Source organism: Talpa occidentalis, unplaced genomic scaffold (assembly GCF_014898055.3).
Source record: "Talpa occidentalis isolate TD23 unplaced genomic scaffold, MPIMG_talOcc4v2.1 talOcc4.6, whole genome shotgun sequence".
Taxonomy (NCBI): domain Eukaryota; kingdom Metazoa; phylum Chordata; class Mammalia; order Eulipotyphla; family Talpidae; genus Talpa; species Talpa occidentalis.
Window position 1 is genome coordinate 552,729 of NW_023604972.1, and position 271,890 is coordinate 824,618.

Below are 271,890 nucleotides of genomic sequence, written 5' to 3' on the forward strand. Positions count from 1 at the left end.
GTCCAGGGCTTTGGGGGCCGAGGGGAGGCGCAGCACGTTCCCCGGAGCCCTGCTGGGGGAGCCGGCGCGGCCCTGACAGGCGTGTCCCGTCCGCTAGCCTGCGGGCTGGCGACTGGGGTCTGGCCTCCTCCCTCGGTCAGGGCGGGAGCTCCGGCGAGGGGCGGCCCGGGGGAAGGCGGTTGGCAGCGCCTGCATGTCTGGCTGCCAGCCGGGCCTGGCCGCGGCGGTGGCCGAGGGCACGATGGCCCCGACCTGCCATGGGGGGTGCGGCGGGGGGCGCGGCCGGCACAGCGGGCCCCGAGCTGGGTCCCAGGTGGCGGGGCCTCCGTGAGGGGCACTCGGAGAGCAGGCGAGAGGCCCCGGACCGTCTCCGAGACACCGGCCAGCCCTGTACAGCCCCTTCCCCTGTACATTCCTCCCTGGTGGGCCCGGCCCCGCTCGGGGACGGGAGTTTTGTAGACTGTACAGAAATCGGCACCCTATTTTCTTGCAGTTCTCAGATTTTGTTAATCTGGATTATACAGACAGACGTAAAGTGTTTTAGCAAAACGGAAACAGTCGTGCCTTCTTCCTCTCTGCTCGGTTGTGCTCTGGCTCGGGGCGGCCGTAGTCGGCGTGGGGCGTGCTGGGGGCTGTGTGGGTCAGCATGATGGGCCGGGCCCTGCCTGGTGTAGTTGGGGATCCCGCCAGCGTCCCCCGAGCCGGTGCCCGTGGAGGCTACGTGGCCACTGGACTCACTGGGGCCGGGACGGCCTGGAGGATCCTGGGGCAGCCAGCGGCAGCTGCTGGCAGGGGCGTGGCCCGCTCCTGTCCTGCTGGCGTCTGGAGGAGCGCTGGGCTCGCCTCATCTTCGGGGTGGTCCCGGGGGTAGAGGCTGGCCTGACCCCGACATTCCCGTGCTGCCCCTCTGCTGCTGCCAGGATGCAGGGGAGACGGCGGGGGGCCCAGGCCTGGAGCGACTGCCGGCTGCTGGGGTGGGCAGGGGTACCTGTGTGCCCAGAGGCTGGCATGTGCTGGGCCAGGACAGGCCTCACCTGCAGGTGGGCTGGGCCAGCGCCTCAGGGCCTCCCACCTGGCGGAGGCCGGGCCTGCCAGGGGCGCACCCGCCACCTCCACCCACAAACATGCCGTGACGTGTGGATTTTACACGTTTGCGGAGATTCCGATGTCTCTTGTACCTCTGGCTTGTCCTCGGGGTCTGCGCAGCGGCGCATGCGTGTGGCGCGTCTGGGTTGGCTGGCCCTGGCCCCTGCCTGCCTCCGGAGCTGCCGATGGCCGCCAGGTGAGGCCAGGACAGCAGCGTGGCTGGCACCTGCCTCAAGGGCTGAGGCTCCTAGGACTGCCGTTGGCGGTGGGAGAGCCTGGTTTGGGAGCAGAGGGCGAATGTTCCAGAGCACCCGAGAGCCGAGCCGGGGACACGCACCTAAGGGGCAGCGGAGGGCCTGCCCCTCTGGACAGCCAGAGCTGCCGAGCCTGGCTCTTTTCCAGGTTCCGCGGCCGGCCTGGCCAGGGAGGGCGGTCCGTGAGCCAGGCCAGCTGTGCGGGCTGCGGGGCCTTTCGACTCCCCCAGGCCCAGCCTGTCTTCGCGGGCTGGGAGCCCGAGCCTGTGAGGTCCTGGGCAGCCCCCTCCGGCTCTGGACACCCCTCAAGCCCTCAGAGGACAGGGCGGGCAGAGCCTGGGTCTGACCCAGGTCTTATTATACAGCCAGGTCTTGGGCGGCGCGGCCCCTCTACGGAGGGGACAGGCACGTGTGGCCTGAGCCTGGGCCCCGCTAAGGCACTCGGGTCGCAGCTTGGTGTGTGCTGCCCACGGCCCGTGCCCACGCGGGGGCGCCTGGGAACCCCAGGGGTGCCTGCTCCCTGCTTGCAGGCCCTTGGGCTGACGCTCCTGGGGGCTGAGTCCTGGGTGGAGGTGGGCGGACTGGGGTGTGTTGCTTGGAGGTGGGGTGCGGTGCGCTGCGTTGCTCGTAACAGCAATAATTAGCCACTTCGCAGAAGGGGCGTGGCCTGGGCTGGGCCCGGTGCCATGCGGGCTGGTATGAGGCTCGCGGGTGGTGGCAGGGAGGGCACCGGTAGTAGCCAGCAGGGCAGCGGGCCACAGTGGCGCCCCTTCCCCTCAGGGGCCGGTGCTCGGGCGCTGGGCAGGGGGCGGGCACTTCTGGCTGACCCCGGTGCTGACCATGGTGCGGGCCAGGCCCCCTGCCCCTGCTGTGTGGAGGCGTGTTCAGTGAGCAGGGCCTGCTTCACCCGTGGTCTGTGCCAGCCTCCGCTCTGTGCTCCCTCGAGGGACCAAGGGTGAAAGCCAAGGTCCCGCTGGTGGGCCTGGCCGGGTGCAGGCCAGCAGGGTGGAGTGGGGCCTCCCTGCACACCCCAGTGCTGCTGTTTTCCAATAAAAGAGTTGATGGACCAGGCTCCTGTGCTTCCTCGAGACCGCCCACCTGCTGGGCTGGGCTCCGGGCCCGCCCGGCACCCCTGGAGCCCTGCACTCAGAAGGGCTGTGAGCTGTGGGGACCTGGGGGGTGGCGTCAGGGCCCCCAACTCAGGAAGGAGGACGACGACTGGGGCCTGAGGTTGGGTACCCCGCGAGGGTGGGTGAGTTTGGAGGTCATCTGAGCCTTGGGGGCAGGGAAGTGGGAGCCAGTCCAGCATGTGGCCCCACAGGGCCTCCCTCTGCCCCCCTCTTTGTGGGTGGGCTCTTCCCCATGGGGTGTGCCCCCAGGGTGGAGCTGGCACTGTGTCAGGGGGTCTCCAAGCCCCAGGGGATGCATGGCAACGCAGGGGTGAAGTTGGGGGGTCAGTGTGCTTGCGTGGATCCCCAAGGCTGGGTGTGTGGCACGAGTGAGCATGGCCACCACACAGGGCAGGAGGACCAGCTGGCATGGAGGACCCAGAGCCCTCAGGGCCAGTTCGCTAGACTCTGGAATGTTCGTCACGAGACTCAGGCTTGGCCGCTCAGCTCTTGCACGTGCCAATGTGATTGGAGCCATGGACCCTGGGGGCATGTGACCCCAGCCCCAGCTCCACTGAGCACTGTGGTCCCGGATACACCGGCCCCAGCACAGGATGACCCTGTCTGCAAGCTCACCCCATCCGGCCAGCCAGCCACAGGCTCTGGGCCTCCTTAGAGGGGCTTCTGGATCCCAGACACACACAAGGAGGCAGCTAGGGGGCCCTCGGGGCGGCCAGGGGAGGTGGAGATGGGCCCCAGGCTCAGTGCAAAGCTAAGGCTGCCACTGCCACCCTGTGCACTGGGGAAGTGACACAGCCTTTCCAGGCCTCAGTCTCCCCACGGTGTGCCGGCCATCTGGACGGTCGGGAGTCTGGGGCGCCTGCAGGAGACTGTGAGATGGGCCTGGAGTCTGGCTCCGGAGCGGAGTGTGGCAGCCTGCCCCCTCAGGTGAACACCGCCCCCCATGGGAGGAGCCTGTGCGAGGTGCCTGCCCAGGGCCGCACCCTGCCGGGTTGTGAGGGCCTCTCAGGTGCAGGGACCCCCGGGGCTCGGAGGGCAGGGGTGCTGCTTCTGGTCTGGGCCACCCATGGGGGTGGGCTCTGGCAGGGGCTGGGGCCAGGACGGTTTTATTGCGGAAAGAACTCAGGGACAGGCGCGAGGCAGCTTCGCTAGGTCTTTACTCCAGGGGCGCAGCACGCTCGGCTCCAGCTGGGGGGCGGGCCAGCACCCACGCTGACCTTGGGGAAGGTCACACAATGGTTGGTGGAAAACAGTTCTCTCCGCCCCGTTGCCTGGGGCTACAGACAAAATGAAGGTGAAAAATGCAGAGGCTGGGGGTGGGTACTGGGGGAGGGCACAGGGTACTGGCCAGGCGGTTGCCTGGAGACTCAGGGCCGTGGGCTGGGCCCAGGGTCACGGGCCTCCTGCAGTGGCTCCAGGTGTCCCCATGAGGGGCCGGCACTCAGAATCACTTTCAGGGGCACCTGCGGGTGGCAGCCAGGAGTGAGGGCGGGTATGGGCCCGTCTTCCCTGCCGCCACCTGCCTGCAGGCGAGGACCTGTGTGAATGGCGGCCTGGTCCTGTGGGTCTGGCCACACAGCGTGGGCGTGCACAAGCTCAGCCCGCACGTGTCCACTCCACCATGACCCCGTGACTTGGCCAAGCCCCCACCAAACCCATGGGGGTCTCTGTGCAGGGAGCGGGCCTGCAGGGCGCCCTGGGGTGCGCAGTGGGGAGCCTGTGCTGGCCACCTTGGGGCCTGCTCCCTGGGTGTCACCGGGACCTGGAGAACCGCCCCGGACCGAGTGGGCCCTGTTGGCCTGGACTCAGCTCAGCAGCGCCTCTGGACAGGGAGGGAGGGGCTGACCTCTGCCTGGCTCTGAGCGCGGCCGGCTCCCAGGGCCTCTAGACTGTGGGGCCCGCTATACCTTCCCCAGGGGCGGGTACAGTCTCCCCAAAACAGGAGCCCTGCCCTGTCTCCGCCAGGCCACCGCTGCAGTGCCAGGGGAGGTGCTTGGGGTAGATGGAGGTGAGGTGTCTGGGGATGTGAGTACAGGGGCCGCAGGGCCCAAGCTTGTGTTCCTGGGGAATGGGAGGGAGGGGCAGCGGCCTTCCCACGGCCTTGGGGTCTAGGCCCAGAGCCCACGCTGAGACGGGGCCTCCAAGAGCAGGGGCTGGGCCTGGCCTGGCGCACCTGGCAGGTGTGAAGAGTCTGCCTCCAGCCTCCGGGGACACCGGCCCAGTGCCCTCAGCACCTCAGCTGCTTCGGACACTATTTCCCACCAGCCCCTGGGCTGGCTCAACCCCAGGCCGCTGGGCCCCCGGCTGGGTGGGCGGGTAAGGAAGGGGCTCACCTGCAGCTGCTGCTCCAGGCCTGGCGCGTGCCGCAGGGCCTCCATGGTGGCCCCCACGAGCGCTGGGGAGGAAGTGCGGTCCTGAGGACGGTGGCCCGGCCCCAGCTCTGCACCCGCCCCATTGTGGGCCCTGGGGGTGAGGAGGGCTGCACCCCACTCCCCGGCTTAGGGCAGGCAGCTGTCTGCACTCCAAGCAGTGCCACCACCTGCCCTCAGGGCCCGAGCAGTGGCCCTGCACTCCGGCCCACATAGGGGCCATGGCAATGCCGAGTCTCCCCACAGGGAGCAGAGAGCATGTTCCCGCAGGGGCCAGAGCCCTCGCATCCCTGAGCGCCGTGCCACCGCAGGAGCCCTGGAGGCCCCAGTGGGGCGCACACCCCATGTGCAGGGAAGCTGGTGCCCGGGACCGCCCCGCTCCCGCCCAGGCCTGCCCACAGACCCGCAGGATGCTCGCTCCCCAAGACCTCAAGGCAGGGACACCCCTCAGGGCTCAAGGCTCCCCTCAGCCCCCCATGGCCCTGGAGGCAGCGCCATGGGTCCCTCTCCAGGTCTGGGTCCACCTGGAACGGCAGGGAGGGGCAGCCCATGGAGTCTCCCCAGCCCCAGGTGGCTCTTCTACCTGCCAGCCCGTGGCACAGCCTGGGGCAGGGCAGACCGGAGACCCTGGAGTCATCTGCAGCTGGGTGGGGCCGGGGTGCTGGCTCACCTGCTAGCTCGGGGACCTGTGCCTCTCCCACTTCAAAGAGCAGCTCGTCGTGGATCTGGGCGAGCAGCCTGCAAGACACAGGCAGGGCTCACCGCGGAGGCCGGGCCCTTGGCACCTGGGGTCTGTGGAGCGAAGGCGCCAGCTGGGGGCACTGGCGTGGGCGCCTGGGCAGGCTGGCCAGCCTCAGGGCTCAGGACCACCGGGAACAGGCAGAGTCAGCCTGGGCGCCACCCCCTGACTGGGCCGCCCCCCAGGGTGGGGCGGGCAGTGGCCCGTCCTCGCGGTCAGGCCTGGCTGCGGTCAGGGCACCCGCGTGCTCAGGCCTCTGGTGGGGTCTCGCGCTCCCCTGGGACTTCGTTTTTAAAAGGGCAGAAACCTCAGAACAGGCACTTGTGGCTTTTTCCTGATTTAGCCGAGTTTTCACACTCGCAGACGTGACTGCGGAAGTGGGGCCGCGGGCGCGCAGCAGCCTAAGAATAGGCCTGAGCGTTAGTCACTTACTCGCCGCTCTCGCAGCCAGCGGCACGGCCCTTCCCGCAGCAAACTGGGGCACAGCAAACCGGCGCGAAGGGGACGACGGTGCTGTGGCCTGGGGGGGGTGCTCTGCCCAGCACCGTCCTGCGGGCGAGGCCCCGTGGGGACTCTCCAGGAGAGACCGGCCTGTCCCGTGGGCGGTCCCAGGGCTGGTACTCAGGGCTCTTCTGACAGGTCTTGGGGGACAGCCCCCCCACCCGGCAGGCCTCGCGCTTGTCAGGTCAGGGCCTGCCGCTGCCCGTGGCCTCCTAGCTGCCCACACAGAGCAGGGCTTTGCCCAGCCGGGCCCTGTGGGACTCTGGCCCTACGTGGTTCCAGTCCTGCCTGAGAGCCGGCCCAGGGGTGCTGCAGACCCCCCTCCTGCTGCCCTCTTGTCTTGGGAGGGCTGGTCCTGCCACCCCAGTCCTCATAGCTATTCCCACCTCCCGCCCCCGCGCAGGCCCGCCCCACCCTGTCCAGTGTCTGGCTGAGGGGAGTGCCCCCCCGGGGCACTGTGAGCTGCTCTGAGAGCTCAGGGCTGGCTGGGGAGATGGGTGCCGCCCTCCACAGGCCCCACACAGCCTGCTTGCCGGGCCCCCCAGCGCGGCAGGAGGACACGTAGCCAGGGTGGGCCTGCGGGCAGCTGCCTGAGCACAGGTCCGAGGTGAGCTCTGTGGGGGGAGGGCCCCTGCCAGCCTCGCCTTCTCCGCTTCCTCCGTGCCCGCACCTGAGAAGCCTGCAGCAGCCTCCTCACAGAGAAAGGGGCAGGTCCCGCAGGCTGGGGGCAGTGGTGGAAGGGCCTGGGGGTTTAGGGGCGACCGGTGAGGCTCTGGGGGGCCCGCTTGTCCCTTGCGCTGCTCTAGGCAGACACACGCTCACATCGGCCGGCGCCACTGCGGAACCCGGAGCAGCTCTGTGCTGGACGCCTCAGCGAGGGGCCAGGCTGCCCGGTGTACGCAGCCAGGCCCGGGCTGACGACCGGGCACTGGCCATCGGAAGAGGGACCCCAGCAGAGCCCAGGCCCCTCCCGCCGTCTCCAGCACATCTGCAGGGCGCGGCTGGCCTCCCGCTCCCAGGCACAGCTGTTAGCGCCTCCTGCCCGGCCTTGGGCCCTCGCCCGTGTGAGGACAGCTGCCAGGGCAGCTGGGCTCCTGATTTCATGTGGGAGCGCACTGGGGAGGGGAGGGGGTGGCTAGGGGCTGTCCAGCCCGCAGGGGCCTGAGGGATCCTGGCCGCCCAGGTGGCGCTGCTGCCCCCGGGCCTTAGGGGGGCTGTGGGCCGGGCTGCCCGCAGGGCGTACCTCCCGTCCCCAGCCAGGACCTTTGCCTGGCCCAACGCTTCTGTACAGGCCGCTGAACTCGCCACAACCTGGGTAGCTCAAATGTGAACGTGAACAGGAAGCAACGCTTGAGGAGCAAGGCGGCCTTGCGAGGAAGACGAAAGGAAGGCAGGCTCTGTAAACTCTCGGGGAAGGCTCATCACCCGAGGCGCGGGTCGGAAGCCGGAAGCCGAGAGAAAGAGAGAAAGCGGCAGGCTCCGGGGAGAGGGCGGCAGGGGAGCGGCGAGGGACACGCAGCCACGCACCTTTCCTCCCCGGGACCTGCCACAGACGAAGGTCCTGGTGGGACTCGCTCCCTGCCCGGGCTCGCAGAGGCCCTTCCCAGCCCTGCCCCGCAGCTGGCCTGAGGGCCCCCCTGGGGCGAGGTGGGAGGAGCCAGCCCGCCAGGGCAGGGCCGGCCAAGGGGAGCAGGGGGTGGGGGGAGGGCTCCTCCTCACCCAGCCTGGGGCGGGCGGGCGGGGTGCTTGCTCCGTCAGGCCTGTGCGGGAGGGGGGCTGGGGGGTGGGGGGGTGGTGAGGAAGCCAGGGCGCCCAGGGTTCCCCTCTGGAGATGCAGGTGAGTGCTGGCTCCCTGAGGGGGCAGTGGCAGGCTGGGTGGGGGTGGGGGCAGCTGTGTTGTGACCCAGCAATCTGGGCTGTGCCTGAAGGGATCCCGGCCACCCAGGTGGCGCTGCTGCCCCCGGGCCTTAGGGGGGCTGTGGGCCGGGCTGCCCGCAGGGCGTATCTCCCCATCCCCAGCCAGGCCTGTGACCCCCAAGGCCCAGCTAGGCCCGCAGAGGCCGGCTGTGACTGCTCTGGCCACCCAGAGACTGGACGCAGGGAAAGGGCCCTGGTGGGGTGCTGGGCGGGGTGCTAGGCGGGGCCGGCGACTGGCCAGGGGGCTCTCGGGGATGGGAGCTGCGGGCACGCGCCCAGCCGCAGAGCCGCTCACAGAGCGTGGGCACCAGACCCTAGGGGGAGGGTCGCAGGCAGCCGGGCCAGGCAAGCGGCACTCTCACTGACCTGGCGGAAAGCGCAGGGGAGGCGGCCACTGCGGCGGAGACGCGGACCATGGCCATCTTACAGAGGTCAGCAGCTGAGCCTGCGGGCACAAGAGGTGGTGTCATGAGTGGCCCAGGCTGCAGCCGGCCCTGGTGGGCACAGCCCTCCTCACATGCGCCTGTGCAGCGAGTGCTGCCTGGGAGCCGGCCGTGCCGGGCTGTCCTGCTGTCCGGGAGCACGTGGGCAGTTCGCCCTGACATGGACCCCACGGGTCCCCTAGTGGCCACCCCCACTCCCCAGGCCGAGCAGGGAGGCAGAGCCAACGGGCAGCCCCGTGTGCTGGGCACTAGACCGCCTGTCTCAGCGTGTTGGAGCCTCCTTGCCTGCCAGTGCCCTGGGGCTGGGCTAGACTGCTATGCCGGGCTTGCTCTCCAGGCCCCAGGGGCCTATGGGGGTGAGGCCTGGCTCGCAGCTACCCTGAGCCCTCGTGGGGGCAGCTCCTGGCCCAGAGCAGGGGCTGTGGCCACAGACCTTGCACCAACCCCACAGAGCCTGTTGTTCTGGGCTGCCTGGCACAGTTTTCCTAGCTGAGGTGGGCAGTGTGGGTGCCCCTGCATTCCAGCTGGCCCCCTGCTGAGGTGTGGACACTGGAAGGATGCCCTGGGTTCGGGGTGCCTGACCCCCAGGTATGTGATAGAAGGTCCCAGCCAAGTCCAGGCCTGACCCTAGCACTGTAGGTTAACTTCCGAAGCCTCAGTGTCCCATTCTGGACGGGTGGCACTGCCGAGCGGGCCTCCTAGGAATGCCACCAATGCAGGTGGCCATGCGCCACACCTGCCCGCCTCCTGACAGTGCTGTGGAAGCCAGGGGCGGGCAGTGTCCAGTAATCCCGGGAATGGGGCTGGCCCTCGGCACATGGCTGCAAACCCCAGTGGCAGTGGCTGTGGAGCGGGCGCAGGGGCACCTTGCACCACGAAGTTCACTGCTTGTCGCTCGGCTTGTGCCCGGAGTCGCGGGTCTGGGGTCCAGATCTGGGGCAGCGGCCTCCGTCTGCCCATGATGGATGCCACGTAGCCTGGTTGTGTGAAAGGGGAGGGAGAGAGGCAGGAAGACACAGCACCGCCCCCACCCCATGGGCCCCCGGGGCCCTGCGGCCTCCTGAGCTACAGTTAAGTCCTCTCTCCGGCTCTGCAGAGAACCAGACCGGCGCAGGCACAGTTCCGGCCTAGGTCTGGAGCCCTGCGGGATGCAGCTGCATCTTGGCCCGCCGCAGCTGGTGGTGGTGGTGGGGGGGCACTTAATCCTCGTCCCTGGAGGGGCTGGTGCCTGCCGGCCCCACAGTGCCCGCCTGGACACAGCAGACCAGGAGCAGCCGGGGCCACCCGGACACTGCGGGGGAGCAGCGCGTCCAGGAGAGGCCGGGCACAGGGGCCCCTTTGTCCCCACCGCCCCAGTGCGGCTCTGCTCCCTGCTCTCATGCTGGTCTCCCTCTGTCCGTCCTCTTCACCCCGCTGCTCCCCCAAGGCCTGGGGCCAGCACAGCTCACGTGTGGCCACACGGTTCTTACTTCTAAAGAACCCTTCAGCTCTGAGTGAGGGTCAGTCTGGCTTCAGTTTTTTTGTCTGTTTTTTAAAGATTTATTTACTTATGCATGCAAGAGCTGGGGTACAGGCCAGAGGTGGAGGGGGGCTGTGAGCGGATTCACCAGAGAGAGAGCGGGGAGCAGAACAGGCAGACTGACTGAAAGACACTGCTGAGGGGAGCAGCGGGGAGGCAGGAGAGGTCTGCTGCGCCCTGTGGGCAGCTCCCTGGCCGGGGACCGAACTCGTGCTGCAGAGGCTGCGGACAGCTTCACAGCGCTGAGACTCAACCCCTGTGCCACCAGGGAGGCCCTGGCCTCAGTTTTTGATATGACATATTTGTTCTGTCATTTAATCCTAAAAATTGTGCGATTTTCTTGGGACTTCTCTTTCTGATCTAACTCACTGGGAGGGCGCGGTTTCCCGGCGGGGACGGGTGGTGACCACACAGCCCGCTCTCGGCCCCCGCGTCTGGTTACAGAGAATGTTCTATTGGATATTCCTTGAGATTTGAGACCAGACTGTGGTGAAATTCTGTAAATATGCCATATGCTTTTCAGCCTCTATTTTAGCTGCGTGATCTTATCTATTTCCATCTTGCTAGTGGTTCCCCAGCCCAAACTTGTAAACGTTGTTGCCTCAGCGCGCCTGGCTCTGCCCTGCCGGGAGCCGGCGCAGGGCTGCAGGGTCTGGCTGCGGAGGGCTCACCTGTCTGGCGACACTGGGCGATGGTTGCTTGGGCAAACTCCTTGATTTTCTTGTATTTCTGCAAGAAACTCTCCAAAAACTGGGCAGCTTCCTGGATAGTAACCCCAAGGCAAGTGGCCAGACGCTCCTTCCCTACAGTAGCAGAAACAGCCAAGATCAGGGGCGCCTGTACCATCCCTTACACCCCCGCCCCTCGCCTGCAGGGACAGCCTTGCGGCCTGCAAGGGGCCAGGCAGGCGCCGCCAGTCAGGTCCAGCCGCCCCGCTGGCCTTTTCTGACAGGACGGATGGGCACCAGTGTGGCCAGTGGACAGGCCTGTTGGACACCTCGGGGGCCACCCTCGGCCTGTGCAGAGCCAGCCCTGGCCCAGCCCTGGGGGAGGGGAGAACACCATCACCAACACGTGAGGAAATGGTGCCCAGGAACATGGACCCTTAAAACTGACAGAAACGCGCTGGGTCCCCAGAGATGGGAATAATCTGAGCAGAGGACAGGGGCTGGGGGAGGGACATGGACAAAGCTGCAGGCTGAGCCCCGGGAAGGCGTGCAGGCACACCCGGATCCCTGGGAGGGAGGCCTGGACAAGGCCTGCTGGCCTCTGCTGGGCTCACGCCAGAGGCGCCCACAGGGCCGTCAGGCTCCAAGCCACAGACAGGTGAGCCCGTTGACTGGCCAGCCCTGGCCCTCCTCACAGGCCCAGCCCTGCAGGGCGCCAGCAGCGGCTCTGCGGGAGAGAGAGGCAGGTGTGCCGGGCGGTGCTGACCAGGGGAAGCCCGAGCACACGCGCCTCCCTGCAGGGGCCCACCCTGCGTCTCCGCCAGGCCCATCAACATGGCTGTGGCTGGAACCCTTTCCTCCCGTCTCTGGGTGGCCAGAGGAGGGGCTGGCTGAGGTCCCCGAGGGGGAGGGAGCAGCAGAGAGCCCATCGGGGTCTCTGTCCTGCCCACGGAGACAGGCCCCCGCGCTCACGCACACCGCCTGGATGCCTTGGTTGCCACACCAGCCCCAGGCCCCGGGCTGCGCAGGGACCGTGTGGCCAGGGCGTGTGGTCTCCACGTGGTCTTGCCCTGCAGCGCTGGCCTCGGTGTGCTGGCGGGGGAGCAGGGCAGACCCGCTGACTCGTGCCCTGGCCCCTCGGCCTGCGTGGGGGCGCCAGGCCAGTCTTGCCCAGCCCCAGGCATGGGGGCCCTGGCGTGCGCACGTGGTGCTGGCGCTGGCCAGGAGGTGACTGCCATGGGCCACGCAGAAGCAGGGACGGTGGAGCAGCACTGCGAGCGGGGCCTGCAGGAGCAGCTGGCCCCTGGGGAAGGCGGCTCCTGATGGGCTTGGGCTCCGCTGGCCAGTGCAGCAAGGTGGGTCAGCCCTCAGGGCCTGGGATCCCAGTCCTGCAGCCCCTGCACTTGCCCCCTGTGCATGGAGTGGGGCCCCCAGAGGGCTGCCATGCCCCCGGCAGGGTGGGGGTGGGGTTCTGGGCTCTCCATATCTCCCACGCTGCAAGGCGCTTCTTGGCCTGTGCCCCGTGTTCACACAGCAGCCTGGCCGGGTGATCATGCGTGAGCGTCATCGGGCAGTCAGGGCCCGCTGGGTGCCTGGCCGGGCCTGTGACGGGTGCAGGCTTCTGTCTGGCAGGTGCCCTCAACCCAGCTGTCAGCAGGCACCTCGGGGCAGGAAGCAAGGTGGGGAGCGGCCCAGTCTCCCTCCTGCCACCCCACGGCCAGGGACGCGGCCTTTCCCCTCCGGAAGGCGCCCCGCATGGCGGGTGGCAGGTGCAGGGCGGCCCGGGGTGCTGCAGGAAGGGTGCAGAGCCAGCCCAGGGACCCAGGCGCCTCAGCCCCACTGTTTCCCAGTGTGGACACCGCGTTTCCAATAGAGCTGAGAGAGGGCGGCTCGTGAATCTGCTGCTGCCGTGGCCGCAAGGCTCGCCAGGCACCCCCGCGAGGGCCCGCCCCAACTCCCGGCTCTGAGGGAGACCAGGGGCACCGGCCTGCCTGGGGGGCGGAGGGTGGAGGCTTGAAAGAGAAGCTGAAGGCGGCCTCGGTGACCCCCTCTGGTCCTCACCCCCTCGTGAGGACCCTCCAGGGAGTGTGGCAGGACCTGGTCCTCCCAGCCCCTAGAACACCGGGCTCTCGCGGGCCTCCTCCCGCCCTCGTCTGCGCTGAAGAACAAGCTGCCACTGGGTTGCAGGCTTAGCCCACCTGGAGACCACCTGGGAAGGGCGGCCTCACAGGAGACCCCAACCTGCCCCAGCACCTCCAGGGAGCCCCAGATGGGGGAAGGGAAGGAAAGGGGAGGAGGAGGGAGGAAGAGGGGCAGGAGGGAGCTGGCCTGGGAGGGGGTGTGTTCTCAGAGAGCCCTGGGCAGCCACCCTGTGATGTGGGGAGACTCCCAGGCCCCCCACCCCACCCCCCTAGACCCGGTCCCCTCCCAGGAGGCTGGGTGGGCACGCCCACTGTGGACCGTCTGGGGCCTGGCGGGGCAGGATGTCCTGCATTTGTGTGAAGGACACAGGGTGCCCGGGGGGGACCGGGCAGCAGTGTCAAGGCAGAGACGACGGTGGGGAGGGCCATGCCCACTGGCCGGGCTACCTGCTCCGTAGACGGCCGCATACACCACCTTCTTGGCCCGCTCTCTGTCCGCCCGAGTCACAAGTGCTGCGGGAATGTCCTTCCTGTGGAAAGGTGAGTCACTGCGGTCACCGCCAGCTGCAGCGCCCCCATGGTCCCTCCCTGGAGGCGGGGCTGGTCCCACCGTGGGGGACAGTCGTGCCCAGAGTGGCCTGGGGGGCTTCCGCATGGCTTCCAGCCATAGCCCTGGGTGCTCCCCAGCACAGCGACCCCAGTGGGAAGACGGGCATGATGGTCAGCTCGCATCTGACCTGCCCTGGCCACCTCCCACCCCCCGGGCCTGGGGCAGTGATCCCTCCTCTGCTGCTGGGCGTCCTGGCAAGGCCGCAGCCCCCTCCTCACTCACCAGGCATTCCTGGTCAAGGGGGCACCTCAAGCTCGGGAGGGAGGGACAGCAGCACAGAGGAGGAGGACAGGCGCACCCCACCTGTGCTGGCCAGCTCTGTGCCGCCCCGGGGAAGAGTTCCCCCGAATTCCCTAAAGGATCTCCCCCCCACCTGCAGCCCCCACCACAGCGGCTGAGGCCCAGCCACGCGCTGCCCTGCCATCCTGCGCCCTGGAGCGGGGGTTGCTGGCTGGTCCCAGGCACCAGGAGGGGGAGCTGGCCGCGGGCCTCCGCTCCAGGCGCCTGACAAGTGAGCCATGGTGGGTCCTCTGCTGGGAAGCAGCCTTGGGCTGCCTGCGCCACCATTTCATGGGTGACCAGAGGTCGCCAGGCCCCTGACTCCAGGCACCGCCTTTCTCCCCCTCCCGCCCGTCTGGGCACTGCAGTGACCCTGCCATGGGCCTGAGCGCTGCTAGATAAAGAGCAAGCAGCCGAAGGCACCCGGGCACCCAGGGTGCCTGATACTGAGTTGGGTCTTCTGGAATTTAGTGATTTTTTAAAAAAGATTTATTTTTTACTTATACAAGAGCTGGGGTACAGGCCAGAGGCATGGGAGGCTGAGAGGATTCACCAGAGACAGAGCGGAGCACAGAACAGGCAGACTGACTGAAATCCACTGCTGAGGGGAGCAGCGGGCGCGACAGGAGAGGTCTGCCATGCAATGTGGGTATCTCCCTGGCCAGCCGGGAATTGAACCCACGCTGCAGAGGCTGCAAGCAGCTTCACAGTGCTGTGCTCAACCTGCTGCGCCTCTGGGGAGGCCCTAGAATTTAGCGATTTTGCTGATTTTTCAAAACATCATTTTTTGTTTTATTAATTTTCTCTATTGTTTTTCTTTTAATGTCATTGATTCTTCCTCTTGCCTTTACTATTTCCTTCCTTACGCCTGCCTGCTTTGGTGTATTTTCCTTTTCTCTGCAAGTTTCTTACCGAGACAGACTGGCTGGTCCTCACCCTGTTGGCGTGCTGTGCCCCTTGGTAACCTGCAGCCCCTCGGCCGCGCCCCTATGCCTGATACCAGGACGTGTACATTTTGCTGCGACACTGGGCAGCAGCACCAGAGAAGCTGTGGCTGGCTAAGCAGAGGATATGCCTGCCACCAGCAGCCCCTCCTGGGGCGAGTCCTCTGCCCGCTGGGCCTGGGGGCGGGTGCTATCCCCCGCGGCACCAGGGCGCCAGCAGGGCTCAAGAGTGGGCTGAATGTGCACACCTGCCTCCTGTGTGAGAGGGTCATCTGCTAAGACCGTCCACACCTCTGGAGAGCTGCAGAGTGCCATGAAATCCGGCACATGCTTTCTACATCCCATACTGCCGGATCCCCGCCGAGGAGACGCGAGAAAGGAGGAGGGCGCGTGTGGGGAGAACGTGGATGGGGGTGGTGTGAGCAGAAGGCCCAGGCTGCGCTCCGCTCAGGGGTCCAGGAGGGAGCAGCGGTGAGCACGGGGCGGGCCTTGGCCACCAGGAGGAGCCGCTTCAGGCCTGAGGGGGGTAGAGCAGCGAGACAGACACAGACGAGGACGAACCCCAAACGCACGGCGCTGGGCGCGGGGAGTACGGCGTGGAGGTTCTTTTGGAAAGCAGTTAACGTGTGGCTTGGGGAGTTACATACAGTGACCACTGAGCCTACAGCTTCAAATGGCTCATGATTTAAATTCAGGTTATGCCCCTTATCACGCTTTTTAAAAAGTTACCCACAGAACTACGACACAAGCCCCCAGAAATGAGGCCATGTGTCCACGCCAGGGCTCGCGTGTGAACGCCCACGACAGCCAAGGCGGAGGCCACCCAAGGCCCATCCACCAATGAATGAATCAACACGTGGAGTGTTGGCCGCGTGTCTGCACTGAAAGGCAGGCCATGTCCGTCCGCGCCGCGGAGTATTGTTCTGCCACGGAGAGGATGGGAGCAGCGGCGCCTGCCACACCGCAGAGCCATGTGGGCGCCCTAAGCCGTGGGGAGGAGGCAGTCACGGAGGCCCCCTGCCGAGAGGCAAGTCGGGACACGTCCAGAGCCCACTGACACAGAGGTGCAGAACGTGGACGGCGCTTCCCGTGGGGAGGGGAGGAGGGCGGAGGCCGTGAGCACGTGGCTTCTCTCTGGGTTGACAGGACCATTCTGGAGTGAGACAGCGGTGACGGCCGCGCCCGGCGGAGAAGGCGCTGAGCTCTGCACTTTAAATACTCGACTTCCGGGGCCTCCCTGGTGGTGCAAGGGGTGAAGATGCAGCCTACGAAGCTGTCCGCAGCCTCTGCAGCGCGAGTTCCATCCCCAGCCAGGGAGCTGCCCACAGGGCGCGGCAGACCTCTCCTGTCTCCCCGCCGCTCCCCTCAGCAGTGCATTTCAGTGGATCCCCTGTTCTGTTCCCCACTCTGTCTCTGGGGAATCCTCTCACCCCCATCTCTGGCCTGCATCCCAGCTCTTGTATGCATAAATAAGTAAAATCTTTGGGGGAAAAAAAAGGCTCAATTTCCATGGTGTGAGTTACGTCTCAACTTTAAAAAGCGTAGGTGGCACACAGAGTAGGGGGCGCTGGTCAGGAGGCAGCACCCTGGCCTGGAGGTGTCGTGGCAGCATCGCAAGACCCACATACACCCCGCAGAGGCTCTGAGCTGGGGTGGGGCAGGGTCTGAACTGCTCTTGGACCTCAGGGTCAGCTGTACCCCAAAACCAGACAGTCACCATGTTAGATGGGAGGAGTCCCAAGCCTCAAACTTAAAGAAGAAAAGTACATGCAGGTAAAGGAGCATTCGAGAAAGCAAGAAAGGGCCAGCAGCGAGGCAGAGCAGGGAGGAAAGTGGGTTTGTTGTGAGCCCAAACAGTGGGTGAGGAAGTCCCCAGGTGAAGGTGGGACTTTGCAGCAACGATGAGGGCCACGAAGGCAGACCAGGTGTCAACGGGAACTCAGCAGCCCAGAAGAACGGGGCCCGGGGAGACCCTGAAGGGCCAGGCCCCTGTGCTGCCTGCCTGTGCTGCCCGCCCCGCACCACCCAGCAGAGCCCAGGCTGGCTCCACGGCAGCCTCTCCGGGGACAGCAGCCGCAGTCCGGTCTGCTGGTGGCGGGGGCCCCTCTGAGGCAGGAGCCTTTGGGCTGGAAGGAGGACGCAGGAGGACGCACTGGGCGGAGGGGCTGGAGCGCACAGGCTGCTGTCAGTCCAATGAGGTGAGTCAGGTCCAAGGGGCTCAAACTCCCTTGGACCTGAGTTTGCAGAGCCTCACTAACCACCACTCCATGGCTTTGGGGTTGTGGGGGGGGGTAGGAGCAGGGTGGGGAGGTAGGAGCAGGGGTGGGGGGCGGGAGGGTAGGAGCAGGGGTCGGGGAGGCGACTCAGGGCTGGAAACGCGGTGGGAGCGGGGGGGGGGGGGGGGGGGAGGGCAGCAGCCAGTCGCAGGGCACCGCAGGGCACACTGAGGGCTGAGGCCCAGGGCTTCCTTCAACAATGCTTCCTGCCGGGACTGCTGGCCTTGGCTTGGGGACGCCGCAGACACAGAAGACATGCCTGGGCCAGGCGGAGCTCACACTGGAGGGAGGAGCGGCTGGTGGAAGGCGGGGCGGAGAGGAAGGTGGGCCTGGGGGAGGGGGCGGCCTTGGATAACAGCTGATAGGGGCTGGAGGAGCGTGGGGGCGAGGTGCTTGGGTGGGGAGGTGGGGCAGGAAGCGGCCTGGAGTGTGAGGCTGAGAGTGCAGGTCACTGGAGTGCTGGTGGGAGGGCCCGGGGCCAGGGCTGATGGTCCCAGGCTCTGCTCCCCAGTGGGCCGGGGCCCCTCACTCTCCATGGTGCTCTGCAGGGCCCAGCGCCTGTCCCCGGCCAGTGCCCCTTCCCCTGGCTGTCACTCCCCCACCACGCCCCTCGTGACCCGCAGGGAGGGGCAGGGGCTCGGCAGCAGAGTCCTAACATTGTACGCAGGGCCTGGGATTCCGCCCCTTTCTAGAAAGTGGCCTGTCCCAGCGTCCTTGCAGCCAGGCCCACTCTGGGGGCAGGCAGGGGCTTGTCTCCCTGACAGAAGGGAAGGTTGCCTCCCCTCTCACTCTCCCCACCAATCTCTTGTCTCCCTGACAGAGGGAGCCGCAGCCAGGAGGGACGAGCTGGCTGAGAACACCAGCCCAGAAAGAACGCAGGCCCGAGGCCAGGCCCCGCGGCCGCACCTGCCCCAGGGCTCTGCAGTGGGCACGCAGGCCTGTCCCTGCAGGGGCCCCTTGGAAGCCTCCTGCCCGGCACCCTGGGCTCTCACCACCCGGGCACCCAGCCGGAGGGCACGCAGGACCTGCCTGCACACTCTCCTGGTGTTTCCATTACATTCTCTGGCAACAGACTCGGTTTTTTAGTGGTGACGAGCTATCGGCTCTCCCCCAGCCAGGAAGCCCTGGACATCCTATTCATCTGCTCGTTTTTTCCAAGCGGTGACCTACAGGAGAAGATCGTGATTTCTTTCCCACGAAAGGGGCCTTGGAATAACTAGAGGCTTTTAGAGTCCGCGAGCGCGCGTGTAGCTTACCACTGTGAAGCCAGGCTAGAAAAGACATCCTCTCTTCCCGATTCCTGGAATAACTTCAGAAGTTCAGGGTCCTCAGATAAATGTGCAAGAATGCGCAGCTCGATCTGCGAAAAGTCTGAGAGACAGCCCTGCATTAGCTCAGAACCCACCAAGGGCCCTCCTGGTGCCCCCGGGCCCCGTCGCTCCCCCTCCACAGCCAAGTCAGCCTTCTCGCCCCGCTGGCCAGGCCGCAGGTCAGCCCAGTGTCTGAAGCTCAGGAGCCCCCCGCTGTTCCTGTGAGGGCCCCCACATGTTGTGTCCATCAGCGTCTTTAACAAGGGCCTACTGTGCTCAGGCCGTAAGCTGGGTGCTAGTGAACAGAACAAGGACCTTCCTTGTGGAGCTCGCATTCCTGCAGGTGACAGGTGGAGTGGGCCAGTGGCCGGCGAGACGGCACAGACAGATGGGAGACACGGCAGGATGTGGGGGCTCCAGGGGGTGTGCTCGCCTGCTCACGCATGCGTGCATGTGTGCACGCTGTGTATGTGTCCATGCGTGAGTGGTGCAGGTGTGGCACGTGTGTGCATGTGTGTGGGTATGATTGCATGTGCACGCATGTGTGAGTGTGTCATGTGGTGCGTGTATAGGGGGCATCTCACCGAGAAAGCGGCACTGGGCAGGGCACGGAAGGGTGCGGGAGGAACCAGCGCTGTTTGGGGCGGGGCCCTGGGACTTGGGTGAGAAGTGGTGAGGTGAGGGGCTGGAAGCAGAGCTGCCTGTCTCCCCTGCATAAGAAACTTGCTTCAGGGCCTCCCCTGGTGGCACAGCGGTGTTGCGAGGCTGCCCGCAGCCTCTGCAGCGCCGGTTCGATCCCTGGCCACCGGCGAGGGTCCCACCAAAACAAAAACAAAAACAAAAACAACTTGCTTCATACAAATATTTCCTTGGGATCTGAAGAGCAGACCCTGTGGATATCCCCCACCCCACCCCACTCTGCACGTGTGAGCTGCAGGACAGGTGAAGTGGGGCGCGCCCAGCCCCGCCCTCGTCAGCTCCTACCTGCTGCCAGGAAGCTGTGGCCTCTGGGTGGGACGAACATGGCCCTCGGAGAGATGGTGAGGCTCCCGCCGGCCTCGCCTAGACAGTTGTGTTGAGGGCACTTGAACTGGGGTGCGCTGACCCCCATCTTCCTCACACAAAATTACTTTAATGTCATCTAAAGTCAGGGTCCAGTTTTCTGATTTTTCTGAATATTTCTACTAATTTTAGAACATCATGCTAACAACGAAAGCAAACTCAATTTTTTGTTGTTTATTTTTCCTTTCTGTCTAGAATTCTTAGAGAAGGTCGGCTGTTGATGTAAGGGCAACCTAGCGACTCCCCATACCTCGCTCATGAAAGCGCAGCTGTGGGGAACACAGACTCCAAGGGCTCCCCACCAGTTGCCTTTAAAGGGCAGGTGGAGATGGGGGCCCGTTGATGCTCATCCCGCTCATGTCACCATGCATGCTGCTGGGGCTCCTGGGGGGGCCACCACCCCGGCTCAGCGGCTGCGGGGACCGGGGCACCCCCACTTTGCTCAGACTTGACCGCCTTCTTTTTTAGCAAGGCACAGTCAGCTCTATAGCGCGGGGCCTTGCGAGGAAGTGGAGTTGCCTTCCCGGGAGAGGCGGCCCGCATGGTCTGCTCCCCTCTGCCGGGGAGCTGGGCACAGAGGGAGGGGACTCGCTTTCCTGGACCGTCTCCCCTTTAACTAGAAAGTGGCTACCAGGCAGGCCCCACGCCCCTTCAGCTGTGGTTGCCTTGCAATGTGCCTCGAAGGCCTGACCAAGGACACGAGGCAGGCTTCGGGGAAGGAGCAGCTAGTTTTATGGAAAAGCAATTACAAGTACTTGCAAGTTTTTACAAAATGTTACCAAGACATTAGCAAAGTAGAAAGAAAGGTATTACCTTTAAAATTCTGAGGTTTGGCGATCTGAACTGGGTGCTTAGAGATACCTTGCATGTTCTGTTAACAACAACAGGAAACAGCTTTAGACAAACTATCCGCTCTTAAGTTAATCGAGGCTCTGACGGGCATTTAACATGGCCGCATTTTATCCAACTGTAACGAACAAGCGATGTGAGCGTATGACCCACAAGACATGGCCCTGTACCACTGACGCGTGAGCTTGCTGGGCTTGCCCTGGAACGGACTGGCAGGCCCTGGGGTGGCACGCTCGCCCTGAGGTGGACGGGCTCGCATCATAACGCTCTTTCTGATGCTAACCTGCGTACTCCTAGCTGGACACAGCAGCTCGCTGGGCAGCAGTCGGCTCGTGACCTTAGTTAGCCTGAACAACTCCCACGTGGCAAGCTGGCCAGAGATTTCTATGAAGTTTGTAGATGGGGCCTTTTTTCCTTTTTTAAAGATTGATTTATTTATGCATACAAGAGCTGGGGTATAGCCCAGAGGTGTGGGGGGTGAGAGGATTCACCAGAGTGGGGAGCAGAACAGGCTGAATCTACTGAAATACACCGCTGAGGGGAGCAGCAGGGAGACAGGAGATGTCTGTTGCACCCTGTGGAAATCTCCCTGGATGGCCTGGGATCGAACCCGCGCTACAGAGGCTGCGGATTGCTTCACAGTGCAGCGCTCAACCACCTGCGCCACCAGGGAGGCCCAATGGTGCCTTTCTTTAAAGATGTGTTTTGTTTTTTTTTTTTTTTTTTTTTTTTTTTTATAGAGGCATGCTTTTATTTTATTTTATTTTACTTGTTTGTTTGTTTGTTTTATACATGCACTGGGTACAGTCAGAAGCGCGAGAGGGCGAGAGAATTCACCAGAGCCAGAACGGGGAGCAGAGCAGGCAGAAGGACCGAAGGACACTGCTGAGGGGAGCAGCGGGCGGCAGGAGAGGTCTGCGCGCCATGCGGGACCCTCCTCCGGGGGCCGGGGAGCAGCCGGGGATCGAACCGGCGCCGCAGAGGTCACGGGCAGCTTCGCAACCCAGCGCCCAACCGCTGTGCCACCGGGGAGGCCCTAAAGATGTGTTTTAAGGTGAGAATTCCCGGCCTCCTTCCTGACCACGCCTGCTGGAGCTCCGGGCTAGATCCTGCTCTGCCAGCGCTTGCAGCCTGCCCCTCGGCTGCTGGTGAGTGTTTCTGGCCCTCAGAAAGCCCCTGGGAGCACCCGCCAAGCCCCTGTGCACCTTCCCGACGGTGGGAAGGGGCAGCAGGGCCAGTGCACAGACAGGCCCCTGGCTGCTGGCGGCCCTGCTGCTCCCACCTGAGGGTCTGCTACATTGGCCTCGGGCTCTGGGGGGCACCTTGCCCAGGGCGACCCGCTGGTCTGGGGATGGGTCTTCTCAGGCCTTAGCTGGCTGACCACCTGACCTGAGCACAGGCCGCGCTAAGGGCTGAGCGTCGTGACTAAGTGCTGTGGGGCTGCAGCGAGCCCGGGTGGGCAGGGCCGGGACCCGGAGGCCAGACGCTGGCGGCACTCAGGTCTGCATGTGAGGATCACAGGCTACTTAAAGAGACTAACAAACAGTCACGCCACGGGCTCCAAAATAGAACAGAGGTGCCGGAAGGAAGGAGGGCGGGTGGGAGTCTCTGGGCTATGGCCTGGCGGCGAGCAGGACGGGGACTGGCAGCTGCGGCCCGAGGAGCGGCGGGGGGCCCTGAGCCTGCACTGGGCTGAGCGTGGGTCGCGAGCGGCGCCGGCCACTTGCTTCTGGAGCGAGGCTGGTCTGGGGAGACGGAGACCTTTCCCCGCGGGCCTGACATCGTCCAGAGACGTGGGCTGTTCGCCGCGGCCTGAGCGGCGTTACCCCGAAGCCGCGGCCCCTGCCGGCCGGGAGGGACTGTCCGGGCCGAGGCTCCACACACACCCTCCTTGAGGCTGGGCCCAGAAACCCTTTCTCACATAAAATAACTTACCATACTATGACAAAACATTAATTTGACTCCAACTCAGATATAAAAATAAGCTAATAATGGTACAAACACGCGAACAAAATATTGAACATATAGTTAGAAATATAATGAACTCTAAAGACTCTAAAGGGGAAAAGACTCATCCATGAACCAAAGCAAAAACGCATTCTGTGGAAATAATGCCTGGCTTCGACATTTCCAACCCACACGCTTTAAAACTAACATTAGAAAAAGGTATTGCTTGTTACTGAGGTAACACAGGCTCGCAGACAGCTACCGCCAAAGCGCCCGAGGTCTCTCAGCACAGGCCATGGCACCCCCAACCCCCGCACCCCCCGCTTCCCACCCCCATCTTCCCCTTTGGTAGCTGCAATATTTAAAGAAATGTAACATTAAATAAAAAGTCACACAGGAATCTAGAAGAATGAAGACTTGGGATAGTAAAGAGCTCATTACAATACACTGTGAAAAGTCAGATATTTTGAATCACAAAATGCTGGTAAGTGCGGAGCCGGCATCACGAGGGCAGTGCGGTGAGGCGAGGACACTGGCTGACAAAAACTGGCTTTGTTGATGTGGAAACATTAGAAAGGCCACCGAAGCTGGAGCTGATAAGGGGGAACTAGATGATGAAGAAATGGGAAGAATGTGGCTCCTGGCGGGAGCAGGAGCAAAGGCCTCAGCACCTTCCCAAGAGATGGCTTTTTGGAAAACATTTGTTCGAAGAGGCGCACATAAAACAAGGATTGACATGAATCCTGAAGGATCTGAATCGGGGAAAGAAAAGAATTCAGACAAACAAAAGACGTCCCGGCCAACCGATGCCTGGCGAACAGTGTGACACCCCCTCGGGAAGAAGCTTGGTCCTACTGTTAGCACACGGTGGCCTGATGGTCCCCCACCATTGGAACGGACTCCAGAGTGGACGCAAATCCAGCCTTTTGACCAATAAACACTCACTACCCAGCCTGTTCCAGGCTGTCAGGCCTGAAGGCACACTGGCGAGTAGGCAGAAAAGGTCCACGTCCTCATGGGAGTCACAGGTGCAAAAAAACCAGAAGCAGCAGGCACTTGAACTGTGGTATGAGAGGGGTCATCTCATAGGGGAAGCACAGGGATTGTCCAGGAGGGACATGAAATGGAGGCTGTGATAAGGCAAATACTAATGCCCACTCAGCGCTGGGAGAACACGAAGAATGCAGGGGCTTCAAGTGGATTACAGGCTCTCGGCGGATATGCGCAGATGAAAAGGAAGCTGCTCCCACCCCGATAATGAGGCAAGGACAGGTGTCTGAAAACCATCCCTTGTCTTGAGCCCAGCAGAGAGTAAAGTATCCAGCAGAGGACTGGTAAATGCACGATGGCAGAAAACTACCACAGGCCAGAGAAGAGTCACCCAAACGGGCCAGCAACCTGGGCACCATGCCTGCGCGGGGCCACTGAGGGTTCCTGCTCCCCATCGGTCACTCTTGGAGAACTCCTAATTCAGAAGACATCAGGTAGCGCGCTCAGGAAGCTTAGAGCCACCTCTCTGCATCTGCCTGACAAATAATGAAACTTTGGCCAGAAAGGGAAACACTATTTCCAGTCCACTTAACTCATCCCAGAACAAAGCCCAGGAATCTTTACAGAAATAAAAAATGTCCATTATCCCACAATGAGAATCGACAATGTCTAGTATCCAAACAACGATCTCCAGGCATACTAAGAAGCGGGAAAATGGACTCATTACGAGAGTAATCATGTATTGGAACTTCCCTATAATGGACATACATAGGTGTTGAAATTAGCAGAAAAGAGCAGTAAAGCAGTTGTTATAACTGTATCAATATGCTGAAAAAATTAAGAGACACAGATGTCATAAAAAAGATACAAGCCGGTGGCGCAGCGGTTGAGCACTGGGTTGAGAAGCTGCCCGCAGCCTCTGCAGCACCGGTTCGATCCCCGGCTGCTCCCCGGCCACCGGAGGAGGGTCCCGCATGGCGCGCAGACCTCTCCTGCCGCCCGCGGCTCCCCTCAGCAGTGTCCTTCGGTCCTTCTGCCTGCTCTGCTCCCCGCTCTGGCTCTGGTGAATTCTCTCACCCTCCCGTGCTTCTGACTGTACCCAGTGCTTGTATAAATAAATAAAGAAATAAATAAATAAATAAATCTTAAAAAAAAAAAAAAGATACAAGCTGAAATCCCAGAAATGAGAATCATTCAGTTTTAACTATAAAGTTCAAGCTATTAAACTATTAACCTTTTATTTTTTTTATTTTTTTTTTTTTTTAAGATTTATTTATTTATTTATTTATTTATACAAGCACTGGGTACAGTCAGAAGCGCGGGAGGGTGAGAGAATTCACCAGAGCCAGAGAGCGGAGCAGAGCAGGCAGAAGGGCAGAAGTACACTGCTGAGGGGAGCAGCGGGCGGCAGGAGAGGTCTGCGCGCCAGGTGGGACCCTCCTCCGGTGGCCGGGGAGCAGCTGGGGATCAAACCGGCGCTGCAGAGGCCGCGGGCAGCTTCGCAACCCAGCGCTCAACCGCTGCGCCACCGGGGAGGCCCACTATTAACCTTTTAAAAGAGCTATTTATGCATACAAGAACTGGGGTACAGGCCAGAAGTGCAAGGGGTGAGAGGATTCGCCAGAGAGAGAGTCGGGAGCAGAACAGGCAGATGCACTGAAATACACTGTTGAGGGGAGCAGTGGGGAGACAGGAGAGGTCTTCTGTGGCCTGTGGGTAGATCCCTGGTTGGGGATTGAACTCGTGCTGCAGAGGCTGCCAATAGCTTCATAGGGCTGAGACTGAACCCCTTGTACCACCAGGGAGGCCCCTAAACTATTAGCTTCAATAGAAAAATATACTCAATGGGAAAAACCACAGATTTGACATTTGGGTGTAAATGATAAATTTTCATCTTTATAGTTGCATAGTATTCCATTGTGTATTTATACCACATCTTCTTTATCTTATCACCTATTGATTGGCTCTTAGGTTGTTTCCATATCTTATCTATTGTGGATAATGTTGCAATAAATATAAGGGTGCACCTAACTTTTCAAGTTAATTATTTCATATTCTTTGGATAGATACCCAGAACTGTGATTGCTAGGTCCTATGTTAATTCTATTTTTAGATCTCTGAGGAAGAGAGATCTCTTCCCCAAAGGGGTTGAGCCCACCAACAGTTACAGTTACGGTAACAGTTGTTACCGGGGTTCCTTGTTAGCCACACCCTAACCAACACTTGTTGCATCTTTTTGATGTAAGCCATTCTCACAGACAACAGATAATGCCTCATTGTAGCTCAGAGTCTCATTTCCCTAATAATAAGTGATGATGAGCATTTTTTTCATGTGTCTGTTGCTCATCTGTATGAACTCTTTGGAGGTATCTATTCAGATCTTCTCCCTACTTGTAAATTGCTTTGTGTCTTTGTTGTTAATTTGGATGAGTTCTTTATATAACTTAGATATTAACTTTTTATCGAATGCATGATGTGCAAATATCTTCTACCATTTATTAGGCTCTCTTCATTCTACTATATATGCTTCTGCAAATATTTCCATTCATTGATGTGATCCTATTTGTTTATCTTTGCTTTCATTTCTCTTGCCATTGCTATCAAGTCCCCAGGGACATCTCTAGTGCTCATGCACAACATATTGGCAAAGTTTTCTATGTATTTATGGTTTCTGGTCTTAAGTCCAAGTCTCTAATTCATATGTGTAGGGACAGGACAGCCCACGGAGCAGGTTTTCTGACCCATCAGACCGGGTCAAGGAGGAGTGAGAGTCCTCAGTGGCTTGTGCGGGTCTTTTATTTAGATTTGCCAGGCACAGGGCAGGCAGGGGTGCTGGGGGGCCGGGAGGCTGACAGTCTTCCAGCCCCCAGCAAATCCTCACTCTATCTGGACTCCCTGGCGTTCTCTCTGCTTCTCTTCTTCTCTCGGCTTCCGTTTGTTCTGGGCTTCTGCTGGCGTCCCCGTGATGCCGCCCTTATAAACTCAGTCTCTCAGCCCAGGTGTACCCACTGCAGGTGCCCGCCATCAGGCATGCATTTGGGACCACAGGGTTCCCTCATCTATCCTAATGGCGGGAGGGCAGAAAAGCCTGATGCTTTTACCTTACCCTACAATATGAAATTATTTTTTGTGTCTGAAGGCAAAGAGTGATCCAGTTTCATTATTTTGCAAATGGTTTTCTCATAACCATTTGTTAAAGAGATTTTCCTTTTTCTATGTCTCCTTCATTATAGATTAAGTATTGATATGTGTGGGTTTGTTACTTGGCCCTCAATTCTATTCCACTGAGTGCCTGTCTATTTTTATTTCAGTACCATACTGTTTAATTACTGTAATTTTATAATACAGTTTGTAGTCAGGGACTGTGATGCCTGTTTTTCTTCTCAAGATGACTAACTATTTGGGGGTCTTTTGTGGTTCCTTACACATTTTAATTTTCTTTTGTTCTATTTCCTTAAAAAATCGCATAGAAATTTTGTATATTACTTGTAGCAGCAGGAAGACACCGAGCAGGATCTCTATGATTCGAGCAGACGAGCAAAGGAGGAGTCTTGGAGCCCTCCGTGGCTTTTTCAGGCTTTTATTGGGATTTACCGGTACACAGCAGGCAGGGGTGCTGGGGTGCCAGGAGGTCTCCCAGCCCTCAGCAAGTCTTCACTCTTTCTGGGCTCTGCAGCATTCTTTCGTGGCCTTTCTTCTCTCTTTCGCTCTGTTGTTCCTCCCTCTTGCTCTGCTGGCGTCCCCGTGACGCCGCCCTTATAAGCCCAATCTCTTAACCCAGGTGTACCCACTTACATAGGCCCACACCCTACTCCAGGTGCCCGCCATCAGGCGTGCATTCAGAACCGCAAGGCTCCATCATCAATCCTAATGGCAGGAAGGCGGAAAAGCCTGATACTTTTTACCTTACCCTACATTACTTTAGGTAAAATGATCATTTTAACTCCATTGATTCTCATCTATGAACATGAAATATCTTTCCACTTCTTTGTGGCTTCTGTATCTTATAACAATGTTTTGTAGTTTTATTGTAGATGTCTTTTACTTTCTTTGTTATATTTCCCCCCCTACATATCAATTTTTTTTATGAGACTGTGAACAGGATTTCTTAACTTCTTTTTCTTCTATTGCATTGTTTGTACATAAGAATGTTACAGATTTTTATATATTGATTTTGTAGCCATCACTTCACTATATAATTTATTGTTTCCAACGTAGTGGAGCCTTAGGATTTCTACATATACTATTTTTTTTTTTTTAAGATTTTATTTATTTATTTATTTATTTATTTATTTATTTATTTATTTATACAAGCACTGGGTACAGTCAGAAGCGCGGGAGGGTTAGAGAATTCACCAGAACCAGAGCGGGGAGCAGAGCAGGCAGAAGGACCGAAGGACACTGCTGAGGGGAGCAGCGGGCGGCAGGAGAGGTCTGTGCGCCATGCGGGACCCTCCTCCGGTGGCCGGGGAGCAGCCGGGGATCAAACCAGGGCTGCAGAGGCTGCGGGCAGTTTCACAACCCAGCGCTCAACCGCTGCGCCACCGGGGAGGCCCTTCTACATATACTATTCATGATATCTGCAAATAGCAACAGTTTCTTCCAATATGTGCTCCTTTTATTTCTTGTGGTCGTCTAATTGCTCTAGTATTAAATTAAATAGAATTAGTGAAAGTGGGAAACCTTGTCTTGTTTCTGATATTAAAGGAAAAGTTTCTAGCTTTTCACCACTGAATATGGTATGGGTTTGCAATATAAGAAATTTATTATGTTATGTTCCTTCTATCTCTATTTTATAGAGGGTTTTTTTTTTTAATCATAAATCGGCACTGAATCTTGTCAGATGCTTTCTCTACATCTATTGATATGATCATAATATTTTAACATAATCTTATGTTAATGTTGTATATTAAACTGATTTGCATATGTTGAACTATCCTTGCATCCATGGAATAAGTCATAGTGTATGACCATTTTAATGTATTGTTGAATTTAGTTTGCTAGCACTTTGTTGAGAATTTTTGCATTTGTTATCAGCAAGAAAGTGTCTGTAATTTTCTTTGTTTGTGATGTCCTTGTTTGGTTTGGGTATCAGGGTAATCCTGGCCACATGAATTGCATTTGGAATTATTCTCCTTTCTTTAAGTTTTTAGAAGAGTTTGAGAAGAATGGGTATTAGTTCTTTGAAGGTTTGGTAAAGCTACCAAATATGAGTAAAGCTTTCTGGTCCTGGAGGTTTTGCTTTTTATGAGATTTTTTTTTTTTTTTTTTTTTTTAATAAATTTTATTTTTATATTCCCCATACAATTGCAACCCCCTTATTTAGACCCCAATCCCTCCCCTCCCTGCCCATTTTTGTGAGATTTTTGATTGTTATTTCAATTCCCACCCTCGTGATCAGTCTACTCCAGTATCCTGTTCATTCCTGATTCAGGCTTGGTGGGCTGTAGAGTTCTAAAAATGTCTCTGTTTCTTCTAGATTATCAAGTTTATTGACATGTAGTGTTGTTCACAGTAATCGTTTATGAGCCTTTGTATTTCTTTTTATTTATTTATTTATTTGTTTGTTTGTTTGGTTTGTTTATACATGCACTGGGTACAGTCAGAAGCGCAGGAGGGTGAGAGAATTCACCAGAGCCAGAACGGGGAGCAGAGCAGGCAGAAGGACCGAAGGACACTGCTGAGGGGAGCCGCGGGCGGCAGGAGAGGTCTGCGCGCCATGCGGGACCCTCCTCCGGTGGCCGGGGAGCAGCCGGGGATCGAACCGGCACCGCACCGCAGAGGCTGCGTGCAGCTTCCCAACCCAGTGCTCACCCGCTGCGCCACCAGGGAGGCCCGAGCCTTTGTATTTCTAAGACATCTGTTGCAATTTATTTCTGATTTTATTTGTGAGAGTTTTCTCTCATCTCTTCTTTTAGTCAGAGATTTGCTGATTTTGTTTTGTTGATCTTGTGTACTGTTGTGTTTGGTTTTCACTTACTTCTTCTCCTCTCTGGCTACCTCTGTATTACTGTACATCTGTCCATCTGCACCCAGAACTTTCTGGGATCACATTCACCTGTGGTGCTTGCTGTCTCCAATTCCAGGCTGGAGCCCCCAGATCCCCAGGCTGGAGCCCCCAGCAGGAGCTTGCTTCCCCAAGGAAAGCTCAGCCTGTGGAGTTGCAGAGAGCAGCTCCCTCCCAGGCCCTGACCCCGGCAGGCTGTGGACCCTGTGTGGGTGGGCTGCAGTCCTCTCCCACAGCTCCATGAGGAAACACAAAAGAGCCAGAAAAAAAACCAAATTATTTTTAAAGGAGCAATGCTGGAGATAAACACTCTGATCCCAGCGAGTGTCGTGGGGGGAGAGAAGCACAGCCCTGTGACTGTAGTTAATAATACCGTTGGTATGTCTGTAAGTTTTAAGGGAGTAGATATTAAAAGATCTCATCTCGGGCCTCCCCGGTGGCGCAGCGGTTGAGCGCTGGGTTGCGAAGCTGCCCGCAGCCTCTGCGGTGCCGGTTCGATCCCCGGCTGCTCCCCGGCCACCAGAGGAGGGTCCCACATGGCGCGCAGACCTCTCCTGCCGCCCGCTGCTCCCCTCAGCAGTGTACTTCGGTCCTTCTGCCTGCTCTGCTCCCCGCTCTGGCTCTGGTGAATTCTCTCACCCTCCCGCGCTTCTGACTGTACCCAGTGCATGTATAAACAAAACAAACAAACAAACAAATAAATAAATAAAACATGCCTCTATTAAAAAAAAAAAAAAAAAAAAAAAAAAAAAAAAAAAAAGATCTCATCTCAAGAAACAAGCTGTAGCTGTATGTGGTAACGGATGTTAAACAAGCTTATTGTGGCGATTACCCTGCACTTTAAACGCACATCAAACCATTGTGCACACCTGAAACTGCTATGTCAGTTACATTAAATAAAGAAACAAGTGCTCTCTGGCCAGCGAGTGCCACACAGCGGGCATCATCGTGACAGGTGCTCACAAACACGCCTGTTGATGTGTTACCGAAGAGTCAGCACATCCACTCCAACCTTCACTGCCCTCAAGTAGCTGCACAGAGGCCCATCTCCAGCCCCCAGAAACCAGCTGGACCGACAACAGGAGGACACCCTGGGCACCCCCCTTCTCCGGGCGGAGAAGCCCCGCACTAACCTAACACTTCAGGAGGGACGGGACCACATGCTCCCCCCCCACCCCGGCACAGCAGGTGCTAAATAAACATCAGCTGGATGAGCCAACCCACGAGGCCCAGCCGCCCTATAGGGGGGCACGTGCAGCCCAGTCTGGGCAGCCCTCAAGCCCAGGAACAGTGGCTGACGTAACGGGGTGCCGACTTACGGGGTGCTTGGCCGAAAGTCTCCCGGTCACGGTTCCCGTTTGATTCCATGTGGGGGAGATGGAGCCCTTGGTCAGGGAGAAAGAGTCACGTCAGCGTGGGCAGAATACCAGGGCCCTCTCCTCCTTGGCCCCAAACTTCAACCCTGAAATGTCCTTGGGGTCAACATTCCCTGCCCTGTGGTCGGAGCGGCGGGGGGCGGGGGGGGGGCCGGGGTAGGTGGTTCCCATGAAGAACCCCACCGCAGTCTCTGCCCCAGTGAGAACCCCTTGCAAGGCGCGGAGCTGTGTGGGGGCGGGGTTGTGCCTCGCACATCCACAGGCTCCTCCACGGCTCCCCAGCACCCCACCGCAGGGCGGCCTTGGGACAGGCCTTGAGCCTGTGGCTTGGGGTAGAGCCGGCTGAGCCCCAGAGACCTGAACAGGAAAGAGGTCGGCCCCACCCCGGAGTCGTGAGTGTTGTTTTGACTAAACTGCACAGAAGCCTGCGGGTATTTGAACTCGTGTGTAAGCACACCCCAACCACAGGCTTTTTTGGGTTTCAATTACCTTTTCCATGCAAGTTAATAATCCATCTACAAAGGCTGACTTGATCTTGTGAACCTAAATTACAGAAACAAAAACAATCACTTTCTTTGGTTAAGTATTTAAATGGGAACAAGTGTCGCCGAGTTTCAGAGAGTCTGGGGCAAGTGCTACTGTGGTCACCTCAGGTGACTCCAGGAGGCCCTGAAATGGCCTTGTGCGGTGCCCAGTCAGCTAACACTGACCCAGAGAGACAGAAATCCTCTGCCCTGTGAAAAAATTACTTTTACAGAAAAGCTACAGAGGCAGGTGTTCCCACTCATCCGTGTCCCTGTTTTGGTTCTTTCAACCCTTTTGTGACTTCAAGAGCCAGGGTCAGCAGGGGCAGGTTTAGCAAGGCCAGACCGCGCAAGTCCTGAGCCCGAAGCAATGGCAGGTGTGTGGGCAGAGCAGCCGGACGGGAGGGGACGTGCGGCCAGTAGGAGCTAACGCAGCGAGCGGAGCAGCTCCTTCCCGCTAGGTCCTTCCCTCATGACCCCTCGGAGTCACAGGGCTGAGCAGGGCAGGTCGGGCCGCCCAGCAACTCCAACTTCCTCTTAACAGCTGGCACCCGGATCCCCTCGGTCATGGACTTACCTGCCTGTATTCCAGAATTATCTTGGGCAATGGGTGAAGGTCTTGCAGTGTGCTTAACTAGAAAACCAAAATAAACAGCGCCAATAAATTCCTCCATTTTAAACATTTCAAACCCTTCTTTTCAACTCACGTGTATCCTGCCCTGAACAGATTTTCCCAAATGAAGACCCGCAACAAACTCGGTCTGTCAGGTGTCGTAACCAGAGTCCCTCTCAGGACCGCTGCTGTCCGCATGGGAGCGAGGAAAGCCACGGCACAGACTCTGGAAACAGGGTCCTCTTGGGGCTCACGTGGTAAAACCAGAGCCTGGGGTGTAAGCCACGCAGCGGACAAGAAGGCCCCGCACGTGCTGCCCGATGCTCGGGAGCCTCCGCAGCCGGGACGAGCCCCGGGCTTCGAGCTGATTCTAAAGCCGAACAAGACACGCAGCCAAGGAAGCCAAGGCCCACGCGACTGCCAGACCGAGGAATGCAACAGCCCAGGCCCGCAGAGGCCCTGCGCCCCCGGCACAACCCCGCCTGTCACCAAGGCCCCTTTCCCAGCCTTTGACTCGGGGGCAGGGAGCAGGATAGGCGCTTCGTCCACACAGTGGATTTAGGACTTGCTGCCGGTCTCGTGAGTGGGACATGAGTGGCTGCTCTGCGCGCAATACCCGGCCACCCCCTCCCCGGGGATTGTTTCCACCCTAGGGCTCCTGGGCCACAAACTCACGCCCACAGCCCTCCCACCAAGAGCGAGCTCGCTGGCCACCAGCAGCAGAGAAAGCACCAGCCTGTTCCCCACGCAGCCCGCGGCCCCGCTGTGCCGTCAGCCCCCCACGCGGCGACCCTCGGGCTTCTTCCCCGCCACCCGGGAAAGAGGGGCGTCCCCCTCAGGGCTGCCATGCACTCCCCGAGGACGCGGCCGGAGGACAGCAGGCATGGCTCAAGGACGCGGTGGCGAGGTCACCGAGCCACGCACCCTGGGCGTCTGCCCGCACCCGCCTCCCTGGCCGATCGCGGCTCTTCTCCGACCGGCCCTGGGCACGCGGCTTGGAACCCTGGCTTGCGTGCGCGTGTCTTCTGGATTGGAGGCATTCCCTTCCCCAGATAAGGTTTTCTCCAGCCGGTCATGCCTCCTGGAGACAGAGACACCTTCCGTCCTTCCGTGGACTGCCTGCTCCCCTGCTGGAGGGCGTCTTCCCAGGAGCAGAGATTCCCAGCTTTACTGACGCCCGAGTTACCCACCGTTTCCTTCACAGCGGATGAATTTCTGTCCCGTTTGCGAAGTTGCCCTGCCCTGAGATCCCGAGACACTCCTTAGGGGAGCTTCCGTGATCTGTCATTTAGTTGCCTACTTAGACGCCCACTGCCCTTGGACTGGCGTGGAAATGGGGGTCAACAGGCAGTGGGCACTCGTGAAAGGAGCCGCCCTCAGAAGCGTGCTCTGCGGCGCACACGCAGAGAGCCGTGGTGGCTGCCCCCGCCCGACAGCTCCCCGCACGCAGGGGTGCCCGACGGGTGGGTGACTGAGATCCAGCCGCGACGCTCCACAGACTGAGCCCTGGAGCTGCTGCTCCCGGCCCCAGGGGTAGCTTGGCTTTTCTTAGTTTTTTGCATTTCCACATAAATTTGGAATCAGCTTGCCAACTTCTAAAAAAAAATCCTCCTTGGAATTTATTTAGGATTGTTTTGCATCTGTAAGTCCGCTTCGGGAAGCAGCGATGTGATTTCTGTGCCATCGCATGACCCACAGAAAGCGCCGGTCTTTGGGTAGGGCCCAGGCACGGCAGGTGGGGAGCGTCCTCAGCGTCCGGGCACGAACGCGCGTGCAGGGCGGCCAAGACAACCGCGAGGGCCAGTGAACTCTCCCCACCCTGACACCTCACCCCCAAATCTCCCCATAGCCCCGTCTGTCTTGACTCGAGCAGTGTAAGAGCGAGGCGAGAGCTGGGCCTGACCTCACTCACCCATGACCAGCCGCCACCAGCACTCACAGGGCCAGGCACGGTCACAGCTGCTGGCGTTTCGGACAAGCCCAGTGCTGGTTCCCCACACCACACTCTCCCCATCCTAGGCGCCCTCTGCAGCCCCCTCCCCGCCCCTGCCCCCGGCACCTCCCCTTGCTCGGCAGCTCCTAAGAGTCCAGGCCTCCAGTCATCCACACTGGAGAGCCTCCAGACTGGCCTGGCAGGCGGCCATGGGCTCTGGGCGTGAGGCCCCGTCTCCTGCTGGCAGAGGCCACCGTCCAGGCTGACACCTCAGGCTGCGTCTTCAGTACCAGGCTCTTCCTCACAGACACAGCCTCCCATGGGACATCTCTGGGCTCAGGTCTCGGGGTCACTTCTGGATGAGCCTCGACTTCCAGGACTCCCTGTGGTGGCTGTGAGTACAGCTGCAGAGCCAAGAAGCCCGGCGTCGCCACATCCTGACCGCCCCCAGTCGCGGACACACACTTGCAGGGGTGTGGAACAAGGCAGGACAGGCCTGGCCCCATTGTGGCCGTGTCCACGGCCCAGCAGTGTGCACAGCGTGTGACAGGACATGTCCTCCGGGTGGGCAAGGCCAGTGAACTCCTCTGTGCAGGACGCAGAGTTGTCGAGGGCTGTCCAGCCCCCTGAGCGCTGAGCCCAGCCCTGCGACCAGCAGCCCCCAGGTCAGCGCAGCCACCTTCTAGCACCGATGAGACACCGAGGCCACCTGGGCTTGCTGTGAAGGAGGGACCCTTGTTCTCCATCCAGTGCGGCTGCAGGGGAGGGACCCCCATCGCTCCCCTGCAGGACTGAGCCCCCGGGGCTCCCTCCGGGCTGATGCCGCGGGTCAGGAGCGCCCACTCCTCAGCCCGCAGGGCCACACACACTAGACGCGTCTCTGGGAGCCCGCGCTGGGGAGCTAGGACCCTCCAACAATGTGGGGTCAGGGAAGTCACTGTGGACATGAGGGAAGGCTCGTGCTGAAACACCAAAGAAAATGCCACACGCCAGAACTCGGGGGGCTTGCGAGCGCCCACTCAGGCACGCCCTGAGCACAGGCAACACCCTGGACGAAGAGAAATCCCAGCCCCGCCAGACTCCCCTGCAGCTGGGGAGTGGTTGAGGGGTGCTAGGAATCACCAAGAGGGCGGGGAGGGCGTGAGGGAACCGCAGAGAGGCCATGTTGAGTTTGAGTCCATGACAGGTCACGTTGCCGAGCCCACGTGTGGGCAAGAGAGCAAGAAAGGGTTTGTGCAGGTGGCGTCTGGGAAGACTCAAGGTTGTCGTGTCCGTCTGTGCACACGAAGCCCGTCAGCACGGAAGAGGCGCCCTCCCTCCCACCTCCGGTGCTGTCTGGGAGCAGGTGGGAGCGGAGAAGCAGCTCAGGGCGGCAGGAGGGACACCACGTGTCCAAGGCCCTGCCCGGGGGGAGCCGGGGCCTCACCGCAGGCGGGCAGGCGCTGAGTCCAGCCAGGGTCCCGGGTGGGCCCTGCCACCCGCTGACCCGGTGCCATGGACAGACACGCATCGCGTTGGCCCCCTTGGGGCGGTGCTAGCCCGACAGGGCCTGGAACCCAGGCGCAGGTCTCTTGGGGTCTACACTGGCTGCCCAGTGGAGCAGCACCAGCGACTGCGGGAGTGTGAGGCGACCGCAAGCCGTGTGCGGGGACCAACCCAGTGAGCAACAGGGAGGCCCTGACTTGTGGGCGTCCCTGCTGTGAGTGACCAGAGAAGCCTTTCTGAAAACAATGCTCATGCGGGCCTGCGGGCAAGTCTCCTGCCAGAGGAACAAGTGCGCAGAAAGCCGCGGGGCAGTCAGTGCGGTAGGAGCCGGTGCAGCAGAGGAGCGGGGAGGTGGGAAGGGCAGGGCCAGAGCCTGGGCCGGGGCTCCCGCTTGCGAGCTGGGGTTTTCCCCCAAGTGTCATGGAAACCGCTGCTGCTGGGCTAGGTGGGAGGCAATAGCACTGGCGACGCTTCTGAAGGGCCCTTGGCCTGGCTGCGGCCACGGGGGCTGGGAAGATGGGGCGCAGCGGCCCAAGTTGGGAGCACCGAGGGGCTGTGAAGGTGAAGACAAACAAGCGACGCTAGACACTAGCCCAGCAGAGCTCTGTGGGGTGAGGGCGAGAGATGATCCGGGTAACTCCTGGCGTGGCGTGAACTTAGGATACTCACGTGTTTAAAAGTGCATGTTTCAGGCACCATCCTAAGTGCTCCCTTCCTCTGTCTCACGGGCACACGCACACACACGCACGCACACATACAGGCATGCACACGCACACTTAAGTCTCGAGTCCAGCAGGGACCCCACAGACCAGGCTCAGTGGGCTGTTCCCTGAGGCGGCGTGGTTTGAGGAAGGGCCATCTGGGTTCCCCGTGGGTCGTCTCCGCTGCAGGCCAGGGGTGGGGCAGGCAGCGGGGAAGGGGCCCCATGAGGACTGGCCTGGAGGCCCAGGCAGGAGAGGCAACGGGCGCAGAGAAGGGTTTGGTGGGAACCCGTGCCCGGCCACCAAGTGCACGCCGCCAGAGAGGAAGCGCTCCCTGCAGCCCCACAGCTGCCGCTCCAGGGTGCTCTGGGCCTATTCTCACCTCTGCACCCATTGGCTTAGGGACGCCCTTGCAGCTACACAAGCTCCACCCCAGCAGACTCACCCTCCGCCCATCTTTCCAAGTGCACTCCTTACTCCTCGCTCTGCTCCACGCAAGAGGGGGCAGAAAGACTGAGTTCGGGGAGGTGAGAAGGCTGCACTTGCGGGGAGCCAAACAGAGGATGGTGGGCTGGTTAGAACCCCATCCGCTTGTCCCTGGCAGGAAATTGGGGCTCGCTTCAGGAAGCTGTGCTCGGCCTCCGTCTTGGTGCCCACCAGGAGCGTCTGCTTGCCCCCCAACAGGAGCCCCTCCGGTGTGCACAGCCCCCTTGTCACCTCAGGGGGGCGCGGGGGCTTACCACAGCTTCTGATGTGCCTGGGTACGGCTGTGGCCCCGCTCCGGGAAGCGTCCCCCTCGGCTCCAGCAGGTGCAGCTTCAGCTTGCCAAACAGGATCTTCACCAAGAGCAGTTCCGTGTGAGGGGAGCCCCGTGTTGGAGAGAAACGAACATGATCACGATGGAGTTAGAGGCACCGGCCAGAGAGGACCCGCCCGGTTAGACACTGGAACGCGCGAGAGCTCTGTCCTAGCGCACTTCTGGCTTACAGATGTCAAAGGAACGCATCACAGCGTGAAAGAACGTGGACAACTTACACGTATGTAGATAATCAACATAAAATGGTACTTAGGAATTCTGAATATGTCTCCTTTTGGCCCCTGAATAAAAGCAGATTTTATAAGAGAACCAAAATGTAGATTTACCTCTCGAAGCTGATTATTACTTGTTAGGAGGAACTTTTCTCCTGCCACAAAATGGGCTTCTTGCTCCAGTTCCTTGAGGCGAGTCTGTGAATACGAAAAACACGACCAATCTCACTAGCAGTTTTATGAAATAATGAAAGATTATTTAACTTGTTCATCAAACAATTCCAACAAAAGCTCTGGTGAGGGTTAAAAAATCCATAATTTGTCAAAATGGACATTAAAATACACATTTTGACTCCTGCTGGAACGCTCAGCTTCAGAATCACTCAGAATCACTCTCCCTCAAACTTAAGGAAGGAAACCGCAAGAGGCAAAAACAATCCATGAAAGACCAAAACGAGGGGGGGAGGGACGAGCTCTCCATCAGCGCTGCAGCTGCAAGAGGGAGTGGCCAGCGCACCAGGTACTTCAACCTGTCCCACGTGTCCCCAGGCAACAGTGAGGACCAAACTGCATGACCACAGGGACAGCCAAGCAGGGCCGTCCCCCTGGACAGAGGCAGCAGCTGAGGAAACGAGCGCCAGCGTCCTCGAACCCCGAACCGAGCTGAGTAGGGGCGCAGTCCAGGGGCCAAGAGCTGGCTTCTCCAATCAGCGCTGGGCGGCAGTGGACGGCCGCGTTTTTGTGCCCCTCACGCCTCGGCACTTTGGTCCAAAGGAAAGTAGAAGGCCAGCATTAAAAGAAATTAAGCCTAAGAGAAGAGTGATGACAGAGTCTAAACCAACTCTGTGAAATGTCATTTGCTTTCTACTCTTCATCAGACAAGAAGTGTCTTGGTGTTATAGGACAGGGAAAGGGGCAGCCCAAACCCCGCAAACCTGCCTATTCTACATGGGTTCTGCCATCCGCCGCATCAACACAAAACATAGGAGACTTTAATGGGAAGGAACTTTAATTAAACTAGGAAACAATACAGGTAAGGCAAAGAGTCTAGTTTCTAAATGAAGCACCCAAAGTTACCCGTCCCCCCGTGGGTAAAAGTCCATCCATATGGGATTGGCCCAGAGCAAGGCCCCAAAGCCTGCCACAAGTCTAAAGCATCTTCCAGTGGGGACCCACAGAAAAGGGTCACAAACAACCGGACAAGCCCGGAAGGAAAAGAGCAAAATCAACATCCAGATAAAAGCTGCCATTGTCACCTCCCCACGGGTCTCACCCACATCTGTGTCACCCCGTCCACGACCAAAAGACAAGCGCAGTTTCTTCACGTGTCTCTAGGCTCCATGCGCCTCCTCCAGGTCTCCTTCTGGCTCCATCCTGCTTCCTTCCTCAGTCTCTTCTGCAGCTTCTCCTCTCCCTGCTCAGCTCCACCCTCCCTTGGGTGGGGCAGGGAACCTCCCCCTTTCCTGGGACCACCCTGTTACAATGGGACTGAAATTTTGGAAGATGTTTACAAACGAGTCCAGAGAAGCTTGCAGAGGGACACGTATAATGCAAAAAGTAGTATTTAGACAAAAAAAAGAAGAATCCAGAAGCAACTGCCTCAGCTTGAGTATGCCCTGCAGTCAGGACAGGACATGACAAAAAGGAAAAGGAGGAAGAAAGCATTGAAGTGCAGATGATGGACCCTGCCAGGAATGTCGCTCCTCAGGAAACAGAAAATTCAGTCACAGGTTACTGGATCTCCGAGAATTTAAGAGAGAGTATGATAAAATAGCACAGCAAATTCACACATGAACGCACTCCTTGTGTTAAAGCACAGCAGCAGTGGATACTACAGAGAAAAACAAAAGACGGTTTCAAACAGAAAGAAACGAAACAGAAACATCTCTTCAGAGCAGAACTAGGGTAGGACCAGGAAGCACAGGCAGCTGAGGGCAGAGCCCCACAGGAGCCAGGCACGAGGCCCTTCATGCAAGGAAGGGACTGGACGTGCCCCCTCCTGGTGAAGGCTGGACCAGTTACTGTTCCTAACAGGTCACCCCAAAGAGGCGAGTTTTGTTTGCTCACATCTCTGTGGCTCAGCAATTCGGGGGCCCAGCTGGGTGCCTGTGCTGCCTGCAGCTGCATGGAGAGAGATCTGCACCTCTCCCATGACATTTATTTCAAATATTTTGCCCATTTAACGCAGTTTTTTTTAATTGTGTTCGCTGGCTTTTTAAAATTGATACTTCTCTGATAGTCCACGTGTAAGTCTTCTGTCACATGCGTATACGTCAGGCCACAAGACGTACACCTCTGACCACAGTGGGATGAGGTTAGACATCAACAACAAAAGGAAAATTCATTAAATTTTTGAGATTAAATGGTGCATTTTTAAGCAATCTTGAGGATATTCTGTTAAGTGAAATAAAACAGTCACAAGAGGACTCACTGTAAGATTCCATTTTTATGAAGCACTTAAAGTAGTCAAAATTATAGATAGCAAAAATGGAGGGTGCCAGGGGCTGGCAGGGGGGACAGTTATTGTTTAATAGGTACAGAGTTTTGGGCCTCCCCTGGTGGCGCAGTGGTTGAGCACTGGGCTGCGAAGCTGTCTGCAGCCTCCATAGCGCCGGTTCGATCCCCGGCCGCCAGCGAGGGTCCCACATGGCGCGCAGACCTCTCCTGCCGCGCCCACTGCTCCCCTCAGCAGTGTATTTTGTCAGTCTGCCTGTTCTGTTCCCCGCTCTGGCTCTGGTGAATTCTCTCACCCTCCAGCGCTTCTGACTGTACCCAGTGCTTGTATAAATAAACAAATAAATCTTTAAAAAAAAAATAGGTAGCACAGAGCTTCAATTTGACAAGAAGAAAGAGCTGTGGGCGGCAGTGGTGAGGCTGCACCACCAGCCACCACGTGACTGTACCTAACTCTGCTGAAACATGCACTCAAAAGTGGTTATGGGGGTACATTTACATTAAGTATATTTTAACACAATTAAAAAAAAAAACATTCTTAAGGAGAACATAACAGAATCCAGAATGTCTATAGCTCCTCATGCACGATATCCAGGATTCAACTTCAAAGTACGAAACATGGAGAAACAAGGAAGCAACAGAAGATGGCTCCAGCACTGAACCTTAAGCAAACAGGGATTTTAAAGCATGGATTGGGCCTCCCTGGTGGCGCAGGCGGTTGAGCGCAGCGCTGTGAAGCTGTCCACAGCCTCTGCAGTGCCGGTTTGATCCCCACCGGCCTCGGAGCAACCCACATGGCACAGCAGACCTCTCCTGTCTCCCCGCTGCTCCCCTCAGCAGTGTATTTCAGTCAGTCTGCCTGTTCTGCTCCCCACTCTGCCTCTGGTGAATCTTCTCACCCTCCTGCACATCTGGCCTGTACCCTGGTTCTTGTATAAATAAATAAATATATCTTTTTGCAAAAGATTTTTATTTATATATATATATAAGTATTTTTATTTATATATTTACCCATAGTTTTTAATGTTATAACTATATCTGAGATTTAAAAAAAAAAATCACTGGACGGGCCTAATGGCATGATAGATACAAGAGTTGGAAAACTCTTACCTATGAAAATAGATCAGTAAAAATTACCCTGTCTAGAAAACAGAGAAGATATTATTTGAAAAGCGAGGGGGAACAGTGCCTTAGTATATACAGAAAAATATCAGAGCCCATTCCCACCCACGTAGAGGAGGGAAAGAATGAGACAGAAATAATATCTGGAGGGGAAAAAGCAGCTAGAAAAATCTCCCAAACTTGGTGATATCACAGATTTAAGAACACTCCAGCAAATCCCAAACAACAGAAACAGAACTCACACCACAGTTTAAAAAAAAAAAAATGCATAGTCACTGAAGTACTCACCAATGAAAAAAGTACATAAAAAGAAAAAAATCACTCTCCATGCAGCAGCAGCAGCAGATGAGCCAAAAGGCCTCACAGGCACATGCAGGGACTACAGGGGAAGGAGGAGCCCGCCCACAGCCAGCCCTCAGGGCGCCCACCCGCCCGCTGGGCAAAGCGCACAGACTGGGAGGCCAGGCCAGGCCACAGTACACGTCAAGTTTGTGTGTGCCATGGTGGCCCAAACGTCCAGGTGCAGAGAGCGCAGACTGTGGCAGCTGCCCACCGTGGTGCCAATGGCTGCCCGTTGTCAGAAGCCTTCAGCCCACTGCTGAGGAGCGGCTACAGGCTGCTGGGGGCTCTGGGAGCCCTGAATTCTCACTGGGCTGGTGAAGATTCCACAGACAGATTTTTGGAGGTTATTCTCACCAACCCACCCCATCAAGGTATCAGAAGGACCCTCAAACCCAGGGTCACGACGCCGGTAGGGGTATATGGGGTTCAGGGATGATGCCAGTAGGCCAAGGCTGGGGGGGCGGGGTGTCTCGGCAGGGCCCCGAGCCTCACCATGCAGCGCTCACCACCCCGCGTCACGGCGCCTAAGCTGCTCTGGAGAGCCCTCTCCTACCCAGTTAGCAGCTCAGGACAGTCACGTCCGCTTTAATTCACAGGTGAAGAGAGTCTGCAGACTGCCTCACAAACGCACCTCATGTGGTAAAAGTCGAAGTGCAGTGGTCTGTGGAGACAGGGGTGCTGTGTCCTGTTTCCAGTAAGACGAAAGCTCTGTCTGTGGAATCTCTCCCGGGAGTTTTATGCCCGTTTGCTGTAACTGGAGTAAAGCGAACCAGGCGAAGGGAGTGCAGAAGCAGCTCCCGGCGGACCATGACCTAAAGGCCAAGGCCAGGGAAGACTTTTGATATGATGTGGGAGCACTTCCCCAGCCTGCAGGAGGGGAGATTTCTTAGGCAGGACACAGGAGCACTGAAGAGAGCAGGTGGTGACAGCTGAGCCTCCTGCGCCTCTAGAGACGGTGAGTGCGTAAAGGTGGGGGAGGGGCGAGAAGAGGCCAATCATCCGAACAGATGAAAACATCCCATAAACCAGGAAGGAAAGGACAGAACTCCAGATCACAGGCGCAAGACGCTGCTTCACCAGCGAGGAACACCTAACAGCCAGGGAGACAGGAAGAGCCACTCCAGCTCATCGCTGCTCAGGAAATAAACAAAATCATAACAAGACAGACAACCAGAAGATTCCTTGCCAAGCGCTGGAAGACAAGTCTGCGGCCCTCAGGTGAGGGCGTCGGTGACAGCGCCCACACCCTGCAGGTGCGACCTTGGCGAGCAGCCCCAGGTGGGGCCCTTGCAGACGCCCTGACCTGCACCCAGCACGTGTGCCCTGGGCCCAGGAGACAGCCAGGGGCTGGGGTGGGGGGCCCGGCTTGGTGAGACGTCACCCACGGGGGAGACTGCAGGGGTGGACACGGGCCTGGGTGGAGGGGGCGAAAACGGCGGCAGCACCACCAGTCACCACCCGAGGAGAGCAAGACTGTCTGGACCCCAGGGGACCGTGAGGAAGAGCAGCACTAACGCGGCGAGGCCAGGGCCAGGCTGCCCGCGCAGGGCTCTCCACGGCTAAGGCCAGCCCCATGCTCGGGCCCTGCCGGCGGGCACCCTGGAGTCCCCCACCTGAAGCAGGCGTTTCAGCGCGTCGCTGTGCATCCCTCTGTGATTTTATTTTCCACTTAGGAAGTTTCGGTTTTGCTTTGAATTCTCCTCACCAGGCTACAGAGGACAGTGTCCTTCGAGAAGCAGCTAACTTGTGAGAAGGACACTGAGGACAGTGTGCTCACGGGGCAGGAGAGGTAACACTGGCTCTGTCCTCTGAGGGGGTGGGAGATCACCCCGCACTGCTGCGGGAAGACCGTCACACAGAGAGGAAAGTGGCCTGCAGGATCACGTACCCCCAGAAGCGCTGACATCCTCTCCATCTCTTCTCGGTCCACCTGCACGCGGTGGCTCTCCATGGCTGCGAGCCCAAAGCAGGCGAGGTCTGAGTCAGGGTGGGGCAGGGCAGGGCTGTGCTGGGTGGCCTGGCCAAGCGCCCCTCGGCTCCTGTACTCGGGCCCAGCAGTGGCAGCGGTGGCGCCCCCTCGCCCTGGAGGGGCAGGGCCCGGCCAGCTCTGCTGCAGGGTGCTGGGCACAGATCTGCTCTCCTGGGTGCCCAGCAGGGCCGGTTGAGAGGAGGCCTCGCCAGCCTGGGACAGCCGCACGAGGGCAGAGGGACAAGAGGCCACATGCCAGGGCCAACGTCGGTGCCAGCATCCATATCCAGACAGGCTCCCTGCCCATGCTGCTTTCAGGAGTGTGGCAGCCAGGCTGAGGTGCCCCAACCGGGCTCCTGGCAGAAGCGGGCAGCAGGATGGGATCCCATGTGTCCGCCCTCCCCAGAGGACATGCTGCACCCGTTACGGAAAGGAGGGAAGCAGGGCGCTTCAGTGCCACCCGCCACACAAGTCATAACAGTGGCCCCAGGCAGCCTGGAGATGCCCGCGGGAGGACGCGCCCATCGGCCCACCTGCCAGAACCGGGATCAGAGGCAGCTCCAGGGTGCAGAAGAGTCTCCACAGCCCGCGGGCCTGTGGGGTGGTAAGGAGGGTGTCATCGTGCCCGTCCTGCAGCCCCTCCCCTCCTGAGAGGCTGCTCCCCAGTGGGCTGCGTGGGAAGGAGACAAGCCCTGGGCAGCAGACCCCAGTGCTTGCCTTCAGCTGGGCACAGAGGCGCACGGCCAGTCTGTAGAGCATCCTCAGGTTCGCACAGACATTCTGGTTCTTTAAAAGATCAAAGGAAGTATTAGGCCGCGATGCTCAGTCTAGCACGTGGCCAAGCTCCCACGGCCTCCGCCCACCATGAGCAAGCCGAGGGCCATGGGCTGCCCAGAGGACAGGGACGGGGGCCTGGGGAGTAGCCTAGCCACAGGGGCAGAGGCCCACTGCAGCCCTGGCACCGGGCTCATTCTCCCCCGCCCAGCCGGCACCTTACTGTGCCAGGCCCACACTGTCGGGCGGGCCCTCCGCCTGAGCTGGTGGCGGCTGCACCCCTGGCATGGGGCCCAGTCACGCTGGGGCTCGGCCCTCTGTGCATGGTCAGTCAGGGGGCAGTGCCTCCCCAAGGCTGCTGCCACGGTGGCACGGGCTGCGGCCTGCGCTGCTCCCACTGGGTGCCTCCGCGGGGGCCTCTTTTCCTTGCCAGCTGTGGGCAGAGCCCAGAGCCACTTCCTGGGGCCCTCTAGGAGGGCAGAGAGACACACCCGGGGCAGCTTCGGAAGCTCCCCGTGTGGACAGAGGGTAGCCACCACATGCCTTCCAGGCGCCGGTCAGCAGCACTGAGAGGCACAGGCAGTGGTGCCCACGCTGTGAGCAGGCTCTGGGACAGGCCCCGGAGGAAGGAGGTCGCCCATGGCCCCCGACGGCCTCAGAGCGTGGTAGCGGTGTAGCGCGAGCAAGCACAAAGCCGAGAGTGCTCCTTTCCTGGGGGGCTGTGACGCAGAAGCTTCCACAGAAGCATTAGGATTAGCTGAAAGTTGATAAACCCTCATCTTAAGGCGCTCACCGCAGGTTTTCTTGCGGTGTCTCCACGCGTGCTGCTCACTTGAACGGTGATGGGGTTTTCAAGGTACTTTGCCACCAACTCTTCAAAGGAGGGGCTGGCGTCGCTGGGGTCTATTAGCCAGGCAGCGATGCTGGGGTCCAGCCCCACAAAATCAGTGGCTGCAGAGGAAAGGGTCGCACAGCCAGATGACAAAGCGAACCAGCCAGCGGCACTTTCCTGCTGCTGCAAGCGTCCAAGACGCAGATCAATAAGGTGCCTCCACCCCTCAGGTCACAGGGCAGGTGCCAGCCCCGAGCCCCGAGCCTCAGAAGGGGCGGAGAGCAGCTCTCAAACCCGGCCCCGTCCACGCCGTGGAAGCGGAGCCCAACACTGGCAGGGCCAGCCGACCTGCATTCAGAGCTCGCGGGAAATGTGGGGCAGACGGAGGCCACGCTGCAGCTGCCTCCACCCCGGCCCTCCTGCGCCCAGTCCCCTCATTGTCCCCACCGGTTCTTCAATCCCGTCTGTGAACCCCGGCCGCCCCCAACCCCACATCTGGGCACGCGGGATGCGGGGCTCCTACAGGGGTGAGTGCCGCAGGCTGGGTGTGAGGGCGGCCACCTGCGGGGAGCCTGGGCACAGGCTGGGGCTGCACCTTGGTGGAGGCCCCTAGAACACCCCGCGGGAGGGGCCGCCACCCCAGCGCCTGCCTCTCGTCCGAGAACGGGGAGGCACTCCCGTGAGAGCCTGTGAGACACCGTGAAGGGCATCTCCCAAAAGACATTTGCTGAACGGTAGGGTGCGGCCCACCTCAGCGTGTGGGGGCTGGGAGGAGCAGGGCAGGTGACAGGGCAGAGAGAGACCTGAATCTCAAGTGACTGCATTTCGAGTTACCTCAACATTTTGAACTGTGCTAGACAAAAATATGGAGTTTGCCTTTAAACAAAGCTGTGGTTACAGAGCACGCAACACTGAACAGTTTCCTTCCTGGCATCCAGTGGGAGAGACTTCCGCTTACCAGTGCAGCCGTGACCCCTCTGGGCGGCTGTCAGGGACGCCGAGTCAGCAGGGCTGGGGCCCCAGCTGGCAGGGAGCCTCAGGCACGCTGGCCCTGTGCTGCCCTAGCGGGCTGCGCGGCACCAGGACGCAGCCTGGCAGTGCCCTATTTTGCCCGACCTGCCTTCCCAAAGCGCTAGTGTTCCAGCACTGAGGGGCGTCACCAACAGACATCTTTGAAAGTCCCGGGGGAAGGGCCGACAGCACCAGAATGGTCCGGGGCCGTTCCTGCAAACACTGGCAGTTACGAAACCGGAGCCTGTCGGGACCCATCAGCCCACACTGGGAGGGCCCACCAACGTGACAGAGGGGCCGGGTGAGCAGGAGCCAGTGAGTGAGAAGAAAAATCACGGGAAACTTGAAAGATGTGAGGAAACGGACACTGGGCTCCGAGCAAAGACACATATACATGCCAGAGGAGATGCAGCAGAAGAGCAGGGCTTGGGTGGCACAAGGACACCGTCAGTCTCCACGCCCCTCCGTGGGGAGGCCCAGGGTCAGGGCTCGCAGCTGGTGCTGCCCCCCAGATCCAGCCTAAACCTGACCAAGTCTGGCTCCAGCTGTCGAGTCTTCGCCCGTGAGAAACATTCAGAGAGAGAAGAATGTGCTGAATGGCAGGAAGGGGCTAGAGGCCCACAGGAGCATCAGCCTGGACCTTCGACGACGAACCATCGCGAGGAAACAAGATGGCGGGGAGGAGAAACCGGTCAGAGACACGTAAGAAATATCGCACTGACCCAGGGCCACCATCTGCCGGGAGTCAGCTCAGCTCCCACAAGGGCCCAGTCCCAAAGCAAACCCTGACGGTGTCTGACAGCCAGGATGACTGCTAGTTTGGGGGGGATGGTGATGGTGTCACCTTAAATGTGAAATCCTCGTCGTTTGTGACGAAACTGAAGCATTTACAGATTAATCTCACGCGTCTGGGATGGGCCACAAGCTAACCCGGGAGTGGTGGTCTGGAGGCGCAGGGAGTGCAGAGGAAGGAAGACCGGCCCAGGGAGACAGCTGCCGGCTCAGGCAGGGCCCGCTGCTGCTTCCCTGCAAGTGTGGGGGTTCATCCCTCACACCTACCCGTCCTCCAACTCAGGACCCTCAGGACACAGGCCAGCTCCGCCCCCCTCCCATTCCATCACTCCCGACACCATCTGCTGGGAGTCAGTTCACTTCCCACAAGGGCCCAGCCCTGACATCAGGGGGCGACTTGGAGCCTCATCAGTTAGCTCTAAATTGGGGGTTCCCAGGACCTCCTTGGGTGCCCTTACTTGCTGTAACAGCCCAGGACTCAGAACAAGATGTCACTGACATCTGTGGATTATAAAGGTACAGCCTGGGAACCCCAGGGGGAGGAGATGCCCAGGCGAGGCAGAGGAGGCGGGTGCCCCCCCCAGCACCTCCTGGTGACCCCACACTGACGGTCTCCAAGTCCAACCCTCTAGGGGTCTGCGTAGTTCCGTGGCGGGACCCATCTTCCCTTCCTCCTGCGGCGCACCTGGAAGGTGCAGCCCCTGGCCGGCCAGGGCCATGCCTCGGCGCACAGAAGACCCCGCCGCCCACGAGCCCATGTGTCTCGGGGCCGTGAGCAGCAATCCTGGACAAAGACCAGACTCATATTTGTTACTGTTTTACAGGCGTCTCTGCACACGCTGGGGGTTTCGACAGTCAGCAGGGCTTTCCAATGTCTCACTGTGGGCGTCTGCAGCCACAGACAACCCGAGGAACCGTGCGGGGCGCACTCAGCCGCACCAGGCCCTGCCACGAGCGCGAGGCCTCGGCAGCTTGCCCACCGCCTACACAGATGGTCACGGGAGGTCCTGACTGTTTCAAATGAAAGGTAAAGACATGTGCTCTGCTGTTCTGATGTTAATTACTCTGGGCTGCAGTTTAATGCTAAGAAAGTTTATAAGCTCTTTAGGGCGACAAGCCCTACCTGACCACACACTCTGGACGTTGATCGTTCCTATTGTAAATGACAAAATTACCGGGCCTTCCCGGGTGGCGCAGCGGTTGAGCGCTGGGTTGCGAAGCTGCCTGCAGCCTCTGCAGCGCCGGTTCGATCCCCGGCTGCTCCCCGGCCACCGGAGGAGGGTCCTGCACGGCGTGCAGACCTCTCCTGCCGCCCGCTGCTCCCCTCAGCAGTGTCCTTCGGTCCTTCTGCCTGCTCTGCTCCCCGCTCTGGCTCTGGTGAATTCTCTCACCCTCCCGCGCTTCTGACTGTACCCAGTGCATGTATGTATGTACGTATGTATGTACGTATGTATAAATAAATAAATAAATAAATAATCTTTAAAAAAAAAAAAAAGACTAAATTACCACGGACTTGCAAAGTCCAGTCACGAAAACACAGAGGGAGCCGCCGTCTCCCTCAGGGTGCGTGTCCGCGGGGGGCAGGCCCTGGGAGCGCTCCGTGCCCAGGTGGGCTCACAGGTGGGGTCACCGCTAAGCTGCGGTAGAAACCGTCACGTACCAAGCCGCCAACTGCCATCGCCACCCAGAAACCGCAGCACGGCGCGCACAAAATCCTTCGCGTTGAAACAGACGACAGGACATTTCAGTATCTGAAGCAGCAGGGCCCTGGAGAGGAAAAGCAGTTCAGTGACAGACCTTCCTTCAGAACTTGGGCATTGCCCTGGAACCCTTCACACCCCTGCCAGGTAGCTCAGGTGAGGCCCGGAGATTAAATGGCTCTCCCGAGCCACAGCACTGCCGAGGGCTGAGCCAGGGTCTGGGGTGGAGTCTGGGTTTCTGAATCCAACCAAGTCTCTGCGTCTAACCGTTAGTTCTTTGTCAACAATAAACAAAAGAGAGCGAACGTTCTGGGTGGCCAGAAGGGGGTGTGCGGCTGCCGGCAGGCCCCACCGAGACCTCCTTGCAGTAACTGGCCTCCGCAGGTCCGGGAGGCTCCCGGGAGAGGCTGAGGAAGGAGAGCCGCACATGCCCCGTCCACAGTCAGATCTCGCCGGCACGCCAGACGCATCAGGCTTTCTGCAGCCTCCGCGCCTGTGCTTGGCCACGGCTTCCCTGGCGAGGGCGGTGGGCTGGGGCTGTCCGGAGGGAGAGCGCAGTCTCAGAGGGCAGTTCCGGGCTCCTGGGGCATGGGAGAGGGGGAGCGGTACAGGGGGAGGGGAGAGCACCTGTGAGGAGGGAGAATGGATGGTGCTCGGGCTCCTGGCTCTGCGGGACTGAAACAAGCCCCAGAGAAGGCCACCAGGCGCCCGCTCTCCCGCCAGCGTGAGATGCGGAGATGCGGCCGGCTGAGCAGTCTGTCTTGACAAGCAGCAGCAAAAGAACTTTTTTTCTTTCTTTTTTCTTTTTTAAAGATTTATTTATTTATGCATACAAGAGCTGGGGTACAGGCCAGAGGCGTGGGAGGGTGAGAGGATCCACCAGAGACAGAGCGGGGAGCAGAACAGGCAGACGGACCGCAACACACTGCTGAGGGGAGCAGCAGGACCGGCCGGCAATCAAACTGGTGACACGGAGGCTGCGGACAGCTTCACAGCGCTGTGCTCAACCCGCTGCGCCACCGGGGAGGCCCAAAAGAACTTCTTGTAAGACAAAGCAGCTGAATCAGCGTGTTTTATAAGTCGATACGTAAGTTGGAGCTAGACCGGAGTCCAAGAAAGGAGAAGAGCTGAATCTCAAGGTGGCCCAGGTCTGGCTATGTCTGAGGCCCGCTCCTCATCTGTGAAATGGCATTAACGAGGCCTCGCACACAGAAGCAAGAGCGTGAAGAGAGCCCGTGTGTGAAAAGGGCTCGCACAGCTATTTGACAGACGTTATGGAACACGTTCTGTCCAAATAATGATTTATCGTGTATTCGCTTAAACATGGTGCATTTAAATGTACTTTGAACCTCAAAGATACTATCGTGGGATCGGGATTCACCGATTCTAATTCTATGGTGCTTGAGGCAATGCGTCCACATGGTGGCTCTGGAACTTACATTAGCTCTCAATACTCACATCCTGCATGCTAACATCGAGTAAGTATCTGGCCCGTGCACTCTGCGGTACTGCTCTAGACACGGGACACAGAAACGTACAACACCTACGCCCCGCCGCGAGAGCTGGGGCAGCACAGCCAGGAGGGGCCGGGCGGGCGGCGGGCGAGGCGGGTGGTGGGGCTGAGCGGCGGGCAGCCTCACATAGGTGTCAGGGAAGGCCGTGCCGAGAGGGGAGCACCCGAGCCTGCACATGAAGGACAAGGTGAAGGGAGGTTCTTTGTGGAAACATTTAGTCAGGCAGCGCGCTGCCAAGGCTGCCGCCTGTGTGTCCGCGCAGGCCTCTCCGCTGACAGACCTGTCCCTCTGGGGGCGGCTCTTTCTGCCCGCTGTGTCTGTGCAAGCGTCCTTTCCTTTCCTTCCCCTCTTTATAATAATCCTGCCCTTTTGAATAAAAAAAGAAAGAAAACCATAGCCAATAAACGAGGAGGAAGTGACAAGCGTGAGGAACGACCACTGGACGTCGGGGAGAGGTGCGGCGGGCACCTGAGCGGGGTCCGCAGTGGCCGCCAGATACCAGGGCTCTGGCTCACGGAGGCGGGCGCTAGAAGAGGCCGCCTCACTGCTCTTCTGAAGGAAAATGATATAAAAAGGAAGTTACGGGTTTCCTGGGGACAGACACTGTCCCTGTCATGACAGGAATTCCTGTAGGGTAAGCGCCTGACGTGAGGCCTTGGGTGGGAGGGTAAGTGAATGGCATTAGCTTCTGACGGCCAGACAACCCTGTCAACAGACAGCTGGCCAGAGCAGACACTCCGCGAACTGCCCCTCGCAGCTATCAGCAAACATCCAGGCACAGAACCACGCTGCTCCACCGCGAAGGCCCCTGTTCAGAAAGCCCAGGGTAGCCTGGAGAAGCGGCAGCTGGAGAGACGTCTCTGCTCCCTCCAGGCTCTGTCAGGCGTTAATCGCACTGACCTACTCCCCGAAGCCGCTGGTGGTTTCTGTAGTCCTGGAGGCTCACGATGGCGAAGGCCCGGGGGTCCTCAGGATTCTCAGTGAGACCATCGCTGTCGACGGCAGACCCGAGAGCCAGGAAGGCTGTGAGGCAGGCAGGGTCAGGGCCGGGCTCTGCCTCCTCACCCAGGACCTCCCTGAACTGCTCCTCAGGGCAGCAGCTTCACGGAGCTCCCTCGGCAGCTGAGACTTGAATTCAGGCGGCCAGTGGAAGCGGATGGCCCGGCCCAGGCAGCAGCTCCAGTCAGGCTCACAAAAGGAGCAAAAAGGCGGCAGAGAGAACACAGCCGCCAAGCACACAGAGCTGCTGCGTCGTCAAGGAAGGGGCCACAGAACCACGTCCTCCTGCCCTGCAGCCCTCGCAGGGCAGGCCCAAGGGGACGCCGAGCCTGGAAAGGAGAGGCGCCGCGGAGCTCTGGGCGCCTTCTGTTCGGAGGCGCGGAGCGAGGGTGTGGCAAGGAGCCACATCTGGGCCTCCCCCGGCCTCCGGCCCACTGCCCACTTCTCGTGGAGAGGGTGGTGCAGATCCCAGCTCCCACGGAAGGGAGGTGCCTCCATCCCAGAAGCTCTCAGGAGAGAGAAGGGCCAGTGTTAGCCAAAGTTTCCACCAGTTAGCGCCGTCCTGTTTTCATGTGCTCATAGAAAATTTCTAGAAGATTTTTCTAGAGTTTATTTTTTAAAAAAAGATTATTTATTTATACAAGCACTGGGGTACAGTCAGAAGTGCAGGAGGGTGAGAGAATTCACCAGAGCCAGAGCGGGGAGCAGAGCAGGCAGAAGGACCGAAGCACACTGCTGAGGGGAGCAGCGGGCGGCAGGAGAGGTCTGCGCGCCATGTGGGACCCTCACCGGCGGCCGGGGATCGAACCGGCACTGCAGAGGCTGTGGGCAGCTTCGCAGCCCAGCGCTCAACCACTGCCCAGCGCCACCAGGGGAGGCCCTTTTCTAGAGTTCAAATAACTAAAACTGGAGCGTGGGAAACTTTAAATTAGGGTAAGGCAGGCATGTAAGCAGGACTGAAGGTGACAGGGGAGGATTTCTTACCTGGCAAACCGATCGCGTGCCTCCTGTTCCTGGCTCCAAGCAGAAGCGCGCTGTGTCCTCACATAGAAACATGAGTCACAGAGCGCAAGGCCTTCCTGCAGGAAACGGCCAGAGGCTGGGGCGCCCAGGGGCCCGCTCCCTCCTGTGCGGCTCTGCACTGACATCACAATTCCTTCAACAGAGGAGAGTGGAGCCTGCGAACACACAATAAATTTTCAGAATCAAACGCATAACGTATTAGAGAAAATATGTCATGTTTTATAATTGCACAGAGAGGAAAAAGGTCTGAAATTCAGCTTGTAAATAAACAGCTCTTGGAACGACAATCGGGGCCAAAAGTCGTGATCTTGGGGCCTCCCCGGTGGCGCAGCGGTTGAGCGCTGGGTTGCAAAGCTGCCCGCAGCCTCTGCAGAGCCGGTTAGATCCCTGGCTGCTCTCCAGCCACCGGAGGAGGGTCCCGCATGGCGCGCAGACCTCTCCTGCCGCCCGCTGCTCCCCTCAGCAGTGTGCTTCGGTCCTTCTGCCTGCTCTGCTCCCCGCTCTGGCTCCGGTGAATTCTCTCACCCTCCCGCACTACTGACCTGTACCCCAGTTCTTGTATGCATGAATAAATATATCTTTAAAAAAATCTAAATTTACCATCTTTCCCATTTAGCCAGTGGTAGTATAGTTCAAAAACTACTCTAAGAATTATATTGTTTTCTGGGCCTCCCCGGTGGCGCAACGGTTGAGCGCTGGGTTGCGAAGCTGCCCGCAGCCTCTGTGGCGCCGGTTCAATCCCCGGCTGCTCCCCGGCCACCAGAGGAGGGTCCCGCATGGCGCGCAGACCTCTCCTGCCGCCGCTGCTCCCCTCAGCAGTGTGCTTCGGTCCTTCTGCCTGCTCTGCTCCCCGCTCTGGCTCTGGTGAATTCCCTCACCCTCCCGCACTTCTGACTGTACCCTGTGCATGTATGTATAAATCAATCAATCAATCAATCTTAAAAAAAAAAAAGTTGTGATCTTGCTTTCCACTGGGTCCCTTCCCCGAGTAACATCATAACAGATGTCTTCATGCAATACAGAAGGAAATAGACAGAAAGGCACATAAATCTTAAAGGAAGACCCAAACCACCCTGATTTGCAGAAGTCAGGAAAGTCTGCGTAAGAAGCCAAAAGGAATCAACAAAAAACAACTGTATTTCTATGCATTAGCAACAAACATGTAAAAATGAACCTAAAAAACCAAATTGCCACATACAAACTAGTCCCCAAAATGAAAGACACAAATCAACAAGACGTGCACAGCGTCTGTCAACTATGACACCCTGCGGAAGGCCTGGAGAAGACCTGAGTACAGACAAACCGTATTTTTGACTTGACGTGTTGGACGGGAGAACCTGTTTAGAGCAGGCAGGTGTGGGGGTCCTGGGGTGCCCCTCACGCTGGCCGGTAAACATCCCAAATTAATCCACAGATTCAACACACAATGGGTCAAAAATCCAGCTGAATAGTTGCAGAAATTGACAAACAGATTCCAAAATTTGTATGGACACACAAAGGAACCAGAAAACAGTCTTGAAAAGTCAAAGTTCTAAGGTTTGCACCTGCTGACTGGAAACCCACTCCCGAAGCCGAAGGCCACCAGAGGGCGCGGCGTGATGCGGGGGCAGTCGCACACATCAATGAAAGGAACTGAGCCCAGAAACCAGCCTCATGTTCACCGTCCATCGAGTTTTGATCCGAGTGCAAAGAAGGAAGTGCAAAACGGAAGAACTTTTTCTCTGGGGTTTAGAAAATACCCGCCGTGTGCCCGGGCGGACTCAGCCCTATGCCACTCCACCCACGAAAATTAACTCAGCATGGGTCACCGACCCAACTGTGCGCACTGAGCCGGTGAGCTCTGGAGGGAAATGAGTGACACCTCCCGAGCTGGGACAGGCAAAGCACCTGCACTCAAAGGGAAACGTCGATAAAGTTCATCCAATTTTAAAAAATCATGCTTCAAAAGACACTTAAAAATTGAAAAATGGGGCCTCCCTGGTGGCACAGGGGTAAAGACACAGACCATGAAGCTGTCCGCAGCCACTGCAGCACGAGTTCCATCACCAGCCAGGGAGCTGCCCACATGGCACAGCAGACCTCTCCTGTCTCCCCGCTGCGCCCCCTCAGCAGTGGATTTCAGTGGATCTGCCTGTTCTGCTCCCCACTCTGTCTCTGGGGAATCCTTTCACCCCCTGCACCTCTGGCCTGTACCCCAGCTCTCATATGTATCAATAAATAAATCTTTAAAAAAAAAAAAAAAAGGGCCTCCCCGGTGGCGCAGCGGTTGAGCGCTGGGTTGCGAAGCTGCCCGCGGCCTCTGCGGCGCCGGTTCGATCCCCGGCTGCTCCCCGGCCACCAGAGGAGGGTCCCACATGGCGCGCAGACCTCTCCTGCCGCCCGCTGCTCCCCTCAGCAGTGTACTTCGGTCCTTCTGCCTGCTCTGCACCCCGCTCTGGCTCTGGTGAATTCTCTCACCCTCCCGTGCTTCTGACTGTACCCAGTGCATGTATAAACAAAACAAACAAACAAATAAAGAAAGAAAGAAATAAAACATGCCTCTATTAAAAAAAAAAAAAAAATCTTTAAAAAAAAAAAAAAAAAAAAAAAAGAAAGATGCGTTGAGGCCGGGAGGTGGGGGTGGAGGCCTCTTATGGTTGCGGCCACAACGGGAACGGTGAGGCTGCTCTAGAACCATCTTGGTAGTTTCTCAAAGAGGCCAGGAGAGGCCCCGCATGACCAGGCACCGCCTGCCGGGGGAGGGGACACTGAGGCCGGCGGCCAGCGCTGCTCACCGACCGCGGGGCCCCCAGCTGGGTGGAGCCGTCCTCGAACACCAGCGTGACCACCAGGGCATCGGCGCACTGGAGCCTGCCCATCAGCTGGCTCCTCTCAGACTCGCCCAGATGTCTGACATCACAGAAACGGCTTTCGGGTGCTCCTGTGTCCCCAGGACCGAGGGAGGCATCCACCATGTCGGCGTCCCCATTCCATGCCCCACGCCGGCTGGCTGTCTCCGATGGGCTGTTCCATGGAACACTTTTTCTCTTAAGATTCACGCCGTCTCTAGCCACACCACTTGTATCTTCCTTTAGGAGACGCCTGCTCTCACGCTCCATTTTCTGTAGAGCAGAAGCCTCTGGACTGCGCCGTGGAGTCAGACAACTGGAGGGAGCCAATGAGCTGAGGCTCTTCTGGTTTTGCTCTGTGGGTCGGATATTGGGGTCCTGAGGAGAGAGTTTGATGGAAGCTTGTAAAATAATTAAGATTCTATAGGAAAATAATTAAGTGTCTGGCTTGTAAAATAATTAAGATTCTATAGGAAAATGAAAACTATTTCACTGGGATATGGATTTATGAAACAGATCTTTAAACCAAACTAATTTCTGGGGAAATTCCCCTAAGGCAAAATGGGGACATATTGTCTATGATCGAACTTTCTAACGAAACCAGGTATCATCTTCAAGAGCATGGTTTTCCTCAGTCCCGTCAGGGGTGCACATCTTGCTGGTGAGTTTGTTAAAGGGACGGCTGTGGGTATCAAGTAGACTTTAGTGGAAATGTTTTAAACGATGATATAATTTTCAAGATGTCAATATTAATATGCCGGAAATCATACCCTACGAAACTTTTTTTAAATGTCACCTTAAAATATGTCAGGAAGCACAATGTTTTTCCATATTCTTTTGTGAGAAAGGGAGTAAAAGCTTGAAACTCCTGCCATAGGGATCTGAGCAGCTGGAACAGCACTGAGAAGTCATTTTCATTCCCTGACAAAGGGCAAAGGGGCCTCTCCTTGCCCGCCCTGAGCGCTCAGTGGCCAGCCCCACACCCACCCCCATTTGGCCACAGGGAGGTAATTCAGAGGAAGGTGCATCTGGTTACATTTGATCACAGTAGTTTACTGCAGAATCCACACTTGCAACCCCTGAGCTGCTGCCCCCACTGGTTCATGTACAAGGTCTTGAGTGATAGGAGCCCTTCCTCTCTCTCCCTTCCAGTCCAAACCACATATTTCACTCATGTGAACTTTGTACCCTTCCCCTCTGTGCTTCCACGTTCTCTTCCCTTAACCTGAAAATGGTCTCAAAGCCCCTCCTTAACTCCGACAGTGGGCCTCTTTGGGTTGATCACGTCCTAAGCATCTCTCAGATCTCAACTCAGAGGTAACTCTCACACTGTGGAAAGGCATCAGAGTCCTCTCCTCACCACCCAGGAAAAGCGCAAGAGCTAGACTAGACTAGCTCCCGAGCTTCCCAAGGCACCGGCATCGACCAGCCCCTAGCAGGCCGTCTGTTGGGCTCTGCTGTGCGTCCTGTCCTGCCCGCCCCTCTACAACTGAACAAGAAGCTCCTGGACGGGCCTCTGCTGGTGGCGCAGCGGTTGAGCGCTGGGCTATGAGGCTGCCTGCAGCCTCTGCAGCGCCGGTTCGATCCCCGGCCACCGGTGGACCTCTCCTGCCGCCCGCTGCTCCCCTCAGCAGTGTACTTCTGTCCTTCTGCCTGCTCTGCTCCCCGCTCTGGCTCTGGTGAATTCTCTCACCCTCCCGCGCTTCTGACTGTACCTCGTGCTTGTATAAATGTATGCATGTATGTATGTATGTATGAATAAATAAATCTTTAAAAAAAAAAAAAGGAAGCTCCTGGAGCTGAGGACGCCTTCCCCACCATTATACCCATGCTGCTAGCACATAGCAGACAACAGCACCTGTGGAACCATGTCGATTCTGTTTAGAATAGTTTGTATTTGCAACAATTTACCTTTTTTTCAAGTAACTGGTTTTGCCCATCTTGAAGTAAAATTGAATCTTGAACACTGGCTATGTCTGCCCCTTCTGCAGCTTTTAAATACATGCAAAAGAAACACGAGGCATTAAAGAAACTTCGAAATCTAAGTCATGATTGGCTAGATATTGAAAATAGACTCTAATCATGCTAATTTACTTACATAAAGCAACGTAATGAAAGTCACAACCAAAATGTGTATTTCCATTGCAATAAACATTTACGTAAAGTAGCTTCAAATTAACTGGAGACAGACCATGAAAATGTTCATTACAAATTAGTATTTGCATCTGAATACTTGATTCTGAAAAATCCAAGGTCAGCATTTTACAGAAACCTTACAAGTATTAAAGATTTGAAGAAATTCTAGACTGAGTGACACTGCAATGCACCGGTGCAGTGAGGCGTCATTAATACAGACTTCTGAGTTAGAGTAGCTGGCACAATGCTGGGCTGAGCAGTTAAGTGAAGGAGCCCCGGCCCAACGCAGGAACACGACTTGGGGGTGCATGCTCACAACCCCAACGCGACCCTGTACAGTGCCCATGATCACCACAAAATGCTATGTGGGGGCGTCTCATGGTTATGATAGAAAAATAATTATACTTAGGATTTAAATTTAACAAGAAAGGCACTTGAGGACAACTTAAAAATCTTATGAAATGGCATAAAACAAGATCCTTACAAAAGGAAAGAAATAGCAAATAGCACTGGAGCATGCACAACACATTTAATTCTGCCAAATACAGAGTTAATGCAATTTCAATTGGAGACCCTACAGAGCTCTTTATTTTTTTAAAATAATTTATTATTATTTTTTAAAGATTTATTTATTTATACAAGCACTGGGTACAGTTAGAGGTACGGGAGGGTGATAGAATTCACCAGAACCAGAGCGGAGAGTAGAACAGGCAGAGTGACTGAGGGGAGCAGCGGCGGCAGGAGAGGTCTGCGTGCCACGTGGGACCCTCGTCCGGTGGCTGGGGATCGAACCGGCGCTGCAGAGGCTGCGGGCAGCTTCGCAACCCAGCGTTCAACCGCTGCACCACCGGGGAGGCCCACTTACAGGGCTCTTTAAATTAAAAAATACAACTTCAAATTACAAATGAAATACCAATTATTTGAATATAGACAAGGAAAGTAAGTTCAAAAAAAGAGAAAGAAGGAAGTCTGGCCATGGGCCTCCCTGGTGGCGCAGGGGTTAAGTCGCAACCTACGAAGCTGTCGGCAGCCACTGCAGCATGAGTTTGATCCCCGGCCAGGGAGCTACCCAGGGTGCAACAGACTTCTCCTGTCCCCCTGCTGCTCCCCTCAGCAGTGTATTTCAGTGGATCTGTCTGTTTTGCTCCCGATTCTGTCTCTGGGGAGTCCCCGCACCTCTGGCCTGCACCCAGCTCTTGTAGCATAAATAAGCAAATCTTAAAAAAGAAAGACAGGGATTGGGCCTCCCTGGTGGCGCAGCAGGTTGAGCGCCACACTGTGAAGTTGTCCGCAGCCTCTGCAGCGCGGGTTCGATCCCGGCCGGCCAGCGAGGGTCCCACATGCCGCAGCAGACCTCTCCTGTCTCCCCCCACCCCGCTCCCCTCAGCAGTGTATTTTAGTCCGTCTGCCTGTTCTGTTCCCTGTTCTGTCTCTGGTGAATCCTTTCACCGTCCTGCGCATCTGGCCTGTACCCTGGTTCTTGTATAAATAAATACATCTTAAAAAAAAAAAAAGACAAGGATGAATCTCTCCGGGTGTGCGTGGCCACATGTGGACACGTGCAGGCATGGTCCCCAGAGTCTGACGCAGGTGAGGGCTTGCATTGTGAAGGCTCTTGGGGTTCCGTCTGGGGCAGTGAGGGAAGGACAGGGTCAAATCAGGCACTCCAAGGTCGGCTCCGGCCCTGGCAGGAACTGCAGTGTTCAACTGGGCCTCGAGAGCTGGGCCTTTCTGCCCCAGCGGCGCCCACACTCGCCCCAGGAAGGGTGTGCTCCCGGGCAGAGTCTGCCGCGGGGCCGCCAGTCACCACGGGTCAGCCTTCGGAGGCACTGCAGTGGCCAGCCGACAGCACTGCCCCCGTGGGCCCGCGCCCAGCAAAGGCGCCGGAGCTGAGTCTCGACTCTTGGCTACATGCTGAGGCGGCTCCTTCAGGATGAGCTGGGCCTCCTCGGGACAACCGCGTGAAAGGAGGGCGACGGGACAAACGCCTCCCTTCGTGGCTGCGGCGGCCCCGAGACGGCAAGTGACACTCGTCTCCCCCGCCCCCCCCACTGTAAGGCGCCTCCCAGGCTGAGCACCCCTGCCTGCCGAGGCGACCGAGCCCAGGGCCCCGGGCCCCATGCTCTTCTCAGGCCCTGGCCGCTGCCCTGGCCATTAAGCTTGGGCAGGGCCAAGGCAACGGATCCCAAGGCCGGTGTCGATGCACCTCCAGGCCCCACCACACAGCGGCAGTCCTGACCTCCGCCAAGCAGGCCGCCCGGCAGGAGGGAGCCTGCGGCCTGCCCAGAGGAACTCGACTGACTGGTGCGGCAACAGCTCGAACCTGCCTGCCGGGCCCCTTCCCGTCCCTGGGGCTTCCTCTCCCAAGCCAGGCCCTCCCCTGCAGGACCCGGGCTGGGCCGGAGGTCCCGCCCCCTCTGCTGCCAGCCCCCGACGATACACGCTGGGCGCGCACACCAGCCACGGGCGGACAGTGGCAGACTGTGCCCGGGGATCTGCCCTCACGCCGGCCCGGCCTCAGGCCACCCTGCGCCCCCGCAGCCTGGCTTCAGGGTCCACGGCTGTGAGGCAACCTGGGGGTCCCATGTCCACAGCTGTGCTATTCTCGGGGCCCCGCGTCCAACGTGATGCCCAGCAGTCCCTCCCGTGAGCAGCAGCTCTGAGCCGGGAGCCCCTGCAGGTAGGAGGGGCCGGCCTGGCCTGCAGCTGCAGTCCTGGTCTCGGGAGTGGGGGCGGCACATGGGGTGGCTGTGGTGACACTCCGCCAGGGGCTCTAGGTGAGGCCTGTCCTCCGAGGCTGGTGCGCTAGTAGGGACGTGCATCAGGCCGTCGTGTGAAGACCGGCCACATGCCCCGTGAGTGAGCGAGCGCCCGCCCCGGGTGACCCCGGAAGACCAAGGCATGGGGCTCGGGAGATGGGGAGCGTGTTCCAGGGGAGCCCTGCCTGCCCCGCCTCAGGGGCTTGCCTTCTTCGGGGTTCTCTTTATTCCTTGGCAGTTCATCCCAGGGCTAGTCAGTCAAAACTCCCCTGCTCACGTCGCTCCAGGAGTTCCGTGCCCGCCACCATGCCCCCCCCCGCCCCAGGACTTCTGGGACTTAATGGCAGGAGGGAAGAGACGGCAGTCCCTAGGGAGCCTGCGTCATTGTCAACAGACACCTCTGCAGTCCTCAAGCGAAGGGGCGGGGGTCAACGCAGAGCAGCCCCCTGTGGCCCCGAGGGTCTCTGGCGTTCACCATCTGATCGCGCGGCGCCGTCCCCACCCGCGCCTTTGGATCGGGCCTCTGGCTGGCTGTGGGGTGGCCGCCCGCCAGCGTCAGGCCTCGCGTCTTCTCTGGAAGGCCACGAGGTCAAGACCACGCGCGGGGCCTCCTCTGTGGGCTGCCGGGGCTCGCCCTTTCGCCTGTCTCCTTCCCAAGCACCTTCTATCCCCAGCCCCGGCGCCCAGTCCCCTCGCCCTCCCTCCCAGACCCGCGCCACTGACCCGGTAGCCCGGGGGCTGCTTCCACGGCGAGGCCAGCACCGCCGTCCGAGAGCAGGTTCCAGCGGCCGTTCTTGTTCCAAACTCGGACAGGTCATCGGTGCCAGGCTGCCCGAGGTGAACCCAACACCCAAGCCCCACGTCTGCTTCCGCAGGACCCCGGGACCCCCGGAGGCAGGTTCGACACCCCGGGAAGCAGGCTGCGCTTGTACACGGGGAGCTTACTGGAAGGGGGGGCTTTGGGGAACGCTGAAATGTGACAGTCGCAGCAACGGCCTCAGCCAGCCCCACAGGAGGAAGGGCTCGAGCGGCACGGCGCCGTGGAAAGACCGGAGCCGGGGGTGGCTCGGCGGCCAGAGAGGGGGCAACGAGGCATGAAAAAGCCTGAATTAAGAAAACGCCAAGTGAACCCCGTGACTACATGAGGACGGGGGAGGTTTCTAGACCAATTCTGCAGAGAACAAGGCCGGCAGCTGAGCTAACTGCAGTCACGGCGCAAGGCCGGACCAAAGCGGCGACCGCATGAAGGGGCACAGTGGCCAGGCGGCTGCAGCGAGCGCCGTGTGACGGGAATGAAGGCCCGTGCCAGGGCGCGGGCAGCAGGCCGGCACACCGCCGGGCACCAGGCCTTTGTTGATCTGATGAAAATAAGGGTGACGTTTATCCAGACAGCCGCGACCACAGCGAACAGAGATTTAGTTGTTTATGTTCCTGAAACAGCGAAGATTTCGAGCAGGCGGTCGGAAGAGACACACGTCACATGAATGAACGAACACTCCGACACTGACCTTCGGGCCCCAAGCTTTGCAGTTCATAAAGATATTTCAGTTTTACTAGAAAACACCACATTCACGCCTGAGCTCTGGGAGTGAAAGGACTGCGCTGACCGTGTACCCGGAACGGAACGCTGTCGCCCGTCGGGAGAGACAGGCAGCGACATTCCCGCGCCAACGCGCTCCGTCACATGCACGGTCCCGGGCGGACACCAGGCCCGCTGCCAGCCCCGGAGCCCTTCCAGCTCGCCGCCTGCCGCCGCGCTCCCACCGGACAATAAAATGAGCATGAACATTTAAATCAGACGAATCCAATTCTGAATCTAGTTCAAAGGCGCCTGAAGAATTAAGATAAAACCCGAACTGACGGCCACAAGACGCGGCGACGGCTTCAGTAACCACCAGCTCACGTCCCCCCAAGAGCCGAAGCAAGTGGTTTCGGCGGGGGTGCAGCTGTTTCATGGAGCCTTCCCAGCCCCGGCGGCCTCTAGCACACCCTCTGGGACACTGTATCACTCGCGGGGTCGGTGAGGAGTCATTTCAGGTTCCAAATAGCGTGAAGCCAGCTCGGAAGCAAGTCGGATGTTCCCGGGCCTGCCGGAAAGGGCACACCCCGCTGCACGCGCACCCCGCTGGCCGCAAGGAGGTGTAGCCAGCTTGTCAGATCAGGTCAGCCCCGGGTGTGGCAGACAAAGAGCAACCACTGCCAAACAGATCTTTGGGGCAATTAAAATGCCCGTGATTAAGAAGCAGTAGCCTTAACCATCAGGGTAAGTTTACTTCAAACGGGAGAGGGCTTTGACTCCGAAGGCAATTTTGAGATGCTGGCAACATAAACGGCAGTTACATGGACTTCCTCCTGCTGTTAATTAAAGCGTATTTTAAGTTTTTTCAACTTTTGTACTTTCACAGCAAAGATCTTGCTGCAAGAAAATAGTCTAGTCTTGGCTGAATGTGTATCTAACAGATCAGAAAATCAGATCCCAAAGTGACATTAATTCTGCTTGTTTTTTTAAAGTTTTATTTTTTATTTATATATTTAAAGTTTTAAAAAGATTTATTTCTATTTATTTATGCATTTAAGAGCTGGGGTGAAGGCTAGAGGCATGGGGGGTTTCACCAGAGACAGACTGGTAGCAGAGCAGGCGGATCTACTGAAATACACTGCTGAGGGGAGCAGCGGGGAGACAGGTGGGGTCTGCTGCACCATGTGGGTAGCTCCCTGGCCAGGGATCCAACTCGTGCTACAGCAGCTGGCGATAGCTTGATAGCGCTGAAACTTGAACCCCTGCGCCACCAGGGAGGCCCTGTTTGGTTTAGTGTTTGTAAAAGCAAATATTGTTCCATCGATTTCTATACTTTGTTGTGGTATCTGTTATAAAATGCTTTCAGAAAATAAATACTGACTTACAACATTTTACTTGTAAGGAATAAGGATTTGACACAGCAGCTCAGTGAATGGCAGTCCAGGAGTCAATTAAGGTTTCAAGCCTAGCATCAAATTCATCAATAACCCAACAGCAACTGAACTTTGACTTACTCTCACATAAAGTGAAGACTACCACTAGTGGGACTCCGCAAAAGTGGTCCCAAGACTCCTGCCTCAAGCCCTTGTGTAACACCCTCCCCTTGAGTGTGGGCAAGACTTATGGACTCACTTTTTTTTTTTTTAAAGATTTACTTATTTATTTATACAAGCACTGGGCACAGTCAGAAGCGCGGGAGGGTGAGAGAATTCACCGGAGCCAGAGTGGGGAGCAGAGCAGGCAGAAGGACCGAAGGACACTGCTGAGGGGAGCAGCGGGCGGCAGGAGAGGTCTGCGCGCCGTGCGGGACCCTCCTCCGGTGGCCGGGGATCAAACCAGCGCTGCAGAGGCTGCGGGCAGCTTCGCAACCCAGCGCTCAACCGCTGCGCCACCAGGGAGGCCCTGGACTCACTTCTAACAAAGAAAATACAGGAAAGGAGACCGGGCATTTGTGATTGTGCTGTGTGACCAAGGGCAGTCTTGCTAGGGAAACTCCCTTGCCAACTCTGGAGAGCAGCACAATGCAAGAACTGTGGGTGGTTTCCAGGCAATGGCCAGTTAGGGGCCTACAGTCCAGGGGCCTACAGTCCAGGGGCCTACAAGGAACTGCATTCTGCCCATGACCATGGCAACGTGGGAGAGAATGCTCCCCCACCAGTCACAGGCAAGACCCCAGCCTGCAGAGGACCCAGGTGAGTTGTGGCTGGGCTCCCGAGCCGCAGATACTGAGATAATAAACAGGTGCTAAGTCACTAAGTTTGTACTAACAGTATTGTTCTACATCAACAGGTAATACAGAATCCTTATATAAACTCCAGTATTTTTCCAAATTCCAGTATCAGAAAGTAATCTGACAAAAAGTACTATCAGGCCTCCCCGGTGGCGCAGCGGTTGAGCGCTGGGTTGCGAAGCTGCCCGCGGCCTCTGCAGCGCCGGTTCAATCCCCGGCTGCTTCCCGGCCACTGGTGGAGGGTCCCACATGGCGCGCAGACCTCTCCTGCCACCCGCTGCTCCCCTCAGCAGTGTACTTCGGTCCTTCTGCCTGCTCTGCTCCCCGCTCTGGCTCTGGTGAATTCTCTCACCCTCCCGTGCTTCTGACTGTACCCAGTGCTTGTATAAACAAAACAAACAAATAAACAAACAAATAAATAAAAACATGCCTCTATTAAAAAAAAAAAAAAAGTACTATCATAGCTTCACCCCCATTATCTTTTCCATAAATTTCTGAAAACTAGGATTTTGCAGGCTATTTAGGAGTAGGACAGGAGAGTTCAAGTGATGGGCTTACTGCCATAAATGAGTTTCTAAGAAACTCATATTACAGCTACCAGAAGCGTTTTAGCCTTTTGTTTGTTGGTTGGTTTTTTTTAAAAAGATTTATTTACGTATTTAAAAACAAAGAGAAACCCCACCAACTGGGAGAACATTTTTGCACCCAACACTAATGATAAAGGACTGATCACAAAAATCTGCAAAGAGCTGATGAGACTCAACAACAACAAAGAAAATAATCCAGTCAAAAAATGGGCAGAAGAGCTAAAAAGAAACTTCTCTGAAGAGGAAATGCAAATGGCCAACAGGCCTATGAAAAAATGTTCAACATCACTTGTCATCAGGGAATGCAAATCAAAACTACCATGAGATACCATCTCACACCAGTGAGAATGGCACATATTAAAAAAACTAGCAACAACCAATGCTGGCGAGGGTGTGGAGAAAAAGGAACTCTTCTGCACTGTTGGAGGGAGTGCAAACTGGTCCAACCACTGTGGAGAGCTGTGTGGAGATTTCTGGACCTACTAAACATAGAGCTTCCATAGGATCCAGCAATTCCACTCCTAGGTATTTACCCAAAGGACACAGAAACATCAATTCCAAAGAGCACCTGCACCCCTATGTTTATAGCAGCACTGTTTACAGTAGCTAAGCTTTGGAAACAACCCAAATGCCCAAAAATAGATGACTGGATCAAGAAGATGTGGTCCATATACACCATGGAATATTACTCAGCATTCAAAAAAGATAAACTCATGCCATTTGCAGCAACATGGATGGTGCTGGAAGGGATCATGCTCAGCGAAATAAGCCAAAAAGAAAAAGAAAAATACCGGATGGTCTCACTCATAGCAGGAATCTAGAAAACTTAAATAAGGGACCAGGAAAATGAATATAAGAAAGTGAAAATCAAAATCAACAAAAAACTATGAACCAGAGACACTTTTTGGGGGGTGGGGGACGGGAGGGGAAGGATTGGGGTCAGAATGGGGCGTTTGCAATTGTATGGGGGAATATAAAAATAAAATTTATTATAAAAAAAAAAAAAAGATTTATTTACGTATTTATACAAGCACTGGGCACAGTCAGAAGCGCGGGAGGGTGAGAGAATTCACCAGAGCCAGAACGGGGAGCAGAGCAGGCAGAAGGACCGAAGCACACTGCTGAGGGGAGCAATGGGCGGCAGGAGAGGTCACATTTGTGAGCACATCAGCTCCTGCATATGTCATCACCACGTAGAGACATATCTCCTGATCTTTGCCACGAGTCTATTTCTGTGGTGTATGATAGACTTGTTGACAAAGGCCCCTTCTTCTGTCCACCAGGCACAAGAAGCAAACACCATATTCAGTTTCGATGACACAAGGCTAGATAAGGGGCACCAGGAAGGAGCCCATTTATTTGGTTTAAAAAGTTGATCCAGATTCTAAGGAAATGCTTGCCAGAAATGCCTGGAACACGGCAGAGCTAGGTTTTAAAAGCAGTAAGAACCGCGCGACTGTGAAAGTTAGGACGAGAACCTCAGCGATCACGACATGTGCGGAGGGGAAAGAGGCCTAGGCTCCCTGTGCGCAGGCAGCACTTCCCCTTCACGAGACAAAGTCCTGCCACGCAGGTTGCTGCGCTTCATTTTCAAATCTTAGGCTTATGAATAATTTTCTTAACATGATAGAAAAGCTCATAAAAATTACTCACTCTTTTCACTCTCTCTCCAATTCTTAGACTCCACTAAGTGACCTGAACGCATAGCGGACATAATCTTCTGAGCAACACTGGAGAGTGGTTTCGTACAGAGACCAAAGCCTACAAATGCCTCATAATTTTCCATTTTCATAATAGCCTAAATGTAAGAGAAACATAATACCCATATATTAAGATTTCAAAACAGATTATTTGAAACTTTTTATGTACTGAGACTTTCATAAAAATTGATACTATATTGGTAATTGAATGAAATAACTATCAATTATGAGGTAAGACAAAAAAGGAAAACAAAACAATTGTGGTATTATGGTAAAAAAGAAACAAAGTAGAGAGTTATCTTCTAGTTAACTGATTTTGAAACAAGTAATCTACTCAAACACTTCCTGAAATTTGAAAAACAGCTGCTATAATCTAATATACAAATGTAATAAAAAATGTTTTGACCGACTTTGGCCACGGCTCCACAGTGGCCCCGGGTTTGAGTGGGTGAAGGCATGGGACAGTAGAAATCACAAACAGTTGGTGATACATTAATATATGGCATTACTTTACACAGAATTTGTTACCATGAGCAAAAACACCACATTATTGGAGAAAATTTTAAAATAAATTATTCCAAGGTAGATGAGGGAAAAAAAAAAAAGGAAAAATCATCCTTGAGGAACTGACAGCAAAATTTACTGCTACAAAATTGTCAAGTTAAGATCTACTTAATATAAAATTTTGAATAAATGTACAAATAACAGTAATGAACAAAAAATATTTTGTTCAGGGCCTCCCTGGTGGCGCAAGGGGTTGAGAGGCAACCTATGAAGCTATCTGCAGCCACTACAGCGCGAGTTCGAGCCCTGGCTAGGGAGGTGACCCAAATGCCACAGCAGACCTCTCCTGTCTCCCCGCCGCTCCCCTCAGCAGTATATTTTGGTCAGTCTGCCCACTCTGTCTCTGGTGAGTCCTCTCACCCCGCCCCCACACACCTCTGGCCTATACCCCAGTTCTTGTATGCATAAATAAATCAATCTTTAAAAAAAAATTTTGTTCAATGGATTACAAAAACGAACAAGGCTCATCTGACACTTCATCTCATACCCATTTTCTGATCATTATAGCTGGAAAAGCCCATGGACCACTTGAAGTTCAGACTGCCATTTCATATTAAAAGCAGCTAACGGGGCCTCCCCTGGTAGCGCAGCGGTTGAGCGCTGGGCTGCGGGGCTGCCTGCAGCCTCTGCAGCGCCGGTTCATTCCCCGGCCGCTGGTGAGGGTCCCACCCAAAAAAAAAAAAAGCAGGTGACATATTCTTGGAGCAGGAATATTCTATGTCTTTTCTGTCCTCTATCAAAGCTTACATGATAGGTAATACAAGGCCACAAGTGAACTCAGGAAGCATTTGATGTAATGACTGATAAATTACTTTAAATTATTGTATATCAACTCTTAAAACAATTTCTATTTAACCAAATACTATACTTCTATCCCAATTAATACAACCATCACTCAAGTATTTTCACTCCAAGAAACTAATTAAAATTGCATCATACATCTTGTAAGCAAGCACTTCTACATAGTTGTAAAATTTCATTTTAAAGTCATTTGTAATGTGTAAGTCTAAAGTCTAAGCACTTTGACTAAAGTCAAAGCACTGTTGAGATCTACCTTGCAGAAATTTTCAGTCCCCAAGATCCAGTTTCTAAAATGAACAATGGTTAATTGAGCTCTGACATTCTTTGTGGTTTAAATAGGAACATTAAAACAGTCTCAAATCTTAGAGTAAGAATTATGGGGGAAAACAGTTTGAGTGGCAGTATTTTACTTTATAGTCAAAGTATCTGGCTATTCCATATTAAGGTAACCTTTAATAATCCTGATTCAAAGTTCCACAAATTTTTAAAACATGTAACAGTAGAAACATGAATTTAAAAAACCTAGTATAAATAGCTATTGTATAAAGAAGAGAGATATAGCTAAATTGCATTAAAAAATACTTGCACTATATAAAGTTTTTTACTCTCTAAGTTATCAGAACTATGTACCTCCAAGCAAATGATCAACTCATAAAAAGCACTGGTACTTCGAACAAATGTTATGTTATGTAAGGAAAAAACAGCTGATAGAATACTTCACTTTAGTAGTATTTATTATTTGTATCCTCCTAGTATATAAAACTTTATAACACAGTACAAGTAGTGAAGACTCAGTTTTTAGTAATTTCTAGACCAATGGTCTTAATCTTTGACTGATTTTCTAAATTTTCCACAATATCTTTCAGGTAATTTTCATCTTTTAAGAAATATACATATAATTTTCTTTCCATTTGAAGGAGCTTATTAGATTCCAACATTTTTCTCTTTGTTTTCACATCAGCAAGAACATCAGTAAAAAGATGATTGAGCTTATTCAGCTGTGACTCAACTTGATGAAATTGCTCCGTTAACTCCTAAAAGGAAAATAAAAATGCTTTTAATGCAAAAGTTCTATCTATAATAACAACTGTAAACTTAAAAATGTAATTTACAAGAATTAAATCATTTAATAGTTATTCTCACAATGTTAACCAATAAATAAACTTCAATCAAAAATCCATAGGTTTAGTAACAAATTCTACATAAGATAAATTCTGACAGGAAATTTTCAGTAACTCAAAGCAAATTCTTACGTCCTGAAGAATACTTCGTATGTTAACTGTTTCGCATCTTCATATATATTCAACAAATATGCCAAACACAGCTGTACAGACTATATATACAAGAATGACCACTACCTCCTCCACTAAGCTTACATTCTGCTTTACTAATCAAACCCTATTTTAACCTAATCTGTTTACTCTAGACATAGGAGGAGTCTTGAAATGTTAACAACTAGCAACAAAGGGCCTCCCCTGTGGTGCAGAGGGTCACAGCAGGTTGAGAACAGGGCTGTGAAGCTGTCCACAGCCTCTGCAGTGCAGGTTCGATTCCCGGCCGGCCAGGGAGATTCCCACACGGCCACAGACCTCTCCTGTTTCGCCAGCAGCTCCCCTCAGCAGTGGATTTCAGTCAGTCTGCCTGTTCTGCTCCCCACTCTGTCTCTGGTGAATCCTGTCACCCTCCCGCGCCTCTGGCCTGTACCCCAGCTATTGTATAAATTAAAAATAAGTCTTAAAAAAATAAATTTGCAACAAAAGAGAATGACCTCAACAAAAACTCCATTTTTTTTTCCTTTTTCACATTTTTAAAAAAAGATTTATTTATTTATTTATACAAGCACTGGGTACAGTCAGAAGCGCGGGAGGGTGAGAGGATTCACTAGAGCCAGAGCGGGAGCAGAGCAGGCAGAAGGACCGAAGTACACTGCTGAGGGGAGCAGCGGGAGGCAAGAGAGGTGTGCGCGCCATTTGGGACCCTCTCTGGCGGCCGGGGATCGAACCCGCACTGCAGAGGCTGCGGGCAGCTTCGCAGCCCAGCGCTCAACTGCTGCGCCACCAGGGAAGGCCCTCTTTTATCACATTGTTACAAAAGGGAGAATTACATGACATTCAACAATCCTGATTTACCATGTAATTTTTCTGCTTAAGAACCAAGACCTGTGGGGCCTCCCTGGTAGCTCAAGGGGTTAAGATGCAACCTATGAAGCTGTCTGCAGTCACTGCAGCACAAGTTTGATCGCAGGCCAGGGAGCTACCCATAGGACACAGCAGACCTCTCCTGTCTCCCTGCTGATCCCCTCAGCAGTGGATTTCAGTCAATCCGCCCATTCTGTTCCCCACTCTGTCTCTGGTGAATGCTCTCACCCCCCGCCCACCCCTCTGGCCTCTACCCCAGTTGTGTGCGTAAATAAATAAATCTTAAAAAAAAAAAAAAGAAAAAAGAAAAAAAAAAAAGGACCGACATGCCAGACCCCTCACATTTAATAAATTCCAGTGTCTCATTATCTAACATTAAAAGTAGCTTATTATTGAGTATCATGTTTTTCCAACCAAATATTCTACTCCTAAAATTTTTCAGCCAGTGTTACCAAAGAGGTTCAGGAACCCTCTAGCTCCAACTACTTCAGACTACACAGCTTCTCAGCATAGTAGGAGGATGATCTCTGGGGCTCACTTCACATTACTCAATCTCTTCAAAAGGAGCAGAAATCAGCATTTCAAAAGGCTCCTGGTGATTCACATGTATGATTTCAACAACGACTGCTTAACACCTGTCAAAGGCCAGAAAGCGAATCTTCTTAAACCACATTAAAAAAAAAAAAAAAAATTCTAGGGCCTCCCCGGTGGCGCAGCGGTTGAGTGCTGGGTTGCGAAGCTGCCCGCAGCCTCTGCAGCACCAGTTCGATCCCCGGCTGCTCCCCGGCCACCAGAGGAAGGTCCCACATGGCGCGCAGACCTCTCCTGCCGCCCGCTGCTCCCCTCAGCAGTGTACTTCGGTCCTTCTGCCTGCTCTGCTCCAGCTCTGGCTCTGGTGAATTCTCTCACCTTCCCACACTCCTGACTATACCCAGTGCTTGTATAAACAAATAAATAAATCTTTAAAAAAAAAAAAAAAACTTAAAAAAAAATTCTAGCTGTGCTATGTGGTCTCCCCTTGGAAAAACTTGACCACTATGAGAAACAATTATCTTTCCCTTAATTGCAACTGAATGCTAAAGATCTTGACAACTGCTAAAATAATACTCTTACAGATAGTGGAAAAATATGCAGCTTCATAAATAGTAAAATACAAGTTAAAATTGATAAGGATGGGATTTTATTTCTCATGGAAAAACAGTAAATAAAGATACCCAATAAGATGATGGGTATATTAGAGATACCACATATCTTAGTGATTTGAGGATCCAATCTTTCACATTTTAACATATCTGAAATCAATATGCTTATGATCAAGAACACATGACGTTACTGACCAGACACACACAAGATATGCTTTTAGCCAACATATTCTTCTAAGATTCATTTTATTGTGGTAAGAGCACTTAACATGGAATCTTTCCTATTAACAGACTTGTAAGTTTACAATAGAGTATTGTAAACCGAAGGGATAATGCTGCACAGCGGATCTCTAAAACTTACGCATCTTGTGTGACTGAAATTTTCTACCTATTGATTAACAAGTTTACATTTCTACTTCCCAGCCCCCTGCAACCACCATTCTGTCTGCTTCTATGACTGAAAATGGTTATTTCATAATTCTAAATAAAAAGAGTTAAAAAGACACATTAAGTGAAAGCAAAAAGCATATTATCTTACACATATTAATCAAAGAAAAGATGGCATAGGAATATTAGTATCAGACAAAAGAACATTAAGACAAAAAGCATAACAGGAACAGAGGGTAATTATGTAATGGTAAATGATTGCAATTTAAATGCGCCATAATAATTCACTACAATTTTAACCTTAGATATAATTTTTAAGTCTTAAAGGAAAAACTGATGAAACTAAAAGGTTTCAGATACTACCATCACAAGATTTTATGCAATTATCTCACAAAATCATTAAGATTTCTTAAACTAATCAGATATCACTTGACCCCCATGAGGATGAGCAATACATATTATTAAAAGAGACAAAATAACAAGTTCAGGCAAGGATGTGGAGAAACCAGAACCCTTCCCACCACTGATCTGATCGCTGATCTGATCGGAGGTAAATGGGGTGGATGCCCTGGACAACAGTCAGGCAGTTCCGTAAAAAGTTAAACACAGGGCCTCCCCTGGTGGTGCAGGAGGTTGAGCGCAGCACGGTGAAGCTATCTATAGACTTTGTGGTGCGAGTTCGATCCCCGGCCGAACAGGAGCTATCCGCATGGCTCGGCAGACTTCTCCTGTCTCCCCGCTGCTCCCCTCAGGAGTGTGTTTCAGTCTGCCTATTCTGTTCCCCACTCTGTCTCTGGTGAATCCTCTCAGCCTCCCACACATCTGGCCTGTACCCCAGATAGTGTATGCATGAATAAATAAATCTTTAAATTTTTTTTTTGAAGATACATTTATTTATGGGCCTCCCCTGGTGGCACAGCGGTTGAGCACTGGGCTGCGAAGCTGCCTCTGCAGCGCTGGTTGGCTCCCCGGCCGCCGGCGAAGGTCCCACATGGCCACAGACCTCTCCTACCGCCCCCACTGCTCCCCTCAGCAGTGTATTTTGTCAGTCTGCCTGTTCTGTTCTCCGCACTGGCTCTGGTGAATTCTCTCACCCTAACTCGCTTCTGACTGTACCCAGTACTTGTATAAATAAATTAAAATCTTAAAAAAAAAATTCATGTATTTATGCATACAAGAACTGGGGTACAGACCAGGGCTTTTTTTGGGGGGGGGTAAGAAGATTCACCAGAGACAGAGTGGGGAACAGAACAGGCAGATCGACTGAAATACACTGCTGAGGGGAGCAGCGGGCGAGTCAGAAACAGTCTGCTGAGGCATTTGGGTCACCTGCCTGGCCGGGGATCGAATGTGTGCCGTAGTGGCTGCAGTGAGCTTCATAGGTTGTGTCTTAACCCCTTGCGCCACCAAGGAGGCCCCAAATAAATAAATCTTTAAAAAAAAAAAAAAGTTAAACACAGAATTACACGATCTGGCAATTCCACTCTTAAGGAATATGTCCAAAAGAAGTAAAAATGGGGCCTTCCCTGGTGGCGCCGGCAGTTGATCCCTGCGCTGTGAAGCTGTCTGCAGTCTCTGCAGTGCTGGTTCGATCCCAGCCAGCCATGAGGGTCCCACATGGCACAGTAGACCTCTCCTGTTGCGTCTGCTGCTCCCCTCAGCAGTGTATTTCGTCAGTCTGCCTGTTCTGTTCCCCCCTCTGTCTCTGGTGAATTCTCTCACCCTCCCGCGCATCTGGCCTGTACCCCGGTTCTTGTATAAATAAATCTTTAAGAAAAAAAAAGTAAAAATGAACCAATACTTATTCACCAATGTTCAAACAGCGTTATTCACAACAGCCCAAAGGTGGAAACAAATCAAACTCAAGTGTCCATCAACAGATAACATATATCTATATATATGATAGACTATAAAAGCCACAAAAAGAAATGAAATCCTGACACGTGCTGCAACATGCTTGAAACTTAAAAATATTATGCTAAGTGAAAATAAATCAAACCAAAAGGACAAATACAGAATGATTCCACTTCCAGAAGCCCCTAGAGTAGGGAAAGTCACAGAAACAGAACGGATCAATAGGTGAGATGACCAGGGCCTCCCCGGTGGCACAGCAGGTTGAGCGCTGTGCTGTGAAGCTATCCACAGCCTCTGTAGCGCGGGATCCATTCCTGGCCGGCCAGGGAGAAACCCACATGGCACAGCAGACCTCTCCTGCCTCACCCGCTGCTCCCCTCAGCAGTGTCTTTGATGCATCGGCCTGTTCTGCTCCTCACTCTCTTTGGTGAATTCTCTCACCCTCCCGCATCTCTGACCTGTACCCCAATTCTTGTATAAATAAATAAATCTTTAAAAAAAAAAAAAGGTTAGATAACCAGAAGCTGCCTCCTAGAGAAATGGGGAGTTATTGTTTAACGTGCAGAATTTGTTTGGGATGATGAAAAAGTTCTGGAAATGTGTAATGTCCACATTTGCATAACATTATGAACATACAGTCCAGGAATACATATGTGTAAAAGAATTATAAATGAAAGCAAGCACATAAGGGAAGGGGAATTCTGTTAAAGAGACAAAGGCTATCCCTAAGTGTACACAGAGGATTTTAAAGATATAAGGGCAGGGCCTTCCCTTTGCACTCTAATTTTGACTTTTTTCTCTTCTCTTTCACCTTTCTACGCCTTTTAAAAATGTTTTGGCTCTTTTTCCATTCATGCTAAATCTGGAAGTAGCTTTTTAGAATTGAGGTTGGTGGCATGAAAAAGCCTGTATATAGGCATTTATGTTTGTATTTCTCACGTTCAGTCACCATTATTTGATGCCTTGTTTTAGATTTGTGGCAGGAAGTTTAACTACAGCAGGAAGTTTGTTTTTGTTTTTTTTTTTAGATTTATTTATTTATATAGGAGCTGGGGTACAGTCCAGAGGCGTGGGAGGGTGAGAGGATTCAGCAGAGACCGAGCGGGGAGCAGAACAGGCACACTGACCAAGTTCTGCTGAGGGGAGCAGCAAGTTGAGTGCGCAGGCAGTTGAGTGCAGTGCTGTGAAGCTGGCTGCAGCCTCTGCAGTACGGGTTCAATCCCGGCCAGCCGGTGAGGGTCCCACATGGCGCAGCAGACCTCTCCTGTTTCCCCGCTGCTCCCCTCAGCAATGTATTTCGTCAGTCTGCCTGTTCTGCTGCCCCCTCCGTCTCTGGTGAATCCTCTCACCCTCCCACGCATCTGGCCTGTACCCTGGCTCTTGTATGTATGAATAAATACATAAATAAATAAACAAATAGAGATAAATAAATAAATAAATCTTTTTTTTTAAAAAAGCCATAAGGGCATTCCTTTATTTGCTAAGGTAGCTTAAAAAATTTCAAGGGTGGTTTTATTATTTCTTCATTCTTAGCATAAATATTGTAAGTTCTCTCATCTAAAATATTTTATTGACTTTTAAAATCTAAAACTACCCGAGAAACAATTATATGTGAAAAGAAAGTAGGAGATAAATAAAGTTTATCTCAGTGCAACAGAATTTGGGATAATATTTTCCTCATGTTAACATTCCCTTTGACATCCTTTATAATGAACCTTTTGAAAAGCATTTTTTAATTATTATGGCAAGCACCCACCTGATTACTAAGCAAAAGCTGCTTTCCTCCTTGATACAAAGCATCACAAAGCATGTCCACATCATTATTCAGCTTGGAAAGAAAGGAAGAATGTTCACGAGTAGAGATTTCCAATTGATTTTGTGCTAAAGAAACAGCCTGTTTTAATTTCTGAGCCGCTTTCTCTAGGTTTCCATGGGTCATAAATAATTCTTTTTTCTTATTTTCTCCTTCTAAAAGCTCGGAAAGCCTAAAATGTAAAAATAAAAACAGGAAAAAATTCTCAAGTAAGTAGTTTTCAAAATTATAATCTATACTATACAGCACACCTTACTTTACCCTTCTTCACAGATATTGGACCTCTGACAAAATGAAGGTCTGTGGCAACCCTCCCTGGGTCAAGCAGGTGTAGGCTGCCATCTTCCCAACAGTGTGTGCTCACAACCACGTTTAATGAAAGGAGTATGTTGATTTTTAGACAATGATACTGAATACTCCTGCCTCGCTTGCTGCTCCCCTCAGCAGAACTTGGTCAGTGTGCCTGTTCTGCTCCCCGCTCGGTCTCTGCTGAATCCTCTCACCCTCCCACGCCTCTGGACTGTACCCCAGCTCCTATATAAATAAATAAATCTAAAAAAAAAAAAAAAAACAAACTTCCTGCTGTAGTTAAACTTCCTGCCACAAATCTAAAACAAGGCATCAAATAATGGTGACTGAACGTGAGAAATACAAACATAAATGCCTATATACAGGCTTTTTCATGCCACCAACCTCAATTCTAAAAAGCTACTTCCAGATTTAGCATGAATGGAAAAAGAGCCAAAACATTTTTAAAAGGCGTAGAAAGGTGAAAGAGAAGAGAAAAAAGTCAAAATTAGAGTGCAAAGAATGTTTTACACTTCCAGGACTCTACTCCACACACCAGCGTTTTGTGAGGGCAGAGAGAAAAGACTCACTAAAGAAACAAGGAAACGCACCTGTGGGCAGAATAATCCTTGGCCTCGATGGCATCCCTCGGGCTTGCCTGCCGCCACCCTGCCGCGTCGGCCAGCAGGTCCACGCGGCGGCGCAGCGCCGCAGTGCTCTGACTAAGCTCTTGAACCAAATTTTCAAGTTGCCGATTTATGTCCCCGTGTTTCCTCAATTCTACTTCAAAGGACAGCTGTAGAAGCTCAAACGAGGCCTTCTGCTTGATCAGCTGACTCAGGACGAACTCCTGGGTGGCTGTGGAGGCGTCCTGCTCCGCCAGCTGCAGGTCGGCGTCGCCCCTCGCGACCGGCACGTCGAGGCACCGGGCGCTCTCCTTCGCCACCGCGGGCAGCCGCGCGCGCTCCACGCGAGCGAGCTCGTCCTCAAGGCTGACAACCTCGCGGCTGAGGCTGGAAACGTCTGTGTCCAGAGCATCCTCGCCGGCGGCCTGCGCGGCGAGAGCAGCTCCGTGTCACACGCCGTGAAGTTAGCAGAGAAGCTGCTCTGCCTCCCGCATCCAGGGGGCGGGGGGGGGGGCGGCGCTCACTCAGGCCGAGACGGACGTTGCGCGGGAACCGGCCCGGCTCCCCAGGCGCCCTCGTCACGCCGCTTTTCCCCGGCGAAGCCCCTCCGTGCTCCGCGGCGGAAGCTTCGCTTCGCGTTTCCTTCAACTCACCCCCGGGCTATTCCCCCAGGCCGGGGCCCGCGCCCGCCCCGCGCCCGCCGCCCACTCACCTGCCGGCCGAGGCCGCCGAGCGTCGCCTCCGCCCACTCGACGCGCGCCCGCAGGCCCCGGGCGCCGGCCTCCAGGCGCGCGAGCTGGTGCTGGGCGCAGACGCAGGCCAGGCGCAGCCGCGCCATCTCCCGCCGGCGCTCGTCGGGGGCCCGCGGGGCCGGGGGCCGGCCGCTCTCCCCGCCGCCGCCGCGCCCCGCCGCCTGCCGCGCGCCCGGGAGGAGGCGGCGCTGGGCGTAGGCGGAGAGCGCGGCCGTGCTCCGCTCCTCCTGGCCGAGGAACCGCTCCAGCGAGAGCTGCGAGAAGAGCGCGCGCGGGCCCGCGTCCGCCGGCCTCCAGAGCGGCCCGAGCCGCGCCACCGCGTCGGCGACGCCCCGCAGCTCGCGGCCGACCCCGGCCCTCGCGGCCTGCGCAGCGGCCCGGCCGCGCCTCAGCGTCCCCGCCGCGGCCTCCTCCTGGGCGCCGAGCCGCGCGGCCCGGGGCGCGGCGGCGGCCGCCAGCAGCTGGCTCCGGTTGCGCCGCTGCAGCTTCAGGCTCCTCAGGCTCTGCAGGGCCCGGGCCTGCTCCTCCAGGGCCGCCAGCTCCCCGGCCCGCACGGCCCGCGCGCCCGGCCCCGGCGCCCCGCAGGCCCGCAGCGCCGCGTCCAGCGCCGCCCCCTCCAGCACCGGCTGGCCCGCCGCGCGCAGGGCGCCGAAGGCCCGCAGCTCCGCCCCCGACAGCGCGCTCCGCGCGCCCACGCGCCCGCAGAACCAGCGCAGGAAGGCCGCGTCCTCGGCCGCCTCGAACAGCCAGTCGAAGTCCGCCGCGCAGAGCCGGCCGGCGCCGGGGTAGCGCAGGGCCCGCAGCGTCTCCACGAACTCGCTCCCGCCGCTCATGGCGCGGCCCGGCCGGGCTCCCCGCGGGGAAGCGAGCGAGACGCCCCACAGGCCGCGCCCCGCGCACGCCGGCCTCCCGCCGCCGCCTCCGACACTCCGGGCCCGGCGCGGCGCCCGCAGCCCGCCCCGCCCCGGCGCGTGGCCCGGACGCCCGCCGCCCAGCCGCGGGAAAGGGGAGGCAGCGGCGCCCGGACGCGCAAGGCCGGCGCTCACCTCAGGGCGCCCGGCCGCCGCCTCAGGAGCCCGCCGCAGCCGCCGCGCCGCAAAGGCTCACGGGAGCACCGCCACCGCGCGCGCGCAGACGGCCGAGGCGGGGCCGCGGCGACCGTCTGCGCAGGCGCGGGACCGCCTGCGGCGGGGCGAGGCGGGGCAGGGCCGAGCAGGAGCCGCTCCGCCCCTGTCGACGCCCGCGCGCAGGGTGCGAGCTGGTTGGCCCCCGGCGCGGCGCGGCGCGGGGCGGGCGGCGCGGGGCGGCGCGGGGCGAGGGCGGGGGGGGGCGGGACGGGCGGGGCGGGGCGGGGCGGGGCGGGCGGCGCGGGGCGGGGCGGGGCGGGCGGGGGGGGCGCGCCGCGGAAGCCGAGCTCGCGCGCCCGCGGGGCCGGAAGCCCGACCTGCGCCGGCCTGGGGGGGGGCGGGGGGCGTGAGGCCGCGCGGGGCCCGCCTCTGGCCGACGCCCCGCGCCCCCGGCCCGCGGGCTGCGCTGGGCGGGGCGGAGCTCGTCGCCGCTTCCCACCCGACGGGCGGGGTGGTCCGCCCCGCCCGCCCCCCGCAGCGCGGCCCCGACGGCAGAGCCCCCGGCGGCGCCCCGGCCCGGCGCCCCCGCCCGACGGCGCCCCCGGTGTGCGCGGCGCGCCCTGCCGTGCGCGGGGGCGCGGACACGAGCTTTCCGCCGGCTCCAGCGTTGCTCTCGCCTGGAGCAGCAGCGCGGGGCTCCGGCCCGGGCGCCCTCCCGGGTCTGCGGGCGGCCCTGGGGGCGGGGGCCGGGCGGAGCGGCGGGGGCCGGCGCCGGAGACGTTCGCCGCGGAGGCGCGGACCCGGGCCGAGCACGCGCGGGGCGCGGGGCCGGGGCGCGGAGGTGCGCTCCGCCCTGCGGAGGGGGGGAGCGGGTGTCGGCGCCGCGGGGGCGCTCGGGGCGACGGGCGGGCCGCGGGGGGAGGCGCCGCTCGGGGACCCGGCTGCGGGCGGAGGGGCCGGGCCCGGGGGTGGCCCGCGCCCGCGGAGCCGGTCTGCGCGCGAGCGCCCGTTGCTTGTCCGCGAGCTGCTTGGGGGCCACGCAGGCCCCGGCGGGCGCCGGGAAACGCGCGGGGAAGCGGGACGGAGCCCACCCGGGACGGGCGCACGGGCGCGGCGCCCCCGCCGTCCCGGCACTCGGGAGACAGATCCCCTCAGGACGCGCGCCTCCCTCCAGTCACGGCCTGCGAGGTTCTGTGGGGGGCTGAGCAGGCCGAGAGACAGCGGCGCCCGGGAGCTGACTCCGCGAGCGGGGCCGCGCGGCGCCGCCGAGCTGGTCGCAGGCCCGGGCGCGCTGGGCCGGTGCTGGGCCGCGGGCCGGGGCTTCGGGGGCCGCGGGGCTCCGCCGGGGCGGGGCGGGGCGGGGGGCGGGGGAGGCGGGCGAGCGGGCTCCGCGCCTCCTGGGGCCAGGACCGGGGCCCGCGCAGGGGGTGTGGGCGCCGCCCGCCCGTCTCCCGCTGGGCCGGCGGCTCCTCTTCCTCGGCTTCCTCCCGGCCCGTCCGCGGAAGGCAGACGCCCCACCGGCGGCGGGAGGGGACGGGCGTCTTCACCCCGCTGACTCCACCCCGCGGGGCAGCGCTCAGAGCTGCAGGCGGGGCTTGTGGGGCTCCCCAGGTAGCCCGGGGCGGGGAGACGGGGGCCGGGAGGGTTCCTGGGAGAGCGGTGGGGGCAAGGGGGCTCCTAAGGGACGGGGCTGAGGAGGCTGTAAGGAGCAGGCGCCGCGGGCCAGACAGGCCAGTGCGGAGCCCCACTTAGGCCTAGAAAGTTCCCGCGGGACTGCGGCCCGGGGCCCCGGCCTGCCCGGGGCTGGGGGGGAAAGCTGGCCTTGGTCAGGGTCGGCCAAGCCCGCGCAGCTGGCCGTGCCCCGAGACCCGCCAGCCCCAGAGGGGGCCGTCCTGAGCATGCAGGGGCTGGTGCGAGGGCCACGGCGTGGGGAGGGCTGAGCACCAAGGAGGGGTTGTGGGAGGGCGGGACTGAGTTGTCCCCCGGGAAGCCCTCCCTCATCCAGGCGTGCATTGGGCGGAAGCGGGAGGAAGGAGCTGCCCAGAGTTCCAGGTGGGTGCCCGGCCCACCCCCGCCAGCCCTGTTTCTGCCTGTGGGGTGGGCCCAGCGTGGCTGCAGCAGTGTCACCGAGCGCCACCTCCTCCATGGCCGGGATGCTGGTGATTGTTGCGATGCCTGGATTTCAAACGCCCCATTGCTCACACCCATGTCCTGCCGGCTCCCGGGCCCCAGCTCGTTCCCTTTCCCTCTTTCCTTGGGGTGCCCAGGACATTGCACACAGGCTCAAGGGGGCAGACACGGCTGCCTGCTGGGGTGGAGGTGAGCAGCCTCGGATTCCTCCTGAGGCCCTTCCGCGGACAGCAGCGTGCGGCGGCTGCGTGTCCACCGGACAGCCTGTTCTGGCTACCTGTCTTTGTCACTCGAGGGGGCTGGCGCCTCCCCTGACAACGCTCTGCTGGGCTCCCGGGTGTACCTCTCTGGGTACTGGAGTAGCAGGCTCACAGGCCCCAAACCTGGGGGCCACTCAGAGGGTCAGAGCTGTCTGCTCCCAGAGGGGGTTCACTCCAATGGGTCTGGGCCTTCTGTGGGTCCAGAATTGGGGTGACCAGTCAGCCTTTTTGACAAGAATAAGGCTTTTCGGGCCTCCCCGGTGGCGCAGCGGTTGAGCGCTGGGTTGCGAAGCTGCCCGCAGCCTCTGCAGCACCGGTTCGATCCCCGGCTGCTCCCCGGCCACCGGAGGAGGGTCCCACATGGCGCGCAGACCTCTCCTGCCGCCCGCTGCTCCCCTCAGCAGTGTCCTTCGGTTCCTCTGCCTGCTCTGCTCCCCGCTCTGGCTCTGGTGAATTCTCTCACCCTCCCGCGCTTCTGACTGTACCCAGTGCTTGTATAAATAAATAAATAAATCTTTAAAAAAAAAAAAAAAAGAATAAGGCCTTTCCCCACCACCTCATAACTGCCCCACAAGACAGGCAGGACACAGATCAGGTCCCGGTGGCCCTGGCCTGGCCACGTCGAGACAACAGTCATGCCTTCTCTCCCCTGCCATGCCCAGCTGGACTGCAGCAGGAGGCAGAGGCTGTGCCTGGGGTCACCTGAGAAGGGTTTCTTGGGGTGCAGGCCTGAGTAGTGCCACGTGAAAAGGACACATGGAAGCTGGCCGAGGACACCTGGCCAACCCGGGGCACCCGAGAGGATGAGCTGTCCCCAAGGCCACCCGGTCCCAGGCTAGGGGCAGAACCGGAAGCCACCACAAGAGCCACTGGCCGTGACTCCAGCGTCTGTCCAGCAGGGCGGCTGTGACAGCGGCATCTCAGTGGCGGCCAGCTGGCAGGTGGGGGACGATCGTTGTCTGCTGGACCTCCAGAAAGCAAAGGCTGTGGTCAGGCTGGTGAGGGCCACTGCCCCCTAGTCAGGGGCCAGGGAAGGGGCGCCAGGCGAGACAGAAAGCACTGGGAGCCAGCTGGGTGAGGTATAAAAATCTGTATTTATATCACAAAGACAGAATAGTACAGCACAGTCCCCGGTGGACAGGTAAGTGGGTTGTCCATCTCCAGTGCGGATCTTGTGACAGCCCAGATGGTGAGCCCTGGCCCCAGGGTGGGCGCAGACTCTGGCACGGAACCTGCCCCAGAGCCCTACATGTGGCCGGGGTCAGTCCTGTGAGCATGGCAGTGGGGAGGGCGCCCAAGTTAGCTGGCACAGGGGGAAGCTGGGGCGGGGCTCGGGATGCTGGCCTGGCCCAGCAGAGGGGCCTGGTCTAGGCAGACAGGAGGCCAGGCCCGGGGCCGGAGCCATGGAGCCACAGACCCAGGAAGGTGGCCGGGCACCAGGCCGTGGAGGGCAAGCCCTCCTGTCCCTCCCCAGCCCTCTGTGTGTGCACTAGGCTGGGGGCCTATGGCAGGGGCACCTCTCAGTGAGGATGGGGACCCAGGCCTGAGCCCAGGACTGCAGGATCTCAATCACTGAGCACCACGGGGCACAGGAGGGTGCCCAGAGACGGGGCACAGGAGGGCGCCCAGAGACCGGGCACAGGCACTGCAGAGGCAGCCCCTGGCTCTCCCAGAGTGTGCAGCACCAGCGTGTGCACTGAAGCCAGTGAAGCCTCAGCAGCCCCCGCTGGGTCCCGGCCAACCTGTGCAAATGGTGGGGTGCCGGGGGAGCGGGGTGAGGGTGTCACTCCAAGCACCAGGCCGGACAGCCCCTCACTCTGGTGGGGAGGTATCAGGGCCACAGCACCCCTCGGTGGTCGTGAGGGCAACTCCCTGGTCCACATGGGTGTGCAGTTTGCAAAATCAAGGACTAAGCTGCCAGGAAGGTGGCCCGGGGCACAGCTGGGCACCTGGGGGCACTCTCCCCCGCAAAGGTGGAGCAGAACTTCTTAGGTGTGGGGTGGGTCGGGGTGCAGAGGCTGTAAGAATCCAGGACACAGCCCACCCAGGGGCCGGAGCGGGGCTCCGAGAGCAGCTCCTGAGCACAGGCCTTGTGTCCCGGGGCACTGGGTTCTGGGGCGCTGCGTGCGCATGCTGGGCAGCCAGAGGGAAACCCTTCCCGGGCACCCCCAACCTGCCCCCGGACTGAAGGGGGTGCCAACGAGGCAGTTCTTGCACCCCCGCTCTCAGCTGCTGCCCCAGGACAGGTTCTGTGCCAGAGCCGCTTCCGGGAGCCCTTCCTGGTCTGGAGCGCCACCCACCCTGGGTGGCCCTGGCTGACCAAAGACAAACGCAGCTGCCCCCACCCGACCTTGGAGTCAGCCGCAGCGCACCGAGGGGCACAGCACGGTCAGCCCCACAGACCACGCCCAGTACTGCTGTGGCACCCCCAGGGACAAGCACCTCGGGAGCCAGAGGCCAGGAACCCCCCAACGCAGGCTACACCCCAGGGTGGACAGTGTCTTCCTCGGCCGTCCAGGTCTGCAGTCTGCAGCCCCCGGTCCAGACTAGGGGGCAGGGAGGCGTCAAGCTAGGGTCATTGAGAACCCGTTCTCTGGTTAGCGGGGTCCCCAACCTGGAGGCTGCCGGAGAGGACAATGTCCAGGGGTCGAGGGCTGCCCAGCAGCCCCGGGCCTGGTCGGGCAGTCTCCACTCCCAGGACCCGGGAAGAGACAGGCGGGCTGCTGTGGGGCAGGTGGGGGCACCCCGGGGGTCAGAGGGAGGTGCTGGGGGGACACAGGACGCAGGAACACTTGGAGGACATGACAGACGAGTCCCTGAGACGCTGGGGCGCCCCCCCAGCAAACAAGGACGCAGCTGGCTAGGAAAATAGAGTACAAAATCTGGAGTGCAGAGCGAGCTGGCGTCTTCTCAGCTTTCTCTTTTTAAAAACGTTTCTCTTTTGCACTGGGGAACAGGTTCTCCGGGCCCATCCCAGGCTGCTGAGTGGTGCAGCAGGATTTTTTTGTCTTTAAGGGCGATGAGAAAGCCCCCGCGACCCCCCAGCACCCCAGTCCCTCTCCTGTGCAGCCTGGGCAGGCCACGGGGGCAGGCACGGTGTGCTGGGGATGGCAGGGGCCAGCACAGGCCAGGGCTCAGCGCTCACCCGGTCACCACTGAAGGCTGGCTGCCCAGGAGGGGCCTTCCGGGCCGTGGCCACGCATGTCTGTGTGTGGGTGGGCGGGTAGCTGAGGGACCAGGACAGCAGAAGCCACCAGCCCCCGGGGGGGGGGGCGCGACCTCCAGGGCCCAGCCCCAGCTCCTGACCCCCAGCCCAGGGCCCCTCCCGCCCAGGGCCAGGTGCTCACCAAGTCCCGCCCTGCACGGAGCCGTGTCCAGCTCAGGAGCCTACGCAGAGTGACAGGCGATGGACGGACGGAGAGCCACACCTTCCTTCCTTCCTCAGTGCTTTCTCCTGGGGTCCGGGATGGGGTCTGAGTGCCCCTCTGTGGTCATTAAGCCCCTCACACGGCGCCCGCCGAGGTTTGCAGCAATGATATTTAATACTTCTGGAATGATTAGGAATCTGAGAACAGGCGGGGCAGCTACGCTCCAGGATGTGTGAGCCGGGCCCACCTCCCTGCAGGGGCCCTGCACAGCAGGCGGCGGACGGCGAGGCGGTGGCCCAGGCAGTGGCCGGAGCTTCCAGAATGGCGCGGCAGCGGGCCGTGGAAAGGCTGGCGGGGGTCGGAGGGCTGACACCCGGCCGGGCGGGAGGGCGGGCCAAGGAGCAGAGGCACTGGGTCTACGAGAGGCCAGGGCGGCTGGGCCTCCGGCAGGGGGTGCCGAAGCCGCCGGCGCTGCAGCCGCCGCTCTGCAGGCTGTAGTGGTCGTCCACGTCGCTGCCGCTGCCCACACTGTCCAGCTCCCCGGGGCCAAACTCCATGCCCTCCACGTCCACCTCTGGGGGGAGGGGGCGGCGGTGAGTCAGCACCGGGAGGGTGCCAGCAGCCCGGACCCCCCAAAGGGAGGCCTGCAGAGGCTGAGGGTAGGAGGGGAGCTCCGCCTCCCCGAGTCCCACCCTTCGGCCACCGCGCAGGGTGCCGGCCAGGGCCAGCCACCCATGCTCCGCCCCGCGGGCCCGCCGCCTGTGCACCTTGCTCGGAGTCGTCGGTGGACACGGCGGAGCCCGTGCTGTCTGTGCGCATGCGCTCCAGGCTCTGCACCGACAGCTGCTCCAGGCGGCGCTTGAGGAAGCGGTGCTCGCGCTGCAGCTGCTCCTTGACGCTCAGCGCCCTGCGGTCCTGCTCCTCCAGCTTCTGGGGGCCGCGGCGCGGGACGCCGTGAGCAGGGCTGGGGGTGCCCCGTCCGCCCCCGCCGCCAGGCCTGGGGCAGCCGTGCCCCCGTGAAGGGGGCGGCTCTGCGAGGGCCCCCCAGCCCTGTGCTGCCTCTGACCAGCTCGCGCAGGCCACGGATCACCGGGCAGCGCCACCCAGCCCTCCAGGCCAACGTGGGCGCCTCCCTCCCCCACGCCCCCGGAGGGCCCCCTGCACAGGTGCTTCCCAGAAGCTCCCGCCACCCTGCCTGGGCTGCCCGTGCGGCCTCCAGGGGATCCTGCAACCAGATCTGTCTCAAGTTGCCCGCAGGTGACAGCTCGCCCAGCCCAGCCCCACGGCAAGGCCCTCCAGAGGCTGCGTCCCCTCAGCTGCCCATGGGGCCAGGTGGCCTCCTGCCCAAGGCCAACCAACAGGGCTTCAAAGGAGCCCCCGCATGCCCAGCCTCCTCTCGTTCCCACGGCGGCGCCTTCACAGCCCAGGGCCGGGACAGTGACCCACGCCCACCTCCCCGGCGGGCACAGACACCTCCCAACCCATCGACGCCCAAGCTGATCTCAGCCCCAACAGCTCCCGCTGCAGCCTCCCGGGAGCACAGGAGACCCCAGGCCAGGAGTGGCCGGGGCAGCCTCACCTTGATGTGCATCTTGGCACGCTTCAGGAGGCTGAGGGTGGTGTGGCGGGTGCTGTCCGGGCCCAGCGGCACCAGCTGCTTGAGCTGCTCCAGATACAGCCTGAGTTTGGCTCGTCTGAAAAAGCCGGGGACAGAGCCGTGAGGCCGGACCGCACAGCCCAGCACAGGCCCCCAACGGACATGTGTTTTGGGGGGGGACTCCTGCACACACTGGCCAGGGTCCCTCCCCAGGCTCCTCCCAGCCTGGCTGGAGGTCTCCCTGGCCCCAGATGCAGCCACCATCCTCCAGAGGCCCCAGGAGCAGCGGTGGGCCCCAAGTCTGTGCGGCTGCCAGCCCGCTGGCCCCCCAGCACCATCAGGCCTTGCCCTGCTGTCACCCTGACACCCATTTGAAGGGGAAGTGGCATAGGGCCAAGGCCAGGCTGCTTCCCGAGACCTGGGAGCCTCAGACCTTCCGTCCCCCTCTCTCGGGAAACCCGAGCACACGGGAGGGATGGGGGCTCCCGGGCTGCCTGGCGTCACCGAGGACACGCTCCAGTCCAGACCGCCCCCGTGCCTGCGCAGATTTTCAGAAACCTGGTTGCTTCCGCCAAGTGGATTCCGGATGTGCCCGTGCAGAGACCCTGCCTCTCCTGGCTCGGCTCTTGGGGACTGGGGCAGGCGGGAGCAGCCCAATGAGGAGCAGGTCCCCTGCCAGACCCCTCACCCACCTGGGGCTCCAGCTAAATCCTTAGCAGAGGAACCCCAGGCCCCGCTTGCCCGCCCCGTCAATGCCGGCCCACGCTCCTTCCCCAGGAGCGGACCCACACTTCCACCCCCCCTCGCCCCAGCCCCTGCAAGCCCAGCACACTCATTCTCAAGAGACCCAGGGGGCAAAGCGGCAGGGACGGCCATTTCCTTGGAAAGGACAGGGTGGCAACTGGGTGGCAGCAGCAGCCTGGCTGCTGAGCGGCCGCTCCAGCCCCACCCGCAGGAGACCCCACGTCGGCCATCCACACCCAGGCGGCAGCGCCCCCTGATGAAGCACCTCCCCATCCCGGCCCCCACATAGCGGCTCCCTGGCCAGCCTGAGTGAGAGCGCAGAAAGAGCCCCCAGGACATGGGATAGGGCTGGTGCTCAGCCTCTGCCTGCCCAGCAGACCCCGGTCCTGCCTCAAGGCTGGAGGGTCTCCACCCCACGCCCACACCAACCGCTCCCCAACTCGGGGCTGGGAAGGGCTGAACGGGCGGCCCCTGGGCCCCAGGCCACCGCTGCGTGATCGCTCAGCGCTGCGGACCTCGGCCTGCCGCTTGGGCGCGCCCCCCAGCGAGAAGGTGCGGAGAGAGGCCCTGGGGGCGGGGCCGGGGAGCCAGGCAGGGAGCAGGGGAGCAGCGCTCTTGGGGGACAGCAGCACCTGATCTTTGTGGAAATTTAGAAAACGCCAATCAACGGAAAGGAGAAACAGATATAAGGCCCCAGGGCCGCCCCGCCCCGGAGAGCCCGGCTCCTGGCTCCTGGCGTAGCCTCCCCTCGCCGCACGAGGCTGAGCGCCGGGGCCGGGGCCGGGGCCGGTGACGACGGCCCCTTCGTGCTCAGCACCCGAGACAGCGGACGCACACGGGACGGACAGACACACAGAGGCGCGAGCGGTCTCCAGCGAGGCGCTGGCAGCGTTTATTTCTTTGGCTTTGTGCTTTTTTCGTATTTTCCAGGTTTTCTATGCTAAAGAACCCACACGTTACTTTAACAATCAGAAAATAGACACATTTGTACAAGAAAGAAAAAACACAGCTGGAGACAAATAACAGCGGAAATATTCGCGATACATAGAAAAGACAAACGGTCAGTCTGGGGACACCGCAGAGCACACACATCCAGGTCAGGGGGACATCTCGGGGACACGGGCAAGGACACAGACAGGCACGGGAGCCGGCGGGCGGCGGCGGGCTCCGGCAGGGTGGGGGCGGCGCCAGCGCAGGGCCCCCGGGCGGGGCGGCCAGACCACTCCCAGGCAGTGGGCAGGCGGGGTGCGGCCAGGCCGGCGCAGGAGGCCAGCCCTGACCAGCATCGCTGCTCGCAGGCTCTGTCCCGCGACCACCCCGGGTGCACAGAGACGGGGTTACCGAGGTGGGGCAGCACCGGGCCTGCTGGGCAGCTGCGGGGCACCACACCCCATGGGGGCTGGGCGAGGGGCGCGGGTGGAAAGGCTGGCCAGGCTGGCCAACAAAGGTAATGACCCCAGTTCATGGCATGTGGAGAAGGTGGCGTGCGAGGAGAAGGGGTACCGGCAGGGGCCCCCAGCCCCTAGCACAGGGTATCCGGGAGGGGCGCAGGTGAACAGGCTACTTGAGAAACCCTGAACTGACACTCCCCAAGGACAGAGGCCTCGGCTCTAGGAAGGAGGTGAGGAAATGCACAGGATGGGGGGGCGAGCCCCACCCTCCCCTGGGTCCCCTGCATTTCCTGGCCGCCTCGGCTGCATGGGGCACATGGGGGGCCTCAGGGGAGCCTGACCTGTCGAGCAGCTTGGGACCAGGTGGGGGTGGGGGCTGCAAGCCTTGCCTGAGGGGATCAGCCCAGAGCCTGACCGGCCATCTTCACTATGCGGGAGAGGAGTGCAGGAGCCACCCCAGGGCCCGGCCGCCCTTCATGGGGTGCCAGGTACTGGAGGAGCGTCTGTGGCCTCCCCTCCCAATACACACCAAAGTGAAAACCTGGAGCTGGGCTGGGGAAGCTGGCAAAGAAGGCGCGGCCTCCACCATCTCAGGCCCAGTGGTCACGTGAGAGCCCTGACCTCAGCGCCCTGGACGGAGGACGGAAGGGAGAAGGCAGGCCAAGGTTGACCAGGCAGCTCAGAGCCCCAGCCGGGGCAGGCCTGGCTCGGGCACGCATCCAGGGAAGGCGATGTCCAGGGCCTGCCTCCCAGGGGACTGGCCGGTGACCCAGCCAGGTGCTTCCTCCCGTCGGGGACAGCACACAGCCCTTCCCGCGGGCAGTGGCGGGCATCCGGCATCAGTGCCGGGCGGGACAGGTACAGTGTGACCCAGGCCCGAACTCTAGCTGGGGCTCCTCGGGCCATTCACACCTGCCTCTCCGGCAGCCAGGAATGGGGACCCCTGCCTAGGCTGGGGGGGCACAGAGATCTGGGGCTTCCCATCTACCCCACCTCCCTGCCTGAGAAGGGTCCCTGGGAAGCGAGCTCAGGGAGAAGGTGGCTGAGGCCAAAGCCAGGGTTCGAGGCAGTTACAGCTGCTCTGCAGACAGCCCTACCCTCGCCGCCCTCCTCCAACGCGGCCCTCAGTCCTCATCGAGGGGCCCCGCCTGAAGCCTTCCCCGAGAACACCCACACCGGCCTCGACTCCTGGTTCCCAGTCAGGGCCTGTCCTCCTCCGGCCTGGCAGCAGCCCTGGGCCCGCCCCACCCCCACGGCCTCTCGGGAACCCCTCAAACACTCGGAGCAGTACAGGAAGCGCAGCCCCTCCGGCAGCAGGTGTTCCATCCCTCCCAGCACCGCCCAGGGAGGCCCGAGTGCCTGGCAGTGGGTGTGGGCGCTGCCGCGGCACAGACATGGGGTGGGGTGGGGAGCTGACCGCACCTCCCCAGAGCAGCCTGGGGCGGGGGCTCGACTTGTGTGCAAACCCCACTCTGACCCAGGAAGGAGAAAACGGGCCCATTTCACAGAGGGGCACAAAGGTGAGCAGAGAGCTACTGCCCAGCGTGCCTCAGGGTCATCCCTGGCCCCGCCCTGCTGAGGTCAGCCTCAAGGGCACTGCCCACAGAGCCCAGCGTGCCTGTGCCAGGCCCCACTGGCAGTGCAGGTGCAAGCCTTCCACAAGCCCCGCGGCCAGTGGGGCACCAGCGGAGGAGAGGCCACAGCAGAATGCACAGGCCCCAGGGCGCCAGCCCGTGGGAACAGCCGAGGCAACCGTGCTCCCCTCCCGCTTCTTCCACCATCCTCAGAGGAAGGCTGTCGGATGGGCATGCATGGGTGCCCCCGGGTGCTGCCCTGACCCAGAGTGTCCTACCAGACACCACAGCAGCCCCTTGAGGCAGGCCCAGGGCGAAGGCCCCCGACCGAGAAGATCAAACCGCTCCAGTGGCAACCGGTGTCCATGGGCCCACAGACTGCCCCCTGGGGCTCAAAGTACATGGACCTCGTCCTCCAGGGACCCTGCCCTGCTGGCCACAGGCACAGGGACCCTGCCCCAAGCTCCTGACTTCCACCGCCCCCAGAGCCCCATGAGCGTCCACCCCTGGTGTCAGCACCGAGTGCCCAAGGGCAGAGCCTGGCCACTGCCTTCCCTGGGACGGACCCTTCCTGGGACAGGGCGCCACCCTACAGCAGGCCGGTCACAGGCCCGGGCTGGGGTGGGACGAGCCAGGCGGCTCACCTCGGGGCTCACCCGGCGATGGGGCGGGCAGGGGCACTTACCTATGCTTTTCTAGCTCATTGTGTGACGACCTGTTTAGAGAGACAGAAAGACACAGCTCACTCCGCTGCCCCAGGCCAGGGCACAGGGGACAGCAGCCCCTAGGGGACTGGCCTTGGGAGGTGGCACCAGGCCAGGGCGGGGAGGGCACAGCAGGGACCTGCTGCTCGCCCAGGGACAAGGCTGGGAGACCCAAGGGTGCCAGGTCCAGGTGCCCAGGTCATCTAGCTCACCGAGAGCTGCCCCACCCAGTGCACCCGGGCTGCTGGGCGTCCAGCCACCTGCCCACTCCACTCCCCGTGCCCCGAGGCCAGCTATGTCCTTGCGACCTCGCGGGCTGGCACAGAAGCCAGGGCAGGGGCAGAGGCCAGGCCTCAAGAAGGGCCAGTCCTGTCCTGACACGGCCTGCCAGATCAGCGTCCCCATGCTGCCCCAGTCCCTGGCGCAGTGGGGACACCCAGGACAGAGCCATCCCGGGCCACAGGGACCAGCCCACACCGGGTTCTCACTGCCCTGGGTGCCTGGGCAGGAGTGCTGGACACTGGCCCTGTCCTCCCCCTGAAATGTGGCTCAGTGTACTGGTGCCCTGGGGCGACCTCTGCAGGTCTGGCCCACTCAGACAGGGGCAGTGCACCGGTCACCCGCGGTCCGGGGGCTCCCTCGGGCCAGCCAGGTCTCAGGCCTCCCTGCGAGTGGGAGCCCAGGCGACCCTGTGCCCCCTCCTCACACCTTCCAGAAGCGCCCCTCCTTGGGCCTCCTCAGCTGGTGGCCCCACAGCTCAGCGGGGCCCAAGGTCCCCTCCCCAAGCAGCTGGGCACGCAGGGGCCGTGACTGTCTTTCCCTCAGCCTAGGAGGGGACGCCCTTGGGCCCCGGGGGATGGAGGGGTGCCCAGAGCCCATCCTGGGCCTCCACCAGGGTCCCCACATTCCCAGGAGTGTGCATCCCGGGCCATGGCGAGCACGGAGATCGGGGCCTGGCTCTGCTGAGCACTTAGCCAGAATCACCTGCCCGGCTCCTCACCTAACCTCCACAGGGCTTCTGCCCACTCTCCAGCCAGTGCTGCAGGCCGGCCGCGCCGGACGCCTGCTGGCCTCCTGCCCCCCCAGCCCTCACCCTCGCCCCAGCTGTGTCCAGCCCCGTCCCCTGGGCAAGACCCAGAGGCCAGGCAGGTGCGGGGCTGACCCAGGCCGGGGCCTCCCAGGAAGGGCCCGCTGGGCACAGGCACCAGGGTGCTCGGGGTCTGCGCGGAGGAGCAGCGGGGAGGGGCACCCCGGCGAGACCTCCGGGGCCCTCCGGGCGCTCTCAGCGGGCAGGGCTCCCAGCAGCTCGAGCTCCGCCGCGGACGGAGAGGGAGGGCCCCGTGGTGCCGGCACCTGCGAGGCGCCCTCACAGACGGGGCTCCCGAGGGCGGTGGACCCCGAGCCGCCGCCTGCCAGCGCCCCCGCTCGTCCTCGCCGGCCGCCCCCGAGGGCGCCCCTGGGCTGGGCCCGCGGCGTGTCCAGGGCCAGACGTGCCCCAGACGGGCCGGCGGAGCCCCCGCCAACGCGGGGCCCGGCACCCCGCTCCTCCCCGGGCGGGCTGAGGGCGCCGGCGGGCCCGGGCCGCAGCAGACGCCGCGCCGGCCCCCGAGCGGCGGGACCGGGCGCCCCGCTCGCGGGAGGCGCACCCCGGCGCCGGGCGCGCGCGGCGGGACAAAGGAGCGCGGGCGGCGGGGGCGCAGCCTGCAAGGGCTGCAGCGGCCCGGCCCGGAGGGGGCGCCGCTCGGGGCCCCCTCCGCGGCCCAGCGGCGCGAGGCCGGCCCGGCGGTGCCGCGCGCGCCCCCGCCCCGTCCGGGCCGGCCGGGCGGGCGGGGCCGGGGCGGGCGCCGGGGCGGGCGCCGGGGCGGGCGGGGCGGGGGCCGGCCGGCTGTACGCGTGGCACTGTTTACGCGGAGCCGGAGGCGCGGCCGGGAAGATGGCGACGGCGGCGGCGGGCGGCGGGCGGCGGGCGGGCCGCCTCCTCCAGGCTGGCCGCCGGGGCGCGGGGCGGGGCGGGGCGGCGCGGGGCGGCGCGGGGCGCGGTACCTGTTGCTCGGGGCCTTGCGCGCCAGGCCGGCCGCCTTTGTCCTCTTCCGGGCGAGGTCGCCGTCGAAGGGCCGCGCCGAGGCGTAGCCGTGCTCGGCCTCCGCGGACAGCCGGCCGCCCGCCGCCCGCGCCCCGGCCCCGCGCGCGCACAGGGGCGCGGCGCCGCCCCGCTCGCGGCGCTCCAGGTACTCGGCCGCCTCCAGCAGCAGCAGCAGCGAGTTCAGCTCCATCCTCCGCCCGCGCGCCCCGGCCGGCGGCGGCCGCTGCCCGCCCGCCCGCCCGCCCGCCCGGCCGGCTCCGCCGCCCGCCGCCCGCCGCCCGCCGCCCGCCGCCGCCCGGGCCCGCTTCCGCCGCCGCGGCCCTCGCCCGGCCGCCACCCTCCGCCTCGGGCCCTCAAATTGACACATACGGCCGAGCGGCGGCCGGCGCAGCCAATGGGGGCCGCGCTCGCGGCGGGGGGCGGGCGCGGGCCGGGCCGCGGCCAATGGGCGCCGCCGGGCCGCGGGCCGGCCGGGAATGTTGACAGACGCGGGCGCGGGCGCGGATAGGCGGGCGGCGGGCGACGGCCCGAGCCGAGCTTAGCAACAGCACGTGGGGGCGGCCCCGCGCGCGCTGATTGGCGGCCCGCGAGCGCGTCAGCAGGCGCCGCGCGCCCATTGGCCGGCCGGGCCTATGTAAAACAGGGGGCGCGGGCCAATGGCCGGCGGCGGCCGCGGCGGGGGCGCGGCGGCCGGGCCGGACAGCGGGGCGCGGGGCCGGCCCGGGACGGCGTCGGGCCGGGCAGTCGCCCCGCGCGCGGGCCTCCCGGGGGCTGCGCGACGCCCCGCCGGCCGGCCCCGGCGGCCCTCGGGGAAACCGAGCCCCGCGCGGCCCGGGCCGGGCGCCCCGGGCGGGCCGCCTCCCCGCGTCCGGCCGGCGGGCCCCGCGGACAGGCCCTGGCCGGCCCGGCGCCCCCCCGCGCGGCGCGGAAGGCGGCGCCCTGCGGAAGTCGGGGGGCGCCTGCCGCGCGGCACGCACACGCGCGCCCCGGGCGCGCCCCGGCCGGCCCGGCCTCTCCGCACGCCGCGCTCCCGGGACCCCGGCCGGACCCCAGCGCCCCGCGGCGCCCCGCAGCGCCGGGCCGCCCCCCGGCCCAGCCCCGGCCCCGCGGGGGCGCGGCCGCGAACGTGCGCCCCGCGACGCTGCCCTCGCCCCGCCCCCTCGCCCGCCGGCGCGCCCCGGGACCCAGCTCCCGCCCCCACCGCCCGGCCGTCCCGCACTCGGGGCACCCGAGGGAGGCGGGACCCCGGCCTCACCACCCGGTGGTGGGTCAGGGTTTGTGGGGCTCCTCCACCCTGCTTCCGTGAGGGGTAGCCCCCCGAAGTGCAGGTGCCCGTGTGAGCGCACCTGGTGGGCCCCCACCCCTTGCTGCCCCGGCGAGCCCGCGCAGAGGGGCGCGGTGCCCATCCCGATCCCGATCCCGCTGCGCTGCCCGGGCGCCCCGGCGGGAGTGGCGTGACGGGGAGGGGCTGGGCAGCAGCCCGGGCCTGGCAGGGGCAGAGGCTTCCAGGGCCCAGGCGAGGGGGCAGCCCAGGAGGTGCCACGTGGGCCTGGAGGCAGGGCTGGAGGGGTGGGGGCGGCGCGGGCAGCCCGGGGAGGGAATGGGGCGGGGAGGGGTGCTCCTACTGCGGGCCTGGCCAACCTCCACACCCACACACCTCGCGCCCCCTCTCTCCTGGGGGCACTGGCACCCCAGGTGGGCCTGGAGCTGAACCTGGCAAGGTCCAGCCTGGGGGTGGGGGCAGGAGGACACAGGCTCCATGCCGCCCCAGGCCCAGTTCTGTAGGGCAGGTGTCCCCAGAGGGCCACGTCGCCTCCTCCAGGCAGCCTTCCTGGTTGCCTCCTTGCAGGCAGCTCAGGCCTGCCCTGCCCTCTGGCCCCTTCTCTGGGGCAGGGTGCACATTGCAGGCCTCCTCCCCACTGCATGCAGAGCCTGCACAGGGAGCCGGGACCTCTCCTGCCGCCGCCGGCCCCTCCCAGTGCACTCAGGCCCCAGGGGCCTCTACTCAGACCAGCCCAGTTGCCCTCACAGCCCCATCCTTCCAGATTGTTCTCTCCCACTGCCCCTTTGGGGAGCCCCCCTGCCCCAGTGCTTCTAGACAGGGTCTCTGGGGAAGGGGCAGGGGAATGGCAGGTTTGATGGATGGGACCCAGGACAGACAGAGCCTGGCGTGGGGCCCCAGCCTGGGGCACCCCCCGACCTCTGCATGGGCGCTTCTGGGATGGGCCAGGCCAGGGAAGGTCATGAGGGGCTTCTATCCCTGGGTGGCTCCCCCCGAGCTTCCAGTCTGACCACAAGACCACAGCCAAGTCACTGAATCTCTCTGCGCCTCAGTTTCCCCAGTTACAGAAGGGGTGACTGTTCCTGCTTCTCAGGTGGTTGTGAGGCTCAGGAGGGATGCGCTGGCAGCAGTGGGCCGGGCCTGGGAGTGGTGGCCCCTGGCAGGGTCACAAGCACCCCGAGCCCAGCCCTGCACGCAGGCAGGCGGCAGTGAACAGCCTCAGAGCGGGAGCCCAGCCCGGCTGGTCCGGGGTACCTCTGAGCTGGGGGGTGGGAGGTGGGGGGTGGGGCTTCTAAAGAATTTAACACCCAGAACACGCTGCCCGCATGGCACAGGAGACAGCAGGCTCAGGCGGCGCGGGACCCCATGCCGCTGTCCGCGTCTGTGAGCGGCTCCCGGGTCAGCCTCCTCCCGTGGCGAGGTTTCCCGCTGCATGACCGCGGACAGCTCAGCTCACTGTAGAGTCCCTGAATTTCTTATCGCCAAAAACGTCCAAAGCAAAAGGATAAAACTGTCTTTTAAAAGTTTTTTAGGGGGCCTCCCTGGAGGCGCGAGGGGTGAAGACGCAACCTATGAAGCGGCCCGCAGCCTCTGCAGCGCCAGTTCCATCCCCGGCCGGCCAGGGAGCTGCCCACAGGGCGCGGCAGACCTCTCTGGCTCCCCGCTGCTCCCCGCAGCAGTGTGCTTCAGTCGATCTGCCTGTTCTGCTCCCCGCTCTGTCTTTGGCGAATCTTCTCACCCCCACACCTCTGGCCTGTACCCCGGTTCTTGTGTGCATAAATAAATCTTCTAAAAAAATTTTTAAAATGAAGTTTTTTCGAGGAAAAGAGAAGTTCTGGAGGGAAGGACGTGTCTGGCGTGGCGAGGCTCCTCCCTCCCGGGCGGGCTGCTGTTGCAGGGGCCACTGAGGCCGCGGCCCTTCTGCTTGGGCCCGGGGCGACCAGTGGGAGTGGAGGGCCCCCCATGCACAGGGCCTTGCCCTGCTCCCTGACAGAGCCTCAGGTCTGACCCAGGAAACGCCAGACACTGCCCTCCGCAGACCCAGAGGGCAGCGGATCAGGGGCTGACAGTTCTGACCCCACAACTGGGGGGTCGCAGCCACATGCTGCTCAGCGGGGTCGTGTGTGTTGAGGGGTAGCAGCAGGTCAAGTTGTGACTGCAGCTAAGTGAGCTCCGGTCCCAGCTGTGCAGCCCAGCCCTGCCCCACCGGCCCATCACCCCACAGGGTGTCCAAACCCGGATCCGTGGGCGCCCCCTGTGGCTCCCGGCACCTGGGGAGAAAGCGTGTGGCCCCCCCCATACACCCACACTTCTCACCTCTCAGGCTCTGCCCTGCTGCCCCTCCCGGTAGAGTGCTCCCGGTAGAGTGCCCCCCCTGTGCTGTCTGCGGGCCCAGGGCTCGGCCAGGGCCTGGGCAGGGCAGGCTGGAGGGCCCACTGGGCCTCAGGCTGCAGGCGCCTGGCTGCCGGTAGCGGGGAGGACACCATCAGCCTCTGGAGCCTCCTCCCGCCTCCAGTCTTTATGGGAGGGTCACCTCGTGAGCGGCCGCTGGTGCCGGCTGAAGAGGCAGGAGAGGCTGAGAGGGTCACTGACCCTTGCAAGGGGCCAGGCTCTGCTCTGACGATGTGTGAGGAGGGCGGGGGCGCTGCTGTCTGGGAAAGCTGCCCGGAGGAGGTGGCTCTCCAGGACGCAGGGCTGGGTGGTGCGGGGTGGGCCCCTTGGGTCCTGCACCTCCCCCAGCTCCCACTGCAAAGTCGAGAGCAGGAAGAGCTGGGATGGCCAGGAAGGGCCCCCTCAGCCGCTGTCATCCCCGCCCCAGCCCTGGAGGCCCACTGTGCCCAGCCCTGACCGGGAGCCCCTCTTCCGGGTCCCCAGACATCCCAGTGTTCCGCTGCGCCAGTGCTCTTTGCTGGCCAGACCCTCCCGAGACTGTCCTCCCCCTGCCGGGTCCCGAAGATTAGGGCCTGGGCTCTGGGTGTGGCGTGCTGGGGGCCCTTTCGGGCCTGGGGTGCGCACCCACCACTGAGACCCCGACAGCAGTGCTCCTGCTCCTGTTGTCCTTAACACCCTGGAGGCCAGGCCTGGGGCGGGTGGCTCCTGGTGGCCATTAGCAGCTGCAGCAGGGACCCCAGCCTGCAGCCACTCAGAGGGGCCCCCAAGACTCCCTCCCACCTGTCTCTCGCTGCTCTGTGCATCCCCACCCAGGGCAGTGGTCTCTGCTCAAGGCCCCCTCAGGCGCCGAGGCTGGCTCACAGGGCTGGTTCCAATCCCAGCTCTGGGCACCTCCCCTGCCCCCCAGGATCTTCCCCCCCCCCCCCCCCGCAAGAGTTCCAGCTGTGGGGGGTGAGGGGGGCGGAGACAACTCCTCCTGGATCCTTCCTGAGCAGAAACTGCCTTGGACTCACCTTCCCTGCCCGGGTCCTGGCGTGGCCCTGGGGTGAGCAGCCCTGTGAGGCGTGAAGTGACCACACATCCCAGGCGCCGTGGGAAGTCCCAGGGCCCAGGAGGCCCCAAGCCCTAGGCAGACGAGCAGCGGTCCCTCGGGCTCTGGTGGCCCAGCCACCCTTCTGCCAGGAGGTTCAGGGTGCTGGGTGGGCTGCCCCGCCCCCGCATGAGGCTGGCCCACGCCGCAGGGGCTCTGGGGGCCAGGCTACACCCGCTCCTGGATCCCTCCCCGCGGTGGCGCTGGCTGCGCTGAGGGTGGGTGTCAGTCTCCTTCTCCCACCTGACCTGGGAGAAGCTGTGGGTGCCTGTGAGGAGGGCCCCCCACCCCAGGCAGCTGCCCCTCCAGAGGGCACCCAGGCGGGGCCGGCCCAGGCAGCACACTCAGGAACCCCTCACTCTGAAACGCTTCCTCACCTGCCGACATCAGCCCCCGCACCCTCTGATCTCGCCAGTGACCACCCCGCGGGCTGGACACTGGCCCCCAAGGGCTCAGCCTCCAAGAGCAGAGGAAGGTCCCGTCGCCATGGCAACCCTGGGGCTCCAGAAGGCAGGTGGTGGGCGGCGCAGCCCCAGCCTAGGGCCACAAGGCCGGTGGGCCCCAAGCTGGGTGGACCGAGAACACCCCCAAGGTCAGCGCCCCGGCTGCAGCCTCCGCAGAGGGCTGGGGTGGGCAGGCGGCGGGAGGTGGGCGCCCCCAGCCCTGCCTCCATCACCCCAGTCCAGAGGCCCGGCACCCCTGGTGTTCGCGGCAACACCACCTGCTGAAGCAGAGCACGCCGGCGAGTCGGAAACAGAGCCGTGGACGTGGTTTTGAGTTACAGCGTTTAGAAAATAAAAATAATCTCCATACATAACACTCCCTCCGCTCTGCGCGTCCCCCCGCGGTGGCCACTTCCGTGTCCACTGGGACACGGGTAAGTAGTAATCGGGTTTTATCCTATAAAAGCAGCAGTAGGTGTGTCATCTCTCCAAAAATAAAACTGCAATCGTCATTGCATGTGAAGCCTGAGATTGAAGCCTGAGGAGTGTCCGTGCTGGGCCACTGGCCCCTCAGCCGCCGGCGCTGGGCGAGGGGCTTCCCAGGGTGCAGGGGAGGGCGGCGGGCCACACCTGCTGGCCCCAGGGAGCCCGCCCCAGCCTGGACCCTCTGCCTGGGCCCCACCGCAGGCGGCAGGCGGGCAGAGGGGCTGGGCCCGCCTCTGCGCGTGCCCTCTGGAAAGAAACGCAGTGTCCAGCGAGGCGTGCTGCAGGGGACGCTGGGGGGAGCCCTGGAGGGGCAGGGGGCATGGTCTTGGGGGTCTCCGTGAGCCCCTTGCTGGCCTCCGACCTCCGAGGAGTCTGCCGCAGCCCATGTTCCAAAGGCGGCCCCGCGCCCCCTGGGTCCGTGCTGAGGCCGCCCGCAGCCCAGACCACGGTTCTCTGTCCGTCCAGGGGGACGCCGAGGGGGCAGAGGGAGGGGCGTCAGGGCCGCAGGAGGAGCCCGCCCTGCCAGCAGCTACCTGGCACCCCCGTACCCCGCCCGTGAAGCTGACCTCCTTCCTTTGGCCCCTGCGGTTGGCCGGGGGTCGCCACGGGGGCCAGGAGGGGCGCGGTGCTGGACCGCCTGGGGTCTGGGGATGCCCTCGGCAGCAGTGGCCCATGTGGGGCTGGAGGGGCGCCAGCCCCCCCTTCCAGAAGCCCAGGGCCCGGCCCGGGTGGCGTCAGACGCCCGCCTTGTCGCTGTAGAAGGGCGTGACGTGGAACACGTAGCAGTGCGTGCACACGCGCACCGGCTTGGCCTGGCCGTAGCGGGGCAGCGGCGCCGAGTGCGAGGAGCAGCGGGAGCAGAAGATCTGCAGGGTGAGGCTGGCGTGAGGGGGGGCTCCCCAGCAGCCCCCTGCCACCAGCCGCACCCATGGGGACAGGCAGAGGGGCCCCAGCACCCCACACCCGCACCCTCTCACACTCAGGCCAGCGGACACCTCCCCGGGCGGGCCTTCAGGACAGTCTGGGGCGCCGAGGCCCGGCTGGTGGGGGCCCCCTGGCGACACCGGGCCGCAGGCTCCCGCACGGCACAGGACCGGGCTCGGCACCATCCCACCAAGGCTGGTGGCAAGTCCTGGCTGGCTGGGGCTCAGGGGTGGCCAGCCCCGGGCATCCGCTGGTGTCCCTGTGAGTCCACAGTGGCAGCTGCGCCCATGTCGGGCCTGGCGCTGGCCCCGCCTACCTTCCCGCAGCTGCGGCAGTGGTGCTTCCGGCGGATGACGGTGAAGGGCGCCCTGCAGGCCGTGCAGAAGCCGCAGGCCTCGTCCGGGACCCACTCAGGCGGGTCTGCCAGTGAGAAGGGGGACATGTCGGTGAGGGCGACGGGGCAGGTGGGCTGGCGTGGGGGTTGGAGGCGCCTCTGCTGAGGGCCCACAGCCCCGTCTCCTTCCCTGACCCCACAAGTCTCCGGTTGTGGCGGCGGCTCTGGGCAGGGTGGGCCACAATGCCCCGGCTGCCCCGCCTTCCCCCAGGCCTCCAGCCCTTCCCGAGCCTCGGCCACCCCTGCCCATGGCTGTGAGGCCAGTGCCCCGACCAGCCCTGGGTGTTCCTTCTCTGACGCAGGCCAGTCCTCCAGCCAGCCCAGCTCCAGCCTGCTGGGGGCGGGTGTCCAGCTGCCGGGCCCACATGTAGCCTGCGGCCCTGAGGAAGGCAATGCGGGTGAGTGCTGGGCTCAGGTGTGGGGCCATGCCTGGATGTGGCTGCCTCCAGCCACGGTCACCTCTTTGCCCGCCATGCTCTTCGCCTGCGCCCCAGGCTGAGATGCTAACCCTCAGGCTGCAGCCCTGGAAGGGGGCTCAGGGGCCCAGCATGCCCCCTGGGAGCTAGGTCCTGGGGTCCCGTGGGAGAAGGGCTGTCTTCCTGGGCAGGGAGGTAGAAGTTGGGTGCCCGTGTCCTCTGCCCAGCACGCTGGGCTGGTGCTGGCCTGAGCCCCACGCACCTTCCAGGTCCCCGTCTCGAGTCTTGGCGGCGAGCTCAGACGACGACAGTGTCTCCTGGCACAGGGCACAATCCTCCAGGGCCGCGCTCCGCAGGGTCTGCGTGACTGTGGGGGCAGCCACGGGTCATCAGCCGCCTGGCCTGGGGGGCGCACCTGGCGCTGCTGGCAGGGCTCAGCTCCCAAACCCACCCAAGGGCTCTGCAGCTGGGAAGCCATCATGGCCACCTCAGCAGGCTGGTGCGCCCTGGCTGGGCATTCTGCCCGAGTGGCTGCGGGTCCGGGCCCAGAAGTGGCCTGAGGGTGGTCAGCCTGCTGTCAGAGCTGGCCCGGCGCCTGCCTCTCAGGCTGTGATGTTCCAGAAGGCATCCCTGCACCACCCCGGGCAGTCGGAAGCGCGGGCCTGCAGGCTCGGGTGCTAGGCAGACGGGCCAGGCAGCGGAGCAGGGGCCTGTGATGAGGGCGCTCGGCCAGGACAGGGGCTCGGCCAGCATGGGGTGGGCGCAAGGGCTGGGCTGCCCCTGTGTGCGTGAGCGTGCAAATGCACGAGTGTGAGTGTGCGCGTGGGCAAGTGTGCACCTGTGCCTGTGAGCACTGAGCCTGCACAGCACACGAGGCTGGGCACGCAGCCACCTCCCGCCCCAGCCCAGGGTCGGGCTCTGTCCTGTCTCTGGCAGCCCCGGCTGCTCAGGCACCCCACGTCTGGGGCTGGTCCTCCAGGGTGCTCCTGGATCTAGGAGGCCCGGCTCCTTGCTGGAGTGTGTGTGCAGGCCCAGGTGGGCGGTGGGGCTGCAGCCCCTGCAGGGCCCGGTGGTGCCCTTCCCGCGGGGCTGGCTGGCAGAGGCAGGGCACAGGGCTTGTTTCCATGTGGGGTGTAACAGGTCGTGTGGGCCCAGGGCTGGGAGATGCAGGTCCCTGGGCGCCCTGCCCACACCTGGGGACGTGGGCACCGGAGGCCTGGCCAACGCGAGGCACTCACCCTTCTTTAGTTTCTCCTGGTCGTCCGTTTCTGGCTTGGTGGCCATGACCTCAAAGAGCGTCTTGAGAATGCTCCGCAGGTCGCTGGCGTAGTTGGTCTGCAGCTGGTCCGCCACACCTGGGGCAGGAGGGTGGGAGGGCGGTCAGGCCGGCTGCTCTGGGCCCCGCACAGCCAGCTGCTATCATCCAGCCACAGCCCTTGCCGAGGCCAGCGTGCGGTCGAGCGGGCAGGGGTCAGTCACCTGGGCAGCGATACAGTCCAGGGGCCCGGGAGGGAGAGCCTCTGGGCAGCCCACTTGGCAGGATAGTCCTCTCGCTCACACAGTCTAGGCCCTCGTGGAAGGACCTCGGGGCCCGTCCTGCCCACCCACACCCTGTCACCCTCATGGCCCTTGGCATCTGGACTGGCCCCTCCACCTCTGGACAAACACTGCTAGCCCGGGCTGAAATAAGGTATCTGTGCAGCAGGGGACCACGGGCAGGCCGAGTCCAGTGCCTCTCCGCCACCCCCCGCCCCCTGCCTCCCCTCCAGCCCAGGTGGAGAACCTGCCTCCCACCCTTGCGGAGGCCCCTGCTCCCACGGGCTGGTGTCAGCCTTTCTGTGGGAAGCAGCGCCCCGCCCCGGACTCCACGGGCACCAACACCCCCGCGCGGCAGCGCCTGGCCTGGACGCCGGCCAGCGGCCCGAGCAGTGCGGCCCACCTGGGCCCAGTGGCACCTGAAATGCAGACGAACAGGCGGTGGATGAGGTCCTGGCTGCCGTGGAAGCGTGAGCGGATCTTGTCTCTCGCGGCCACGAGGCCCGCATCCGGCCCGGGCTGGTCCGAGGGGCAGGAGGTGGCTGCGGGGCCGCTGGCGGGGAGGGAGAACATGTACATGGGTGGGGGCGCCCAGGGCTCCACAGCCGGATGGCCAGGGGTGTGTCCTGGGCTCCCCACCCCAACCCCTCCCGGAACTGCCCCTGCCCTCAGGCGGTCCAGGCCCGGAGCCAGTAAAGAGCAGGGACAGGGCCGGCCTCCTGCTCCCTCGCTGCTGCTCCCTCCCAGCTCTCCCCGCCCAGAAATCCCCCCGGAGTGGCTCAGGCAGCCCCTCGCTTCTGGCCTCACATGACTGAGTCCCCCTCTCAGGGGAGTGCAGGTGCCCACTTACACCCTGCGGGGGCTAAGTGCACCCCACAGATAGGCCATGCCCACCCCCCAGGCCCTGCAGCGGGATTGGGCTGGGGTCATCTCAGAGAGCCCGCGCCCCTCCCGTGACAGCCACCCCATGGCGCTTCCCAGGGAGCCGAGGCCACCCGAGGCCCCGGGGCAGGAGGGACCCCCTGACACACACCCCAGCCGTGACCCCCGCCCCACCCCAGGGAGGGTCTCGTCCACAGGGGCTCTGGCTCCAGGCCGTGGGTCACTCCTGCTGGGCTAAGCCCCCTCGTGGCCGTTTGGTGGGCCCACCGGGCGGTGACCGTGGTCTCACTGCCCTGGCCAGCCTGCCACACGGAGCCGGTCAGGGGCAGGCGCGAGCCCACCCAGCCGCCTGCACTCGCCACCGGGACTTTGACATTTGTCCCAGCTTGGAGGAATTTTCACTTCCCTCCCCTGTCCCTGAGAACCTCAATTTCTGCAGCCGGGTTGCACCCCCTGCTGTCAACCCCCTGCTGTCACAGCCCCTGCCGCTGGAGGGCAGACGCCTTTATAATGTAGAAACGTTTGTCATAACTTTTAGGAGTTGTCCCAATGGACTGCGATCTCTGTTTCCCCTTTTTGGGGGGCCCCATGTGCCTGTTGGGGTATTTTCCACACTCGAGTGCAGGGGTGCCTGGCCCCGACCTCAGGGAAGTGTGCCCACCCCTCCCGGCCGATGCAGCGCCATGGTGACAGAGCCTAGCAACAGGTGAGCCTGCCTCACCCCCGGCCCTGGCGGGGGACCCGACAGCCGTGTCGGCCACGCAGGCTCAGCCCCGGAGCAAAACCGTCCAGTCCCAGCACGCGACACTGCGGGCCTAGAGCACTTGCACGCAGAAGCGGGGCCTGACACTGCACGGCCAGGTTCCCACCCCAGCGCCAGCCTGGGCCCCAGGGCCCACGCAGCGCAGCTCCTGCCAAACACTGCGGCTCACCCGGCCACCCCCCAGCCCGCCGGCCACCCCCACGCAGCAGCCCCCGCCCCGCCCGGGGTGGCCGGCACAAGTCCCCGACGCAGCACACGCGCCGACAGTGGGGTGTAGCAGGGAGCTCCGTCTGTTCTGCGCTGGGTCCCCTGCACCCAGACAGCTGGTCACCCCAGCCACCCAGCACGCACCCAGTCAGCCACCGAGTGGCCCCGCTAGACGCTGGGAAAGCCCAGCCGTGCAGTCTGGGGGAAAAAGGGGGGACACGTCCCCAGGGGCGCAAGGATGCAGGGCGCTGGCGCAGCCTCCTCTCTGCTGTCCTGTCCTGACACAGGCCGGGCAGCCGCTCGCCAGGAGCGGGGAGCCCCCGAGACTTCAGGTCCCCAAAGCCTGGCCACGGCCTTGTCTGGGAAGGGTCTTTGCAGGCGTCAGTCTGTTGGGGTCTCGGGCGAGATCCTGCTAGACAGCCTGGGCGGGCCAAACCCGAGGACACGGTCCTCCCGAGACAAGGAGAGAGAGCGGGAGGCAGCCGCGGCCCACGCCTGCCGCCACGGGAGCTGATAAGAAGGGCGCCTCCCTGGGCCTGGGGGAGCACGGGCTGGCTTGGGACCCTAGGCTGGCTCCGACGCTGGGTCCCGTGCTGTGGCCGCCCCAGGACACCGACCCCAGGGCTGCCCGGCCCGCGCCTGCTCCCTCGTGCACAGAAAGGGACCGGGGAGAGGCCAGGGCCACACAGGCAGACGCCGCAGGGCGCAGGCTCCAGCTGGAGGGCGGGAGGAAGGGCCAGCCCAGCCGGCGCAGGGGCTCAGGGGCTTGGGGGCACAAGGGGCTAGAGGACTAGTGGACTCTGGGGCTCAGGGGCTTGAGGGCACATGAGGGCTCATGGGCTCAGAGGGATTGGGGGCTCTTGATTTTGGGGGTTCCAGGGGTTCATGGGCTCTGGGGCGTGGGGTCCACTCGGGCCAGCATGAGGTCACATAGCAGTCTTGCTGGACATGTCAGCCGGGCGTAAGCTGTTGGAGGGGTCCAGAGTCCGCGGTCGCCGCGAGCTCCTGGGGAGTGCTTGCTTGCTGCGCCGTCCACGCTCGCACTGCAACCCTCCTGGCACAGCCGCGCCCTCCGCGCAGGGCATCGCAGGTGCCCCCAGGGCGGCAGGGCCCGGGGCCAGGAGGGGCCCCATGCTGGCAGGGAGACGTGGGCTGCTGGGGCTCAGCCCACCCAGGGGAGGGGAGCTCCACACGGGCCTGGACCCTGTCCTGGCACCCACAGTGGGGAGCTGGGGCCCCCTGCTGTGCTAGGATGCTCAGCGCTGAGGGAACTGGAGTCCCACTCACAGACACACCCACGCGCCCGAGCCCGCGCAGCTGAGAGCACAGGCGTGTCAGTGCGTGCACACGCGCGAGTGTGCGTGCCTGCATCAGTGTGCCTGCGCGTGCAGCTGTGTGCATGTCGGGCAAGGATGTGACGCGATGGCACCGCCCACCCACAAGCGCTGCGCCCATGGGTTGGGGGCCAGCCTGGCCGTGCCAGGGTTCACAGGCAAAGCCGCAAACCACTTCCTGCCTTCATGTCACACTGGGGGTCAGCAGGGGTGGCGCGGCCCCGCCCCCGCCCCCATCTGCCCTGGACGGGGCTGGGCCAGGAGGCAAGGGAAAGTGGTGGCAAAGGGGAGCCTGGTACGTTGGCTGCGGGCCCCTGAGGTGCCAGTGCAGTAGGGTGGGGTCTCGAGGTGGGGGGCCGAGGGGCGCAGGCCAGGCTGCAGCCTCGACCACAGTCACTGCTGCCCTGGCCGGCCGGGGCTGCTCCAGCTCCAGCCCAGCTGAGTCAGCAGAAGGGGCTGGAATTGCCGGGGACGCCCCAGGGGTCACCCTGTGAGGCCGGCCCCTGCCGTCTGCCTGCAGCCGGGACAGCCACCACGCCCGACCTGCTTTTCAAGAGCCCAATTCATTCCAGCTCCTCTTCTGTTTTTTTTTTTTACTGCTCAATCAGCCTTGTTCGCCCTTCCTGGGGCACAGCCAGGCCTGGGGCTCCTGGCTCAGTGGGGTGACACCTGTGCACAGCCCATGGCGGTCCTGATGGGCGGAGCCAGCCTGGGGTGGGGTGGAAGCCAGCCCTCCCCATCGCCCACAGCACTCCTAGCCTCAAGGCGCACCCCTTCCTGGCCCCCCAGAGCTGCTGCCAGGGGGGATGTCGCCTCCCAGGCATGGAGGCGGGAGGGCCGCTGCCAGGGTGACCCGCCGCCAGTGGTGCTGCTGAGCAATGCACTGGGAGGGTGACCACATTTGGGGGAACAGCCTCGTGCCCTCCCTGGGGTGCTTCCCCACTGCAGAGGGTGCAAAGGTGTGAAGAGTGGCAATGACCTGCTGGGGAGGCTGCGGGGAGCCCCCCACGAGGCAGGAGGAGCCAGCCAGCGCTGTCACAGTGACCTTTGTGGGTAAATAATCATCAGATGGCTTTCAGCAAAAGTATAAAAATTGCTCGTAGGATTTGGGGTGATTTTTCGATCCTTCCTTTATTCCTTTATGTTTTCAGTGCTTTCTACGACGAACAGGGACCACGTTTACGAACAGCAAAGAGCCGTGTAGTTCTCGGGAGAAGTGGGGGATGCGCCAGGACAGGCGTGCCCACCTCCAGGGGCAGCCTAGATGCGCGGGCAGTAGCCACAAGCCTTCCAAGGAAGACCTTTTCCAAAAAGAGGTTCACCGGCGACCACTGATAAGGTAAGAGCCAATAAAAGGAGCACGAGGCACATGGTTCCAGAACATTCTGCCGAGAACCCTGCCCACAGCACCTGTGGGAGGTGGTGGGTGCCGAGGGCTCCTGGCGAGGCCCTGGCCAGCCTCCCAACGCCCCCAAGCAGCCCCTGCTGGACGGAGGTCGGCTGAGCACTGGGGGATTGGCCAGAGTGGCCCTCAGGCTCCGCCTCCTCTGTGGCCACCAAGGCTCCCGAGCCAGGGCGGCCACCGTCCCCTTGGTGCCCGCACTGGGCCTGGCGGGGCTGCGGGGTCACAGTGACAGGCGCTGGCTCTGCTGGGTGTGGCCGGGGACGAGCGGACTGCAGCCGGGTCCTGGAGCTGCCTCTCGGGCTCTGGCTCCCACTGCAGAAGTGGGGCTGGCGCCTGCAGCCCCACAACCCAGCTGGCCACTGTGGAGCCACCTGTCTTTGAGCTCTGCGGCCTTTCTGCCGGGGAGGCTGGTCTTCAGGAGTGGTCTGTCCGTAGTGGCCACTGCTCGGTCACCTCCAGGGCAGGCTTTACAGGCTGGTCCTGGGTGAGTCTCCGCCTTGGACGGGAGCCGGCTTGTGACATGAGTGGACGGCGCCCCGCTGCCCGTGCAGTGTATATGGGACAGGGTCTACAGGGCTGGCCACGGCCCCAGCACGGCGGCCCTCGCACCGCTGCCTGAGGCCTGGCCCGAATGCACAGGCAGTGCCCTCCTGGACAATGGGGCCGTCCCTCCAGGGTGCGGGCCCATGCTCCTCCCTGGGCCCAGCTGCAGCGTCTGTGTGGCCGACGAGGCCCGAGAAGCCAGTGGTGAGGCACAGGCGGACTGTGTCCAGTGTCCCTGAGGGGGCGTCAGAAGGCCCCAGACAGGGCAGGTGTCACCTGGACAGATGGCGAGAGAGGGGGCAGGTCAAAGCCGGAAACCCCGGATCCTGCCCAGGAATTTGTTGACGGTCTCATGCCAGCCTTGCAAAGAACGGTTCACTTGCCCAGCAGTCCCCGAGCGCGGGCACAAGGAAGAGGCGTGTTCAGGAGGCTTGGACAGCAATTCATCCCGCTGGACGCCGCTGGTGAGGCTGGGCATGCGTCTCAAAGATGGCTTCACCCACGCAGCAGAGGACGTGCAGCGGAGGCTGGTCGGCGCGGTGCCAGCTGGGATCGCAAGGGTCCGGCCCGCCTGAGGACACGCCTGAGGGCCCACGGCGGGCCCGCAGCCCCACTGGCAATGGGGGTCTCTGGAAATCACCACAGACAGGTCCCAGCTACCGGGAGGAGGCAGGCGAGGTGCGTGTGCACGCGCTTGTGTGCATGTGCGTGTGCGCGCGTGCACGCTCCTTTGCCTGTATTTTGGCCACTGAAGGGTTAGTCATGCAAATTTTAAACTGTCGCCTTTGGGGAGCAGGGTGGGGGTGCTGGGCAGATTGACCCACCAAAGGAAACTGACCGAGCCGCGGCGGAGTCCAAGGCCAGCGTGGCGGACACTGGAGGGAGGCCCTGAGCATAGGGGAGTGGGCAGAGATCCTGGCGACCGCAGTGCCGTGAGGTGGGCAGTGGCCAGTGCCCACACCAGCACCCCCTCAAGGCACACCCGCAGCAGGAAACACACCCCTACCCAGTGTCCACGTGGCTCCGCTCATGGCCCCAAGTGTGGGAGCAGCACGGGGCCCCATCCACAGTGCCCTGTCCACAGTGCCTGTCCACACAGCCCGTCCTCTGTGCCCCCATGCACGTGCCCTGTCCACGCACCCCGTCCATGTGCTCCCACCAGCAGGTGCTGTCCACCCACACGGGCACACGATCCGCCCACAGGAAGGAGGGACACACGAAGCCCACACCACAGACAGAAGCTCCTTCTTAAAAGAAAATCCAGCTCCCTCATGGCCCATGAAGCGTCAGAGCAGGCGACGCGTGGGCACAGCCTGGCTCGTGGCCGGGGAGCTGGAGGGCTAGGGCCCACGTCCCGGCCGGCGCAGGGCTCGGATTCCCTGGTGGGAGAAGGAAGGGCAGCTGGGCCTCCACCGGCCAGCACGGCGCTGGGTCTGCGCAGCGGATGGCCTGGAGCAGCAGGTGCCTGAGCCCAGACACCCGTCCCAGGGTGAAGGTCCCCACAGGTCAGCTCTCACGCCACGCACCCGCTCGGCCCTGGCCTGCCCAGCTGACCTGCTCTGCGTCCAGCTCCCACAGGCTTGTCCCCCCACCTCCAGTCAGACCCGCTGAGGCCGGGAGGGTGCCAAGAAGGGCCCCAGCAAGGACCACCTGGGCAGGCCTGACCCTCCTCCCTGCAGCCCAGAGCAGAGCAGCCACCCGGCTGGCTCAAGGCATGACCAGGGCGGGGCGGAGGGAGGTGTGGCCCACATCGGGGAGATGGGAAGGCCGGGGTCTCAGGACCCGGCAACCCCCCTGCTGCTGCGGGCCACTGCCCAGTCCACCTGCACGTGGGCCACGCTGGGGCCCGACAGGGGCAGGCGAGGGCCGGTGCGGAGCCCCCACCGGTGGGAGGAGGAGGTGACAGAGAGGAGGCCGCCGGGGTCGCCTGCCTCGCACAGAGGCTACACCTGGGGGCCCAGGCCCGGGCAGAGCCGCCAACAGGCCTCACACCAAGGGAGTGTCGCAGAGCGTCCCCCTCAGGGATGGCGCTTACCTGGAGCCCGGCAGATACGAGGGCTGCTCCCCGGCCGCCTCCCTGGGCCGCCCCTCGTCCTCTCCTGCCGAGGGCTCCTTCTGCCGGTGGACGCCGCTGTCCCCGCTTGGCCACCTGTCGACTGCGTCCACCTGGGGACCTGAGGGGTGTGCCAGGCACTTGCTGGATGTGTCAGGGGCGTCCTCCGGGGGCAGGGCAGGCAGGGAGCCCGTGGGCAGCGCCTCTGGGTCGGGCAGGGCCTCCTCCAGTCTGCCGGCCGGGCCCTTGGTGCTGGCCTTGGCAGAGCCGAGGACGCTCCCCCGGCCGGCCCTGTCCTGCGGGCTCTCGACGGCCTCCTCCCTGCTGCCTCCGCAGCCCCCACAGCACACACAGGAGTTCAGGAGGCAGCTGGTGGCTGCAGCGCTGAGCTTGTGGGCACCATCCTCTGTCCCCTCGGCTGCGAGCTCGCAAGGGGCGCCGCCGCCCCCAGGGGTGTCCAGGGCACCGAGCGCCACGTCCAAGGAGGTGGGCGACTTGGGATTGAAGATGACCGTGGCAGAGAGCTTCATGCCCCCGGTCCGGTGGGCGATGATCTCGGCCGTCCCCGCGTCATCCGCACTTGCCTCCCAGCTGTCCAGCGGGGCCCGGCTGTCCAGGCAGCTGCAGGTGTTGGGGCCCGCCAGGCTCACCGGCCCCAGCTTGTCGTCCTGGACGTTGTTGTTGTTGCTCAAGTCCCCCTCCTCGGCCGCGGAGGGCTCGCCCGCCCCCTCCTGCCTGGTGTCCCTGCTCTGCCCACACTCCAGGGGCCCGGCACTGCCGCCCCATCCGGACGGGCCCCCTGGCGTCTCTGCTGCTCCCTCCACGTCATCCATGAAGAACACGGCTCCCTCTTCCTCGCTGCCGCCCGGCTGCGGGCGCGTGCTGCCTGGGGAGCTCTCCCGGCAGGGGCTGCCCTCGGCCGCCGGCCTGTGTGCCGGGGACTGGCTGGCGCTAGGCGGGGAGAGCAGGGAGGACATCTCGTCGCCCGCCCTGTGCACCATGCGGCTGAGCTGCTCCAGCTCCTGGTCGTCGTACTGCATTGAGCAGGCCAGCTCCGCCTCTGGGTGCTTGGCCTTGGTGGACAGCAGCTCCTCGGGGGGCAGGGGGGCGGGGAAGGCGGGCGCCAGGGCGGGGGGCCCCTGGGCGTCAGCCCGTGAGGGGAACTCGGCGTCCTGGGAGATGCAGAGGCTGCGCTCGAGTGTGCGCAGCTCCTCCTCCGTCAGCGTCTGCAGCAGGTCCCTGCAAGGCCAAGACAGGTGGGGTGAGACCAGGGGTCCTGGTGGACGCCGCAGGCCCTGCAGACGGCACGGCGGCCGCCCAGGCCATCAGCCCCGCCGGCCGTGTCTGGGCCCACCGGCCTCACGCCCCATGGCCGAATCCGCAGCCCACCCACCCCAGGGCCGGCATCTGCCCGCAGCACTTACGGATGTTGCAAGGGACGCACGGTCAAGTCCTAATTCCAGGCAAACAGCAGGTACTTCATAAGTGTGCCCGGGCAGAATAGCCCAGGATGGGGACACGCATTCTGACAAGGCTGGTGTCACTCGTCTGGGATCAGCCAGAACAGCTGGTGTGCCTCAGCCCCGGGGCTGGGGCCTCTCTGCGCAGCGCCCACCCCCGGCCTGGCTCTCAGGGCAGAGATGGCCGGTGCCCGCCGCCGCCCGCCCACAGGCTCTGCCCAGTGGTGTGTGCTCCTGCAGCAGGTGCTGGGCACGCAGGGGAGCCCCGGCCGCAGCCCGCATCCTGGGTGCTTTCTCCTGCCCACGCCCAGCCCTGACGTGTGGTCAGCCCAGGCCCCCTCTGCTCTGGCCATTGTTACCTGGACTGTGGTCTTTTTCCTGTGGCTCGACAGAGCTGACATATGTGGGGCCTGCAATCCTGGCCGCGCGTCGCCCGGCCCTGGCTGGCCTCCGCCCGCCCACTGCGTGTTTCCGCGCAGACCTACGGCCACGTTTCCTCTCTGCTCAACACAGCTGGGGCCTGTTTCAGGCCGTGGGCGACCCCAAGGTTGCCCTGTGACCTGATTGGTCTCCATTCCCGGGAGAGGGGATCACCCATGGGGATCAATGGCTCCTTCTGCTCAGTGTCATCCTCAAGGCCGCTGCAGGCAGCAGGGCCCGCGTGTCCCCCAGGCGCTGACTGGCACTGCTCCAGGGACGCCTGCGCTGAGCGTCCCTGTGTGCTTGCTGGCCGTGTCCGCCTGGAGAGAGGCCTGTTGAAGTCCTTTGTGCTTTGCCTGTTGAGTTTTCAGGGCTCTGTCTAGGTCCTGGCTACCGGTCCCTCAGCAGGGGTACATCTCCAACTATTTCCTCCCATCCTGTGGGTTGGCTTTTAACGGTCATCGGCATCTTTCAACATTCAAGATCTTACAGTCTCCACAAAGTCTGACCTGTCCATCTTTGTGGCTGTTCTCTAAGCTTTTGGTGCCACAGCCGAGGCTGATCGCCAAGGCCACGTCGCGAGTGTTGCCAGGCGTTCTCTTCTGAGAGTTCTACTGTTCGGGGTCTCTATATATGTTCTTGGTCTACTTTGAGTTGATTTTTGGTGCACGGTCTCAGGAAAGGGCCTGCCTCTCCGCGTGTGCGCACGCGCATACACAGTCTTTCATCGGGTTGAGCAAATCCCCTTCCACTTGTTAGGAGATGCTGCCATCACAGCGTCATCACAAAACCGGTGTTCAAATGTTCAGAATTTTCTTCTGCAGCTTTCAAAATAATTTGTTTTTTTCTCCTTTTAAAAATTAATATAGCAAAACACGGATATTATTTTCAAGCGTTAAGCTGCGCTGGCCCGACTCCCCCTGTGCCCGCCAGCCCGCCCGCCCGCCCGGCCCTGCCCTGCAGGCTCTTGGTCTCTCGCATGTCCATGTTTCGTGGGCGCCTTTCCTCTTGCTTGAAGAGCTCCAGTTAGCCGCTCTTTACAAGCGGGCTCTGGTAACACAGTCACCCAGCTCTGTACCTCTGAATAATCCATCTTTCACTGTTGAAGGGCATTTTTTCTGGTTATAAAATCCTGGCTGGCAGTTCTGTCTCAGCGTCTTAAGCATCACCTTGCGGCCGCTGTTCCCAAGAAGACACCATCCATCCTAAGTTCCTTTCAAAGTAAGACGCCCTTTATTCCCTGGCTGTTTGACGATTTCTTGTTAAAAGGATGCGCTGGGAGTGTACTGTACCTGTCTCGCTTATTTTCTTCAGCCCCTAGAACTGCAGGTAGTTTTAGAAAAGGCGTCTGTCCATTTTCTCTCTCCCAACCCTCTGACTCCACAGTAGGTCACTCACACGCTTCTTATATCCGGACCATCCCGACCTACGTCCTCCGCGCTGGACACCTCTTCCTCCAACTCCACACCCAGCCCTCCCCACCCTACGGGGTCCTGTCCCCTACAGTCCAGGGCCTTGTTTGTTGTCCCCTCTCCCAGCTGGATGCCCAGGAAGGACAGAGGCTGTGGCTTCTGGGTCTAGGGAGGCAGCCAGCTGTCCTCAGATAAACCACAGACTGGCTGGGCTCCACCAGCAACCCTACTGGCCCACCAGTGGCCATCCTGCTGGTCACGTTGGATTTGTGTCACCTGTGGCTCCTCGTGGGCAGAGGGCGGCATGGAGCAGGTGCTGTCCAGGGCCCCTGGAAAGGCAGGAGCAGCCAAGGAAACCTGCCCCTGCTCTCTGCCTCAGGCTGCCCTGGCCTGGGGTCCCCCAGACTCAGGGAGGGCGTCCCAGGGCCCCCAGGCTTCTCAGCACAACCAGGGGAATGTGTGGGCAGTGTAGGGCAGGCCTGGACCCCACCAGGCCAAGGAGGGATCAGAGGGCAGGCATCAGCCTCACTCCTGCAGGAGGCCGCGCTGGGTGCCCGTCTCAGGAAGGCCTCTGGCAGTGAGGGCAGCGTGGGTTTCCTGAGGCTTCCAGGGGAGGCTGGGGGGCAGTTGCTGAGGGCCGGCAACCCTGGGGCACGGTCCGCAGCCACCCAGCCACCGGCTGCAGAGAGTGGGGTGATGGGCTGCCACGGGCCCAGGAGCACTCCCCAGCGTTGCCAGGAACCGCTGACAAGCGGCGAGAGCCCGGAGGTGGGAGGGATATGCGTGAAGGTGGCCCTCAGCTGCTGCCCATACGGGGCTGGGCTGGCAGGGCTCCGCATGGCCCGGGTGCACCCTGCTCGGCTGTTCAGGGCCCCTCCGCCTGGGCCTGAGGTGTGGGAGACCTGCCAAGACCAAGCAGTGCCTCACTGGGCAGCTGACGGCCAGAGCCAGGGTCCGCAGTGCGTGGTGTGGCCTCAGGAGTCCAGGCGTCGAGATCTGCTAGGCTAGGCCGCCCCAGCACCAGCCACTGCCCCGAGGTGCGGAGGAACACGACACCAGCCAGAGGAACAGCCTGAGGTCCTGGCCACCGCGCGGGAGGGGCGAACGGGCCCGCAGGCCCTGCCCCTCGCCCCTGCCCTTCCGTAGGTCCCTCCCCATCCCCCGTAGTCTCCATAACCCCTCCCGCCACCCCCCCGCCCCCACCCCCCACCTTATTTTCCGCAGCAGCGTGTGGAAGGGCCGGAACAGCTCCGACATGTCCTCCGCCTCGCGCTCCAGGTTCAGGGGGCCGTCAGCGTAGACCACGAGGCCACTGCGTTGGAGACACAAAGGCCAGGCAGGGTCAAGGCGCAGCGCCCGCTTGTGACTGACTTTCAGCCACGTCCACAGAAGAGCGGTGACCCCGCCAGGCCCCACCCCAGGGGCTGCTCAGCTGGTGTCCGGCCACGGGGCTGCAGGGCGCCTGGGCATTGGCACAGCGGCCCGAGGCAAATCCCAGTCTGTGCTTGACCCTGTGCCAGCATGGGGCCTGGGTGGGACCTGTGTCCCACAGGGTTCCGCGGGCAGCGCAGTAGAGGAGAGAGCCCACCGCCCAGGCAGGAGTGGCCACCACGCCGGCTGGAGCTGTGCCAGCCCCCCACCAGCGCAGACCCTGTGGGCGAGGGGTCTGCAGGTAGGTGCAGCATCTTGGGGCCTGGACAACAGGACAGGCCCTCACATACAAGCTCCAGGCCATGCCCCCAGGAGCTCCACACCTCTGCCCAACCCCAGGCCAGCTGCTGCCCCTGGATTCGCAGGTGGCCCCTCCTGAGCCTGTGAGAGCCCCACGAGCCACTGCCCAGGCCGTCCGGAGCCCGCCGTCCCCCAGCAGCCCCCTGTACCCTGGCACCTACATCCTGTGCAGCAGGATGGGCAGACCCTGTCTCAGGGCACCCAGGGCCTCGAGCGTGGCCCCATCCGCTCCACTGGACCCATCCACCTCTGCTCCGACTCCACCTCCAGGCAGCCCCCTCCCAGCCACGCTGGGCCGCTTCACCACCGCGCCAGCACCCAGCAGGGCCCTGCCCACATCCACGTCCAGACCAGCTCTCTGGAGCGGTCAGAGCCGGAGGGCCCAGGCATACCCCCGGGCACATCCCACCCCCTTCCCGATGGGCCCTGGACTGTGTCCGGTCCGTCTTTGTTTTCACTTGTGGCTCTTGTTTTGGTGTCGAGTCCAAGTACCCGCTGCCAAAGCCAGACGTGAAGCTCTACCCCTGGCTGAGAACGCGTGGGACTGACCTCAAGGGACAGCGCGCGCGAGTGCGGAGACGGGAGGCCGGGCTACCCGGGGACCCCAGTCTTTCCTGTGACGGGAAGGTCGTCTGCTCCAAAGTCTGCCCAGCAACAGTCGATCTCAAACGCGTGCTGAAGGCTGTGGACTGTCGCACAGCAGCAGAGTCTGATGGCCCCGGGGCGCTGGCCTGGCCGTGTGGGGCTCAGACTGGACCAATGCGGGGTCTGACCTCCATCTGTGTGTGGGCAAGGCTGTGGGCAGCTCCGTCCTCCCGGTGGCCTCCCCTGGGAGCCTGCCCTGGGCCTGAGAAAGGGTTGGGCTGAAGGATGCTGAGGCGGGAGGTGCTCCTGTGGGCCATCCGGGCGCCAGCTGCCAGGAGGACTGTCCTTCCCCGTGAGCTTTGGGCTGTGTCTGGCCTCCGTTCTCCCCGCTGCTGCCCGGAGGTGCCCAGTCAGGACCCGCGTGTCCTTCTGCTCTACCCCTCGACGTCGTCCTGACCACCGAGACCAGCTGTGGTTCTGTGGGAACCTGAGGGGCATCTTTTCTGCACAGGGGCCAGTAGCTGGTCGGGAAAGCTCCGGCCAGGGGGTCGTGGAGAGAGTGGCCAGCAGCCCAGAGGCGCCACGCCAGGCCCCTGCTCTCCTGGCCTCCTGTGATGTCTCCAGACATCCTGTTGCTTGCAGCACACAAGTCTTCACCTCCTGTGTTAAGCTCATCTTCGGGGTGTTCTTGTAAACCTTTTCTTTAATACGACACTTAATGCCACACAAGGGCGTCACCGAGCCCTACAGGGGCCGTGATAGGCAGCACCGGCACCAGGGAAACGTGCCTGTGAAGGGAGCCCCATGGTCGGGCGGTGCCAGCCCCACGCGCAGAGGCCGGAACCGTCCGGGGCGAGGCGAGGCTGTGGCGGCTGGCAGGTAGGCCGCGCGCGCGCGTGAGGAAGCTGACTGGGCAGGCTGCGCCGCAGGGGACCTGCTCAGCCTGGGGCCCTCGCAGGGTGGGGGGAACGTGCCAGGGCGGCCGGCTCCCACAGGAGGCTTTGTCCGCCCTGGGCTCCGGTCCGCAGACTCCGGGCGCTGGGCCCTCCCTGGTCACTGTCTTTGCGGCTCCATGCCCTAACGCTGGGGTCCAGCCCCTCAGATTTTCAGGGTCACCGCAAGTGGTGCTTCCTGCGGGCCCGGAGAGGAATGGCCTGCCCCTCGTGCCTGCGGGCGTGGGGGGCCAGGAAGCAGCACCAGCCCCACACAGCCGTGCCCGCACCCGGCAGACGCCCCGAGGTCGCGGGGCCGGCAGACCCTGGGGCGACCCTGGGGTGGGGGCACTAGAGGGCATCTCTGGGGACGGAGCACCAGGGAGTGGGTCACACCCTGTTTTAGGAGAAGTTGGTTGCTGCACCCAGACCAGGAGTGGCCAGGCCCTGGGGTGAGTGGGAGTGATGGGCAGGGAGGTGGGGAGCCCACGGGGGCGGTCAGGGCGCTGGCGGGGACACTGGTGGGGACACCTGCAGCAGGTGCCAGCTCCGGTCTGGGCTGCGAGCAGGGGTCCTGGCACCCTGGGCAGCAGGGGCCCGTGTGTGGCCGCAGTGGACAGTGAGGAAGGACAGTGAGGCGCGTGGCTGGTACCAGGCTGTGGAGTCCCAAGGGCCGCCGAGCGTCCCTGAGGGCAGCGAGTCTGGGACAGCTGCTCACGCTCAGCACCCTCAGGAGGCGGCGGCTCCCTGCTCACGCCCGGGACTGAGACGCGAGGCCCCAGCCTGGGTCTGAGTGAAGCAGCTGGAGCGGGCCGGAGCCTCCTTAGCCGCCGGACGCCGCCTGCTCCTCAGCTCGGCCCTCCCTCACCCTCCTGGGGCCCTCGCCGTCCCCAGGTCTTCCGCTGAGCCCCGGGGGCCAGCACCAGGGCTCCCAGCTGGACTCAGTGCCCACCACCCCAGAGTTGCCACGACCACTGCCCCCCACGGGGACCCTGGTCCCGTCACCTGGAGGCTCCTCTCGGCCCTGTCTCGCTCTGTCCCCAGCACACGCCCGGCCTGCATGGCCAGCAGGCCCTCCTCCAGGCAGGGCACAAGGGACCCCGACTCTTGCCACCAGCGCTGGGTGTCAGGCACGCGCCTGGGGGTCCCTCCCACCCTGGCTGGGAGTTCAGGCAGAGCCCTGGCTCCCTGGGCCTTGGGGCGGGGTGCGCGGGGCGGGCACTCACCACACGATGGCCAGGCGGGGGATGGTGAACATGAGGGCCGGCTCGTAGTCGTCAATCATGTCCTGGGTGAGGTACCCGCAGTCCAGGGCCCTGTGGGTGGGGGTGGCTGAGAGGGGCTGGTGTGGGGACTGGGGGGCGCCTGGCCCCCCACCCCGCCAGGCAGTCAGCGGGGTGCTTGGTCTGGAGGGGCTGGCCAGGGCTGTGGGGGGCCACGCAGATGCAGAGAAGGCTGCCCCGGCCATAGGTGCCAAGCCAGGGAACCGAGCACAAGTAGCCCCGGCCCGCGGGGTCCACGCGGGCAGGGCCTCCCCACCCCAGGGCCCTGACCACACCGCGGGCACTGCCACGGCGCCCCCCCCCCCCCCCCCCCCCCCCCCGTCATCTCACTTCCTGCCAGGCGGCTTCCCGACGCCCGAAAGGCTCCGGCACGTGAGGGAGCCTGCGGCCACTCAGGCCTGAGTCCTGGCAGAAAACCCGCCCCCAGGTGCCGCGCACAGCGTGGCAAGAACACAGTGCTGCCCCCAACCCTGCTCGGCACACTGGCCCAAGAGAGGACCCCGGCCTGGCCGGTGAGAGGGGCCGGGGTGAGGATGCGGGAGGAGGAGGTGAGCGTGGCGGGAGTGGGGGGAGGGGCAAGGCTGTGGGCAGCTCCGTCCTCCCGGTGGCCTCCCCTGGGAGCCTGCCCTGGGCCTGAGAAAGGGTTGGGCTGAAGGATGCTGAGGCGGGAGGTGCTCCTGTGGGTCCCGGGCAGGCGGGGGCAGGCGGGGGCAGGCGGGGGCAGGCGGGCAGGCGCTCACCTCTCCACTGTCTCGCAGAAGAGCACAATGACCTCCTGCTGCACGTAGTACTCCCGGGGGGACTTCACGGGCACCATGGCCGACACGTAGCTGCAGGGAGGGGAGCACTTGCAGGGGCGGCAACCAGCAGGCCCAAGGCTCCTGGGGATTGGCCCTCCACCTGCCTGGGCTGGACCTGCCCTGCCCACTGTGTCCACCTTAAAGGATGAGCCCAGGAGGGGAGGGCGGGAGGAGGGAGCAGGGGGAGGGCCAGGGGAAGGGAGGGCCAGCACGCCTGTGGGTGACCCCGCCAGGGACGGGGTCCCAGGACGAGCACTGATGGACTTCAGGCCGTGAGAGTTCAAGAACCATCCCCAGGTGAGGACATTTTCCTGCTCCTCGGCACGAAGCCTGAGTTTCCCGGTGGGACGGGCTGTCCGGGGAGCCTGGGCGGAGCAGGAGGAAGACACACAGCTGGACGTGTCTGACGCCTGCAGGCCCCTCCCTCAGGGCGCAGCACAAGACCACAGGCTGGTGGCGGCCCACGGGCCTGAGCCGCCACCCCCTTCCCCCTTCTGAGGTCCCGGTGCCCGCCCTGACCCAGGGCTCTGCAGAGCCCAGGCCCCAGTGCTGCACCCTTGTCCTCTGGACTATGGGTGAAGACACAGGATGGGGAGCAGCGGGGCCCAGAGGCCACAGGTGGGGAGCCCTTGGCTGGGCAGGGCCAGCACAGGGCCAGGGGCCCAGCGGAGCTTGTCTGGGCCAGTGTGGACGGGGTGTCGGGCACGGGCGAGCGCCTGGGCAGAGGGCAGTGGGAGGCTGAGGGGGCAGGAAGCTGGCCTGTGGCTGCTTCTCCCTGCAGGAACCCCCAGTTCTGGTGCTGGGGTTGCCTCTGGTGCCTGCAGGACGCCACACCCCCAAATCACAGCTGACCCCAGGGACTGACCGCCCAGCCCTGGCCCCTCCCGGGGTGAGGGCACTGGTGGCACAGTCACCTCAACTCGAACTCAGCAAACAGCACATCGAAGTGGCGGAGGGCGTCCCGCATCCGCTCCGTGTAGGTGCCGAGGTCCCGCAGCGCCTGGTCGCGGAGGGCGCCCCGCACATCCTCCAGGCTGCGGGTCAGCTCCTTGGCCAGGGGCCGCATGGCCATGCTCTCCAGCTCGCGGTTCATGATGATGGAGCCAGCGGCCAGGCACTGCAGGGGAGGTCGGGGAGGTGGTGTACGGCCACGACCCCTGACCCTGAGTGCCGGTTAACCCGTGGCCCATGGGTGGTGTGGCCGCACACCCTGCCAGGGCAGGCGGGGGACCAGGGGGACCCGCATGGGCTCCCGTGTATCCTGCCTGCAGCCAAGGCGGCGCCAGCTCCAGGCCTGAGGGGTGGGGGCTCCTGGGTCAGCACCTTCTGAGGGTGAAGGCCACTCAGGAGACCAACGTCCCAGAAGACTGCTGACTGGGCGGCCGGGTCCTCTACCCCACCCCCACGCCAGCCCGCGCGCCTACCTCGGCGCCGAACCACAGCTGGCCGGCCAGGTTGTCGTGCCGGACCTCCTCAGGGAACTTGACACAGAAGTCCCGCGGGGCACGGTCCTGGGGGATGCACACATCCATGATCTGGTTGATGATGTCCAGCACGTTGTCCTGCAGCCGGGGAGGGGCCGGTCAGCAGCCGCCTGACAGCAGGCCCGGGCAGCGGCCGAGCCCCAGGGTGCAGAGTGAGAGGCCTCGCCCTGTCTGGGCCTCCCACTCAGGGTGGCCGCCACATCCTTATGTTCCGGCCTGGGGGCTTGCCTACGACTGCGGGGACCTGGCCTCCCCTGGGCAGCTGCAGCTCACAAGAGCTGGCTGCCTGGTGTTGGCCCTGGCCCCCCGCCCGACCCCCTCTGCAAGCACCTGCACCCACACCTCTCTGGACAGAGCTGGAGAGACGGGTGGACAGGAAGCCCTGAGCTCAGGACAGTCACCGGCCAGTGCGTCCCGTGTGCGCTCAGGGGCTGCTGGTGATCCGGCCCCCGCCACCCCGGGGCCTGAGTGACGGAGCCAAATCCCCCCTCCAGTAAAAACAGCCGTGGAAAAGCACAGGGGTGGATCTCTTGCCCAGGTGACCCCTGAAGAAGCGAATGCAAGTGAGGCCCGGCCTCCAGGTCCAGCCACGGCCAGGAGCCCCAACGGAGCCCAGCAAACTCCCGAGTGGAAGAGCCAGAAACAGGGAACCAAGGAGAGCAGACCCGGAGCACGGGGTGTGTCCGGCCAGGCCTGCCTGTGGGCGCCGGAGGGCAGGACTCCCGGGAGCAGGGAGCAGAGTTCTTGGGCCAGAACAGGAGCTGACACTGCCTGGCGCCCCAAGAGTCAGCTGCTTCCAGCACAAAACAGAGCTCCAGAAGGTCTAGGCGGCAAAGGTAGAGCAGATCGCGGCCTGGGCATCCATGAAAGTCCCCAGGTACGGGAATTGGGGAAGAAATGCTCGTGATGGGGGGAAAGTGTGGCCAACCCCAGCCCCCAGCCCTGCAGGACAGCGAGAGCGGGAGGGCCCCCTGGGGGGCCTGAGGTCGAGACCCAGGAGGTCTGGGAGAGACAGGGCTGGAGGGGGGCTGTCCCCTGGGCAGCCGGGGCGGGCCTCGCCAGACACTTCTGAGTAGCCGAGGACACCGCGGCTGAGAGGCGCACAAGCGGGAGGGCAAACCACCCAGCGACAGCAGCCAGGGGCTGCAGCCCCAAGACGCCATGTGGACCTCAGAGGCAAGACCCTTTTGGGCAGAGGGCGCACGGGGCAGAGACGCCTTAAAGGAACAGGGGCCAAGTTTTCCCAGAAGTAACACGACAGACTCAGCTTCAAGCGCAGAGCTCGGGGCCAAGAGCCAAGAGCACGGCCCCCACAGCGTCCCCGGCCAGCGGGAGGGAAAGAACAAGCAGGAGACAAGGGCTGTGCCAGGGAGCAGGGGCAGAGGGAGAAGCAGCTAGAGAGGGAGCACCCTGATGCAGAGACTCGGAGGGGCAGCCGCCGGCTCAACCTGTCATGGCCACGGCCAGGGTCCGCAACGGTGGGTCCACCACGCCCTGCTCACAGGCCTCTGCGGCAGCCCTGCTGGCCCCCAGCATTGACCACGGGCAGCCAGTCACTCAGGACTCAAAGCCACATGTGGGCCAGGCCTGAGTGAGGCCCACACCCCTCCAGACTAGCCGCTCCCTGGCTAGTGCTGCTCCCTGGCTGTGCCCCCCTGCTGGGCCCCGGGAACCTGCCTTTCCCAGGGTCTGCCCTCCAGGGTGGCTGGTGACGATGCCACGTCCAACCCCACTTGCCCTCACCGTCCCCTCAGCCTCTCCCTCCTCTCAGCAGGACGAGGGCCCAGCACCTCCCTGGGTGGGCGGCTGAGGACGGAGGCTGGGGCAGGTGCCGCTCACCTGGCAGGAGCGGAACTGGCTGACGAGCAGTGTGCACCGCTGCGGGTCCTTGCGCCCGTCCAGGCTGTCCAGCTCCGCGGCCACCTGGTTCAGCTCCTCGTCCGCATAGTAGAACTGGGCCAGCAGCTGGGGGTCTGACCGCTGCGGAGGAGAGAGCACAGGTGTGAGCCAGTGGGCACCCCAACGGGGCCGGCTCCTGAGTTGTTCCTCTGCATGTCAGAGCCGGGACTATGTCCACTCCTCAGGCATCGGGGCCCAGAACAGCGTCTCCGTGGGGCCATCCACAAACGGGGAGGGCGTGGGGCCAGTGCTGCAGGACAGCGGAGCTTCGGTGCTCGCCACCTCCGTCCCCACCCCAACCTGACGTCCAGGCAGCCAGGCCGTCGGGACACCTTGGGGTTGAGACCGGTGACCGGCAGCTGCGCCCTCTGCATGTCTGGTGCCCATGAGGCACGTGCTCCTGTTCTGGCCCACGCAGGGCTGGGGCTCCTGCCCTACCACAGGAGTGCGGGCAGCGTGACCGGTCGGCAGCGGGACTGGCCACAGCTCCTGCCGTGCCCCTCCCGCCCCTGCTCCCTCTCGGGACTGGGGAACTGCCCTCCACAGCCCTCCGGTGCTGAGCTGGGTCCTGGGCACGTCACGTTCCCGGGTCCCCTCTCCTGGTCTTCACGCCCTGGCCAGGGAATCCCAAGGTGACCACTCCTCTGGACACGAGGAGTCTGACTGACCGGGCTTGATGGCAAGGCACTGGGGGCCAGGGCTCAGAAGCAGCTCACTCAGGAGGATACACATGGACAGCCATGAACGTCCCCTACCCCCGCACCCGGAGAAGGGCTGTTCCCCAGCTGACGAGGGAGCCGAGCCCCAGAGTCTAAACGTCCAAGACCCCTCAGTGCCACCTGACACTCAGCATCTGGGCAGAGGAAGGGCCTTTCCTGTGAGCCGGGCACCTGCTTGGTGACAAGGACAAGGGCAGCGGAGATCTGCTGTCCCCAATGCCCCATGTGCCCTGAGGGAGAGCTGGCAGGTGCCACCACGCCTGAGGCTCCGTGGCTCAGGGCCAGACCCACACGCCACGTGGCCAGTCTTCAGGGAGCCCAGTGTCCAGGCAGTATGCCCAGCCCCCACGGAGCTGGTTTCCCTGCAGACCCCCATGCTGTCCGAAAGGCACAAGCAGCCATTTCCAGGGTGTGTCTGGAGGCAGCAAGGGCCCTGCGCGGCGGGCAGAGGAGGCGGGTGGCCGAGAGTAAGCGGGCTTGTGCTCGACACAAGTGCCTGGATGTCCCCAAGTCCAAATCCTGGCTCAGCACCTATTTGTTGCTGGCTTAGCAAGTCACTTAACCCATGCCTCAGTTTACCCTTTTGCAAGGAGGGCTGGGTGTTCAGGAGCCCCTGGCAGTGCTCCAAGCGACGCTCAGTAGACAGCCCGCACCTGGTGCCAGCCTCCTGGTGACTAGAAATGGCAGTGAAATACGCCTCAGGGCCGCAGTGCAGGGTCCCCAGAACAGCGCCCACCCCATACCCTGTGGCCAAACCACAGTGTCCCAGGAGACACAGCCTGGGCCGGCGACCCCTCACGGGACCTGTCCCAGGGTCTCCTACTGACCAGCAAGAGAGCCCCAGATCGGGGACACGTGGGGGTCACTCCAGGGTGGAGGCGCGTGGACCTGTGGGGCTTACAGCGCACACCGTCCGGCCAGAACCCTGGACCTCAGGCCCGAGGGGGGCACCCAAGGAGGGTGTGGGGCAGGGGTGGGCCCAGGGTTCAGGATGAGGGCACTAGAGCTCAGGGCCGGGGGGCGCACTGGGGTGGGAGGCTCACGGCCAGGCTCATGTCCACATGAGCTGGAAGTGCTGGCTTTCGGGGCAGCGGAGGGGAGAGACTCGGAGGTGGAGAACTCAGGGTCTGCACTTCTGGCTGGGCGGGAGTGGGTCACGGGGGGCTTGGTGGTTCCCGAGGAGCCTGGGGACGGGCAGACTGTGGCCGGTGAGGGCGGTGAGGCCAGACTCAGGCACGCTCTGGACCACTCACCGCCAGCCCTGGCCTGGGAAGCGCCCTCAGGGTGCCTCCTGCCCCTGGCCCTCCTCTGCAGAGGGGGGCCCCCAGCAAGTGGCTGGGCTCCGATGAGGGCTAAGCGGAGAGCCTGGACCGCACCGAGTCCGCTCTGGAAGGAAAGTGGGACACCTCTTTTCTCCTGCGGTCCAGACGCTGGTGAGGAGGAAACAGGCTGGGTGCTCCCTCCACTCCCCAGGTGGCAGGTTTGGGGGGCCAGGGGCTCCTTCTGGCAGCAACAGGTACGCCCCTCAGCAGGTCAGACAGATGTAAAAGCCCCGGGACCGCACTCGGGAGCCAGTGAGCAGACGCCACACACCTGGCCGCAGCACCCCCAAAGGTGCCCGCAGCCCTGCCTGCCTCAGCCCAGCAGGGGCCCTGGGCTGCCTGCGAACACCCCAACAAAGGGCTGCCCGCCCCACCCGCCCCCTGGGTCCAGTTACTCCAGAATCTTAGCCTCATCGAAGAGGCTCACGGAGTTTCCGAGACGCAGCTCTGAACCTCATGAGTTCTCGATCCTTGCGTCGCCCCGGCCAGCGGAGCCCGCGCCACGGGCTTTCCCCTTCCGATCGCCGTCACCCAGAGAAGCCGCGGGCTCAGCCCCCGTCCCTGTCGTGTCTGCCCTTTCCTCACCCACCTCGAGGGCGAGCGCCTTCCAGTTCTCGCTCCCACTGTTACCTTCACTTAGCATAGCCCGTGAGCTCCTCCCGCTTGGCCGGGAGTGGCAAGACTTTCCCAAGGCGCGCCCACCCTCCGCCCAGCCCTCTGCCTGGCCTCGGTCACTGCGGCCGAAGCGGCTCCCTCACAGCCGCTGGGGGAGGCCCTAGGTTTCGCCTTGGGAGGACGTGTGTGCTGGGTCATAAAGCGGCTCCTCCAGGCCCTCAGGGAAGGGCGGGGGCAGGCTGCAGGGGCACGGGGTGGGCACGGGGTGGACGCGGCGGCCGCAGGCACCTGGCTGGGCCTTGGGAGAGCGGCTTTCCAAACCGCGGTGCTTGAAGGGTTTCTCCTGGTGCACCTTATTTTTTTTTTTTTAGATTTATTTTATTCATTCATTTATTTATTTATTTATTTATTTTATTTTTTTTTTATTTATACATGCACTGGGTACAGTCAGAAGCGCGGGAGGGTGAGAGAATTCACCAGAGCCAGAGCGGGGAGCAGAGCAGGCAGAAGGACCGAAGGACACTGCTGAGGGGAGCAGCGGGCGGCAGGAGAGGTCTGCGCGCCATGCGGGACCCTCCTCCGGTGGCCGGGGAGCAGCCGGGGATCGAACCGGCGCTGCAGAGGCTGCGGGCAGCTTCGCAACCCAGCGCTCAACCGCTGCGCCACCGGGGAGGCCTGGTGCACCTTATTTTTAAGGCTGGCCATTCAATGGTAATCTCGCTGGGGCCAGCAGCGCTGTGCCCCACTGCTGGCAGCGCGGGACACTTCGGAGCACCCTCCTGCACCCCCATCCCCGGCCAGAATCCTGGGCGGCGCTGACCAGCTGACTGCTGCCCAGAAACCACCGGGAGGCGGGCGCCATCTCCTCGGCTTCTAGGACGGCGCAAATGTGCTTCTGGGAAGCGGACATTTAAATGGCTTGTTTATGAGCGGCTCCAGCTCTCCGCAGAGGACTCGAGGGCACTCAGGGGGATGACAGGAACCTAGCTGGCAGCTTCACCAGAGGAGCCGCTGAGGGCCCAGGCAGGGGTCTGGCTCTGGGCCCAGCACACAGCTGCAGGTGCTTCTGGCGGCCGCCCTGACCCCCTCTCCGTGGCCGCGGTGGCCCCGCTCCTGAGCGGCCCCTGGGCTGGGGACCCAGGCTGGCTCGTGGCCTCTCAGGGCCAGTGGAGGCACAGGGTGCCCCTCCCAGCATATCCTCGGCTCCCTGTCCTGCCACTGGCCTGGAATCTCCTGGCTCCTGGGCCCTCCATGCACCCCCCTCCATGAGAGCCGGTCCTGCGGCCTCAGCCCCCTGCTGAGCTGGGGAAGCCGCAGCACTTCCAGCCCCAGAGCCAGGTTTGTCCCTGTCTCAGTGACACCCCAGCCCCAGCAATTTGGGCTCTGGGTGTGTGCGCGCGCGCGTGTGTGTGTGTGTGTGTGTGTGTATGTGTGCGCGCACACCACAGGCTGCGCTTTGCCTGGTGGGCGTCTCCCCATCGCCTCTCCTCTGCCCCAGGGGACTCATCTGGCGAACAGAAAACAGGCACAGAGACCACATCGTGGGTCAAGGTCACCAAGCCGTCAAAGGGAGAGGTCAAAGGCACAGGGCAAGAGGGCAGCTGTGGGTGGGGGCACTCGCAGCCTGGAGCAGCCCAGAGCGCGAGCCTGTGGACTTGCCTCTGGTGGTACAGCAGCTCCCACGCACTTAGAAAGCAGGAAGGGATGCAGGAGCGGGTGAGTGGAGGCAGGCCCTTGGGGTGGGGTCTCCTGGGGGGGGGGCACAACCTTGTGCAGGAATCTTTGCTTTAAAATGGCTCCTTTCGGGGGCTCCCCGGTGGCGCAAGGGGTTAAGCACCACACTATGAAGCAATCCGTAAGCCTCTGCAGCACGAGTTTGATCCCCAGCCGGCCAGGGAGCTGCCCACAGGGCACAGCAGACCTCTCCTGTCTCCCCGCTGCTCCCCTCAGCAGTGGACCCACCTGTTCTGCTCCCCACTCTGTCTCTGGCAAATCCTCTCACCCTCCCGTGCTTCTGACTGTACCAGTGCTTGTATAAATAAATAAATAAATCTTTGAAAAAAAAAGTAAACAAACAAAAAAATAAAATGGTTCCTTTTGGGCCTCCCCGGCGGCACAGCAGGTTGAGCGCAGCACTGTGAAGCTGTCCACAGCCTCTGAAGTGCGGGCTCAATTCCCAGTTGGCCAGGGAGCTGCCCCCAGGGCACAGCAGACCTCTCCTGTCTCCCCGCTGCTCCTCTCAGCGGTGGATTTCGTCAGTCTGCCTGTTCTGCTCCCCGCTCTGTCTCTGGTGGATCCTCTCACCCTCCTGCGCCTCTGACTGTACCCCAGTTCTTGTATAAAAATAAATAAATCTTTAAAAAAAATGGTTTCGTTTGTGGGCCTGCTACTCTCAAGCAACCTGTTCGACCACCAGAAAGGGATGCCCTGGGGGGACTGCGGCTCCTGGGCCCCCCGCCCTGCACACCCACCCCATGCTGGGGGGGGTAGTCCAGCCCACAAGCACGCCCGGGGCCCTCCCCGCCGGTTGAGACCCCAGCGCCCGAGGACTGGCCGGGTCTACAGCGCGGAGCCTCCAGGGATGTCGCCCTCCCTCCAGGCCCGCAGCTGCCCAGGGCCCGGCTTCCAGCAAGATGCTGTGACCACCCAGGCCCAGACCTCAACGGACACCACAGCCAGCGTCCCCTGGGCCCGTCACACCTGCACGGGGACGTCCGGGTGCCGAGTGTCAGGGAACCAGCCCTGCAGTTCCAGGAACAGGCCTGGCCCCTCCGCAGCCCCAGCGGGCTCTCTCGCTCCTGTTTTCAAGGCAGCACATGTGAAAAGCTCCCCAGGAGGACGAGGGGCCGTGTCCTCTCCACCAGGGACATCCTGTCACTTGGGCCACTGTGTCACGTGCCCAGGGACACCTCCCAGCTCTTCACACTCACAGGCAGGCTGTGGGAGGCAGGCCCCACCCCCAGGTCGGGCCCATCCCAGCCCCCGCAGGCCCACGCTGGCCTGCATCTGCCTCTGCCTGCCCCTGCCTGCCCCAACCTGCCTCCGCCTGCCTACATCTGTCTACATCTGTCCACACCTGCCCCCACCCACCCCCACCTGCTCATGCCTGCCCCCGCCTGCCTGCCCCCGCCCACCCCACCTGTCCTACACCCGCCTACATCAGCCTACGCCTGCCCCACCCGCCCCCACACAGGCCCACACCGGCCCCGGCCTGCCCCCACCTGCCCCCGCCTGCCTACATCTGCCGACACACGCCCCCACCTGCCCCACACCCACCTACATCCGCCTACGCCTGCCCTGGCCAGCCCCTGCCCACCCCCACCCACCCTCACACCAGCCTACACCCACCCCCGCCTGTCCTCACCTGCCCATGCTTGCCTGCCTGCCCTCCCTGCCAGCCACTCAGTGGCACCCTGCAGGAAGCTGCTCCCCCAGGACACTGCTGGCAACGCTAACTGAAAGCTCTTGACTGGGAATGTTCTGGAAGGAGGCAGGCCACCGGCCACACATGCCTGCAGACAGCTACGTCTCCAAGAGCAGGGACCGCACAGCAGCCGCCTGCCTCGTGCGTTGGGAGCCGGCCCCCCAGCCTCCAGGGGCTCCCGCCGCCCTCCTGGCTGCCCCTCCGCGGCTGCAGGCGCCATATGTCCTGAGCTGTATTTTTGGCTGTTTGTGACTTACGGGAGGATGTCACGCGTGTGTGTTATTTTGAGACTGGCTTTCACACCGTCACATGCTGGTGCTCTGCCCTTCGCCGGCGGACTGTGCCACGGAGCCTCATGGGGGGCCGGCAAAAGCATCCAGGCCCACAGGGCTTGGCCCCACAGGCCCCTGGTGCCCAGGGGGTCCCGGGTGGCTCCCATCCGGCCCCACGCCCCGGGGGCAGAGTTGGCCGGCCGCTGCAACAGATGGCCACAAACTTAGCAGCTTAAAACAAAATGCATCATTTCACAGTTCTGGGGGGCAGAACGGAGTAAGGCTCACTGGGCTGGATCACGGGGTGCAGGCCATCCCTGGAGGCCCTGGGAGGACCCTCCTGGCCCTTCCAGCTTGGAGAGGCACTGACCCTGGAGTCCTGGCCACTGCGTCACAGGCCTTGTTCTGGGACCTTCAGAACCAGCGCCTCCCCTCCCTCTCTTTCCATAACCAAAGGCCCCCACGGGTCCACTGGGGCCACCCAACGTCCCTGGCCTCCGGCTCTCCTGCAGCCCCACACGCCCTGGCTCCGGGCTCAGGCTGGGCCCCTCTGAGTGCCAGTGGACAGGAGGCAGGCTGGGGCCCAGAACGCGTGATGCTGCCAGCTGAGTGCTGCGGTGGGGGTCACGCCCAGGGGTCCTGGTGGTTGTGTCCACTTCACGAGAGGGCTGAGCCGGGAGAAGGCCGCGGGTCAGAGAAGGCAGACCCAGCCCAGTGGGCGGCCTGTGGTGTCAGCGCAGCCCCAGAAGGCGCCCCCACCAGACAGTTGGGCTCCGTGCAGCCTGGTGGGCGGGCATCCCCTCCACCTTGGGGCTGCCAGACTGCCCCAGATGTCCCCAAGTGTCCCCGAGGACAGCCTGGCCCAGAGAACCGTGGGTAGGTGGAAGCTGGTGTCTCTCACAAGGTAGGGATTAGGAAGCCCAATGAGGAGCTGTCCCAAGGGGCCCGGTGCGGCCTGAGGCAGGCAGAGTCCAGGAGTCTGGGGGAGGGTGAGGGCCAGCGCGTGGGGGTGACTTGGGTTCCCAGAAGCTCCAAGTGACCTGTGCCCACAGGCCGGGGGAAGCGCGCCAGGCTGGGGGCACCGGCTGAGGCGATGGCCCCCGAGGCAGACACCTGAGGGCGGAGCCGGCAGGGTTTCCGTAATGTCAGTTACAGGCCCGGAAGCGGCGGGGAACAGAGGGCTCATTTCTGAGGTTTTTGGTTTCCAGGTAGTTCACATGCAGTGTGAGAAGCAGCACTGGGCCTCCCTGGGGGCTTGGGGGTCAGTCTCAGGCCATCACCACTGCGACCCGAGTCCGGTCCAGCCAGGGAGCTGACCACACGGCGCAGCAGACCCTCCAGCCTCCCCGCTGCAGTGAGCACAGCGGGGCCTCGTGTGCCTTGTGGCGGCCACACCTGCAAACCTGCAGAGCAGGACTGGACACCTGGAGCGGCCGCCACCTCCGTCCTGGAGGGGCCTGCCAGGGGCGCAGGGACTGCCACACGGGACGGGCAGCTGCATGGCACAGGGACCTCCCGTTCCCCTCGCTAGAAAGCGTTTTGTGCTCAGGGCAGGATGCATGCGGCAGAGCCGCCAGCACAGCCACCTCGGGGTGCCGCTCAGGGCCCCACACACGCGGTCTCCATGCCTCATCAACGCCCCCGCTGCTCGCTGTGCCCCCTTTCCACGGAGGGCGGGAGTGGGGCCTCCCCCGCTGCAGGGCGCCCCTCTCCCAGCCTTCAGCTGCTCACCATGCGGAAGCCCGGCCGCGCTTCCCCAGACGCAAGCAGCCAAGGGGACGGTGGGAGCAGGAGGCGGGGGGTTGGGAGGGCAAGGCTGGCACGGGGGCGAGTCCTCGGTGAAAGACCCAGACTCCCAACACGGGGACATGGGCTTTTTTTTAAAAAAAGATTTACTTTATTCACTTACGCATACAAGAGCTGGGGCGCAGGCCAGAGGTGTGGGGGGGTGAGAGGATTCCCCAGAGACAGAGCGGGGAGCAGAACAGGCAGATCGACTGAGATACACTGCTGAGGGGGGCAAAGGGGGAGACAGGAGAGGTCTGCTGCGCCCTGTAGGTGCTCCCTGGCCGGGGATGGAACTCGCGCTACAGAGGCTGCCAACAGCTTCATGGTGCTGAGACTAACCCCTGGCCCCCCGGGGAGGCCCGAAATGTGGGTTTTTTTAAGAGTCTTTAAAACCCGGGGTTCCAGCTTGCAGGCGACTTGTCAAGGCCCCGTTCTGTCTCCACAAAGCCCAGGGGCCCGGCCCCCAGTGTCTCCCTGTGGACCTCACCCCTGAGGCCCCTTGCTCAGCCGATGGTCCAGAGAGGTGGTTCCCACGGGGGTGGGGGGGTCGTCCCCTGCCATGCGGGCCCCTGGCTGCATGTGGGCCACCGCCACATGCCTCGCAGGCCTGACGGCCACCCTCAATAAATTCCGGGCTCCTGGGAGAGGAGCTGGCACCTGGGAGAGAGGCCGCAAGGGGCCCAGCACAGCCCAGCCCTGACCTGCTGCCTCCGGGCACCACGGCGCTGGCTCCTCTGCCCCCGCACACCCCGAGTCTGTGCGAGGCCAGGCCTCTGCGGCCTTGCTCTCTGGCCGGTTCACAGACCAGGGACTCAAGGTGGGGTCCAGGACTGGCGGGGGGCCACACGCCAGCAGAGACAGGTCAGCACACATCAGGCTGCTCCGGGCTCCGGTGTGCAGGGGAGCGGGAGGGCACAGCCACCTTGGGAGGCCGCCCAGGAGTCTGGGGACAAGTGCGGGATGCCCCGCTGGCCGGGCCAGGTGACCTCGGGCCAGCTGTACAGGTGGAAGCCAGGGGTCTCCACTTCCCCACCGTGAAGGAGCAGGCGGGGCACAGGCCCGGCAGGGTGGACAGAGGGCCGGCCCCTGTGGGGGGCAAAGGGATGTTTCTCAAGAGATTAAAAATCTCACTGAGGGCCAGGGCAGCGGGTGGGCAGGAAGAGGCGGTCGGCTTCCGGGGGGCCACGGCTTGGCCCCGATCACGGTGGTCGCTCCGACCCGCAGGGACCGGCGGGGAGTGAAGCCAGAAGGGGAACAAGACCCCGGCGACCCGCTCACCTGTGGGACGCGGGAAACAAAACAAAGGAGCAGACAAAAGTGACCCAGGAGAGCCAGGAGTCTGCAAGGGGGGCCCAGGCCGGGCTGCGGGGGCTGGTGACGCACGTCCGGAGGCGCCAGCCCCCCACCCCCGCCACGCAGGCCCACGGGGCGTCTTCTCAGCAGCAGCCGCCCCTGGCTCTGGGCTCCCGGGGGCGAGAAGGCCGCTGCGCGGAGGGGTCCGGGCATGTCCCCGCCGCCTGTGCGGCAGCGCGAGGCAGAACTACCCGTGCCCCAGGTGAGGCAGCAGGGAGCAGAGGGCCCGCCCCACGCCGGACCTGCCCTCAGAAAGGGGGTTCTCATGGTGCCCCCACAGACCCAGAGGGCTGGACGCTCCTTCTCAAATGAGGCCTGGGACAGGCTGCCAAGGGGAGCAGGCAGACTGACCCCCAGGCCTGCAGGGCGGGGCCCCAGGTCAAGAGCCCACCCAACAAACGCCCCTGAGTCCCCGGGGCAGGCAGCGTCCACCCCAGCCAGGCTGAGGGAGCAGGGCCCCTGGGACCTGGCCCAGAGGAGCTCCGGGAGGAGGTGCTGGTCCCCAGCAGCCACCGGGCCCCAGAGGGCCCCTCCAGGCACACCCCCCCAGCAGAGGCAGCAGCAGGGCCAGTCGCCCCCATGCCCGGGTCCCTTCCCCTCCCACCCTAAAGCCCCCCACAACCGCCTCTCTGGCCCCGGAGCCAGCTTCCATCCCCCACCTGCCGGGGCGGCCCCCGCATCTCCCTCTGGGCCTTTCCTTCCATCTGCCCCCTGCGCTGGCCCTGGGCGTGTCTGCGGCTGGGTCCCCGGGACTGCCCAGCTCTGCCCTGGCTGGGGGCCCCTCCCCACTGTGCTGGCCGGGCGACTGCTCCCATGGGCCCATCTGTGCTCCCGCTCGCTCCCTTCCACTTCCGGGCGGCGTCACCCTTGGGCGCCCGCGCTGGGGTTGCTCACTCTGCAGCTTCCGCAGAGTCACCCCATGAATCTCACCCTAACCTCCAGGGCGGAGGTCAGCAGGCCCTGCACCCTCCTCTCCACGGGGCCTCGGGGCCAGCGCTGCCCGGGTGACTGCCCGGGAGCGCGGCCGGCCTGGAGGCTGCTCTTCCGACCCCACTGCTTGTCGCCTGGCCCCCACGCCCGCCCCGACTTTCCTCTCCCTTCCAGGGCACGTTCTGCAGCACTGGGAGCACTTGGGGGCGGATGCCTCTCCGCCTTCCCCTGAAACTGCCATCTGCCATTTGGGTTCCTGGCACTGGCGGACGGTGCCCGGCCTGCTTGGCCTCCCCTCCAGCCGGGAACAGCCCCTCTGGCCGCGGCTGTCCCGCCCGCCCGGGCTCACCGTCCTGCTGCAAATGGCCAGGCGCCCCTGGAGCAGCACTCACTGGACCTGAACCTGCTTGAGCTTGGGACCGTCTGGGCTGCGCCAAGCCAGCCCCCCTCTCTGCTCTCAGTCCCGGATGTCCAGCCGGAAGCACCTGGAACCTTCTCACCCATCCTCGGTGCCCAAACTTTCAGGTGAGGTTTATCTCCCTGAGTTGGGGAGCCAGAGGGGGGCTGAGCCCATAGCCCCACACGAGCTGGAAGGAACCCCATGCACAAAGGGAGCTCCACTTGAAGTGCCCCAACATCCCTGCCTCCACCCAGCACAAAAACAACGGGTCACGGAAGAGCTAAAGTCCTTCCAGGAGAAGGCCCAACCCGCCGTTCGGCTAAGGGCGTAAATCACCACGACCTGAACCGGTCCGCCCCGCCGCTGCTTCCCCTCTCCGCACGGCAAGGAAACCTCCTTATCCACAGTAAGGAAACCTCTGTCTGCCTCCTCCAAGCCCTCGAATCAAGCCACAGCCGGGCTCCTCTGCCAGGTGACTACGCGAGCACGAACGTGACTGGCCAGGCGGGGCCGGGAGAGCCGAGCTGGCTGGGTTTCTCCCGAGACCCTCAGTGCCTGGGCCCTCCAGGCCGCGCCCTGCCTCCCCCCGCCCGGCCCCCGCGGTCTCCGAGCCCTCATTTGTCCATCTCGGAGCTCCGGGCCAGAGTGGGCATCGCCACACCCGCCGAGGGCGCTCAACCCAGCCCCCGGGCCGGCCTGCCGCACCGTCTGGGGAGGACTCTGGCTCCAGAGGCGTGGGGACCCTCACCGGGGCCAGGGACCCTCAAAAGCTCGGGGCAGGTGGCCGTCGGGGTAACTAGGTGCCTGTCCAGCATGGGGCACACAAAAAGGGGGGAGGGGAAGATGCACCCCGAGACACTTTCTCCTCCCAAAGGACCTGGTGGAAGTGACTGGTTCCTGCATGGCCCTGGGGCTCCGCGGGGGGCAGTGCACATTGGCTGAGGACCCTCCATTCCCATCTGACGGGGGGTGTGTGTGTGTGTGTGTGTGTGTGTGTGGCTGAGACACTGGTGGGGGGCGGGGCAGAACCCCCAACCCAGCACAGAAGCCCCCGCTACCCAGCTGTGGCTCCGCGGCCACCCAGACACAGGAGCAGGCAGGAGGCCGAGGCTGGGGGCCGCAGGCCCTCGCGGCCCACGTCCACACAGCGCAGCCGCCGCACACTGGGGAGACCCGGAGGACCGGTGACCTCGAGTCAGGGCCCCTCTGCATTTCCACACAAGGGAGATGGCGGGGCCGGCGCACGGCACCCCAGCCACAAGGGTGTCCCAACATCACCCACTCTCAGCTCAGGTCCGGTGACCTTTCCTCCCTGGGACCTGAGGGGGGACGCAGCTGCCCCGCCCCGCCCCCGCCCCACCCCTTTACCCCACTGCCGGCCCCGCCTGCCGATGCCTGAGCAGACTCAATCAGGCCCTCGCTGCCCACAGCTCACCCATTTAACAGAAACCCTGCCCCACCTTCCCGCAAGCAGCCTCAGGCCTGCACAGGTCCGGCCGGGGAGGGGGCCGGGCACCGGCTTGGGAGCCCACAGTCCCTCCCGCCACCGCCAGACGCCGGGCAGCCTGGGAAGAGGGGCCCACAGGCCCCACAGGGCCACCCCGGAGCAGGGGGACGACTCACCCGCACCTGGCCGGGCTGCCAAGCGCTCCCGGGCTGGGGCCTGCCGGCCTGGGCCCCGGGGCAGCGTGTGGACTGAGGGCTGGCAGCCCTGACTCAGGGCTCATCCTCGGGACCCCCTGGCCCACCCCCGGCCGGCCCGCGGGGAAGCATGCACGGCCCCTGGCCTGCTCTCTGGAAGTGGCCTTTGCAGCAGCCCCAAGAGGACCCGCGCGGCCGGAAGAGGAACTCAGTTCACTTCTAATCACAAAGTCTCCGAAGCGTCTGCAGGGGCGCGTCTACAAGCAGCGCTCCCCTCCCAGGAGGGATGATGAGGAAAGGCGGTTTGGGGTGCATCTCAGGGGGTGCGTGGCTGAGTGTGGGGCTTCCCCCCACACAGCAACCCTCAGCCACCTGGAGGCATCGCCTGGCCGCTGGCCAGGCTTCCTCGGAGACGGCAGACACACACCCTGAGACAGGGGCAACCGGGTGGGCAAGGAGGGCGGGAGCTGCAGCGGGGCCGGGCTCCCCCAGGCCGACCTCCCCCGTGGCCAGCAGCGGTCAGCAAGGAGGGTGTGGCCCGTGAGGAACGCACAGCTTGGTCATCTGTTTTCAAATGAAGATGCCAGCTGTGCCAAAACGCTGCTCCTTTTTACCACCCAGTCTTCTCGGAAAGACTTTAGGTAAAAGCCTGAGGCCAGCAGAGCAGCCGGGGGACCCCCAGCTCCCGGGGCCCACCGCCCAGACGTGCGCGTCCTGAACACGGGCGCCAGGACAGTCTCGGGGCGACAGGACGCGCGGGAGTGAGGATCAGCGCGCGTCACTCTAAGTCCAACCACGGGCGGGACACGAGGGACGGGCGGGCTCGGCTGGGGAGTCGCCGGGGCAGCGACCGCGGTGGCGAAGGCCTCCAGAGGAGCGTCTGAAAGCATTTCCCAGCCTGCTTAGAACGACAGGATCGATGACTATTTTTGGTTTCAGATTATTTCCCCGCACAGTGGTGAACAAGACGCTCAGCGTTCAGTTTGAAAGCAAAGCAGGGACTAAACGAGGACTGCGCCTGGAACGGTACCGCCTGCGCCTATAACGGTACCGCCGTCTCTGCAGGGGGCAGGAAAAGCCCCTAGGGCAGGCCAGCGTCTCCCCGACACGTGCTCCCACGGGGAACATGCAGCGCGGCAGCTCCTCCAGGCCCAGGTCCTTCCCCGGCCCGGCCTCGTGCACGTGTGCCAAACGTGCAAATGACATGGGAAGGGGAACATGGAACTCGATTCACACCCCAAAGCCAAAATCTGAGCCGGGGTTTGAAACATGAAAAGCACGCTCCGGCCCGCCGAGCAATCAGGATGTTTAACTCCAGAGACAGAGCTCCACGGGCACCCCAGCTCCGACCCACACGGGGTGCACTCGGCCAAAGCCAGGGGACAGGGCCAGGCCGGAGAGATGACCCCGGACGAGGGGACCCGCGCCACAGCGAGAACTGGAGGACAGACGGCCGTAGCCCCTCCTCTGAGCACCAGGATTGGCGGGTTCCCCAGCCCCGCCAGCCCGCCAGCCCGCCAGCCCCGGAGGCCAGCAGGAAGGGCAGCAACCTGCTGGAGAGGGGATGGGGCATGCATGCGCCCTCCGGGGAGCACAGCCTCCAGGCGGCCACCCCTGCGGTAAAGGACTTTTCCCCACAGGGGAACGGGCGGGCGCCTGAAATCACCCTGCGGTTGACGAAACAGAACCCGCAGCCCCCCCTTCCCACAGCAGAGTGGTCGCGGCTGGGAAGCCTCTCCTGGCCCCCATTCCCGGTCGGCAGCCAGGAGCCCCAGAACCCGAAGGAGGTGTCTTGGGCGATCCCAGGATGTTGCTTGGCCCAGATAATCTCCCTGGTCCTGCCATTTTTACCGGAAAATAATGCTGCTGCCCACCCCAAAATGACCTTTAGACACGTGGGCTTGGGGACACGCCACACAAGGGACAATCTCCGCAGGCCTGGTGCAGAGGCGGCCCGTGCCCTGGGCCCTGCGGAGGGGAGCGGGGAGCCCAAACCACACCCAGCCCCCGGCTCGGGCCCTGCCCAGCCCCCGCGCCCGCCGGAGGAAGGCCCCGGGGCGACCCGGCCGCTGAGTCCTCCCCAGGCGCAGAAGGCGACCCGAAGGCCAGGGCGCGCGGGCCCTGCTGGCCCCTGCTGGCCCCTGCGTGGTCCCGAGGCCTCGCGCGCGGGGCTCCGGGCCGGCCCGCAGAGGTGACTCGGGGAGCCCCAGCGCGCGGGCGCACCCCGCGGGGGAGGCCGCTGCGGCCGCAGCCCGAGGGCGTCGGCGGCGGGGGCGGGCACGCCGCGGCGCGGGGGTCGGGGGCGCGGGCGCGGGGTCGCCGCGGGCACCCACCCGAGCCGCGCCCCGGCGCCGAGACCCGCGGCCCGCGCTCCCGGGCCGCTCCCGGCGGGCGCGTCCCGGACCCCGCGCTGGCCCCGCGGCCGGGCGGAGGGGACGCGGCGCCCGCAGTGCGACTGGCGCGGGGCGCGGGCCGGGCCGGGCCGGGCCGGGCCGAGGCGGGCGGGCGGCCGGGACAGGCGGGTCGGCCCGGCGCGGCGCGGGGCGGGCGCGGGGGGGCCCGAGGGCGCGTCCTCCCGGGGGGCGCGGGCCGGCAGGCGCGGGGCCCGGAGCGCGCGGGGGCGGCGGCCGGGCCGGGCCGGGCCGGGCCGGGCGGGGCGGGGCCGCTCACCTTGGGTTTGTACAGCCACTTGCGGAGCCTGTGCATCATCGCCGCGCCGGCCCCGCGGGCCCCGCGCCCTCCCTCCGCCGCGCTGCGCCCGGGCCCGGCGGCGGCGCCGGGCGGCCGCGGGGGCCGGGGCGGGGGGCGCCGCGGGGCCGGGGCGCCGGGCGGCCGCGGCAGGTGCGCGGGGCCGGCGGCGCGGAGGGGCCCGCGCCGGCGCGCGCGGCGCACCGAGACCCGGCGGCGGACCGGGCGCACCGACGGGCGACGCAGGCACCGGGCGCGCGGCTCCCGCCGCTCGGGCCGCCCGCGCTCCGCCGGCCCCGCCGCCCGCGCCGCGCCTGCGCCGACGCCGCGGCCCCGCCCCCCGCGGCCCGTGGGCGGGGCCGGCCGGGAGGCGCCCAATCCCCGCGCCCGCCGGGCGCCCGGGCCGCGAAACTACAAGTCCCGAGGGGCATTGCGGGCAGCGGGGCCCTGGAGCCGCGTGCCCAGCCGCGCCGAGGGCGCTGTGCATTCTGGGGCTCGTAGTCTCCCCACCGACAGCGCCGGCGCGAGCCTCCGGTTGCTAGGTGACGACGCCCAAACGGCACCCCTGCGCGCCGACTGCGACTCCCTGCGCCCCTCGTCCCGCTGGCGGGTGGAGGTGCCGGGAGCGCCGCGGAGCCGCCGACAGGTACGAGGGGCGGGCCGGCGGGCGCGGGCGCGGGCGGCCTGTCCTCTCCCTGCCGCCTCCGGCTGCGCCGCCCCGGGCCCCTCCCGCTCTGCCCGCGCTCCTCGATGGGCGTCGAGGCGCTTTTGGCGCGTTGTAAGCGACGCTTTTTAAAGCCCCTTCTCCCTAGTCACTAGCTCCCCAGGGGTGCCCCAATTCGCATCCATAAAAAGTCCCCGGAACCTGAGAAGCTGTTGGGGCACGCCAGACGGGGACGGGGCGCGCGCTCTGGCCCCCGCCCCTGGCCGCGAACATGGCTGCGGCAGGGGCCCCCGTGAGCGCGCCCCGCGCCGGGGCCCCCCAGGCCTGCGCCCCTCCCCAGCGCGGCCGGGAAGGAACCCTCCCTTGCCAAGGTCGCTTCTGCGCTCCCGTTACCACTGCCGGCCCGAGGTCCAACAGGCAAAGCGGGTGTGCAGGCGCCAGCTGCTTCCCGGCCGCGAGCCACCCCAGACACTGCTCCCTAAAAAGCAAGCCCCTGAGCTGCCTCTGGTCTCCACGCTTTCCACCGGTTCTCTCTGGAACCGTCCAAACAGCGCTTCTCTTTTGCAGTTGTCGGGTAAACCTGACTGCAGTTGGGGGAGTAGATCTCATTCCCGAGAGGTGCCCCCGTGTCACTCGTGGCTCCCAGCTACGCACTGCACCTGTAGACTTCCTGCCCTCAGCATCGCCCCCCCACATGCACTCGCCGTCCCCGAAGGCACTGTTCCATCGTTTTGAGTAGCCCAGCAGGATCCCATCAAGTTTATCTTCCAGGATTTCCTCATCCAGTCACCTGGACTGGACGCTGGTCGGCCCCACACCTGGCCGCTGTGGGGGAGGCCGCCGTGAACACAGGTGTGCAGACATCTCCATGTCAGTGTTCCCACGTTCTTTGGGCAAATACCTGCGAATGGATTGCCAGGCCACGTGGTATCTCTGGGTTGGTTGGTTTGGTCTTCTCCATACTGACCTCCACAGGGGCTGGACCCGTCTACATCCCACCGGCGGTGGCACGGGCTGCTTTTCCCCATGCCCTCGCCAACACTTGCTCTTGCTGGCCTTTTTGACACAGGCCATCCTCACGGGGCGTGTTAGCCCCTCGCCGCGCCTTTGATCTGCGTTTCCCCGGCTCTAAGTCCCAGTCACCCAACCTCACCCCGGAGGCTCCTTATCAAAGTCAGCCTTGACCTTGACCTTGAGTCCAGCCCCATCTCTCACTCCAATGGCCGCTGCTCCGCTCCTGGACACACTGTCCTCACCTGCCCAGCAGAGGCCACTCACCTGGGCATCAACCTCCCGGAGCGATTCCCTGCAACGCATGGTTTTATTTATTTTCTTTAAGATTTATTTATTTATGCATACAAGAGCTGGGGTACAGGTCACAGATGCAGGGGTTGAGCGGATCCACCAGAGACAGAGTGGGGAGCAGAACAGGCAGACTGACTGAAATACACTGCGAAGGGAGCTGCAGGCGAGTCAGGAGAGGTCTGCTGAGCCATGTGGGCAGCTCCCTGGCCGGCTGGGGATCGAACTGGTGCTACAGAGGCTGCGGACAGCTTCCTAGGCTGCGTCTTAACCCCTTGCGCCACCGGGAAGGCCCTGCAATGCATGGTTTTAGAGACACAACACTTTCTCCTGGCCTTTCCAAAACTTACACCTCCAGCCTCAACCTGGGACTTCAGCCCATCTCCTATTGTTCACCACTTTAAAGTCTAACAGATCCCCTCAAAACTGCATTTTCAGGCTCCCCCAGACAGCCAGTTCTGTTAGGGGGAGAGGCTGTCCTGAGCTAATCCCATGCAGGCTTTGTGGACGCCACCCCCACTCCAGACCAAAGCCATCAGGACTTCGGGAAAGACAAATCCCGTCACCACCAGAGGGAAGGTGGCTGGGACCTGAGGGTGGAGTTAAGCAGCCAGGTTGGGTATAAAAACCAAACACGTGGGCCTTGGGGGGGTCACTCTCTCGCTCGCCTCCTGGCTTCAAGGCTCCCTGCTCGCGGCCGGCTCTCAGAGCACCATTTGGGATTCCAGATCGATCGGCGGATCGGGGAGGACGCGTTTAAAACTTTGTCTCCCACTTCTTTCCCTGAGCTGTGCATTTCCTCATCTCCCCTTCCCTTGTGAATAAACCCTTTATGAACCTTTCGCGTGCGCCTGCAGTAGAGTATTGGTAAGTCCTTTTAAGCACGCGGGTGAGGACCCACAGTCAGGCACCCCGTTTTGTATCGGGGCTGCCCTGTAACAGTTCCTTTCTCAACCATCGTTGCCAACACGAGAGCTTGGGGCAGACACTTGGAGTGTTCTCCGCGGGTCCTGGCCCAACTCCAGTGCCTGCGCTGGTCCAGGCTGTGCTCAGGAAGGGGTGGGTCAGTCAGGGTTGGGTTCCTCTGCATATGACAAGAAATCCCAATGTCCTAGTGATCCCTGCAGGCAAGATTATTCTTAAGTCCATAAAAGAGGTTCAAGGCAGGCAATCCTGGGAGATGGGCAACTCGAGAGCCGTCGGGAACACGGGCTCTTGTGGACTGCTCTTCTGACAGTCCTGCCGCAGTTCCTCTCAGTGCAGGGTGGCTGCCTGGTTTCCCGCCATCACCTCCCGAGTCCACCAGAAGAGTGGAAGCGGGAAGAGAGACATGCCCCTCCCTTTCTGGGAGACTTCAGACGTCTCACCCTTCTCAGCAAGCCCGGCTGCTGGGAGGCCAGAAACGTCGCCTTTCGGCGCAGCAGCAGGCCCAGCTGGAAGTCACAGCCTGTGACTCAGGCGGAGAGGAAGAGCCGGGCTGAGAGATGGCTCCCCGGAGCCAAGCCTGCCTCCGGGGCTGTCCTGGAATCACCAGCCACTGCGTGTGACTCGGCAGAAATCCTTGGAGACTGGCTTTAATCGGAGTGAAAAGCCAGAAGAAGGATCTACTTTAATGAACCCACTTTCGGGATCCGTGCAGATGCGGGCGCTGTGGGGGCCGAGCGCCCGGGCTGCCTCGTGTCGGGTGGAATGTTAGCCTCCTCGCGCGCTCTCATTTCCGTCTAGAAAGGATTTTCCAAGAGACGTGCTGCCCGGCCCGCCTTTCGTTTCCTTACATGCGAGGCAGGCAAGTCCCGCTGGGTTGGTGGAGCGACAGTCAGTGTGGAAGGAGCAGTCAGCGTGGGAATGGAGGCCCGCTTCTCCTGCAGGCGGGTTCACACCCCTGCAAGAAGCCGAGGTGCTGAAAGCCTGCACCGGGGCTGCGTGAGCGTCGCACTGTTCCCCCCCGGAGGATGGGGCCGAATTCATGGGTTAATCTCCAGGGGACTCTAGGACCCCAGTGTCCCTTCCCGACGCCCACCATCAGGGCGCGGCCCCAGGAGGGAACCCAGCGTCTGGGGAGGGACATGCACGCCCAGCGGGGCTTACAGGGTCCCCGCTCTCTCCCCGCAGCACCCCCCCAGTTCCTCCACTGCTTCCCCTCGGCTGGGAGGGGAGGGGGGCCCGCCTTCCCCGCTCACGGCCCGTCAGCACAGGCGGCCTCTTCCTCCAGGCAGACCGGAGCAGAAGGCAGGGCCGTCCTCGGAGAGCCCCCGCGTGGCTGCGGGGGGACAGAAGGGCGGGAGACGGCTCCTTAGCAACCGGCCTCTGCACCTGGCCTGTGACGAGGCTGAGCCGCCCTTGGGCCCCGATGTGCTGTCGTCGCCCCCTTGACTGAGTGGACATGGGCACCACTGGACCCGGTCACGCCTGAAACGCTGCCGCCTGGTATCAGGCAGAGGGCGCGTGGAAGGCCTTGAAACCCAGCCTGCTCCCGGGCTCCCGCCCCCACCCCCGGTGCCCGCCACGGGATTTGTCCTCGCCCAGGGAGCCGCTCCAGTCGAGCTTGGCCGCACCCGGGGCCTGCGGGCGCGGGCACGTGGTCTCCCGAGTCCGCGCTGCGTGAAAGCCGCGAGCGCCTTAGGGCCCGCGCCCTCTCCCGCACCTCCATCTGCACTCCCGCTGGTCGTGGGCTGGGGCGGGGCCCGCGCCCCCATGGGGCCGGCCACCCGGTGCTCACAGCGGCCTGGTGGAGGCATGGAGGGCGCACGGAGGTGGCGGAAGAAGGAAGGCCTCACAGGTGAGGGGGGTTGCGTGGGGCGTTGCGGGATGCCTAGAAGCTCACCAGGAGAGGAGAGCAGGGAGCCTTGGAGGTTCAGAAGGGGAGAGCGGAGCAAGGCCCCAGGCCGCAGGGGTGAGACACACTGAGGAGGTCCCCACGGTCTCACAGCAGCGGAACCTGGGGCACTGAGAGGAAGGCTGCAGACCCCCTGACCTGGAACCACGCCTCCCCCAGCCTCCCCTCCCCAGAGGGTGGCACCCCCTTCCCAGCCCCATCCATCGAGGCTCAGGCCAAAACCCTGGGTCCTGGCGCCATCCCCCGCAATCCAGGCGGCGTGTCCAGGGCGTCGTAGCCCTGCGGGCCATGCGGGCATCCCTCTGGCTCACCTACACCAGGACACTCGTCCCTGATCACCAGGGCCAGCGGGACCCTCAGGAAGGCACGGGAGGCTGGCTCGCTGGCCTCTAGACATGGGGACGGCCACCAGGTGTCTGCCCCACTAGGCCGAGCGGCCCTGGGCAGTGAGGGTGTCCTGCGGGGCCAGTGCTAGCCCCCTCCCTGGCCTGGCCTCCTCCCCTGGCCTCTGCTTCGGAGGGAGCGTCCCGGCACCTGCCCTCCACCCCAGGCCTGCCCTCTGGCCTGGAGGCTGCGCGTGTGCGCCCTCCCCTCGAGGGCCCAGGTCACTGTGCGCTGTGGCCTGGGGAGTCCGGGGCTGCTGGGGGGCCGGAGGGTCCCCATGGGCCTGGCTGCCCTCGGAGGCCACCTGCTGTCATGAGAGTGGGATCACGGAGCCCCAGCCGCTGCTCCCAGAGAGGCCCTCTGGACACGCGGGTCTCTTCCAGCTGGTGTGCTTCCAGGACGCTCAGTGTCCGTACAAGTCCTGGCCACTCACTGGAGACTTGCTGGACATACATCCTCTCTGGGTCTTTGAAATGGAGGGTTGTTGGGCCTGCTGATCCAAGGGTTCTCCTTGCGCCAACCTATAGCCGCTCCCCGTCTGGACGGGGCCTGTCTAGGACCCTCACCCATCCCCTGCTGGCCCCCAAGAGTGCTCAGAGACCCGCCCACGAGGTTCCTCCCCCTGGCCTGGGCCCTCCCAGAGGTCTCCCTGCCCACACACAGCTGTGGGCCCTCAGGGCACGCGGGCACAGTCTGGGTGCCTCCGTGGGGGCTGGGGGCTCCAGGGTGGGCTCTCCACTGCTGCCTGGGTCCCCGGGCTGCAGAGGCAGCAGTGCAGGAGTTGGGGTTATCCCCCTTCCAGCCAACACTCGCTACCAAGCGAGGACCCCAGTGGACATCCTGTGGGTGTTGCTGAGGGTCTGTGGTGCTCCTGCCACCCTCCTCGGGCAGTCGGAGGCCGATGGGGTGTGACCTGTGACCTTGGTTTTCAGGGTCCGGCCCAGGAAGATGGCCTACTATGGGAGGTGCCTGGACGCCGTGAGGGAGCAGCTTGGCAAGTTCAAGGCCAGCAAGGACAGCCCGGAGCAGTTCCTGGAGGCCGCGGCCAGCTCCCTGCAGGTAGGCGCCCGGCCCGCCGCAGTGTCAGGTGCGCTCCCAGCAGCTGCCTTCCTCGGGCCACCCTGTTGCCACCCAGCTGGGGAGACTGGGAGAGCCCCTCGTGGTCTCGGGGCACTCCTGCCCCCAAGAAGGCCCCTCAGGCCACCTTTCGAGAGAAACGCGTAGCTCAGATCACGTCCTCGCGGGCACAGGGGGACCTGCTGGCTGCACGCCGACTCCTGGGCCAAGAAGACATCCGCAGAGCCAGGGACTGCTGTGGAGCCTGGGGGTGGGGGGGTTGTGGGGTCACCTGGGCCCCAGGGCATTTGAGGTCCTAACACCGCACCGGCCTTACCTGGCTAGGAAACAGCACCTTTGTTGGTGTGATTAGGCTGCAAGCCTGGGGATGAGACCATTCTTGATTCAGAGTGGGCCTCACGAGAGGAGGGACACAGGACAGAGACCCCGAGGGTGTGTCTGGTGGCCGCGGAGCTGGGCGACGGCGCCTGCGGGCAGCTGCAGGGAAGCTGGGGCAAGCCCTCCCGCCCCGGGCAGGAAGCAGCTGGCGACGCCGCTATCGCGGACGTCCAGCCTCCACACAGGCCTTCCTGGTGTTTCCGCCGCCGGGCTGCGGGGTCTGTTCCAGCAGAGCCTCCTGTGGGTGCTGCGCGGCGCCCGGAGCTGCTGCGCAATGCGGGGTGGGCGCGGAGCGGAGGGGCGCCTGTGCAGCCCGGCTGACCTTCCCCAGGGCGCGCACGTGGCCATGGCCTTGGGCAGAGTCCTGGTCGTGGGCTGGGTCTGACAGTGGGCGGGGCCTGGCTGTGGGCGGGGTCCTGATCGAGGGCGGGGCCTGGCCTGGGCGGGGCCTGCCGTGGGCGGGGTCCTGGTCGTGGGTGGGGTCTCATGTGGGCGGGGTCCCTATTGAGGGCGGGGCCTGGTTGTGGGCGGGGCCTGCCGTGGGCGGGGTCCTGATCGAGGGCGGGTCCTGACCGTGGGCGGGGTCTCGTGTGGGCGGGTCCTGTCGTGGGCGGGGTCTGGTGTGGGCGGGTCCTGATCGGGGGCGGGGCCTGGCCGTGGGCGGGGTCTCATGTGGGCGGGTCCTGTCGTGGGCGGGGTCTGGTGTGGGCGTGGTCTGGTGCGGGCGGGTCCTGACCGGGGGCGGGGCCCTGGCAGTGGGCGGGGTCCTGGCCGTGGGCGGGGCCGGGCCGTGGGCGGGGCCGTGGCAGCTCGGACCCTGGGGCTGGGGACCCCTGGCCGCGCTGGACGGCCGGGGTGGTGGCCGGGCCCTGAGGCTGACCCTGTTCCGCGGGCGGCGCGGGCGGGCGCCGGGGCGGGCGCCGAGAGGACCCTGCGGGGGCGCAGTCGGGTCCGGCGGCCGCGGGCGGGGGTGCGGGAGCTGCGCCGGGCGCCCCCCCCCCCCCCCCGCGCCGTGAAGCCGCGGCCCCCGGACGCTCGCGGGGGGACGGGTGGGTCCGGCCTGGGCGTGGAGTCCCGGCGGCCGGCGGCGGCGCGCGGGAGGCCCGGACGCTGGGGCAGGGCCGAGAGGCCGGCGGAGGCGGCCCCGGGAGCAGCAGCGGCCGCCTTCCGGGCGCAGCCCCCGGCACCGGGGCTCGGCCCGCGTTCGGCTCTGAAGCCGGGGTTCACGGCGGGGGGGGGGGCTGCGACCCGAGGGGGCCCGGTGTCCGGCCCCGCTGCAGGGCGGCCGCAGGCTCCGTGTCCGGGCAGCCCCTGGGCCTTCCCGGCGGCTGCCCCTCGCGCCCACACGCCCGCCTCTCCCGGGAGAGCCGGAGAGCCAGGCCCGGGGTGCGCCGGGCTCCCGACCCCGGGGGGGACACGGGGCAGGGGCCGCGGTGGGCCGAGACCTCGAAGCCCAGGGTCCCAGGGTTCCCTCGCCAGGGCTGCTCCCTTCAGCAGAAACAGGAGAGGCCACAGAGCAAGAGATTTGAGCCAAAAAATAAATAAATAAGCGCAGCACGGGGCCGCGCCGGGGCCTGGGAGTTGAGTCTCCGGCTGTCACCGCCGCAGCCTGAGATGATCCCGCCGGGGGCTGAGCCGCGGGGCCAGCAGACCTGCCCGGTGCCCGCTGCCCCCTCAGCAGTGGCTTTCAGGCCACCCGCCTGCCCTGCTCCCCACCTGTCTCTGGGGAACCTGCTCACCACCCCCTGCCCCCAGCACCTCTGGCCTGCACCTCTTTTTATGCAAAATAAATAAGCAAAGAACTTACAATAAAGGCATAGTTGTTTCTATTTTTTGTTTATCTTTATTTAAGAATACAAGAACTGGGGTGCGGGCTAGAGGTGCGAGGCCCTGAGCCCACTCCCAGCTTGTCTGACACCCCGGGCACAGCCCCCTAAGGCTCCCAGGCAGGGTCTCCTGGGGGGGGGAGGGAGGGGCTCTACCTCCCAGACCGGCTGGTGGGCTGGTGCGCTCACCCACCGCTCACCGCTCACCGGCTTTCTTCTCTTCCTCTGGCATTTCTGCTCCTGGTGTGGGGTGGCACTTCCCCCGTTTAAGTGCCCGGCTCATGGCAGGAGGCGCAGGCACACGGTGTCAGCGCTGTCATCTCCAGAGCTGCCCCTTCCCAAACCAGTCCTGGCCCGTCCACCCCTGCCCCCCCCGCCCGCCCCCCTCATCTCAGGGCCCTGGGGAGGACTCCTGCCCCCACCTGGTGGCCCCAGGCAGCGGCCCATGGGACTGTGGGGGATGGGCGGTCCCACTGGGTCGGAGGGCCCTGGGCTCGGCTGCCCGCTCCGGGGTCCCCAGCCACCATGAGGTGCCTGGCCCCAGGCTTGAGGGCCCCCAGCACCCACACCTGGAGGCCACCGCCCTCTCCCCGGCCCTGGTTCCCTTCCAGACTCTGGACCCCCAGAAACAGGCGTTCATCCTGGAGGTGCTGTCGGGGTGTCTGCAGTACCGGAAGCTACTGACCGTGGTGGTGGACGCCTTCTATGTGCGGGACGGCCGGCCCTTCCTGTGGGCTGACCACAGCCTCTTCCAGGGTAGGCACCAGCCCGCGGCGTGTCCCGCCCAGGGCTTCCCGGGCCCCAGCGTGCCCCAGCCCTGGCACCCCAGCTCTAGGCCAAGGCCGGCTCCACTTTTCCAGGCACTTTTGTTGGGGGGCTTTCAGGAAAAGTCCCTTTCTCGCTCAACCCCCAGCCACCCCATGCTGTGGGTGGGCGGGGCGGCCGGGCTGCGTGGCCCCGAGGCCGGAGGGCCTGCGTGTGGGACCATGCCTGCCGGGTCCCTGGCCCCTGGGGCGGGCCCGGGTGGTGTCGGGATGGGCTGTCCTGAGTGCCTGGCCGGCTGCCCGCCTGGGAGTTGTCCCGGCAGGGTGGCCAGGGCTGCAGTGCCCCTGGCCTACATCGTCAGTTGAGGCAAGCAAAAGCCAGCGAGTTTATTAAAAAATAGGTGGGGGGTTTACCAGAGAGCTCGGGGCCAGTCCCTGGGGGGCTGTAGGGTGGGGGCGGGGAGCTGCACTGAGGTTTCTTGTCAGGGATGGCACAGGCCCTGCCTCAGGGGCCCCCCGGCCGGGCCACTGAGGATCCAGCACTGAGGCCACTGGCCCCCGGAAGGCGCAGGCTGGGGTCGGGGTTCACTCAGCCCAGGAGGCACCAGTGTGTCTGCAAAGCGACCCCGTGACACCCCGTGTGCGCCTCACACACGTCGTCAGCCCGGCTGAGCCTGCCGAGCCCAGCCGAACATGGGGGCCTGGGGGGAACCCGCGCCCCCTCTGAGCCGCCTCTGCCCACCCCTCAGTGATCTGCTACCTGGCGGCCTTCCAGATGGAGGAGCTGGGCTTTCGGCTCTTCTGCGACATCATCAAGTCCCAGCCCCTGAACAAAGTGTGCACGGTGAGCCCCCGCCGCTGCCCCCCAGGGCGTCCCCCCCAAGGCTGCCCCCCAGCCCCGGTCTGAGCTCTTTGCCCCCAGGGAAATCTCACTCCCCTTCTGCGCGGTCCCCTGGGTGGTGATCGGCCCAGGTCACTTGCTGGTCTGGACGGGACCTCTGCGCAGCGACGGCCTCCGGAGCACTCTGGGGTCCCTGGGCTCCCTGCAGCCTCCTCCCTCCAAGCGGCGGCCAGGGAGCGTGTCCCGCGCTGGCTGGTCCTGGGATTGGCAATCTGGCCGCTGGGCTGCCCCCCACCCCGCACCCCTGCCCTCCAGGGACATCTTCTCCCGGGATGCCCCCAGGGCTGCGCCCCGCGCCTTGCTGCGGGCCAGGCCCTTGCTGGGGCCCTTCTGGCTTTATCCTCGCAACCCCGGGAGGTCGCCCCTACCGGCCGCTCACCCCCTGGAGACAACAGGCGACCTGCCTGGAGTCACGCTGCGGGTGAACAGAGAACCGCCTGGGACCAGGCATGGGGCATCACCCCAAGGCTCCTGGGCCCCCCGCAGGGAGGGTTAAAGGCACCAGGCCAGGCCAGGCCACGCTCCGGCCTCGGGACGCGTCTTCCCATGTGCGTGGAGCTGGCCCGTGCCGGCCGGTGCCCGCGCAGCCGCGTCCCCCAAGCCCGCGTGTTGCTGGCAGAGCAGCAGACCCCGCAGCCTTTCCCGCCGCCCAGGCGCCCGCCCTCAGGTGCTGCTGCTGCCCGTCCTCGTGGGTTCTCCAGGGCGGCTGGAGCCGGGCCCGTGTCACCTGGCACTGGGCTGGCCCTGGGTCAGCTGCAGGGGTCCCGGACAGGCCCAGGACAGATGCCCAGGGTGCCGGCCAGCGCAGCCCCGCCCACGCCTCCCGCCTGGGCGCACCTCCCCGGGGCCTCTGGGAGAAGAGTCGCGGATGAGGCCCACGCAGACCCCCCAGTGCGGAGATGCCAGGCCGGGTCTGCGCCACCCCCTGGGCACGGCCTCAGTCCCTGGGCGGGGCCAGCCACCTGCTTGGGGCGACAGGTCGCCTCCCAGCCCACAGGCCGCACTGCCCTGGCTGCCTGGACGAGGGCGTGGTGGACACTGGAGACCCTCCTGGGGGTGCCGGAGGGCGGGGTGGGCACAGACTCCTTCCCATCTGTCCCGGAGCTGGCTGGAGCCTGGGTCCCCAAGGGGATGGATGTGCCTGTGGGCGGGCGCCCCGCGTGCCCAGCGCCATGGAGGAGGCCCCGGGGTGCTGTTGCTCCCAGCCTGGTGCCCAGCCTGGCAGGGGGCCCCTCTGCTCTGGCCCCTGCCTGCTGAGGGTGTCACCGCCTCCCACCCCAGCTGCGGCTTCTGAGCGCCCCTGGGGCCAGCTCCCCCGGTGGGCCAGGCTTCACCCTGCTGGGTGGGGTCCAGGCCTGAGGCGCCAGCTCCTCCCTCAGTTCCTCAGGTTTTTCTTCAACCCCTTGCACCTGTGCACGTGGATCAAGGACGAGTGGAGCCGCATCTACGACTCGGCCCACGTGAGGGAGACCTGGATCAACCCCCTGATGAGGTGGGCCAGGCTGCGCCCCCCCAGGCTGGCAGATGCAGGCCCGCCGGCCCCCTTGCTGCGCCAGGGGTCCACGGGGGAGGCAGCGGGACGGGCAGCTCCTGGGCCCCAGGCCCAGACCCCCGGGACACCTCTCCCGGACTTGTCACCCCAAAGCTGCCTTCCTGGGCCTTCCCTCGCAGGGGCGGCGGGGGGCAAACGCTGGTGTCGCTGGTGCAGGCTGGGACCTCGGGCAGGAGGAGCAGCACAGGGGCCAGGTCCAGCCCTCAGCCTCCAGGATGGGCCCCGGGGGTCGGGGTGCTGCCGCTCCCAGTTCTCCTCCTCCTGATAGGATGGGGGGCCTCCTCTTCCCAGGGGCAGATGGACACCCTGGCACTAGCAGGCTTCTCTGTGCCTGCAGTGAGGGGCCCCGAGGCCCCGAGAAGGTAGAACCCCTGCTGTGGGGAGGAGGCCTGGGCCTGGGCAGTGGGCATCCCTCAGCGCTGCCCCTCCCGCGGGAAGGCCCGTCTCAGCCAGCCCCACACCAAAGGGCAGGGGTGCCGCCAAAGGGGCGGGGGACGCCCTGCCCAGCCCTGCCCGGGGGAGTGCACCTGCGGGCCCCAGTCGAGGGGAGTGGGCCAGGGGTGGCCTCAGCCTCGGGATGCTGCTCGGTCTGGTGGTGGGGTCCCCTGGCTCCCGGTCCAACCTCGGCTGGAACTGGCCCCATCACTGACCTCCCAGCCTCCTTCCCCACCGGCCCTCCCGAGCACCCCACTCCCTTGTCCCTGGACATGCCCCCCCCCCCAGGCCCGTGGCCCTTGGGCTGGGAATGGGGCTCCTTCCAGCAGGAGGGGACACTGGCGAGGCGAGCGACTGGGCTGTGTGCCCAGGGTGCCCAGGAAGACCTGGGCCTGGGGCAGCCCGCAAGGCCCCCCTGCCCCCAGCCCGCACCCCCACCGCACACCCCCCCCAAGCGGCCTGCGTAGCCGCCCAGCTCCAGGAGCCTCCCTTCCCGGTGCCAGCCCCTCCCCTCAGAGCCCGAAGGCTCCTGGGGCGGGAATCTGGTCAGCTTCCTTACCGGCACAGGGGCTGTGTGGCTCTCCAGGGCGGGGGGCAGTGCCTGCAGGGCAGCAAACCCTGGTGGAGAGTGGCGGTCGGGTCCTCTGACGCCCCCAGCCAGGGGCCCAAGCACTTGGGGGCTTCAACCGTCCTTGCCGGGCCTGCTTGGGAAGTGACCCTCTGCCGCTCTCCCCCTTTGCCTTCAAGATGGCAGCCAGAGGTCCAGGAGCTCATCAGGCAGCTGGAAGGGCTCTTGACCCATCAAGCCCCTCTTTCAAAGGCCAAAGCCAAGGTCACAGAGCCCAAGGAGTTCAACCTGACTGCCCCCAGGCCCCGGGCCGTTCCCATGCCGGAGCCAGTTCCCGAGGTGGCCAAGCCAAGACCAGTAAGTGCTGCGTCCACAGGACACCGGCCGCCAGGCAGGATGGTGGGCCCTGGCGGCCAGTGGGGCGGGCTCTCCCGGGCCGTGGCCGTGCTGGACCAGGCCCGGAGCAGTAGGCAGCCCCGCCCACCCCCCTGCTGAACCCCGGTCCTCGTGCCCCTCCTGCCCCCCCAGCGGGCGAGCGCTCATCCCAGGGACTGTCCCGTGCGCCCCAGCGGGGTGGTGACGATAGCGTCTGTTTGTGGGAGCCCAGTCTCGCCACCTGCCCCCCCAGCCTCCACACGCTCATCCTGTCTGCCTGCAGCCGGCTCCTTCCCGCGCCCTTACAGTCGGCACGTCACCTTACAGGGAACAGGAAAACGCAGCTCCGTCTAGGTTGGGCGCGAGACTGGGGGCTCTTGTGGCCGCAGCAGGATGGGTTTCAGGCACAGTCTGATCAGGGCTCCAGCTCTGCTGCTCTGTGACTCACCCACCGTGCCCTGAGCGCCAGCAGTGGACCCAGCTTCCCAGAACTTGCCCGATTCCCCAGCAGGACTAAGGGCTGAGCAGAAGGGCAGGGATGGCACGGGGAGGTCCCAGGGCCACTCCTGTCATCAGGTCCCAGGGCCACTCCTGTCATCAGGTCCCACTCCTGTCATCCTTCCAGTCTTTCGCTACCTCCCTCCCCCGAGCCCCTACCTGTGACCCTCTCACCGGTATTAGGCCCTTCGGCCTCCTCCGCATTGACTTCGGCGCCTCTTCTTCATGGCATCAATAGAGAGCACGGCTGTTGCGCCCTTGGTGGTCTCTTCGTTACTGTTCTTCTTCACCTGGCCTGTCTGTCTGGTGCCCGTCACAGCCCTGACTCAGTGCAGCCTCCCCCAGTACCTGCTGGGTGGATGAGTGAGTGATGATGGATAATGCATGGATGGACGGATGGACGGACATGGATGATGGCTGGGTAGATCGCTGAATCTGTGGGGGGATGGATGGATGGTGATGGGTAGTGGCTGGTATGTGGATGGATGATCAGATGAATGAAGAGATGGGAAGATGGACAGACAGATGATGAATGGACTGATGATGGATGGATGGTGGATGGTGGATGATGGATGGATGGTGGATGATGAATGGATGGTGGATGGATGGATGGTGGATGGATGGATGGATGAATGATGAATGGATGATGGATGGATGGATGGATGGTGGATGGATGGATGGTGGATGGATGATGGATGGATGGATGGATGATGGATGGATGGTGGATGGATGGATGGATGATGGATGGATGGTGGATGGATGGATGGTGGATGGATGGATGGATGATGGGTGGATGATGGATGGATGGATGGTGGATGCATGGATGGTGGATGGATGGATGATGGCTGGATGGTGGATGCATGAATGGATGGATGGATGGTGGATGCATGGATGGATGGATGGATGGTGGATGCATGGATGGTGGATGGATGGATGATGGCTGGATGGTGGATGCATGAATGGATGGATGGATGGTGGATGCATGGATGGTGGATGGATGGTGGATGCATGGATGGTGGATGGATGGGGATGATGGATGGATGATGGATGGATGGATGGTGGATGGATGGATGGATGGATGGATGATGGATGATGGATGGTGGATGGATGGTGGATGATGGATGGATGGATGGTGGATGCATGGATGGTGGATGGATGGGGATGATGGATGGATGATGGATGGATGGATGGATGGATGGATGGATGGATGATGGATGATGGATGGTGGATGGATGGATGGATGAATGGTGGCTGAATGGATGGTGGTTGGATGATAGATGGTGGATGGATGGGTGATCAGGGGCCTTGGAGCTGAGCAGCCCCTTATATTTCTATCCCAGCCCTCTGTCTCAGGCCCTCCTGCTCGTTGCACCTGCCTCCATGCCTGGCCTCTCCCTGGCCCCTCACCATGCCCAGCCCTGCTCCACAGCTGTGTGCCTCATGGGTCATGAGATATTGGTGTACAGTCACCTTCCCTGGGGCCACAGAGGCTGTGCTGGACCCACAGGCTCATTCCTTCCCCACCCTGGCCTGCTCCACACCTGGGACCCTGGGTTAAGGTTGCACTCGAGTCACTCATCCACTCCTTCAACAAGTAGCTATGGGGGCCATGCGTGGGCCAGACACAGGCTTGTGGAGCGTGCGCCCCACCGGGGGACTCGGCTAGAAAGCAGGGTCAGTACAGTGCGCACACTGGGGGCAGCGCTGAGAGGAGCAGCGAGTTCAGGGCAGAGCACGCAGCTTTGGAAGTCGCGGTTCTGGATGACGAGACCAGGAAAGGCCCCCCGGGGAAGCACCATGGGGTGGAACTGGGAGACTTGAGCAAGTAAGCCAGGGGCCTGGGGGGGCCTTCTGGAGAACAAAGCCTGTGCAAAGGGCCTGGGGCAGCGCCCTCCCCGCCCCAAAAGTGCAAAGGCTGGGGCCTTCGGAGGGGGGGACTCGGGTCCATAGCCTCTCCCCTGCGCCTCCTGTCAGCCACCCCCCCCCCACCCAGCCAGTGTCCTCTGCCTGTCCCTCAGTGCCTAGGGGGCCTGGGGCTGTGTTCAGCCACCTGCCTGCTTGCCCGCCTTCCCCACCGCTCCCAGCTGCCCACCAGCAGCCAGCAGGCCCAAGGAAGCCCGGGGCCTCGAGGCCCTGCCTCTCCCAGCATGGGAACTCAGTCCAGCCCCGCAGGTGCACACCCTCCAAAGTGAGCCGGTGCCTACCTCCTCCCCCTCCCCAGGTGCCCAGGAGCACCTACCAGCCACCCAAAGAGCAGCGGCTGCTGGAGATGACCAGGCGGTATAATCGCCGGAAGGCTGAGGTGAGGGCCGGTCCCAAGCCTGTCCTGCCGGAGACCCCCGGGGCGGGGGTGAGGGGAGGGGCAGCCACTCTGGGGCACGCGGTGGTGACGCTCGTTGGTCACAGGAGCTGCTGCTGCAGGCGAACGTGGAGGAGCTGCGCTGTGCAGTGCCCAGGGCCCGCGGGGTGCCCCCCGAGCAGGTATTGCCCCCCACCCGGAGCACCCTGGCCCGTCGGTTGCCAGGGGCCAGCGGTCCACGTCATGGAAAGTGCCCCAACTGCTCGTGGGGCACAAAGAGCCGCTGACTGCCCCCCCCCCGGGGCGGGGTGGGGCCTGGTGGGTGTGTCCCGGGCAGCAGGTCAGCCCCTGCACCGCCCCTGGTGTCTGGGCACCTCTGGGGGCTGCCAGGTCATCCACGCTGAGCATTTAGTGTTTCTGTGGGAAAAAACTCAAGTGCGTTTGCTACAGAGAACAGCAAAGTGAGGGGGAGTCCGAGGCCCCTCGCCCAGGGAGGAGCTGGGCCAAGCCTGCCAGCCTGCCAGGCCCGGGCGTGGCGGCCTTAGCGTGCCTGGGGAGGGCCTTTCTCCGCTGCTCCCCTCACTGTGGCCTGTGGTGCCCACCCTGGGGCCCCGCAGTGCCACAGGAGGCTGGGCAGGGCCAGATGACTAAGGGAGCTGCCCAGGGACTGTCAGGGGCCAGCCCCGGGGCCAGCGAGGAGACGGGCCCTGAGCACACGGTCGGGCCTCAGTGGCTGGGAACTGGGCACCTGCCCTGGCCTGCCCTGCCAGGCCCCGGGGGACATGGGGACAGAGGTGCTGCCTGGCTGTGTGCAGGACGGGCAGGCGTGAGCAGGCGGAGGGCAGCTGGAGTTGGCGGGGCACTGGGTCACCTAGGGGCAGGGGGCACCTAGGGGCACGGATGCCAGGCCCTGACTCCCACAGGACTCCAAGGAGCCACAGCTCCGACTCCCACCCCGAATCCGCAGGACGCCGAAGCTGACCTTCTTCAGGGTGAGGGGCTCCTGACCTGGGGGCGGTGCTGGTTCCAGGCCCTTCTCCCGGGACACCCAGCTCCCAGACTTTCTGTGGAGTGGGGGTGTGCCCTGGGGGCTGGGAGGAGCTAGGGGATCAGAGGAAGGCCTCACCCTGGGGGGAGGGCCAAGCCCCACCCAACATAGCCAGCCCCTCTGCCCACAGCCTGACGCTGTCCAGGTCAAGCTGAACACTGCTGCCATCCTGCGCGAAGGGGCCCTGTACCAGCGGCAGGTGGAGAGAGAGCTGCAGAGGTGGGCGCTCTGCAGGAGCGTGAGGGAGGGGCCCGCCAGCTGGGAGTCCCCGGGGCCAGGAGGTGACCCTGCAGGCTGGGGCCTCAGCAGCCAGCGGCGGGACCTGGCTCAGCCAGGGAGGTGGACTGGGGAGGAGGCGGCTCAGCAGAAACCCGGCCCACCAACAAGCCCCGGGCCGCCCTCCCTGGTCTGCCAGGGCTGCAGACCCCTGCGCTCGCAGATCCCGGGAGCTGGGCTGTGTGGCTGGCCAGATGGATGAGAGGATGGACGGAGGGATGGACAGCTAGGTGGGTGGAGGGATGGTCGATGGACAGATGAGTGGGCCTGGGCATGGTGGACAGACAGATGGACAGAGGAATGGTGGACAGGGGCTGAAGGGAGGCTGGGAAGGTGAGGCTGAACGGTGGGCATGCAGGAGGGGCAGGTGGGCCATGGGCCGTGGCTGCTGTTGGCTGAAGAGCAGCCCAGGCCTGTGAGGACGCTGCCCCAGGGCCCCAGCGCCGGACGCCACGTGCCTGGCCTCTTGCCAGGGTCGACAAGCTGGTGGACGGGGCCGGGGACTTCTCCGAGTTCCTCCTGTGGCAGAAGAGGATGCAAGCCAAGGACCGGGAGGAGCAGCTGGTGGCTGGCGAGTGTCGGAGGCTGCAGGGGAAGCTTAGCCATGAGGAGGCCGCGCTGGCCCGGCAGCACCTGGCACGGGAGAACAAGCAGAAGGCAGACCGGAAGAAGGAGGAGGTGAGCCGGGCTCACCGGCCTCGCTCCCGCCCTGGGTAGGCTGCCGGGCGTCTCCTCCCGAGGCCCAGATGCCAGGGCTGCAGGCCCCACCCGTCCAGGTCTGGCGCCGTCGGGGGCCCCTGGCCTGCGTGGACTGTCCACCTCCAGCAGGGTCAGTGGGCCCCCACAGCCACACACTAAGGACGAGCGGGTCTGGCGGGAGCTTCTAGCAGGCTGCCACGCGGACACCGTGTCCTCCCCCACGAGGGTCTGGGCGTCCTCGGGGCCTGCGTGGCCCAACGTGCTGTTGCCATGGACACGGCGCCAAGGGCCTGCCCCACCCGCACCAGAGCCACTTTGACAGACTTGCCTGTATTGATTTGTGCTTGATTTTCGGGTGCAGTTTCCCTTCCTTTTCAGTTCACCTTCTTAAAAAAGCGCGGTCAGAACAATCTGGAAAATAGTTTGCAGAGAAGTCCCACCATTGGTCCTTCGGTGCTTACGTTCTTTTTTTCTCTTAAAGCATTTTTCATTCTTATTTTTTTCTTTTTGTGTAGAAGAGCTGGGGTGCAGGCCAGAGGCGTGGGAGGTTAGAGGATTCCCCAGAGACAGAGTGGGGAGCAGAACAGGCAGATCCATTGAGCACACACTGCTGAGGGGGCAGCAGCGAGACAGGAGGGTCTGCTGCGCCCTGTGGGCAGCTCCCTAGCCGGGAGTGTGGTCGCTGCCCTGTGGCGACTCCTTTTCACCACCCCCCCACCCCCCCGCCCACTTTATGCCCCGCCAGTGTGCCTGGTCTCCACAACCTGCGCCCCCCCCTTGCTCTTCTGCCTTTTTATCTTTTGATGATTGTTTTAACGGGGGCGGGGGAGGCATCTCCTTAGGGCCTTGATGTTTGTGCACTTCCCGGACGGTGGTGGCATCCCGCCTCGCCCAGCCGCTGCTGATCTGTGTTCCTCTTTTTGAAAAGTGCCTGTCGGGCCTTTGGTCACTTTTCAGCTGGGCGCCCAGCGGGAGGGTGGTGCTTGGGCCGGCAGGTGCCTTCCCCTGCTGAGCGCCTCCTTGCTGCACAGAGCATCTTTGTTTCGGAGCCGGCCACGTCCCTCGGCCACCCGCGGCGCCCTCTGTCCTCACCTGGCGGCTCCTGCCTGGGGGCCCAGCTGTCCGCCCGGCTCCTGGAGGACAGGCGGTTTTCATGAGCAAGGGGCGGCCCTGAGCCTCGGCCGCGGCGACCCCCATGGGGCTGAGACTCTGTCTTTACTCGCGGGGCTCCTCCTGCACTAGAGGCTGCCCCCCCCACCCCCGGGAGCAAGCAGTGCTGCTTTTGAGAGGCACGAGGCTCTGGGCCGCCCGGGTCCTCTCAGCTGGGACAGGTCCGGCGCCCTGGCCTCGCGGAGGGACGGCAGGGCCTGTGTCTCCCCTCGGATCACCAGAGTGTGGGTCCGCACTGCCTGGTGCAGAGGCCCCGGCACGCTTTCTTCACTTAATTCCATCCATGGCGCTTGTGGGGCTACCGGGCTCCTCGCAGAGACGTGCCCCTGGGGCAGGCGCCACCCCCCCAGCCATGGCCCGCGCGCGACGCCTGCCCACACATTCTGGCCGTCGCCATGGCCTCGTGCCCGGGCGCATCCAGTTTGGCCAGCGCCCTGCTGGGAGCAGCCCCCCTCGGAGCTGACCGCTGCATCAGGTGGACGGTCGGCGAAAACGAATTTCTCCCCAAGTTTGGGCAGTGCAAAGTTGGGAGGAAAGCAGCGCCAGAGGATCACACCCGGAAAGAGGCGCAGCCAGCCAGCAGCTGTGAGTCCTGAGCAGGCGGCCAGCGGCCCATAGGCAGGAGCCACCCGCCCACCCGACAAACAGCGTGTCCTTGAGGGGGATGCGGGCCTCCATGGCACTGCCCTGGGCCTCTGGAGCCTTCCCGACCGGGCTCGGCGACCTCCTCCACCACAGCGGCACTTCTCTGCGGAGGTGCCCAAGTGAGAGGACGGACAGACCCGGCCGCTGTGCAGGGCTGCGCCTCGCCTGCCCGGAGAGCACGGCGGCCGTCCGGGCATGGCCGAGGAGAGCCTGTCTCTGGCGGCCCTCAGGCTGGTGTGTCCCACACAGGCCGCAGGGTACCCGCCTGGCAGCACGCCCTTGCCTCTGCCTGGAGTCTGGCCCCAGAGCCAGCTGGAAGGCCCACAAGTCTCTGGGGCACACCTGGGCCTTATGAGCTCTGAGGAGGGGCTGCATGGGTCCAGGCCCACCCCCGGACCACAGGAAGGGAGGACTCAGGTGGACCTCCCCAGCAGGCCACTTCCCGGGGCCAGGGGCCTGATGACTCGCTCGGGTGGAGTCCACCCCAGGGGCGGGCGGGGCCTGGACGCCTGGTCTGCCCAGGCCCCAGGCTGCAGCGCTGCTGATGGCAGGTGCTGTGTCCGAGCAGACCGCAGGACGGATGCAGCAGCATGCTGAGAGGTGCCTGCAGGAGAAAAGGGCCATGAAGGAGCTGGTGGAGCAGGTGATGGAGGCGCAGAAGAACATCAAGGTGGCTCAGATGAAGCTTCTGAAGGACCGGCAGCAAATTGGTATGCGGGTCCCGAGCCCTGGCCCAGGGATGGCGGGGTGCGCAGGCCCACCCGGGGTGGTCCTCAGCACAGCACCCGCCTAGGCGCTCCCCCCTCAGCACCCGGCCTGGCCCCCAAGTTCAGGAGGTGCTGGAGGAGAGCCGGGAGCTGCAGCAGCGCGGTGCGGAGGCGGCCAGAGAGGAGCAGCGGCAGCGCTATAAGCGCATCTCCCAGCTGCGGGCCCTGGAGACACAGCCCCTGCGCAAGGGCAAGCTCGTGGACCTGACGCAGGTGGGCGGCCTGCCTGCCTGCCGCAGGGAGCCTTCCTGCCTGGGGCTGGGCCCTGCCCCAGAGCGAGGGAGGCAGGTCTCCTTGGATGTGAGAGGAAGGCCAGGGGCTGGGGTGGGCCGGGCTTCCAGCCTGGGCCTCCCGCCTCCCTGCAGACCCCGGGGTACGGCCTGGAGGGGGAGATGTCCTTGGTGGAGCTGCGGGAGCGGCTGGCCCTGCTCAGGGAGGCTCAGCGGCTCCAGGAAGAGGAGAAGCGGGACCAGATCGTCCGGGGCAAGCGCGCCAAGAGCCAGGAGCTGCAGGATGTGGTGCAGCAGATCTCCCTGTGCCGCTCGGCCATGGGGAGGGCCGCGGCCCTCAGGTCAGAGCCTGGGGGGCCCGGGAGGGGGAACTGCCTTTGCGCCCTCCTGCATGGGTTCTCCTCCACCCCCAACTGCTGCCCAGGGCACCCCCGTAAGCCCCCGCCCCCCCATGCCGACCATCTCAGACAAGTTTCCAGCATGTGGAAAAGGTCAAAGGGCAGTGAGGCTCTGACACCGTGAGTGGGGTGCAGTCACCTCGAGTCTGGGCCTGGTGTGACCTTTGCTGAGCGTTTCACCTACCTGGCATCAGGTGCTGCACCCCTAAACACTTGGGGGTGCTTCCTCTGAAAAGACGACCCTGCCCCCGAGGCGGCACACAGGCCCTGGGGCCGTCCGCGGGGGGCGCCACTGGGGGTTGGGGCGCAGGGCCGGCCGGCAGGAGAGGGGGCCCCGCGGGCCGGGCAGGGGCGCCTCACCCCCCGCTGCCACCGGCCTCAGCCTGACAGACGCCCCCGCGGGGGCCCCGCTCGGTGTTGGGAGACCTCGGGGCCAAACCCGCCCTCCGCCCGGGGTGGGGGGGAGGCCGCGCCGGCGCGGGGCGCCCCCTCGACGCCCCGGCGCGCGCAGCCCCGCCCGGGGCACGTTCCCGGACGGGGCGGCCGGACGGCCCCGCGCCCGGCGGCTCAGCGCCCGCTGCGCCCGCAGGTGGGAGCAGAGGAAGGCGGGGGGCGCGGCCCCGGGGGCGCCCGCGCAGGACGAGCGCGTGCGGGAGCTGCGGCGCCGGGTGGCGGAGCGGGCGGCCGAGCGGCGCGCGCAGGAGGCCCCGATGCCGGTGCCCGGGCTGCGGGCCGCGCGCCCCAGGACGCGGGTGAGCGGGGCGGGGCGGGGCGGGGCGGGGCGGGGCGGGGCGGGGCGGGGGGCCCGGCGGGGCGGGGCGGGGCGGGGCGGGGCGGGGGGCGTGGGGGCCCGGCGGGGCGGGGCGGGGCAGGGCCCGCGCCCACCCCCCGCCCCGCACCCCGCCCGCCCGGCCCGCAGGCGCAGCAGGAGGCGCGGCACTGGCAGGAGCTGGAGCGCAGCCGCGAGCGCCGGCTGCGGGCGAGGCGGGCGGGAGGCTCGGCCCGCGGGTGCGCGCCCCGCCCGGAGGCGTCCTGAGCGCGGCCGCCCCCCGCGCGCCCCCCCCGCGCCCGCCCGGCCCGGGGTCCCCACCCGCCCTGGGCGGGGCGCTCGGCCTGGCGCGGGAGCCGCCGCCAACAGTGCCTGCCTTTCGTCCGGAGGCGAAGCGTGTCCCGCGTCCTGTCTTCCGCGCGCGCCGTCCGGCCTCCCCGGCGCAGGCCCGTCCAGGAGGCGCCCCGCACCGGGAAGTCTGCGGCCTCCGGGGCGCCCCCAGGGCGGGGGGGCGACTCTACGCCAGGGACCCCGGAGACCGTCCGCCGGGCCCTTCTCGAGCCCCGCGTGGTGGCGGGCTCAGCACCGGGACGGGGTGGGGGCCGCCCCCCCATCCTACCCCGAGGCCTCCGGGCCCCCCGCACCGCGGGGGGTCGCCAAGCCGGTGCCTTCGGAGCGCCCCCCCCCCTGTCTCCAGCAGCAGCCTAGGAACAGGGTGGGGGCTCCCAGGTGTCAGCCCGCCCAGGGCGGGGGTGGGGGGTGGGGGGAGGTGGGGAGGTGGGGGGGGGCGGGGGGGGGGGCTGGGGGGGTGGGGGGTGGGGGAGGTGGGGGGTGGGGGGAGGTGGGGGCTGAGCCCCGCAGGGGTGGAGGCAGCCTGGGCTCTGGAGGTCGGCGTCCTCAAGGCCAGCGGCCAGGAACAATGTGCTCAGCTCCCAGGAGAGTGTGGCCGGCCCACGGGGTGGGCTGGAAAGGGCCACACAAATAGGTGCGCAGGAGAGGGCTCCCCTGCACCCACATGCAGCTTGGCTCCCTGGGAGGCCGGGCGCCGGGCGCCTTTAGATGAGGGTGGGCCTCTCCAGGGACAGGAACAGACGAACGACCAGAGTTCTCCCCCAATATTCTGAACGCTGTCAGACCAGGAACCTCCCCACTACCCAGGCGGCGGGAAGGAATGTCCCGCCTGAGAGTGGGAGCAGATTTACACTTAAAGAAATAAACATGGCGTCTCCCGTAGCGGTGTCGTTTGGTTCAAAGCCATTTCATTTACTATTGAGGACATACATTGATAGTCCATCCAGAGCCCCTTAGGGCCACTCAGGGCTTCAAAAGGGATATTTTAGCTCCCAAACCAAGGACCCAAAGGTAGGGAGGACTTCAGGACGAGCCTCACCCAGGAGCCCTGCCTCACATCAGGGGAAGAGCACGCAGCATCTTCACCGTCCCGCCCACCTGCTGTGCGTGGCTCTGGCTGTGCCAGTGCCTGCAGCTGTGTCCCAGCAGCCTCTTCCCTATTAGACAGGTGTCGCAAGGCCCCTAGGTGCCCTTGTGAACTGGGCAGCTGCTTGCAGCCCCCTTGAGAGCATGGGGCCTCTGCTCCTTGAGTAGGCCTAAGCCAGTGCCTGACCCAGGGCCGCAGGGCAGGCCGTGTGGATGGCGAAGGTGTCCCGGTGTCCGCGGCCCTGGCCTTGTGACCGCCTATCGAAAACCAGCGTCTCCCCCTTCTCCCCAACCTGGCTGACTTCCTTTGGCCAGAAGGGTGCAGTGGTGGCCAGGTACCAGTTCCAGCTGCAGTCTCCAGTGGCCTGGAACCCTGCCGGGCCACCGGGTGGAGAGCCATTGGAGGCCACCATCAGCCCCCAATAGGCAGCAAAGCAGCAGACCCCGATGTGTGAGGCCAGCCAGGACCAGAACCTCAACCGCCTTATGGGTCCCTGCACAATATAAATGCATTTGTTTAAAGTCCTGAAGCAACAACTGATGAGGCGATTCACCCTGTGGATCTCGGCTGCTCCCTCCCTGCATGAGAGAACCAAGCTGCCCTTGGAGAGGACCAGCCAGGTGAGAGAAGGTGCAGCTGCTGCTGACTGCTGAGTCTCCATGGGCCACTGGGCTGGACAATTGGTCAAGGGTGCTTTCTGCAGCAGCGTGGCGGGGAGAGCCTCACCAACAGTATCCGAGGCTCATCTGGACAGGGGTTCTGTCTTTGCGGGTAGGTAAAAAGTAGATTATCAGGCCCTGCAGCAATCCAGGTTATGGCGTGAGGTCTAGGGGTCTGCATTTGGCTGTGGGCTCTGGGAGCACCAGGTGCCCGCCTTTCCTCAAGCAGGAGACAATCAAGGGGCACAATTAGTGAGGGAGCCGAGCATGCCGACAGAGTGCAGAGTCGGCTGCAGTGGGCAGAGGCCTTCCGGAGCCCTTCAGGAGCTTTGAGCAGGTGTTTCATGTCCTGAATACATTAACATTACAGAAAGGAAAACACTCGCGTTTCCTTAGGTTGTGACATTTAAGTTCCTTAATACAAGTTAATCATATAAATCTGGTCCTTTTTTCTTTAAAGATTTATTTATGCATACAGCAGCTGGGGTACAGGCCAGAGATGTGGGGGGGGGGTGAGAGGATTCACCAGAGACAGAGCGGGGAGCAGAATAGGCAGACTGAGTGAAATACACTGAGGGGAGCAGCGGGCGTGGACAGGAGAGGTCTGCTGCGCCATGCGGGACCCTCGCTGGCCAGCTGGGTTTGAACCGGCGCTGCAGAGGCTGCGGACAGCTTCACATTGCGGTGCGTAACCACTTGCGCCACTAGGGAGGCACCAAATCTGGTACTTTTTAACTATCTTTTTTTTTTTTTAATAAAGATTTATTTATTTATTTATACAAGCACTGGGTACAGTCAGAAGCGCGGGAGGGCGAAAGAATTCACCAGAGCCAGAGCGGGGAGCAGAGCAGGCAGAAGGACCGAAGGACACTGCTGAGGGGAGCAGCGGGCGGCAGGAGAGGTCTGCGCGCCAGGTGGGACCCTCCTCCGGTGGCCGGGGAGCAGCCGGGGATCGAACTGGAGCCGCAGAGGCCGCGGGCAGCTTCGCAACCCAGCGCTCAACCGCTGCGCCACCGGGGAGGCCCTTAAGTGCATTTTTCTTAAACTAGTAAGTTTTGTTTAATGTCCCAAGTAAAATCACAAAATTTGGAAAATTTTCTTTCAACTTTCAACAATTTTCTGTCTTTCAACTTAAAATCAAATGAAACAGGGTTGGGTTTACCTGGTCCTCACGAGGCCCCTTCCGATGACAGATATCAAACTCAGAGGTAGCTCATAAACGCAAGACAACATTAATATTCTGGTCCCACCTGCTCACTTCCCATACATGACTCAATCTTCAAGACCTCCTAAGGAAACAGGGAGGGCCTCCCTGATGGCGCAAGGGGTTAAGACACAACCCCTGAAGCTGTCCACAGCCCTGACCAGGAAGCTACCCACAGGGCGCGGCAGACCTCTCCTGTCTCCCCACGGGTCCCCTCAGCAGTGTATTTCCGTCAGTCTGCCTGTTCTGCTCCCCACTCTGTCTCGGGTGTATCTTCTTACTTGCCACATGTCTGGCCTGTACCCCAGTTCTTGTATGCATAAACACATCTTAAAAAATAAAAAGCATAGTTCTGCAACTGGCAGTTTTGTTTTGTTTTTTTTTTTTAAAAAAAAGGAAACGGAGAACTTCTCACGGCCAAGGGCCGGAAATGAAGGTTGTGGCCTGGGATCAAGCCCAGCTCTCTCTCCTGGTTGCCAAGTCTATGCCCAAGTCGCTTTGGGAGCTGAACTCAAGGCACCCACAGCCCCAAACCCCAATGGGACCCTGCTAGGGCCGGGGACGGGCACTGTTAGTGCCCCTGGGGGCCGGGGGGCAGGGAGGCTTGTTCTAGACGAAGGAGCAGGGCACATCTGACCCCGGCTCGCCGGAGGCCACAGCCACCCGCCGGCCCTCGCGGGGCCTGGCCGTCTCGCGGGGCCGCGCGCGGAGCGGGCCCTCCACGGGCCCAGCCCTTCCTTGCCGCCGCCCCTGCGCTCGGGTACCCGGATGCCCGGCGGGCACGCAGCCCCGCCCGCCGCCCCGCTCCCTCGCGGGCGCCCGGGTCCCAGCTCCGAGCAGCCCCCCCGGGAGCCTCCCCGGCGTCCCGCTCGAGCGTGTCCTCCGGCTCCGCGGGCCGGGATCCGGGCACTCCCGGTCGCGGCGCCCCGGGGGCTGCAGGTCAGCGGCGGGCGCCTGGACCGAGTCTGGTTGAGCGCGGGCGGCGGGCGCCCCCCGAGACCCGGCGCCCGACCACAACTCCCGAGAGGCCTTGCGAGCGCAGGCGCCGGCCGCGCCTCTCGCGAGAAGGGGCCGCTAGCGGGCGTGAGCCGGGGCGGGGCCGGAAGAGGCGCGTTTCAAAGCGGTAATGGATGGCAGTCTCATCCAATAGGGTTGAAAGGCGGCCTCCAGCCCCGCGCTCCGCGGGGGTCGACGCGGCGGCGGCCAATGGGGGCGCGCCGGGGGCGGGGCCGCGGCCGGGAGCGGAAGTGGGTCGCTGTCGCGGCGGCGGCGTCGCTGGAGGCTGCTGCTCGGCGGCTCCCGAGGTGCTCGCTCGCCCCCGGCGCGGCGGCGGCGCCCGGGCCGGACCCGCGGGTAGGCCGGGCTCGCGGGGGGGCGGCGCGCCGGGGCCGGGCGGGGGCGGCGGGGCCTCGCGGCCTGCGGAGGCCTCGGCGCCGCGGCCTAGGGAGCCGCCCCGGCGCGCCGACCCCGCCGGCCCGGCCCGCCCCGCCGCCCCCGCCCGGCCGGCTCCGCCGCGGCGCCGGAGGGGCCGGCTCGCCTGTCGCGCGGGCGCGTCCGTGCGGCGCGCGCGGGGAAACTGAGGCTGGCGGGAGGGACGCGCCCAAGGTCACCGGCGCGTCGGCGGGGCGGCCCGGGCGAGCTTCCTGCCCCGCGCGCCGCCTTTGTGCGCTCGCGGGCGGGGGGCGCGGGGCGCGGCCCGAGAGCAGCGGCGGCCCGCCTGGGGCCTGGGCGCGGGCCCGCGGCCGCCCCGAGCTGCGTGGGGGGCGCCCCCCGACCCCTCGAGCGCCGCGGGCAGAGCCCGGCAGCCGCGCCGCGGCCGCCGCCTCGGTGGGCCTTGGTCGCGCCCCGCCGCGGGGTCTGCGCCACGGTCTGCGGCCAGGCCTGGGGCTCGGGGGCGGGGGCGCCCCGGGCCGCCCCACGTGGCGCAGCCCTCTGCCGGGGCGCGGTGAGCCTGGGCCGCTGTCCCGCCTGCAGGCCTGGGCTGGCGAGTGCGGCGGCCGGGATTGGCGGCCACGGGTCCCCAAGGCGGAGAACTTGAAGGAAATCGCCCTGTTTTCCTGACGGGTTGAATTCTGCAGTGGGTGGGTTCGGGCTTATCCCGGAGGTGGGGGAGGACGCAGCGTTCCAGTACTGCGTTCCGGGACTGCCTCTTGCGGTCCCTGGACTTGAGCGCCCGGCTCTGGTGCAGAAACCCTCCTTTAGTGTGTTGTGTACCGGCCGGTTTATGATTGTCACACCTGCTCCTCCTTCCCCCGGTTTTTTCGGGTGTAGTTTTCCTAATTATCGTCTGCGTGAAATGCTGATGCCTCATGCTGCTCTGTGCTGTTTGTGTGCAGCAGTCACATCTAGTCTTTGTACATTAAAAGTGGCATTTCTTTGGCTCCCTGTAAGAAATGCGTGTTTCAATAAACTCGGCGCATTTCTGAGGTCTGTGTGCCAGACTTCTGCTCCGGCTGCAGCAGCGAACAAGCTAGGCATGATCCTGGCTCTGGTGGAGCTGAGGGCTGTTGGAATGAGATTGTGCAAGAGGTGTGGCCAGAGGTGGAGGGAAGCCGGCTCTGTCACTGAAGGGCTCGGGCCTGCCCGGAGTGAAGGTGTTCAGAATTGCCTGAGGACCAAGTGCTAGGCAGGAGGACCTTCAGATGATGGCTTGGCAAGGTGGGCAAGATTTGCGGCCTCACAACCAGTGAGGACTGGGGGCTGGTGGCAGTGGTGGCCGCAAGTGGCCGTTCTCACTGGCTCTTGAAAGACTGTCATCTGCACCCCTACTCGTTCCTGGGAAGATTTTCCTGGTGCTCGATGAAGACCAGCGCGTGCGGCCACAGCCATGCAGGCAGCGTGAGAGCAGTGTCGTGTGCTTCATGCCTGTGTCGCCTGGTGTGATTTCCAGGTGATTGACTGCATCTCCCGCTGTCCCCCTGTTCAGGGCTCTTTGAGGAATAAGGTAGCTCGCGTAGACTGTTCAGGGATGACTGAAGTTGAGAGGTAAATCACGTGCTGCTCTTCTGACTGGGCTGGTTTACCCACAGAGTTTGGGGATTGTAAAGCAAGGCATTTTGAGGTTTCCTGTCTAGAGCAGAGATCCTGCTGCACCCCGCGATCACAATTCAGGTGTGAGGAAATGTGGAAGGGGCTGCCGCAAGGCCCTGGAGCCTCCGCTTGGTTCAGGCGTGAATCAGAATTGCCTGGTTTATTGTGCGGAGCGGGGAGACCTGGAAGCAGTTCAGAATGTGTGTTATCAGCAGCCTGCACAGGAGACCGGGACCCGCAGGCTTTCTGGAGTGTTCTTTCAGCTACATCACCAACTGCAGACTGTACCTCCAGGCAGCTGTATAACGTGGCTTGCTGGGTAGATTTATTTGAGGTATACAAAAGTCAGCTAAGTGGCGTTAACTTGTTTCCTTTGGAGTTGTAACAGCAGCTCTTTCTGGTGTTGGAACGTGGCCCGCCCTGTTGCTTACAGGGGTGCTCCTTTTGCTTGTGGGGGCACTCCAGGTTTGATGTGCTCCACCTGTTGCTGAGCAGTCTCTCAGGCCCTCTCACGGAGCCTGCGGGCAGTTGGGGATAGCCGCGTGTCACTTACCCCGAGGCATGGGGATGTCGGGTCTCTTGCCCGAGGTCACGCAGGCAGCGTGCACCCAGCCTCTTGCTGGACTCGGCTGTGTTGTCCACTTGCGCCGAGCTGGGCAAGCACGTGGCCAGTGTTTCTCACGCTCCGGATACAACAGTGAGCTTAAGAGAGGCAATTAATGTCTCCGTTTTTTGTTTCCTTTTTTTTTTTTTTTTTTTTTTTTTTGAGCAACATTACCCAGCGGGGACCTGATGATAGTTTTAGGAAACTCAGTTTTCGAACTGCTGGTATCCCCGAAGACGCGGCGGTCAGACGCTGACGCGGTGGTCTGGCTCGGTCTCCCCGCTCCCCCCGAGCGGCGGGGGGTCGTCTCAGGGCCTGGCCATTGCCTCTGTGGCCCTCCCCTCTTAGTTTAGCCCGGCTGGTGCCAAGTCCTGCCGCCGTGACGGGTCCCGACGTGGCTTTCCTTTCCGAGTCCCTTTGCTGCTTCCACCTAACTGTTATTTAACAGCGGCTGTTCTGGCTGCGCCCTCCCACCCAGCTGCGTGTTTCGCCTGCAGATGTCGTCTCCTGCCCTCCCGTGGTGATGGTCTGTGTTTAAGTCTCCCTTTGTTTCTCAGTGGCGACTATAATTTTACTTGTAAGACTTTGTTCCCCAAATCCCCCCAGAAAAAGCCCACACTGTGCCATCTCTTTGTGCTGTCTGAAGGGAGTGACAACACCATGTCAACGGGAACATCGTGCTTTAAGCCTCCATGCTGTGCCAAGGGCTGGGGATGGGGGGTGGTGGGCAGCGTGCTGGGAGCTGCAGCGGGTGTGGTCCGGGGGCGGCCACCCCAGGGAATGTGGTGAGGAGAGCGGCGGGGACCGTGGCGGGCACCGGTCGCTTTCCCGGGCAGGTGGAAGTTGCGCCTGCGCAGCGCTGGGGTCTCTGACGAGTGTGCGCCGCCGTGTCTGGAGCAGAAGCGTGTAGCGACAGCGCTTCATTGCTACAAGCTGCCAGCCGCCGTCAGCCGTCGCCCGCTCCTGTCCGCGTGGGTGGGGGTCCTGGTTGTCGCTGTGGAGGGGAGGCTGCGGCCATGGCTTCAAGTAAGGCGGGGGTGACCTTCGTTGCGTTGGTTGTTTCTTCCTCTGCTGAAGACGTCCCTGTGGCGCGCCGTCCTGTGGCCAGCGCTGTGAGAAACGGCGTCTTCCCTGCCGTGGAGCTTCTCTCCAAGTTGGAGATCATCCTCTCAAGGCCCGCTACTGCGCTAGAGACTCCGTTTCGTCTCTTCTCAATTCTCGTCGTTCCAGCCACGTTCGCGGCCTCTTCCCCAGCACGTGCCATCCCGAGCGAGCGCTTTCTTGGCTCGTGCGGCAGAGGCGGCGCCTGCCTGCTTCCAGGGCGGCCGGGAGATGCGGCCAGTGCCCCGCGTGCAGCCCTTCCCTGCCCCGCCGCCTCTCCCCAGCGGCCGCCCCCACCCTGCGCTCCCGTGACTCCTCCCCGCCCCGTGAACATCTCGTGGCGGCATCCGGAAGGTTCCCTGGGGCCAGCAGAGGAGCCTCACGGAGCAGATCTTAAGTAAGGGGCGGCGTCCGCCCGTGGGTCGGTAGGAGGTGCCAGCAGGCCTGACGCGGGGGTGGGAAGGTGGGGCGGGTCTCCGGTCCTCCTCGCCCGCGCTCTTGGGCCTCCGGGTGCTTTGTCAGTGAAGGAGCAGGAGTGGGTTGAGGAACCTTCCCGAGCAGGGGTGCTGGCAGCTGACTGGACGGCAGCCCGCGCGCGGTGTGCTCCGTGGGCCAGCACGGGCCGAGTCAGCTGGCGTCGTTCCCAGGGCCTGGGGGCCTCGGGCCCTGGACAGAAGCGCGCTGGCCCGGCAGCTGCGCTCGGCCCCCGCCAGGAGCCCACGTGGCGTCGCCCCCGCAGCTCTTGGGCCTCACCTGCGTGAGGAGGTGGTGGAGATGCCTTGAGCCTCACGCGCCCCCCGACCTTGCTGTCCTCAGACTTTCTCGTTTCTCTCAGCCTGTGTAGAATCAAAGCAGGGTCGGGCCTCGCGCTGGCGTGGGGTCTGCCGCTGCCGGTTTCAGCTGCTCTCCAGACCCCTCCGACTCCATCCACGCCAGCGGTTTTTTGCTTTCTTGTCCTGGTGTGTCTGTGGAGTCACTCTCCTCATTCCTCTGAGAACGATTCCCTTGCGCTCGCAACTTGCCCACCCAGACGGGCTCCAGAGGCCCTGCTTTCGGCCAGCCTGGCTTTGGACACGCCTTCCCCCGGCTCCATTCCTGGCTCCTGGCTGAAGGTGAGGGGTGACTCTCCTTCCACTGTGGGGTGTGGCCTGGACTCACCGCAGGGTCCCCGTGTCTCGGAGTCGGGAGGCCGAGCGGCGCGGTCGGGACACCGTCCTAGATGGCGCCGCCTGCGCTGGGAGCCTGCGGCTGGAAACGCGCTGGCGGGCTTGGCCCAAGAGGTCTCTGCGCACTCTCAGTTTGTCAAAAGCAGCCCAAAGCAAGGTGTTTGGTTTACGGTTGTGTTTTCTGTTGAGTAGGAGAGAGGAAATGCTTGAGTCAGGCCCGCGAGGAGGGAGGAGCGCTTGAGAGCCCTTGAGGCCAGCCTTGCGGGGCGAGCGGCCGGGGCTGGGGTTCAGGAACTGGTGTGTGACCCGGCGGGGCGGGGAAGGCCTGGGTGTGACCCCAGAGGGCTCCTCCAGTGTTGACCTCGAAACAAAAGCCAGCCTGTTACTTTTTTTTCCTGAAAGATTTATTTTATTTGTACAAGAGCTGGGGTACAGGCCAGAGTCGCGGGAGGGTGAGAGGACTCTCCTGAGACAGAGCAGGGAGCAGAATAGGCAGACAACAGGAAGCACTGCTGAGGGGAGCAGCGGGGAGACAGGAGAGGTCTGCTGCGCCATGTGGGCATCTCCCTGGCCGGCCGGGGATGGAACCGGCGCTGCAGAGGCTGCGGACAGCTTCACAGTGCGGCGCTCAACCGCCTGCGCCCCCAGGGAGGCCCCCAGCCTGGTACTTTACCAAGCGAATAGGTTTACTTGGAAACAGAGTCGCAGTTAGAGATGGTGAGGTCTCACGGCGACACGTGCGGGCACTCTCCCAGGGCAGAGGGCAGCACCCGGTATGGCTTCAGGGGGAATTGCTGGGGAAAAGAGTCCCTTGCCCTTCCTTGCTCTGGGGCGGGACGCATCCCTGCGGCAGGGTGCACGGCCGGTGGCTCTTCCCCCAGCCCCCTGATGGCCTGCGAAGGGAGTTTCTGCTCTTCCATCTTTCCGGGAGCCGGGCGGGCTAGGAAGCAAGCTCTGACTTCCTGGGTCCACCGGCAGCGCTCTCGCTGCCCTCTGCCTGGTCGCTGTGCTGGCCGCTCCCTGTCCTCTGGCGGCCCTGGGTGCTGTTTGTCCCGGTGGGCAGGGACCAGGGGCCTCCCGGGTCACTTCCCAGGTAGGGGATCTGGGCTGGGATTCGGGCCTCCCCTGCTCGCTAGCCCGGGTGGGAGGGTGCACCTGCCAAGATCACGTCTGTCGAGACCGGGTGTGGCCAGTTGGGGCTGGGCTCTGCGCCTCTGGAGCCTTTCCTCACGCCCCAGACTGTCTCATAAACGCTCCGCCGTCATTCTCTCTGGGGACTCCCGTACCCACGGGTCTGCGGCGTCTGTCCTCCCATGTCAGGCCCCGCTCCCTGGCCTCCTGCCCTGGGCTCCGCCATGTCACGGCAGGGGTCACGACGGCCTTTGGAAGGCGGAGTGCGCTCCCTTTCTTGTCACTGCCGCTCTGCGCGCAGGCCTCCAGCCCTGACCGCGAGCCACGCTCCCTGCTGTGGCAGAGGCGAGCAGGTGGGCTGCGCTGGGACTTCCCTGCCTGCCGGGGCCTCAGCAGCCAGTGAGGAGAGCTGCCCGCTCCTGCCCTCCACGGCCCTGCTGCTCCTGGTCTCACTGCGTCACGCACGCTGTAGGCATCTTGGCGGAGGCTGGTGGCCTGAGCTGCTGTGTCTCCTTTTTGGAAGAAATAGCTGCTGGCGGGTTGGCCGCCGCCCCGCCAGCCGCCTCCCACCCAGGCTGGGAGGGCATCTAGCGCGGTTCTTCCCACTCGAGGGCTGGCCTTGCGCTCTGGGGCACTGCCTGACCCGGACAGCTTCCCGGAGACGCGTGCAGTCGTGGGCACTGCCCCCTCCCCACAGGACAGCCACTCGCTGAGACTTGGAGGTCAAGTTCAGTGCTGGCCTGGAGGACCCCGGGGCCAGCCTCTTTGCACCAGACACCTCTTGGTCCTCAGTGCTCTGGGCCTGCCGGCTGACGGCACAGTGGCCTCCAAGTTCCTGGGAAGCTTTGAAATGAAAGTTCCTGGCATCTCTTGTGATCTCGCCCTGGCCGGAGGGCAGGTGGTTCTGGGCGCTGGGGCTCTGCCAGCAGCCGTGGGCCTACTTGACATTCTTCACAGACGCGGCCGCGTACTCCAGCCTGCAGTGTCCGGCTCCATCACGCGCCCCGAACCCGCTTCCGAGGTCCCGCTCGGGAAGTGCTTGAATAATGTGGGAGTGATTGTGTTTATGACTTACTTAGAAGAGGGGGTGCGAGCAAAACGCTTGGTCCAGTCAGGGCAGGGCCTGTCCCCGAGGCCGTCTCTGGGCGTGGGCTCCTCTGCTCCTCGGCACTGCCAGCACGGCTTGTCCAGCTCTCTCGGGCTGCGCCTGGGCTGTGGTGGTGAGTTCGCGAGGATGAGTGGCCCCCGCGCCTGGGGAGAGGGCACCAGCAGCCTGCATCGCTGGGCGACGACCCAGCGGGCCATCTGATGTCCTGGGGGGTCCGTGTGCGGCGGGGGGTGGGGTCGGGGGGGGGGGGAAGCTCCTACCTGCTGTGGGCCCGGGCTGGTGGGGCTGCTCGCTGAGTCCCCCTTGGGCGTGGAGCTGCTGCTCCCTTTTGCTCCTGCCCGCTCACCTCCTTGGCCGGCAGGACTGGTGCGAGCCTGCGAGGACGGCCCCCATCTGGGGCTCCTGCCTGGCCCGACTCGGACTGCGTGCGGCACCTCCTCTTCCACGGCTGAGCCGTGTCTGCTCCTGCGCTGGCATCTGAGTGTCCGTAAGGCTCCCTGGGGCAGCCGCCTCCAGCCATTGCAGCGTCGAGGGACAGCGCTGCGCTCCCATCGGCCCCCGGCTCAGCCTGAGCCTCTCAGCCTGAGCCTCTGCCCAAACGCTTGCTGGTCCTCAGTTCCCGGGTGGCACCTGCACGGTGCTGGTCTGGAACATTCTTCCCCCTTTGGGCGCCCCGCCCACCCGGTCCGTGTCTTGAGCAACTGCAGTCGCGCGGGGCCTCACTTTGGCGTCAATTTCCCAGGCCGCTGCCCTGCCTCACCCTCACTGCGCTTTGGGCCTCCGCTTGCCTGGCTCCGGTGACCTGCTGCCTCCCGCGGTCGGCCAACTGGGGACCCCTCGCCCCTCTACTGCTGCCTCTGATGTGCCGCCCCTGCCTGGACGGGCTTCAGGTCTCCAGGCTTTGCTTCTGGCCTTTTTTTTTTGAGGACTTGTTTTTATTTTTTTATGCCACAAGAGCTGGGGTGTGGGCCAGAAGGGGAGGGGTGCGCGGATTCCCCAGAGACAGAGTGGGGAACAGAACAGGTGGATCCACCGAAATCCACTGCTGAGGGGAGCAGCGGGGAGACAGGAGAGGTCTGCCGTGCCCTGTGGGTAGCTCCCTGGCCGGGGGTTGCGCTCAGGCCGCAGTGGCTGCGGACAGCTTCACAGCCTGAGATCTCAACCCCTGCCCACCAGGGAGGCCCTGCTTCTGGCTTCCTACTCTACAGGCTCGTCTCTTCCGCGGCCCGGCTCCCCAGACCTGCAGCTGTTCTCGCTCCTGGGGCTCTCAGCTGCCTTGGGCCTTCCGGCCCGGCCACCCCACGATTCAGCATTTCTGAGACGCGCTGCTCACTCCCCTCCCTGTCTGGATAGGAGGAGGCACCTGCAGGCAGCTGGCTGGATGCGGGGTGTGGGTTTCTCCCTCAGCCCCGGACTTCCCAGTGCCCCTGCTCTGCCGGGTCTGTCTTGCCAGCCACCCCCAACACCTGCCTCATCCTTCCTCCAAGAAGCGTGAGGGGTCCAGAGTGGACAGAGCCCTGTCCTCACATGGGGGCCGGGGGTGGAAAAGGCAAGGGGCCTTTCTCTGGACACAGTAAATTTGGAGTTTCCAGCAGAGGACAGGGGGTGGGCTGGGAGCTGCCTGCAGCGAGCAAGGGTGGTGGCGGTGACTTGGGACAGGCGGCGTGCGTCCGCGCTCCCTTGCCTGTAGAATGTGGCCAGCGAGGCCCTGCCTCTTCTCAGGGGCAGAGGATGGCTGCGGCCTGGGGCGCCATCCTGGGTGCTGCTGCCAGTTTGTGAGCATCCCCACGGCCTCCGTCACAGCACAACCTGGAGTCCTCCCTGGTTGGTGAGACCTGCCTTTCCCACGACCCCTGACCTCTCCGTCCGCAGGCTAGTCTGCCTTTGACCCCACCCCCAGAGCAGACATCAGGTCAGCTTGCAGTGCTGCGCTGCCCTTGCTGGTGAGGGGCTGGTCTGCTCTGTGCTGGCATCGGCAGACCTGCTGGAGGGCGGGCAGGTGAGGCTGGGGGGAGACAGCCCTTCCGAAAGCCGGGCGGGCGTGGTGTCACCCGGCATCTGGGGCTGAAGGCTTTGAGCTGTGTGCGGTCGGGGGAGCCAGTGGTGGGGCCTGGAGCTGCTGTGGGCTGAAGCTGGGGTGGCCTCTGGCGGAGGGCCGCCCCCTCCAGGCTGTGCTCAGGGGCTGGGTCTCAGAGCAATATCTTGAGCTCTCTGGTGGTGGCGCGGTGCCCGTGGGTGCACTGTGGCAGGGAGGGTGCCGCGGGGGGGAGGCCGTGGGCTGGGTTGAGAGTGGCCACTCCATATCTGGGCCTGGGGCAGCGCCCCACCTTGTGTGGGGGCTGCTTAGAGACGCAGCTTGAGCCCCACCCTCAACCCTCCCACCAGAAGCAAGCCCTCCCTGAGCCCGGTACAGACCCCCTTGGGCCGCTGTCCCGTCCCTGTGAAACCGCTGCCTCCGGCCCCTGGGCCTTCCGCACTCGAAGCCTCCCTGCAGGGAGCTGGCGTCTGCAGGCTGCATGCTGGCTCGGCCTCTGCGCTTGATGCCCCTTTCCAGGCCCGACGTCCTCACCCGCGTCACGGTTCTTCCTGCCGCTGTGGCCAGGGCAGTGTCAGCGGGCACGCGGGAGAAGCAGGCGCGGGCTGTGTCTCCCCACCTAAGTGACCGCCCCGGGCGTGGACTGGGGCCGTCATGGCACTGCCCTTGCGGTGTGGCTCCAGCAGCTGCGGGGGGTGGGGGGGTGTCAGCAGGGAGCCACCCTCCCGCGGAGATGGGCAGGGGCTTTGTTTCCCTGTGGCCTCACAATGCCGTCTTTGCGTTTCAGGGCTTGAAGACCTGGAATCGTGTCGCCTGGACTCCCATGCAGGGCAGGGGCTGCAGAGCCAGAGCTACGGGCTGCTGAGCGCTGGACTCGCGGGTGGTGCTGTCCTCGCAGCTGGCGGGAGCACCATGAGCACGGTGAGCTCCGCAGGGCCGGGCCCTGCCACCCTTGTCGTGGCGTGGGAAGGTCTTCCTGGCCGCCCAGCTCTTGAGGGAGCTGCCTGGAGACCGGAGCCGGCAGGGGAGGGTGCGGCCGTTGGGCCCTTGAAGGCCAGAGTGCAGCCACCAGTGCCCTGAAGACCCCGGGGCTCGCCCAGGAGCCCTACCACCCCGGCGGCCTCACCCTCTGTGCCTTCCCCCCGGCTGCTCGTGGTCTGGGTGAGCCTTATCAGAGGGTCGCCCTTGCAGCTCACCCATCGGGCATGCTGCGCATGAGTGGAGGTGTCCCCGCAGTGGGAGGGATGGCTAAGTAGGTTCTTGGGAGTGCAGAGTGGGGAGCCAGAGGGGAAAGGCCAGAGTCAAGGCATGAAGGGGCCAGGAGAATAGCTAGAGAAGAACAGCACATGGGAGTGGGGGTGAGGGCGAGTAGGGCACATTACCCGCCACCCATGATGGGGGAGTTGGGCTCCCGGGACCTGAACACACTCTTCAGGTTGAGCCAGGGCCCGACCCCGGCAGGGGCTCCTGGGGAGGGCATCTGGGTCTCCCGGGGTAAGTGCTTGCCAGGCTAGGGTGACTTTTCCCTGGGGTCTCCGTGCTGAAGGGCCCGTGTCCAGCGCGCCCACTGGCCCTGCTGTCTGTCCTTCCCTGGCTGACCAGCTGTTCCGTTGACATCCTGTCAGCCGCGTGCTCACGCGATGGTCTCTCTCCCTTGGGTGCGCCTAGAGAAAGCGTCGTGGCGGAGCGAATTCTAGACAAGCCCAGAAGAGAGCGCGGGAAGCAGCCTCCACCCCCGAGATGGCCTTGGAAGCAGAGCCCATCGAGCTCGTGGAGAGCGGTAAGGTGACCTCCCCCCCAGCCCAGCACGCCCCCCTGCCTGGGTCACGCCACCGCCCAGAGCCGTGCCAGGACCCTCCCGTGCTTGGCAGCAGTGTGCCCTGCAAAGGGCCCGGCTCCCGCCCTGTTTGCACCCCCCATTTCAGACCCCCCCAGCGCACCAGACCTGCCCCTCGGGGACCCGAAAACATCCCTGGGATTTGAGACTGCCGCTCGGTTCCGGGCAGGTTGGGCAGGAGGGCCAGGCTGTCCTGAGCTCGCCTTTTCAGTTTTGAAATTTTGTCTCCAGTTTGCTTGGCCTTTGAGGACCTGGCTTCCCTCTCCTCGCTTTAGCGAGAAGACTCTTGTCCAGGAAGGCAGGCTGGCTGTGAGTGCTCCGTGTCGCAGCAGTTTGGATTGTCCCTCTCTCGTTGGCTTGGGGAAGCGGCAACTGGCCTGAAATGAGTCCGTTTGCCTCGCATATGCCGGTGGTGTTTGTGACTGTCTGCCTGGAAACGACTTCCTGGGGAAGCGGTGTGGTCTGGGGTGGATCTGCAGGCCTTGGGTGCCCCAAGCAGGGCAGCCTCCGGGTCACGTCTGGTTCTCCTGCTTTCCTGTCTCACGTGGAGTCCTTGGTCCCGGAGGCTCCTCCCCACGCCCCTGGTTTGACGGTGCCATCGCTCAGAGGGGCTACACATGTGCCCCCCACACAGCCGGTCTCTGGGGGCTCCCCAGCTGCTGCCAGATGGTGCTTCTCCTGCACACAGCCCCCCCGCCCCGTCACTTGTTACTCAGAGCGCCATGACACTACAGCACATGCGGGGTAGGGCGTATCTGTGATCTGTTGAAAGAATGAGGCTGTGTGGGCAACGAACAGCCTACGTTGGCATCTCAGTCCAGTGAGGCTTTGCTCGCTCGACACAGGAAGAGCAAACAGATCTGAGCCGTGTTGCCCAAGTGCGCCGTTTCTAAGATGTCACCGTGGGTCTGGATGTCAGTGATGCTGTTGGCTCGTGACCGCGTCACTCCTGAGCAGTACCGCTGTTGATGGCGGGGTTGACCTGTGGTTTTCATGGTGATGATGTCAGTGACGGTTGGTGCTAACGGCGCTGGCGATGTTAGCTGTGCCTAGTAGCAGAACAGGGGGCGTTGTCTGTCACCTGCAGTTGCATGAAGGTCTGCTGGGCGGAAGTGCCCATAACTGCCCTCGCACGCGCTAACTGGTGCTGCCCGGGCACGGCCCGCTGGGTGCACTGCGGTGCTGAGACCGGCCTGCGCACCCTCTTTGTCCCCGCGAGGGGGGTGCGCTGGAGAGAGTGACCGAGGAGGGTCAGAGCTGACGTGTCCTCCTTGGGGACTGGGGGCTTCTGCTGGTCCTTAGCCCAGCCTTCTGGTGGGGACATGGGGGTAGGCGACCGTGAGGCCCTGGGCACAGGCGCATATTTGTGAAAACCTCAAACCTCGCTCCCAAACCTGCAGGGCAGCGCGGGCCGTCCGCGGGGCAGTCTGTCCCGGCGCACGTGGGTGCCTCTGCTCCGCTGACGAAACGCCGTGCCCAGTCCTCCTGACGCTTCTGCAAATCTTTCTTTTGAAGCCGGAGACGAAATCGTGGACCTCACCTGTGAGTCTTTGGAGCCCGTGGTCGTCGACCTGACCCATAACGACTCCGTGGTGGTGAGTGTCTGGGTGCTGGCACTCCGTGGCCACGGCTCTGCTGCCTGTGCATGTGCGTCCTGGTGGCCCTGACTGCCCGTCGCTGGGGGCCCCCATCTGCCCTCAGTGCTCAGGAAGTCACCCGGCCTCACTGGCTCTGTCTGTGGTGCGGGGACGCACGGGGTCCTGCGTCGTGCTGCCCTGGTGGCGGCCTCACCGCTGGTGACGTTTACTCAGTGCTGCGGGTGACCTGGCCTCGGAGGATGCAGCATCTTGGGGATCCCGGCAAGGAGGAGCCTGGGCCTGGGAGGCTGCCCCTGCCCCTCCCCGTGGTGGCCGTGGGCTCTGGCAGAGCCATTCCAGGCTGGTGGAGACCAGGCAGCCCCGCAGCGCGTGCCTGGCCGCTTTGCCTCCCTGAAGCTGCTTTAGTGCTTTCCATCAAGTTGGGGTCTGTGTATGTGGGGCGCAATGGTGTGGGTAGTGGTTGGCACTGCTGAGACTCTGGTGTGGGGGCAGCGGGTGCTGCAGCAGAGTCTGTCGTCCTGATGGCCTTGAACTTCGGAACAGGCTGTGCCGAGAATCCGTGGACCTCTGATAAGGAAAAGGCAGGGACGGGGCTATCCCCAGTGTTGGCCGCCTCGGGCTCAGTGGGGTTTGACCCTGTGCAGGGTTTGGTCCTGTCCCACACCCGCCGAGGCTGCTCTTTGCTCTTGCCTGGTCACAACACTGGCCCCTGCCCTGGACGCGGCATGGATGAGGGCTGGGGGCCTGCAGCGATCGAGTCCGGACAGGACGCAGTAGTTTTCCTGGTGATGGTCTGGAACTTTCTAGATAAGCTGGAGTGGCTTAGCTGCTGCCTGGGCTCAGTGTTTTCCCAGGCTCCCCCTCCCCCCACTGGCAGCGCTGCTCCTGGGCCCTGCGGCTCCCTGGAGCTTGGGGGACCGCTTGACCTGGTGCCCCACCGGAAGCCGCTGTGTGGTTTGTTGACTGAGCCTTGTACTGAGCCCCATTTTCTGGTTCTTGACCATGCCCAGCCCTGGGGAACAGCGGGGCCCTGCGGCCTCCTTCCGCCCGCCAGAAGACAGTGATTGGTTCCGACGTTGTGGTGTGTGGGCCCCCGCTTGATTTTGGTGACTAGGCCGCCCTCATGCCGGCTTCTCCCTGACCTTTCCCGGCCTCCCTGATTGGCGTCCAGGGGCTGTCTGGCGATGGCGGGGCTGAAGGCAGGCCGCGCAGGGGCGGGGAGACTGGCTTGCTGGGCTGCGGTTCAGGGTTCTGACCCAGAAGTGCTGGTGACTTCCTTACCTTGACCTTGCTTCCCATCCCCAAGTAATTGTGTGAACTTACCAAGGCTCCCTTGGTGGCTCCCTCGTCTTTGCTGCTGTTGAAGGCGTGCAGTGAGAAGCGCGGCCGAGCTGCGTGGGAAGCGGGGTGCTACAGTCCAGTCCTTCGCTCGCGCGGGCAGAGGCCTCCGGGAGAATTCCGCCTGGCCGGCACCCTCCCTGACCCAGCCTACTTGGCTGCTGCGTCGGCGGGCACGGGCCAGCTGGCCCGAGCCTGGGCGGGTGTCCGGGGTGGCTCCGGCACTGTGGGAGCCGCCCTCTTTCCCTGGGGCTCGCGGCCTCTGTCCCCCTCACGGCAGACCCGGAGCCCTGGCAAGCTGGAAACGTAAAGATGAAGCTGGAAATGCTGAGACGAGGAGACGTCGTCCAACTCTGCTTAGGGATTTTCTGTTTGTCTTTTTTTACATAGAAGACTTGGGGTGCAGGCCAGAGGTGCGGGGGTGAGAGGGTTTACCAGAGATGGAGTGGGGAGCAGGACGGGTGGATCCACTGAAGTCCACTGCTGAGGGGAGCAGCGGGGAGACAGGAGAGGTCTGCTGCGCCCTGTGGGTTGCTCCCTGGCTGGGAATTATCGCAGGCTGCAGGCGCTGGGGTAGTGTGGTAGCACGAGACTTTAACCCCTGTGCCCCAGGGCGGCCCTGAGGCCTTTCCCACCCTGTGGGTGACCCTCCCATCCTCCTTGGGAGGCATCCGGGTCCTGGCAGGTGTGGCAGGTAGAGGCATTGGCCGCTGTGAGCTCGTTCATGGCCAGTGAGGTGTGGAACACCCACCACGTGCCCAGTGCCCTGGGGCTGGCGAGCCCCGTGCCCTTTCCTGGGCTTCCTGGTCGGCCTGGATGGGAACCAGCCCTCTCAGGGGCGAGCTGCGGCTCCTGGAAGAGAGTGCCTCACCTTCCTTCCGGGCCTCCACAGCTGACAGGTGGTGCTTACAAAGTGGGGGCAAAGCCCGTGCTGGGGCTGGGGGGCTGGGCTTCCTGCCCACAGCAAGATTCGCCCTCCCGGCTGAATTCGAGCCTGTTCTAGACGTAGCATAGCACCTTCTGCCGGCCCGAGCTTTTCTTCACTCTCTAGCCCCGAGATGAGGTTGGGGGTGGCAGGCGCTGCCAGAAGCGCCCACCCTATGCCCGGGGTGGCTGTTCAGATCCTTCGGTCTTGGCGGAAAACTGAGTCAGTTCCCACGCGGGGGGGGGCGGGACATGTGGGACAGTTGCTTCTAGGGGTTGAAGAGACCGAGGACCACGTCTCCAGGACACTCGGGACGCCGCAGCGTTCACTGGCTCTGGGGAGAGGCGGTCTGGGCTCAGTCCTCGCAGCCTCGGCATCCTGCGCCCAGCGCAGCCGTGGGTGTCTCCTGGAGGGAGCTCGGCTCAGAATCGCTGCTTGGATGGGGCCGGACACAGGTGGCCCCTTGACTCCGGGCAGTGGGGGTTCTGGTGGGTGGCACACAGCAGGCTGGGGTGAGTAGGCAGGAGCGACTTCGCCAGGCCTGTGAGGCCACCTGGCCCGAGACTGCCATGGCCTGAGTAGTTGTGTCTGAGGCGGTGGCAGGGGCTGCACGTTCCGTGACGGCCTGAGTCCTCGCGATCCTGCCTGCGGGTCCTGTGGGGCCTGCTTTCGTTCGCTCCGTTAATCATCTTTGAGGTGTTGCGCACTGCGGAGCCTCCTCCCACTAGAGGCTCTGTTTTTGGCAGTAGCCCACATGGGGTGCGACCCTTGACCTTGGCCCGTGGGAGAAGGGGCACCCAGGGTGGCTGGCGCGGGTCTGTCGCCTGCTTCAGGACGAGGTCGGCCGCTCCCAGAGACTCGGCTTCTGGGGCTAAAGCACGAAGCACAGGGCGGAAGGGAGGGAGCCCTGGGGAGGCAGGGCCTCTGCCCAGTCCCATATCCGGGGCCCTGCTGGTCCACACGATCCCACAGAGGCCTTGGCACGTTCGGAACATGCTCCCGTGTGATCACGGATGATGCCACGTCATGCTGATTGTGTCTCTCTCTCGTTTTTCTCTTTCCTGAAAGATCGTCGATGGTGAGTGTCTCTGCTCCTTTTCCATGGGTTGGCAAGACAGCTGAGGTGGGCGAGGGGACACGAGGCGGCCTTACCAGGCCTGAAGGAGGGAGAGGCCTGCAGGGGGACACTGCTCAGGGGGGACTGGCCTTCCCCCTGGCAGCACAGGGCATTGGGGGGGCGGGACGTCAGGAGGCCCTGGGCTCAGCGTAGACTCGCACCTCAGAAAGGAGGCGGCCTAGGAGGAACGCGAGGCGGCCACGCCAGGACCACGCCGACAGCTGTGTGGTGAGCAGCGATGAGGAGGAGCTCTCCCGGGACAGAGACGTGTATGTCACCACCCACTCTGCCAGAAACGCCCGGGAAGAGGGTGCCCCAGGACTCAGGTACCGCAGTCCCTGCTCCTCAGAAAGTCACTGGCCCTCCAGCCTCACCAGGCAGGCGTCTTCCATGTCCTGGGTCTCAGTCGGGGAGTGGGCCGGGCCCAGCGGGGGGGCCTGTCACAGCACCGCCTGCAGGTGGGTCTGGGCTGGTGTGCCCTGCCTGAGGTGGGCAGACAGTGCCCCAGCTTCCTGTCAGAGGAATGCCTGGGGGCTGCCAGCTGCAGCCCCTGCCCCATACAGGCTGGAAGGGCTCTGCGGGAGCCCAGGTTTTGGGGGAGTGGGGCCGTGACTCAGGCTGCCAGTGCCTTCTCTTGTTCCCAGCTCTTCCCTTGCCCACGCCCCCACCCCCCGCACCCCCGAGTGGTCGGCTGTCCTGTAAGGCGCCCTGGGGCTTGTGCTCACACTGCGGCAGAGGCTCTTTTAGGGGAGTGAGTGAGTTTGCGGAGGAACTGACGGAAGCACTGTGATTTCAGGCCCTCCGGTACTGTCAGCTGTCCAATCTGCATGGATGGATACTCAGAGGTAAGCGACCTTCGTTGTCCGCCCTGCCTCTTCTGGCTTCTGTGAGTGAAGTAGACGAGAGGGGTGAGGAGGGGTGTGCAGCCATCACGGCTGTCCCTCCTCCTCAGGCCTGTGACCACCGGCCCTGGCCACGTTCCTTGGGCTCCCTGTGCATGCGCCAGGCCCGTGGGCACCCCATCGTGCCCCGCACTAGCCCTGGGCTTTACCCGCCCTGTGGAATCTCCACCCTTGGCTTCCCGCTGCCGGCTGCAGAGACACTGGGGCATCCCCAGGCCCTGGCACCAACCATCCTGGGCTGGGGGTGCCCAGGGCCACTGCTGGGGCAGGCAGATGCCAGGCTGGTGCTTTTGTTTTCCAGATCGTGCAGAATGGCCGCCTCATTGTGTCCACAGAGTGCGGCCACGTCTTTTGCAGCCAGTGTCTCCGTGACTCCCTCAAGAACGCTAACACTTGCCCCACGTGCAGGAAAAAGATCAGCCACAAACGCTACCACCCCATTTATATATGAAGTGTTGCGAGCTGCTTGGGGGAGATGGATGGACAGACGGACGGCCTGCCTGGCTGGGCTCTCCACACGGCCTTACGTGGTTTATCTGCCTCTAGTTTCCTGAGTCCACAAAGACTGTTCAAAACCAGCGTCTGACATAAACTGCTCTTTGTTCTCGACCCCTAGACCCCCGCCGCCCCCAGGTGGCTGCTGTGGAGCTAGAGCCAGGCCTGGCCTGCGCGGCCGCTCCTCCAGTGGTCTGCTCCCCGTGCCCGCTGGCATCGGGAGGCGTGGTCCAGCCTCTTTCCGGAGCCTTCCCGTCTGCCAAGGAGTTTTCCCTGCTCGGAAAGTTTGGCCCAGCTTCCTCTTCAGAGCTCCAGCGGGGTGCCTCGCCCCGGGTGTCTGCCCACCAGTGACCCAGCCAGTGTGGTCCATCCAGCTGGAGTGTCCCAGGGTGACCACGGCCCGGAGAGGCCAGCCGCTGGACTGTTCTTCCCTTGAGCTTGGGGTCATCACGGCCTGGCCCGCACCTTAGTGTCGACGTGCAGGGATTTCTGCCGGTGGCGAGTGCCTCTGCGGGGCTGTCCAGCTTCCCGAGAACGCCGTGTGCAATAGCGCCCACCGGCCTGCTTGCCGCCGCCCAGGAGATGTGGCCACGAGTGTCCCTCAGAGGCTGGAGCTGCCGTGGCGCGGCACCTGCCCCGCCGTCTGCTCACACCCGCTCTCAGGAACGCCACCCCAGCCCCAGCGCGTGCCGCTTGGCGCCCCACGCAGGTAAACGAGCGGCCCGTGGTCGGTGTCCTCTCTTCTGACCAGACCTGTCCTGTGCTCGCCACGTGCCCTCTGGTTCTCGGTTCCTGATGTCTTCTGGGAGGCGGTGGCAGCCATCGTGGCCTTACGGGCCGCCTGTGCGTGCTGTTGCCCACCTCGGCCGCCCCCGCTGGTCGGCGCGGGCCGTCGGCCTTCCCTTCAGAAGCTGCTCTTAGGGCCCTTGGGCCTCTCACTGCCCCGTGGGCTCGGGTTGGAAAAGTGTGGCGCTCGCCCCCCCGCAGTGCCCATCTGACACCCTTGGCTCCACCCTTGGCGCCACCCGGCGGCGGCGGCGACCACGGTCCCTCAAGTGCCGGCTGGCGGCGGCCAGTCAGGGAGAGGCCTCGCCGCGCCAGCCTGCTCCACCTGCATCCCCGCCTTCCTCAGAGGGCTTCACGCCAAACCACAGCCTTTCGTGTGAAACATCTCGGAGACGGGCAGGGCCTCCTCCGGCTCGCTAGCAATAACTGGCCTCCGGCGCCCCCAGCTGAGGGAGCAGGGACTCCGCACGGAATCCACTTCACACGGGGCTGGAGGAGCGTCCCTCCTCTCAGTGACGAGAAACTTGTTCTATTCCGCTTTCTGACTTGAACCGTGGCTCGCTTGCAGTCTGGTCTGAAGAAAGGAGTCATTTTTTGCCCGGAGGGCGGGCGGGAGGTGAGTGCCCCCTCCTGGGCCGGCGGAGGCGCCCCTTCCTCGCCTCCTGACCACAGCCAGACTTCAGGAGCCAAGACGACCGCGCAGCCAAAATCTCTCTAAGTTTTGTGCGTAAAGAGTTGTGTTATTTTACACTAAATTAAATCGGGAAAATGTTTAGTTTCTACTATTTAGAAACTGCAAAATAGGAAAAGATTGGTATGAAAATCTCCCTCCTCAGTGTACATAGTTTCAGTATTTCTTTGTTACGTTGAAACTGTATCCACGTCCCACAGCTGTTCTGGACTCCTGCTAGCATAAAGATGGAAATAAAACCATTAATTTTAACCAGAGACTTTTCTGGTGTCTTCATTTGCTCTTTGGGTAGATCCCCCATTCGAGGTGCGTGGTTTCCGTCCGCCTTTGCTCCGGGGGGCAGACGTTGACTCGGAGTGGGCGGCGAAGCTGCTGGTCCCTCTGCTGACCCCAGAAGCCAGTGCATGAGAGGCCTTTCTAGAAGCTGAACTGCAAGTACCTGCCTGGTCCGGCACAAGCAGGGTGTTATCTGAGCCCCAGGAAGTGTGGCTGGCCGAGGGGCTGGGGCCCAAGCAGCGTGGACTCCCTGGCCCGGGAACCTGGCCACGAGCGCCCAGCTGCCCACATGTGGTGGGTGTGAGTCGGGGGCAGGACCATGAGAAGGGCTGAGCTCAGTGGTCCCCAGAGTGGGTATCAGCAGGGCCCCCCCCCACACACACCCCTGGGCTGAGGCACGTGACAGGGTCAGCCTGCAGGGGCCGCCTTAGGCTGTGTCCCGGCAAGGTGCTCCCCTGGGGCCTTCGAGGGCTTGCCTTGCCAGGTGGGCGGTCACAGTGCAGGGAGACAGCCCCGCCTCACATCAGTTGCCACAGGGGGCCTCGGCCCTGGGCCCGCGCTCGGGAGAGGAAAGCGTGGTCAGGCAGAACTGTGTGCCACGGGTGGGCACCCACAAGGCCCTAGGGTCGACCTGGGTTCCTTCTTTTTCACACTTTCAGGTGGCCTTTCCTGACCTTTGTTTTCGTTGCCATGTAGAAATGTGAATGTTTTTGTCCACTAAGTTATCCCCTATCCCTGCCAAAGCCTCATTTGTCAAGACTCTGTTCCGTTGGACACTTCACGGTCACAGCCACATCCGCAACCGCTGTTCTTACTAGGTCCTGGGCTGTTTTTTTGCTGAGGGTGCTGACCCCAGCATAGTATTACACTCAAATGGTGTTGGGGCCTCTGTGTTTTTCACCGAGAGGTTTGTTGTCGCTTTTTGTTGGACCACGATTTAGTAGGGGGAGTTTCTTTCCCAGCTAGGAGATAGGAATTTGCGTTTTATTCCTGTTTGATTCTGTCGCAAATGGACCTTTGACCGTACCGGTGCTTTTTCCATTTCCATCGATAACGTAGTATTTTTCTCCTTTAATCTGTGAACAGTGTATTTGATTTGTTTTTCAATGTCTACAAACTGCGATTCTTGGTAAATCCGCCTGTCTGTGCTGTTTTGTTTTTCTGTATATTGCTTAATTTTTTCTGCCAGTTTGGCTTAGGGTTTGTGAAAGTCCATGTTCCTGAGTTAATATCGTCTTGTCACTTGCTTCCACTGAGACTAAAGCATATTCTCTCTGTAGCCCGGATATGAATTAGTTGTTACTGGGGTTTTGGTAGGATTCAGAAATAGAATCTCAGGAGCTTCTGTTTTTTTTGGTTTTTGGTTTTTAACATCATTCTTCATTTTTGCACAATGTATGCTTTTTCATCTTGGTTGTAGCCCAATTCCCACCCCCCTTATTTTGACTGTAATCCTTCCTACGTGCACCCCCCAACCTCCTTTAGTGTGTCTCTGGCTTGTAGTTGCTTGTTGATTTTGATTTTTACTTTATTAGAATTAGTCTTTCTCCTGGCCCCTTATTTAGGTTTTCTAAATTCCTGCTATGGGTGAGACCATTTGGTATTTTTCTTTTTCTTTCTGGCTTATTTCGCTGAGCATAATCCCTTCCAGCTCCATCCCTGTTGCTGCAAATTGCATGAGTTTATCTTTTTTGATTGCTGAGTAATATTCCATGGTGTATATGGACCACATCTTCTTGATCCAGTCATCTATTTTTGGGCATTTGGGTTGTTTCCAAAGCTTAGCTATTGTAAATAGTGCTGCTATAAACAGAGGGTTGCAGGTGCCCTTTGGAATTAATGTTTCTGTGTCCTTTGGGTAAATACCTAGGAGTGGAATTGCTGGGTCATATGGAAGTTGAACTTCTGTTTTTATCAAAGAAGTATTTTAAATTATAGATTTGATCTTTTTGGATATTTGAGAACTAGTCACATTTTTAAGTCCGCTTCAAGTTAAAGGTTTGTGGGAATTTATATGATTAATCTCTATAAGATTTGGACGTAAAGTTTGTAATGCCCTGTTGTGAAGTAATCTCTGAAGCATCTTTTAATGTTTATGCATGCCCCCTCTCAACCCCCGCACCTCTGGCCTACACCCCAGTTCTATGCAAAAGACCGAAACAAAACATTTATGCATTCTCTTTTCTGATTAGTTGTGAGCGATTTATTAATTTTATATTCTTGTATGTTCCAGCATCCAAAAGTCTTTGTGAATCCGATTATGAAGTGTGTTATTTCTGCTGGTTCTCACTAATGATGACTTCCTGCGTGTTTTGTGAACTTCCCCCTCCCTCACTGTGAACCTGTGTGCTGCGGTGTGCACTGAAAAATCTTTGACCTGGATTGCAGGTGGGTTTCTCTAGAAAGGATTTGGCTTTGCTTTTATGAGACGATTGAAATTTTTACAACTCAAGGCCACTGTACTATTTCTCTTTTATATTGTGAATACAGCCCACAAAAAAGCCCACCTCACTGAAGTTTTTCAAAAGCAAATGAATTATCGTAAAACAAATGCTGTGACCCAGCCAGCTGCAACAAGAAGACAGTCTTGCCAACACCTCAGCAGCCCCTCCCCACCCTCCCGGTCAGTGTGCCCTTCCTCCTTAACCCAAGGCAGTTGCTATTCTGATTTTGGTGAAATCACTCCTTTGGCTGTAATTATAGCTTAATCAGCTAAACACATAGACCTACTCACATAATTTAGTTTTGCTTGTTCGTGTAACTTAAAAATGATGGGATCATTTATGTAGCTTTCTGGAGATGGGGTGGCTTCTAATGCTCAATGTTTGTGAGAATCATGTTGTATAGTTTGTTCATTTTCCTTGCTGTGTACTATTACATTGGATGACTATGCTTCAATTTACTTTTCCCCTTCAGTAATTCAAATTTTTTTGGCAATTGACAGCCAACAGTGAACTTTCTCTTTGTATCTTGGTGCAGTTTTGCTCACATGGCTTTGGGCATGTGTTTTAAGTGTGAAATTGCTGGATTATAGGTAGAAACTCAAATATGTGAATATGAACACTTTTTTTCTTTAAAAAATATTTATGCATACAAGAACTGGGGTACAGGCCAGAGGTATGGGGGGTGTGAGAGGATTCACCAGAGAGAGTGGGGGCAGAACAGGTGGATCCACTGAAAAACACTGCTCAGGGGAGCAGCAGGGAGACAGGAGAGGTCTGCTGTGCCACGTGGGTCACCTCCCTGGCCGGGGATTGAACTCGTGCTGCAATGGCTGCGGATAGCCTCAAAGGTTGACTCTCAACCCCTTGTGCCAACAGGGAGGCCCATGTGAACATGAACACTTTTAAACAATCAACAGATCAAGAAGGCACAAGGAAAACTGAGAAAATACCTTGAATAATGAAAATGAGAACACAGCATAACTAAACTTACAGGATTCAGTGAAGGGAGTGCTCAGGGGGGCTGTTTGTAGCTGTAATACAGCTACACATTGCAGCAAGATCAGTAACCTTAGGGGACTAGAAAAAGAAACACAAACTAAACTCAAAGCTAGCAGAGAGATGGCAATAATAAAGATTAGAGGGCCTCCCTGGGGGCGCAAGGGGTTAAGTCAGCACTATGAAGCAATCCAAAATCACTGCAGCACAAGTTCGATTCCCAGCCAGGGAGCTGAACCACAGAGCGCAGCAGACCTCTCCTGACTCCCCGCTGCTCCCCTCAGCAGTGTGTTTCAGTGGATCTGCCTGTTCTGCTCCCCATCCTGTCTCTGGTGAGTCCTCTCACCCCCCCCTCCTCCTCTGGCCTGTACCCCAGTTCTTTTATGCATAAATAAATAAATCTTAGAAAGAGATTAGGGGCCTCCCCAGTGGCGCAGCAGTTGAGCGCTGGGCTGCAAAGCTGCCCGCAGCCTCAGCAGCGCCGGTTCGATCCCCGGCTGCCAGGCGAGGGTCCCACGTGGCGCGCAGACCTTTCCTGCCACCCGCTGCTCCCCTCAGCAGTGTACTTCGGTCCTTCTGCCTGTTCTGCTCCCCGCTCTGGCTCCGGTGAATTCTCTCACCCTCCCGCGCTTCTGACTGTACCCAGTGCTTGTATAAATAAATAAATAAATAAATCTTTAAAAAAAAGAAAAAAAAAGAAAGAGATTAGAACAGAAACAAAAACAAGGAAGATCAAGGATGCCAAAAGTTGGTTCTTTAAGATTAAAGAAAACCATTGAAGCTAGATTGACTAAGAACATAAGAAAGAAGGGCCTCCCCGGTGGCGCAGCGGTTGAGCGCTGGGTTGCGAAGCTCCCTGCAGCCTCTGCAGCACCGGTTCGATCCCCGGCTGCTCCCCGGCCACCGGAGGAGGGTCCCACATGGCGCGCAGACCTCTCCTGCCGCCCGCTGCTCCCCTCAGCGGTGTACTTCGGTCCTTCTGCCTGCTCTACTCCTTGCTCTGGCTCTGGTGAATTCTTTCACCCTCCTGCGCTTCTGACTGTACCCAGTGCTTGTATAAACAAAACAAACAAATAAATTAATTTAAAAAAAAAAATAAGAAAGAAGACTCATTACTAGAATCAACAGGAGAGGATGTCACTAATAATGTCACAGAAATAGGTGGATTACAGAAGACTCAGGAACATCTGTATGCCCACAAATTGCATACCTGTGATGAAATAGACAAACCCCTGGAAGCACCAACTACTAACACTCACTCTAGAACAAACAGAAAACATGAATGAATAGAAGAACTATATGAAGTCAGGTTGCAACAGTATTTAAAACCCCAACAAATGACCGTCCACAACTGACTCTGGCTTTGCTGGAGAAGTCTATCCAATAGGTAAGAAAGAATTAACCTTAATGTTTCTCAAAATCATCCCCAAATTTTGAGGGAACATTTCCTAACAATTCTGTGATGATCAGTGTTACCCTGATACCGCAGCCACACAAAGATGCTACAGGAAAAGAAAACGAGTAATAACTACATAGTGGATTCCTACTGGCAGTAAGTTCTATTTTCGTTAACCCTATAAATGCCATTTTACTTTCATTTTTGCTTTTTTTTTTCCTGAGTAAAAATGTATATAATGTGGTTACCATAATCCACATGTGACTCCAAATGAAGCTAGAAGTAAAAAAGTTAGAGATGCCAGTAAGTTTTTATCTTGATTACATATTTAAATCATTTCAAATATATTATGTTGAAAAAAAATTAAGATTTTTTTAAAAGTATAAGGCAGTGTTTGTTCATCGCTCTCAAGTCCAGTGTTTCTAGCTTCATTTCTGCTGCAGTCAGCTGTCATGTGCCTTTGAAGATACATGAATATTTTCTCTGGCTGATTTTTGTCTTTGTTTGCAGCAGTTGGAGAATGATGTGCGCAGGGTGGTTTTGCCTGTATTTATCCTGTTTGGGGTTTATAGAGAGTCTTAAACTATGGTGCATACCTACTGGTTGTGGAGAACTCTGCTTCCGTGGCATTCTCTGTCTTGCCTTTTCGGATTCCAGTTACATCTAAGTTAGACCTTCAGCTGTTTCTTATTTCTCACTCTTCTGTTTTATCACTTTCCCCACTCTCTGCTCTTTGGGGTATTTTATTTGAATTATCTTCCAGTTCATTAATCCTGTGTCCTCCCTATTGAATTGTTATTTTTTTCAGTTCTAGTTAGTTTTTCTAGTAGATTTCAGTTCTCAAGTTCGCCATCCTTTACTCTGGTTTTTAACACCCTTTCCATGAATATGTTATTGTACCGTGTTGCCTTTGCTACTAACTCCAACATGTGGGTCACCTGTGGTTTGTTTTGGTATTTGTCGTCGTCTTTATTTCCAGTCAGAGGGCCCTGGAAGTTCCTTGCCATGCCTAGGAATTTTCAACTGGAAGCTCAACATTGTGCATAAAAATTGTAGAGGCTACAGATGCCTTCTCCCTTTTTGCAAGGCGAACAGGGCAGGTGCTGCTCACCTTTGTGTGGCCCTACACTTGCTGTGCTTTGAGAAGCAGTTTGAGCAGCTTTTGTCTGCTTGGGGCTCCCTTCTACCTCAGGAGGCCATGCCGCACCACGACCTGGCCAGTCTGCATCGCTAGGCCTTGGCTTCTCAAGCTGAAGCTGTAAAACCTCTGTTCTGCTTTTCAGGGCCTTTGGAGTTTCTCAGTTCCCCTGCGAGAATTTGGCAGCGCCTTGAAGGGACGAATGGATCCGTGTCAGGCTCATGGTTGTCTCCTTCCCCTGATGGGGTCAAGTCCCAAGTCTCCATCTTTTCCGCAGGCGTGCCCTCTGCCCAGACAAAGCCTTGCAGCCCAGTCCAGAGCCCTGAGAACTGGAAAAGAGCAAAAACTGGCCCCTGGCCCTGCAGCAGCGCTCCAGGGGAACATACACTTGTAGCTGGCACACTCCATGGCTGTGGTCTAGTCAGTAACCGAGCACAGTGGACTGTTCCATGTCTGCAACAGCTGCCTGACTGCTGTGCCCTGCCGGCCACCGTCTCTCTGATTTCAGGTACCAGATAACCAGACATTTTCCCTCATAGCCTTCCCTCCTCCTGTTTTTTTGGTTTAGTTTTTGTTTTTTTTTCCTGGAATGAATGAGGAAGTTATGCGGCCTCTTTATGTTTCTTTTTCTATGATTGAGCTTTATCTTGAGACTAATCTGTTGCAGGGCAGGGAGAGGGGCACCCCGGACCCTACAAACCTGCCTGCTCTAAATAGGTTCTGCCATCCGCCGCGTCAACACAAAAACATGAGACTTTAATGGGAAGGAACTTTAATACAATTAGGAAACAACACAGGAAAGGCAAAGAACGTAGTTTCTAAATCAAGCACCCAAAGTCACCCGTCCCCTCGTGGGTAAAAGTCCACCCAAACGGGATTGGCCCAGAGCAAGGCCCCAAAGCAGCCACAGTCTGAAGCACCTTTCCAGTGGGGACCCACAGAAAAGCATCAGAAACAACCAGACAAGGCTGGGAGGAAAAGAGCAAAATCAAAATCAAGGCAAAAACCACCATTGTCACCTCCCCACGGGTCTCACCCATGTCTGTGTCACCTCGTCCACGACACGGCAAGCACAGTTTCTCGTGTCTCTCAGCTCCATGTGCCTCCTCCAGGTCCCCTCCTGGCTGCATCCTGCTCCTTCCTTCCTCAATCTCCTCTGCAGCTGCTTCTCCCTGCTCAGCTCCACCTTCCCTTGGGTGGGGCAGGGAACCTGGAAACATCCCCTTTTCCTGGGGACCCCTCTGTGGGGGTTTCTTTCACAGTTTTGCCAGATTTTTAATTTCCCAGCCCTTCTCCATCCCTTTCAAGCTTGGGTGACCTTTGAGAGCACATTTGTTTTGAGGTGGAAACAGCCTTAGGATCTATGTGAGAAAACAGACCCGGTGCTGGCTAGTGTGTTACAATGTTAGTCAACTTAAAAAATAGTTTGAAAGTGCTTTGTCTCCACATACCATCCCCAGTGTGGCTGGCTAGAAGGCTACACTGTATGCAGTTTCTTTTTCAATATTTTGAAGGCCCCTCTGCTGTTACTGCCATGAACTGTTACTGTTAAGACACTTAGTGAAGATATTTCTTGCCTTTTACCATGACTTCCTTTTTCTTCCTAAATGTAGTAGGCTGATATGCTTAATTCTGGATTTCTACAATTAATCATCCTTGGAGGACTCTTTCAATCTGGACACATGAGTTCTTATTTCTGGTGAATTCCTCACAGCAGTTCCCCTTCCCTGCAGGAGATGCCAGATTCTTGGCACACCCCAAGCCCTGTGGAGACCATAGGGCTCCTCTGCCTGCGCGTGTAGGGTAAAGTTGAACGTTTGAACTAGGCGAGGAGAGGAAGGACAATCACTCATGATAAAATAGAATAGTTGTGACAACACACAATTCTAAAGGTTAGGAGTGTGGTCTTGCAAAATAGCTTACCGTGACTTCCAGGAGAGGCCCAAGACCTGCTGTATTTCTTTCAAAACTCATTTGCCTCCATTTCTCTCCCCTGAACTCTTACTAGAAAGTTTGTTGGGAGTGCCCAGCTTCAACTTTTGGCTCGATTCTCTCCTATTTTCTGTCTCTTTTTACCTGCTGAATAATTCTTTAATCTTAAAAAAAAAAAATATGCATACAAGATCTGGGGTGTAGGCCAGAGGTGCAGGGGGTGAAAGGACTCACCTGAGACAGAGTAGGGAGCAGAACAGGTGGATCCACTGAAACACACTACTGAGGGGAGCTAAGGGGAGCAGCAGGGAGACAGGAGAGGTCTGCTCAGCCACGTGGGTAGCTCCCTGGCTGGGATCGAACTCATGCTGCGGTGGCTGGCGAAAGCTTGGTAACACTGAGACTTTAACTCTTGAATGTGTTTTACAATTTTGTGTATATTAATTTCTGAGACTCCTTTCTTACATGACCTTGAAGCCGTTAGCATTTGAAACACTTTTGCCATCTTTCCATTAACATATTCTTTGCTGGACCCCTCCTGCACACACCTTTTTTGCCTCTTTGCTTCATCCATTTCTTAAGTGGCAGGAGACCGTGGGCCATCTTCATGTTTCAAGGACATGTTTGCGTTGACTTGTAGGCCCCAATTTGGGATAAGCATCTGGAACTGACTCTGGGATCCCCCAATTTCACGTCTGGATCCTCACATTGTCTTGTTCCCAGAGACCCTCCTGTGCTTGCAGGAAGCCTAGCTGCCCTGGTTCTGCTTGGGGCGTGGAAGTGGCCTCAGCAGGGATGTCCAACCGTTTTTTCTGCAGACTTACTAAAGCCAGAAATGAGGAAAGGCTTTCTAGGTAAGGATCACTATGTAATACTCACTGATTATTACTTGGGAGGTATCTCATTTTTCTCATAAAATTATCTTGTGTTCATAAAAAAATTCTTAAGGATTTCACTTTTAGAAAAATACCAGTATATCCTACCTTTTCCAGTAAGTCAGGCAGGCCTCTCCAGGATCACTGCCCACCTCCCTGTGGCCACTCTGCTCCTGTCAGCCAGAGATGCTTTCAAATTTCTAAGAACATAGATTCTTTCTGGCCTTTAGTTCTGTTTTCTCTCTTGTGATGGTTAAATTTTTGCGTGTCAACTTGAATTGGCCATAGGGTGCCCATGCATTGATCAAAAGACATTCTGCCTGGACTTATTTTGGAATGAGATTAACATCTGACTCAGTGAACAGAGTGGGTGGGCCCCATCCAATCACTTGAAGCCCTGAATAGGAGACAAGGCTGAGGAAGAAAATTTGCTGCTAACTGCCTTAAGCTTCATTCACCCTTGGTTTTTCCCTATCTTTGGGCTTAAACTCAAACATCACCTCTTCCAGGGCCCCAAGCCTAACAGCTTTCAGACTGAAACGCCACCACGGGTTCTTCCTGGGGCCCCACCTTGTGGATTGCAGATCTTGGGACAGTCAGTCTCCATCACTGTGTGCCAATTCCTTCCATCAGTCTGCATTCTTGCTCCTGACACCCCTTTAGACACAAAGTGAGAGTCATGCAGAGTTGGCTTCTGGGCCCAGCTCTGATGTTGGGGTCACTTACCAGCTATGAACTTCCCTTTCTCATCTGCACTATAGGCCTATGGCGCCTCCCCAAAGGGGCCGAGAGCACTAGATGGGCATCTAGCCACTACACAGCAGCCGAGCGCCTGGGGCAGAAGCTTCAACTAGTGGGCATTCACACATCTAGAATCTAGGCTGGTGTGTCCAGCCCTTACCTGGCGGGATCAAGGACTCAAAAGGGCATGAGCCAAACACCTGCGCGCTCACCATCCCCTAAGACTTCTCGGGGCACCGGAGAACACCCAGTCCAGCGCCAAAGTGCTGTGAGAAGGCCGAGTGGGCGGGTGCGGGAGAACAGAAGCCCGAGCCACTGCCCACCCAGAGGAGTGCCAGGCAGGCCTGTCCACCCGCTCTAAGTCCACATCCGGGGCACCCCGAGCCGTCGGGAGGCCGAGGGCACCGGGTGGGTCTGGTCTCAGAGCTCCCTCTGACCCGCGAATGGAGGCGCTCGGCCTCGCAGCCCAGGGCCAGGCGCGCCGCGGCCGCCAGCCCCACGCGGCCCCACCGGGGAGAGCGCGTCCTTTGTGTCTGGGCGGTGGTGGGGGCGGACGCCGGGCCCGGCGGAGGCGGGTCCCGCGAGGTGACGGCCGGGCCCGGGCCCGCGGTGTCCGCGCCGGCCCGGCCGCCCGCCCCCAGCCCGCACGCCCGCTGGGCTCGGGGCGCGGGCCGGCCCAAGGTCACCGCGCGAGCGAGCCCGGGCGGCGGAATCGAACCCGCGGCCCCTCCAAGGTCACCGGCCGGGTGCGGCCGAGCCGAAGCCGCCCCCGGCGCGGCCCCGGGCCGGCGGCCGCGCGGGCGGGCCCTGGGGCCTGTCGCCGCCGCGAGAACGCCGCCGCCCGCGCGGCCCGCCGCCCCGGAACGCGGCCTCCCGCCGCCGGCTCGCCGCCCGACTACGGCTCCCGGCGGGCCGCGCGGCGCGGGCGGGGCGCGGGCGGGCGCGGCGGTGACGTCAGGCCGCGCCCCGGCCCTCGCGCGCGGCCTGACGGGACGCGTGGTCGTGCGCCCGGCGCCCCCGGCGGCGGCGCGGGCGGCGCGGACTCCAACTCCCGGCGTGCCCTGCGGGCCGGCGCACGTTAACGGCGGGCGGGGCGGGAGGCGCGGGGCGCGCGGCCGGGAGGGCGGGGTGGGGGAGGGCGCCCACACCCCTCCCCCTCGCCGCTCTGCCCCCTCCCCCGACGTAAGCCGGGCTCCCTTTCCCCTTGTGTCCGCCATATTGGGCTCAACTCTGGTCAGCGGCGGCGCCGGCCCGGCGGACTCGCGGCTGCTCCCGCCCGCGGCCTCCCGCAGCTCCCGCCGCGCCGCCGCCCCGCCGGAGCGACCCGCGCCGCCCCCGCCCTCGCCGGCCGCCGCGCCCGCCGCCGCCTCGGCGCCCGCCCTCCCGCCGCCGCCGCCGGCCGGGCCCGCCCGCCGCCCGCCGCCGCCGCCGCCATGAGCCCGGCCGACGCCAAGCGCGGGGCCAAGCGCCGGAAGAACAAGCGGGGCGGCGGCGGCAAGGCCGGCCCGGCGGCGGCGCTGCGCGGCTCCCAGGCCGCGGGCCTGGCGGCCCCGGGCGGCGCGGCGGCGGCCAACGGGCCCCTGGGCGCGGGCGCGGGCGCGGGCGCGGGCGGCGCCGCCCCCGGAGGCTACTTCGAGGTGAGCGCGGGGCGGGGCGGGGCGGCGGGCGGGGGGCGGCGGCTGTCAGCGCTGTCAGGCCGGCCGGCCGCGGAAGTTGGCGGCGAGAGCGCGGCCGGGCCGGGCCGGGCCGGGCCGGGCCGGGGCCCCCGCGGCCCGCGGGCGGAGCAGGTGGCGCGCGGGCTCCGCGGCCGGGGCCGAGCCGAGGGGCGCCGACGCCCGCGGGGCCCCCCTCTTCGGGCGGCCGCGGCGAGGACCCCGCGCGCCCGCGCCCTCCGCGCCGGCCCCGGGCAGCTTTGTCTCCCCGCGGCGCGCGAGGACAGCGCCGGCCTCCCGCGCGGGGCCGCCTCGCGCCGGCCGGTCTCCCACAGGTGGCGAGCGCCGGGGCGCGGCCCTGGCCCGAACACGCCCCCGGGGCCTGCGTGTCCGCGGGCGCCCGCCGGCGGCCCCGCGTCTCCCCGGGGTCGGGCCGGCGCGTCCCCACGCGGCGGGCGCCTCAGGGGGCCTGAGAGACGCGGGCGCGCCGGGCTGCGCGCGGGCCGGGCCGGGCCGGGCCGGGCCGGGCCGGGGCCCCGCAGAGCCAGGAGGAGCGCTCGGCCCGCAGCGCCCGGGCACGCGGCGGGCACGCCCCTCGCCGGGCCTGGCGCTCTCGGGCGGGCGGTGCCGCCTGACGGCCTCGCCTCGGCGTCCCGCTGCCGCTCCCGCTCCCGGGGCTGGCGGGGATCCGGCCGGGAAGGGCAGGACGGCGGGGCCGGCGCACCTGGCGTCCCCACCCTGGGGCCGGGGTGGGAGGGAGCCGGGAAGGACTTGGCCGCGGGCGCCATGGAGAGGCCGTCTTGGGCCAGGGCCTCCTCGCCGGGGCGTCTGCTCTGAGGGTTGCCCTGAAGGGAAGGCTTGGGAGGGACGGGCAGCGGCGCATCTCCTGTGGCATCTCTCTTTCCAGGCATCACTTCCATGACGTGTTCAGTGAAGAAAGACGCCTGCAAGATACAGGATAGTGCGTGGCGGGACCCTTTTTAGAAATGTCTGTGTCTGTCTGCATGTGCTGGGGAAGCCTCCCAGGGTGCACATCAGAATAACCTGTGGCGAGAATCTGATGACTCATGCCTCGGGCTCTGAGGCTTCCTTCCGTGGGAGCGGGACTTAGGGGGCAAAAGGTGCGAGCAGTGCTTGTGCCGTCCCACGTTGCCAGCAGTTTCGCTTTTTTCACATAGAACAAATTTGGGCTTTTTCCATCTTTCAGTGGTGAAACAGTTGGCTGTCGCATACAAAGTAAAAATATTTGCACCATCAGAATTCTGTTTTCTGAATCGGTGTGCAAAATTGAATCACACGCGTTACTTACAAAACCCCGTGCGCTGCTGCCACAGAAGCAGACCTGTGCCTCTCGCTGTTGGAATGACGCTTTGTTCGGGGAGAAATCGAATGGCAGTTTAGGGCGACTTTTAAAATGTCATTTGTAAAAGGAAGCGCTGGGGTAGGGTCAGCATTTCAAACAGTCATACTAAAGGCTTAAAGTCGGTGTGGGGCGAGTGTGGTGACGTGAACCCTCGTTCACCGCCGCAGAGGTGGAGCCAGAGGTGACAGCGTTCACAGGCTGTCGCCAGGCCTCCTGGGGGCTTTGGGGGGTACACTTGGAGGACTCTCCTGTGCTGTGGAAATAAATGGCTGCCATGATGAAATGGGGTACAGGGTTGCTGCTGCAGTTCACGCGCACCGAGGTGGGCTGAGGAAGTAGGTGGCATGGAGGCTCGTAGACTGGGGTCCTTTAGCACGAGGACATGTTGGTGTTTCACGTACGTGTACTGCCAGGGGACCCACAGGCCAGGACAGAGAACATTCCAGTACCCTAGAATCGCCCATCCTCACCACTCTTTTCTCCTGCATCCCTCAGGCACGCTCGCTGGCCAGGGCTCAGGCCCGTCAGCGCCGAGACTGGTCCGCGGCTTCCACTTCTGCACGCGAGTGGTCTGCAGTCTGGCCTCCTGCTGAGGGGCCGCAGGATCAAGCTGACAGGCATGTCCAGGTGTGTCTGCCCGAGGGGGCGGTCGCTGGGCATGTGTAAGGCCTGACCTCAGCCAGCACCAGGTGAGCGGTTGCTCTCTGCTGCCCGGCACCGGCCTCCCCACCTGCTCAGCCACCACCTGCCTCCTGGGAGCGCCCCGTCCAGCCACAGGGCATGACGCTTTCTGCAGCTGGGCTGTTTCCTCAGCCCGTTGATTTGGAGAGTCAGTCAGGCGTCAGTGCATCGGTCGTCTCCCTGCTGGCGCACTGGTCTTCAGGCAGCCCTTTCTGCGCCCGCTCTGCTCTTGGTGGACATGGGGTGGTTCCCAGGGCCTGTGATCATCGCGGGAGAGACAACTCTGCTATGAATGTGCAGAGTTGGGTGTGAAAGCCAGTTTTCATTTCTGTAGGGTAGATGCCAAGGAACGGGAGCTGGGTCTATGCTAACATAACCCACCGCTCGGTTTCCCATGTGGGGGTGCCATCCTGACACACACACCCCCAACCCCCCGGGCATGGGCCTCCTTGCTGGCACTTGTTGTCAATAGCTTTAATTTTTACTATATTAGCAAATAAGTGTGTGGGGCACAGTGGTGTTAATTTGCATTTCCCTAGTGACTGGTGATGTTTGAACTTTCAATGTGTTTATTATTCTTATACTAACTTCAGGTGAAATGTTTTTTCAAAACTTTGCCTATTTTTAATTTTTCTGAGTTTTGAGAGTTCTGTATAATTCTGAACATGAGTCCTTTGTTGGATATGTGAATTGCAAATATTCCCTTCCGCTTAGTATCTTCTTTTTTTAGTCTGTTAACTTTTTTAAAGAAAAAATTAATTTTTTTCATTTTATATTTCTTGGTGTCATGTCTAAGAACTTCTTGTTTTATAAAATGCCTCACAATGAAGGCCTGTCCCCTGTGTTCGCTTCTAAAGCTTTCGTAGTTTCACATTTCGATCTAATTGCGTTTTTTTTTTTTTTTAAATATGTACTTATTTCTGCAGATAAGAGCTGGGGTGCAGGCCAGAGGTGTGGAGGGTGAGAAGACAGAGTGGGGAGCAGAACAGGCGGATTGACTGAAACACTGCTGAGGGGAGCAGCGGGGAGACAGGAGAGGTCTGCCGTACCATGTGGGTAGCTCCCTAGGGGGGGGATGGAACTCGCGCTGCAGAGGCTGCAGACAGCTTCGTAGGTTGCGTCTTCACCCCCTGCATCACCAGGGAGGCCCCAGTTGCGTCTTCTTTTGAGTTAATTTTGTATATGGTGTCAGATTCAAGTCGGGGTTCTTTTTTCTTTCATACAGATGTCAGGTTGTTGCAGACCCATGTGTTGAAAGTATCATATAGCCTTGCTCCAACAAATTGACTTATCGTCCTTGTCAAAACTCAGTTGAGACCTTGTTTGTAAGGTTATTTCTGGATTATCTGTTGTGTTCCTCTGTCACTCTGTCTTAATTACTGTATATCTTCAAATTGCACAAGGTAATTCTTCCAACTTAAAGCAATTGTTTTGGCTATTTGTTTAGCTCTTTTTTTTTTTTTTTTTTTTTTTTTTATAGAGGCATGTTTTATTTATTTATTTGTTTGTTTGTTTTGTTTATACATGCACTGGGTACAGTCAGAAGCGCGGGAGGGTGAGAGAATTCACCAGAGCCAGAGCGGGGAGCAGAGCAGACAGAAGGACCGAAGTACACTGCTGAGGGGAGCAGCGGGCGGCAGGAGAGGTCTGCGCGCCATGTGGGACCCTCCTCGGGTGGCCGGGGAGCGGCCGGGGATCGAACCGGCGCCGCAGAGGCCGCGGGCAGCTTCGCAACCCAGCGCTCAACCGCTGCGCCACCGGGGAGGCCCTATTTGTTTAGCTCTTGCATATATTTTAGAAACAGTTTGCCTGTAAATAGTTTTTCTCAGATTTTATTGGAATACACAAATCTCTGAATCTCTGATCAGTTTGGTGGAATCTTTCATTCTGAGAATATGGGATATCTCTATTGGGGCTTTTTTTTTTTTTTTTTTTTTCATGCACTTGTTTTAGATTTATACAGTATCATTTTTTCAACTCTTGCAAATGGTGTTTTTTTTTTTTTTTAATTTTTCTAGAGGCATGTTTTATTTGTTTGTTTGTTTGTTTGTTTGTTTTGTTTATACATGCACTGGGTACAGTCAGAAGCGCAGGAGGGTGAGAGAATCCACCAGAGCCAGAGCGGGGAGCAGAGCAGGCAGAAGGACCGAAGGACACTGCTGAGGGGAGCAGCGGGCGGCAGGAGAGGTCTGCACGCCGTGCAGGACCCTCCTCCGGTGGCCGGGGAGCAGCCAGGGATAGAACCGGCGCTGCAGAGGCCGCGGGCAGCTTCGCAACCCAGCGCTCAACCGCTGCGCCACAGGGGAGGCCCGCAAATGGTGTTTTTTTAATTTCATTTTCCATTTATCATTGTTAATATAAAAAATAGAATTAATGTTTAATCTTCAATCTTGTTATAATGTATTTGAGAGTTTTTTTGTTTGGATTCATTGGGACATTCCTTTCTAGTTTGCTGGGAATTTTTTATTAGTGGCGGTTGAATTTTGTCAAGTGCTCTTTTGAATCAGTTTATATGATTTTTTCCCCCTTTATTAATGTGGTAGATCAAATTTTTAACTTCTGGATATTGAACCAGCTTTGCATTCCTGGAATAAACTCTGTCAGTGTATATTACTTTTTTTTAATTCACGGATTTACTGTATCAATAATTTGTTGAGCATTGCTGCATTTATTTTCATAAGATATGTCAGTAGATTTCTTGTATTGCCCTTCTTGGCTGGTGTTGGTACCAGTGTAATGTTGGCCTCATAAAGTAAATTAGGAATTAATTGTTCCCTTCACTCTATTTCAATAGTTTCTGGGTTTCAAAGAATTGGTCCATTTCATCTAAGTTGTTGAATTTATGTGTGTAGAGTTGTCTGTAGTGCTCAGTTATAACCCTTGTAACTTGTGTGGGTCTGCAGTGACGTTTCCTCCTTCGTTCCCAGTACTGACACTGTCTTCTCTTTTTTCCTGCCAGTATTACTAGAAGGTCTCTTTAAAGATTCAGCTTTTCGGGCCTCCCCTGGTGGCGCAGCGGTTGAGCGCTGGGTTGCGAAGCTGCCCGCACCCTCTGCAGCGCCGGTTCAATCCCCGGCTGCTCCCCGGCCACTGGAGGAGGGTCCCGCATGGCGCGCAGACCTCTCCTGCCGCCCGCTGCTCCCCTCAGCAGTGTCCTTCGGTCCTTTATTTATACAAGCACCGGGATACTGGTCAGAGGCGCGGGAGGGTGAAAGCATTCACCAGGGACAGAACGGGGAGCAGAACAAGCAGACAGACCGAAGACACTGCTGAGGGGAGCAGCGGGCGCAACAGGAGAGGCCTGCCCTGCCATGTGGGAATCTCCTTGGCCGGCTGGGAATTGAACCCATGCTGCAGACGCTGTGAACAGCTTCACAGCAATGCCGTCAACCCGCTGTGCCACTGGGGAGGCCCCCTGACCTGGGGTTGTTTTTTTTTTTTTTCCAAAGATTTATTTATACAAGAACCAGGTTACAGGTACAGAAGGGTGCGAGGATTCACCAGAAACAGAGCGGGGAAGAGAACAGGCAGACTGAGGAAACAGTCAGCTGAGGGGAGCAGCGGGGAGACAGGAGAGGTCTGCTGTGCCATGTGGGATTCTCACTGCCCGGCGGGGTTGAACCGGTGCTGCACAGGCTGCGGACAGCTTCACAGTGCGGCGCTCAACCGCCTGTGCCACCAGGGAGGCCCAACCTGGGATTTTTAAAGACACTTTTTATTTGGTCAGTTTTAGACCCAAAGAGAAGTTGCCAGGTTGGTGCAGTATGTTCCCATGAACCTTTCAGTTGGCGTTCCCGAAGGTCCCATCTTACGTGATGTGTGTGTTTGTCAAAATTAAGAATTTAAGATTGATATGGTATTACTCACTACAGATTTTATTTGGATTCCACTAAGTTTCCATTGATCACTCATTTCTTTCTGTTTTTGGAGATTTATTTATGCATACAAGAGCTGGGGTGCAGGCCAGAGGTGTGGGGGGTGGTGAGAGGATTCCCTAGAGACAGTGTGGGGAGCAGAACAGGCAGACTGACTGAAATACACTGCCGAGGGGAGCAGCGGGCGAGGCAAGAGAGGTCTGCTGCGCCATGTGGGTTGCTCCCTGGCCGGGGATGGAACTCGTGCTGCAGAGGCTGCGGACAGCTTCATAGGGCTGTCTTTAATCCCTGCCACCAGGGAGGCCCTGATTACCTGTTTCCATCCTAGGATCCAATCTAGGATGCCATATTGCATTTCGTGTCCCAGAATTGTAATTCTTTAGGGCTTATTTTCCTCAAGGAAGTCCTGCAAAAGTCATTTAATATTCATGTTTAAAGTACAGCGGTAGGGCCTCCCCGGTGGCGCAGCGGTTGAGCGCTGGGTTGCGAAGCTGCCCGCAGCCTCTGCAGCGCCGGTTCGATCCCCGGCTGCTCCCCGGCCACCGGAGGAGGGTCCCGCATGGCGCGCAGACCTCTCCTGCCGCCCACTGCTCCCCTCAGCAGTGTACCTCGGTCCTTCTGCCTGCTCTGCTCCCCGCTCTGGCTCTGGTGGATTCTCTCACCCTCCCGCGCTTCTGACTGTACCCAGTGCTTGTATAAATAAATAAATAAATCTTTAAAAAAAAAAATCATAAACTAGTTTACTTGTTTAAAAAAAAATAAAGGGGCCTCCCCGGTGGCGCAGCGGTTGAGCGCTGGGTTGCGAAGCTGCCCGCGGCCTCTGCGGCGCCGGTTCGATCCCCGGCTGCTTCCCGGCCACCGGAGGAGGGTCCCGTATGGCGCGCAGACCTCTCCTGCCGCCCGCTGCTCCCCTCAGCAGTGGACTTCGGTCCTTCTGCCTGCTCTGCTCCCCGCTCTGGCTCTGGTGGATTCTCTCACCCTCCCGCGCTTCTGACTGTACCCAGTGCATGTATAAACAAAGAAAGAAAGAAAGAAAGAAAACATGCCTCTATAAAAAAAATAAAAAATAAAAAAATAAAAAAAAAATAAAGTACAGGGTACTTTTACATTGATGCTAAAATTTGGGAAGTTGTCACGGGGTGGTTTACCACAGTGTAAATCTTTTCTCTGGGAGCACTGGGCACTTACCTGTTGTGAAGTAGCCCAGCAGGTAAACATTCTTTACAGTTCCTGCTGAGAGCTTTGTCCCTGGAGGCCCCTGAGGAAGGTGACCTGTCTGTGCAGGTGCCTCCCCAGATGGTGGTCAGGAGGGCGTAGGGAAGGCACTGGCAGTGCCTGGCTGTGGCTGTTTGGTTGCCTTGGATGAAAAAAAAACCATAAACCGTAATATTGTTTAACAGCATCGCTTATGGATTGGCTGCAACGGTAGACTGTTGCTGTCTGTTCTCGCGTCGCCTGCGGTCCCCACAGCCAGACGGCCTGCGGGCACCCTGGGGGTGCTGGGTGGGCAGACCCCAGAGCTTCAGACTAGATAAGCCCCGCCTCTATCGCGGGGACTCTGCTTGTTGGCTGGCAGAACTGAGTCCCGAAAAGTGGAATCTGAAGATTGAATTGTCCTCCTTGGTATCCCTTCTGCGCCTTTGCCCTCCGCACCTGCGGTGCCTCCACTCTGCCCCCAGGACATGGGCGCTTGCTCCTGCCGCTGGCCCCCCACCTTCCAGACCCCTGGCCACGTGACCAGACTCATCCTTCCGCCCTCGTGCCCGTCCTGCCACCACCATGCCCGCCGGCCCCAGCAGCCTCTCTCCCAGTGTGCTGGGCCGCGCCTGCGCCCTCGCCTGCCTGGGTCAGGTGCCCCTTCCGGGCGGTGCGTCTCCTTCCAGGAGCAGCCCGCCGTCCCTGGGATGACGGCCTTCCTGGGCCTGCTCTGGCCCCCGCCCCTGCCCCTCCGCTGGGCCCAGCCGGGAGCGGGGTCTTGGGCCAAGCCCTGGGGGCCCGCTCAGAAAGGCCTCTGGGCCCGCAGGTGGGGTGAGCCGCTGCTCGCCCCTGCGCTTCCTCCATCTTCACCTTTTCTTTTTTCCTGAAGTCTGTTTTCTTTGTCTCCTAATCCGGAAGGAATCATTGCTCCTTCCCCCACAACGCATCCTGTGCTCCAGGGCTGCTTGACTGATAGATTTCAGGGAGTCTGCTGGCCGCGGGGGCTCTGCAGAACTGCCAGGGGTCACCTCACGGCCTTGCCACGCCTCTTTGTCCTTCTTTCCCGGGTCCTGAGTTCCCTCCGTGGGTGACTTTCTTCATATTTTCAGTTTCCCATCGACTCATGCCATCCTGGCACCCCCGCCAGTCCTGCTCTGTTCCTTGCTGAAGCCCTTAGTGCAGTCCCTCGGACCTGTTACTTGCAGATGACCCCAAAGCCTGGTTACTAGCGCTGGTCGGGGCCATTCGCGCCGCCTTCACCCTGGATTCTTCACCCCTTTGTGCTCTCGCGTCTCCCGCCTTCATCAGCCTCTGTACCCTTACCAAATGCTGGAGCTGTTTTTCAACCTTGATAGCCTTTGAGCTTGTTGCATTTGACCTTTGTTATACACACCTTTCTGGAACTTTCTTTTGCCTTTCTCAGTGTGGTGTGGTCCTGGCTTTCCTGACACGCTGTGCTTGCCCTGTGGGGGTTGGTGCTCACTCACCTGCACTTCAGCACTCACCTTCCAGCGGACGATCCCGCCAGGTCTCCCCCTCAGGTCAACTGAGGCTGATGTGTAACCTGCACATCGGTGGAGGATTCTAGTAGTTAGCAATGCAAAGGGCTGGTCAGCACGCCTCCAGCACTGTGGTACTCACCAGAATGATGGTGGAGGCCTTGTCCCCCCAGTCTGTGGCAAGTGAGCTCAGTTAATCCGTTTAACCTAAACTCTTCTCTCACAGAGCGGCGCGTGGCTATTGCCGTTCTGGCTGCGTGCTCGTCCATCAGCATCTGCCTTTGTCTGAGACCTCGGTAGCTGTGCGGTTGGCGTTGCCATGTCCTCGCCTGTCTGCAAGCATTGCCAGGTGACCCTGACTATCCTGCGGCATCGGGATGCTGTGGCTGTCACCCCTGTGGCCCCTTTTAGGGGGGTCTCCATCATACACTGCCTCACGAAGAGCTTGCTAGCTGTACTTCCAGATGGGCCCTGCCTCACTGACTGGCACCTCACCTGAGCTGCGCAGGGCATGGGCCTGGGCTGCCGAGGGTCCTGAGGCGAGAGAGGAAGTCTGTGCTTGATGGCGTGTTGGAGCCGTGGCCAGTAGGCCGAGCTCGCTAAGTGCCCTTCTGCGGGCTGCGTTTAAGGAACGCGCCTGCACAGTCGGCAGGTCGCCTTCCGAGAAGCCCTGCGTGGAAGGGGGCGCTAGAGGCTGGCGCTGGGGCCAGTGCTGCGGCCTCTGCTGCAGCTCTCTGGCCAGGCAATGCAGTCAGAAACGGCCTCAGAGGCCTGGAGGCAGCGCGCAGCGGTCTTTGAAACGTGGAGTTGTGTCTGCTTTTATCACGTAATTCCAAGTTGTGTGTGTGTTGTGGGGGGTGTCTTGCCTGGAGGTGTTAGCAAACTGTGCCGTCTTCACTGTCAGAGAATAAGCATCTCGAAGAGAAAGCGCGTGCGCGCGCCTGCAGGGTATATGAAGTCGCTCGCTGCTCAGCCTCCTACTTTGTAAAAGTTCACTAAACTAAAGCATGAACCCCTGAGGCCTCTCACTTCCACACGGGTGAGCGTCAGCCCCAGAAGTAGCTCCAGCTGGTTTGTACACAGACGTTAGGCCAGACTTCCAGAAATGACCGCAGAACAAAAGCACAGTAGCTGCTGCCGCACGTGTCTGACCCGGGGGGACAGCAGCCTGCTGCCCTGTGGGTCTTGTGCATGGCAGAGGCCGAGGTGGCACAGGGGAGACAGGGCGGCAGCAAAGTGAATGTGTAGCTTTCTCGGCAAAAACTTTGGGTGTGCGGAAAATCCTGCCTGTCGGACATACACGCTGATGTGTGTCCGCCCGCGGCAGCTGACGTTGTGGCGCCGTGTTTCTTCGTCGATGTGACGAGGGAGCTTTGAAGTTGGGTAAGAGAAAGTACGACCGGCGATCCAAGGTGAATAGTATGAAAATAATTGTCCTCAGAAGTCACGGCGCGGGTGGGAGCTGCTCCGGGGCGGTGGAAGCGGCCCCCCCAGTCCCGGCTTCCGCTTTTTGCGGGATTCAGATGGAGGACTTTTCTGTGTAGCCTCTGCCTAGTGCAGAGCGCGCGTCTCTGGCGCGACCTCTTCAATAAGCGGGTCTCGCGGAAAGGCCCGCGGGGGGCGGCGGGGGCATGGGGTAGGTGTGCAGCGCGGAGCCCGCATTGGGGGGAGGGGGGCAGCGGGGGCCCCCCAGCAGGTGGGGAGTGACCGCGACAGCACTGGGCCGGACTGAGGTTTGCCTGGTTTCTTGTGGCAAAATTCAAAGTGTCGCCTGCTCTGGGGGTGAGTGGGCGTTTCTCGCGCGTGGAGAAGCGTCGTCTGCATTTGCCAGCCTCGCCCGTGACGGCCGCAGACACAGCGTTGCGGAGAAGGTACGCGTCCGCCCGCCCCGGGTCAAGGGGACCGGTCAGCCAGGAGTAGAAAATTACTTTTGAAAGAAGCTGGCTGTGGTGTTTTGAGAGATGGGTGTTCGCAGCGTCTGCCAGGCCCGGGGGGCGCGTCTGGCCGTCTGAGGTGTGCGGGCACCAGGGGCCTGGGAGTCCTGCAGGAGCCGTGCCCGCCGCCGAGGCCGAGCACTCTTCGCCTCCAGCACACCTTCACGGCCGGGGTGTCTGCGGTGCCTGGTGACTCCCTTTTAACCAGATTTTCTGAACCAAAGGGGTCTTTGTCCTTTGCTCTTACTCCCCCAGCCATCTTTCCCGCTGTGCGGCTGCTGCTCACCCGCTTAACCTGTTTTCCCTCGGGCCCTCCTGAATTGGTTTCTAATCGTGAACGGAATGTTTTTTCCCCTTCCTTACCACACTAGCAGTTAAAGCCACAAACAAAGTTTAAGTACAGCTTTGGCCAGACACCTCGGGTTTTTTTTTTGTTTTTTTTTTAAAGATTTGTTTATTCATTTACACAAGAGCCAGGGTACAGGCCGGATGCACGGGAGGGTGAGAGGATTCACCAGAGACAGAGTGGGGAGCAGAACAGGCAGAAGGACCGAAGGACACCGCTGAGGGGAGCAGCGGGCGAGACAGGAGAGATCTGCGGCACCACGTGGGACCCTTGCCAGCAGGCTGGGATCAATCAGGTGCTGCAGAGACTGCGGGCAGCTTCACAGCACGGCGCTCAACCACCTGCGCCACCAGGGGAGGCCCGACACCTCAAGGTTTGATATGTGGTGGCAGTCGTCCTGTTCCTGCTTCTGAGCTGTTGGCCCAGCAGACACTCAGTGTGCGCAGCTGGAATGGGGCTGGTGCAGGTGCTGGGATCCTGACTTCCCGGCCTGGAGGACTGTGGATATGTTGTAGAGCAACCCCGATACAAAACAGGGTGCCTGACTGTGGGTCCTCACCCGCATGCTTTAAAGGACTTATCAATGCTCTACTGCAGGCACACGTGAAAGGTTCATAAAAGGTTTATTTACAAGGGAAGGGGAAATGAGGAAATGGACAGCTCTGGGAGGAAAGTGGGAGACAAAGTTTTAAATGCGTCCTACCCGATCCGCCGATCAGGAATCCCAAAATGGCGCTCTCAGAGCTGCCGCCAGCCAGGAGCGGTGAAGCCAGGAGGCGAGCGATCGCGAGCCAGAGAGACCCCAAGGCCCACGTGTTCGGTTTTTATATCCAACCTGGCTGCCCAACTCCACCCTCAGGTCCCAGCCACCCTCCCTTGGTGGTGATGGGATTTGTCTTTCCCAGAGTCTTGATGGCTTTAGTCTGGAGTGGGGGTGGGGTCCACAAAGCCTGTATGGGATTAACTCAGGACATCCTTTCCCCCTAACAGATACAGAGTCGTCATAAGGTTTTATAGACAGGACTTTGAATATTGAAGTGAATTGGATTTTGAAATATGCAGTTTAAACTTTTATAGGTCTTAAACGCTTTTTGGTTTTACGTGAACATGCCTTGTATTATAATGTGCCTTTTGAAATACAGGTTTTGTGTGGGTTGTTGGTTTTTATTATTTGATAGCCTGTGTTCATGAAACTTAACAAAAGAAGTAATCATTGTAGTTTAAATCTTGACGTAAATACAACTGTTAAGCCTTATTTAAATTTGTCTCTTACATGTTTGTCTGGCTGGCTTTCTGTGAGCAGAGTGTGCCCTGCTTGGCCCTCGTCACCAAGGTCCTGCTCATTTTCACCGAAAGTGTTTGCATTATTTATTTCAATGTGTTTATTTGCATTTCCCTCTCTTCTCATGTGTGTATTTTGCATTGAGTCATAACTTCACATCATTAAAAGTAAACCTTTCTAGGGCCTCCCCGTTGGCTCAGCGGGATGAACGCAGCGCTGTGAAGCTGTCCGCAGCCTCTGCAGCGCGGGTTCGATCCCCGGCTGGCCAGGGAGATGCCCACATGGCGCAGCAGACCTCTCCTGCCTCGCCCGCTGCTCTCCTCAGCAGTGTATTTCAGTAGATCTGCCTGTTCTGCTCCCCGCTCTGTCTCTGGTGAATCCTCACACACACACACACACACACACCCCAATCTGGCCTGTACCTCAGCTCTTGTATGCATAAATAAATAAATCTTTGAAAAAAAGTATATCTTCTAATTACAGTAACTTGTTGCTTACTATACCTTTCTGATGTTAGTTTTGCTACCTATGCGTTTATTTGCATTTGCCTGCTTTGTTTTGCCTATTTAAAAATTTGCATCACCTCAGTGACCGTGAGTAGCAACTGGCCTGACTTCCTGACTTCTTGTGTTAGGGTCTCTGTTGAGCTCTTATTTGTCTCCTGACTCCTCAACCCTCAAAGTGGGTTTTTTTAAGCCCCCATTTACAGATAAGGAAACTGAGGGGGAGGGCACTGAGGACTTACTCAAGGTTAACGGTGAGCAGCTTTCAAATACTGTCACTGCATTTCCTTTGTAAGTACACATTGCTCAGCAGCTGCCGGGTGCATTGTTGCTTTTAAAAACAAATGGCTCATTTAACACCTGAAGAGAAAAAGCTGAGTCCTGCAAAAGCTGTGGCTTCAGAGCGGGGCTCTGCCTCTGGCTCTGCCCTTCTCCTGCCGCTTGTGCCCTTGACCCCGCGCCCTTGACCTCGGGGTGCGGGGTGCTGACCTAGACCCCGCCGGGGCTCAGGCCGCTCCTGACGCTTTCAAGAGGGCTTGGTGTGCACGTGTGAGACGCAGTTGTGGCTGACTGGATTTTGTTTGGGGAGGGACATACGGTTCTTGGGTAATGTTTTATTAATTTTTCTTCATTCTGTTTTATGACAACTTCAGATGGCTGGAAAAATGATCAACATTAATGTTGCTATTCCTGGGAGAAGTGCCAATATTTTGGAAGGAAACTTAGCTTAGAAATTAAATTTTTCAAGACACACTTCAGATTCCACCACTATTTCCTACTCTCTGTCCTTGACCCTCACTGCAGCGAGCGCGCGCGCGTGTGTGTGTGTGTGTGTGTGTGTGCGCGCGCGCGCGCGCGCGCGCGTTTAACCCCTTGGTTTAGAGATGGGAGAGAGATGGCCAGACGAGCTGCTGGTAACCTGAGACTCTTATGCCCTGGTACCCTTAACTCCTGAGACTTGTGAACTGCGGGGAGACAGGCGGGGGTGGCTATCTGGGGTGGCTATCGCAGCTGGGCAGTCCTGTGACCGTGAGGGGCTCTCTCGCTGGCCGCCTCCCCAGCCATTGGAGGAGCAGGGCCATCTGGCTGCCATCTGTGCAGGGCCTGGCAGCCACCACTGCAGGGGTGGACGTGGGGGTAAAGGTGTTTTCCCCAATACTTGTAGAGGTATCTGAGAGCTGCCAGGGAAGAAAGAAAAATATGTGCGCGGAGGAGGACTCTGCCAGAAGCCGAGGCCCCAGGGAGGGAGGGAGGCGGGCTGGGTCGCCTGTGCCCGGGGTCCTGTGCGGAGGAGCGGGCGAGGCCCTGGGCTCGGCCTCAGCCTCGGGTCCCGCTGGGCTCCCAGAGCACGGAGATTGAGATGCAGCGGGCGGTGGAGAGGCCGCATCCATGAGGCGCGCTGGAGCCTGGTGCGGGGGCCGGGGGCACCGGAGAGGGGCTGCCTTGCGGCGGAGCGGGCAGCTTCACGCGTGGTGGCTGTCTGGAGGGAATCCCGTCAGCTAGTCGCAGGGTAACCCACGCTGCTCACGGCCGGCCCGTCCCGCAGGAGCCCATGGGTGGGCGCCGCTCCTGTGACACCGCGGGCCTGCCGCGCTGGCCATTTCCTTTCGGCTTCCTCTAGTTCTGTTGACATGTGACCTGAAGGTAAACCCTAACAGATCTTACTTTCGCGTTAGCCACAAAAAGAGCGCTTCGTGATGCAGCGCCACGGCGCCAGAAGCCGCAGTTTGGATATAAACTGCTAAGCGTGCGCTGGGAGTGAATGTGGGCCTGAGTGTCACCAGGTGTTAATGAAAACGTCAGGCAGTCTTGCCCCAACTCCCAACCCACGAGTCTGGTGTCCGCGTCTCGTAAGCAGTTCAAGGGGACGTGACTGGTGACGTCAGCGGCCCAGGCACTGGGCCCTGGGGTGACGGGCAGCGCAGCCCCTGTGGGTGGGCGGTCCTGAGGCCGAAGGGGTACCAGGGGAGGGGGGTGGAGGAGGGGGTGCCGCTGGCTCCCTGGCTGTGTGCCTGACGACAGCTCTGCTTTCACTGAGCTGTGAGAGCTGGGGCGTTGCCGTCCCCCAGGAGCTGTCGCACCTTGTGTTTGCACCTTCACGGGCCGTGATTTCTTCACATCTGGAAGAAACGTGCCTGTGGGGTCTTTGCATAGTAAGTCTGAGTCTTTCCTATTGAATTTGCAGTTTCTCTTTGGAAACCACCACACAACTCCGTAGAAGCCGCGCAGGAAGCGGCACCTGCTCGGCGTACCCTGTGTTTGCCCAGATGCTGTGGGGCTCGGGTCCGGTGCCCTCGGCAGCGCCCCGTGCCTGGCTGGTGCCTGACAGGGCGGGCCGGGGTGGGGGCCCTGGCGTCCTGCACTGGCCCCTCGGAGTGAGTGACCCTGGGCCTCGCCTGGCCGGGTGGCACGACATTCCTCATCTCGGTGCTTCTTGTGGTTCGGGGGCACCGGCTGAGGGGCTCCTGCTGCCAGAGCCCACCGGTTGCCTCGCCCCACTCTGCCCGCCGCGGCCCCGCCAGGTGCCCTAGCCCGCACAGCCTGAGGTCTTGGAGCCGCTGCTGTGCCAGCATGCTGGCGCTTTCCAGAGCCGAGTGGCAGCCGCCCACCCGCTGTGGGGAGTGAGGCGGCCAGGGGTGGGTCGGGGGACTGTTTTCTGGCTACCCGAGATGCTCTTAGGGGATCTCTGCCCATTTCAAGGGCTTGCGTTCCTGGAACATGAGAGACGGTTGCATTTGGGAACCCCCCCTTCTTTGTGCGTGTCCGTGCAAACACACGTGTGCACTTTACCTTCACAGCAGCATGTTTATTGCAGGTGTCCTGGCCCACGGATTGTGTTTTGAAAGTGAATTTTTCTGTTTTCAGGCCCCTTTCAGCTTTGGGCTGAATCACCGAGCACCACCCTACCCCGCCGGGGACTGCTGCCTCCTGTGCAGAAGCGAGCGGAAGGACCCCTCGTTCCTGGAGAGCGGGGTGAAGGCCTCCAGCAAGCTGGCGCTCGCCAAGGGCAGCGGTGCCCTGCACCTGCCACTGTGGGTGTGCCCGGGCTGCCGGCGCACGGTGGAGAAGGAAGAGCGGCTGGGCAGCCTGGACCCGCCGGCGGTGAGTGCCCGCCCCGGCTGCTGCCCCTGGGCCCCCTGCCTGAGCGGGAGGGTGTGGCGGCTCTGGCGGGCCGGGGAGAGGGGGCGTGAGCAGGACCGTCCGCCGGCGGGGTTGAGCTTTTTCAGGCTGGGGAATGGCCGAAGTTTCCTGAAAGGAGGAGGCTCCTCGTGTGTTTGTTTTGGACAAGCCCCAGTGCCGTGGCGCTCCTGAGGTACCCTCCGGGGGCGGCTCTCAAGTCCGGGTCTCCCCTGCCCCGTAGCTGGCCTGTGGCTCCCGCCCCAGCCCCTGTTCCTGCCCTCCGAGCTGTGGTCTCCCTGGGTCTCGCCCCGCGTGGCGCCCTCCAACCCCCCCCCCCCCCAGCCCACGGCTGGCAGCGCCGCCAAGCCTTGTGTGGCGCTGGTGCTGTTCTGGCCGCTTCTGCCCTTCCTGGCCGCCACTGGCTTGTATTCCAGGGTGTCCTGGAGGCGGCACCCCAGCTCAGGCACAGTTCTCTGGGAGTGCTTTAGTAGCTGACCCCCAAACCTGGCTGTTTGTCCACATGGAAGTGGGTTCCGGCTCAGCCCGCCCCCTGCTGCGTGTCCCCCTCCCCTGCTCGTCCTCTCGCTGACCTGTTTGTTTCACAAGTTTTCTGGAAACTCCGTGAGGGCAGTGGTTTGGGTGAGTTTCCTCACCGGGTTTTGCCTGGCGTTCATCAGTTACCCGGATGCTTGAGGCAGAGGATAAATGGGCAGGGAGCTGGGTGGACGGCGGCCCTCGTCAGGGCTAATGGGCAGCACAGGCAGCGCAGCTTGCTCTCGCCCCCGGGCTGCACTCTGGCCACTCTCTGACCGGACTTCGGCTTACTCTGGAGTCCACTGAGGCCTCCGGCCACTGGTGTTCCCGGCGTTCCCCAGCCGGTGCTTCTTCCCTCTGCCTCTCTCGCTCCACTGCCTGCCTGCCCTTGTGCTGGGGCCCGGGTCTGTGCGGGGGCCGCCGACTCCAGGACCGTGCCCCGCTGCCCGTTGGTGCTGGGGACGGCCGCCTTCTCTCCTCATGCAGGAGCTTGCTCCCAGAGGCCTGGCATGGCTCCAGCTGCCCCAGAGTCCCTTCGCTGTGGTACTTGTGCGGGCCAGGAGGGTCTGGGCCCTCTGCCCTGCGGGGGGCGGGGGCTCGGTCCTTCTGCTCCCTGTGGATGTTTCTCGGTTCCCTGAGAGGGCTGTGCTGTGCCCCTGACCTGCGGGTCCTCGGGTCAGACCCAGCAAGGCCTTATTACTCACTATACTGGGCATTAGGAACTTGTCACTGGCCAGCCCTTTGCTCTTCCTCTGTGCCCTGCCGCCTCATCCTCTGAGCGCTGGGTACTGGCCCTCTGTCCACAGAAGGACCATTTGCACTCCTGCACCCGAGGGGTCGCAGACCTGCCCCTTGCCCGGCCCGGCCTGCATGGCCACCCTAACTACGGGCCTCTTCCCCAGGCGGCGGTGCCCAAGGCTCCGGGTCTTAGAGCCTGCGTCTGGCCGCGCCCTCCCTGCCGCATCACCACTGCCCACGCTCCTCGGCCTGCACGTTCCCTGTGCAAATCATGGCCTCCCGTCCGGTTTTGTGCATGAGAAAGCTTCCCGCGCCTGCCTCAGTGAGCCTGGCTGTGGGGCACATTGCCGTGGGCGTTCCCACGGCGAGGTTGTGCTGTCCTGAGCTCCTTGGCTCTCTGCCGGCACGACTCTGTCTTCCGCATATTCTTCTGTCTTTCCTTTTTCAAGCGGTCTTGATAGAAGTCTATTTTGCCTTTTCAAGAAGTAGCTTTTTAGATTTTAAAGTCTCTCCTTTTCCTGGTTTCCTCCACCGCCAGGGCGGGAGAGGCGGGAGGGTGCGCGGCTGGCGGGCACCACAGGCTGAGGCGCAGCCGGGCAGAGAGGTGTGGGTGGCAGTGTCCGAGTCTCCGGCGTCTCCTGGAGGGTGGCAGCTTGTCTTCCTGTGTCTGCCGGTGAGAGGGGGTGTGTGCCTGCAAGGTGGGGTGCTGGCAGGCCGGGGGCCCCTGGCAGGGCTGGCGTCTCTGCCCACCCTCCAGGAGCCAGCTACGGCGGTCTCTCCAGACCCATGAGGCATTAGGAGCTTGTCACTGGTCAGCCCTTTGCTCTTCCTCCGTGCCCTGCACCCGAGGGGTCTTCGGGTGCAGACCTGGAGATGGACCCCCTGCATGTCCCTCCTTCCCTGCTGACCGGGCCCTCGCCCGCCCCAGAGGGCTGAGACAGCGCATTCCTGCCCCTGAGCTGGAGGCGCTGGGCACGGCGGTTGGACGGTGATACTTCCTTTTCCTCGTCGCGTGTTCGGCCCGGAGCGGTCGGCCAGTGTTCCAGCGTGCAGGCGCCCGTCTGCCGGGCTGCTTTGACGTCGGACTTTTAATTTCATGCTGCGGCGGGTGGAGATTGGGGTTTGCGTGCTTGAGTCTGTCCCCACGCCCCTGCCCTGGAGGTGTCCACCTGGTCAGCCCCAGCCACCGCCCGCGCTCTCCCCCCACCCACGCTCGGGTGCGCTTCTGAGCGGGAGCCCCAGCTCCCGGGCAGTCTGGTTTTCTTTTCTTTCTTCATCCGTGAAGGCGTCCCTTTTGCTGCAGGCGCCAGGGCCGTGTGGGAGAAGAGGGTCGAAGCAGCCCAGGCCATGTGGCTGCTCCTCTGGCCGCGGGCCCCGTCCCCCGGCCCCGGGTGCTCTGGTTTCCTGGGCGGGGACGCCTCGTCGCTTCCTCGCGGGGGGAGGAAGCTTTGATTTGCTGTGGCAGCGACTGGTTCCGGTTCACCTTGCGAGCACACGGGCCACAGGCCAAGCCCTGCCTGGTGTCCCTCCCGGCCCCGGCCTGCAGGCCGTGCTCTGCCCACGCCCGGGACCGCCCCTCTGCCTTTGTGACCAGTTAGTCCCTCCCTGAAGCTGTCCTTCACCCCACGTGCCCCTTTGTGTCCGATTAATTTTGTTCATTTTCATTCCTGTGCGCGGCGTGCTGCCCCCAGCCTGCAGGCGGGGCGCTCTGGGGCGTGTGCCTGCGCAAGTGCCGAGTGCGGGGGCCCACGTGGTGACTGACACAGTGCACGTCGGTAGCGTATTTTTAGATGAAAACCGACTCTTTCAAAACGTGGCTCAGCGAGGGGAGCAGTCGCTGCTCTTCCTGGCTGGCCGCCGTGGCTCTGGCTCATCAGAGTCCTACTTTAGGTCTTCCTGGGCCTGGTCAGCGCTGGGCAGTGGACTGTCTGCTGGGGACTCTGGCACCGTGACCCCAAGCGGCCTGGGCCTGCAGTCCCTCGTCCGCTTGCACAACAGGAACCTGTCCGGAGGGCTCTGCCAGGCCACCCAGCCACTTCGAGAGAGCTCCCTCCCTGGCCCCCATGGGATGCCCCTTGTCGACAGGGCCCCAGCTGCTCTTCTCCCTCTGTGTCCACGTCTCCCAGTCAGGTACCGGAGTCTCCAAGCGCAAGGGACACGTGACAGACCCTGGAGGGCACAGGCTACCGGGCGTCTGGGCTCCCCCGGCCACGGGCCTCAGTCTCGGGCTGGGCTGGAAGACTGTGCTGGGGCAGCCGGCCGGGGTTACCTCAGCAGCCCCCTGCTGCTGTGGCGCTGACCGCGAGCCGGGAGAGGCGCCTCGTGCCACTGTGCCCACTGGTCCTGGACGCTGAGCCAGGAGCCTCAGTCCAGATCATGGTCCTTGTCAGTCCAGGACAGGCGCCAGCGGGTGGCCACGAGCCTGTCCTGAGACAGCTAAGACCAGGAGCGACCTCGACGGCACTTCCCTCCCTTTGGGGCTGCTGGGCGCAGGCTCACACCTTCCTGTCGTCCTCGCCCTGGCCTCAGGCGCTGGACTTGCAGTGACCGCCGGGTTTCTCCCAGGACCATCCAGGGGAGGGTGTGTTATGTTGAGGGATGCCCGCCAGGGGGTCATTGCGGGTGCCGACGATGATGCTGGGGTGAGGATCGCTCTTTTCTGAGGAAGGGAAGAGCGTCCTTGAAGGGCCTCTCGTGGTTTTTCTGTGACTGTCGGAAGGTAAGAAGCAGTGACTGCAGGCCAGGTCTGGAGCGTCAGACAGGACCGGGCGGCTGGGCCACGCCGTCGGGACACCTTCGCTCTCTGTCCCGTGGCCCCATGTCTCCTCAGGGGCCTTTCCGAGCGGCTCGTGCTGGGAGTGCTGGCTGTAACCAGACTGCCGCCTTCTCTTTTGGATGCAGGGCCAAGACTTCCTCCTCCACTCCCCTCTGGGCAGCGCGCAGCCGGAGGCCGGAGGGAGGCTGGCGCTCGGGGCACCCACGCTGCCCTCAGCTGGCCTGGGCAGCCCCACAGACACAGCCTGCGCGTGTGAGGCCTGCAGCGAGCGCAGGTGAGTAGCCGCGCCCCTCCCTGCAGCTGCCTGGCAGAGGGCGGGTTGCGTGCCGGCTCCTGAGAGCCCTCCCGTGACAGCAGAGCCCAGTGAGGAAGGGGGAGCCCTGCGTACCCAGCAGCCCCCTCCCGGGGCCGGGTCGGGGAGGAGAAGAGAGGGCGCAGCCTGTTGTGGACAGTAGTGGGCAGGGCTGGACCCTCACAGAGACAATGGTCTCAGAGAGCAGGCGGCTGGGGGTGCCCAGATGAGAGCTGAGCCAGGAGGCGGGAGCCGGACTGGGAGGGTCCAGACAGGCGAGGTGGGGGTACAGGCTGGCCCCCTGCACTGACCCTCCCGCTGCCTCGCAGGGAGAGCCCGGCCGAGCCGGACCGGGAGCCCCAGCAGCTGCAGAACTACTGGTCTGAGGTGCGCTACACGGTCCGCTGCATCTACCGGCAAGCGGGGACCCCGCTGGCCGATGACCAGGACCAGCCCCTTGTGCCCGACAAGGAGGGGGTGAAGGCACTCGTGGACAGGTGCGTGGCCTGCATTTCCCACTGTGGGGCAGCCCGGTGGGCAGCGGGTGGCGGGGCCCTGAGCAGGGCAGGGCTCCAGAGGACAGCCTGGCCAGAGCACACCCTTGGGTGGCGCCTCGCCGCTGTCCTGATGAGAAGCTGGTGTCCTGAGCCAGAAGGAGCGCGTGGGGGCTGGTCTCGCCTTGCGTGGGGCTGGAGGCTGCGCCATGGGGGCTGGCTGCGCCGGGAGGAGGCCTCTCCCCAGCCCAGCCTGCACCCGTCTGCCAGGCGCAGGGACCGGCGGAGGCGGCCGGCAGCCCGGGGCGTCTCGGCATGCGCCCAGGCCCAGTGACCGCACCGCTTGAGGTGGACTAATTTTTATCCTTCCCTATGGTTTGTGGCGTCTCTTTCGAAATGTTACAAATAAAAGCAACAATTCTGAGCCAGACATTTCATGGATTGGTTCTTATTTTCTCTTTCTCACATGGCGAAGGCCACGCCTTTGGGGCATTTATAAACCCTGTTTCCGTGCAGCGAGCGTGTCCTGCAGACAGGAGCGGTGGTCGGCGCGGGGGTGTTCAGGGCTCCACCTGGACCTACGGGCGCGGTGTGAGACATCTGGCCGCGTGCCCACCTGACAAGTGAGGCCCCCAGGGCGTGTTCAGAAGGAACACAGCGCCTGCTGTGCCCGGCGGTGGCGTGCCCACAGCCAGAGGCCGCCGGCAGGGCTCTGGCAGCACGTGTGGGGCCGCTGTGGAGACTGGCCATGGGGACGGCGAGCCTGGAGGCGGCTGCTCCCACTCTGCGCGAGAGGCGCTGTCAGGCTCGGGAAGACCCCCCGCCCCCTCGCGGTCTGCCGGTCCTTTCTGTCCTCTGCTGCCCAGCCCGGTGCCCGCGCTCCGCCTCCCTCCTCTCCCTGTTCTCCTGTGCAGCCGCCTCCTTGCTGCCCGGGGCCGTGCAGTGCTCTCCTCTCTATCCAGAATGTTCTTCCCCTTCTCGGGAGGGATTTTTCTCTCCCTTCCATCGTCCACCTTAGTCTTCAGAGCCACCTTCTCAGAGGCCACCCACCCAGATCCATCGCTCTTGCTCTTTGCCCCCCTTTGCCATTAGGTCCCTGCCGCTGCCAGAGTCCCTTTGTCCGTGGGCACGTGCTGCCCACACGCAGATGGCACGCAGCCCCGGTCTTGTCGCTGGCCCCACGGGTCTTGGCATGTCCGTGTGGTGGAGGGCAGCCACACCTGCCTCTGTGTCACGTCACTTTTTAGAAATCTACATGCAGAAGTGCCACACGGTCATTCACTGAGTCTGTAAGCTGCGGAAGTGGACAGAGAAATGAAGTGTGTTGGGTCCCACACACTGAGAAGCAGGGAGGTGCCGGGGTCCTGCCAGCGAGGGGCGCTGTTGCGGGGGCCTGGGCTGGCCCCCTCCGGGCGAGTGTGTGGGTCCAGAGGACCCTGCATTGCCGGCTGGGGTCACAGCCTCTGCGCGCAGGTGAGCGCATCCATCTGAGGGGTTAGCACACGGCCCTAGTGGGACCCCCCAGCATCCTGGCCCCGGTCACGCTGCTAGGTCTTGTCTCGGTCTTGGTGGGGTGTGGCGGGTGCAGGGACACCTTGGGTTCTCGTTCAACCTCATGTGGAGCCCAGAGGGGACGGGGCTGTCCTAGGTCAGGAGCTGCAGTGAGGCGTGCAGCCTGTCTGCGAGCTGGCATCTGGACGTCCTGGTCACTTCCCGCCGGGGTTGCCGCCTGGAGGCTCCTGAGCCCCGGGCCTGGGCGTGTCCGCACCTGGAGGGCCTCCGCCTCTGCGGCCTGCTGAGGGGCATGGATGTGTGTTTCCTGCCTATCAGCTCCCCGGTTTAACTTTGTATGCTTGTGGTTTGGGTGGGATCATTTAAGAAAGTTTTACATCCCTGAATTTCTTTTGATCGCGAAAGGAGTGCAACCCAGAGGGCCTCTGTGCACCCCGAGGTGGCGCTGGCAGTCACCGTCCCGCCCTCCAAGGCCAGGTTGGCCAGTGGGGGGGCTGCTGAGGCTGAGGGCGGGGCCTGCCCTGGCTGTGACCTGACAGTGGTGCTTGCCTGGCAGACTTGCCTGCAGGAGTCCCCAAGAAGCCTCCGGTGTCTTCGGGAAGCTTCGACTTATTCCTTGGTGGGGGTGGTGCCTCTCCCTGGCCGTGCCTGACCACAGTCCTCCTGGAGCTCTGTCACAGGACCCCTAGCAGGAGGCGGCCTAATAACTCACCCTGTCCTTGCAGGCTCTGCGAGCAGGACCCCTACCAGCTGTACCAGCGGCTGGAGCAGCAGGCCCGAGAGTACGTGCTGGAGATGAAGGTACGGCTCCTGCATCAGCTGTCGGCAGCGTCCAGGGTGAAGGCGCCCACGGGCCTGCAGGGCCCCCCGCAGGCGCACCAGTTCATCTCCCTGCTCCTGGAGGAGTACGGCGCCCTGTGCCAAGCGGCGCGCACCATCAGTACCTTCCTGGGCACCCTGGTAAGCGCCGCGCCGCCCATGCCCGCTGAGCTCCCACGCCCGGTGGTTGCCATTGGCCCTGCCCCTCCTCTCGGTGCCCACGGTGGCAGCCCCTGGTTCCTCCACTGCCTCTGCTGCTCTGGCCTAGAGGGCTGTGGGGGAGTGGGGCGGCCATGGGCGCCAGTCCAGAGGGACGGGAGGAGAGTGCGCCTGCGCTGTGGCTCCCCTGGGCCATTAGCACCAGTGGGCAGAAGGAGGCCAGCACAGGAGTACAGGCAGGAGGCAAGGGGCCGAGGGGCGCTGTCGGCCGCCTCCCCAGCCCTCGGAAGGGCTGCTTCGCGGGGCTGGTTCCAGTGGGTCTCTCCGTACTCCTGATCACTGGCGCCCCTGTGTTTCTAAAACTGAGAGGCCTGGGGGCCCGGGGAGCCTGCAGACATATTCTGCAAGTGACGTTGGCCATGGGTGCTGGCCCCACAGCCGCCATGCCATGGCTCTCCCCTGCGTACTGCACGACCTCAGAGCTCCCGCACCTTGGGGTGCCTGCCACACGTCACCGGAGCTGTTTCGCGAGAAGATGCCTCTTGTGCTTTGAGCGAAAACACACGACACACAAAGTGGAGCACTTTGGCCAGAGGTCAAGCTCCCTCTCTCTGCACTGGAGACAGTGACTTGCTTTCTAGTGGACGGCTGAGGGGGCAGCCTGAGCAGTGGCCTCGGAGGGGGACAGCTGGGCTCCTAGACCCCATGAACTGGAGCAGTGCCGTCTCTGACACTCGCGGCTGCAGTGGCCTGAGGCCAGGCCCCTCAGTGAGGAACCCAGGGAGCCAGGTTGGGCCCGGGGAGAAAGGCAGCTCGGCCCAGGCGAGCAGGCAGTGCTGGGTTCGCAGGCAGTCATGGTCTCCCATGAGCGTGAGGGGCTTGTGCCCCAGGGGGCTGCATTGTGACAGGGGTGTACCCCCTCCCAGCACTTTCGTGGGCAGAGTACCACGTGGGCTTGTGTGTCATATAGACCTCTCAAGTCCAGGAGTTCTCTGCAGTGGACCAAGGTCAGCAAAATGTAAAGCAACCTGCAGATGTCCCCTGGAGGGCTGGGCACTGTCTTACCTGACCACAGCGCCACTGGCACACCGGTGAGAACAGACAGGATTTCCTATTCTGACAGCACCGCCCAGATTCCCGTGCAGCTCAGAAGCCTCCCCTGCGTGCAGCGTGCAGACCCGAGCCTCAGCAGGCAGCCAGCTCAGCTCATTGTCTCAGCAGCGGCTCTCAGGACTGTTGGACTTGGAGCCCTTCAACTTAAAACCTGCAGACACCAAAGGGCTTTCGTCAGCACAGGCGCCCAGGTCGGATCTGCCCACTGCCGTGCGGCCGGAGCCAGCTGCGCTACTCCATGTGTGCACTACTGTGCCTGGAGGCAGCAGCACGCCCGCTCACATGTGACACGGACACAGCAGCCCTGTTACCGGGGGTGGCTCCAGGGACGCGTCAAGGGTCACCACAAACCTTCTTCTTGAAAAACTGCAACCTGTGTGAGGAGGGCCTGGCTGCTGGGTCGGACCAAGGCTAAGACATTTCAGAATGGCGTTCAGTCATTTAAAAGTCAACCCCGCTAGATACTTTGAAATAAAAACTCTTCCAAAGCAAAGCACACTCGGGGAAGAGCGAGGCCCCACGAGTTTGCAGGTCTCTGTGGCGCTGGTTTGGTGGTGGAGGCCGGCTTCCCGGGCCTCTGTCTCCACCTGTCTGCGTGGGTGCTGGTGGTCGATCGCCCGGGAGAGAATCCCGTCGCACACAGGTGTGTGTGTGGGAAAGGGAGGGACGTCGCAGCTGACAGCCTCTCGGAGCACCCTGGGTCCCTGGGTGTCCTCCTGTGAGCTCCCTAGTGAGCCCCCCACATGGGCCTGTGTGGGTCAGCCCATCTGAGCTGCTGCAGCACTGCTGCTGGGGTGTGTGCCCAGCCGCCACCATGCTGGCCATCTGGACAGCGGCCTGGCCACGCAGGTCTTCTCTCCAAGGGCCAACGTGGTATGGGCAGCAGGCTGCTCTGCGTGCCTGCACCTCTTTGCCCGGTGCCGCAGAAAGGCTCTTTGGTGTGAGGAAGCCTCTGGGCTAGGACGCAGGGCAGCATGCACTCTTCCTGCGTCCACATCTGGGTTCCGCTGGTCAGGCTGCCCTTAGGACAGCCAGCCCCTTCCTGTACCCTCCCCGTGGCTGGCCCTGGCCCCAGGCCCACCCCCACCCCCACGCCCACCCCGCGGCCGGCCCACGCCTGGCCCCTGAGCTCGCACCTGTGGGCTGGGGGCACATTTGCTCATTTCCAAAGAAACACACTTGTATGGGGCGCTCCATCCTGCTCCGTGGAGCAAGCAGGGTCATGCGGCCCCGCTCTTTCTGTCTGTATTAAATATTAAAATTGGGTCTAGACACACATCTCTGGTTACCAGGAAGTGCCTCGCCAGGATGTAATCGTGAACTCTGAATTTCCACCCGTCAGACCAGAACCCCTACCACCCTGCTAGTTCCTAAGGTCTTTTGTAGGACTTGATCCTAAACATTTCCTCTTCCAAACCCCCAAAACCTTTTTGCAGTGGAATGTGGGAAGTGAGACGGGTTTTGGTAGAAAGGCTCTTGCTGCTTCTGGCTGGGACAGGGGAGGCACGGGCCTCCCCTGGCAGCAACTGTGGCCTCAGGTGTCCTGCAGACCCGTCCCCACATGCCAGCCCGCCTGACTTCTGCTGTCTGCGGCCCACGTGGGCCAGCAGCTCCAGACCCACAGGGCTTCCGCACACGTTCAGTGCTAAACACCTGCACTCATCGTCAATTAGCCTTCACCCAGTCACCTCCATGTGCAAGCTCCCGGAGGGCAGAGCTGCAGCTCTAGTCCTGCAAGGGTGCTGCCTCTGTGTCTGGGCTCTCCTGGCTGGTGGGCAGTGCCCACCAAATTGCCCAAAGATGAGGAGGTCAGGCTAGGCCTGGATCCTCCTGAACTGGCCTGGCCTGGCCAGTGGCTGCCAGGTCCGGCGTGCCCTCTGCTGTGGTGATGGATACAAACCGGCTGCCCTGCTCCTCTGTCCCGCCCCCTGCTGGCGCCCGGCGCAGCGCCTGGCCTGGACTCTTGGTCTATTCTCCTGTCCCACCTGGCGCTCACCCTGTGTCATTGCCCTCTTGTTCCTGGGTGACAGGCCAACGCCCACCCACCGTGGCTGGGAGGACCAGTGCTGCAGCTGTGGTGGCACAGGCTTGGTGAGCCTCCATGCGGGGGCGCATACTTGCGCATGGCACAGGCGGCTGGACCCTGGCGGGCAGGGCTTGGTGAGCCTCCATGCAGGGGTGCATACTTGCGCATGGCACAGGTGGCTGGACCCTGGCGGGCGGGGGCAGAGCTGCTGGCTCTGCCTCCTCGGAGGGCTGGATTGCACGGGGCGTGGCCATGCACTTGTTGCCCCACGCACACGTGTGATCGTGAGCTGAGCCTCCACTGTGTGCACTCAGCCTGCACCTGGGGTTTCCAGGGACCAGGCGGGGCATCTGCAGTGTAGACATGGGCTCACCTCTCTAGGCCGATTGAGCCGCCCGGATCGGAGCAGCAGTGTCTGCCCTCACCGGGTGACTTCTCCGCAGAGGTCATGCCTTGTGCTGCCAGGACACTCCCAGAGCTTGTGTGAGGGCCCATGGGAGCGGGGGGGGGGGGGGGGGCGGAGCTTCACCAGCAGAGAAACTCCTCGCAGGAACGTGCAGCTGAGGGTCCGCTCTGTGGTCAAGCCGGTGTGGGGTGGGCGGGGAGAGGCCAGCAGCGAGCACCAGCTCCCCGGTCCTGTCCCCACGTGTCCCTCACGTGTGGTGGGCTCGGGTGGGGCCGCTGCGGGTGTGTGGCTAGGCTGTTCCGGTTGCGCTGGGATACTGAGGCCCTGGGTCTTCTCTCCGTGTGCCCAGGAGAACGAGCACCTCAAGAAGTTCCAGGTGACGTGGGAGCTGCACAACAAGCACCTGTTTGAGAACCTGGTCTTCTCGGAGCCTCTTCTCCAGAGCAACCTGCCGGCGCTGGTGTCGCAGATCAGGTACTTGTCCTGAGCGCAGGCCTGGCCTGAGCCCGCGCTGCCCCATGCCCGGTGTGCGGGTCCTTCCCTGGACAAGTGTGGGACGGGGGCGGCGGCAGGGTCCCCTGGGCCAGCCCCAGGCCTGCCTGGCCCTGGCCTTTGCATGTCGGGGTGGGGAGGGGCTGCTCTCCAGGGTCAGGCTCTAGTCCAGTGCCACCTCAGGGGGCCTTTGCTCTCCTGGTGGGGGGTTCTGGGCACCACCTGGGCTTCCCTGGTGCCTGCTGTCACTCAGCATGCTGGACCCGGACCAGCTCCCGTGGCTGCATGTCAGCAACCCCATGCCCTGACCCACCAGGAGGCCCCTGCTGGTCTGTGGTTGTGGGACTTTAGCTGTTGTCTCTAGCTGGGCCTTACTCTGTGCTTGTGTGTGTGTGTGTGTGTGTGTGTAACTTTAGTTCTAGGGAAATTTCAGTTGGGCTTGTAATTACTGGAACAGGTGTTATGTCATTTTCTTTGTCGTTAGTGGGTCACATACACACACCACTTACGACACATGGCGCCATCGAGGCCTGTGTGCTCCCCGTGTCTGTTACCACGTTTGCTCAGTCCCTCACTCTGCTGCTGGACTCTGCGGACACTCCCTGCCATGCTGGAGCTCAGCTCTGTCCTCTTGGGGTCTCGGTCCCACTTCCTCGCATCGGCCAGCTCTATGCCTACAGATGGTGCCCTGGGGGCCCAGCACCCCTGTGGGGTCTGTCCAATGACCTAAACCAGGGGAGAGCCCGTCTTGCCCTGGGGAGGCCACTTGGGGAAGTGTGGGGTCTGCCTGGCGAGCCCGCTTGGCTGCACACAGTAGGAGCAGGTGGGAAAACCCAGACTTGGGGAGCTGCTCCGAGGTCCCGTGGACGGCTGTGTTCTCAGGCTTGGGGCGCCACGTGCCTGTCGCCTCCTGGTGCGCAGCTTCGGCTTCTAACGCCGGCAGCGCTCGAGGCCCCACGCCTCAGCCTGTGCTCTCAGCAGTCACGCGTGCTGGACTCTGGCATCCCTGGAGCAGTCGTCCTGGTGCAGCCGACGGTCTGCTCAGATACTAGAGGTGACAGGCCCCGCCCTCCCTGGCCCTCCTCTACAGGTGCCTCCCGGCCCCGCCCTGCTTGTCGGAAGTGCAGGTGCCTTTGCCGTTGTCCACCTGCGTGCCGTCTTTGTCCCCATCTGTTTCGTCGTCACCTGCCTCGCGCCAGCTTTCTGAGCAGGCGCTGGGTGCAGCCAGGGAGGGGACACCCACTTCCTTGGGGTGTCCATATGTGTCCCATGCACCGAGAAGCCCGGTCCTGGCTTCATCCCCCGTGCGCCCCCAAACAGCCTGGTGTCCCGGGGGCACTGGCCTTGAGGCAGGTACTGCCCAGTGCGCCTGGGGGCCGGCAGACACCCCCGGCTGGCCCTGGCTGAGCGGCCCCTCTCTGTAGGCTGGGGAGCTCTGCACGGGACGCCCGCAGCGAGGATGCCTACAGTGCGCTGCTGCGGCGCTTCCAACACTCAGAGGAGGAGCTGCGCAGGGTGGCCGAGGAGTGGCTGCGGTGCCAGCAGCGGATCGACGCCTACGTGGACGAGCAGGTGTGGGCCGTGGGGCGCGGGGGCTGTCTGGGCCTGGACATGCCTCCGGTGCTTCCTCAGGCGTCCTGGTCAGGCAGGGCGGCAGTCTCCTCCCCACTGGGCTGTCGGAGCTGCCGAGGAGTCTGGATGGTGGTGGCACCCCCAGAACTTAATGTTGACTCAGCTCCAAAAAGCGCAGCACGGGCCCAGCGGGATGTGTGGACTGTGGCTACTCTCCTGTGGTTTAAAGAGAGCCCCCCCCCCCACGCATCTGCCCCCATGTGTGTCTGCCCTTTCGCCCGGCTGGCCCCCCAGTCCCTTCACCCCAGCTCAGCTGGGAAGATGTCTGCACACCAGCGCCTCGTTCCGCTAGCCAACTGCCTCTCTGTCTCCCCAGGCCCCTGCGTACCCATGAGCTTCTCCCCCTCCTGCGCGCTCCACATCTGGCTGTCGGGCTTGCTCACAGATGCCCTCCGGCCCCTACGTCTCTTTCTGCGTGTGGGCCCGTCTTTAAAATTGATTCGTTGACCTCTCACGGTCGTTTGTATCTAAACCGACTGTGATTTTAACCGTGACTTCGTCTTCAGTAGTTTAAATTGCTGAAATTTTTTTCGAACGTGTGTTCTGTTTCATGGAATTGCTCTTCCCGTCCTTGAGCGTGTCTGCTGCGGTGCCCCCCACTTTCCTCCGGTGATTAGGAAGGTCCCGTTTCACCGCTTCAGCAGCTGCTCCTTTTGTCATTATAAGGATGCGTTTGTGCACACCCCGGCAGTGCTCATTTCACCCCCCAAATATGGCGCGCTTCAGCCTGGTCTTGATTCCCTTCCCTCAGCTTCCGGGCCCTGAGAGCACGTGTGGGCCCGGGGGCACCCTGGTGCTCAGCGTGTCCGCCTCCGTCCCGCTGGCTGCCTCGGGACGCGACCCCGGGGCCCCCACACCCCCCGCAGCGCGTCCCCACAGGGAGGGCGGCCTCCTGCTCTCCCTCTCTGTGCCTGCAGACCCTGCCCGCGCGCCCCGGGGGGTCTCCTAACTTCCCTCCCCCTCGCTCCCCGGCGGGCACTGAGGCTGCTCCCCCTGCAGATGACAGAGAAGACGAAGCAGCGCCTGCTGACGGGAGACTGGGAGCTGCTCAGACAGCGGCGGCTCCTCGAGGAGCAGGTGCGGGGCCCGAGGAGAGGGGGGCTCCTGCTCCATCCGGCCACAGCACGTGCGCACCCCCAGGACCGAGTGCTCATTCCAGACAGCTGTTCTCTGCCGCGGCTACATTCCTCAAGGAGGACCCCGGCTCCTGTAGCTCCCACGTCCGCCCCCAGCACCCCGTGAGCCCCCAGCCCCCAGTTTCCATTCTGGGGGTGCGGCGCAGAGTGAGTCCCAGTGTGGACCAGCCAGGCCTCCTTAAGACCAGCTTGCAGCCCACCTGGGCCTGGGCTGAGTTCTCAGGGCGCGGGGTTTGTTTGGAAACTGGCTCCCCTTGATTCTGTGCACATGCCATCCCTGCCCGCTGCCCCCGCCCCAGCCCGTCACAGGAGGTGGCAACGGAAGCGCTGTGCTGGCGGCCCGGCTGGGGTTGACCCATGCTGTTTCTTCCAGCTGACCAGCAAGAAGGCGGTGGCCACGGAGAACAACTTCACGGACGCCATGCGGCACGTGCTGTCCTCCCGGCTGAGCCTGCCCGACTGCCCCAACTGCAGCTACCGGAGAAGGTGAGCCCTGGCCCAGGGAGCGCACGACCACCCTGGGGCCATCTCGCTGACCGTCCCCATCCCCAGCAGATGTGCCTGCGACGACTGCAGCCTCTCACACATCCTCACCTGCGGCATCGTGGAACCCCCCGTCGCCGGCGACGTCCACGCCCACCAGCTGCCCCTGCACGTGGACGCCCCTCCCGACCGCCTCTCGGAGATGCGGCCGCCTAGCACGTCGCCGGCGAGCTCAGGCTCAGGCTCTAGCTCCCCACTCGCAGCCCAGCCACACCCCCGGCTGCTCCTCCCGGGTGGGGGCTCTGCGCCGGCCTTGTAAGTCGTGGCTCTGCGGGCAGGTCTCGGGAGTGGGTGTGGCCTGGTGGCGGGTCCTGGCGGCAGGCCGCACAGGCACACGAGCTGGGGCTGACGTGGCCCTGAGACCACATGGCCTGGCCCGGGGTCTCTCCCCTCTCCGGACGGCCCCAGTGGCGAGGCTTCCCTTCGGCACGCTCACCCTCTGCACTCTCGGGCACGTGGCGCTCAGGCTGGCCTAGGGATGCCGCGGCTGCACTGGCAGTTCTGGGTGCCCGACGCCCGGGGCTGGCCCCGCCCGTGGGTGTCCTGTGCTTCCTGGACCGGGCAGACCCTGTTCCTGCAATGGGAAAGACACCTGGTGTCTCCCGCCTGTGGCCCCGGACAGCAGCTCTTGGGAGGTTGCCTTGCCAGGCCTCCACCTCCCGAGGCACGGGGCCTCTTCTCCTATGGCCGGCTTTGAGCCGCTGCCTCCGAACCGGGAGCTCCGTGCTCCGGGAAACCATGCGCCGGGGAGGCCTCCACTGTCTGCCCTGCTGTGGTGGGTGCCCTCGAGTGCCTGTCCCAGACACCGCCTTGGAGCGGAGGGTCTGCGAGGCGCACGGGCCCTTGCCCTCGCATTGGTGCTTTGCCATGCAGGGGTCATGCGAGCCAGCCTCCAGGCCGCAGTGCGTCTGCAATGCCTGTCCTGGCTAGTGGCCGGCTCGTCCGCAGCAGCTGTTCCCAGAGGGCTCTGTCCGTCCTTGGCCACCGTGGGACGGCTGTCTCGGTGGTGCCGCCTGGGGCTCAGCGTGACGGGGGCCGGTGGTCAGGCCCTCACCACCCTGCCCGCTGACCCTCTGCTCTTCTCAGCTGTAGTGACGACGAAGACGTTGCTCCGCTGTCAGCGAAGTTTGCCGACATTTACCCGCTCAGTAGCTACGACGATGCGGGCGTGGCGGCCGGCATGAACGGGGCGCACAGCAGCTTGAACGGGGCCGGCGAGAACCTGGCCCTGAAGGACGAGGTGGGAGCGGCGTGGCGCGGGGCTGCCTGCCCGAGCCTGCTCTGGGGCGTGCACATGACGGGCCGTCTTCAGTCCCCTCAGGTGAGCAGTACCAGCAGCAGCTCTTCGGACGCTGACGACGAAGATGCAGACGGCGAGAGCGGGGGCGAGCCGGTGGGTGCCCTGCAGGAAGCTGGCGTCCCACTGGGGGACGGGAGCCCCGGGAAAGAGGACAGCAAAGGGGACAGCCCGCCTCCGTCATACCCGGCCCAGCAGGTGGGATTCCGTCTTCCTTACAGGCTCTGTTCTGCCAGGGGTTTCTTCTGTGTGTGTTTTCTCTAAACATGAACGTTACTGAAACAAAATTGACTCAAGTAACCTCTGAAGGCCGGGACGGGAGAGGAGCAGGCCAGGCCCGGGGACAGATGCTGCCCACGACCTGTTTTTCCCACGGTCTGACAGCGCTTGTCCCTACAGAGACGAGGGCCGAGGGTTTTCACTAGCTGAAGTGACAGGACGTGGAGTTAGAGGGGGCTGGTTTCCAGGGATCCCTCCCCTGCGGGCATCCCTCAGCAGGCCTGGTGCTGAGGCGCCCCCAGACGGCCGTTTCCTTAGGTACTCGGAGTCTTACACAGGCGCCCGCGTCTCCAGATGGAAGGGGACAGTGCAGGCGAGGGCGTGGCCCACCAGCTGTGGGCGCGATGCAGCTTGGGGATGCCCAGGTATCCCCAGCTGACCCCGCCTCTCCGCCATCCTCGTCCGCAGGGGCCACTTCCGCTTCATGCCTGTGTCCTGCCCGGGTCCATCTCTGCAGACACGAGTATTTGTCTTTTTCTTATGGAGAAGGCTGTGTCCTGACACACCCTCTTCTGCTCCATGCTCCCACCTGCCGTGCTTTGCCGGCCGGCATGCGCGTGGCCCGGGGGTCCTGCTCCCCGGTCCTGCTGGGGGATGCGTGCATGTCTCCCCCTTCTCTCCCGCAGTGGATGGTCCAGTCCGGTGTCTGCTGCTTGGACAGGTGGGTGTGGCCTGGCATGCCCCCAGCAGGGCTGTTGCTTGGGAGCGAGGAGCCCCCCCCTAGAGGTGCTGTCCCCGTTCTGGGCTTTGCCTTCTGATAAGACAGTGGCCCCTGTGGCTTCCTTTGACCTCGCGCGGGCAGAGTTGACCGCCGGTCCCACGTGTGGGCCCTCATCCCCTTCTGTCACCTTCACGTGCTCCGCGAGCCCTTTGTTGGGTGTGCGGCCTGTGGCCTGCAGTCGTCGCTTGGTCTGCGGCCCCAAGCGGTTTTGAACAGCACGGGTTCTCAGCCTCAGTGGACTGCCGCTGGCCCCCCTGTTGCTGGCTTTTCTGGACTGTGCTTGTGTCTCACCCGAGGACGCTTTGCCCTGTGCAGAGCTGTCCCTGGGCGGGTCTGTGGCCACCGGCTGTGTTTCTGCTCGTGGTGTGAGGCAAGGGTCAGTGCTCCCTGCCCGGCGGCACCTGTCCAGTCCCTTTGTGTCAAGATGGCCCTTTCCCTGTTGAGTGGCCTCGGCCTTTCAGCAGAAACAGTTGGCGTGTGGGAGGCCTTGCCCTGCCCAGGCCTTGTCCCCTGCCACATGCACCTGTGCTGCCTGGGCCTTCTGGAGCGCTGGGGCAGCTGGTGTGGACCTCTCCCGCCTGCTGGGCTTCATGGCTGCACCCCAAGCCTGAGTCTCAGCGCCCAACCCTGTGAGTGGTGCGCTCCAGCCCGGTTTAGGGCAACAGTCTCGACAAAACTGAGTCTCTGTGTGTGCACGCGGGGCCTCCCCGTTTATTTCGTCATCTTCAGTTTCCCTCCGTAGAGTTGTCGCGGGCTGTCTAGCCCGGGCACTAGGACATCCCCTCACCTGCCAGGCTGTCGTCCCACGGGGCTGTTCCCTCGGCCACGTGCAGCAGCCTTGGGCTTGTGCTGTGGCGGAGGACTCGGGCGGCCCTGCACGCAGGCCCCTGCTGTCTGCGAGCGGCGGCTCCGCTTCTACCTTCCCCAGCCTGGGCCTCTTCGAGCCCCTGCGTGGTTGGGCCCGGGGGCTTCTGGTGGTGCGGGACACGCAGCAGTCTTGGGGCCATCCCGTCTGGCCCAGCAAGGGTGATGCAGATTTTCACAGGTGCCCTGTGTGGACTTGAGAGCGCTCTGTCTGGCTCCTGCCAGACACGGACACGCATTGGGGTTCCCGGGCCCCTTCCTGTACTTGTGGGCCCGCTCCCGCCTGCAGCCGCAGGTCTGTATGCTTGCGTGGGCAATGCTGCTTGCGCATTGCTGACTGGCTGGCTTGCCCGCGGCTGGGTCTGCGTCTGCCGGAAGGGATGGTGCCCACGCTGGCCTATGTACTGCTCTGGGGACACTGGCGCCGGGTGACCGGCTCGGGGGGAGCTGGAAGGTATCCTGCTGCGTCTTAGGAAGGGGTGTGTGCGCGGCTGAGGAGTCTTAAATATTTGATAGAATTCACCAGTGAAGTCCCGTAGGCCTGTTCTTTTTTTATGGCAGAACCTGTAATTACGAATTCCAATTATTACAGATCTAATCAGATTTCTTGTATCTTCTTAATTTTAACAATCTCTGTCTTTCTAGGAATGTGTAACCTGACAGCATGGGTTATTATAGTCCCTTAAAATTCTTGTATGGCTCTTTGAATCATCCCCACCATGAGCCTGGCTTAAAGTTTTATCAATTTTTATAAATAACCAAATTTTGACTATTCATTTTCTGGGTTTTTTCCCTACTTCGTTGATTTTTCTTTGGATGTTTATTACTTTCTGTATCCTTTGGGTTTGATTTGTTCTCCTTTTAGTAAATTGTTGAATCAAAAGCTTAAACTGCTGACTTAAGAGCCCCTAAATTCCTGAGGTTGTTCCACGTCCTAGCAAAAGTTTCTCCCAGGTCACGTTCTGCCTTGTTAAGCGAGGGGGCCTACCAGCGAGAGCCGGGTTGGCAGGCGGCGCCCCCAGGCCTCCCATGCCCTGGCCGCCATGCTGGGGGCTCCGACCGCACTGTCTCTGCTCTCCCAGCCACGTATGTCGGCCTCGAGGCTGAGCATGTGCCCCCGTCCGTCACCGTCGTCTTCTGGGCCAAGTGGCTGATGGCGTGAATTGTCTCTCTGCTGTCGGTGTCTGTCGTGGGCGCTGAGGCGGCGCCAGCATGGCTGCCCCAGCCGGCTCATGGGCCGCCACCTGCCTCCGATGTTTCCGGCCTGATGCCTGCAGCCTCGTGGTGTCTGTGATTCCAAAACGTGTCCTCACACCCCCGTGTTGGGCCTTGCGTGTCATCCACCGCGCCCGCTTGGGATCCGTGCTCCTCTCCGCCTGACGTGACGCCGGCGCTGTTCCTCCTGCACGTCAGTGGGTTGCCATCCTGTTCCTCCTCTACTGCCCCTTTTTGCATTAAAGAAGCTCAGTAGTGTGCCATTTTCTCTCGGCTATCTGGTCTTTTAAGTGTGTTTTGTTCAGTTTAGTGTTCTAAGGTGTGGAGGCACAGGGTAGAGCCCCAAGCAAGAAGGGCCAGACGCCCTCTGTTTTTACCGGAAGTCCCAGCAGATTTGCCTGAATAAACACGTCTCATTTGTTTTTTCCTTTGGTTGGTTTTCAGAGCCTCAGAAGTGTTGCCTTTGACAGTTGTGTTCCATTTTACGCTTGTTTTGAGGGAGCGGAGCCACCGGCCGCCTCGCTGCACCTTAGCCGGAAGCCCCACCTCGGTGCATTTTGGAGACTGTCCAGTAGCCCTTTATTAAGCCTGAGCCCAGCGGGGCAGAGTGCCCAGGTCTTGCTGTCCGTGGCCACCCCTCTGCTCCGCCATTGTACCAGCCCCTTTACCCCTGCCCAGACAGGCCAGGCTGTGATCCTGAGGTTGTCCCCAGCAGATGCCCACCTGGGGACTCTCCTCAGGCCTCTCGACCCCTGCCGCTGGGGTCCCTCATTAAGGGTGCCAGGACCAGCCCGTTACCTTTCCATTTGGAGTGACTTCTTGGTAGAATGTGGTGCCTCTAATTGAATTTGTCGCCTCCTGTGTTCCAGCCACTGAGCAGGCACCTTTTTCCTTTCTGTTTAGGCTGAACAAGCTCCCAGCACCTGTGAGTGTCACGTCTGTAAACAGGAAGCTTCTGGACTGTCCACTTCAGCGATGACCGCTGGGGCGCTTCCTCCTGGCCATCAGTTTGTGAGCCCAGAGAAGCCCACACACCCTGCTCTGCACCTGTACCCCCACATCCACGGACATGTGCCTTTGCACGCGGTTCCACACCTGCCCCGTCCTCTCATCCACCCCACCTTGTACACGGCACCCCCCTTCACACACAGCAAGGTAAGTCAAGGCGGAGGGGGCCTGAGTGCTCCCTCTCTCTCACCTCTTAAGTGGTCAGCAAAGACCCGCAGTCTGCAGCCCGTGTGGGGAACCGCCCACTCGAGCACGACCTCTGCTGCCGCGGCCTCCCCACACGCTCAGACTCTGGTTCTGAACCCCACGGCACGAACACAGCTCTTTGCCCTCCAGGGTGACTTGGGCGCGCACTTCTCGCATGTTGGGGTGTCACTGGTTACACGCTCTGCTCTGGGGCCCGGCGCTGGCGCTGAGCAGGGTGGTCAGTGGCCAATGGTCACGAGTCTGCCCACCCGCATGGGCCAGGCACATACACAGTGGGGGCTCTTTCGTGGCACAGCCCCCAGGCAGGAAGTCCTGACGGCCCGCGGCCAGAGGCCCCCAGAGCAGTTCCCGAGGGGGACAGAGGGATGCAGGACAGAGGCCTGGCTCTCTGGGTCTGCTCGGGAGCCCCGCTTTTGCCGGGGTCTCGACTGCCGGGGATGCACAGCTCCTTTTGTTTGTGTTTCTAGTTATTTTGAATTTACCTTTTATGACTCAAATTCTGGTTTTTATTTTTATTCTGGTTCAAGGTTAGTTCTAATTGGTCAGAAGGTGAATCTTCTCCAGACTCTACTGATTTGTCATGTAAAATGGTGCTTGTTGATGGAGAAACAGGGAGGACGTGGACAGGCAGGGAAGGGGCTTCCCCCGGAGCCCTCTGCAGCAAGACCGGGCAAGGCGGGGTTTGGGGTCTCCTGCTTTCTGGGGAGGTACCCACGTGGGAGATCAGGAGCTGCTGGTTTAAAGTGGAATGTGCCCTGTGTCTGTTACATGTCATGGCTCGTGCTTATGCTTTATCAGATTGAGTAGTTAATGCTTTCTTGAACAGGGGGGTTTTCAGCAGCATTTCAGGTACGTGGTCAAGCCGGGCCGCTTTCGTGGGCTGGGCAGACACAGGAGGTCGGGAAGCCCCGCCCTGGTTCTTGCTGCACCCTGCGAAGGCGTACAGACGTCCTGTTGTACTTTCTTGCTGCTAGATGCAACTCAAGAATAGTTCCTAAAAATTTGCAAGTGAAGTGAAACTGGTTCTTCCTCGAGCTGGTGAGACACTAGCTCTAGTGTCCCCTGACACTTTTCTCAGTACATTCTAGTCTTACAGAAGCATAAAGGAGGAGAAAAACATTTTGTGGGAGCTTTGTCTGTCCTTAAAATCTACTTATTTGATAATCCTAAGCTTTAGTCCAGTAGGTGGATGTGAAAGACTTGAGGACAGAAGCACATGCCCAATACAAGCTGTTACGTCTGACATCAACCACTTAGTGATGTCAAGGCTCATCATTAATTCATTTAAAATACATTAGTTGGATGCCATTTTCATTTGGAAAAATGAGATATGTTTGGGAAAATGTTATTTACACCTGGTATAAACACTTTTGTGTTTGTTCCTCTAAACAAACTTGCTTGTCACTTACCAGGTCATGCAAGACGCGTCTGTGTTGTTGGGGCTAGTTGGGCTTGGCTGGGCTCAGCGGCCTGCCCAGCGCTGTCAGCTGGCACTGACTTGTCTTTCTCGGGCCAGCTGGTTTGGCATGATGTTCGGTGTAGCTGGCGGGTGACAGTGTTGCTGAAGAGCGGGGCGGTGGTGTGCATCGAGGCCCTGCTCATCTCCCTGTTTCTGTATTGCCGGAACCATTAGGAGTCTCTGCTGTGGTGAAACGACAGTTGTCGTCTTCAAGGGTTTGTGTCGCTGTTCAGTCCATCCTGTAGCCAGTGTGTGGGTGAGCACGTGGCGCTCGGTGCTTGCCGTGAACGCCGTGAGAGACGTGTTTCCCTGAAATCGAGAGACCTGAAAGACTATTTTTAAATGTCATACCAGTAATATATACCTTTCATTTATATGTTAAAATATATTTTTTGAAAGTTGAAAGTAGGGCCTCCCCGGTGGCACAGCGGGTCGAGCGCAGCGCGGGTTCGATCCCGGCCACCCGGGGAGCTACCCACAGGGCGCCGCAGACCTCTCCTGTCTCCCCACTGCTCCCCTCAGCAGTGTCTTCAGTCCGTCTGCCTGTTCTGTTCCCCGCTCTGTCTCTGGTGAATCCTCTCACCCTCCTGCACATCTGGTCTATACCCCAGTTCTTGTATAAATAAAAATAAATCTTTTTTAAAAAGTTTAAAAAAAAGTTAAAAGTAGTTGCCAAAGGAAAATACTGGAGAGGTGCTAGAGAAAAAACATTGTAGAAAAAATTAAAACTATGTAACAGGGAATTTGATTTAGAAATATTTGGGGATTTCCCAGCTGTCTTTCTAATACTGGTTTTACTTTATTTTGTTATGATTTGAGAGCATACAGTGCATGAGTTCTATTATTTTTTTAATCTGTAACTATTTTTTATGGTCTAGAATGCGGTCTGTCTTGGTGGATTGCCACCAAGTCATGCCACCTTGTTTTTGTTTTTTTAAAGATTTATTTATTTATCCAAGAACTAGGGTTCAGAGGTGCGGGAGGGTGAGAGGATTCACCAGAGACAGAGCAGGGAACAGAACAGGCAGACGGACCAAAGACACTGCTGAGGGGAGCAGCAGGGAGACAGGAGGGGTCTGCTGCGCCATGTGGGAATCTCCCCGGCTGGCCGGGATCGAACCTGTGCTGCAGAGGCTGCAGACAGCTTCACAACGCAGCGCTCAACCCACTGTGCCACCAGGAAGATGCCCCCCCATGCCACCTCGTAAAGAACATGTCATCATTTAATTTGGGCAAAGTAGTTGATTCGATCCAGATGGTGGGTGGTGTGGTTGAGTTTAGCCATATCCTTGTTGATTTTTTTACCTGCTGGGTCTGTCCATTTCTGAGAGAGGAGTGTTGCGTCTCCAACTGTAATAATGAAATCACGGGGCCCTCCCAGGTGGCACAGGGATTAAAGTCCCAATGCTATCAAGCTATCACCAGCCACTGCAGCATGAGTTTGATCCCCGGCCAGGGAGCTACCCACATGGCGCAGCAGACCTCTCCTGTCTCCCCGCTGCTCCCCTCAGCAGTATACTTTATGGTTAATCTGCCTGTTCTGTTCCCCACTCTGTCTCTGGTGAGTCCTCTCACCCCCCGTACCTCTGGCCTGTACCCCAGCTTTTGTGTGCATAAATAAATGAAAATATTTTTTAAAAATAATAATGAATTCCCTTATTTTCCCCTATATTTATCTCTTTTTGCCATATGCATTTTGGTTCTCTGTTGTCAGGTGTATATGTCTTAGAGAATTCGCTGTTATCTTTATGCCATGCCCTTCTCTTTATTCCTGGCGATTTTCCCTGCTCCAAAGTCAAGCTGTCTGAAATCAGTACAGTCATTCCAGTTTTTGATTAGTGCCAACATGGTATATTTTTCTCCATCCACTTAACTTACAGCTTAAGGGAATCTTTATACTTAATTAATAGGTTTCTTTTAGACTCATGTAGTTGGGACTTTTTTAAAATAGACTCATTAGTCTTTGTCTTTCCTTTGGTATATTTGACCATTCATGTTTAAAGTGACTTTTGATGCAGGACCACCCTATCAACAGCAATTCTCTTTGTGACTTCCCTATGTATTACCAGAGGCTTCTCTTTCTGCCTCCTCGACTTATAATTGGGCACTTTGATCCCATTTATCTCCTTTCATAGCATATCAATTACACTTTAAAAAAAATTTTAGCAGCTGTGGCAGTTCTTACCTTTTGAGACTGCTCATCTGTGTCTCTGTAGGTGTCTCTCTTTTTTGTCTTTTCTTAGTAAACTTGTTGTTAAAAAAAAATTAGCAGTTGTCCTAGAATGTAGAACATGCATTTTAGCTAATCTGAGCCCCCCTTCAAAGAACACTCTTAAACTTCCTGTGTAGTGCAGGCTCCTTTTAACAGACCGTCCCCATGCCTGTGGCGTTGCTGTCCTTATTTACAGGTGTCCGCCTCGATCGCCCTGTACATTGCTGCTATTGTTACTTAAGACGGGTTTTTTATGAATTAATAATTTAAATGAGATTTTTACATAGTCTTTCTCCAGCGCTCTCCCTTTCTTTGTGTACATCCAAGTGTCTGATCTGTATTGTTTTCCTTCTGCCTGAAGAAAATCTTTGAACATTTCTTACAGGGCAGGTCTGCTGGCGATGAGTTCCCTCGGTTTTTGTTTGTCTGAGGAAGCCTTTATTTCTCCTTCACTTTTGAAGGATAAGCTCCTGGATACAGAATTCTAGGTTGGTGGTTTTTTCTTTCATACTCTAAAGCATATTCCACTGCACTGTCCCCTTGCTTGCATGGTTTCTGGTGACACGTCCTCTCTGATTCTCTTCCTTGTTCTGTAGGTAGAGGGTTTCCTCCCTCACCTCTGCCCCAAACTGCACTGAGATTTTTTTAAGGTTTTCTGCACTTTGCATAGGATATGATGCCTAAGTGTTGACTTGGGGTATTTATTCTACTTGGTTTCCTCCAACCTTACTGAATCTGTGGTTTGGTGTCTGTCATTAATATTGGAAAGTTCTTAGCCATAGGATTTCAAACATTTCTTCTGTCTGTCTCCTTCCTTCTTCTGGTATCCAATTAGCATGTTACATCCTTTGAAATTGTCCCACAGTTCTTTTTTTTTTTTTTTTTTTTTTTTTTTTTTAATTTTAAAGATTGATTGGTTTATGCACACAAGAGCTGGGGTACAGGCCAGAGTTGCGGGTGGTGAGAAGATTCACCAGAGACAGAGTGGGGAGCAGAACAGGCAGACTGAAATGCACTGCTGAGGGAAACAGCAGGGAGACAGGAGAGGTCTGTGCCCTATGGGCTGCTCCTGGCTGGTGGGGGATCCAACTTCTGCTGCAGTGGCTACCAGTAGCTTGACAGCACTGTATAGCACTGTCTTTAACACGTGCGCCCCCAGGGAGGCCCCTCCAAGAACTTTTTTGTATTAGTCTTACAGTTAAGTGATTCTCTATGTTAATCTGCCACTTAGGTGCCAACTTCAGTTTGTCAGTATCTTCCAGGTTAGGGGACGATCTCCAGGCAGGAAAGTGCCTGGGGGGCAGAAGGAGGAGGGAAGGTGACTGCTCCCCTGGGAGCATGAGGAGTATTTGAAACAGCCTCAGTGAGTTTGGTCTCCTGAGTGGCTCTGGTCGGCTGCTGCCTCCCTCACCAGGTTGGGGAAGCCCACCCCTGCAGGAGTGTCCCTGGAAGTGACCCCGGGGCGTGAGCGTGGTCCGGGTGGAATCTAGGGGGAAAGCTGTGAGGGAAGCAGGGACGTGGCCGAGTGCTTTGTGGGGCCACCTTGTCCCCTGTGATCTGCCTTCTGGTCTCTGGCCTGAGAAATAGCAAGGCCCAGACAAAGGTGGCGTTTGGCCTCCTCCCGTCCTCAGAGGCATCTTGACAATCCTAGTGAGACAAACATAGACTTCAGGCACTCAGTTCAATGTCCCGTGTCCTGGGACGTCGCTGGGCTGCCTTCTGGCCGAGCCTCTGCTGTCCCATCTCTGTCAGGCCCACCTTACTTTCTCGGCTCTTGTCTGTGCCCATCTGGGACGGCAGAGGTGGTGACGAGATAGCCTGGATCTGCCGACTTCCGCCGAGCGCGAGCAGCATGTGGTGGTGGCGTCGACTGTGTGTTTGCCAGAACTTTCATTTAAAGCAAAACTTTTGCTTTTCTAAGATCACCTTTGCCTCGGTCTGAAGAACAATCGAAACTTCCGTCACTTGGCGCTGTGCGGACTGGTGCAAAGACGGAAGTCAGTGTCCTAATCCAACAGCATCGCCCACGTGTTTGAGACTCGCCTCGCACTTGACAGCCAGTGGGCTGCGGGGGCCTGGGTGCCGGTCTTGCTGACAGAGAGAGGCTTCTTTTCTCTGAGAGGAAACTCGTCTGCTGTTGGGGCTGGTGGGCTCTGGGGCACAGGCTGCCCCTGTAGGGGCTTTAGTTTGTGTTTCCCGGATTCCTCCGTGCTGAGCTCAGCTTTTATTGAACATCCAGTAGGTGCCAGGCCCCGTGCTACATGCCAGGAAAACAGAATCCGTTAAGTCTAGAGCCCATTTTCAAGGGTCTTGGGGTTAAAAGAAAGACAAAGACAAAAATTGAAAAATCAAAATATATGACATCCCTTCAGAGGGAGTGCAGGTCAGAGGGGAGACCAGCTGCTGGAGGCTTGGGTAGGTTGTGCAGAGGAGGTGAGGCTGCGCTGGGCCTTGAAGGGAGTGGCGGAGCCTGGCCCTCCGCGGGCACAGAGGTGGCATGCCCAGGCCAGTGCATCTCAGCAACCAGGCTGTGCGGCAGGGCCGCTTCTCGGTCACGGGTGGCGTGACAGGAGCTGGGGTCTACTCCTCAGCAGAAGGGCCTCGGGACTCCTTAGTTTTCACCAGTCCTTCTCGGCAAAGCAGCTCTCAACTGGCCGCCACTTCTTAGGCGCTGGAGGTTGTTGGGGTGCTGTCCCTGCCTCTTCACCGCCAGCACTGCCCACCAGGGCATTGGCTCCTGCCTTTGCCCTGGCGGCCACCCTTGCCGGTCTCTTCCCATCCATGCCCCGAACGTCCTCTCCGACCGCTCAAGTCAGCAGGTGTGCGAGGGCCCGACTGCTGGGTTGCCACCCCATGTGCTCTTCTCTGAGGCGCTGGCGGGGGAGTGGGGCCGGGTCTGTGTCTGGGGCCCTTCTCAGGAAGCGCACAGACCCCTGAGCACGCACCCAGGGTCCACGCGCTTGGCGCCTCTGGTTTCGTTCCTCCACAACCTGGAGGGAGCATTTCCAAATCACAGATGAGAAAACTGAAGCACAAGAAGATTGAGGAATTTGCCTGAGGTCACACAGCTAGGAGAAGGGGGGCTGGTGTCTGAGCCCAACGCCACAGCCTGAGGCCGAGCGGACACTTGGGCCGCCCTTCCCATGCGTCCTTCCGGCGGTCACGCTCCGCTGCCTCTCTTGCCCTCTCTGGGGGGCCAGGTTTCTCGAGGCCGCCTCTGGTTTGACCCTTCGGGTGGGGGCTCTGCGCCCTCCCTCCCACCCTCTGCCCAGCCATCACCCGCTCTTGGAAGTCCCCCCCAACCCTCCCCGCGAGTCCACACACTCACCCCTCACTGCATGCTGCAGGTTGGGGCCCGGCACCACCCTTCCTCCCCTCCCCCCCAGCCGCCTGCTCGGGCAGTGCCAGACACGGGGTGGCCACGTGCCGCAGCCTGGGTAGGCCCAGCCCCAGCCCTCCGCACCCCTGGAGCTTATGTAACTCGAGGGCAGGGAGACATGGGAGCTTCTGATGATCACTGGTACATTCTCAGATGACGACCATGGCCGTGGGTGTTCAGCGGGCGGCCTCCCACGGTCCTGGCCACGGCCTTGGGGGTGGAGGCAGCCACACCTCTCGCTGGGTGGGGCGGGGACGTCCTAGAATGTGGGTGCAGAGAGCGCAGACACTCACATCAGGGAGGAGCCGGAGGCCCCCGTGCCAGTGGCCCGGCGGGCAGCAGGGTGGGCCAGCCACCTTTGGGACTCTGGGTTCCCCCTCTGGACCAGGGGCCCTAGTGTCTTCAGCAGGGAGCAGCACTCCGGCTCCCCTCCCCTGGGGCCGCGGGCCCCAGGCCGTCTGTGGGTGGGACCAGCCCGTGGTCCCGTTTTCTGCAACTCCACAGTCACCTTCCTGGGCGGCGTGGCGGGATGCCGCGCGGGCGTCGCTGCGCGGGAGTCAGCAGTCGCGGCCCTGAGGCTGTTGGAAACACTAGCCGCTTCCAAGCCTGCGCGGCGCCCCGGGCCTCCCACGTCACTCGGGACCCCGGCCGCCCTCGGTCTCTGTGACGACGCGGCTCTGTGGTCTGCGCCGGGAAACAGACTATTGATCCTGATTGTGATTAGAGCATTTTTTTTTGTAGGCTTTACCGCCAGCACCTGTTCAGAATCACACAAACAAGCATCAGGTATTCAGTGCGTCTCTTCAGGACCATATTTACCCGAGCTGTTTCGGGAGCACGCCAGAGTGGAATAGTTCTAAGTTTATAAGTCTGTGGGGCGCGCAAGTGATGAATGATAAGGACTGGAATCCTGGCACTTTCCTGCCAGACACAGTTTCTGGTAAGGAACTCGTTAAACTTCCTTGAAGGTTTGAATTGCGGCGCTGAGTTCATTGCCATGGTGGTTGCCTCACACCCTGGGAGGAGCCAAGGGCGGGGCCCAGCCCTCCCTGCCCACTGGCCACCCCGTGCCTGCCATGGCCCACAGCCGCCCCCCACGCTGCCCCCGCCTGAGCGTCTCCTTCCCAGGGTCTGGTGTCTGGCCTCTGGTCCTCAGGCGGGGACCCCCGGCTCTGAGCCGTGCACAGTGGGTGGTCATGCCCTGGTGGACGTGACTGCGTGTCTTACGTGCCTCTTTTGTGGCGGCCCTACATGGGCCCTGTGCCTCTGACAAGTTGCTTCCTCCCAGCTGCCAAGGCTCAGCTGTCACTGAGATAGCAGGGCCTGCCGCTCCTGAGGGAGCTGGTGCCCCCACCTCACCTGTCACGTGGCTCAAGCCCCTCATGGCCCCGCCTCAGCCCCTGCATGTGCTCAGAACCACAAGCTGGCCTTACATCTGGTCTGTGCTTAGGTGTCTAGCTGTGTGACCTTGGGCAAGTTGCTTAGCCTCTCTGAGCCTCAGCTTCTTCATCTTGAGGGTGGGAATAATAGGAGCAGCTTCGGAACCTGAGCTAAAACAGCTGTTGGGCAATGCGCATCCCCAAAAAGCACCTAGCACGGGAGTTGGCACATAGCAGGGGCGCAGTTTCTCTCGTAGATAAAGGCTGGTTGCCCAGTGTCCTCCCAGGGGTCCTGACTCGGGGCAGCCCAGCCTTTGAGGGGCGAGTCAGGAGCAGGTCCGTGGGGCTCACCTCAGTGGCATTTACTGTTGACGCCTAAATCTTCCCGTTCTTCTCTGAAGGGAGTGACGTATTAGGGCCAACTCTCTCAGAAACGAGACCTGAAGCCCTCCCACCTCCGTCTAGCAATGAAACGCCTGCAGAGAGTAAAGAGAAAAAAAACACTGCGAGAAAGAAATGTTTGTACAATTTCCAAGACGCTTTCACGGAAGCCAGCAAGGTCGTGATGGCCACCTCCTCAGCCACCTCCTCCGTCTCCTGCACGGCCACCACGGTGCAGTCCAGCAACAGCCAGTTCAGAGTGTCGTCCAAGAGGCCGCCCTCCGTAGGTACGGCCGCCAGCCCCGGGCTCAGGCTCCTGCGGCTCTGGGCCCCGCCCTCCGGCCCGCTTGTCTGCCACTCGAGGTGCTTCCTCCCTGGATGTGCCTCAGGGGCCTGAAGGGCCCACCCCAGGCGGGGGTGGGGGAGCACTGGAAGCCTGAGGTGGGCAGAGGGCCTGGGGGCAGCGAGAGCCAGCTCGGGGCTCTGCATCTGCTGGGGGTGCCTGAGTGCGCCTCTCCACACAGTTGGAGCGGAGGGTGCCCACGGGGCCCCTGCAGGATTCACGCAAAAAACTTTCTTCAGTTAAATCAAGTCACGAGACTGTAGATCCTGACGGTCCCGCTGACCTCGACTCAGGAGCTTGGGCGCTGTGGGGTCCGGGGAGGTCGGCGGCCGGCAGGGCAGGCTCGCTGGGGCAGGCTCCCTGGGGCACGTCTGGGAGACGGGTTTCCATGCTGAGCCGTGGCGAGGGCGCAGAGTTGCAGCTCCTGGCCCGGGCTGTGCTGTGGGGTCTCGAGCTGCGCCGCGCAAGGCCGGTCCTTGGCCCTGGTGCTGACGGGGGCCTGCTTGCAGGGGACGTCTTCCACAGCATCAGTAAGGAGGACCACAGACACGCCGTGCCCGCTGCCCCCAGGAGCAGTCCCACCGGCCTGGCCCCGCTGCCCGCCCTCGCGCCCGCCCCCACGCCCCACCTGGGAAACCTCCCAGCCCCGGCGTTCCCCAAGACGGCCACCACGGCGCCGGGCTTCGTGGAGCCGCGCAAGAGCTTCTGCCCCGGCCCTGCGGCCCCCCCGCCCCCCAGCACGGACGGCTCCGTGAGCGCACCCCCCAGCGTCTGCAGGTGAGCGGCCAGCCGAGGCCCGCGCCCTCTTGGGAGCTGGGGCCCGCCCCGTTCAGCAGAGGGCAACACGGCACACTCGGGCCTCTTTCTAAGAGTTCCCACTGCCTTCGGGTTCCCCCTCGCGGGCCCCCGCCCCAGCATGCGGCCAGGCCGTGGCGAGACTGTGCCACCTCACCTGCGGCCGGGTGTCCGCTGCCCGAGCAGCCTCGGCCCCTGCTCTGGGGCGGGGGCCTGGGGAGGCGGCGGGCTGGGGACGCGGCGCTGACCCGCCCCGTGCGGTTTGCAGCGACCCCGACTGCGGAGGGCACCGCTGTGAGAACGGCACCTACGACCCGCAGCAGGACGACGGGGACGAGAGCGGGGACGAGGACAGCTGCTCCGAGCACAGCTCCAGCACCTCCACGTCCACCAACCAGAAGGAGGGCAAGTACTGCGACTGCTGCTACTGCGAGTTCTTCGGGCACGGCGGGGTGAGTCCCCGGAGGGTGCGGGGTACCCGGGGGAGGGCACCCCCGGGAGTGGGGGTCACCCCTGGGCGGGCCGACAAGACTCAGGTCCGCAGGAGGCCCCGGGGCGGTGTGGGTGCGCGGGGCCCAGACCCGGCCTTATTGGCAGCTCAGGTAAAACCCACACGGGGTCTGAGACGGAGACGCCGCTTGCAGGCTGTGCTCGCCTCAGAGACGCTGGGGCAGCGCGTCCAGAGCCGGCCGCCGGGCCGTCCTCGCTCCGGGTTTTCTTTGTGGTTTATTCTCCCCGCCACCGCCCCTCACCCCGGCCTCGGGACCTTAGAAAGCTCGCTGCCGCTGCCGTTTATTTTTTTATATGGTTTAAAGGGTTTTGTCTTTTTGATTTAGTCTTACGTTACTGTTCATTTTTGTACGGCGTTGGCTATCTCTCCCTCGGGTGCGGTCCCTGTCAGGCTCCCACCCCCACAGCACGTGGCCCGTCACCGTGGTCCCTGTGCCCTCCCCGCCCCTGCTTGGGGCCTCAGCTCCATGGTCACCTGCAGGTTTTGTCTCTTTCTTGACCCTTTGTCGCTTCCCTGTGTTCCTCCTGTACGTGAGCCCGTCGGGAGGGAGGGCGCTCAGTGAAGAGAGACTCTCCTTCTGGCTTGTTGCACCGAGCGCCCTCCCTCCCAGCGGCCTTGGCGTGCAGTGTCGGGCGGTCGTGCGAGACGCGTCTTCCTGAGCAGCTTGCCTGTTTGGGGGCGTGGCTTGTTCCCGAGCGTGGCTGCGGACGCGGTGCTACAGGAACAGGGCCCCCCCCACCCCGGGCAGCATGTGTGTGTCCTCGGGTCGCTGTCCCCGAGCAGCCGCGGGGCCTCGGGCAGGCCCCTGTCCAGTGCACTGGGTCCTGCCCCCAGCTCGCGCGTGGCTGGGCCCGTCGCCTTCCCACCACCGCCGGCCTTTCTGAGTCTCTGTGCAGCCATCGGCTGTGCACGCGTCCTCTCTCCTCTCTGCTGGTCACTACACAGTCCTTGCTTCACTACATGGTCTCCTCGGCTCCTTCCAGTTGGCTGTAAACGGCCGCTGTCTCTCTCCTCGGGTCTGAGGCGTTCTCACCCAGGCACCAGGGCCGTCGCTAGTGCTGATGGCGTTTGGCGCCATGTTCTTTGTGCAGATGCCAGAGAGGCACCGGGCCTAGCGGCATGTCCTGCTGTAGCTTTTCAAGGTAGATCCAGTCACATTCCAGGATGGTCACCAGCAGCGTCCTGGGCCCCTTGCCGTTGAGGGCTTTCCTAATGCCTGCCCCTCCCGGGGTGTGGCAGCATGTCCTTGCGGACACTCCAGACAGGTGTCGTTCCTGCGTCGAGGGCCTCTGCCTCCCCCGGGAGGTGCCCGTTCACCTGCCGCCGTGGTCGGCCGTGGTGTCAGCCCTGTGGTCCACACGGGTGAGCGCCCCCGCCCAGTAGGATGGTGGTGTAATCTCACTGCATTCTCTTCTGCTGCGTAAGAGCTTTTTAATCTGAGCTCATCCCAGTTGCTTTTGCTTCTGTCTTCCTTGCTGCCGGGGTCGGAGCTGTGAGTTTTACCGGGTGGACGCGTGGAAGCCCCGGGGGTGCAGCCGAGAGACTGGAGCCCTGAATGTGGCTGCGGGCGGGCAGGCGGGCGGCCTGGCAGCCGTGTCTGAGTCCAGGAGAGCGCGGCACCTGCTGGCTGGCTCGTCCATCATCTTGAGCGGCACGAGGAGCCGGCGGGCGGGCGGCAGGAAGCGCGGGGCTGGCCGCCTCCTCCCTGGCTCTGTCTGCCCTCGTGGGCGCACAACTCCGGCAGCACTGCTTCGGGATTTTCACCTTAAGAATGTGCACTTGTGTCCACAGTTGGACGTATTTCACCGGATTTCTCGTGAATATGTAAGCCTAACGGGTTGGCACGAAGGCTCCCTGCAGGTGGTGGCACGATAGGTTTCTCTTTCTTGCCCTTGGTTTAGTTCCTCACTTTCCACAATAAGCTGGTGTTCCTTGATGTCAAGGTGATGGTCATTTTCAGAGAGAGGGTCTGAAATCTGTCAGATTCCGAAATCACGGAAACCTGAGGGTTGGTTTCTATCCCCGCTTGCCTGCCGCAGCCTCCAGCCGCGCCGACCAGCAGGAATTACGCGGAAATGCGGGAGAAGCTCCGGCTCCGGCTGACCAAGCGGAAGGAAGAGCAGCCCAAGAAGGCGGGCCCGCTGTCGGAGCGGGAGGGTCTGGAGGACCACCGCAGGGTGGAGGACCTGCTGCGCTTCATCAACAGCTCCGAGCCCAAGCCCGTGAGCAGCGCGCGCGCCGCCAAGCGCGCCCGGCACAAGCAGAGGAAGGTCAGTGCCGCGTGGCACTGGGCCCGCACCCCCTCCACACAGGCGGTCTCGTGGGTCCACTGCGGCCAGCTCCGGCCTCTTGGCCCCCGGGTCCTGCCTGCGGGGGGCGGGGCCCTGGCCTTGGGATGGGCAGCGAGTGGTGGAGCCGCCCCCGCACAGCTCCTCTGAATGCAGCCCGAGCGCCACATCCCCATCTCCATGGGCCAGGCCAGGCCACTCCAAGAGGCCGGCTGTCCAGGGCACCTCCCCATCGGGCATGAGGGTGTGGCTGGCCTTCAGTCCCGGGGCAAGTGGACAAGGCCTCCAGAGGCTGTGCGGGTGCCTCCCCAGAGTGCTGTGAGACCGGGAGGTGGTGGTCGCTCAGGAATGCCCTCAGACTTTGCCATGTCAAGCACTGGCCGCCGTCCTGGGCTGCCCCGCGCCCTGGGGCCAGCTGGGCCTCCGCTCGGCTCCTCAGCAGGGGGACCCTCCCTTAGTGTCCCGGGGCCTGTGCTGCTGCAGAGATGCCGGCTGTACTTGGAGTACAGCTTGTCTTCCTGCCAAGCTGGAAAGCGGAAGTAGCCACTGTCAACTTGCCTTGGATGTTGAACACGCCGGCAGGTCACCTGCGCTGCACGCTAGTGGCCGTGGGCCGGGAGGGGGCGTTCACCGTTTCTCAGCACACGCCCTGGCGAGCCCTTGCTCCCCGACCCCAGTCTGCGCCAGCCCCCGGAGGCGTGTGCTGCCGTCGTGTGCACCCAGCTGGCCTGCAGGCCAGAGACACCCGGTCGGCTAGACTCGGGGTCGGGGGGCGGGGGGTGTCTGTGCAGCCCTCCCACCCCCTGGAAGCAAGCGCCCTGGTGGTAGCAAGCGCTCCTGACCCCGGGGGCTGGTCCACATGGTGTGGGCGCTGTCGCACTTGCCTTCTTGCGTGTGATCGTATGATCTGCTTTTTACTTTGCTGCGTTGTACCTGTCATCCTAAGTTGTCTCTTCTTCCCCGGTAGCTGGAGGAAAAAGCGCGCCTGGAGGCAGAGGCCAGGGCCCGGGAGCACCTGCACCTGCGGGAAGAGCAGCGCCGGCGGGAGGAGGAGGAGGAGGAGGAGCGGCTCAAGGAGGAACTCAGGCGGCTTCAGGAGCTTCAAAAGCTACGAGCTGCGAAGAAGAAGAAGAAAGAGAGGCCGCGTAAAGACTGCCCCAAGTTGGACATACTTGCTAGAAGTTTCCAGGCAGCAACAGAATCTGCGCCTAGCTCTGAGAACTTCCACAACGGCTCCCTGGAGCAGGCTGAGGAGCCAGAGGCCTCACCACACTCCCCTTCCAGACACGCGGACCACACGGAGCCCAGGCCCGGGCCAGGTGCTGATGGGGGCACCGCTGACCTTGGGGATCCCGGGACTCCGTGCTGCTCCCCTCGAAGGGGGCTGGCGGGAAGCCGCAGGAGCCACTGTCCTTCTTCCTCGACACCATGCAGCCCCACGCGGCGGGGGCCGGCGGGCAGGAGGAGAAGCCGCACCGGCAGAGCAGTGGGGAGCTGATGCGGAAGCCTGCAGAGCCGCCCCGGCCCGCCGAGCCCCAGCCCCGGCTCCGGCCCGAACCCAGGCCCGAACCCAAGGCCCGCGGGGACCTCCCCTCCCTGGCGGAGCAGAGGAGGGAGGAGAGAAAGGCCAACAGCAACAACAACAACAAAAAGCAGCTGAACCCTGTCCCCTCAGAGCCCGGCCCCCCCGGCGAGCCCCAGGGCAGCACTCTGGTGCCCGCAGACTCCCCCCAGCCCAAGGGCAGGAACAAGAAAAACAAGAAGAAGAAAGGAGACAGGGCCGGCAGCTCCCTTGGTAAATGCGCGCAGCGGGCGGGCCTCTCCCTTGGGCGGGCAGCATCCTCCCGCCTGGCCAGGCCGCCTTTGCGCCTCATGGTCTTGGGGTTCTCTGAGCCCTTGGTGCCTTGTGACTGGTCCTTGGCCTGGAGTGCGGGGGGACCTGTCAGTGAGGCCCCTGCCTGGCAGGTGGCTCCCTCAGCCTCCCCTCCAGTTCACTCCCCACGGGGGTGATGTCCCAGACGCAGAGCAGGCAGGAGGGGGTGCGCGGAGGGGACGGGTAACCCCTTCCAGGTGCCAGGGCCAGAGAGAGCAGGCAGCGCCCTCCTGAGAGACGAGGTGGCCAGCGGGCTCCCTGACTGCCCTGTACTCCACACTCAGCGGGCATCTGAAGGGAGACCCGGGCAGGGCAGAGGTGGCCCGTGGTACATCCTGAGTTCAGACCCTCGGGGAACGCCCCACGTGTGAGGGGGCTGTCGACAGGGAGGCCGAGGCTGCAGCTCAGGACAGCTGTCTCGTCACAGGTCAGGTGTCCCCCTCTCCGCCCTGGACCTGCCCCGGCTCCCAGGAGCCCTGGTTCTTTCCTGTGTGGAGGGGTGTCTGCAGACCCAGACCCCTGGGCACTCCCCGCCCCTCAGTGACGCAGCCCCTGCGCCCGTCTTCCGGAAACGCTGGTGTTTGTGTAGGCGCCCCCCGGCCAGGGCGCTGCCCGCCCACCCCCAGTGTCCCTCCCAGACACCCCTCCTCCGGGTGCAGGGTAGCTTGTTGGACCTGGAAGACAGGCCCCCCAGGAGCTCGCCCAGTGCTGGCGCAGCCTCTGCCAGGGCCATGCCCCGCTTTGGAGTGGTCAAGGCTCACTCCAAGCATGGCCTGGCTCCCTGTTTTGTTTCCTTCCAGCTTTTTCCATCTGGTTGCCACCTCCTTCCCGTGGGGAAGCACTCCGTTCTCTGTCAGCTTTTCTTTTGGTTCAGGAAAGGTAGCCTGTCCCCCCAGGACCCCCATCACCAGCAGTTTGCTCCCCCACACGCCCACACCTCGCACCATCTAGAAATCACCCTCTGGGTCCAGGAGCCTTGCCTGGTGCCTCCCAGTTCCCGCTGCCTGGAGGGGTCTCATGTGCGGGGTGGGGGGCTGGGGGCGCGCAGGGGTCATGCAGCCTGGCCAGCAGGGGGCGCTGCCAGCTGCCCTGACCTCACGCCTGTAGTTGTTGTGTTTTTTCTAATTCTAGTAATACCGCACGTAAGCGGCTGTTTCTGTATCCTTTTTTGAATTTCCTATTCACATATTTTCTTATTTTTTATTGGGCTTTTGGCCTTTTTCTCCCATTTGTTAAGTTCTTTGTGTGTCAGGGATGCGGTCTGTACGTTGCGTCTGACGCATTTGTTTACAGCCACGCGGAAGCGTCTGCTTTGCTGGGACTCGTCCGTCCATCCTTGTTGCCTCTGGCCTGACGTGACTGGGCAGCTTCGCCCGTCCCTGTGGGCTCGGCCCCGGGGCTCCGCAGTGTCCTCCTGGGCGGCGTGCGCCGGGCCCCCCGGGACAGCCCAGCGTCAGGGTTGCCCTCCTGGCGGCTGGTGACGCCGCCTGCACCGCACTTGGCCTGGGGAGCCCTTCTCCTCTTCGGTCGTGGGGCACCCTCCCCGTGCGGCCTCCCCTGGGCTCGGGCCAGTCTCGCCCCCTTGCTCGGCGGCGTCCTGGCCGTGAGTGTTTCCACGCGGCCCCGGCCCCGCCGCCCGCCCGGACGCTGGTCTGTCCAGGGGGGCCTGCGTGTGTGCAGGCGCCGCCTCTGTCTCCTCTGCCGAGCACCCCGGCCTTTCGGAGAGCTGGTGTCTCTGAGATGTCGCTCGTCCCCCCAAGAACATGGAGGTTCTGTGTATTTCAGGGGTGTTTTAAATTTTCTTTCCTAATGTTTTCCCATTTCTTGCTGAGCCTGTTCCTAAGGATTTAATCTCCCGTTTCTAGCGTAACGAGGATTCTCCGCTGTTACTTCCAGCTCTGCCCTGCCTGGTGCAGCGGCCGCTGGTCGCCTGTCACCGCCGGGCACTGGAGCGAGGCCGCCGAGTTGGGGGTGGTGGGAGGAAGACATGCACGGGGCCGGCGGGGGGCGAGCGCGTGTCCTCCCACACGCTGGGTTTTGAAAGCCGCAGCGTGAGGAATGAAACACCCGCGCCGGCTCTTACCCCGCCGGCCTGAGGCTGTGAGCTCGTGGGTGTATGTAGTTGAGTAAAATTAGTTTTACTTGTTTTTAAGTTTCGGGGGGCTCCCAGGTGCACGGCCGGCTCAGCCATGCTTCTGGGGGTCGAGCTGGCCAGCTGCTGCCGGGCGCACCTGAGAGCCGCCGTGTCTGCGCGGGCGCCGGCCACGACAGCCCCAGGGCTGGCCGTCTCCGCGCCCAGGCCCCGCGCCCAGGCGTCGGCTGTGGGAGACGGTGGTTCTCCTTGTCGTGTCGGAAGACACTCGGCGACTGCTGCCTTTCCTGAGTGTCGTGTCAGGAATGAATGTGGGGTCTTGCCAGAGTTTTCTCGCGTCCGTGGTGGAGACGGACGTGATTGTCCTTCTCACGCCTGTTCTGTCCCGGGTCCGGGCAGAGCTGGCGTCCATGGGGGGACCCGCTGTTGCTTCATCCAGGATTCCCCCAGTCCTGCGTGATGTGTGTGGAAGATACACACCTGTCGCCCCCCGTTTGGCTACCAGCACCAGCTTTGGGTGTCCGCGTTACACGTCACAGAGAGTTGGGAAGGTTTTGTGTTTCATTTTCAGTGTTTCTGGAAGAACCCCCTTTGCAGCGGAGCGCCCTGCGCCTGAGCGCGGACACCCCGGCAGCCTGTGCCTTCGTGGGCTCGCGGCTCGGCCGTCGTCGCCGTCTCACAGGCTGGCCGGGGAGCCTGTGTTTCCGTCGTTGCTCCTTCGACGGCACATCGCGGCTTGTTTGCGTGGTGGCTGGGGACCCGTAGTGCTAACGTTTTTCTTTGCAGGCTTCTTTTCCGCTTGTGGTTTGTTCCTGAGTGTCTCTGCGCTTCCTCCCCGTCACGTTTGACTCAGCTTTTCATGGCGTGTCTGAGAGGCGCCCCGTTTCCACTTGCCTGGAAGGCGCCTTCATCCTCCGGCCCTGGCGCCCGAGTTGCTGGGCCTCGGCCCCGCGCTGGCCTGAGTCTGCTCGGGAGCCCCATCCCCCGCAGGGCGAGCGCCCGCCCCGTCCCCCCTAGCCGTGAGCTCTGGGGGTGCGCCTCCTGCTGGCCCTCTCCCCGACCCCTCTCCCCGACCCGCACTCCTCTCTGCGCCCTCATCTCCCCGCCCCCGGCGGCGTTGTTGCGTGGCCACTGCGGGTGCTCGCCGCCAGCCCCGGCCCGGTGCGTCCCCGTGGGCTGCAGGACGGGCCTGAGCTCTGGGGCGAACACTGATCTGTAGTCGGGGGGCGTCTCCCTGATCGAGCCTCGTCCCAGCCCCTCTGTTTTGAGCTTACACGTACCCCGATACCCAGGTTTTCGGCATCGATCATTCTAATCAGAGAAAAGGTTGTTGAGGTTCACGTCAGCGCCAGCCTTTCCAGACGAGCCTGCTGTGTGCGGGGCCTGCCCCCACCCTGGGGCCGCGTGAGGGTGTTGCTGCCCGCGCTGGCCTTCTCATTGTCCTCCCTGCGTCCTGTCAGGGCCGGGGGCAGCCGCTCAGTGTGGGCAGCCCAGGCTCCTTGTGGGCCGGGTGAAGCGGGATCCAGGAGCCTGGGGCTTTGGGCTCAGCCGTCCCTGAGAGTGAGCAGCGGCAGGGCAGTCTCGGGTCCGGCTTGCTGCAGGCTGTGAGGTGCGTTTTCTCCTGTGTTGGGCGCCGAGCAGGGGTGAGCGGCGGCGGCAGCCCGTGGGAGAGGGTGCGGGGCTGGTGGGTGCGGAGGAGGGAGAGCTGGCACCAGCAGGACCGGGTGGGGCGCAGGCCCTACAGGTCTTCAGAGGGAGACCGTGGTGTCGCCCTGAGGCCCAGAGTTGCTTGTGGCTGCTGGGCAGGCTGAGAGTGCCTCCAGTTACATCAGCGGGAATGACCCACGGCCTGCAGGCAGGTGGGGACTGGCCCGTGATGGGGCATGCTGGCGGCTCCCTGCCTGCGCCCCAGCTGTGCCCCTGGCTTGGACAGGCGCTGTGAAGCAGGAGGAAGGAGCCCCCAGACTTGTTGAGATTCGGGGACTGCCCCCTGTTCTCCCACCCTCTGTGCAGAGGGCTCCGCCAGCGCCTGGGGCTCCTGGGAGGCCTCTGGGCTGTGACCTGACCCCGGAGAGCCCCTGTAACTGTGCCGCTGCCCCTGGGGCCTGCACCTCTGTCCTCGGCACAGGGGCCCGCGGGAGGACGCTTGCCTTCTGGGTGCCCTGGGCGCCCCAGTGGGGTGGCCACTGAGCATGTGTTTGGATGGCCCCAGGTGGGGTGTCCCTGAGCCTTGGGAGCCGGCAGGCAGGGGCTCTTGCCGCACACTCCTGGGTGCCCAGGCTAGCGGGTCACAGCGCGGGGGAGCGACCTGCCACCTCGGCCATTTGTGACGTCTTTTTTTTTTTTTTAAGAGATTTATTTATGGCAAAAAAGAGCTGGGGTACAGGCCAGAGGTGCGGGGGGCGAGAGAATCCACCAGAGACAGAGTGGGGAGCAGAACAGGCAGACGGATGAAATGCACTGCTGAGGGGAGCAGCGGGGGAGACAGGAGAGGTCTGCTGCGCCCTGTGGGGAGCTCCCTGGCCAGGGATGGACTCGCGCTGCAGAGGCTGCGGGCAGCTTCATGGTGCAGTGCTTATTAACCCCTTGCGCCACCAGGGAGGCCTCAAAGTCTCATTTTAGAGAGAAATTTACTTTGTGAAGCTGATGAAATTCAGTAAAACAGTAATCGGTCCCCTCTGGTAAGGCGGCCGGGTCGTGACCTGCCTCTCCTCTCCCCCGCAGATGATGTCTTTCTGCCCAAAGATATCGACCTGGACAGCGTGGACATGGACGAGACAGAGCGGGAGGTGGAGTACTTCAAAAGGTAACGTGGGGCTGGGCCTAGGGGCTGCATGCCCAGCGTCTGGCCCGGCAGCATCTGGCACCTCAGCGCACACCCACTAGCGCCTCCCTGCCCCGTGCACGCAAAGACTGGTTTGCAGCGTTTGGAGATCGACAGTAAAGAAACATTTCAGTCCCTGAGCATTTGCGAATCTGGAAGCACAGTCCTTCCTGCAAGACAGCGGCAGCCACGCACGCTGGTCAGGCTGCCCCGGCCCCGCCCGCCCCGCTGAGCTGGTGGCGCAGAGCCCGCGTCTCTGCTGGCCAGAGCTGCGTTGGAGCCGGTGTCGCACGAGTCCCGGGGCACGGCTGTGGTGGCCGGACAGGCCTCCCTCCCGCGCCGCCCACCCCACGCTGGCCGCCGGCCACACGACGCGGAGCGCGAGGCTAGACGCCCGGCCGCCTCCAGGCTCCTGCGCACGTGAGAGGCGGCCCGAGCGCAGCTGCTGCGGAGCCTCGGGTGTGGCGGCGTCAGGAGCCTGAATCAGTGCGTTCAGGGCTGCGTTGGAGAAATGAGGAGAAGGGCAACACGAGAGGGCCAAAGAAAGCGGGAAACATTTCTTAACAAAAGCTGAAGGAAATGGTACAGAAGAGAAAGAATGAAGCGGGGAACAGAAGCACCGAAGGCCCCTGAGACCAGAGTTTTGTGCCTTGGAAATACAACGGACCATCGTGGGCCTCGCCGGGCAGCTCGCCCGCCCCATGGTGTGTGGGCGCCATTCCCGCCTGGGCCTGTCCCTGACCGCGACAGACAGGCCCCCCGAGTGACCCGACGCGGCGCCCCCCTCCGCCGTGGGGCTGCCGGAGGGCCCCGAGGAGAGGCCTCCTCTGCCCGGGTCGTCACCCTCCCCCAGGCCGCGCCGCTCCGGCCGCCGTGTGGGACGGGACAGGAGACCGGCCGCCAAGGAAGGCAGCCGTAGCCTCCGGCCAGCGCTGAGGAGCTGCAAGGGCAGCTGGGGGCGCCCGTGAGAAGACCACATTCTGAAGCCACACAGAGGCGCCTCCCGGGCCCGGGCGGGCACTGCTGGAGCACAGACCCCTGGGCCGCTCGCACACACGCCGCACCCCCCGCGCACCTCGTCTCTCGCAGATGTCGCTCCCGCGAGAGCGGTGGACGCAGAGACGCAGCATCCCCCGTTCGGGCCAGCAGCGGCATGTCGGGAGCGCGCACCCGGCCAGCTGGTCGCCCGGACGTGCGCCGGAGCCCCAGGAAGCGAGGCCGCTCGGCTCGCGCTGGCCGAGAGGCCGAGCCTGGGTTGAGCTCTGATCGCTGCTGCCCGGGTTAAGGCCAGGAAGGAGAGGCTGTGAGCGATTTGGCAAAGTAAAGGTTTTTGGGGAAAGTGCTTTTCCCTTCATTTAGCATAAAACTGGCCCTTGTTTGCTGGGGAGGGGCGAGCGCAGCGGCCCGTGGGCCTCCAGGTACCTGACGCCCCGCGGGCTGGGCAGCGAGGGGCAAACGGTATCAAAACCGTGTCTCCCCGTAAAAACTCTGGTTTCAGGCAGCTTTTTCTGCCCATGTGTGTCTATGCAAGCACCTCCCTTTTGCCTAACCTAACCTTTTGGGACATAAAAAAAGTTCTGGTTTCACATCACCCTCGCCAGTGGACACCCAGGTGGCCTCGGAGGCTTCACGGCCACGGTAAGGGCAGCACCGTTGGCAGAGCCTGGCTGGGGTCAAGCCTCAGGCTCCTGGTGGGCCCGTTGGGAGCGTCCCCCTGCCCGGGCTCCCTGGGGTGGGAGGGGAAGGCGCCGGCCTCGTGGAGGGTGGGGGAGGACGCGCAGGCGCAGCTCGGGGCAGCGTCCCACGCGTGACCGTCGCTCTTGTGTCTTTGCAGATTCTGCCTGGATTCCGCCAGACAGACCCGACAGAGACTGTCCATCAACTGGTCCAATTTTAGTTTGAAAAAAGCCACCTTTGCTGCCCACTGAACCAGGACCGCCGGAGAGGGCGTGGGGCGGGCCAGGCCCGGGGGCCTGCGCCCAGCCGTGCGGGACGGGCCGAGACCCCGGCGGAGATCCTGCTGCTGGACCTGCCTTGTAGCTCACGTGTGTCCCGCCCCCCCGAGGGACACGTCCTGTCGTGGCCTGTGCTGTCGGGCTGGACCGGGGCCCGCCCCGCTGCTCGGCTGCTCCCGTGTGCCCGGGCATGGCCGGCCACCTGGCGCCCGGCCCGCACCCACCACGGCGCCCGGCGGCCTCCCGTGCTCCTCCACGACCTCCTGTCCAGAGTGTACCGTCGCGCCGTGTGTGTCTGCCCCCTGACTAGTAGCCGGCTTGTGGAAGACCCTTGCAGAACGAGAAGTTCAGAAACAAACCCACCCCGTACTCACCGTCGAGTCTGTTCGCGCGTGCGGCTGTATTAACACGGAGGCCTGCCCGGCTACTTTTTTAACATATTGTTAAGTGATATTAAAATCATGTCTTTCTTTTTGAAAGATGGAATACATTAGTAGCAGAAGACCTGGTCTGGCTGCTTTCTGCCGGGGGGCCGGCCACCATCCCAGGATCCCGGGTGCCACGCCTTGTGGGGCCTCCTGCGCCAGCAGGCTGGACCCGGCCCCAGTGCGAAGTGGCGGAGGAGCCGCAGGTGGGGTGCGGGTACCTGAGGCGCGGGGGGGGAGCTGCATCCAGGCCTCAGGCCAAGGGGAGGGACAGGGAGGGCGTTGCTAATACCGTTGAGGCACAAAGTCTGACGCGCGGAGCAGGGGCGATCAGAGGCAGCATGAGTGGGAGGCGTCCCCTGGTGTGTCTCTGTCAGGCCCCACATGCGGGTTTTTGGGGAGCTCCAGGGAGCGCCTCCCACCTCCATGCCGTTCCAGCTCCCGTCACCCTGGGGAGCTCAGCGCCGTGCCCAGCTGTCCACACGTCCGCTCTGTGCATGAGGCGACGCTGTGCGCGGGGACAGCCTGGCCAAGCTCTTGGCCCAGGAGAGGCAAGCAGGGGAGGCCATGGGAACACCCCGACCTTGGTGGCCACTGCCCTTCCCAACAATGGGCCTGGTAGGCCAGCAGGCCCGAGACCCTGGGGGCAGCAAAGGCGCCCGGCGACAGGTGTACCGTCTGGAATTTGGGGTTGCTGTTTGTGGACCAAGGGCCAGCCTGAGAGCCCGAGGCCCGGGGCAGTGAGACTAGCCGAGGCAGGGCTGCTGCCCTGTTGGCCGTGCAGCTCCAACAGGCGGCTGGACCAGGGCCCAGGGAAGCTGCTGGCACGAGAGGGGCGGGACACAGCCTTGCCGCTCCTGGCCTTCGGCTGAGCCGGGGAGCGCAGCCCCCGGGCTCTGGGCTGACCGCAGAGGCAGGCTGGCTGTGAGCGTGGCAGGCGCTGTGTCGAGGGCCCGAGGCCGTGAAGTCCTCTGGGACTCCGAGTGGGGGGGCCTTGCCCTGCTGCAGTGGCAGAGCGGCAGCAGGACCAGCTGGACAGGTCCACGAGGCCTGGGCCAGCGGCCAGGAGGGCAGGCGTGTTGGGCACAGGTCAGCCAAAGGGCCCTGCCGGGGCTCGACGCCTGGGAAGGTGACGGGGGGTGGGGGGGGGCTGCAGTGCCTGCTCCGGAGACCGACCAACACGAACTGCAGCCGGCGCCTGGACGTGAAGGGCAGCGTGTTCAGATCAGCGGGTCCTGGTGGGCACTCGCGGCAGCTGAAGGTGGCAGAGTTCACGAGCAGCCTCTGGCCGCCCAAGCTGAGGCCCGCGGGTGGAGGGCCAGGGACTCCAGGCCCCGGAGGAAGGGATCAAGAGGGGCGCCTCCCTCCCGTCGCTGGTGTGCGTAGCGGCCGCTGCCTCGCCTCGATCGGTCCAACGAAGTCATTGAGCAGGAAACCCTGGACGAGAAGGCGGCCTCGCAGGGAGACGAGGGGCAGAGTCAAGACTTCCGTCGCCCCCGCGGAGCCTCCGCGCCCGGGCCTCCTGACCGTGGCCACGGCGGGCCTGCGGGGCCAGCTCAGCTGTGAGGAGAGAGGTAGGCCCGTCTGCTGCTGCAGGTGCGGCGCCTGCGGGGTGCGGCCTGGGGGCCGTGTGCTGACGTTGCGCCCCGCGCTCTCCGGGAAGCTGCTGGACTTAAGTTCTGGTCTCCATGGTCTGCCGTGAGCCTCGCCGAGCCTCGCCTCGGGGCAACGTGCTGACCAGCAGCGCCTGAGCTCAGTGTGCTCGCCCGAGACCGCCCTCCGGCCCCCGGTCTTGGAGCCCCCTCGCTCGCCTTGCCGGAGCGGCAGCGCAGCCTGGGTGGCCTGAGCCGTTGGCTGCACCCGAGGCCCTGGCTGGGACCGCGGCGGCCTGGGGCTGGGTTCGCGTCTGCGCTTGCAGCCAGGCTTGGGGACTTGGGGACGCGCTGCCAGAGGTGACGCCGCGGAGGCAGGGGCAGCATCCTGGGCCCTGGAGGGTCACCGCGGAGGCACAGTCCGCAGGGCGCCATGTCGGAGAGCGGGTGGGGCGCGGCGACCGTCGACCTCGTGCCTCACCTGGCGGCGCCCTCACATCCCGGGGTGAGCAGCCCTCAGCACCCCGTGCCGGGGCCCGAGCGATCGCGTTGCTTCCCGGGTGCGGACACTAACTCCGAGCGCGGAGGCCCTTCCGTGGCCCCCCCGTGGGAGAGGAAGAGGGAAGACCCGCCCGGGGTGGCCCGCAGGCCTGGGGCAGCGTCGGGCCGGGGGAGGCCAGGAGGGGCGCTGGCCGCCCTCAAAGGATGCTGTCGTCACACGGGGAGTCGAGTTGTTCCTTTACGACAGTTCCGGAAAGAAGAGAGAAGGTGTAGCCCTTCCAAGAGCCCCTCAGAGTCTCCACAGGCGGCCCGCGCCCGCAAAGAGGGACAGTGTATGTTCCTTTCCGGGTTTTCTCCCCTCTCGCCCTTGGTTGCTCCTGCACCGGGAGGGCCTCTGGACAGGCCGGACTCGGTGGGACGTGGCCATCGTGCCTTGATGTGACCGTCGGGGGTGGCGCTTCACGCGACATCCAGTACAGCATCAGCCGTGGGAGGTGGGGTTGTATTTTTCGCGTGCACCTTGAGCAGGCGAGAGAACCCGGCCTCTCCCTAGTCTGCTGGTGCTTTGGCTTTTGTTTTGAGCCATGCCGGGGCATTGGATTTTGTCCTGTGCTTTTCCTGCTTCCGTTGAGATGATCGGTTATTACGGCGAGCCTTTAGGGTCTTGTTTTTCTAAAATACCACACAGTCGTGTATCCCTATGCAGATTTTGCCTTGGTTATGAGGTATTATATTTTTATTTAATTATTTTTAAGAGTTTATTTATACAAGAGCCGGGGTACAGGCCAGAGGCGCAGGAGGGCGAGAGGATCCACCAGAGACAGAGCGGGGAGCAGAACAGGCAGACGGACGAAATGCACTGCTGAGGGGAGCAGCGGGGAGACAGGAGAGCTCTGCGCGCCATGTGGGAATCTCCCCGGCCGGCCAGGAATTGAACCAGTGCCGTGGAGGCTGTGGACAGCTTTGCAGCACAGCGCTCAACCGCTGCACCGCCAGGGGAGGCCCTAAATAAATCTTTAAAAAAAAAAAATGGGCCTCCCAGGTGGTGCAGTGGGTTGAGCGCAGGGCTGTGGAGCTGTCCGCAGCCTCTGCATTGTAGGTTCGATTCCCGGCCACCCAGGGAGATTCCCACATGGCACGGCAGACCTCTCCTGTCTCCCCGCTGCTCCCCTCAGCAGTTTCAGTCAGTCTGCCTCTCCTGCTCCCCACTCTGTCTCTGGTGGGTCTTCTCACCCCCCGCACCACTGGCCTGTACCCCGGTTCCTGTATAAAGTAAATCTGTAAATAAATAAATGTTTATTTGTGCTGCAGTTAAAGCCGGTGGCTTTAACCCCTGCACCATCGGGAGGCCCTAGCGTAGTCTCTTCATGGTGCCGGGTGCCGGGTGCGGTTCCTTCTTCACTCTCCTGTTCAGGAGAAACACGGAGGTCACCTTTCTTCACTTTCTCAGGTTTCGGATGACGAGCCAGGAGACGGCCTTAGTTCCCGTGCGTCAGACCGGTGCCTCTCAGATGTTCCGGAGAAGTCACAAGTGACGTCTTCTGGGCCAACACATTTGTGAAGAGATTTTACATTAGTTTTAAGTTATTTAATGGACCTGGAGCTATTCGCAGCTTCTCTCTCTCTCGTCATTGTGGTAAGTGGCGTTTTCCAAGGGCCTCCCCGTCCGTCTGCCGTTTTCACTGCTGTTTGGAAGAACTCTTGACGTTGCTCTTCATTATCTGATTCCGGCTTCTATTTCCTTCCGTTCTCTTTGGGTTTAACTTGCAGTTACTTTCCTAGGGTCTTGAGATGGGCACTTGGATCACTGAATTTTAAATTTTCTTGCTGGCAATTTTGGTTAAATCTTCCCAATCATTACTTCTTCCCTGCTTCTGCCAGTTGTGAGAGGCAGCTGAGAGTGTACATTTGCCTCGTTCTCATTGTGCTGTACTTTGAGGTTGATGTATTAATGCATGCAAGAGCTGGGGTGCAGGCCAGAGGTGCAGGGCCGGGGGGTGAGAGACAGGGACAACGGGGGAACAGAACAAGTGGATCCACTGAAGTCCACTGCTGAGGGGAGCAGCGGGGAGGCAGGAGAGGTCAGCTGTGCCCTGTGGGTAGCGCCCCGGCTGGCCGGGATGGAACTCGCACTGCAGAGGCTGCGGACAGCTTCATGGGTTGCGTCTTCACCCCTGGCGCCACGAGGGAGGCCCTACATTAACTTTTCAATGAAATATTTTCATTGTATTTTAGTAGGTACCCTAGAGGTTAAGTTTCATGCATTATAGTCTCTTAAATCATTGCAAAAATCTTGTAACGGTAAATTCATCGAACATCCCTTTCCCCCGCCTGGACAGTTCTTGTGGCCGTGTGTTCGCCTGTTTAACTCTCAAGACCTTGTTTTACTTGTTTATTTTTTAAAGATTTATTTATTTATGCATATAAGAGCTGGGGTACAGGCCAGAGGTGTGGGGGGTGAGACAGAGTGGGGAGCAGAACAGGCAGACTGACTGAAACACTGCTGAGGGGAGCAGCGGGGAGACGGGAGGGGTCTGCCGCGCCCTGTGGGTAGCTCCCTGGCCAGGGAAGGAACGCATGCTGCAGAGGCTGCGGACAGCCTCATAGGCTGTGTCCCAACAGGTTGCACCACCAGGGAGGCCCACGAGACCTTGGAAAGGGGCGCATGGGAGAAGGTGACACTTCAACTACAACTTGAGTGGGATCCCACAAAATGGAAAAGACAAGAGGGCGCCCCAGGTGAGAGGGGTCGCGGCCCAGTGCAGCCCTTTATGCTGGCGGGCTGCAGGAGCCTCATGGCCCGGGGCCAAGTCCCAGTCTTGTCACTAAGCTGCTCAAGCAACCAAACTCCTCTGCGTCCTCTCCTGACCTGTGTCGAGGGGGACGTAACACCGAACTCCCAGGACTGTGATGGCTAAAGTCAGCCTGGCCGGCAGGCCCAGCACTGGTCTCCTGACGAGCGACCGCTGCCCCACTCGCTGTGCGCACTCCCAGGCCTTGCTCTCAGCAGGCACCGGCTTCCTCCCGCCGTGTTCCCAGCCCTTTAGTTCACGGCCAACCCGGGCTGAACCAGGCCAAGGCAGCACACTGGGCTGGCACCCCTCATGCTATCTGACAGGACCTCCTCTTCTCAGCGCCCTGAGTGGGAGTGTTTGCCCTCGCTTGGCCTAACTCCTGCCCAAGTGAAAATACAGCTGGATCCCTGTGCCGAGCCCCCAGTGTTCGTCCCGAGTGGTCACGGGAGCGCGGGCATCTGTTACAAACATAACTGTGCTGTCAGCATCTGGACACGCGACGAAGGCTGCGGTCAAGCAGCATGTTTGTACTTTGGAGCTGACACTTGGCTCCCCCATGGGCAGGGTGACATGCTGCCACCGTGCCCCTCATGCGACAGGACAAGGCGGGGCTTCCACCCTAAGGGCTGCCTCCGTGCCTGGCCCCACGGGCAGCCCCCCTTCCTAGCACGCTGCACTGTCCCAGGTGCATGCTGGGGCGGGGCGGTCCCACTGACCCGAGGAAGCCCCACCAGATGGCCCCCGGTCTCAGCCAGACGGCCCCGACCCCACACAGAAGGAGACCGGGCCCTCTGCCTGCGGACCTTCTACTCCCCACTCGCCTCGGCTTCCAGCCCCAGTGGAAGACCCCTCTGACACGGTCCGTACCACCCCTGTGGGGAACCAGAGTCGGCTTGTTCTGGGGCCCAGGACCCCAGTGGTCTCAGTGTGGCTTGTTGAGAGCAACAGGACAGCTGCCCAGGGGTGCCAGGCCCCTGCAAAGCCGCAGGGCTCACTGGCAGCACTCAGCCACGTGCCTGAAGAGCTCCTCGCCTTGCTCGTCACCAAAGCACTGCAAACAGTGTGGGCACTGGAGGTCCCCCTGGCCTCTCCGGGGTGCACTTGGGCGGCCGCCCTCCGCAGGAGACTCCAACCACGGAGATCCAGTCCCGGGCCTGCAGCCACTGGGCACAGCGAGCTCCAATGCGTCTGTCTCTAAGTACTTGGGGGCTCTGCTCCCAGTGTGAATCCGGCGGGAGGCCGGCTCTCGGGAGTCCTGGAAGAAAGGCAGGAAGGGCCTGTTGGCACATGTGCTGGCGGCCACAAAGCCGGCCCCAGGGTCCAGCAAGTAGCTATTCCTTCTGTTTGAGTGGACTTTGCCCTCCCCTTGCTTCCCTGCAGCCCAGAGCCCGAGTGAGAGGGTGTCTGGTGGCAGCTGAAGGGGTTGCTCATGAAGGAACAGGTCGAGGGGGCCCTCCCACACTCCTGATGGAAGGTCCAGATGGACCCATCCGTCCTAGGGCACCTGCCCAAACAGGTGGCCCCGAAGACACACCCCATGCAACCATCTGGCCCACCCCGTGCCTCCCCTTGAGCTCAGCACACTCCTGGCAGGACGTGCTGGACCGCATGCACTGCCGCCCGTGGGGACAGCACACTGCCCTGGCAGACACAGGGGGACCGGGGGGCTGCTCTACCTGTCTCCAGGCTGCCTGGTGCTGCAGGGAGGCCACCTTCTCCTCAAGTTCGTGAATCCTGCTCTGAGCCCGCTCCCGATCTGCCCTTTCGGACGCAAAGTCATCCTTGTAAGCGAGAATCTGAGGGACGAAACTCGCTGTCACAACACTGTTTCGGCTCAAGGACGAAAGTTCTGCCCAACTTCCACCCACCCCACGGCCCCGCCACTCTGTGCCCCAAGCCCTTGGCCGGTGGGCCCAGCGTACCTGCTGCTCCAGCATCTGCACCCGCTCCAGGGCGGTGTCCCGAGCCCGCCGCACAGCCGCCAGCTCCAGCTTCACTTCTGTCCAGCCGCTCATCTTCTCCTCCAGCTGTCTGTTGAGCCGGCAGATCTCCTTCCTCATCAGCTCGGGCGGGGAGGGTGTTTCCGGCTCACGGGAGGCCTGCAGCCCCTTCAGCTGCGCGTGTAGCCCCCGCACATACTCGTCCCTGCTGTCGTCATAGCGCTGCCACTTGGCATTGAGGTCTTCCACCTGGGCAAGGGGGGGTGGGGGGGCGGCGCGGCTGAGACCTGCTCTCGGGCTGTGCTGAAGGTGAGGCTGTTCAGCAGCCATAAGCAGCTGGGTGAGCCCCCCTGATGGCAGCTGAGGGAACCTGAGGCCATCAGCCAAGGCTGCCATGCTGATGTCACAGCAGCTGTCTCGGACAGAAGTGGACTTGGAGCCTTAGAAACTGTACTTGAGGGGCCTCCCTGGGGGCACAGCAGTTAAAGACTCAGCCACTGCAGCCTGAGCGCAACCCCTGGCCAGGGAGCTGACGCCCAGAGCACAGCAGACCTTTCATGTCTCCCCACAGCTCCCCTCAGCAGTGCACCTCAGTGGATCCACCTGTTCTGCTCCCCACTCTGTCCCTGGGAAATCCTCTTACCCCCCACACACATACCTTTGGCCTGTACCCCAGTTCTTGGATGCATAAATAAATCTTTCAGAAAAAAAACTACTTGATGAAAACTCTTGTATCTCCTTCAGATGAACTAACTTGGAGAGACAGGACGCGTCCTGTGTCCTTTGAGGCAATAAAGTCTGGTTTCAGGGGACCTACCCATCAGCCAAAGTGGCCTGAGGACAGGAGCAGCCCTTGGGTATAGTGGGGGAAGGGCCCTCCCCTAGAGGAAAGGTTCCCGGATGAAAAAGTAAAGATACCCACGTGGGCGACCTTCTGCTTCAACAGTCGATTTTCTTCCCGCAGCTTCTCAATAACAGTCTGGACAGAAGCATCCTCACCCGCATGCTCCAGCTGCAGAAGGCAGGGACCAACAGAGGACACAGTGTCACCAACCGTGGCTGTCACGTGCAGGGAGAAGCAAGTCAGCCTTGGAGACCGAGGGCGCAGCGCTCAGCCGCGTGTTCATCTGGCAGAGAAGAGGAGCGGAGACCCGGGAAAGGACTGGGTGCTGGTGCCACCTCCCGGGCGCCGCCCTCCACAGTTCCTGTGCCCGAGCTTCCCAGCCGCAGGCATCGCAGGAACGGGAAACGCCACCCATGGGCACCTTAGAGTGCCCTGGCTGGGTCCCACAGCCACCAGGGCCTGGCGCGAACAGAGTTCCTCTGTCCCGGGCCCGCGGCACAGGCATGCCCACGCACAAGCTGCTCCCCTCCCAGCGGTGGGCACGCCCAGCTGAGAGGGTCTGGAGTCATGCGTCCGAGCCCGGAACTCCGCATGGAGCAGCCCGGGGCCTGGGCGCCCAGATGCCACTGCTGAGAGTTCCCCTATGCCAGAGGAAATGCGTGTCCCAGCCCCGCCGCACCGGGAAGCCCCTGGTGACTCAGCCAGGCGAGGCAGAGAAGTGGCGCTGGTGTAGAGACGACGCCGAGCCCCATGTTGGCCTCAGGCTGACCAGAATGTGTGGCTACTTCCAAAACCCCGGAGGAAAATGACAGTGACTCAAAATCAGACGAGAGCGCCGCCGCCTCCACCCGGGGCCACTTTCCTTTTGGTTTCTGAGACCTGCCGTGTCCTTTCTGAGCTTCCTTGTTCTCTGAACCCACCAGACTCAGGCAGAGAAGATGCAGGCCTGGGGGAGGAAGACCCACAGGCGGCCTCTTCCAGAGCCAGCCTCGGCTGGGCCGCCCCTCTTGGCTCAGACACACAGAGCCCACAGAAGGCCGGTCCTTCTGCTGGCCTGGGGCCTAGCTCCAGCACACTCACCTCACCTCTGCCTCAGTTTCCTTCTCACCAACAGCACCAGTGCAGCACTTGCCCAGGGCGGCCCCTGTGCGGTCTCCCCACGAGCCCAGGTGGCTATAGGCCCTGCTGGCTGGGGCACCAGCTAACCACCTCCCCAGGCTGCAGGCACCACCCTGAGGCCTGCTCTCCGGTTGGCACCCAGGGCCTACCTCAGGGCTTTTGTCCCCCGCATGCACGTGCGCACGCTGCCGATCATCCAGACATCTGGCCAGATGTTGGCACATGTGGGCGGTGGCGGCCAGAGTCCTCCGCAGTTGGTGGGTCTCGTCAGCCAGGGAGCGGCACAGGACGGCGCTGGCCGCGCACGCCCGCTCCTTCTCGGCCACGGTCCTCCGGAGCAAGAGCACCTCCTTCTCCGGCTCGAGCTGCGGCTGGCTCATGAGTTGCTGGGTCTCCTTCTCTTTCTCTTGCAGCTGCTCCGTGAGTCTCTCGATTTCCTAAGTGGGGGGATTTACAAGACCAGCGTGATTAAAAGAGGTGACCCCGGGCAGCAGACGCGCGCTGGAGGTCTGCCTTGAAACGCTCGTTAACTCAGCGTGCAGCCTGTGATGGTCTGCGGACCTTCAGCCACCCCTGTTCTCACGAGTGAGTTCATCGTTTTAGACTTTACATCATCAAACTACTGAGTGTGGCGATTCCAAACATTTCTTGATAGGAAGGGGAGAAGCCCCACTGGAGTGGGTAGCCCCCAAAAGGTATGTGCCCGTCCTGGCCCCTGGTACTTGGAAAGGGGACGTTTATTTAGAAGGAGGGTCTCTGCGGATGTGGCCAGCTGCGAGGACGTCGTTCTGGCTTAGGATGGACCGTGCCCACAGGCGCCGCAGGGACGGCCGCGGGGGAGACGGGCGGCAGCTGCAGAGAAGCACCTGCAGGCCGGAGAACGCCGAGGGCTTCTGCCACCTGGAGCCTGAGGAGGCAGGCGGGACCGGCCCGGAGCCCCGGAGCCCAGCTCTGGCCACACCAGGGCGCAGGCGTCTGGTCTCCGCTGTGGAAGGTGAAATCTCTGTTGTTTTAAGCCCGTGCTTCATGGCCCGTGATTTCAGTGGTCCTGCCCTTTCTGCCCCCCGCTCTGTCTCTGGGGAATCCTCTCACCCTCCCGCGCCTCTGGCCTGCGCCCCAGTTCTTGTATAAAAATGGATAAATCTTTTAAAAAAATTTTTTTTAAATAAACAACAAAAGTAGTTTGTCCTCACTAGCAATTGCTTTAAAGATAACTAGATGAAGCTGTTCAACAAAAAGACAGAACGGCAGGAGGGTAAAAAGAAATGACCCCCCACATGGTCTCCAAGAGACACGCATTCTGCGGGCACGGCTGGGGTGGGCGGGCTGGGGTGGGCGGGCGGCGGAAGGTGGGCGCGCACTCCCCGAAGAGCGCCCCAGCCATCCAGCGCCAGACAAATAGACTTGAACGTGAAAAAAGTTATGGGGCAAAAAAGGTGCTCTGGTGGGCCTCCCCGGTGGCGCAGCGGGTGAGCGCTGGGTTGCGAAGCTGCCCGCAGCCTCTGGGGCGCTGGTTCGATCCCCGGCTGCTCCCCGGCCACCGCAGACCTCTCCTGCCGCCCGCTGCTCCCCTCAGCAGTGTCCTTCGGTCCTTCTGCCTGCTCTGCTCCCCGCTCTGGCTCTGGTGAATCCTCTCACCCTCCCGCGCTTCTGACTGTACCCCGTGCTTGTATAAATGAAACAAACAAACAAACAAACAAACAAATAAATAAAAATACGTGCCTCTTTAAAAAAAAAAAAGTGCTCTGGGTTCATGAAGGGTTTCCTGGAGCAAGATCTCTAACTACGGACACCCGTGCGCCTGTGACTAGACCGGCAGGAAAGAAAGAATGACATGGAGAAAGGCAGTGAGAGTGGGCGACTTCAACACCCCTCCCCACAGTGAGGGAACCCCCATGCCACAACCAAGGAAGGCAGCTGCCCGACGGCCAGGACAGGGGGACGGGCCCCGCGGGCCGCACCGGGAAACACCGCAGCCGGGGCAGCCATCTTCCCGGCGGCCACGCGGGAGGAAAACTGGAACGTTCCCCTTTGTGACAGTGAGGCGCGCGCTCAAGCCCGCGGAAGGGGCAACCATGTAGTTTAGGACCAGCGCAAACCCGACCCCCTGCAGAGACCAGTGACCTGGTGCTCACCGAGAAGGCGCCCCAACAAGCCCACTGCACGGCTCCAAGATTTCGGGAAAACAGCTCAACCCACACCAAGAGAAGAAATGGAACAAAGATTAGAACAAAGATAACTCAAGTAGAGAAAATCCGGGAAACCAAACACTGGGTCTTAAAACCGTGAACAAAGCTGACAACCCTTTACCCAGGCAGAAAAAAAGACTAATCACAAAAGTCAGAAATGAAAGTGGGGACACCACCCCCAGTTCTGCAGAACTAGAAGGAATCCACCGCCAACAGCTGTCCTGCCAGCCCTGGATACCCGGTGAAACGGGCACCCTGGGGACCAAACGCTGCAGACTCAGGAAAACCCAGAAGACCTTCAACCTCTAGGAAGGACGCGGGAGCGGGCAGCACCCCCCCCCCACTCGCGCCCCTGGGCATTTCCTGCCCGGTGAAGAATGAGAACCCTCCTGACCAGAGGCCCCTAGAAAATTACCAGTGCCGCCAAGGAACAGGGACCAGCCTCCCCGAGGGGACACACCCCAACCCTCCCCTCACCCCAACCCTCCCCTCACCCGACACTCCCCTCACCCCAGACACTCTCCTCACCCCAGACACTCCCCTCACCCCGACACTCCCCTCACCCCGACACTCCCCTCACCCCGACACTCCCCTCACCCCAACACTCCCCTCACCCCAACACTCCCCTCACCCCAACTCCCCTCAGGGGACACTCCCCTCACCCCAGACACTCCCCTCACCCCAACACTCCCCTCACCCGACACTCCCCTCACCCCGACACTCCCCTCACCCCAACACTCTCCTCCCCTCACCCCAGACACTCCCCTCACCCCAGACACTCCCCTCACCCCAGGAACTCCCCTCACCCCAGACACTCCCCTCACCCCGACACTCCCCTCACCCCAACACTCCCCTCACCCCAACACTCCCCTCACCCCAACACTCCCCTCACACCAGACACTACCCTCACCCCAACACTCCCCTCACCAACACTCCCCTCACCCAACACTCCCCTCACCCTAGACACCCCCCTCACCCCAACACTCCCCTCACCCCAACACTCCCCTCACCCCAACACTCTCCTCACCCAACACTCTCCTCACCCCAACACTCCCCACACCCCAACACTCTCCTCACCCAACACTCCCCTCACCTCAACACTCCCCTCACCCCAGACACTCTCCTCACCCCAACACTCCCCTCACCCCAACACTCCCCTCACCTCAACACTCCCCTCACCCCAGACACTCTCCTCACCCCAACACTCCCCTCACCCCAACACTCCCCTCACCCTAGACACTACCCTCACACAGACACTCCCCTCACCTAGAGACTCCTCACCCCAGAGACTCCTCTCCCTGACACCCCCGTCACCCCAGAGACTCCCCTTACCTCAGAGACCCCAGAGACTCCCCTCACCCGGACACTCCCCTCACCCCGACACTCCCCGACCCCAGACACTCCCCTCACCCCAACACTCCCCTCACTCCCAACTTCCCTCACCCCTGACAATCCCCTCACCCCAATACGCCCCCCGCCCCAGAGACTCCCCTCACCCCGACGCGCCTCACAGCCCCGCGACCGCGCGCCCCGCACCTGGCGCAGCTCGGCCTCGGCGGCGCCGCTTTCCCGCCGCCGGAGCTGCTCGCGGAAGCGCGCCACCTGCCCCAGGAGGGCGTCCACGAGCGACGGCGCCGCGTCCCCCTCGAGCGTGGCCAGGCGCGCGCGGAGCCGCGCGATGAGGGCGTCGCGGGCGTCCAGCTGGTCCTGCAGGTGCCGCAGCCTCTGCCCCGCCTCGTGGTACAGGCCGCAGAGCGCGGCAGCCGCGCGCGGGGCCCCCGGCCCCCGCCCGTCGCCGCGCCCTCAGCCGACATGGCGGCGCGCCGGCCCCGAGGCCGCCCGGGCCCGGCCACTTCCGCGCGAGCGGGGCGCGGGGCCCTTCCCGGAACTCGCGGCCGGGCCCCGCCCCCGAGGCCCCGCCCCGGGCCCCGCCCCCGCCCCGCAGGCCCGCCCACCGGGAGGGCGAGCTCCGGAAGCCCAGCGGCGGCCCCGCCCCTCCTGGAGCCAGACCCCGCCCCTCCTGGAGCCAGACCCCGCCCCTCCTGGAGCCAGGCCCCGCCCCCGGAGCCAGGCCCCGCCCCCGGAGCCAGGCCCCGCCGCCGCTCCCCGACCCCGCGGAGAGCGCGACCCGCGCGCCGGCCCTGGCGACACCCGCCCCGCCCGGGCGCCGGGGAGCGGGGCGGCCCCGGGGCGCGGCGACCCCAGCCGCGGGCCCAGCGGGGCGGGGGGCGGCGGGCGCCCGGCGGGAGGGGGCCGGGCCGAGGCCCGCCGGAGGGAGCCGCCCGCCCGCGCGCGCAGGGCCCGGGCGGGGCCGGCCTCGAGCAGCGCCTCCGCCGCCGGCCGCCCGCCGGGAGCAGCTCGCGGGGCGCGGGCGTCGGCTCCAGAAAGTTCCCGGGACGGCGTGTCCCCGCCGGCGCCTGGCGTCGCCCGCCCGGGCCCGCCGAGCCCGCGAACCCCAGCGCGCGGGCCTCTCCCCGCCGGAGGGGGCGCGGCCCCGGGGCGCCTCCCGGCCGCTCGCAAGGCCGCGCCGGCCGAGGCGGGGGGCGCCCGCGGGCGAGTCTCCTCCCTCCGCCCGGCCCCACCTGGCCGAGGCCGCCTCAGCCGCTTTGCTTTTTGAATAAGGTTTCTTTTCATTTATTCATGCCACAAGAGCCGGGGTGCGGGCCCGAGGGGCGGGAGAGAGGACTCCCCGGAGACAGGGTGGGGAGCAGAGCCGGTGTATGGACTGAAACCCACCGCTGAGGCTGTCACAGGGCCGCCCTCCTGGCTGGGGGTCCTCACCGCGGCTTACGAGGGACTTAGGAACACTCCACGGCAGGTTCATGAAAGGTTTACTGACAAGGGAAAAGGAAATGAGGAAAATGCACAACTCAGGGAGAAAATAGGGAAATAAAGTCTAATGCGTCCTACCCGATCCGCCGACCTGGAAACCCAAAGGCGCTCTCCGAGCTGGCCGACCTGCGAGCTGGCGGGGAGCCAACATGGGGGACCCCCCCCAAAGCCCACGTGTCTGCCTTTATACCCACCTGGCTGCTGAACCCCACCCTCCAGTCCCAGCCACCTTCCCTTGGGTGGGGATGGGATGTGGAGTCCCCAGTGTCTTTGGCTTTGGCCTGGGGTGGGGGTGGAGTCCACAAAGCCCGTATGGGATCAGCTTTAGGGCATCTTTCCCCCTAACAGTTGGAGCAGCGGAGAGACAGGAGAAGTCTGCGTCGCCCTGTGGGTCAGCTCCCTGGCTGGGGACCGAACTCAGGTCACAGTGGCCGCAGCAATAGCTTGATAGCCTGAGACTAACCCCTGCACCACCACAGAGGCCCAGTCACTTCATTTTTGCCACACACCTACACGGTCTCTGCCAGGTGAGAGGAATTTGCCTTTAAGGCAAAGAGTGAAAATGGGGTTCAGCCCTGGTGTAGTGGCAGCTGTTCCAGAGGTGGATGGCCCGTCCCTGGAGGCCGCTCTATGCAGGCGGCACATTATCGTGTCCTGTCCTGTCACTCCTTAGCGTATTAGGGTTTCTGTGTTATGGGGTAGGATTTGGAAGGTCATTTTTTTTTTCTTTTGGGAACACTAGGCATTTTTCCCATATAAAATGAATGGCAATTGTGTCTTCACTTTGCACCCTTTCCACGTAGGGAAGATTCAAGGAACTCTCCACTTTTGCACGGTGGGGGACCCGCATGCACCCTGGTCCTCAAGGTGCTTGAACCTGGGTCTCTGCTGTGAAAGGGGCATCCTAATCTCCCTCCCAGTCTCCCTCCTAGTCTGTCCTGGCCCCCTGAAGGCCAAGTGAACTTTGGAAACAGCTGAAGGAAAGCAGGCTCCACCCAACGGGAGCGGGGAGGCCTGCACGGGGCGCTCTTGCCAAGCTCTGCTTCCCTGCGCCCCAGCAGGAAGCAGCTGCCCTCACACCCCCACAGGAAGAGGGGGGCTCTGCCTGAGCACTACGCTGCCAGTGGGGGGAGGGGGCGGGGCACAAGGTGGCAGCCCCACCCCAGTCCTCCCTGGCAGGAAGGCCACCCCTCCTCTGCCTTCAGGCCCAGGACCAGGGGTCCTCCTGACCTCCTCCCACACCCCACCCCACTACGTCTGCTGCCCCTGTGGACGCCAGGCTTGGCTCCTGTAGACGCCAAACTCGGTGGCTTAAAACAACACACTTGTCTTATCCCACAGCGATGGAGGCAGGGGTCCGGCAATGGAATCCTCGGGTTAAAGTCAAGGTTTCCGTAGAGCTGGCTCTGGCTCTAGGAACGCCCTGTACTGGGAACATTCTGGAAAATGACTGCTTTGGCAGATTGGAGAGCAAGGCCAGCTGCGTGGAGCTGAAGTCTGAGGTAGCTGGGCAGACTCTGCAGCCTGAGTGTCAAGCCAGTCTTTTGTCCCCTGCTGATGAAGGGGAGCTAGAGGAGGACGTTGTAGCCTTGGGGACCCAGTGTTATAGGACAGGGAGAGGGGCAGCCCAAACCCCGCAAACCTGCCTATTCTTTTTTTTTTTTTAAAGATTTATTTATTTATTTATACAAGCACGGGGTACAGTCAGAAGCGCGGGAGGGTGAGAGAATTCACCAGAGCCAGAGCGGGGAGCAGAGCAGGCAGAAGGACCGAAGGACACTGCTGAGGGGAGCAGCGGGCGGCAGGAGAGGTCTGCGCGCCATGTGGGACCCTCCTCCAGTGGCCGGGGAGCAGCCGGGGATCGAACCGGCGCCGCAGAGGCCGCGGGCAGCTTCGCAACCCAGCGCTCAACCGCTGCGCCATCCGGGAGGCCCAAACCTGCCTATTCTAAATGGGTTCTGCCATCCGCCGCATCAACACAAAACATATGAGACTTTAATGGGAAGGAACTTTAATAAAACTAGGAAACAAGACAGGAAAGGCAAAGAGTCTAGTTTCTAAATGAAGCATCCAGAGTTACCCATCCCCTCGTGGGTAAAAGTCCATCCATATGGGATCGGCCCAGAGCAAGGCCCCAAAGCCTGCCACAAGTCTAGAGCTTCTTCCAGTGGGGACCCACAGAAAAGGGTCACAAACAACCGGACAAGCCCGGAAGGAAAAGAGCAAAATCAACATCCAGATAAAAGCTGCCATGGTCACCTCCCCACGGGTCTCACCCACATCTGTGTCACCCAGTCCACGACCAAAAGACAAGCGCAGTTTCTTCACGTGTCTCTAGGCTCCATGCGCCTCCTCCAGGTCTCCTTCTGGCTCCATCCTGCTTCCTTCCTCAGTCTCTTCTGCCGCTTCTCCTCTTCCTGCTCAGCTCCACCCTCCCTTGGGTGGGGCAGGGAACCTCCCCCTTTCCTGGGACCACCCTGTTACACCAGGGTGGGTCGGGGAGGGGTGGCCACCTTCCAGCCTGCTCACCCCGTATCCCCAGTGTTGCGTATGTGCTGCAGGTAGCAAGCCCTCAGCCGAGCTCTGTCGGGAAAGAAGGAACGTGTAGGTATCCGGTAAACAAAGGTACTGGGCGTGCGTGAATAAACGATTTGATGAGATGGCCCCGGGGCCCCTAGTTGCAAGGGGCTGCTGGGGTGCAGCAGGCTGGGGTCTGGACAGCCTATTCCCTCATCAGTCTCCAGAGCTCAGCAGACCTCTGTGGAGCCAGAAGGGCCCCCATTTTGTCTTGCGGAACCAATGTGATAGGCATCTCTGGCCTGCACCCAGCCCACTCTGAAGTCCACTGCTGAGGGCAGCAGTGGGGAGACAGGAGAGATCTGCTGCACCTTGTGGGTAGCTCCCTGGCTGGGGATCGCTCAGGCCTGATCGAGCTCAGGCTGCTGCGGTGATAGCAGGCCTCCGCGGTGATAGCGCTGAGACTTAACCCTTAGGCCACAGGGAGGCCCCTGACTGAAGCTTCTTTTGGCGTAAGATGTGAGATGGGTTCTTCCTCCTGCTGTTCAGCCCGGCAGTCCAACTATTGACCAGGAGGCACTAGACGTGGCCTTGCCCCTCATCGTCCACAGCGTGCGAGTGGGGACTCCATGTGAGCAGGGAGCTGGAGGCAGGCCCTTGCAGCCAGCCCCGGGGCGGCACCCAGCACCCCACCCTGCATGTCACTTCTTGGGGCCCCGGGCTCTCACGTGAAGGAGGGTCAGCGCCATTCATAGCAGCTGCAGACCGGGGTGTGGCGAGGAAGAGAAAGGGCACAGCAGGTATGAGGGGAGCTGGGGCGCACCCCTGCCCCCCATCCACCAGCTACAGCCTGCGCCCCAGAGGACAGAAGAAATGACTCTGCTCCCCAACCCTGGGAACACTGTCCCTTCCCCAGAACCTGCACAGCGCTGCCTCCCACCCCTCTAGTAGCTGGGGCAGGCTGGGGGAGGGAGGCAGCTGGGGCAGGGTCTGCTGCGGGCCAGGCCGGGCCATCCTGGGTGCTGCTCTGGATGCGGGCAGGTACTGGACCTGGCGCTCAGGGGCCCCTGAGTCTGGTCAGGGTGCAGCCATGAGTCCAGGCGACTGGCCAAGGGTGGCATGTTTGGAAGGGGTTGTGCCAGGGCTGCAGCATAATTTGGGGAGCCCTCCGGAGTGGGAATAAAGGGCAAAGTCCACCCTGAGGATGGGCAAGTGAAAGGGTGGAGGGGGGGTTGTCTGGGGTGCTGGGCTGGGGCAGGGGCTGGAGGGCCTGTGGGCCAGGAGGCTCCCGTGCTCACTCCTGCCACCAGGGGCCTGGGGGAGCGGAGCTGCTCCTGGTGGTTCTGTTAGGGGGAGAGGCTGTCCTGAGCTAATCCCATGCAGGCTTTGTGGACGCCACCCCCACTCCAGACCAAAGCCATCAGGACACTGGGAAAGACACATCCCGTCACCACCAAAGGGAGGGTGGCTGGGACCTGAGGGTGGCGTTAAGCACCCAGGTTGGGTATAAAAACCAGATATGTGGGCCTTGGGGGCTGGCGATCGCCCGCTTCCTGGCTTCACGGCTCCTGGCTCGCGCCAGCTCTCAGAGCGCCCTTTTGGGATTCCTGATCGGGGAGGACGCGTTTAAAACTTTGTCTCCCACTTTCCTCCCTGAGCTGTGCATTTCCTCATCTCCCCTTCCCTTGTGAATAAACCTTTTATGAACCTTTCGCGTGCGCCTGCAGTGGAGCATGGATAAGTCCTTTTAAGCGCGGGTGAGGACCCACAGGCATCCCGTTTTGTATCGGGGCTGCTCTACAACAGTTCCCCTTCATGGGGTCCTGCTCAGTTGCCCACAGCTCATTGCAGGGGCTCTGCAGTCACCCAGCTACTTTGCACCGTCCATGCTTCGCCCAGTGTCCATGGCTGGCCAGGAGGGGGCTGGGAGACATCCTGGAGGGGCGTGGGCACCACAGCTTCCTCTTCCCAGGCCCCGGGCAGTCTTCCCCTTCCGGGTCCCAGGCCTTCCTGGTGGTCACATGACGGGGAGGGGCGGGCAGGCCACCAGGAGAGAGCCTCTGGGTGGGCAGACCGCTGTGTGTACGAACACCCACGCCCTCCGCCCCACCGTGGCCGGAAGTGGGACCAGAATAGAAAGGTTGCTTTCAGGTTCCAAATTGGGCCCCAGGGACTGAGAGAAGCAGGCCAGGGTGTCAAAATAGAAACACGCGTGCGTGGCGGGCCCTGCGTCCTCCACCCACAGGGCCGGGGCCTGCTGCCTGGCGAGGCTGGCCTGACACTGCTCTCCTGTAAAAATCATTTGTTGTGGTTCTCCGCGGCCGCCAGGCCTGGGTGCTCCGGACACTCAGTTGCGGGCAGGGAGCGGCTGGTTTGGGGAGGGAGAGGGAGCCAGTTGGGTTAGGGGCCCTGGACTGGCCCTGGACTGAGCCCCACCACCCACCACTCATGTTCCTTCTGTTGTAGAGCAACCCCTATACAAAACGGGGTGCCTGACTGTGGGTCCTCACCCGTGCGCTTAAAAGGACTTATCAATGCTCTACTGCAGGCACACGTGAAAGGTTAATAAAAGGTTTATTTACAACAGAAAGGGAAATGAGGAAATGTACAGCTCTGGGAGAAAAGTGGGAGACCAAGTTTTAAATGAGTCCTACCCGATCCGCCGATCAGGAATCCCAAAATGGCGCTCTGAGAGCTGCCGCCAGCCAGGAGCCGTGAAGCCAGGAGGCGAGCGATCGCGAGCCAGAGAGCGAGCAAGGCCCACGTGTTTGGTTTTTATATCCAACCTGGCTGCCCAACTCCACCCTCAGGTCCCAGCCACCCTCCCTTGGTGGTGATGGGATTTGTCTTTCCCAGAGTCTTGATGGCTTTAGTCTGGAGTGGGGGTGGAGTCCACAAAGCCTGTATGAGATTATTTCAGGACATCCTTTCCCCCTAACACTTCTACCCTCAGGCCTGGCATGGGCTGTGCCTCCCGCCAGGGCAGCCCTCTGGGGCCCTAGGCCAGCTCCCTCCCACCGTCCCACAAGGTGCCTCAGGCTTCATGGCCCACGGCCCACACCTTCCCCACACCTTCCGTAGGCTCAAGGGGGAGAGACGGGCGCTGACCCACCCCTCCCTCCAGGTCTGTATTGGGCAGCCGGGGTACAGGCCCTGCCCTCCAGGGGCTCACGGTGCCTGGCCAGAAGCGCCCAGGTTGGTGTCACCCACACTGGGCGGCCCCTGAGCAGGGCCTGTGCTGGACAACCCTGGGTCTGGAGGCGACCTCAGGCGCAGCCCTGACGAACGGGAGCTGGAGGAGGAAGTTGTAGCGGTGGGGCCAGGGCGGGAGATGGGGAGCTCTGTGCTGCGTGGTGGGTGAGGCTGGGGTGTAGGTGGGCTCCGAGCAGGAGCTGGGGCGCTGGTGAATCTCAGCTGATGCCTCCGGAAGGATGCCGGCCAGGGGGTTACAGGTGGGCACCCCAGACGGCCAGGACGACCTCCCCCATGTCTGGTTCCAAGCACAGCCCTGAGGGTGGGGCTGTGGGCAGCTGGAGTCACGCGGGCCCCATACCCAGAGGGGGGACCAGCAGGCTGTGTCAGAGGAAGACCTTTTCCCGACCCCCCCCCCGCCCCCTCCTTTGCCCCTTTCTCTGCAGGGCTCCCGCCCCGTCCAGGCCACCTGGTTTCTGGTGTCTCCCGCTGCTTCCCTCGCCCACCGGCGGGGCCTCCCCTCTCTGGGTCCCGGGACCCATCGCTGGGCAGTGCGGGCACAGGTGACAGTGACGTGGGCCAAGCTCTGTCTGTTTCTAGCATCCCCATGGCGGGGCGCAGTCTCCTCACGCCCTCAGGGGCCTGGACCCTGGCATGACCCAGAGCTGCTGCTGTCCCGCCCCTCCTGGTTCAGAGCCCCGGCTCGATGGCCCCTGGACGAAGCGCTGGGCCCGTGCAGGAAGCTGGCTGACTGTGGCCGGCCAAGGGCCAGCTTCCGCTGCGCTGCCCTCCCCCGGCCCCTTCTGGCCACGGTGGGATCCCTTCCTGGCCCTGCTCACCCTTCCTGGGCTCCGGGGCCAGGGGCTGAGCCCTGCAGCCCGCAGAGCAGTGGCCCTTCCCTGGGGGCCCCTCTCGCCCTCCAGCTGGCTCCCTCCCCTTAGGCGGCCTTGCTCTGCCCCGGGGTCCCCGGGAAGCCATTTCTTTCCCCTGAGACCTGCCAAGGGCCAGTGGGCTCCGCCCCGAGACGGGGTGTCAGGGTGGAAGCCGGAGGTGTCCGCGCTGGGGGCCGCAGGGAGCCCAAGTGGGATGCCCCGCTCCGGGCCTGGCCCGTGGGCGCGCCCCGCCAGGCCGGAGCTGGACCCTGCGCGCCGGGAGGCACCTGGCCCCGCCCGGTGAGTCAGGCCCCGAGGAGAGGCCGGCGGGCGGGCGGGCGGGCGGGCGGGCGGGCGAGGCCGCCTCCCCGGGAGCAGGACGCGCGGGCCGGGGCGGCGCGGGGGTGTCAGGCGCGGCCACGCGCGGACGAGGCGCCACAGCCAGGCCGGGGCGGGGGACGGGGCCGCGGGAGCGCCTCCGCCGAGGACAGCGCGCCGCCCCGGCCTGCTCGCTGCGGGCCGGGGGCTGCGGGCGGCCGGGGCGGGCGGCGGGGCGGGGCGGCGGGGCGGGGCGGGGCGGCGGGGCGGCGGCGGGGCGGGGCGGGCGGCGGGGCCGGGCCTCGACGGACCGGCTGGCCGGAGCTCGCGCCGGGCCGAGCGCGGGGCGGGAGCAGCGCCCCGGAGGGTAAGGCGCGCGGCGGGGTCGGCGGGGAGCGCGCGCTCGGGGGTCCGGCTCCCCGGCGGGCGGGTCCGGGCTCGCTGTCCGCGCCCCGGAGCTGGCTGGGGGCGCGCGGCTCCCCGCGGGCAGCTCCTGAGAACGCGGGTCGGGGGTGCGCGGGGGCACCCCAGGCCTCGGAGAGGGGAGTGGGGCGGCCCGGAGCCCCTCTCCAGGCCCCTCCCCGGGCCGCGGGGGGCGCCGCGCTGCTCCCCGAAGCCAGCCTGGCGAGGGGGGCTCCCGCGAGGGGGGCGTCGCCGGGAGGGGGCTGGCGCCCGGGGCCGCGCTCACCCGCCAGGGCCGCTCGGTGCCCCTTGGGCCGGGCCGGGCCAGGTGGCCCTGGAGAGGACTGCTGGGGTGCGGGGGGAGGACCGTGGGCTCCCACGACGGGGGTGGCGGGGCCTACGAGAGGGGCTCAGGAAGCAACCCTGCCCTGGTGGTGACCACAAGACCGGAGAGTCCCCACTAGTCTGCTGGGGGGGGCAAGCCCGGGAGTGGGGCGCGCCCCAGGGTCAGGTCCAGCCCGCTCCCAAGCATGGCCCTGGGCGCCCTCACTTCCTGGCTCTCCCTGCGGGCACTCGTGCCCAGGTTCCCGCTCCAGGTGGGACAGGGCGCTGGGGGCACTGGCAGGAGAGGGCTCCCTCACCTTCCTTGCGCCCCGTTTCTTGGCACCTGCCTGTCGGGCGCAGGGCGGGTTTGGAGTGGCGCCTCCTTGGGACTGGATTGACAGTCCCCGTCCACGGTGGATTTGGCCTTTCCAGGAGCCCCTCCTGCCGACAGGGCTGGGGGGGCCCCGAGGGGCCAGCCTACAAGAGGACACTTGGCCTTTAATGTTCCCATGGACAGAAAAATGTGGGGTGCTGAGTCATCTCCGGCCGCCCCCCACCCCTCGGGTGCACACACACGCAGGCGCATGCGTGCAGGCCTCCAGATGACGCCAGGGTCAGAGGCACGGAGTGCCCGGCCCCGCCACAGAGGCCTGGGTCCCAAGGCCCGGTCCCACCGCGAGCCTTGGTCTTTCTGTAAGATGGGGCGGCTGACCTCTTTGTGCCTACGGGGTTACGAACGCCAGGGTGACGGCGTGCAGCTGGTAGCCAGTGACGATGAGCCACTGTGCTGCTGTCCCAGGGTCAAGTCCAGCCGCTGGGAGAGCGCTGGCCCAGCTGCACAGAGGGGCAGCTGGGGGTGGGACCGGGCTGGGCCTGGGAAGGTGGGCAGAGTGCAGCCCTCAAGTGCCCGACCACTGGTCTCATGGCAGAAGCCTGGGGCTCTCAGGGGTGGTCAGCTTTGGGGAGCCACCTGCGCCCCCCGGCTCTGTCCTCAAAGTCCTGTGGTGGGGACACCCAGGGGACACTCAGGCCTGTCCTCCTCTCACTGGCGGGCTGGCCTGTGTGATCCTTGACACCCCGGGGCACTGCCAGTCTGGGGGCAGGTGGCCGGGGAGTGCGAGGTTTGCGGTTGGGAGCCATGGCGGGTGGCAGGAAGGCAGGGAGAGCCAAGTCGGGGCTGGCCGTGGGGAGCAGGGAGACCAGTTGGGCCAGAGTGGCCCGGCGTGTGCTGAAGGTGGCGGCGGTGAGGCGGGGGGCAAAGGTGAAAGTTCAGCGGGGCCCGCGGTGGCGTGGAGGTGCTCTGGCTGCAGAGTCCTCGGGCCGGGCAGGCGCCTCGCTCACGCCCCTGGACGCCCGTGGCCCTGTGCAGGCATGCCAGGCCGGGACTGCCCGCAGCGCAGGCCACCGGAGCGGTGGAGGGGTGGCGTGTGTTGGGGCCCTCTGTGGCCTCAGCAGGCAGGACGATGCTGAGAAAATGGAACTGCCTGCGAGGGCCAGGGCTGCACCTCTGGGTGAGTACCCCAACCCTAGGGTGAGAGGAGCCGGTCCAGGCCTCACCCACGGATTTGGGCTCGGGCTCAGGCTCCAGGCTCCCGCGTGCACCTGGCTTCTGGCAGCAGGAGGGAAGTGCTGTCCTGGGGAGGGGAACGCAGAGCTCCAGGAGGCGGGGCTCCTAGGAGGGGCCAGAGACCACCCCTCCCCAGGCCCCAGAACCTCTGAGGGTCCAGCTCAGCCCCTGCTTGGCCTCGGGTCTCGAATCGGGAGGGAACTAGCTGGCCAGGCCGGCCCTCCTTTTACCACCGGCTCCAAGGTCCAGGGCACACTGACCTTGGCCCAGCGGCCCGGTGCTTGCCTGCCGGCCTTCTGAGGCCTGGGGGGTGGGCAGGGCCTGAGGCTGGGCAGACCCATGGTCGCCACCCATCCCGTGGCTGAGCCCCCAGTCAAGCAGGACCTTCTGCTTCCTTGTGAATCTGGGGTTCAGCACAGGCCTGCCGGGCCCTGGTGGGGTGGCCCGCGGCCAAGACCCGGGGCTCCTGGCTGCGCGTGGGTGTGGTGCCGGCCTGCTGCAGCCTGCACTGGGTGGCGAGGTTCCCGCCTGCGTCTGCCCGTGACGGGGACGCCGGTGGTGCTGGCAAGGGTGGACTCTCTCCCAGTGGGGGTGACCGGCTCCGGGGGCTCCCGAGGGCCTTCCCGGGGACAGCAGGGAGCTGCTACCCAGCCTCTGCAGCCGCCTGTCCCCCTCATGTCTGGTGACCTCTCGAGCGCCAGCTCCCCGGAGAAATGGGGTGGAAACGCTTCCAACGCACTGTATCTTGGGGAATGTCAGCGTCGTGAGGCTGGGAGGGCCCATCAAGCCCGCGCCCCAGCCCCCGCCAGGCCCCTGCTGCTCCATTTTGGGGGTTTCCTCGAGCCCCG

At 62.0% G+C, this 271,890-nt stretch overlaps 8 protein-coding genes across 13 annotated transcripts; 3 read left to right on the top strand and 5 right to left on the bottom strand.

Moving 5' to 3' along the window:
* Positions 1-1,042: 1,042 nt before the first annotated feature.
* On the bottom strand, positions 1,043-67,020 carry POLN (DNA polymerase nu). Of its 3 annotated transcripts, none has more exons than XM_054688491.1 (25): positions 66,989-67,020; positions 64,947-65,091; positions 55,974-56,053; positions 54,009-54,440; positions 51,196-51,389; positions 47,659-47,765; positions 44,157-44,314; positions 43,307-43,375; positions 43,123-43,183; positions 42,509-42,573; positions 36,817-36,900; positions 36,414-36,509; positions 31,519-31,575; positions 30,907-30,960; positions 30,361-30,426; positions 20,062-20,119; positions 19,171-19,248; positions 18,133-18,247; positions 13,215-13,297; positions 10,630-10,761; positions 9,306-9,416; positions 8,363-8,441; positions 5,510-5,577; positions 4,804-4,865; positions 1,043-1,361 (listed from the first exon to the last, which is right to left on the bottom strand). In XM_054688491.1, the coding sequence occupies exons 2-25, from the start codon at positions 65,083-65,085 to the stop codon at positions 1,059-1,061; spliced, it is 2,751 nt and encodes a 916-aa protein (XP_054544466.1). In that variant the 5' UTR covers positions 65,086-65,091; positions 66,989-67,020; the 3' UTR covers positions 1,043-1,058. The 3 variants fall into 3 exon arrangements, with proteins under 3 accessions (XP_054544466.1, XP_037386543.2, XP_037386544.1); XM_037530647.2 differs by lacking the exon at positions 1,043-1,361 and adding an exon at positions 3,706-3,933; XM_037530646.2 differs by having other exon boundaries at positions 43,123-43,375.
* On the bottom strand, positions 65,102-76,191 carry HAUS3 (HAUS augmin like complex subunit 3). The gene is made up of 4 exons (XM_037530648.2): positions 75,336-76,191; positions 74,592-75,048; positions 73,636-73,864; positions 65,102-67,392 (listed from the first exon to the last, which is right to left on the bottom strand). The coding sequence occupies exons 1-4, from the start codon at positions 76,189-76,191 to the stop codon at positions 67,150-67,152; spliced, it is 1,785 nt and encodes a 594-aa protein (XP_037386545.1). The 3' UTR covers positions 65,102-67,149.
* A 6,396-nt stretch (positions 76,192-82,587) lies between these two features.
* Positions 82,588-90,466, bottom strand: MXD4 (MAX dimerization protein 4). The gene is made up of 5 exons (XM_037529883.2): positions 90,237-90,466; positions 88,175-88,204; positions 83,763-83,877; positions 82,951-83,113; positions 82,588-82,757 (listed from the first exon to the last, which is right to left on the bottom strand). Exons 1-5 carry the CDS (start codon positions 90,464-90,466, stop codon positions 82,600-82,602), a joined length of 696 nt encoding a protein of 231 aa, XP_037385780.1. The 3' UTR covers positions 82,588-82,599.
* Positions 90,467-95,770: 5,304 nt separating this feature from the next.
* Positions 95,771-133,625, bottom strand: ZFYVE28 (zinc finger FYVE-type containing 28). Of its 2 annotated transcripts, XM_037529131.1 has the most exons (13): positions 133,566-133,625; positions 118,372-118,512; positions 116,473-116,610; positions 115,963-116,165; positions 114,989-115,078; positions 114,192-114,281; positions 110,928-111,029; positions 106,408-107,664; positions 99,658-99,791; positions 98,941-99,057; positions 97,965-98,069; positions 97,209-97,312; positions 95,771-96,834 (listed from the first exon to the last, which is right to left on the bottom strand). In XM_037529131.1, exons 1-13 carry the CDS (start codon positions 133,602-133,604, stop codon positions 96,703-96,705), a joined length of 2,652 nt encoding a protein of 883 aa, XP_037385028.1. In that variant the 5' UTR covers positions 133,605-133,625; the 3' UTR covers positions 95,771-96,702. The 2 variants fall into 2 exon arrangements, with proteins under 2 accessions (XP_037385028.1, XP_037385029.1); XM_037529132.1 differs by lacking the exons at positions 95,771-96,834; positions 97,209-97,312; positions 97,965-98,069; ... (1 more) ...; positions 99,658-99,791; positions 106,408-107,664 and adding an exon at positions 109,257-110,619.
* A 558-nt stretch (positions 133,626-134,183) lies between these two features.
* On the top strand, positions 134,184-155,711 carry CFAP99 (cilia and flagella associated protein 99). The gene is made up of 16 exons (XM_037530525.2): positions 134,184-134,229; positions 139,702-139,828; positions 142,662-142,806; positions 143,564-143,658; positions 145,095-145,207; positions 146,450-146,627; positions 149,365-149,445; positions 149,550-149,624; positions 150,366-150,434; positions 150,621-150,709; positions 151,240-151,444; positions 153,849-153,990; positions 154,109-154,260; positions 154,413-154,618; positions 155,265-155,427; positions 155,595-155,711. The coding sequence occupies exons 2-16, from the start codon at positions 139,718-139,720 to the stop codon at positions 155,709-155,711; spliced, it is 1,941 nt and encodes a 646-aa protein (XP_037386422.1). The 5' UTR covers positions 134,184-134,229; positions 139,702-139,717.
* Positions 155,712-160,033: 4,322 nt separating this feature from the next.
* On the top strand, positions 160,034-177,135 carry RNF4 (ring finger protein 4). Of its 2 annotated transcripts, none has more exons than XM_054688493.1 (8): positions 160,034-160,049; positions 169,708-169,841; positions 170,589-170,700; positions 172,273-172,352; positions 175,687-175,696; positions 175,902-176,061; positions 176,532-176,580; positions 176,939-177,135. In XM_054688493.1, exons 2-8 carry the CDS (start codon positions 169,833-169,835, stop codon positions 177,086-177,088), a joined length of 570 nt encoding a protein of 189 aa, XP_054544468.1. In that variant the 5' UTR covers positions 160,034-160,049; positions 169,708-169,832; the 3' UTR covers positions 177,089-177,135. The 2 variants fall into 2 exon arrangements, with proteins under 2 accessions (XP_054544468.1, XP_037385421.1); XM_037529524.2 differs by lacking the exon at positions 160,034-160,049 and adding an exon at positions 160,069-160,098.
* A 12,890-nt stretch (positions 177,136-190,025) lies between these two features.
* Positions 190,026-258,079, top strand: FAM193A (family with sequence similarity 193 member A). The gene is given in 24 exon segments (XM_054688182.1): positions 190,026-190,044; positions 205,605-205,841; positions 210,033-210,181; positions 210,529-210,696; positions 212,931-213,165; positions 217,078-217,202; positions 218,645-218,792; positions 219,852-219,929; positions 220,362-220,474; positions 220,544-220,786; positions 221,618-221,771; positions 221,844-222,026; positions 225,811-226,062; positions 233,914-234,112; positions 234,953-235,219; positions 235,785-236,052; positions 236,339-236,522; positions 238,621-238,851; positions 239,837-240,218; positions 240,221-240,664; positions 245,559-245,640; positions 247,493-248,244; positions 251,582-251,767; positions 255,831-258,079. Coding segments are annotated over 18 exon segments (3,612 nt in total). The 5' UTR covers positions 190,026-190,044; positions 205,605-205,841; positions 210,033-210,181; positions 210,529-210,696; positions 212,931-213,000; the 3' UTR covers positions 247,587-248,244; positions 251,582-251,767; positions 255,831-258,079.
* TNIP2 (TNFAIP3 interacting protein 2) lies at positions 251,348-259,263 on the bottom strand. 2 transcript variants are annotated; one of them, XM_054688185.1, is made up of 7 exons: positions 258,965-259,263; positions 258,552-258,636; positions 256,979-257,266; positions 255,789-255,878; positions 254,849-255,115; positions 254,603-254,722; positions 251,348-254,181 (listed from the first exon to the last, which is right to left on the bottom strand). In XM_054688185.1, exons 2-7 carry the CDS (start codon positions 258,582-258,584, stop codon positions 253,918-253,920), a joined length of 1,062 nt encoding a protein of 353 aa, XP_054544160.1. In that variant the 5' UTR covers positions 258,585-258,636; positions 258,965-259,263; the 3' UTR covers positions 251,348-253,917. The 2 variants fall into 2 exon arrangements, with proteins under 2 accessions (XP_054544160.1, XP_054544158.1); XM_054688183.1 differs by lacking the exon at positions 258,965-259,263 and having other exon boundaries at positions 258,552-258,678.
* Positions 259,264-271,890: the final 12,627 nt, after the last annotated feature.

Coding starts and splice junctions, on each gene's coding strand:
- POLN (XM_037530646.2), bottom strand. CDS start 65,085: ATGAAAATGGAAAATTATGAGGCATTTGTAGGCTTTGGTCTCTGTACG. Junction 54,441..55,973: donor ACCAGTTACTTGAAAAAAAG/GTAAATTGTTGC, acceptor CTCTCTCCTCAG/GACCCCAATATCCGACCCAC. Junction 20,120..30,360: donor GACTTTCGGCCAAGCACCCC/GTAAGTCGGCAC, acceptor TGTTGTTAACAG/AACATGCAAGGTATCTCTAA.
- HAUS3 (XM_037530648.2), bottom strand. CDS start 76,191: ATGAGCGGCGGGAGCGAGTTCGTGGAGACGCTGCGGGCCCTGCGCTAC. Junction 75,049..75,335: donor GTGGGCGGAGGCGACGCTCG/GCGGCCTCGGCC, acceptor TGTGACACGGAG/CTGCTCTCGCCGCGCAGGCC. Junction 73,865..74,591: donor AAGGATTATTCTGCCCACAG/GTGCGTTTCCTT, acceptor TTTACATTTTAG/GCTTTCCGAGCTTTTAGAAG.
- MXD4 (XM_037529883.2), bottom strand. CDS start 90,466: ATGGAGCTGAACTCGCTGCTGCTGCTGCTGGAGGCGGCCGAGTACCTG. Junction 88,205..90,236: donor CGCAAGGCCCCGAGCAACAG/GTACCGCGCCCC, acceptor CTCTCTAAACAG/GTCGTCACACAATGAGCTAG. Junction 83,878..88,174: donor AATGAGCTAGAAAAGCATAG/GTAAGTGCCCCT, acceptor CGGCTTTTTCAG/ACGAGCCAAACTCAGGCTGT.
- ZFYVE28 (XM_037529131.1), bottom strand. CDS start 133,604: ATGATGCACAGGCTCCGCAAGTGGCTGTACAAACCCAAG. Junction 118,513..133,565: donor AGTGGCTGTACAAACCCAAG/GTGAGCGGCCCC, acceptor TCTCCTCCGCAG/CGGTCAGACCCCCAGCTGCT. Junction 99,058..99,657: donor CCTGTTCGTCTGCATTTCAG/GTGCCACTGGGC, acceptor CTCCTGCCCCAG/GTGTGGCGGACCAGCTGCAG.
- CFAP99 (XM_037530525.2), top strand. CDS start 139,718: ATGGCCTACTATGGGAGGTGCCTGGACGCCGTGAGGGAGCAGCTTGGC. Junction 146,628..149,364: donor AGGTGGCCAAGCCAAGACCA/GTAAGTGCTGCG, acceptor CCCCCTCCCCAG/GTGCCCAGGAGCACCTACCA. Junction 154,261..154,412: donor AGCTCGTGGACCTGACGCAG/GTGGGCGGCCTG, acceptor GCCTCCCTGCAG/ACCCCGGGGTACGGCCTGGA.
- RNF4 (XM_054688493.1), top strand. Junction 170,701..172,272: donor CATCGAGCTCGTGGAGAGCG/GTAAGGTGACCT, acceptor TTTCTTTTGAAG/CCGGAGACGAAATCGTGGAC. Junction 176,581..176,938: donor GCATGGATGGATACTCAGAG/GTAAGCGACCTT, acceptor TTTGTTTTCCAG/ATCGTGCAGAATGGCCGCCT.
- TNIP2 (XM_054688185.1), bottom strand. CDS start 258,584: ATGAACCCAGAGCACTTTTTTTTTTTTAAAGAG. Junction 255,879..256,978: donor CGGGGGACAAAAGCCCTGAG/GTAGGCCCTGGG, acceptor TGCCTTCTGCAG/CTGGAGCATGCGGGTGAGGA. Junction 255,116..255,788: donor TGAAGCAGAAGGTCGCCCAC/GTGGGTATCTTT, acceptor CCCCTTGCCCAG/GTGGAAGACCTCAATGCCAA.